This window comes from Lynx canadensis, chromosome D2, assembly GCF_007474595.2.
Source record: "Lynx canadensis isolate LIC74 chromosome D2, mLynCan4.pri.v2, whole genome shotgun sequence".
Taxonomy (NCBI): Eukaryota; Metazoa; Chordata; class Mammalia; order Carnivora; family Felidae; genus Lynx; species Lynx canadensis.
The window spans coordinates 55,065,558-55,333,482 of record NC_044313.2 but is presented as its reverse complement, the minus strand read 5'-3'; the positions used below and the strand labels follow the sequence as shown (position 1 = coordinate 55,333,482).

General features: G+C 53.1%; 1 protein-coding gene and 1 non-coding gene across 2 annotated transcripts; one reads left to right on the top strand and one right to left on the bottom strand.

Moving 5' to 3' along the window:
- Positions 1-56,580: 56,580 nt before the first annotated feature.
- On the top strand, positions 56,581-243,338 carry LOC116738373 (cadherin-23-like). The gene is made up of 18 exons (XM_032595163.1): positions 56,581-56,709; positions 57,302-57,352; positions 58,780-58,876; positions 67,056-67,116; positions 67,230-67,303; positions 109,224-109,366; positions 109,902-109,949; positions 110,064-110,156; positions 164,882-165,076; positions 168,620-168,748; positions 176,470-176,548; positions 213,814-213,926; positions 215,583-215,771; positions 238,929-238,934; positions 240,615-240,764; positions 241,229-241,387; positions 242,668-242,815; positions 243,241-243,338. The coding sequence occupies exons 1-18, from the start codon at positions 56,581-56,583 to the stop codon at positions 243,336-243,338; spliced, it is 1,962 nt and encodes a 653-aa protein (XP_032451054.1).
- On the bottom strand, positions 162,699-162,888 carry LOC115527873. The gene has a single exon (XR_003973092.1). It is a non-coding gene; the product is annotated as a U2 spliceosomal RNA (small nuclear RNA).
- Positions 243,339-267,925: the final 24,587 nt, after the last annotated feature.

The window sequence follows — 267,925 nt, the reverse complement described above, 5'->3', positions numbered from 1 at the left end:
CCCTTGGAATTTTCTACATAAAGATCTTGTCATCTGTGAATGGAGGTCATTTTGGAGTTGGACATTTCTTGCCTAATTACCCTGACTAGAACTTTTAATACTATGTTGAACGGAAGTGGTAATAACAGGCATCCTTGTTTTGGTCCTGTTACTTACACCTTTAGCCATTTAGTATGATGTTAGCTGTGCATTTTTCATCGATGGCCTCTTGTATTCTTCTATTCCTTTTTGGTTTGAGTTTTATCATAAATGCGTGTGGAAGATTGTCAGATGCGTTTTTGCATCTTTTGCAATGAACATACAAGTTTTCTTCCTTCTTCTGTTGTGGCCAAATTACATTGATTGATTTTCAAAAGTTAACCAATCTTGCATTCCTGGACTAAATCCAACTTTGTCATGATATATTATCCTTTTCATAATCCCTTGGCTGCTAATATAATGGCCACAGCAGCATTCTTTGACTATATTTTTCATAGTGTATGTGAATTATTAATATTCTGTTTAAGTTTTTTTAAATCTGTGTTCATGAAACAGATTACCTATGATTTTACTGTCTTATGATATCTTTGTCAGATTATATCTTGCAGTTACACTGGCCTCATGGTATAAATTGGAAACTGTTAACTCCTTTTTTGTTTTTCTGCAAGAGCAGGGATAAGATTTGTGTGTTTGTATGTTTTTTGTTTTTTTCTTTGACTTAAATATTTTAGAAAAATTCCATAGAGGAGCCGTGTGAACTTAGATTTTTTAGTGGGAAGGTTTTTGATTACAGTTTCTATTTCTTTAACAGAAATAGGATTATTTATATTTCTGTGTTCTTCTGTGTCAGTTTTGGTAAACTGTATTTTTTGAGGACTTTTTCTATTTTATATAAGTTTTTTAATGAATTGAATAGTCTTTGTACCCTCTGTGCAATCTGCAATGATACTTTCTTTTTCATTCATGATATCGGTAATATGTGCCTTCTCTCCCATTTTCTTCAGCGTCTTGCTGATTGCTGGATTTCTCAATTTTGTTAGTCTTTTCAAAAATTACTTTTGTTTTTTACTGATTTTTGTCTATGTAATTTTTAAAAATTTCATTACTTTCTCGTCTTATTAAAACTTTTTTCATTCCCTTTCTAGTTTCTTTGGGTTTAATTTACTTCTTAAAAAAATTTTTTTGAGGGGCGCCTGGGTGGCTCAGTCGGTTAAGCGGCTGACTTTGGCTCAGGTCATGATCTCGCGGTCCGTGAGTTCAAGCCCCGTGTCAGGCTCTGTGCTGACAGCTCAGAGCCTGGAGCCTGTTTCAGATTCTGTGTCTCCCTCTCTCTGACCCTCCCCCATTCGTGCTTTGTCTCTTTCTGTCTCAAAAATAAATTAAAAAAAAAATTTTTTTTTTGAGTTAGGTACATTGATGATTGCTTTTAAGATTTTGTTCTTTTGTAAAATCTGAATTTAAGGGCATAAACATTAAGCACAGAATTTGTCACATTTTCATTACCGTATGGTCCAAAACATTTGCTGATTTCTGTTGTAGTTTCTTCTTTGACTTAGGGGTTTTTATTCTGTTCTGTTTACAAGTGCATTGCTTCATTTCCAAACATTTGGGGATTTCCTCACTTTTTTTCGTGGTTGTTTTTGAGCCTAATCTGCTATGATCAGATCACATACTTTTAATTATTTCATTTCTTTGAAACATCTTGAAAGTCCCTTTATGGCCCAGCATGGTGGATTCTGGTAAGTTTTCCGTTGCCTCACCAGAAGAATGTTTATTCTGTTATTATATGCAGTGTTTAATTTGGTCTGTGAGGTCAGATATGTAAATCATGTTTAGATGTTGGTCTCCTTACTGATTTGTCGTCTCCTTTTTTTTTTTTTTTAAAATCAGTTTCTGAGAGAGATGCATGGAAGTCTTCCACTGTGTTTGTGGGTTTGTCTGTTTCTCTTTCTAGTTTTGTGCATTTTTGTTTCCTATATATCGAAGCTGTGTTAGCAGGCAAGTAAAAATTTAGAATTTGATTATCTCCCTACTTTCCTTATCTCCAGGTGATTTCCTGGTGGATTTACCCTCTGATCCTGTTGAAATGTCAGTCTTTGAAATATCTATCCTCATTTCTGATGATCTTGGTAGCTTTTTCCTCGAAGTGCAACTTGCCTGCTGTTAGAGCACCTCCGCCAGCTTTCTCGTGATTGGATTTTGCGGGGCGTAACTTTTTTTTATTCTTTTGCCTTCAGTGTTTATGTGTCCTTATAGTCAAGGTGCGTAATTTGTAAACATAATGTGGTATTTTAAAATCCAGCCTGATTATCTTTGTCTTTTAATTTGAATATTTCATTTGTTGTTGAAGTAATTACTGGTATATTTCTGTTATGGCCATTATCTTCATAGTTTTCTAAAAAATTTTTTTTAATGTTTATTTATTTTCAGAGAGAGAGGGGGGAGGGGCAGAGAGAGAGGGAGACACAGAATCGGAAGCAGGCTCCAGGCTCTGAGCAGTCAGCACAGAGCCCGACACGGGGCTCGAACCCACAAATCGTGAGATCACGACCTGAGCTGAAGTTGGACGCTTAACCGACTGAGCCACCCAGGCGCCCCTCTTCACAGTTGTTTTCTATTTCCCACTTATTTAACTGCGCCCCTTTACTACTTTATTGCCTTCTTTTGGATTCCTTGGGTATTTTTTATTGTTCAGTGTCCCCTCTATTAGCTTGTGTATGCAGTTTCTTTACTCTTCATGCAGCGGCTACTCTGGGGACGATAGCCAGCATCCTTAACTTACTCAAGTGTTTTTTTACTGCCTCTCAGAGAGTGCTAGTCTTTAGAACACTTTAACTCCATTTACTCCCTTTCTGCCTCTTCTGGTAATGTTGTTGTAAGTTTTTTTTTTAAATGTATTTATTTATTGATTGATTGATTTTTGAGAGAGAGAGAGCGAGAGAGAGAGAGAGAGAGAGTGTGCTAGTAGAGGAAGGGAGAAGAGAGAGGGAGACACAGAATCCAAAGCAGGCTCCAGCTCTGAGCTGTCAGCCCAGAGCCCGATGCGGGGCCTGAACTCATGAACTGTGAGATCATGACCTGAGCCGAAGTCAGATGCTTAGCCGACTCAGCCACCCAGGTTGCCCATGTTGTTGTAAGTTTTAATCGTGTGTGTATTTTATATTCCACAAGACATTTATTATTTTTTTTCCTTTTAGTCAATATTCATTTGCTTACATATTTACCCTTTTTGATGTTCTTTATTCTTCACTGTATTTCCTATTTTCCTGTGGACTAATTTTCCCATGGCCTACAGATTGCTCCTCTCAGTGCAAATATGTTGTTTAATTTTCTGTTTTTGTGCGTCTGGAAAGGTATTTATTACATTGTCACTTTGGGAGGATGTTTTTATTGAATATAAAATGTCCTTGTCACACTTTATTTTTTTAAAGTTTTATTTATTTTCAGAGAGATGGCACGAGTGGGGGAGGGGCAGAGAGAAAGGGAGAGAGGGGTGGGGGAGAGAGTGAATCCCAAGCAGGTTCCACACTGTCAACACAGAGCCCAACATGGGGCTCGATCCCATGGACCATGAGATCATGATCTGAAACAAAATCAAGAATTGGCCGCTTAACTCACTGAGCCACCCAGGCGTTCCTCTTGCCACACTTCAAGAATGTCATTCCATTCTTTGTTTTCTGGTTTCTGTAGTTTCTTTTGAAAAGTCAGGTGTAAGTTTTATTAGCAGCTTTGAAACTAATGTTTCTTCTCTCTGGCTTATTTAATTTTTTTTTTTTCCTCTTGATCTCAAGAGTTTTACTTCATTTTATCCTGCTTTGTATTCATGGCATTTATCTAATCTGTAGCTTGCTATTTTGAATCAATTTCAGAAGATTCCTGGTCAATATCACTTCAACTATTGTTTCTGCCCTACGGTCTCTCTTTCTCTTTGGCACTTCAACTAATACATGTAGTAGACATTTTCACCGTATCCCTTGTATCTCATGACTTATCTTAAAAATCAATGTTTTCTGTGTGTTTTTCTCTCTGTGCTTAGGTCTGGTTATTTTCTGCTGGCCTATTTTCAGTTCACTTATCTTCTTTTCAGCTGTGTCTAATTCACTGTCATACCCATCTAGTAAGACCTCAAATTCCATTATATTATTCATTTCTGGAATTTTTAATTTATTTTGTAGATTTGAATTCTCAGATGAAATTGCCCATCTTGTCAACTCTTTGCCTGATTATACCAACCCCTGTTTTTATTTATTTTTTATTTTTTGAGAGAGAGAGAGAGCACATTTGTGCACACATGAATGGGGGAGGGGCACAGAGAGAGGGAGAGAGAGAATCTTAAGCAGGCTCCACATTCAGCACAGAGCAGCTCCAGCTGGGGCTCGATCTCACGACCTTGGGATCATGACCTGAGCTGAAATCAAGAGTTGGATGCTTAACCACCCGAGGCACCCAGGGGCTCCACTAATCCCTATTTTTAAAGCCCATATTTGATAACTCCAGCATGTGGGTTACCTATGGGCTTGCTTCTATTCTCTGTTTTTTCTCTTAGTCCTGTCTATGTTATGGTTGGCAATTTTTATACGAATGTCAGTCACTTTGTGTGACAACCTGTAGAGACTCTGGATGCTGCTACTTTACTTCACAGAGGATTCACCTTATCATCTGGTGGGCGGTACAGCAGCCAGTCACCATAATCTGGTCAGGGACAGGGCTGACTCAGGACTGAGTTAAAGTCTTTATAATGCTTGAGTTACCTTTGGTGCATAGACACTTTGGGAGCAACCCTGCAGGGGTCTTTAACCGAGAACCTGGATATTAACCGAAGCCACTTCTCCTGTTACTCCTGTACTCCATTTTTGCCTCCTCGATAACACGAGTCAGCTAAAAACTCCATTCTACTGTTCAGCTGCTCTCTGCTTAGTTCCTGAGCCTCCCTCCACAGCTTATGAAGTGGCAAACACCTTGAGGGGAAAATTGGTGTTGAGTGCTGAATTCACTTCTCTGTGCCTCCCTTCTCTCTGGGATGTTGGATCCTTAAGTGTGCTGGCTGCCTTTTTCGCCTCAAATTCCAGTTTTTATTTCCCCAGGCTCACAGGATGGCCAAAATTCCGCTGGCTTCCCCGCTCTCATTTCTTGCCAAAGCCCTGAGTGGAAAAGAGGCTCCTAGAATGTTGGGCTGATCTCTGGGAGCTCCCCTTTTCTCTGGATGTTTGCACCTAAGGTTCTGTCTGCCCTGACACCTCTCTAGTGCTTTCAAGCCGACTTTTTTTTGGTCCAGAGTTTTCTAGTGTTGTCAAGATCCTCAGTCTGCTCCAAGTGACTGCATCACAGCACAAGGTAGAATAGGACCCAATTGGGATTTGAATCTCAGTTCACTTATTTCCTGGCTGAGCAACCTTGGGTTCATGACTTCTTTCTTCTTTTAGCCTTAGTTTTGTCATCTGTGAAATGGGTATAATAATCATTGCATCTTTTTTTATCAGATGGTTGTGAGACCTGAATAATAAACGTAATGCTTGACCAGATAGTATATGCTCAATAAATGATAGCTCTCCCCGTCACCATCACCATCTTTGTCCTTGTTGTTGTTGAATGATGAAGTAATATCTCTGGCGAGGTGTCATAGGGTGTCCTTAGTATGACTTGAGGGGACTGAGGGTTAGCGTTCTTCTATGGCCTCAGCACGGATTCAGCCACCCCCCCCCGCCGCCCCCCTGCCCTGCAGACCCGTGCACACTCTCCTCCACTTCCTTGCCTTCCCCCTGAAGCATCAGATTGCGCACAGCTTTCTTCCTAGCGGGGCTGGCTCTCGCACTGCTCGTGCTGCTGGAATTGGCTCTCTGCAGAATGAAGGGAACTTAAGGGAGGATGAAAATGAAGAGGCATCCCCTCTGCCTCCACCCTGCCGCTGCTCCGTGTCACCCTCAACCCATTAGTGTGCCCATGCCCACGCTGGCTGGTAGGGGAAAGGCACTGGGGACTGCTCCCAGGCCCTTTAAGAAGGACGTGCAGAGACCTCTTCCCCAGAGAAAACCCCTAACCCATAGGAAGAAGGGCATTGGAGGGCACCTGGATGTGAAAAGCCACTTGAAGTTTTGTGTGGTTTTCATTCTCCTAATTTCCCCCTGACATTCTATCATGAATGGTTTCTTATTTTTTTAATTTTTTAAAAATTAAAACGAATATTTTTTTAATTTATTTTTGAGAGAGAGAGAGAGAGAGACAGAGCGAGTGGGGGAGGGGCAGAGAGAGAGAGGGAGACCCAGGATCTGAAACAGGCTCCAGGCTCTGAGCTGTCAGCACAGAGCCCGAGGCGGGGCTCCAACCCACAAACTGCAAGATCATGACCTGAGCTGAAGTCGGACGCCCAACTGACGGAGCCACCCAGGCGCCCCTGTCATGAACATTTTCAAACATGCAGAAAAGTGGAAAGACTTGTACAGGGAACACCCATACACCCACCACCGGGATTCTTCAGTTTACATTTTGTGGCATTTCCTTTATCGTATGTATCCGTCCAACTATCCATTCCCCAAACATCCATCAAATCATTTTGTTGGGGGGCAGATGCCTTTCAAATTTAGGTGTGCACATTGGTTCACTTCACCTCTAAACATGCATGTCACTAAGTGGTCACTTCGTATAATTTTCGCATCAAATGTAGGGATCTGACATTTCAGACACGAGAACAGCTTTTTAAGGGAAAGTGAGCCAACAAGGGAGAAGGTGGTATCACTAGAAGAGTTTTGCCCGGAGGACCCGGGACAGGGATGGTGAGGCTGACGACCCCTCTCACCTGCCCGGCTGCAGGGCTGAGGTCTGTCTCAGCCTCTGCCGAACGCCTTGCACCCAGCAGCTCAGGGCTGGTGCTCGGGACGGGTTTGTTGGGCGAATAAATGACTTGCTTGGAAGGGTGGCACAGACTCTGTGTGATTCCGGAGACCAGAAGTCCAAAGAGGGAGCAAAAGTCTCTAGGAGGCAACTTGAGATCCATGAGAAGAAATTTGTCTTTTTCTTTTTTGAAATACCAAATTATCGTGTCTTTTATTCAAATTCACGAGGCCCAGAGAAGTGACGCATCTCAGGCAAGCTCACACCCCGAGGTGGGCAGTCGGGATGTGAGTCCATCCAGCCCAGTTGCTCTCTTGACCTCCTGTGCTACTCTTTTCAACGTTTCTTGGCTCTGGCTTCATCAAAAGTTCCCTCCAGGGGCCTGGCTGTGGTGTATTTGATGGAGGGAGTGAGCTCCCCGTCCCTGGAGGGCATACAACCAAATGATTCCCAAAGGCTTCTCCACGGATGGCTTTGTTATGTTTTCCCCCAGCTTTGGTTGCTGCCTGTGGGGTCTGTCAGTCTCCTCTCGTGTCTTTAGGGGGTCACAGGTGCTCCTCCTGCTCCCTTGAACCCCCAAACAGCAGCCCTTTCAGCATCTTACGAGGCAGGATGAGGTTTGCCCTCGCCAGCCTGTTGGCAGGAGCAGTGGCGAGGCTCAGAGTGGGCAGAGGGTGCTGCTCAGCCACGGAGCAAGACTGTGGCTGGCAGGGAAGGTTCTCCATGCTGCTTTCCTGGGGTTCTGCCTGTGCTCATGCTTAACCCGACTCTCCCCTCTCCACCTCCGACTCTAGGCCCGGCCCGAGGCGAACCTGTCTGCCTGGGGAGGTGGGGGGGGGGCGCATCTGGGAAAGAGGGGAGTAAAATTCTTCACTAGGAACAAATCTCATTTTCAAGAAAGTCTTGACAAAATGAGGCATTAAATTACAATATTTCGGAGAGCGTCGTAATTCTATTGCAGACAGCCCTTCATCATGGAATCTGAAAGCTGGGAAAATACAAAACTCATTAGATTAAAATAAACCACCTACTGCTCTGGAGAAAAGCTTATTTATCAATATCAATTTACTTATGATTACTCTGGCCTGCAATTTGTTATTTTTAAGAATTATGATTTGTGTATTGCTCATACAGATGTGAAATATTTTTTTCTTAAATTGAGTATTTTAAAAAAGATATCCTTGCCCTTAGTAAAGGTTAAAAAGTGGCTGCTGGGGAGGGGTAGAGGGTGGGAGGGTCAAAAGATAAAAGAGGCTGGGGCAGGGGATGGTGAGGAAGTGGGTGTGTGAGGGGCTGAAGGGAAGCAGATGTGGTCAGAGTGAACCTTTAGTCACGTGAAGCCTTTAGGTCTTTAAAAGATGCTTTTGGGGGGCACATGGGTGGCTCAGTAGGTTAAGCGTCCGACGCTTGGTTTCGGCTCAAATCATGATCTCGCGGTTCGTGGGTTCGAGCCCGGCGTCAGGCTCAGCGCTGACGGCGAGGAGCCTGCTTGGGATTCCACCCCCCAACCCACCACCTCTCTCCGCCTCTCTCTGCCCCTCCCCAGCGTGTGGTCTCTTTCTCAAAATAAGTAAATAAACTTAAAAAAATAAATAAAAGATGCTTTTGGTCTTTTAAGAGGAAGGACACCCTAGTTAACCAAGCTATCCTTAAGATAGAACGCATCCCGAGTAAGTAGTGAGCTTTCCATCACTGGGTGTATACAAGTTCAGGCTGAGTTCCTATGGGCGGGGATCCCGTAGCACACAGCAGTCAGGTGAAGAGCCAACTGTGGTCCAGTCTTGGCCAGGGATTCTTCGGATCGCACACAGCGGGGCCTGCAAGGCAGGACAAGGTGGGGCAGCCTTATCGCAAATAGGAGAAGGAGCACCGGGTTGGGTGTTAAAGAACCTTTATCTCGAATTCATTGGCGGTGGGGCTCCTGGCCCCAGGCAGCCCTTTGCTCTGTGGTGCCAGGGAAAGAACGCCATTTCTGGAACCAGAGCCTCTAGGATTCAAATCTCGCTGTCCTCCCTTTCTGCCCTGCGACCCCAGTCCAATTACAGACTCTCCCCGATTCTCAGTTTCCTCCTCTGCAGAATGGGTCAGTTTGGACGCCCTCGCAGATAGCGCTGAGGATTTCTGAAGTTAGAAAGTCTAGCACATCATAAGTATCCTCAGTTCATGCTAATTCCCTTCCTGCCTCCGTCCCGGGCTTCAGTTTTGCTGTCTGCGGAATGGACAGCCTGCTGAGGATCTCTGGGTTTCTTCCGGCTCTAGATTTCTGCCCTAGGTTTTCAGTATGCGGAGGGAAGGTGGTTGAGGGGACGGGCTGGACCCCCCCTGGGTCTTTAGGCTTCCACAGGCCTGCCCAGCAGTATCCATCATGTCGAACCCCCTTCAGGGCTGCTTGTGCTGATGTGGGTGGTTTTGTTGGTCAAAGGACCAGCTGTAGGTTCTCCACGTGCTTGCCTTGCCTTTGGGACACCGGATCCCCATTTCACAGGTAGGAAAATGGAGGCCCAGAGAGCAGAGGAATAATGTGCTCCTCTGCCTCCCCCAGAGCCCCTACCGCTGGCTCCTTTTCCTATGCAGCTCAGTGCACTGGGGCGGCGGGAGGGAGCGGAGGGGAAAGCGTTCACACTTCTTGGGGACATTTGGCGTTGGGGACATCCCTGCTGTAGTCTCTGGGAGAAGAGTTGTGCCCTGGCCCTCCGCATTCACTCCTTCCTGCCCTTCCTCTCTCCCTTCCACTTACTCTCTCAGATTTTCAGCACATCGTACTGAACCCCCCCCCCCCCCGTATGCTAGGACAGCCCCTGTGTTAGTCTGTGGAGCATCTAAGGTGAACAAGGCCCTGATTCCAGGGGAGTTCAGGGTTCCAGTGAAGGAGACAGATGTGTGTGCACGTGGGGAGCACCCGAAAAGGGGAGTCTGTTTGTCAGGGGCACCAGTGTGTGGAGGAAGGCCTGCCAAAGCCCAGCAGGTGAAATCAGAGAAGACTTCCCAGAGGAGGTGATGGCCAAGCTACTGTAGAGGCAGGACGAGGAACCTCTGTGAATTTTGTGCCTGCAAGGAACCAGGGCTCAAAAAACACCAAATGGGCCAACAGTGCATTGCACCTGGGGCCGAGTTGGAAACCACTTCTTGCTCCAGGCCCCAGGCTAGCCCTTTGCCCCCAGAGGAGGGAAGAGGAATAGGAGGACCCTCCTGGGCTGGTGAGGAGCACATCAAGGTAGAGGTTAGCAGTAGAGAGAGGTTAGGAAGAGAGAGAGCCAGCCTGCAGCTCCAGGACAGGGAGGTGGCCGCTGTGGGTGGGTGCTGGCTGGGGACTGGGATCTGGGGAGGCAGGTAGGGCCGTGGCGGGAGGTGACAGCTTTGAGGCTCCCCTAAACTCCAGACTCCTAGTTTGGCCAGTCATTCTGAGGTCCAAGCACTTCAGGGCTTCGGGGTCATGCCTTTTCTCCTCCCTGAGATTCAGTTTCACCATCTGGAACACGGGGTGACGCTCTCGCCTCCAAGATGCTGTGAGAGCCAGGTGACATAAAAGGCTGGACAGCGCTGAGCTGGGGGCGGGGGTGGGGACGGGAGATGGTGTTCTCTGTTCTGCTCACTGCCACCAGGTGCAGGGTGCCTCTGGGGTCCGCAGCCCGGGCCTCTGAGCTTGCCGCCCAGGCGTGTGGGGGGCTGTCATGAGCAGCGACGTGCTCTACGTGGGTAACAGGGCTGCTGCTGCTGCCCTCAACGTTTTGTGAATTGGGCAGAAGAGACAGGGACTGAGAAGGGAGGAAGCCAGGGGGACATTCGACTCCGTGGACGCTCCCCTTGTGCTGGGCATACTTCTGGGCTCTCTCATTTAGTCCCCTCACCATCCCGGCCAAGGAGGTGCCATTCTCTTGGTTTGCATGGAGGGGAAACTGAGCCTGAGCAGGGATTTGAACCTAGATCTCTCACTCCAGCCTCCTGATGGTTCCTGCGTAGAACTGTCCCTTTGTGCCACCGGGTGGGAACCAGGTTCCTCACTGAGCTCTTAGTGGAGGGTCCGAAGCTCCTTCCCCCCTGCCCCCGGGTCCCACTGGGTCCCCCTTTCTCCCTTCGGGAGCTGTGATATTAATAAGCATAAAAACAATCGAATAGCATCTCACACAATTATGTGGGGATGAAGTGGCTGTCACAGGCAATTTGGAAAAGATTTATCACTTAACTTACAGGGAAAACTATCAGGTTGCTGTGATACATGGTGCAAGTCTTGCCCTCCCTCCCCGTTCCCTGAGGTGGGGACACGCCCCCCACCGGTACCCCATACCCCAGAGTGCCTCCTCCTGCCGGCTGGTGGGCCTGGGCCTTCCCTGCACCACGGCCTCATGCTGTTTGAGCCAGAAGGGACCTCCTCGATTTATTCATTCAGCCCTTTAGTCATCGGGTGTTGACTATGCATCTACTATGTGCTGGCTCTGGGCTGGCTGGGAGGTCTTCCCAGCATAGCCAGTGAAGCTCGCAGGTGAACAAGGGCTCATGCTGCCCTAGGCTCGAAGTGCTTTAAAGCAGTGCGGGTCACGTGTTCGAGATCCCAGGCAGAGACGCGGGGACCACTCCTACCTGGGGGGAGGGTTGCGAGGGCCTGGAGGGAGGTGACGTTTGAGCCTCTTCCTGACAGGTGAGTCCCCGTATGGCCAGGTGGGATGCACCCCTCTGGCTGTAGGAACCCGCCCAAGCAAATGCGTGAAGTGTGATGCCCTTTGTGGCCTTTTGCAGACAAGGACACTGAGGCTGGGAGATACTCGATGCCTTGCCCAGCAATTTGTGGCTGTGCTGCATCTGAGAACTGCCCTTTGAACCTAAGGACAAGGAGGAGAGGCTGAGTGCCGAAGGGGGTGTCCATGAGGTACCGGAGAATGTCGTGGAAGGCATTCCAGAGGGAGAGAGGGTGGAAGGCAAGGGAACAGTTGGGCTATAATCACGGTGGGAGAGAGGGGAGAGGGCTGGGGAGAGGGGCAGGGGGGAGAGAGAGAGAATGGGCTCCCAGGTCACCGAGGAGGCATGGGGATGAAGAGCCTGGGAAGGGCCTCTGCCTGGGAGTGTGGCCGGCCTGGGCTTTACAGCTCCTGCGTGGGAGAGGCCACACCAGGAAGGGGCCACCTGCATGTTCTTTCCCCTGTGGCCCCCTGGGGTCCTGGGCCAGGGAGGGGGCTCGCTGTTCAGGTGGTAGGTCCAGATTCTGCCACTGACCCCTTGGCCAGTTCTCAGCATCAACTTGATCCTCTCAGTGCTCTGCTTTCTCGTCTGTGAAATGGGCACAACACCCGCTTATCTAGGTTGGCAGTCACATTTACAGAAAGCCTTTACACGGTTAAAGCCGCCAGAGATGTTCTCCTGGCAGCCGCCTGGAGTGGGGGTTCTGCCTCGGGACATAGAATGGAAACTGCTGGGTGAAGGTCGCCCAGCATTCTGGACTCCTTTGGGGCAGGTTTTGGGGTGCTGGGGGCAAGAGTGGGGAGAGCAGAAGGAGAGAAGGAGGTGGAGTCTTGGTACTGATGTGAACCCCTCCATCTGTCTGGTGGTCTTCTGACCTCCCTCCCACCCCTCTGCCTTGGGGGTACCAGGAATAAGCCAGTGGAAATTGAACAGGTGGCCGCTAAGAGTGGCTTTGGTCCCATCCACAGGTCCCTTGACTGCCTGCATCGCTCCTGAGTAAATGGTCTTGACTTTTTTTTTTTTTTTTGGAGGGGGGTGGGCAGCATGTGAGAGGCCGAGAAGAACAGAGGTGGGAATGCCAGGAAAATCAAATCCACCTTGCTCTTTACAGAGGGGTGGGGGCAGGACTTTGCAAAGGCCATGCAGCAAGTAAGTGAGTGGTGAGGACAGGCTCAAGCCCTGGGTCTCCGTTTCCATCCCTGGCTCTTGGGCTGAAGGTGTGAAGACAAGGAAGGCGGCCTCCGTGGCACTCAGTTTCCTTGTCTGGAAAAATGGGCTGCGTGGCCCAGATCGACACATGTGGAGAATGGCTTCAGGAGCGGCAAGAGGGGGCTGTGAGCCTGGGTCGGGTGGGGCGCAGGACACGGGGAAGCAAGCCGAGTGTCTGCGCGACGGTCGAACGTGGCAGGTTAACCAGCGTAATTCTGATAAGCTTCAGTTTCTATACTAGCTTTACTTATTGCCTTATAAATTTATTTTAAAAAGTTTAAACAGCTTTATTGAGCTATAATTCACATATAATACAATTTATCCAGCTAAAGTGTACAAGTCAATGATTATTAGTACATTCATAGCAAACTATAACAGCCGGCACAGTCTATTTCAGAATATTTTCATCCTCATGGAGAGACACCCCATACCCTATAGCTACCAGTCCCTTATTCTTCGGTCATCCCCGGTCCTCAGCATCCACTAATCTACTTCTGTCTCTATCGGCTTCCCTATTCTGGACATTTCATACCCATGGACTCAAATGCTGTTCTTTCGTGGCCGGCTTCTTTGGCTCAGCATGTTTTTAAGGTTCATCCATGTTGTAGCGGGGATCGGGATTTCATTTTTATGCCTGAATAATATCCCATTGTATGGATATACTATACTTTGCTTATTCATTTGTCCATTGGGGGGCATTCGGGTGGTTTCCACTTCGGGGGCTATTATGAATAACGCTGCTATGAACATTTATGGACAAGTTTCTGTGGAGACATATATCTTCATTTCTCTTAGGTGTATACCTAGAAGTGCCGGGACATCTGGTGGCTCTGTTTAATCGTTTGAGGAACTGCCAGACTATTTTAAAGTGGCTGCAACACTATATTCCCATCAGCAATGTAGGAGGGTTTGATTTCTCCACATCGCCTCCAACGCTGTTATTATCTGTCTTTTTGATTATAGCTATACCAGTGAGTGTGAAGGACTATCTCATTGTGGTTTTGATTTGCATTTCCCTCCCGACTAATGATATTGAGGATCTTTTCATGTGCTTGTTGGCTGTTGGTACATCTTCCTTAAAGAACCGTCTGTTCAGATCCTTTGCTCATCTTTTAATTGTCTTTTTACTATTGAGTTGTAAAAGTTGCTTTTATAGTCTAGATGGGTCCCTTATTAGATGTGTGATTTGCAAACATTTTCTTCCATTCTGTGGGGGTTGTCTTTTCACTTCTTTGATCTTGTTCTTTGCAGCAAAAAAAAAAAAAAATTAGTTTTGATGAAGTCCAGTTGAATCTATTTTTTTCTTCTATTGCTTGTGTTTTTGGTGTCCTAAGAAACCATCGATGAATCCAGGGTCATGAGTTTACACTGACTTTTCTTCTAAGAGATTTTAGTCTTGGCTCTTTCATTTAGGTCTTTGATCCATTTCGAGTTAATTTTTTTATATGGAGTGAGGTAAGGCCCAGCTTTATTCTTTTGCTTGCAGCTATCCAGTTCCAGTACTGTTGGTTAAAAAAGACTGATTTTCCCCAGTTGAATGTTCTTGGCATCCTTGTCGAAAATCAGTGGAACACAGACACATGGTTTGATTTCTGAACTCTCAATTCTATTCCATTGATCTGTATGTCTATCCGTATACCTTTGGTTCTTCTGATGAGTGTTGCATATATTTCCATTTATTTGTGTCGTCTTTAATTTCTCTCATCAGTGTTTTTCACCTCTTTGGTTAAAATTATTCCCAGGTATTTTATTGTTTTTGATGCAATTGTAAATGGGATTGTTTCCTTAATTTCTCTTTCTACTAGTATATAGAAATGCAACAGATTTCTGTATATTGATCTTGTATCCCACAACTTTCCAAAATTCATTTATTAGTTCTAATAGCTTTTTTGGTGGAGTCTTTAGGGTTTTCTCTATATAGTATCATGTCCATCTGTAAATAGTGGCAGTTTTACTTCTTCCCTACCAACTTGGATGCCTTTTTGTTCTTTCTTCTTTGATGCTCTGTTAGAACTTCCAGTATTGTGTTGAATAAAATTGGACAGATTGGACATCCTTGTATTGTACCTGATCTTAGAGGAACAGCTTTCAGCTTTTTACCATTGAGTATGATGTTAGTTGTGGGCTTGTTGTATACGGCTTTTATTATGTTGAGGTATGTCCCCTCTATACCCACTGTGTTGTGGGTGTTGATCACGAATGGCTGTTGAGTTTTATCAGATGTTTTTTCTGAATCTATTGAGATGATCATATGACTTTTATCCTTCGTTTTGTTAATGTTCTGTATCACATTGATTTGCAGATATTGAACCATCCTTGCTTCCCTGGAATAAGTCCCACTTGATCATGGTGAATGATCCTTTAAAGTATTGTTGAGTTTTCTTTGCTGATATTTTGTCGAGAATTTTTGCATGTGTGTTCATCAGGGATATTGGTCTGTAATTTTCTTTTTTTCGTAGTATGTTTTTCTAGTTTGGTATCTGGGTAATGTTGACCTTGTAGAATGAATTTGGAAGTGTTCCTTCCACTTCAGTTTTTTGAAATAGTTTGAGAAGGACAGGTGTGAGCTCTTCTTTAAATGTTTGGTAAGTTCACCTGTGAAGCCATCTGATCCTAGACATTTGTTTGTTGAGAGTTTTTGAATTACTGACTCAACTTCATTACTAGAAATTAGTCTATTCAGATTTTTAATTTGTCCCTTACTAAGTCATGGAAGATTGTATGTTTCCAGGAATTTATCCATTTCTTTTAGGTTGTCTAATTTGTTGGCATATAATTTTTCTTATAATATTATACTCCTTTTGCATTCCTATGGTGTCGGTTAACTTCTCTTTTATTTCTGATTTTATTTATTTGAGTCCACTGTTTTTTCTTGATGAGTCTGGCAAAGTTTTATCAATTTTGTTTATCTTTTCAAAGAGCCAGCTCTTAGCTTCATTGGTCTTGTCTATTGTTTCATAGTCTCTATTTTATTTTTTATTTTGTTATTTTATTTTCACTCTGAATTTATTATATTTTTCCCCTTCTACTAACTTTGGACTTTGTTTGGTCTCCTTTTTCTAGTTCCTTTACATGTAAGCTGAGATTATGTAGTTGAGATTTTTCTCGTGTCTTGAAGTAGACCTGTATTGCTATAAATTTCCCTCTTTGAACTGCTTTAGCTGCATCTCATAGATTTGGGGACATTGTGGTTCCACTTTCATTTGTGTCAAGGTATTTTTTGAATTCCTCATTGATTTCTTTATTGACCCGTTGGTTTTTAGTAGCAGGTTGTTTAGCCTCTATAGGTTTGTGTTTTATCCCTTCTTCTTTTTTTGTAATTGCTTTCTATTTTCATAGCGTTGTGGTCATAAAAGATGCTTTATATGATGTCAGTATTTTTTAAAAATGTTTTGATATTTTTATTTATTTTTGAGAGAGAGAAACAGAGCATGAGTGGGGGAGGGGCAGAGAGAGAAAGGGACACACATACAATCTGAAGCAGGCACCAGACTCTGAGCTGTCAGCATGAACTGCGAGATCATGACCTGAGCTGAGGTTGGATGCTTAACCAATGAACCACCCAGGTACCCTTATATGATGTCAGTCTTATCAAATTTATTGAGTCTTGTTTTGTGGCTTAACATGATATACCTTTTTTAAATTACTTAATTTTTATTTTTTTAAATGTTTATGTGTTTATTTTGAGAGAGAGAGAGAGTGGGGGAGGGGCAGAGAAGGAGAGAGGGAATCCCAAGCAGGCTCCATGCTGTCAGTACAGAGCCTAACATGGGGCTGTGAGATCATGACCTGAGGCAAAATCAAGAATCAGACACTTAACTGACTTAGCCACCCAGGTGCCCCTAACATGATATATCTTGGAGTATGTTCCACATGCACTTGAATATGTATTCTACTATTTGGGGATGGAATGTTCTACATGCATCTATTAAGTCCCTCTGATCTAATGTGTCAGTTAAGGCTATTGTTTCCTTGTTGACTTTCTGTCTGGAAGACCTGTCCATTGGTGTAAGTGGGACGTTAAATCCCCTACTATTACCGTATTGTTGTCACTTTCTCCCTTTTTAACACATTCTAAAAGCACTACATTTTTTACTGTCATCCTCCACATTTTATGGATAAGATATCATTTTTTACATCTTTTTATTTTGTGTATCCCTTTATTATTGTAGATGTAGTTGATTTTACTATCTTTTAACCTCCGTACTACCTTTATGAGTGATTGATACACATACTGTTAGCATATATTTGCTTTTGCTTTGATCTGCAGAATTTTTTCTTTTCATAATCTTCCTACTTTTAGTTGTGGCCTTTTCTTTTTTTTTTCATTTTTTTCATTTTTTTTTAAATTTTTTAAAATTTACATCCAAATTAGTTAGCGTATAGTGCAACAATGATTTCAGGAGTAGATTCCTTAATGCCTCTTACCCATTTAGCCCATCCCCCTTCCCACAACCCATCCAGTAACCCTCAGTTTGTTCTCCATATTTATGAGTCTCTTCTGTTTTGTCCCCCTCCCTGTTTTTAGATTATTTTTGTTTCCCTTCCTTTGTGTTCATCTGTTTTGTCTCTTAAAGGCCTCCTATGAGTGAAGTCATATGATTTTTGTATTTCTCTGACTAATTTCACTTAGTATAATACCCTCCAGTTCCATCCATGTACTTGCAAATGGCAAGGTTTCATTCTTTTTGATTGCTGAGTAATACTCCATTGTATAGATATACCACATCTTTTTTATCCATTCATCCATCGATGGACATTTGGGCTCTTTCCATACTTTGGCTATTGTTGATAGTGCTGCTATAAACATGGGGGTGCATGTGTCCCTTCGAAACAACACACCTGTATCCCTTGGATAAATGCCTAGTAGTGCAATTGCTGGGTCATAAGGTAGTTCTATTTTTAGTTTTTTGAAGAACCTCCATACTGTTTTCCACAGTGGCTGCATCAGCTTGCATTGCCACCAATAATGCAAAAGAGATCCTCTTTCTCTGCATCCTCACCAACATCTGTTGTTGCCTGAGTTGTTCATGTTAGCCATTCTGACAGGTGTAAGGTGGTATCTCATTGTGGTTTTGATTTGTATTTCCCCGATGATGAGTGCTGTTGAGCATTTTTTCATGTGTCAGTTGGCCATTTGGATGTCTTCCTTGGAGAAATGTCTATTCATGTCTTTTGCCCATTTCTTCACTGGATTATTTGTTTTTTGGGTGTTGAGTTTAATAAGTTCTTTATAGATTTTTGGTACTAACCCTTTATCTGATATGTCATTTGCAAATATCTTCTCCCATTCTGTTGGTTGCCTTTTAGTTTTGTTGATTGTTTCCTTTGCTGTGCAGAAGCTTTTTATTTTGATGAGGTCCCAGTAGTTCATTTTTGCTTTTGTTTCCCTTGCCTCCAGAGACATGTTGAGTAAGAAGTTGCCGGGGCGCCTGGGTGGCGCAGTCGGTTAAGCGTCCGACTTCAGCCAGGTCACGATCTCGCGGTCCGTGAGTTCGAGCCCCGCGTCAGGCTCTGGGCTGATGGCTCAGAGCCTGGAGCCTGTTTCCGATTCTGTGTCTCCCTCTCTCTCTGCCCCTCCCCCGTTCATGCTCTGTCTCTCTCTGTCCCAAAAAAATAAATAAAAAACGTTGAAGAAGTTGCTGCAGCCAAGATCAAAGAGGTTTTTGCCTTTCTCCTCGGGGATTTTGATGGCTTCCTGTCTTACATTGAGGTCTTTCATCCATTTTGAGTTTATTTTTGTGTATGGTGTAAGAAAGTTGTCCAGGTTCATTCTTCTGCATGTCGCTGTCCAGTTTTCCCAGCACCACTTGCTGAAGAGACTGTCTTTATTCCATTGGATATTCTTTCCTGCTTTGTCAAAGATTAGTTGCATACGTTTGTGGGTCCATTTCTGGGTTCTCTATTCTGTTCCATTGATCTGAATGTCTGTTCTTGTGCCAGTACCATACTGTCTTGATGATTACAGCTTTGTAGTATAGCTTGAAGTCTGGGATGGTAATGCCTCCTGATTTGGTTTTCTTTTTCAAGATTGCTTTGGCTATTCAGGGTCTTTTCTGGTCCATATATATTTTAGGATTATTTGTTCTAGCTCTGTGAAGAATGCTGGTGTTACTTTGATAGGGATTGCATCGAATATGTAGATAGCTTTGGGTAGTATCGACATTTTAACAATATTTGTTCTTGCTATCCAGGAGCATGGAATCTTTTTCCATTTTTTTGTGTCTTCTTCAATTTCTTTCATAAGCTTTCTATAGTTTTCAGTGTATAGATTTTTCACCTCTTTGGTTAGATTTATTCCTAGGTATTTTATGGTTTTTTTGTGCAACTGTAAATGGGATTTATTCCTTGATTTCTCTTTCTGTCACTTCATTGTTGGTGTATGGGAATACAACCGATTTCTGTGCATTGATTTTATATCCTGCAACTTTGCTGAATTCATGAATCAATTCTAGCAGTTTTTTGGTGGAATCTTTTGGGTTTTCCATATAGAGTATCATGTCATCTGTGAAGAGTGAAAGTTTGACCTCCTCCTGGCTGATTTGTTTGCTTTTATTTCTTTGTATTGTCTGGTTACAGAGGCTAAGACTTCCAGTACTATGTTGAATAACAATGGTGAGAGTGGACATCCCTGTCTTGTTCCTGACCTTAGGGGGGAAGCTCTCAGTTTTTCCCCATTGAGGATGATATTAGCATTGGGTCGTTCATATATGGCTTTTATGATCTTGAGGTATGCTCCTTCTATCCCTACTTTCTTGAGGGTTTTTATCAAGAAAGGATGCTGTATTTTGTCAGATGCTTTCTCTGCATCTATTGAGAGCATCATATGGTTCTTGTCCTTTCTTTTATTGATGTGATGAATCACATTAGTTGTTTTGCGGATATTGAACCAGCCCTGCATCCCAGGTATAAATCCTGCTTGGTCGTGGTGAATAATTTTTTTAATGTATTGTTGGATTCACTTGGCTAATATCTTGTTGATGTGGCCTTTTCTGCCTAAGGAAGTTGCTATCACATTTCTTGTAAGGCCAATTTAGTAACTTTGGTGAGCTCCTGTAACTTTTAATTTTTGGGAAACTCTTTCTCTCTCCCACAGTTCTGAATGATAACTTTGTCAGGTAGAGGATTCTTGGTTGTAGGTTTTTTATCCTTCTAGCACTTTAAATATATCCTGCCCCCTCCCTTCTGGCCCACAGGGTTTCTGCTAGAAAATCAGCTGATAGCCTTATGGCTACAAAATTATTTGCTTTTCTCTTGTTGCTTTTACGGTTTACTCTTTATCTTTAATTCTCGTCATTTTAATTATTATGTGTTTTGGTGTGGACCTCCTTGGGTCTATGTGATTTAGAATTTTCTGTCTTCTCAGACCTGGATGTCTGTTTCTGTCCCCAGGTTAGGCAAGTTTTCAGTTATTTTTTTTTTTCAAGTAATTTTGTCACTTTCTCTCCCTTCTTCTTTTGGTTCCTCTGTAATGCAAATGTTAGTATGCTTGATGTCTCTGAGTGTCTTAACCTGTCCTTATTAAAAAAAATTTTTTTCCGGGCACCTGGGTGGCTCAGTCGGTTGAGCGTCCGACTTCGGCTCAGGTCATGATCTCATGGTCTGTGAGTTCGAGCCCCGCGTCGGGCTCTGTGCTGAGAGCTCGGAGCCTGGAGCCTGCTTTGGATTCTGTGTCTCCCTCTCTCTGACCCTCCCCCGTTCATGCTCTGTCTCTCTCTCTGTCTCAAAAATAAATAAACATTAAAAATTTTTTTTTCTTTTTGTTGTTCAGCTTTGGTGCTCTTCCCTACCCACCTTCCAGATTGTTGATCTGTTCTGAGTCCTCTGATCTGCCGTGGATTCCCCCTAATGTATTATTCATTTCAGCTACTATATTCTTCAGGTCTGATTGGTTCTTTTATGTATTCTCTATCCCTTTGTTGAAGTTCTCACTGAGTTTTTCCACTCTTCTCTCGAGTGCAGTGGGCATCTTTATGATCATTACTTTGCACACGTTACCAGGTAGCTTGCTTATCTACATTTTGTTTATTTCTTTTTCTGAGGTTTTCTCTTGCTCTTTCATTCAGAACATATTTCTCCATCTCCTTATTTTGTCTGACTCTCTGTGTTTGTTTCTACGTGTTAGGTAGGTCAGCTACATATCCTCATCGTGAAAGTAGTGGCCTTATGCAGAAGAAGTCTTGCGAGACACAGCAGCACAGTCTCCCCCGGTTTCCACAACCGGGCGCTCCAGGAGTGTCCTCTGTGTGGACTGCATGGTGTGACTGGGCCTTGACTGGGCAGGCCCAACCCTTGGCTTGGCTGTGGCAATGACTCGGTGCCACTGCTGTGTGTACACGGCGGGCAGGGCTGGCCCTGGTGTGGTTGGTTGAGAGGCCCAACTGTCGTTGACTATGAGCTGTTCGTTTTCACTGTTATAAACAATGCTCCGTAAACATCTTCAAAACAGAGCCCTGTGCCCTGATTCTGATGATCTCCTTAGGGAAAGTTCCTATTAGTCGAATTGCTAAGTCAAAAGGTATGAATGCTTTTAAGGCCGTGGTTTGTTTGTGCCAAATGGCCTCCCACAAAGTTGTACCACTTATGCTAGAGGAGATTTTCATCAAAAAAAAAAAAAATTGCTGTGTGGAATAGTCTGACTGAAAAGCAGAAGGATTCGCTGTTTTACCTTTTAGGGCCTCTTCCTGTTTCCATGTTCTGATTTCTTGCATCAGAGGAGACAGCAAGGCTTGTGCAGAGAAGATTGTCAAAGGGAGCCCACCCTTTGACAGAACCTTCTTCCACACCTTCCCTCCTTGGCCTTCACCTGGCCAGATGTCTGGGTCCCCCACCCACCCGTGACTTTAATGGTGTCGGGGAGACAGACAAGCAACCAGAGGATAACTCTTCATCTACAAAATGTGTTGAGAGGTATGAAAGGCAAGAGCAGGGTACAGTGAGAAAAAAATAAGGGTGACCAACTGTCATAGTGGTTAGGGAAGGCCTCCCTGAGCAGGGGACAATTAAGCTGACATACGACAAAATAGGGGTCAGAGTGTGGTGTGTGGGGGAACTTCACATGTGACTGGGCTGCTTTGCAGCTGGTGGTCCCCATAAGTTTATTCTTTATATATATATTTTTTTATTTATTTGTTTTTGGAACAGAGAGAGACAGAGCATGAACGGGAGAGGGGCAGAGAGAGAGGGAGACACAGAATCGGAAACAGGCTCCAGGCTCTGAGCCATCAGCCCAGAGCCTGACGCGGGGCTCGAACTCCCGGACCACGAGATTGTGACCTGGCTGAAGTCGGACGCTTAACCGACTGCGCCACCCAGGCGCCCCAATTCTTTATATTTTTAAAGTAGGCTTCACGCCCAATGCAGTGCTTGAACTTATAACCCTGAGGTCAAGTCAGATGCTCTACCTACTGAGCCAGCCAGATGCCCCACCCCCCACCCCCCATAAGTCTATTCTGATTGGACCGGGCCCTGATACGATTGGTATGCCTGACTCTACTGACGGCTTATTAATTTTTTTTCTTAGTAATAACATGAGAGGAGCCTTTTATTTATAATAAATAAATATAATTAAATATGATAATAAATAACCTTTTATTTATTTTATGTATACATATCATATTTTATTATGGCAGGATTTACAAAATGTAAATTTTGCCATTTGAGTCATTTTTAGCATTTTTTATTGCAGCAAAATACGTATAACAAAATATACCATTTTAACCATTTTTTTAAAATGTTAATTTTTGAGAGAAAGAGAGAGGGCAAGTGGAGTAGGGGCAGAGAGAGAGGGGGACAGAGGATCTGAAGCAGGCTCCGTGCTGACAGCAGAGAGCCTGATGTGGGGCTCGAACTCACAAACCATGAGATCGTGACCTGAGCTGAAGTTGGACGCTTAACCAGCTGAGCCACCCAGGTGCCCCTTAACCATTTCTAAGTATATAGTTCAGTGGCATTAAGTACATTCACACTGTTATGCAACCTTCACCACCATCCATCTCCAGAACTTTTCATCACCCCAGACTGAAACTCTGTACCTGTTGAACAATAACTCCTCCTTTTGCCACCCCTACCCCCAGCCTCTTGTAACCACCGTTCAACTTTCTGTCTCTATGAGTCTGACGACTCTAGGTACTTCATATAAATGGAACCATACGCTCGTTGTCCTTTTGCAATGGGGCTTACGTCTCTTGGCATAATGTCTTCAAGGTTTATCCATGTCATAGTATGTGTCAGAATGTCGTTCCTTTTTAAGACTAAACAATATTCCATTGTATGTGTATACCACACTTGGGGGTATCCATTCATCTACTGATGGACATTTGGGTTCTTTCCACCTTTGGCTATTGTGAATAATGCTGCTATGAACATGGGTGTACAAATATTTGCTCAGGTCCTTATTTCCAATTCTTTTGCATATATGCCAGAAGTGGAATCTCTGGCTCGTATGGTAATTCTATGCTTAATTTCTTGAGGAACCACTGTACTATTTTCTACAATGGCTACACTGTTTTATATTCCCCCTGAGCAATACACAAGGGTTCCCATTTTTCTACATTCTTTCCAACACTTATTTTATGTTTCCTTTTTTTTTAATAGCTACCCTAATGAGTGAGAAGTGGTCTTTCATTGTGATTTTTATTTGCATTTCTCCAATAACTAATGATGTTGAGCATTGTTTCATGTGTCCCTTGCCATTTGTATATTTTCTTTGGAGAAATGTATATTTAAATTTTTTGCTTATTTTTGACTTAGACTTTTTATTGTGCTGTTGAGTTTTAGGAGTTCTTTATATATGATAGATATTAATCCCTTATCAGATAGGTGATTTACAGATATTTTCTACGTGTTAGGTACAGATATTTTCTACATGTTAATAGTGTCCTTTGATGCACGGAAGTTTTTCATTTGAATGAAGTCCAGTTTATTTCACTTTATTGCCTGTGCTTCTGGTGTTATCTCCTTGAAATCATTGCCAAATCTAATCATGAAGATTTCCCTCTGTTCTCTTACATGGTTATATATATTTCGTAGTATTGGTATTGTAGTCCTTACCAAACCACTACAACAATCATTTATGCTTACTTATGTCCGTGGGTCAACGGGAGGGTCAGCAAATCATTAACATGATTCTGGGCCGTGTGTGGTTTCAGTCTGCTCACTCTGCCTGGGGTGTGCTCATTTCAGGTTGACAGGTAGGAGTTCAAGAGGCACGCTCCTCTGCGTGTGGGTCACATGCCTCCACTAGTATGGAGGTGGGCCAAAACATCCATTGGTCCAGACGAGTCATTACGCCAAGCCCAGCTTAAAAGGTGGGACAGCACACTGCCTATCATGAGACCCCAAGATGGGTGCAGATGTGTAATCCTATGCAGAGTGAAGGCTTGGGACCGATCATTTGATCAACCACAGTGATGGCCAAGGGTTAGGAATGAACTTGGCAGGGGTGAGGCTTAGAGAGGGCAAGTGCGCCCAAAATATGATTATCATGAGGGTAAGGAGGAAACTGCCACTTACTGGCTGTATAAAATGTGTTTGTTAACTGAACGAAAAAGAAAAAGAGTGTATCAGTGGAGGTAAGCTTACTGAGGCGAGAAAGGGGAGCATGGGAACCTATTTGGAGAAGAAATTGGGTCACTGTAGGATATGTTAAGTGTTAGTGACCTACCCAGGAGGGGATGTTAAGTGGGCAAAGGCTGTATGGGATAAACTGGACTCTACTTGCAAGGAGCTGAGGGCCTTCTGGGAGAAGGAGGGCATGTACAAGTCTAGCCCCCACAGCTGGAAGAGCTGCCTCCAGAAATGCAAACCCAAAAGCCAGGGGAGCTGAGGGTCCAGCTTCTAGCAGGGATCCGGGATGACTTTGTGGAAGAAGTGACAGAGCTGTGCCTTGAAGGCAGAACTGGAGGTGCAAGATGGAACCAGGTGGCACTTCGGATGGAGAGAACAGCCTGGCCAAGGACAGGGTGTGGTGACTGGCAGTGACCCCAGTGAGGGAGAGGGTGTCCATTGCAGCAAGGTCACAGAGCCGGGCCAAGGTGTGTTGGTTTTCACCCTACTGGTGAGCCAGGGGGTAGGAGAAAGCCAACCTTGGTCAACTCCATTCTAGCTCCATGCCCCAATGGGGTGGGGGAATCTGAGGATCAGGATCCTCAGCTACCTTTTCTGGAACTTGAAAAAATAGTGACCACGCAGCTCCGGGGAAGGTATGGGGACACTGGCCCTTCTGTAAGAGTTGGGGGGAATGCAACTTGGTGCATCCTCTTTGAGAGTAGTTTGTCAACAGCTATAAAACTATGAAAGTTTCCTTCTTCATATGGTGCGTGTAAATATAGGAACAAGGCTATTCATTGTGGCTTCATTTGTCAAATTGCAAAGTTAAAAACAACCTCGATGTCCATCAGCAGAGATAAGTTATGGTCCCCCCCCCACCCCCACTACAACTGTTAAAAAGAGCAGGCTCTGTATGTTCTGAAACAGAACAGTCTTCAGGATATATCATCATGCGGCAAAACGGACTAGGATAGCATGGATACCGCTTAGATTTTTCTGAGAGGGAGAGACCTGTATGCTATATCGTTGTATGCACATACGATAGACACTTCAGGAACCCTCCATCCAGCGTCCTCTCTGGGAACATGCGAGCTTGGGTAGAAGGGAGACTCACTTCCTGCTGGGGCTACGCTAGAAGGGAGACTCACTTCCTGCTGGGGCTACGATGGAAGGGAGACTCACTTCCTGCTACACACCCTTTTGTATAGTTATTTACCATGTCTGTGCATTACTTCCAAAAAGAACAGACTAAAATAAAATATATTGCCTACGGAGTGACTTAAAAAAAAAAAAAAAACGTATAGGTCAAGGAGACTCAGATACCAGGCTTCACGTGGAGGATGCTGGGCCACTGTGGTGCCCCTCCTGGGATTCTCAGTCCTGCCTCACTCATCTACCATCCCTGGGCATCAGTCAGTGGGAACTTTGGGGAGGGATCCAGGGGAGGGCACAAACACACTGATCTTTTCCCTCCTTACGGGAAAAGTCCCGCTTAGTGACCTTCTGTCACAGCAGCCTCCCCTGCCGGTGGCCTGGACAGGGTGGGCTTTGAAACATGGTCATCAGTGGCTGACAGTGGCTTGTCCGTTAGTGGCCCTAATGGTGTCATCTGCAGGCACCTCCTTGCACGCACGAACCCCTCCGTGTGTAGTGGTGGTGAATAATCCCCAAATTGTATTTGATTTCTGCTGTGTATTTCTGTATTTCTATTCAAAGCTGAGTGCATCTGATTTTATGGGAATTCATAGCAGTTCAAACTAAATTGTGGTACCCTGCTGTGAAAATCTTTCACTCCTGAGAAACTGAAAAGCTGCTCAGATGTCCCCTCCTGCCCTTTCCCTCCCCCTCGGCTCCGTTTCTTCCTGTCCCCTTGCTTGCTGGATGGAAGGCACTGCCTCTCGCCACCCTGAGCACACCCTCGGTTCCTGCATCCTCTGACTGAGCTGCAGGGAGAGGTGGGAGATGGTAACCATTGAGGGCCCTGACCTGGGGGTTGAGACCTGAATGTGCCAATTTCCCAGAAGAGGGGAGTGTGTCCTTTGTCCCTGCAGCCACAAGGAACATGCTTTCCAGTCTCTGTCCAGGAGACCAGGCTGTGATGGGCTCTGTCTTGGGTTTGGTCCAGAGGCATTTGGTGACACCCCTACAGATCGGGAGGAGCTGTATGACGAACCTGGCTTCCTCCAGCCTGGGGGAAGCAATGGGGACAGGAAGGAGGGGCTGTCCAAGGTTGGGTCAGGGGCATCTTGAGGGCACATTTCGTTCGGGGGTTCACTGGGCCCAGCTTGTGTGTGTGTGTGTGTGTGTGTGTGTGTGTGTGTGTGTGAGAGAGAGAGCGTAGGAGTACCTTCGGACACTTGTTTTTCTTTTCAGTTGTTAGTCCCCACCTTCAGCCTGGGGCCTGGTCTCTAAGGCCAGGTTTAGCTCATTCTGGTACTTACGAGTCCCCATGGCTGGAACACAGGGAAGTCCTCCTGAGGGTGGGCGTAATCAGAACAACCCCCCAGTCTGCTCCGGTGTGGGAAGGTAACAGGACTGGGCTGGGAGGCAGGGGTCTCTGAGCTGGGACCGCCTTGCCCCCTGTCCAGGAGGGAGAGAGCCCCTTGTCCACGGAAGGGCCTGAGTAGTGGCAGAGGGGTGTTATTAGCCAGAGGACCTTTGAGGACCCTCCCAGCCCTAAGGGTCTCCTCCGGTAGTCACATCTGGGACTGTGGACTTCAGGGAGGCTCAGCAGAGCATAGGACAAAACTTTATTTTTTTAAATATAAATTTATTTTTATTTTTTTATTTTAGAGAGAGAGCATGAGCAGGAGAGAAGGGCAGAGAGAGAGAGAGAGAGAGAGAGAGAGAGAGAGGGAATCTTAAGCAGGTTCCACACTGAGCATGGAGCCTGATGCGGGGCTCAATCCCACGAACCTGGGATCGTGACCTGAGTCAAAATCAAGAGTTGGACGCTCAATGAACTGAACTACCCAGGTGTCTCTAGGAAAGATCAGTCTATCTTCCTTCCTTCCTTCCTTCCTTCCTTCCTTCCTTCCTTCCTCTCTCTCTCTTTCTTTCTTTCTCTCTTTCTTTCTTTTTCAAATGTTTATTTTTGAGAGAGACAGAGCACGAGCATGAGCAGGGGAGGAGCAGAGAGAGAGAGAGAGAGATGGAGACACAGAATCCAAAGCAGGCTCCAGGCTCCGAGCTGTCCGCACAGAGCCCCGCATCGAGCTCCAACTCACGAACTGTGAGATCATGACCTGAGCGGAAGTCGGACGCTCAACCGACTGAGCCAGCCCGGCGCCCCTAGGAAAGAACTTTCTAATCAGAGTTGTGTATCTGTTCACATGCTGCTGCCGATGTTTTGGTAGGATGGACATTAGCTAAGTCTCTGGTTGTAAAAACGTTGAGTGTTCTAATAGAAGATTTGGAAAATGCGGTGAGTGTGTAGAAGAATGCGGAATCAGCTATAACTGCACCTCTCAGATGAAACCGTTTCACCTAATAGTCCTGTCCGTGCATGCGCTGCCCCTACCCACAGACACACACATACCCATCCGTATGTGGTCCTCTGCTTCTTGTGGACATCACACAGTTGAATCAGTTCCTGCTGGGTGTCTGGGCTGCTCCCCTGGGCTGCCGCGAACATCGCTGGGGCTTAGCGTTCATGCGCCGCCATAATCATTTCCTCAGCTAAAGTTCTGGAAGTGGAATCGCTAGGCCACGCATTGAGAGTGGCTCTTTGTAGGTTTTAAACATTGATGGATATTCTCAGCCAAGTTGCCTCGGCTCGAGGGTGTTGGGATCTTGGTGATCTCGTCTCTCTGGTGGCTCCAAGTACCACCTACACGCCGATGACCCCCACGTCTACGTCTGCATCTCTGGCCCCACCTCAGGCCTGATGTCTAGGTGGGGGTGTCCTCCTGCCTGTCCCACGATGCTGCTGGGTTCTCAACAGCCTTTCCAAGCTCACCGTGCCCCAAACTGAACTTCTGCGCTCAGCTCTCAGCTCGTTCCCCCTGCCGCCTCCTCCCAGCTGGGTAGCAGCAACTCCATCCTTCCGGGCACCTGGGCCAAACACTCAGGCTCGGTCCTTTCTCACACGGCCTCGTCTTCTCCAGTAGGAGACCCTCTCAGCTCTACCTCGACACATGCCAGACCCCACACCCTCCACCCCAGTCTCTGGCCAGAGCCCTCAGATGTCTGGCTGCCACACCGGTCTGCCTGCTTCTGCCCTTGTTCCTGCAGTCAGTCCCCAGTAGTGCGGCCAAGAGCTCCAGTAAAACTTGACTCTTGCACGGAACTCTTGGGGGGCTTAGGACCATGACTCCCACTTGACTCCCATCAGTGATGGGCCCATTGTGTCTGTGGCCTCGTCTCCTGCCGCTCTCCCCCACCGTGTACCCCGTTGCAGCCCCACTGGCCTCCTTTCCATGTGCGTTAGCACCCTCTTGCCTCAGGGCCTTTGCACAGGCTGTTGCCTCTGCCTGGAAGATGGCTAACCACATGGCTCACTCTCCTGCTTCCTCACTGTTTGTTCATATAGCACCTTTAGTGATAGGCAGACTACCCTCACCCCGTTCCTTGCCTCTCTCCTTAGTACTTATTCCCAAGCACGCCGTAGAACTTGCCCACCTTTGCCATCTGTGTTGGTCTCTCCTGGAAGTGTCAGCCCTACCCCGGAAAGGTCCTCAGCTTGTTTCCTTCTGTGCGCTTGTGTCTAACACAGTGCCTGGCACACGGCAAGTAATGTCAGGGCAGATGCGTGCGGTGTGGCCAGACCCGGCTTAGAAGCCTCTCCTTGCAGCTCCCCAGCCCTCAGGGGTGTAAATGGAGGCTTTGATTGGGGAGGTGATTCCCAGGTGGGGTGACTCCCTAGATGCTGTAACCGTGCCACCTGCCGGAACATCCCCTGTGGCCCTCAGCCCAGACCCGCGTGAGCAGCAGGTTTTTACAGGTTGATCACAGGAGAAGGCACAGGCCAGTGTGGGTCGCGTTGCTGCCTCGAGTACGGCTGTCTTTGCAGTCTGCTCCCTCCAGGGACAGAGGTGGTAACCTCTTGGGGATGGTGCCGGAGAGGGCCATGTGGGATGAGGAGGCGGGGGGCTTGGTCACCTCTGATGGTGCGGACGTTGTCTTATTGGTAGCGGTTCTCGGGCCAAGGCCTATGAGATGCCAATACACCAGAAAGGCAGGCTAAATAGGAACCCACTTCCCGGCCCTGGCTGTCCCCCTTCTTCCTGGCACACGCACTCGGCCTTGCTGCTGCCTCCTGTATCCTGTGGCCGTGAAGCAGTTGTAAGGGTTGGGGCTGAGGCTGGGCGACCAACTTTTGACGGCCATCGGAATGGGGTTCGAATCCCGACCTGGCCACTTATCAGCTGTGTGACCTCGGGCAGGTCACTCAAAGTCTCCGAGCCCCAGCACGGAGAGCACGTCGCCCGCCGCAGTGATTGGCACGTAACGTGCACTCGGCAAACGTTAACACTGTGCAGCCCACATCTCACCTCCTCTGGAAGGTTCAGGAGTTCTCTTTCCATGGCCTTGGGCAGCAATGGTCTCTATCATTTATTTGACACCTGGCACATGTTCGTAGCCATCCTCCCCCAGGGCCTGGCACCGGGCTTAGCATGAAAGAGGCTGTTGAGAACTGACAGCCCGACGACTCTGAGGCCTGGTTCTGTGTCTTCTTGGCAGTGGGTATGTTTGAGGGATTTCTGGAAGTCTTCCTGCAAGGATGGGCTCTAAGCCAGGTCCCTGAGAGATTTGGGGGCAGCCAGCTCTGACCCTGCTCCTACCCCTGGGGCACGTCTCTGGCACTTATCCCAGGCCCAGAGCAGAACGCCTGCACGGAAGGCTGTGTGTCTGTGTTTCCTGGTCCAGTGGGGGCAGGTGAGGGTTGGTAGGAGCCCAGGCCCCATCCTGAGGTGGAGGAGGTCACGCAGCTCTGCCGGGTGGGAGGTGGGAGGGCTGGGAGGTTGGGGAACAGCCGTTGCACAGGGCAGGGCGAGGTCAGGCTCTCCCCGGGGACACAGGCCACTTGCTATGGCCCCAGTGTCAAGGGAATGCCTGCAGGCAATGCAGCATCCATTGCGACGCCTGGGCTGGAGGTTGGAACGCAGGGGCCTCTTCCCACTGCCGTTAGCCTCTCTCTCTGGGCCTTGCTTGCCTTCCTGTAGCCAGAGAGGCCAGAGGAAGGGCAAGAACTGGGATTTCAGGGAGAACCCAGTAGCAGGAGGGACCCACTTTTGCCTAGCTACTCCGCTTCACCCTTTGGAGCCGGCGTCCCCGCGACCTACGGTCTCGGCTCCCTTGCCCCAAGCTGAGGACAGTCAGCATGGAGCAGACATCACCCCTGCGTCTAACGGCTTCAGAGCTGTCCCCCGCCCCCAATCCTGCAGAATCAGGGCTGTGTTTGGCTGTCCGTAACCCACAGAAGAGAGGCGCCAAGGCAATGTGACTGCCTCCGGAGGGGAAGCAGACGTTTAAGGAGACAGGCTGGGGACAGTGTGCCTGGCAGTGTTGGAGCCCAAGCCAGCGTCGTGGAAATGATGCGTTTTGCACATGTGGGTGTGTTGTGCACAAGTGTGCACTTCTTTGCAGACGTTCATCCTGTGTCTATTGTGTATTGTACTCCTGACGGAGGGGCCGTGCCTTCCCTTTTATCTGTTAGGAAATGGGGAATGGCGGGCAGCAGCGTGGCGTGATGGAATCAGTTCCAGTCCTGGAGTGACCTCTCTGGGCCTTGATTCCCTCATCTGAAAAATGGGGACAATACGTTATGGGGACACTTCAGAGGACTGAATAAAACAACACCTCTGAAAATCCCTGGTCTGTGGGAGTTGCCCTCGTGTTTATTTTCTTCCTTCCTTCCTTCCTTCCTTCCTCCCTTCCTTCCTTCCTTCCTTCCGCTGCAAACTTCGTGCAACACCTTGCAGAATGGCTACCCTCCCCAGCTATTTGTGGATGATGTTCTTGGCAGATGTTGTTTAATTCTTATAACATCTGGTTTGGGAAGGCAGAGGGCTGGAGATTTTTTTGAAAAAAACACTCACTCACTAGGAGATGTCAGATTGTCACTTAATTGCTCTGTGCCTCGGTTTCTCCACTTGTAAATCAGGGATAATGCCAGCAATGCTGGCTAGCTTCTTTGTAGGATATGCTACGGCAATGCAGGATAACAGATGGAAAGTGGTTTGAACGTTTAGAAAAAGGCATCCCGCTCAACCTCGCTAGTAGTTAGGGAAATGCAAATTAAAGCAACAATGCCATACCATTTTTCATGCATCCGATTGGCAGCCATTTAAAAGAGGGATCACTTCCAGGTGGGCACAGAGGCCCTCTCATACGCTGCCAGAGGGAGCGGGAATTGCCACAACCTTTCCAGAAGGTAATACGGCGATGTCTAATAAAGGTTTACATACATGGCCGGGGTTGTATCTAATCCACCCAGTAATGCCGCAGCTGGAGAGCCAAGTTCAAGAGCATCCAAGGTCCCGACACGATTATTTTCGGAGGGAGGCCCCTCGTGGCATTACCTGTGGTGGTGGGAACCTGGGAACACCCAAATGCCCAACAGTAGGGGATGCTTGTCTCTCTTGCAAACACCCATGCTCTGAACTATGATTTAGCTCCCCAAAAGAAGGGCGCAGATGTAGCAGTGTTGACATGGAGGGTCATCCGTGAAATATCATGATGTGAGAAGAGCAAGTTTCTTTTGTGTAGAGACAGTTCCATCATTCTAAAGATAAACACAGCCGCACCGCTCCATACGTGTGTGTAATGCGAACGGATTTGCTTGGGTGCAGGGAAGGGCCCGGTAGGACGCGTGCCCAGCCCAACCCACCCACTCTGGCCATCAGACACGTCCTGTTTGGCTCCTACAAGTTGAATTATTTGCCAACATTTAAAAAGTGAATTCATAGAAAAAGCCCGATTGTCGGCTTTTCATTGAGAGAAATCAGAAGCCCTGGCCGCGCTGGGCCCACATCCCTCTTGGCTGGAACACATCAGCGGCTGCCCCTCTTGGACAGAGCCTGTGGCCTCTGACTGGCCATCATCCCCACCCACCCGGTGTCTCCCTCATTTCTGTTCCTGGCCTGGCCCCTGGAGCATATCAATTTGCCTCCCTGTGATGCTGTTAACATTCCAAAGCTCAAGGGGGTGGAAATATAGGAATATATGAATGGGGGGGGGTCTGTCTTTTATTATTTAAATACATCTTAGGATCGTTTATTCTGCAAATTACCGTTTCATGCCTAGTAGTCAGGACGTCAGGGAAACAAATGTTAGAAGGGAAACCAAAGGGCGTCACGGGCCATTGCACGTTGTATGTGGCAGGAACCCCGGTGGGGTCGTCTCACAGGCCACTCGGGGCCTGGGCTGACAAAGGCCACTCCGGGTCTGGAATTAAGGGATCTGAGCTTGTGGCTCTTTTGGAATCTCTCGCCCTTGGATCTTGCAGACATGTGGAAGTCTCTCCAGAGATCCCTTCCCTTCCATTCCCTTCACCTCCCCGTGGCTTTCCTGGCCTCTCATCCACGAGGGAGGCGGCCGGTCAACTTAGGTCCAGATGCTGAGCCTGGTGCTCGCTAGCTGGGAGTCTCTGAGCAAGCTGTTGAACTGCAGGATGATGTGCAGGCCCTTGGCTAGGCCCCGCGGGGATGTGGAGGCCTGTGGGCTGTGTCCCTGTACTAACAAGGCTGGCATTTGAGAGGGCCATGGCATCCCCAGCTGAGGAGCGTGGGCCCCTCCTGGTGCCTCTGCTGGTCTCCGGGAGGCCTGTCCCTGAACTGCTGCAGGGCTGAGAAGGAACCAGAGGACCGTGGCCCTGCTGTAACAGGGCCACCGCTATGGTGCGAGGTGCAGTCACCCTCCCCGACACCCTTCGAGGCGGGATCTCGCCTCGCTGAGCCGCTGGGGGCTGGGCTCCAGATCTCGCTGGAGCTTTGCTCTGAGCCCCTAGAAATTTGGCCTCAGTGTTCTACAGACTTGCTGTGGAACGCTGTGCAGTTACCTCCCCTCTCTGTGCCACTCTGGACACTGCTGACTGCCGCCACCTTTCATATCCCAGATTATGAGATAGTAGGGTGGGTAGGAAAAGTGGGAAAAGACATGCCCATTGGGCACTTAGGCTGGGGGGATCCGGGGTGTTGGGCCTGCCAAGCCCGGTCTTAGACCCCTGACTGCCCGCTCAGCACCTATCTCCTATCCCTGTCCCCAGGCTACCCAAGCCCCATCACTCCTGGGGCTGCCATCCTGGAGGATGTAGGCAACGGCCCCTCCCCGCAAGGGGCCCAGAATGCCTCAGTCACGCATTCCTGTGCCTACTGCTTAGCCTCGCTCACTCTCTCGCTCGCTCGGCTGCGTAGCCAGCCCCATGAGGGCAGACGCACCGTTGCCCCTGCCCCCACCCCCAGGCCGCTGAGCTATACCCAGCCCTGGACGATATGACACCAAGCGATGCAGACCCTCTCTTCTTTGCCACACCCGGCTCCCCACCACGTGAGTTTATTCCCTCCCTTCTTCCCAGGCCAATTCTCACCGGAGCTGCAGGGGTGGGCAAGTGTAGGAGGGGCTCGGAGGGCAGGCTTCTCACCTCTCCTTCCTTGTGTCCCCAGGAGACATGAGGTGCCACGTTGCCACCGGCTGCCTCGTGGCCTGGCTGTTTGTGCTGATCTCCGGATGCCTGGGTAAGTCCAATCCTCTGCCCTTCCTGCCGCCGCCAGCGTGGGGTTTGTGCACTGGGAGGGGGCTGGGGGGGGCGTGGCTGCCCTGGGCCCGCAGACCTTGCCTTGCTGTGTGTGTGATTGCACACACACTTCCCTCTCTGGGCCTCGGTCGCTTCCGCAGCACTCACAGGACTGAAAATACCAGCCTCCCCGGGAGGGAAGGGGAGGAGCCTTGAGAAACAGGTGAGCTCCAGGGGAAGGAGGCATCTGTGACCGTGAACCCCTTCTGGGATGCAGGGAGTGGCTGCAGTGCTCTTCGGTTTCAGAGCTGTCTTTTGAGTACCTACTGTGTGAGGCTGTGTCTACTGTGCCCAGTTCTGGGATATGGGGCAGTGACTTGTGCTCAGGGAGCCCCGAGCCTGGTGGGGGAGGAAGCCACAGCTAGGATTTACTACCTAGAAGGCAGGTGAGTATAGTGGTAAGAAGACGGACATGGCTCTGGAGAAGCCCATCAGAAGAAAAGATTGATTGGGCCTGTGGGGACAGGAGGGACTCAGCCAGGGGGAACATTTAATCGGGGCTTTGAAGACTGAGAAGTAGTTTTAGCGTAGGGGAACAGGAGGAAGGGAATCCCGGGAGGAAGGAACAGCTTGAGTGAATCGTGGTGGTGAGGTGCCCTTTCCCCTGGCAGGGAGGACCAGCCCTCCTTCCCCAGCGGCCAGATCAGCGTCAGCTCTGGTGGCCGCGGAGGAGGCCGGGAAAGGCCTGGGCATTTGCCTGTCCCTTGGCTCCTGGACAGCTGGTGGCAAGGAGCAAAACAGCTCTGGACTGCGCTGAAGGAAGGTTAGGACTGCAGGCACGGCTGGCATGGTGTCCCCTGGGGCCAGCGTGTCCCCGGGGAAGAGCTGTGGGCCCGGCCTGCCTGGTGACACGGGCAAACTTATTCCTGAGTGAGGCCAGCTCCTTCTGTCACTCCAGGGAGCTAGGGAGTCGCTGGAGGAAGCCAGCCTCCCACTGGCTGCCTGAGAGTCCCTTGAAGCTCCCCTCTCCTGGCCACTGTGTCTGGAAGGATCTCTGCTGGAATGCCTCTGTGATGGGGAGCTCACTTCCATCCAGGCAGCCTGGGATGACGGCACAGTTTCACGGACTCTCGGGGAGAGCTGGAGGCGCTCTCAGACCCTCTCTCGAGTCTTGACCTCCTTTGCAGAGAAACTGACACCTGGAGATGTTACTGGCCCGAGGTCATGCCAAGCAGGGCATGGCTGAGCCTCAGTCAGGGTCAGGATTCTGCTCCCACGGCCATTGGAGACCTCGTGGGGGCACATGAGATCAGCTCTGACCCTCTGGCTTTGCTGGATGGTGGGGGAGTCAGGACACTCTCCTCAGCCGGCTCTATGACCTTGGACACTCATGCCCTTCCCCCGCTGTTAAGAAGAAATACATCGGGGCACCTGGTGGCTCAGTCGGTTAAGCGTCTGACTCTTGATTTCAGTTCAGGTCATGATCTCATCATTTCCGAGTTTGAGCCCTGCGTTGGGGCTCTGTGCTGACAGTGCGGAGCCTGCTTGGGATTCTCTCTCTCCCCCTTGCTGCCTGCCCCTCCCAGGCTTACACTGTCTGTAAAAATAAAACAGGTGTTAAGAGCTCGGCTGTATCCTCAGCAGAGGATAGTTTCCTCTTGAGCTCTCTAGGTGGAAGACGGTTTGTGCATCTCAAGTGGGCACAAGGGAGTAGCACAGAGCCAGGACTCCTGGGTTCCCGCCCCACTTCTCCAACCGCTTCCCTTGGGCAAGTGTCTTAGTCGCTCTGTCCTTCAGCTTTCTTATCTCTAAAGTCAAAGGACGATAGGACTCTCCTCCTTCAGTTGTCAGAATGATCAGACGAGTTAATGCACATGTCAAGCACTTAGAATAGCGCCTGGCACGTATTAGGTGCTAAAATAAAGCGTTAGCTCTTTTATTATGAGCTGTATCTTTCTCTGGGTGAAGGAAAATGGGGCGCAGAAAACAGAAAAGTTAAGCAAGTTGCCTGGGGCCACACAGCAGCTCTGTGGCAAAACCAGCCCATCTGGGGACTAGTCTGCTTTGCACGTATATGAGGGTCCCTCTCTCTCATTGCCGGGCATGGTCCTCCCTTCCTGGTGCCTGTCTGAAGCGGCCAGTGTTGTTCCTTTGGCATGGTGAGGCCATGGCTGACCTTAGGGACTGACGGACACCGTCTTCCACCCTGCCCTTCCGACACCTGCCCCCGACCCCTCACCCTCCTCTCGTTCCCGCAGACCCTCCCTCATCACTTCTCCCCACTTTGTTTTCATCTGACCCACAGCCCCAGTGGATCTCTCCTCCCATCCCGGGTAGTCAGAGATGGGTCAGGCTCACAGATGTCAGACCCTCTTGTCAACCTGTCATCTTCTCTTTGCCGAAGTTTGTTCCGCCTTCTTCCCTCTGGCCTCAACGTGTTCTTCATCTGTGGGCTTGCTGGGGGGCAGGAGGTGGAGGCCGGCAGCTCGCATGGTGTGTTTTCTGTGAGCCTCCCCGCTCCCTTCTCCCCTCAGGCCTGCAGTGGTAAGAAGCTAGATGCTGTGCGGTGTTTTTTTGTTTTTTTCTTTTTTTTATCATGAAATTTATTGTCAAATTGGTTTCCATACAACACCATACAACAGCTGCCCTCCTCAATACCCATCACCCACCCTCCCCTCCCTCCCACCCCCCATCAACCGTCAGTTTGTTCTCAGTCTTTAAGAGTCTCTTATGGTTTGGCTCCCTCCCTCTCTAACTTTGTTTTTCCTTCCCCTCCCCCATGGTCTTCTGTTAAGTTTCTCAGGATCCACAGAGGAGTGAAAACATATGATATCCGTCTTTCTCTGTATAACTTATTTCGCTTAGCATCACACTCTCCAGTTCCATCCATGTTGCCACAAAAGGCCATATTTCATTCTTTCTCATTGCCACGTAGTACTCCATTGTGTATATAAACCACAATTTCTTTATCCATTCGTCAGTTGATGGGCATTTAGGGTCTTTCCATAATTCGGCTATTGTTGAAAGTGCTGCTATAAACATTGGGGTACAAGTGCCCCTGTGCATCGGCACTCCTGTATCCCTTGGGTAAATTCCTAGCAGTGCTATTGCTGGGTCATAGGGTAGACCTATTTTTAATTTTCTGAGGAACCTCCACACTGTTTTCCAGAGCAGCTGTATCAGTCTGCATTCCTACCAACAGTACAAGAGGGTTCCCGTTTCTCCACATCCTCGCCAGCATCTATAGTCTCCTGATTTGTTCACTTTAGCCACTCTGACTGACGTGAGGTGGTATCTCAGTGTGGTTTTGATTTGTATTTCCCTGATGAGGAGTGACATTGAGCATTTGTTCATGTGTTGGTTGGCCGTCTGTATGTCTTCTTTGGAAAAGTGTCTATTCATGTCTTCTGCCCATTTCTTCACTGGATTATTTGTTTTCCGGGTGTGGAGTTTGGTGAGTTCTTTATAGATTTTTGGATGCTAGCCCTTTGTCCGATATGTCATTTGCAAATATTTTTCCCATTCCGTCGGTTGCCTTTTAGTTTTGTTGATTGTCTCCTTCGTGGTGCAGAAGCTTTTTATCTTGATGAGGTCCCAATAGTTCATTTTTGCTTTTAATTCCCTTGCCTTTGGAGATGTGTCGAGTAAGAAATTGCTGCGGCTGAGGTCAGAGAGGTCTTTTCCTGCTTTCTCCTCTTGGGTTTCGATGGTTTCCTGTCGCACATTCAGGTCCTTTATCCATTTTGAGTTTATTTTTGTGTTTGAAATATTTAAAGCTGGCGGACTTCTCCATCTACTGTGTGGGGAACAATCAGTAGGCGTGGCTGGCAGAGGTGGGAGGAAGCCACCGGGGCGGAGCCAACAGTGGATGCGGACTCACGGGGAAGGGGTGTGTGGGGCACGGGAAGTTGGGACTCCCCCATGTCCCCTCCCCTTGTACATCCACTCACGGACCAGCTGGGCTAGAGGTCTCACACAGAGCCTTTGTGCCTTGAGAGTGGTTTTTAAGAGAACGAATAACCTGTCCGTGTGCCCTTTCCCCACCCCTGCCCCGTCAACCCCCTCCTGGTGCCCAGGGACCACACTGGCAGCCCAGGGCCACAGGGTCTCTGGGGGCAGCAGAACTGTTCTGAGGACCCAGGCCCTGCTTGGTAGGTAGCAGGAGACATCTGCCCCTGGGGCCCTGCCGGCTGCCAGTGCAGAGCACTCAGCAGGTGATTATCGGCAGGTCCTGTAAAAGAAAATTTAAAAATGAACAATGCTGCTGCACGCGGTGTTTTTTTCCTGGCTGGTTTCCCTCCCAGCAGCCCAAGCCCACCCCGGAGCCTTCACCCGGGTTCAGCCCGCTTCCCATACTGGAGCCCAAGGCTCTTCTTGGTCAAAAGCATCCCTCTCTGGCTGAGCAGGTGGCTCCATTATTAATACCAATGTTAATAGTAGTTACCATTTATCCAGTGCTTGCTGTGTGCTGGGGCATGGCGCTAAGCACTTTATGTATGTAATCTCACTTAATCCTCAGGGCTGCCCTGAAGTAAGTATTGTTACTGCTATTTTACACCTGCGTAAACTGAGGCATGGGAGGATCGTGTGGCTGGAAAGAAGCACAGGGAAGTTCTAAACAAAGACAAGGCCCTTGGCCATTGGCCTCTTTCTGAGGCTGTTATGTGTGAGAGGGGTTCTGGATTCCTGATATGAGAGGATGGAGGAGTGTGTGTGGGGGCACGTTTGTAGTAATGGTGATCAAGGAGGGCTTCCTGGAAGAAGGGATGTCTAAGATGAAACTTGAAGGATGTCTAAGAAGAAACTTGAGCCCACTCCGCACTAGGAGCATCTCAGGCGGGAGGGGGAAGTGCTCCTCCTCGACTCCAGCCTTCTCACTTCCTGGGAGCTGGCCTCCGTTCTCTAGCCTGGCACCAGCCCTGAGACAGCCCCAGCTCAGCCGAAATGGGGAAAAGAAGGACGTCCCCGGAGTACCCAGCAGGGGCTGCTTATGGCTGCACGACATCAGCCCTGTGCGAGACAGACCAGCTACCTACCCCCTGGTTGGCAGGGGCAGAAAGGGAAGAGCCCTCACTTGCCTACTTCTCGGGTGTTTTCCATACCAACAACCAATTCTCTGGACACCAACTGGGTGTCCAAAAATTTAATGAAATTCAGTCTGACACTATTTGGAGTTAGTGTCAAATTATACACATTTAAGGGCTCGGGCGCACAAGACCGCCCCCATGTCACAGGCCAGTCACGAGTCCTAGGCCACCCATACTTCTCACCTACCGGCCATAAATCAGGGCTTCCTATGACCCCCTTCCTCAGGTTTTATCAGCTAGAATGACTCACAAGACTCAGGGAGGCAGTTTACTTCCATTTCCTGGGTTAACATAAAGAGTACAGCTCCGGGGCAGCCAGATGGAATGGGGTGAGAGTGGAGCTTCCGTGTCCTCTCCAGGGCACCACCCTCCCAGCACATGGATATGTTCACTTCCTGAGCACTCATCAGATCTCTTCAATCTCCAGCTCCCTCCCCTCCCCAGAGGTCTGGATGGGACTAAAAGATCCCCCCACTAACGAGTTGGTCTTTCTGCCCACCAGCCCCATCCTGGGGCTGCCTAGAGGCTCCCCACCCCCCAACCAAGTCCCCTCACTAGCATAAACTCAGCTGTGCTCAAAAGGGGCTCCTTATAAACGATACTCCTGTCTCTCTGGAAATTCTAAGGAGTTTTGGAGCTCTGTGTCAGGAACTGGGGCAAAGACCAAATATATATATACATATATATATATATGCAAATATATATATATATATATACGTACACTGAAGGCTGTTAAGAAGAGGTTCAGGGGACAGGTAAAGCCAGCCTTGGGGAGGCCTTGTGTGGGGAGCTTGTGGTTTGGGGGGCTCTTTGGAATCACTAAATTCCTCAGCCCATGCCACTACTTCCTCAACTCCTTCCAAACCTGGCCCTTGTCCCAAGGCCATCACAGAGTGATACAAGGTCAACCACCCAGGGGTCCCCTAAGGCCTGTGCCACTTACTAGCTGTGTGACCCTGGGCAAGTTACTGCTTATTCCCCACAGGCCTCGTTTTCCTCAGCAGTAAGATGGGGATATGATAGCCCCGGCTGTACCATGAAGATTGGTGGAGGGGACATAGTGGCTGGCATGGAGAAAGGTTCTATACATGGCATTGTTGTCATTCATCCTATGGGGTCGGCTCACGTTCCTTCACATGACAAATACCTCCTGGGGCTCCTGAGTCCTCGCTCTTCTCTGAGCACCAGGCTGGTAGCCATCGAGGAGGATAGCCCTGGTCCTTGGTGTGCTCACATGTCATCTACAGCCAGGCTGCCTGGTGGGAGTACAACGTGAGCCACATGTGTGAGTTGGAATTTTCTAGAAGCCGCATTAGAAAAGAAACATATTTTATTTAAAAAAAATTTTTTTTTAATGTTTTTATTTATTTTTGAGAGAGAGAGACAGAGCATGAGCAGGGGAGGGGCAGAGAGAGGAGACACAGAATCGAAGCAGGCTCCAGGCTCTGAGCTGTCAGCACAGAGCCCGACACTGGGCTCGAACTCATGGACCGTGAGATCATGACCTGAGCCAAAGTCGGACGGACGCCCAACTGACTGAGCCACCCAGGCGCCCCAAGAAACACATTTTAATAATAAGTTTAACCCAATATATCCACAATATTTTCATTTCAACCCATGTTCAATATAAAAGGTTAATGAGATATTTTACACCCATGTTTTCATATAAAGCCTTTGAAATCCTGTGTGTATTTTATGCTTCATCATGTCCCAGGACTCATTAGCCATGTGGGGCTGGTGGCCTCTCTCACCGTACGACCTCCCTACTGGCATTATTCCCCATTTACCCAGAAGCAGGACAGTGACTCGCTGAGGTCCTGGGAAGGTGGCCATGGCACTGGACGTAAGCTCAGTGGCCTCTGCAGCCCCTACTCTGTCTCCCTTGCAGAAGCTATGGTATAAGGTCCTTGACTGACACTCTTGTCCTCTGACTTCCAGGCCAGGTGAACCGACTGCCCTTCTTCACCAACCACTTCTTTGACACGTACCTGCTCATCAGCGAGGACACGCCCGTGGGTGAGTTGGCACAAGGGCTGGTGGGCATGCCGGGTGGCATAGGGTGGGCTTCCCTTCCCACGAGCAAAGGTGATCTTAGAGATTGAGGCCATCTTCTACCAATTTTTGGAACCTCTTCTGTGGTGTCCCTCATGGGGGTGTGTATGGCCTCTCCTTGGGGATGGGGCGCTCAGTCCTTCCCAGGGCTGTCCCTTCCCACACGGGGGGGCTCCAAGTGCCCAAGGAGTTATCACATTGAGCCCAAGATGCGTGACTTCCTCCACTTCTGTTCTACAAGATGGCTTGTTCCTCTTCTTTGGGAAAACTTGAAGTTGGCAACTGTCACAGAGTTTGTTTTGTAGCCTTTTGTACTTTTCCGTGATCACCAAGTTTTCCACAGTGAGTCTGCCTGTTTTCGTCATTAGGGGAACAATTACCTATTTTGGAGGTGATCACAAACATCCCTCACACCCCAGCTTGAGTCACCTCATTACCCAGCTCTGTCCTCATGATCCCCTTCCTGAGGGCCTGGCCTCTATGCCTGTGGCTGGAGATGTGCACACATAGCCCTGTGGCCTTTGCTCGGCTCCGGGGACCAGAAGGTTCTCGGGAAGCGCAGCTGCACTGATGGGAAGACCCTCATTCCTGTGAGAGGCCCCTCCTGCCTCCCCCCACACTCCCTCCCTTGTCCTCATTCTTGTCCGTGTCATCTTAGGGAAAATGCCCGTCATCTGGGGCTTCTTAAACTCAGGTCTGCCTCCTCCGTGGGTCTGCGGGTGGGGCTTAGGGCCAGGGTGGTGCTTCTTTCTGGAGCGTCGCTTGTCCTTGGAAATGAAGCAAGATGGCATGGAGAGAGGGGAGGGGTATGAAGGCATTTAACGCAGAGGTCATTTTAAACACTCTCTTACGTAAAACCAAAGGTATATGTGTGATAGAGAAGATGGAAAATTCTTCATAGACATCTCTGCTTGACGAGGGGAGCCTCAGCAGGCCCCAGCCTCTCCCCTGCTGTGTGTGCGACCAGGACGGCAACCCCTGGAGAGACCTTTCCTTCCATCCTTCCTGGTGGAAGCTTTTTTGCAGGTGGCTGCAGAGTATAGCAGGTGTTTCTGACTGTTGTGGGGATTGTTCCCACAGTCCAATTGCTCCTTTCTAGGACCCATGGGGTGGGGGGGGGCCCTGGGGAAAGTTGCAACTCCTTTGGTGATTCACAGCCTCCCTTGGATCAGCGCTGCAAGGCTGGATTTGTGGGTGTAGGTGCTTAAAGGCTCCTCCGAGAAGGAGGCTGCCCGCCTCTCTGTCTGCCTCTTCCTCAGGCTTAGCTTAACTCCTGGTGGGGGGGGAGTGGAGAGGGAACCTAGAAGTCTCCCAGGGATGCTGCTGAGCTTCAGGCCATGTGCGTGGGCTTCTGGATTCGTCTGGGGGTTCTCCCCAAACCCAGGCCTCGCACGGGGCTGGTGTGGAGGTAGGAGAGTAGCTGCCTAGTATATGTGGTTCGAGAAATGAATGAACATTAGCAGCCTTGTCGTCAGTAGAGGCTCTCCCGGTTCACCCATCAGTCCATCAGCTATAGAGGGGTGCACTCTCTGTGCCGGGCCTAACTGCCACGCACCCAGAGAGGAATCCGACAGAAGGATAAAGAAGTCGATGTTGGGGTGATGGGGGCCGGGTTGGATGTCCGGTTAAGTTCCAGTGGGGCCTTGAAGGAGGAAGGTGTGTTCTTCTGGGGACAGAGCAGAGGCAGGAGGAAGCCGGAGAGGTTTTGGGGAGGTGGTGACCCTTGAGCAGAGTCCCAAAAGACTCCCTTTCTGTTCCTTCACATACTGTTTCCTACAGCTGATTTTTACAAGTGTCAGTTCTTTTTATTTTTTAACATTTTTTAATGTTTATTTATTTTTGAGAGAGAGAGAGAGAGAGAGAGAGAGAGAGTAAGCAGGGGAGGGGCAGAGAGAGAGGGAGACGCAGAATCCAAAGCAGGCTCCAGGCTCCGAGCTGTCAGCACAGAGCCCGACATGGGGCTCGAACTCAAGAACCTCAAGAATGTGACCTGAGCCGAAGTCGGACGCTCAACCGACGGAGCCACCCAGGCGCCCCTAGAAGTGTCTGTGCTAACCTCAGCCTCCCAGGGATTGCTCTGTGGTAGAGGGACTATATCTGGGACAGGGGGGACCATTGAGGCAGAGGCGGGGCCAGCCATTAACTGACGGGGCTGCTGGCAGGGAGAGGCGAAGGCGGCCCTCAGGTGAGCGGTGCTGGCTGCGTCACCCTATCTGTGACCCTGCTCAGCCCCGAGTGTGGCCTTCTCAGAGGCCTGTGGTGCAGGGAACGTGGTGGGGTGGAGTGGGTATTGCTTGGCCAGTGCTGATGGTGATAAGCCCCAGGCTGGATGCCCCCACTCCCAGCGAGCCCTCCCGCAGGCCCTGCTCTAGTTACTTTTGGCTCCGGTTCCGCAAACGCGTTCTGCAAATGCTAAGCATCGATCGGCTTCCGGGAGCAACTCCTAGGGCATGGCCCCATTAAGCCTGCACTTGGCAGTCACAGCAGGGCCGTCGATCTGGTGCCGTGGGGATTGATCCCTGGCTCTAGGGGACCTTAGGAACGAGAGAGGGCTCAGTGAGCTGAAGACAGCTCTGTTCGTCTCTCCGGGCAGGGGCTGGTGCTGAGTTGGCCCACACCTTCCTGGCTTCCCCCCTTCGTGTTGCATCGGCATGGGACAGCAAACTCTGGCCTGAAAGTCATGAACTTAGTTTTTGTTCTTCACTGTGTGGCCTTGGGCACAGCACTGCCCCTCTCTGGGCCTTACTTCCTATCTCACCAATGAGAGGGCATTAGGCCCATCTTGGGCGGCCCAGGCCCTCAGATAACACGCCTGGAGGTGTCCACTGTGTGCTGTCACCTGTGTGGCCCTGGGCCATTCAGAGGTTGATGTAAACTCACATGGATGTGGCGGGGTGCAGGCCTCAGACCAGCAGAGGCCAGGGCGAGGGTGAGGGTTGAAACAGTTTGTCCAAGGGGCTGGCCCTTTGCCTGCCATGTGGAATGGGGTGGCCTAGAGACTTGGCTTGGAGGCTTGGTTCTCACTGGCCCTTTGCTTTCTGAACCTCAATGTTCCAGCCTGTAAAATGGGGACGGAATGACCCCTCTCTGGATTCCATGCCTGGAATGGTTTGTTAGTGAACGGGGAGCCTGTGTGCGGCCTGGAGATGACTGGTTGAGCTGTCCTGCCCGCCATGGGCTGTGGAGGGGACAGACAGGTGCACAGAGGAGCTGGGTCTAGGGATGGTCACTACCGATGGCTGGAGGCAGAGTCCAAGCCAGTCTGAAAGCGGCAGGAGGTCAGAGCTGTGGGCAGACCAACTTCCAGCCTGGGTGCTGATTATCTGGCTTCTGCTCAATGCCCGACGGTGGGGAGCTCATGATCCCGGAAGACAGTTCGTTTTTGTGCTACGGGACGGTTCTGGGAATGAAAAATCCTTCCTAATAGGAATATGAAATCTGTCCCTGGAACTCCCACCCATTGAGCCTAATTCAGACCACTGGAGCCTTACAGAATAATGATAATAATAATATATGATATACTTTATATGTATAATCTATACAATCATAAAAACTACGTTTGTTGACTGCTCAAGGTAGAGCACAAAGTGTGTTAACTAATGTGTTTTCCAAATCCCTCTTAAGATTCCGGAGGTAGAGTTGGCTGCGGGCTGTTAGTGTGTGGTTTCTGCAAATGTTCTCTCCTGAGCTAGAGATTGGGTCTTAGATTCACCCCAAACCTTCCGAGCCTTTCCATTCTTTATGCCGTCGCCTCGGTTTCGGCCGGCGGGCCAGCAGCCGTGTGCTGGGGAGCAGAGGGGGAGGGCACAGCCCAGCCGCCCCAGATCCCTTGCGGAGGCTACGCGTCGTGTCACTCTATCTCCTCACCCATCTCTGGTTCCAATTCCCTCTGCCTGATGTTCTCTTTGAGGACCATCTCCCAGCCGGAGAAGACAGGAGCAAAATGAAGTCATTACGGAGCCCTGTCTGTTAACATTCAGGGCCCCCTTGTCCCTGTGTGTCTTACTCCAGACACGAACGTCCATCATTGGCAGCTGAGCTGGCCGGGGAGGGGCAGAGCAAGGGCAGATCAAGGACTCGGTGCCCGGTCGGGCTGGTGGCATCGCCCACACTGTGGCCTTGGCTGTCAGCAGTTAATGACCGCGTGGCACCGGCATCCGAGGGAGGGACACTTCCTGGGTGCTGTCTCCAGGTGACGTCCCGAATCCACTCCAGACACTCACCAGTATGGCCCACGTCAAGGTCACTGACAACCTCCCGGTGGCTGAAGCCAGTCCTTAATTCTCAGACCTGTGGCCTTCTGGCAGTCGGTCTTTTTCTCTTCCAGGGCATTGGCTCTCTGGCTGTGCCTTCTCAGCTCCCTTTGCCGGCTTCTCCACACCTCCTGCACCCCTGAGTGTTGCAGGGCCCCAGGCCCAGCTCCTGTGTGCCTTCCCCGTCCGTGTTCTAGCCCCGTGGCCATCAACTCTGGTCTCGCGGCTTCAGGTCCTGTCGGGTGCTGACAAGTCGGAGGCTGCTACCTCCTTCCCGGGCCTCCTTGCGGAGGACGTTCCAGACTTGTGTGTCCGCCTCTGTGCTCAGCATTTCTACTTGGGTGTCTGCAGGGCTCTCAGCCTCTGTGCATCCAGGCTGGACTCCTGCCCTTCCCCCAGGCCCTGCTTGCCCTGCAGCCTTGCCCGGCTCAGTTGCAGCTGCACCACCTGCCTCAAACACCAGTTGCCCAGGCCAAAAACTCGGGGTCGTCCCTGTCTCTTCCCTCTCTCCCTCACCTCACTTCCGATTCATCGGGAAATCCTGTTGGCGCCATCTTCAAAAGCTTTCCAGAATCTTCTCGCTTCTCGCCCCTTCTGCTCCCGACACCACGGTGCAGGCCTAGATTCTCTAGCAGCTTCCTGATGGCCGCAGTGGTCTCCCTGCCCCCTCACCCCGCTGAAGCCTTCTCTCACTCCCGCAGCCGAGCGGTCAGGGGTCCTGAGACAGAGCCTGTCATGAGGTGTGCTCAAGTCCCCCGCCCCACTTGCAATGAGAGTGGCACGAAGGCTGTCGGCTGTCTGGCTACGTGTCAGACCTCGTCTCCTCCGCTCCCCCATGCTTGCTCCCCTCCAGCCACACTGGCCTCCCTGCGGTTCCGTGAGCGTGAGAGGCGGGTTCCTACCTCAGCCTTGCACTTGCCGCTCCTGCTGCCTGGAAGGTGGCGAGCCTCCGCTGGTCGGTCAAGTCCGTTCTGATGGCTGCCTCCTCCGTGTGACCTTCCTGGGTTTCTCCAGGCAGGGTTCGAGTGCTGCTTCCTTTGCTTTCTTTCCTCTCTGTTGGTCCCTGTCACAGTGCTAGTGTGGCTCAGTTCTCATCTGCCTCCCCTCTTGCACTGTGAACGCGCCCAGGTGGCCTGGACCATCTTTGTGTCCCCAGGGCCCAGCTCCGGCCCTGGCTTGTGCCTGGGGCCCGGGGTGTCTTGGGGAAGGAGTGAGGTCTGGAGCATATGGGCACGTGGGGAACGTTCCCACTGGCTCCGTGCCTGTGCACCCTCCTTCCTGCGGTCTCAGGCCAGGCGCTCCGCTCCCGAGGGTGTCAGGAGCGAGCTGTCGGTGATGACGGGGATGGCTGCCCAGGAAGTGGGCCCGGGAGAGCACGTGCCCCAGATGGCACGGACACCGTACGTGCCTGTGCTTGTGAATGACGAGGCCCACGCCGTGCCAGGGGTCGTGTTTTGATCACCCCAGCTGCCTGCCGGGGCTGCATATGGTGTGTTTGCTGGGGACCCGCAGGGAGACACAGGAACAGCAGCGGGAGGTCTGGTGTGGAGACACCAAGCTGACCGAGGGGCTCTGGGAGGGGCGGAGGACATCTAGTCCACCTGCCTTGGCTCCTGAGCCCCTGGAGGGGGACAGTGTCCCTTGGGGCTGGGCACCAACGTCCTTCCTTCCATCCCAGTTCTAGACACTGCCAGCCAAGAGCCTCCCAGGTGCCTAGAGGGAGGAGGGAGAACTCTTCATCACGGCCTGTCACCTGCCACTCACACCCTGATCTCTAGTCACGGGGACCCTCTCAACACCCCAATACCTCACCTCTGTCTCCCCACACCTTTGCCATGCTGGTCCCTCGGCAGGGAAAGCTCTTTCCCCTTCCTGCCTGGTGAATTCCTACTCATCTTTCAAGGCGTAGCTCAGATGTCACCTGCTCTGAGGCCCCCACCCTCCCTCTGCTTTGTATTCGCCCCTGTGAAACCTCTGAGCGAGTTCTAGCCGGGTTGTTGGTGTGTAACTCCTCAGCAGCTGCTCATTTTTGCTCACGCCTTTTATTAATATCGACATTCCAATTAATTAGCATTTTAGCATTTATGTATAATAGAAGATTGTAGAGTGGTAATATGAGCGAGCATTTATTGACTGCCAGCCTCCTGCCAGGGCCTCTGTGAAGGGTTCTCAACGCCTGGCCTCCTACAGACCTCACAGTGAGTCTCCGAGAGGCGGCACCGTCTCCATTTCATAGCTGGGCAAGCTGAGTCTGCATGTGCTCTGTGCCAAGCACGGCGCCCCCTACAGAGGGAGTCTCAGCAGACACTGAACGAGTATAGGGGGGCGAGTGAAAGCAGGAGGGCCCGTGGATGCTGGATGTCTTGTTGAGCCCCCTCCCCTCGGCTCTTGGACCCTCCATATGTGGCCAAGGTCAGTGCCCGTGGAGCCGCCTCCCCCCCAGCCCCCAGCCCCCATCCCCCGCCCCCGGCAGACCCCTCACTACCGCCAAAAGCATCCTGAGTCACAATTCAGGTGCTAATGCCCACGCTAATCACCTGCGCAACTAAATTAGTCTTGTCTGGAGTCATTAAGGCGGGAGCTCGGGATTCATTAGGATGGATCGGGTCCAGGCAGGGCCTGGCACCGCGGCCAGTCGGCGCTGATTAATTTTCCTGCAGACTCCATCAGTGCCCAGCTGTTCCGTCTGGACCCGGGAGAACAGTTTCCAGGTGGGCCGACCCCACGTTAGCCGTCTCAGTAGACGGAGGAGCGGGGAGCCTGCGAGCGCTTGGACGGCTCCCCACAGGGAGTCCCCTACCAGGCAGGGAGCCGATGCGGGAGGGCTGGTGTGAGTGCGGGCAGCAGCCGTTCAGGGAGGGCCAGAGCTCCGGGCATGGGGCTCCGGAGCAGCCGTGGACAGGCCTGGGTAAGAGGGGAATCTGGGAGGTGTTTTGGCCTTCCCTGGGCCCATTCTCTGTACCTAGGGTCCTGGAGGGAGCTGTCCCTGGTCCTGTGCCCCTCCCCCTTTCTGTAAAGGGAAGAACTTCCATCTCAGGAGAGGATGAAGACATCACCCAGTGAGAATGTTTGTTTGTTTTTTCTCTTAACCAAAGGGTTCCTTCGGACTGACCTGCAGGAGAGGGGGTCACGGTCCCCCAGAGCAGTTCCCTGGCAAGGGCTGGAGGCAAAGCCTCAGCGGGGTGACGTGGGGAGGCCAGTGAGGGGCTCCCAGACATCAGTGGAGCGTGTGCTCAGAGGGTGGTGTGGGCCTTTGTGCCAACCACCCGCGTGGAGGCAGCGGAGCCCGGTAGCTCCTAATAGCACAGAAAATACACAGCGTGTTAGATGAGAATAAATGCTGAGGACAAATAATTATCTGTGGGTGAAGTTAGGGCCACAGGTAGACAGTGGGGAGCTGTAACAGCCCGTATTCCTCACCTTCACTTTTACCCCCACGCCCAAAGGACCTCTGAAGGCCTGTGATGAACAACTAGGGCCTCCTGCAGGGCAGCTCGATGGCCGCTGTCTTAGTCAAACACTCCCCCCTTTCCGGATGGGGAAACTGAGGCCTAAGGTGGGGAGCTTGCCCAAGGGCCCCAGAGAATTACTGTTGGGTTCCAGCCGGAAGCCTGTGCTGATTCCACACGTGGGCTGCACAAGGGGCTCCGGGGGGCTCTGCCCGGCAGGCACCTGGCCCCCGTGGGCCTGGGGACGAAGGGGCACCCTCCCAGGTTGGTGAGCTGTGAGCGTGGGACTTGAGGTTTGGAGAAGGGGCTGCAGGGGCCTCACAGCTGCCTCGGTCTGGGGTAGGGTGCTTCAGGAGGGAATGTGAGGTGGTCCAGAGGCTCCCTGGGGCTGCTGCCATTGGAGGAGGGTGTGGTGTGAGATTTTGGAGGGAAGGAGGTGACCCACTGTCTGTCCAGATGATCAGATCCTGGGACCGAGGAGCCCAGGGCCCTGGGTTCTTGGTGACCTCAGAGCAGGGATTTTACTATTCCTTCTAGGAGCCGGGGATGATCACAGGATCTCTGGAAGGGGCTGGCTGCTTCTGTGGCCTCGCCTCCTCTCTGTCTTTCTCCAGGGCAGCATAGGCCCTCCAAGGGTGTGCCCTTGTGGGGAACCTTGTGATCTGCAGCCACTCTGGTGAGACCCCTGCCTGGTCACATCTGGGGCCCGTGGCAGCTACGGACGGACTGTACCACAACACATAGGTGGGGTGGGCCGGGTGGTTTGGATGTTGCCATAATAACACTAACAATAATGACGATGTGCCCACCTGTCGTGTGGGCAGGCTGTTAATGGCCTGCCCTGGGCACCTGTACCGGGCTGTGCTAGGGGGTAGGGTAGGGACATGCCCATTCAAGATAGCTGGCGAAATGGCAACTGTCTTTTACTACGCTGTGTCCAGATAAGCTCTTCATACATGTGGCTCATCGAATCCTTCTAGCAACCCCAGAAGGTGGGCTGTGTAACCCCATCTTACAGATGAGGGGGCAGGGGCTAGTGAAGGATAAGCAACCCGCACAGGATCACACAGCTTACCTAGGCTGGAGATTGGGCTTGAACTTGCCTGACCCCAAGCCTGTGTACTTAACCACAACTTTGGGATTCTGTGTGTGGGTCATTGCTTTGAAGGAGCCCCCATTTGGAGTGGAGGAGGGGGCCGACGACCAGTGCCTGGTCCGCCCCAGGCAAGCGGGAGGCAGGAGCTACAGATGCTGCCAACGCTCAGAGTGGGAAAGAATTCATTCCGGACTCAGGGACAGAGAAGGCTTTATAGCAAAGGTGGCGGTAAGGGTTTTAAGAGGCTGAAGCCAGAGGAGAGGCATTTCAGGAGGCGATAGAATAGGCTGACCAGCCGTGGAAAAAGCAGTTTGTGTTGTTTCTTGGACAGCAGAAATAGGTCGTTGTGGTTAAAATAGAAAGAATAATATTTAGTACTTGTGTCTTAACTAGTTAGGTCACCTGCGTGGTCTCATTGACTCCTTGCAGCAGTGATGGGAAGTTTGTCCTATCATGACCCCCAGGGTGTAGACTCAGGGAGGTCAGGCAAGCTACCCAGGCTCCCACAACCAAGTCAGGATTTGCACCCTAAGAGTTCACCGTCCGACGTCCACGCTTGATCCCCCACTGTGCTACCTCTCAGGATTATGTGGGCCTTTCCTCAGTCTGTCACCCAGGAACAGGTCTCAGTGGCCAAGGGTCCACATAGGGTGAAGGTACAACGGCTTCAGGGAGAGGAGAGTGGCCAGCATGGCTCGGTCTGGGCACGCAGGCCTAGGACCGGGACGGAGCCTGGGTCCCAGGCGGGCTCTGCTCGTGCATTCGAATGAGCTTAGGCAAGTCAGTTTCCCTGTCCAGGCCTCTCTTCCTGGCATTACTCAACAGATGCTAATCCTTGCCGAGTTGGGTCTATTGCTAAAAAATGACTGGGGAAGAGGGGCACCTGGGTGGCTCCGTCAGTTAAGCGTCTGACTCTTGGTTTCGACTCAGGCCATGAGTGCCACCCTCCTGCTGATGGGATGTCTGCCTCCTACTGTTGCCCCCTATTCGTTCTGGTCTGCCCAGCTCCTGGCGTCAGCCTGACTTCTTCTGACAGCTGCCCGGGCCTGCAGACAGAGGCCTGCCCCCGAGTGATTCCGGAGACCCTAGCTCCTGTGGCCAGCCCTCTGACTCAGGACACACTTTGCCCACCTTCTCCCTCCTGGTCACCCTCCTGTCTTTGCTGCACAAAGGTTTTGCAGGCCTTGCTCATTTAGTCCTCACAGCGCCCCATGAAGGGGGCGGGCATTAAGCCCATTTGACACATGAGGAACCCAAGGCTTAGGTTGTCACCTGCCCAAGGCTCATGGTCATTAAGTTAAAGAGCCGGGTTTGTGCGCCCGGGTGGCTCAGCCGGTTAAGCGTCTCACTCTAGATTTCCGATCAGGTCATGATCCCGCCCCCCTCGTGAGATCAAGCCCAGCGTCGGGGCTCTGCGCTGACAGCACAGAGTTGCTCGGGATTTTCTCTCTCCCTCCCTCTCTCTGCCCCTCCCCTGCTCGCTCACTCGCTCGTGCGCAAGCACGCACGTGCACATTCTCTCTCGCCCTCTCTCCCTCAAAATAAACATTTGAAAAAGAGTTGCAGAGCCGCATTCAAACCTAGGTCTTTCTCCCTCCATCAGCGACACTTGACCCTCCGTGGCTGAGTGGATGAGAGTAGGCGAAGAGGAGACTCTGCCATCCCCACGGCTGCTGTGGGCTCCTCACTCCCCCTCTCTGGCCGCTCTTTCACTTCCCCACCCTGCCTGCGTATCCCGGTGGATGCAGGGGTCCCCGGTCCCTTGGGGGCCCCTGCCCTGGGACGAGGGAGAGGGCGTGCCTGGTCCGCCTCCCTGTCCCCACCCCCGGTGTCACAGCGCTGCACGCGGACCTCCTTCCCTGCAGCAGGGCAGCGGCAGGGGCCTCCGCGCTTCCTAGGGTTGATTTGGCCTTCGGAAAGGATAATTCACGATGAATATGCCGGCGTCCGACTGGAGTGAGATGGAGGGATTATTGAGTGTAGACCTGCTTCGCTGCATCAGCTGCTTTATGAGCTCTCTAGAGAAACCCTATGTTGGGGATAACTCACCCTGACGGGCAGGGAGGTGGTGTTTGTCTCCGCTCCCTTGGCGAGTGGTGCCAGCGGGACCCAGGCACCCTGCTCGCCCTCTTTGCAAGCAGGTCATTGTCCCTCCCACCTTGTCCATCACGTGCTGCCCCAGGGTGTGGGGTGACGGCATGGGTGCCCGCCTGCTGGGTCCCCGTGTGGCCTCTGGCTCCAGGCTCCTCACACGGGCCCGGTAGAGTGGAGGCAAGTGCATTGGAGCCTGCAGACAGATCTCCTTGATGTCTGGTAGGTTGTCACCCCCGGGGGGGCAGCCCAGCGTCACTGCCGGGGGTACCACCTCCGCAGGTTGGCAGATTCCCTGGCAGATCAAAGTGGGTCTTTGGTCCGGGGACTCAGTGCACCACTGGGGAGGTGTCCTCGTGGGCTCAGCCTTGCTCAGCGTTGACACACGAGGGCACGAGGCCGGGGAGCGCAAAGCCCCTTGTGGCGTCCCGGCCACTCAGGTCAACTCTGGTCACCCTGGGTATTGGTCCTAATCAGCCAGCCCTGCAGTAACTCAGTATTCTGGGCTGGAGCCAGGGAATAGACCAAGTTGGAAACTCTTTGAGAGCAAGGACCACGTCTTAGGGCCTTGTTAGGTGAGGTTGCCTGGAAGGTGCAGTAGCCAGACAGGGATGGCCTTCCTTTCTTGGTGTCCCCTTTGGAGCCTGGCATGGGCAATGGCCACGGATGGGACTCCCCCTATGTGTAATGACTTCCGCATCTGTCCCGGGACAAGAGCACATTCATCCCTAGGCTTCGACAGCCTTAGATCAGGAAACCCTTTTCTGAGGGGCAGGTGCCCAGAGGAACCGGAAGGGAGACACATGGCACAGCTCAGGGACAGGAGAGCTCAGGTGGCAGGGACTCCCCTACAGCAGGGGTGCACAATAATAGAGTAGTCAGTGCCCTGGGCGGGGCTAGGGGTGAGTGCTGGCGTTCTATTATTTGTAACACGGTCCATATCTCAGATCTCGCCCTTCTCTGTGCCCTGTCCCATCATGGGCCTCAGAGTACGATGGCAGTGCTTGGATGAGCCTGTGCCTGGTTCCTTGGCATCTGACCCCCTGGACTACCCAGTGGGACCACTGCTGTCCCCTCTTCACAGATGAGGAAAAGTTAGTGCCCTACCTTGAAATGTCAGTGCCAAGGTTTGAAGCCGATGGTCTGACCACCGCCCCACCCCCCACCCCGGGGTGCACTTGGCTCCATTTTCAGCTGTGTGATCTTACGTAAACGCCCTCAGCTCTTCGGGCCTCAGTTTCCCCATCTTGTACACTGAGCAGAGCAGGCCTCTCCTAGCGTTCTTTCCCTTTCCCCAGCAATTCAGAACCCCCTGGAGGGCTTGTTAGCACATGATTGCCGGCCACATCTCTGAGTTTCTGATTCTACGCGTCGGTGGGGATGGGACCCGAGAGTTTGCATCTTACACATATTCTTGGGTGATTGTGCTGCCGTTCTGGAAACCCCACTGGGAGACCGCCACCCTCGCCATGTTGCTTCCCGGCCCCTGGAATTGACTCCTGAGTCTGGCCTGCCGGACCTGCAGCCCCAGGGGCGGCTGCCCGTGGACGTGGAGCTGGGCTCCCCGGAACCGCCCCTCACCCGCCTGCCTGCGTTGCAGGGCCCCTGCCTGGGACGTCACCTGTGCTCTCCACACCTCATCTGCAGCTCCTCCTTGGGGGGCACGGACGTGGGAACTGAGAGGGGCCCAGGTGGGAGGCGCAGGAGAGCCGAGATGCAGCTTCCCAGTGCCCCCAGCCCCGCCTTCGGTGTTTACACAGAGTGGCTGCAGGGCATCCGAGGTAATTACTCCTGACGGCCTCCATTAAAAGCTCTGGGGCAATTTACAGTCAATTAAGGAGAAGGGACCTGCTTCCCTCCTCAGGTGCCCCCCACTGCCACCTGCTTTGAGGGAGTCCTGCCCAAGGGGCTGTGATCTGGTGGAAGGGGCAAGTGTTTTAGGGCCTGAGCAGAGAAGGAGGTGGGGAGGGGGGCGCGGGTGGCTTCTGAAGCCACCGAATCCTCTGTCCTCACAGTCCGCACCCAAGCCATCAGTCGCCAGCTGTAGGCGGAGGACTCTCGGTATGGTGTGAGGACCTGTGAGCCGTGGAGGAAGGAGCCCTGAGCCCTGGCTCTGCCCCAAGTGCGCCAAAGCCTCGAGTAGATCCTTCACCTCTGGGAGCCTCAGTTTTCTCATCTGTAACATGGGGCTGGTCCTGCATACTTTGCAAAGCTGTCATGGTTGTCGAGGGGGGTACTGGGTGCGGTGAGCACAGGGCGTGCCCCCCACCCCCCAGGTGCTCAGTGGAGGGTATCGTGACTCCTGTCCCACCTGGGAAGCCTCACCTGTCCCTGCATGCACAGGTGTTTTCTTTTTCTTTTTTAAAATTTGTTAATGTTTATTTATTTTTGAGAGAGACAGGGCATGAGCAGGGGAGGGGCAGAGACAGAGGGAGACACAGAATCCGAAGCAGACTCCAGGCTCTGAGCTGTCAGCACAGAGCCCGATGTGGGGCTCGAACTCAAGAGCCATGAGATCATGACCTGAGTCGAAGTCGGACGCTTAACCGACTGAGCCACCCAGGTGCCCTGCACAGGTGCTTTCTGAAAGCAATGTTGACAGTCTGAGGACCTCCTGAGCCTGGCCCAGTCCCTGCCTCACTCTTTGGACACAGGAAACTAGAAGACTTCCCATCTTAGAGAGCCTCAGATCTGAGAGTGAACGCCTCTACTTTTGCCTAAATGCCAATTTAGGAAAATCAAAATATTTACCAGCTGCATTTCTGTCCATCTAAAATGAAAATAGCTAAGGGATGCCCGGGTGGCTCAGTCGGTTGAGCGTTGGATTTCGCCTCAGGTCATGATCTTGCGGGTTTGTGAGTTCCAGCCCCGCGTCGGGCTCTGTGCTGAAAGCTCAGAGCCTGGAGCCTGCTTCAGATTCTGTGTCTGCCTCTCCTATCTGCCCGTCTCTGACTTGCTCTCTCTCTTTCTCTCTCTCTCTCTCAAAAGAAATAAACATTGAAAAAAAAAGAAAATAGCTTCATCGAGTCATGGGGGGCAAGGGTGGGGGAGGAGAACGTATATTTTACAACTTGGATTACCTACTTTATTGACTAGAAACGTGGCCAGGAGAAAGGTGACATTGCTTTTGAGCTCCAGAAATAGAAATATCTGAGCCTATTTGAGGAGTGGCAATAAGGAGGCTGCGTTCTGGAATTAGACCAGGGGCCACATCAAGCAGACAGCCTGCCTGGGAGCCCCAGGGTGCTGTCCCTGCTCCAGCCTGGTGCCCTCATTTGGAGGGATGACATATGGGCTGTGACATATGACGTGTGACATTTGTCCAGCACAGAGCCTGGCACACCACCAAGGCTGGTTAACCTCAGCCTGCCCTCACCCAGTTGGCAAGAATTGCCTTTGCCTTTCTAGTTATTTTCTGTCCAGTCTGATGCTATTAAAAGAATATTGAGGAATGAGGATGGGATTATTCTCCCTCTCTTCTACCCCTATTTCTCACCCTTGGGAGGGTCCCTTTCTCAGCTTCCCCTCTCTGGCTCTGGGGGAGGTGGGCGAATGGCAGGGAAAACAGGACCAAAGGTGAAGGAAGTTCGCATTTTCTTACCAGCCAGCTCTGCTCAGCATTTTCCTGCCCATAAACCAGGATGTTGACTCTCTCGTGACCAAGCACCAGTGGGTGTAAAGTCCCCAGGGTGTCCGAGAGCCAGGACCCTTGAGGTCAAAGTCATCTTTATGTTAGAACTGCTCTGTTTTGCCTGAAGTTCTTCTGGTGAGTTCCTCATCCCCTGCCCCTTTGCTTCGTCTGGCCAGCGTCCTGCCATCAACATATTAAAACCCAGGGCTGCTGGGGTTTCTTGCATTGGCCGCTTCTTTGCGAGGAGGGCCTCTTAGGAGGCCTCACCAGAATATTTCACTCAACCAATGCATGCAATACTTAACTCTGTATCAGTGATTGCTGTAAGCTCTTCTAATCCTTATAACGACTCTGTGGGGAAGGTGCTGTTGTTATCATTACCGCTTTATAGAAGGGGAAACGGGGAGACAGTTGCCCAAGATCATAGAGCTGGTGAGCGGGGGTGGAGATGGTATTTGAACTTGAGTGGTATGGCACCAGCCGCTAGCCTCTTACCCTGTGTGCTCTGCTGCCTCGGGATAATCGTGATGGTAGTAACAATGGCTTCTGTTTATTGAGCACCTATGAGGTTCCAGGTACCTTGTACATGTTATTGCATCCAACCTTCATGGTCACCCATCATGTAGGCATTTATGTCTCTATGTAGCTGATGAGGAAACTGAGGCTCAGAGAGAACAATGAACTTGCCCGTGGTCACAGAAGTAGTGAACAATCCAGTGCAGCCTATCCATGAGTCCCTGCCTGCACAGCCTTAAGAGATGGTCCAGGAGTCATTCCCCCAGCTGGTCCTGCTGCACCTCCTGGAGGCTCTGGCTGCAGAGAAGACGGGGGTCTTCTGAGACCCACCAGTTGCCTGTGATGAGGACTTTTCTCAGACAAGAGCAATTCCACTCAGTCCCACTCTGCCAGATCCTGGGCAGATGACTCCTCCTTATGGTTTGGGTGATGCCAGAAGTGTGAGGAATGGGGGTGGGGGGGAGGGCGGGGGTACAGAAGAGGAGGGGGATGACGGTGCAGGGCAACAGGACCTCTCCTGGACAACTGATTGTTGACCCTGGCCATGTGTCCCACGTGTCCCTCAGCAGTGGCAGCTGGAGTTCCTCGCCAGTTAAACTGAAAACCAATGGCGGGAAAGTAAGTTACTTAAAGTGCTGCTCTAACCTGACACTCCTGAGTTCAAATCCCCCCTTCCTCCTGTCCTTCTGACTGTGCCCCATAGAGTTAATAAGAATTGTCACTTACAGAGGGCCAAAGAGGTGCCCAGACTCCGTATGCATTCTCTCATTTAGTCCTCATAATAACAGAAGAGGACCTATAGTCAGTTTGAGATACTACAAGCATAAAAGTAGAACACTGCATTGTCCCAAGCAGTAGCCCCTAGACGTGTGGTTATTTACCCTTCTGTTAATTACAATCTAAGTAGAAACATAAAACTCACTTTCACATTCGCCTGGTCACATTTCAAGCCCCCAGTAGCCAACGCGGATGCACAGGACAGCACGGATAGAGAATGTTTCTATTATTGCGAATTTGGTCAGACCACGAACAGCACTGGTATAGAATATCTCAGTTTTTCACATGAGCCACCAAGACTCAGCAGCCTGCCAGTTGTCACTGGGCTGGGGACAGGAGACCCCCCACAAGGGAACCCCTGGGCTCTAGACCACTGTTGTCTGTGCCTGGCCATCATCCTCCTGACCCTGAGGGTAAAGAACGTTCTCCCCAGGTAGCAGCTGAGCGCTTCAGGTACAAAGAAGCAGATTATGACCTACTCAAGGTCAGAGGCTGGAGTTGATGGGTGTAATAGGAGCTGAGGGCCTGAGTCACTGAGTGCCACCTGGCTCTCCGGACCCCCAGCCAGGCCAGCTCGGAGCCTGAGCTGTGGGCGATGCGCCCACCCCCTGTCCAGAGGCAGCCCCGCAGGTTATGAATTTTTACAGCTGTTTACCTGACGTCGTTCCGTCCAGGAGTGAAATAACTCTCCCCACGGCCACTATGAATTCTTCGCTTCCCTGGGAAAAAAAAAAAAAAACAAAAAACCCAGCCCCTGTGATTGGAACATTGTCTGCAGTCCTGTCAGGTACCCGGCGGTGAATGACAGGTGAGAGAAAGCAAACGGCTGAAAGCCATTACCCTCTTACTTCGGTGGACTTGGGAAAATAGTCATAAATTAGTGCCGTGTGCCGAACGAGGGGAGAGGAGAAAACGTGAAAAATAAAAAGACCTCCTCCCTGAGAAAGTCATAATTTTCCTCCCGAGGGCGGGAGGAGGAGGATGTTCAGAAGGGAATGTCTCAGCTGGAGCCCGCACGTCACCCACACCCTTGCTGGCCGGCTCCTGCTGCCACACCCCAGGGACAGAGTCAAAGCAGGAAGGTCCATAAAGCAAGAGGGACTTGGCTTCCCCACCCCCTTGATGGACCACTGCCTGCTGAGGCAGCTGCCTGTGTGCGCGCGCGTTTGTGTGTGTGTGTGTGTGTGTGTGTGTGTGTGTGTGTGTGTGTGCATGCCCACGGAGTCACAGACCACCTTGGAGGCTGCTATTTATTATGAAGTTAGAATCTCAGGGAGGGCAAAAGTACGCTTGTCAGCCCCGTAGGGATGCGTGTGCTCTGGGGTTATTATTACTCAAAGGGCATCGGCTGTGTTTTTCTTTGTGGAGGATGGTAGGAGGACGGATGAGGAGGGGCTGGCTCCAGGCAAAATGGCTGACGGAGCCCCTTTGGAGACCCCAGAGGAAGAGAGAGAGGGAATGATCTCCAGGATTTGGGCTGCTGGGAACAGCCATCTAATTTCAGCAAGTCAAGCTTACAAACAGAAAAGTGTGAACTTGAATAAGAACATTCTGTGGGTAGAAAACGTATACACCAGTGGGTCTCAGACTTCAGTGTGCGTCGGAATCCTCTGGAAGGCTTGCTACACAGGTTATGGGACCCCATCCCCAGGGTTTGGTTCAGCAGGTGTGGGGCGGAGCCTGAGAATTTGCATTCCTCACCAGCCTCCAGGCGATGCTGATGCCGCTAATCTGGAGACCACTCTTTGAGAACCACTGAGGCACACCTTTAACAAAGTCCTTTACTGAATCCCCAGTCCCACAAGGCTGCAAGGTTGGCGAGGAGGTAGTCTGTGCAGTGGTTAAGAGCCTGGGAGCAGACTGCCAGGACTCAAAGCCTGACTCTGGCACCTACCCTCTTTGTGCCCTTAGGCAAGTGACTTCACCTCTCTGTGCTTGGGCTTCCCCTTCCGTGAAATGGGGATGATGAGAGTATCCGCCGTGCAAGGCTGGTGTGCAGAAATGTGGTGTAAGTAAACAGCTTAGAATTGTGCCTGGGATCCAGACAGCGCTGTGAGAATCGGTTACTGTTCTCCCCACTTTGCTCAAGAGCAGACTGAGGGTATGTGGAGCCCCAAGGTCACACTGCAAGTTAAGGAAAAGCTGGACGGGGAACCAGACCTTCTGACTCCATTTCGTGCTCCCCAGTTCTTCTTTGCTGGCGTCTCTTGGTTCCAGATGCCCATGCGTCCTGCCCCTGCAGGGTTGTTTTTTTTTTTCCTGAGCCTCCTTTCAGAGTGGGAGGCGGCAAGCCTTTACTTCTTCCCCCTCAGAGAGAAAGTAGGGATGAGCAAACCCTGACAGCCAGCTCTGGCCTCTGCCCCGGCCCCCGTGCTCCCCACTGCCCCCCTGTGCCCTGCTCTCCAAGTTCTGCCAGCATATCTCCTTGCCCTGCCTGGCTGTGCACCTGCATCACACCGGACTCGGCCCGGCCCGGGGTGACGGGTCAGGGAAAGGGAAGGCAGAAGGGCGTGGGCAAGTCACACGCACCAATGTTTGCATGGGTGTGCCCGTTCATGCGCACACGCTTACACACCGCAGCGGTTCAGAAGCTTCGGGCTCCGGGCAGAGGAGGAAGCTGCCAGAGCAATTTGTGACAGGCGGTCGGTAGCTGTGGGCCAGAAACTGGTCTTTGCCTGCTCTGCCCCGGCCTCTGGAACCCACCTTAGGCCCCACAGGACCTTCTGGGGAACAGACCGGCCGCGTGTCCTTGCCAGAGGAGCGGGGGAGGGCAGGTAGCTGCGTTGGAGGGGCAGGTCCCCGAGGTTCCCACTCACTGTGTCCGGGGCGGCCCTGACTGCGGGCATTTGGGGCAGGTTCTCCCGCAGCGCTGATGTGCGCTGTGGCGAAGGAACCCCAACTGGAAAGTGAGTCTTTGCCCTGAGAAAGGAGATTCCCAGGGGCCCCGGCTTACCAGGGATTCTGTTGGAGGGGGAAGGGCAGAGCCTTCTCAGCCAACCAGCAGTGCCCGGGCTGAGAGGGATGGGGGTGGTGCAGGAGAGGCATGCCCTCGGGGCGGGGCCCAGGCATTGCAGTCAGACGCCACGTCTCTGCTGCACGTCTGGGCAGGTGCCCCCGGGATGCACTGGGGGCACGGTCGTGGTTGGCCTTTCCCGAAGATTAAGGGAGCACCGTGTGTGTCTGAGGCTCGGTGTGTGGCACAGGCACTTGGACAAACGCTGTCCGGGGTCAGCCTCGTGCAGAAGGGGGATTTGAGGCAGGTCTCCGTGGATGCCGGGCAGAGCCTCAACGGGCGGAGATGAAGAAGAAAGGCAGACTCGGAGGCAGGGACTGCTTGGGGGTCATTGCAGAGCCCAGGGTCCTGTCGCTACCTGCCCCCTGGCAGACACCCTTCTTCTGGGGTGACAGGCAGCATTGGCTACTCCTCCTTTGGGCTTCTGGCTGTTTCACGTGACCTCTGTGTCACACGTAGCATGCTGGGTTCAGCCATTAGTTCCTTATCTGTCCTCCCACCTCCCCAGATGGGGCTGACCTCCAGGGAGGGACCATGACTCCGACATCCTGGTCCCCCTGCTCCCAGCCCAGAGCCGGACCCAGTTATTAAGCTCTCTGCCGTATGTGACATGCGTCCCTTTTCGTGTACCTTTCCCTCTTCCACGCCCCTTTCCCCCTGCCCTGTCCCCTTTCCTGTCATTGCTCAGCTTTCTTCTCCCAGATGTCCTCACTGTCCCCTGGGCCTGTCTCTCTGGTCCCCAGGACCTCTGGTCAACCCTTTCGGTGGCGCAGGAGAAGATGGCTGTTTTTGCCCAGAAAGGGTGCTCTGCTGTAAGAACAACGTCATCTGCCCCCAGGAGTGGCATTCAGCCCAGCCCTGCCAGGCAGGCCAGCCCTCCTCCCCCTCCCTCCTCCTTCTCCCCCTCCGTCCTCCTCCTCCCCCCTCTTTCCTCCTCCCCCCTCCCTTCTCCCTCCTCCTCTGTTCTCTTCCTCTCTCCTCCATCCTCCTGCTCCCTCCTCCATGTTCCATCTTCTGTCCTTCATCCTACAAATGTCACAAGCAGAGCCCTGTGTTTGGCACTGGGGGAGCTTTAAATTTATTGGTTTTTTGCTTTAGTATTTTTTTTTTGAGAGAGAGCATGAGTGCATGCGCGTGCGCGCGCGCACACACACACACACACACACACACACACACGCACTCTCGATCAGGGGAGGGGCAGAGAGAAAGAGAATCCCAAGCAGGCTCTGCACTGTCAGCCTAGAGCCTGGCGTGGGGCTCGATCTCATGAACCGTGAGATCACGACCGAGCCGAGATCAAGAGTTGAGCCACTGAGCCACCCAGGCGCCACATGTTTATTGTTAATGTTAAAAGGAATTTTCAATTTAGTGGGAGGCACAGCCAACCACCTACATATAAAGATTGAGGTCAGTAACCAAGAGAGTCTGTCACAGGAGTTTATGATGGAGCCCAATCTAAATGGCAGCCACCATGAAGACATTCAGAGAGGGGTCATCACTGACACAGAGTAACAGTGACAACAGTGATTGGGCACTTACTATGCGACAGGGCTCTGCTGAGACAGTGAGATCTCTCTCTGGTACAAGCCAGGAGACTGAAGGGTAGTAATGCCCCAGGGTTGGTCGCCCATGTGGGCGGTGGAGCTGGATGGGGCCGGGCACATGGAAAGTACTCACCGAGTGTCACCTTAATGAATGAATAAGGAGGTATCTAGACAGGTTCCTCCAGGAGGGAGGAGGAAGCTTCCTCCCCTCCTCCCTCCACAGCCATCCAGTCCACCATCCACCTAAACCAGCTAGAGCAGTCATTTTAAAATGTAGATCGGGGCAGCCCTTCCCTGCTTACAACCCTGCCTGGGCTTTCCCTTCTAGTCAGACTTAACCCAGACTGCTCCCTTGGCCAGCAAAGTCACGTGGCCCGAGCCCCGCCCACCTCTGACTGCTTTTCCTATCCCCTCCCTCCCTGCTTACTCTGTTCTGGCTATGGGACTTGCCTTTGGTCTTGGAACAAGCTCAGCATGTTCCCACCTCAGGGCCTTTGCACTTGCTCTTCCTCTGCCCGGAACACTCTTGCCTTGGGTCCTTACAGAGAGATTAAAAAAAACTGGGAACTCCTCGTTGTTCGTTTCTCTGGAAGCCTTCACCGACTGCCGTCTCTAATGTGGCCCACACCTATCTCTCTTCCCTGTCTCCCATTACCCTGTTTTGTTTACCTCTTGACACCTAACTGCTAAAAGTATTCACTGTTTATATGTTTATTATCTGCCTCCCCACCTCTTCATTCCCCCCCACCCCCTCCACAAGGGCAGGGACTTTGTTCTTCAATGCTGGGTCCCTGGTGCCTAGCTGGGGGCTTGGCACACAGTGAGACTTCCAAAGGTATTTATTGAATGAGTGAATGAATGAATGAATGAATGTCATGGATACCAATGGCATTTGGGTGAGGGGACACTGTAAGCAGAGTCCACGAGTGGCCTTGTGTGCCCAAGGAGAGTGGGTCGGCTCGTCCGGCTGCAAGAGGGCTTGAGGGAGGGAGTCATGGCAGAAAAGATGGTGTGAAAAGGCATGGTCCCATTGTGGGAGCCCTGACACCAAATCCTCATTACCTGGATTTGAGCCTAGGTAATGGTGAGCTATGGCCGGTCTTTGATCATGATACATGCAGGGTCTTTGAAGCAATGCCCTCGTGGGTGTCATTCTTCGGCTGCACAGCCTTCAGGGGCTCCCACCACCCACACATCGATCCCAGGCCCCTTGGTCTACGAGGCCAGGCCATTTGTGATTGGATTCACCACCCTTCCGGCCCTGGCTCCCCTCAAAAGATCTGCTGTCATCCCCCACGCGTTCTCTGGGCTGTCATGTTCCACAACTCCGGGGCGGGGGCGGGGTCAGTTGCGCAGCATGGTGGGACTGTACTTATCTTGGGACTTTTCAGCTCGTGTCGTCCCTGCAAGGTTCTCCTCCACAAAATCCTCCCTGATGCACCACTGGAGGTGGTTTCCGTTGCCTGTGACTTCTGGGAGTCCTCCGCTTGTGCGATTCCCACACCCTCCCTTGTTCACGGTGAATTTTGTTCCTCTTACTGGAACGCTGGTTCCCTACACAGCTGCCACCGCCTCTGTGCAGGGACTGGTGGGAGGGTGGCGGGGAGGCAGGCAACTTGGCTCTCAGCCGCTGCTCCTGCCTCTCAGGGTTCTTCTCTGTGGGCCCGAGGAAGGCTCAGCAGCCCCCCCCCCGTGCCCCCAGGAGCCCCAAGGTAGGCTCATGTCCCTTCCATCCTAAATCACAGCCCTCCTGGACCCCGTACCAACTCTCCTTCCTTTTGTACCCAACTGTCTTTAGAAAAACAAGCTTTTCTACAACATTGTTGAGGTATAATTGACATAAATGAAAAACGACACCATTGCACATGTGTAGTTGATCATTTTGAGATATGTTACCTACTCATGAGACCATGACCACAAAGTAGCGAACCTATCCATCACCACCCCCCCAAAAGTTTTCTCGCACGCCTTTGAAATCCTTCCTCTCCCCACCCTGGTAACCACTCCCAGGAAACCACTGATCTGCGTCTGTCGCTAAAGATTAGCTTGCGTTTTCCAGAATTTTCTGTAAATGGTATCATACCGCACGTACTTTTTGTCTGTCTTCTGTCCCTTGGCGTCATCGTTGGAGCCATTTGTGAGATCGCATACGTCAACAGTGCGTTCCTCTTTATCTCTGAATTACGTTCCGTTGCAAAGATAAACCACAATTTCTTTATCCATGCACCTGTTGCTGGACATGTAGGTGGTTTCCAGTGTTGAGCTATTCCAAATAAGGCTGCCATGAAATCTGTGTGCTTTGTGTGGACCTAGGCTTTTATTCCTCTTGGGAAAAGGTCTCGGAGTGGGACGCCTGGGTTGTGTGTGTGTTTAGCTTCCTGAGAAACTGCTGAACCATTTTTCAGAGTGACTGTACCACCCCCCCCCCTCCATCAACAGTGTGCATGAGCCCCAGCTGCTCTGGTCCCCAGCACTTGGCATGGGAGGTCTTTTCCTTTATTTATGTTTTAATGGTGGTGAAATACACATAACAAAATTTACCCGTTTTAACCATTTTCAAGTGTATTAATTCAGTGGCAGTAAGCAATTCACAGTGTTGGGCAACCGTCACCACTGTGTTTCCAGAACATTCTCACCACCAGAGACAGAAACTCGGGCCCCATTAAACAATAGCTCTCCACTCTCCCCTCCCTCCAACCCCTGGTAACCTCCATTATGGGAGGAATTTTTAATTTTAGTCATTTTAGTAGGTCAATTGAGTTTCTCAATGTGGTTTTCATTTACATTTTGCTAATAACTAATGCTGTCGAACGTCTTTTCGCGTGCTACTCTGGTGAAGTGACTGTTGAAAGCTTTTGACCACTTTTGAAAAATGAGTTGTTTCTTATTAGTGAGTTTTGAGAGTTCTTTATACAATTCTGCATAGGAGGCTTTTGCAAGATGTAAGATCTGCAAATATTTGCTCCCAGGCTGTGGCTTGTCTCCATTCCCTTAGCAGTCGGCGTCTTTTGGGGAGCCGAAGTTGTCATTTCACACACTGGGCAGCCGGGTTCTTGACTGGGTGGGCTACACTTGCTTGCTCTTGACCTCAGTCGCCCCCCCCCCCGTTCACTCCCCTGCCCTTTGCAGCCCTACTCCTGCTCCCACACGCCACTGACGGGGCTCACGCTAAGGCCAGCCAGTGGCCTTTCCCGTGCCTGGCCCAGCAGGCGCTTTTCAGACCTTACCTCCCAGACTCTCTGCCGTGTTTCAACTCACTGCTCTTTGGGCACCCTCCTGCTTCCCTCCTATCTCTGTGACTGTCCCTTCTTAGTCTCCTTCCACCCAGCTGCGGTGCTTCCTGGGAATGTGCCCTTTGTCCCCCTTCACGTGTTCTCTCTGGTGGGACCTCCCTCTCTGTTCGTCTCATGATCGCCCCCAAACCTGTGATAGCCAAGTCACCTTCTGGAGCCTGGCCACGTCCCAAGCACTGAAGCACAGGCTGAATGGACCCCGCTGTGCCCCAGAGGCCACACGAGGACGGCCAGAGCCCGCTGTGCTTGTCATAACCTGCCCATGCCCTCCCGTTCCTTGCCTCCGTGCCTTGTTCTCGTAATTCCTGCTTCCCAGTGCACGCTTCCTAGGTTTCCTTTCCTCTTCCTTTCCCTTCATCTATCTCCCGATGTCTCTCTTCCAGGAAGCCTTCCTGGACTTCCTTCTTTGTGCTCAGTCCGGGGATACAGCCTAGGACCTGTCATATTACTTGGAAATGATCTGTTTATGTGTGTGTTTCCTTAGCCAGGCAGTAATATGAGGGCCGATGTGACGTCTGATTCGTGTTTGTATCCCCCACACGCATAGGTGTGCCCGGAATGGCATCTGCGCTCAGTGAACCGTGGGGGATTCAATTTCAGGGCTGAGCCCTGAGGCTTGTTTGGCCTCGGGTCTGTTCTTGACCTTCTCCAGCTCTGCTCTGAACTGCAGGGAGCTGACCCTGTGGGCTGCCTTTGGCCGACTCCCGGGTCAGCCAGCTCCCATCTGGATGTAGCCAACGGGAGGCCGTGGCAGGAGCCTGGACGGCGGGAGGAAGGGAGAAGCCAGTGTATTTGTCCCCATCGCTCTCTCCTGGGGCGGTGGCTCCAGCTCCCACCAGGTGACCACAGCCCCTAGGCTTTGGAAACATCGCTTCCTCCCTGTCCTTCCCGTGCAGAGTGGCCGTGGTGGCTTCCTGCTGTTGTTGATCTCTGGGTCACTGCAGCATCCTCCGTCGCCGTGTGACCGATTCCCTTCACTGGATTCCCTCTCCGCTCCACGCCAAACGGTGCTCTGTCTTCCCGGTTGGACCCTCTCACAGCGTCGGGAACTTGGGAGCAGGGGGCTTCTTGCTTTTCCCGAGGACCTGCTTAGGAATCCTTCATCCAAGGAAGGCTCAGTAAATGGCAGGCATGAAGACCCAGGCCCCAGCTTGCTCTGCCCCCCGGCCTTTGGCCCTGAGGGTCCTGCCAGGCTCTCCGCCGCTAAGTGGGGCCTGCGTCCTGCGTCCTTGCGCAGGACGCATCGAAGGGGCGGCTGAGCCGTGGGTCAAGCCGGGGGTGGCAGCACCAGTGCCCCCCATCCTCTTGGCGTGGCTCCTTTATCTGTTAAGCCTGCTGAGTGTTAAAAGCCAAAGTGGCCCCAGGTGGTGGGATAATAGCATCTTTAATTGTGCTCGAATGAGATTAACTTCTTATCTGACAGTTTGACATCTTTATTGTTATTAATGCCCGAATAATGCATTGTTATTTTTATAAGCTCCATGGTGGCAAACATTTTCCCTTTATTTGGATTAAAAATAGATGTATCTGTTACTTCCCCTCATTACCCTGGGAGGGACTCAGGGTCCCCAGCTGGGGAGCAGGGACGGGTGTGAAGGGAAGCCATATCTGCCAAGTCACCTCCCAAGGGGCCCCAGGGACGAGGTCCCAGAGCTGGTCACTTGGCAACAGCATAGCTGGGACCTGGGCGAGCTGAGGCCTCCGGGCTTCCAGTCACTGCCTGGGAAGCAGGGGTGCCTCTGTGTGCCCCTCCCTCTGCCCCTCACCGGAGAGGCAGTGTTCTAGGATGTAGAGTCCGGGGACCGTCTTGGGTGGGCTCAGGAGAAAGGCCTTAGTGGCCCCCGACTGAAATTCGGGTTCTCCAGAATATGAAATAGGTTGAGGAAGAGGCGGTAACAGGTAAGTAAATATAAAGACTCTGGAAGATCAAAGAGCTCGCCCTGCTTAGTCATTTGTTCATTCGTAAGTGTGTGTCGCTAACCTGCTGTGTGCCAGGTACGGCGTCAATGCTGGGTGTGCTGGCCTCCACGTTGTCGCTTCTGGGGCTGGGGTCAGGGGGAAGGGTGGGATCACACGGAGGTCAGGAACATGGCTCTGGAGTCAGAGCGCCTGGGTCCAAGTCCTGCTACCCATATGTCCCAGGGCAAGTTACTCATGGCCCTGAGCCTCAGTTTTCCTCCTCCGGAAAATGGAAATAATGGAAGGATTTATTGCTGGGGATTTGGAGAACATTAAATATCTGTGAAAACACTTACGACGCTGCCTGGGGCACAAAGCAGCCAAACAATATTAAAGGTAGTTATAGGTGAAGTCTCCTTGGCCCTCTCGCTGCCCCAGGCTCCCAGGGGCATCCCTGCTATGGGGATAAGCCCCTGCGGAAGGACTGCTGGAGGGTCAGGTGAGCCCTGGGAGGGAACGCTCGTGGCCCTGCCCCCAGGGCTGAGAGCTGCAGGGGGACAGTGTCCCGGAGAGCCTTGTGTCCCCTTCCAGGGACCCTTTGCCCACTCCCAGGCCCCCTGTCGCCTCCGCTTACCCAGTCGTTAGCCCTGCTGACAAGGTCGATGATGCCTCTGCCTTGGAGACTGGTGCCAACGTCTTTATCAAAGCCAATATTAATTTTCACTAATTAGGAGCTGCCGCTAATGAGCGTCACAGCTAATTTAGCTCATCTATAACCCAGCGATGGCGCCACTCTCGTGCCAGGCTCTGGAGTCTAGGATGCTGGCACCCACTGCCTCTCCCGCCCCCTCTACGTGGTGTTGGTCACCAGCTGCCAGTGCAGCCTGCACTGCCAAGCCACCCCAGCCAGCTCATTCTGCCAAGGGCCCATGACCCTGCCTCCAGGGAGTCCCCCAGGCGGGCTCAATGGTGAGCTCCTTGGCAATGGGTGTGTCTGCCAGCCCCAAGTCTAGGAGGCTTCCTACTGGGAAGGCTCCTGCTCTATTCTGATGTCTCTGCTGCCTCCTCCAGGAAGCCTTCAGAGATCGCCTCAGCCCAACGAGCTCTTCCCCTTCTTGGAGAGCCCAGCCCTCACCTGCCAAATACTGGCTCTAATCAAGGGCTGTCTATGACAGTGTCTGCCAGGTTGACTTTTTCTGGGAGAGAGTAGAGCATGGTGGTCAGAAGATGGGCCCTGAATTCTCATAACTAGCAGCTGTCAGACCTATGCCTCAGTTTCCTCATTGGTACGATGGGGAAAATAACGTATCACTCCTGGTCATTGTGACGGTGAGCTGAACCCATGCACTGGCCGTGATCATTGCCCTTTCCCACTGTGGTTCAAGGGTCCACATGCTTAAGTCTCGCTTCTTTATCTGTCCTTGTGCCCGCTCTGTGCATAGTACAGGGCTCTCCCCAGAGCAAGCAGCAGGTGAAGAGCCCTGGCTGACAGGCCAAGTCCCCACTGTAGTGTCAGTAATTGTCCAAGGAATGAACAGACTTGGACTCTTATATCGCTCCTCTGAGCCTTAGTTTTCCCATCTGTAAAATGGGACTGTTGGCCGGATCAGTCTCTAAGGGCCCTCTCAGCCCTTCTGTCCTGTGATCCTCTGAGGTTCTTGGTAAGGATTAGGTGAGTGAGTGGACTTTGACCTCTGCCCTCACTGGGAAGCCCGGGAGCAGTGATTTATCTTCCCTCCAGGCCCCTCAGTCCCAGTTCTCCAATGGGACCTGGGATCAGATGCGGGTCTAAGCTGTGCAGGCTTGGAACGGGGTCCCCTTGCCTGGGCCAAGACGCAGCTCTTTCTTCCCCTCGCCACCCACCAGACCATCACTTCCAAGGGGCCAGAGAGATGATTCGCCTGGCTTGACCCTCGAGCATACAGTGACATCCCCAGAGCATCCTCTGGCCCTTCCTGGCACCCCCAGCCACGTGTGAACACGCTGTAGGATCATGGCGGGAGTGGGCTTAGAAGGGAGGGAGCATGTGGGTGATGGGCTCAGAGTTCCGTTTGGAGAAGTTCCATTCCTGTCTCCTCTTCTCTGATTCCTTCTGCGCAGCCTGAGCTCTTGCTTGGAAGGGGGAGGGCCCGGAAGGGCGGGTGAGGACATCTTTTTTGCACTTATCACCTCGGAAAAGCGACCTTCAGGCCGAGCCAACTTTGGGGGAAGTGCCTTCAGCCGTGACAGATTTGACTATAAATCTTCGGTATTAATGCCGGTTCCCAAGGTCTGTCATTCGGTATGCCCGCGTGACAGGCGAAAATAGTGCGTGGCCCATCCGTCACCCGAGGGGTCCCCACCCCCACTGGATTTGCCTGGGATGGGGTGTTGGGTGGGGGGCAGGGGAATGAAGGAGAAGGAAAAAGTGGGGCAGATGGGGCCAGTGGCAGAAGGGCAGGGGTTGCAGCCGATGGCCAGGCGTGTGGGTCCTGAGGGACAGAGGCTGGAATCCTAGGGGGGACAGGCCCCAGTTCAGCCTGGAGGTGGGTGGGAGGAAGGTCAGCCTGTGAGTCCGGGCCTGGGTTTAGTTCTGGTTCCATTTTCAGTCTGCCGTGGAGCCTGGACAGGTTGGTTGCCCTCTCTGGGCGTCAGTCTCTGCTCTTCAAAATGAGAGGGTGATTTCCACGGTCCCTGCCGTCTGGTTGTGTGTATGGAGCCCCCTGCCCCGCCCCCAGGGCTTGTGAGCCTTTGGTGATTTGTTTGGTGGGAGCCGACATAGCAGCACCCAGACGACAGCACATACGTTGCAGGGAACCGGCAAGGGGGCAGACGCGTCCCCAGCTCCTCAGGGTTCTCCGCAGAGATTTGTGGCCAGAACGCTTTATGGCCAAGTGGAAAACCACTGACCTGGTTGAGGGGACAGCAGCAGCATTGGGAGGGGACACTGGGCAGCTTAGGGTTTGTCTGTTAGGCCCTGTTCCATTTGCGCCTGTTTTAAAATTCGTATTTTTACTTTTGACCTCAATTGTGACACCTATCTCACAGACAAAAGAGTAAATAGAACTTGAACGTAGAGATGGAAGAAATACTACAAAGGGAACACCTGTGCGACCCCACCCTGAGCATTGCCGGGACGCTCAAAGCACCCTCCCTCCCCATGCCTGCTTGGCCTGGGCCCTATTCTTCAGGAGCGGGGATACCCCTCCTCTCAAAGCCCCTGCAGGGTGAGAACATTCTCTGGAACAGCCTGGAAAGAACACGTGGAAAGAGAGGGGCACCAGAAGCATCGGGCTGCCTCATCCTTGACCTTGAATGTGATTTTCCATGCAGCGTCCCACACGGCCCACCTCTCTCACTTCCCCAGGCTCTCTCCCAGGCCTCCCCTCCTACCTCTCTGATCATCTTGGCCTCCCTGTCTGGCTCCTCTTTGAGCGCTGGTGTTCCTGAGGCCCCCGCCCACTGGGCCTTCCCTAAAGTACTGCTCAGGCGCCCCAGACACAAATCCAAACCGGAATTTTTCTCCTACCTATCTTCCAGAATGCAGTGAGTGGTAGTAAGTTAGTTGCCTAATCCACAACTTCACAAGTCAACCTTTCTGTCCCTGAGTCTGTTTAGTAAGTATGTCATTCAGTCTTGCTGTTTCTACTCCCGACGTGTCTCTCACATTACCTGTCCCTTTCTTTCTTTTTATTTTTTATCTTAGAGACGGTGTGAGTGGGGGAGAGGGGCAGAGGGAGAGAGGGAATCTTAAGCAGGCTCTACACGGAGCGTGGAGCCCGATGCAGGGCTCGATCCCACGACCCTGGAATCGTGACTTGAGCCAAAATCAAGAGTTGGATGCTCAGCCGGCTGAGCCACCCAGGTGCCCCTGCCTCTCCCTTTCTTTCTATGCTGGGTTCTTATCTTCTTTGTTTAGCCCAGGATTGGTAAATCCCTAGCACACATACCCCGTTTTCCTTGTCTTGTGCCCACGCCAGACATCATTAGTCCATCATCGCACTTTTTCTCTTCTCAACACAGAACCCCAGACAGCCATTACCAATCTACCGGAATTGGTACCTGAGCTGGAGATGATTTGCTATCCGTAATAACTTCCCACAGTCTCTTTGCCCGCAGTGGCTGCCCACGCCCATCTGTCTTCTGCACGACTGCAGAAGTCTTTTTAAACGTACAGAGTCTTTTTCAACGTACAGATGGGGCTAGGCTACTCATCTACTTTAACATCCTTCCGTAGCCATCGTTTAATGGGTACGGAGTTTCAGTTCTGCGAGGTGAGGACTTCTGGCGACGGATGGGGCCGATGGTGGCATGCCGGCGTGCACCTACTTAATACCGTGGAAAACTGTGCCCTTGCGAATGGTTACGACGACACATTTTATGGTATGTTTGTTTTACCACAAGAAAAAAACATCGAAGGGAAAAAATGAAATTCTGACACCTGCTATGCGTGGGTGAACCTTGAGGACGTATATTGAGTGAAATAAGCCAGTCACCGAAGGACAAATATCGTGTGATTCCTCTTACGTCAGGTGCTTAAGATGGTCAATGTCCTAGAGACAGAGTAGAGCTGTGGTCACCAGGGGCCGCGGGAGGGAGTGGAGGGAGGTCAGGGTGGGATGGTGACAGAGATCTAGAGGTGATAGTGGTGATGGTGGCACAGCACGGTGAATCTACTTCGGGCCGCTGAACCGCGCATTCAAATATGGTTCAAGTGATGAGTTTTATGTGATGGCTGTTTTACCACGATTAAAAAAAAATGTTTTTTAATGTTCATTTTTGAGAGAGAGAGAGAGAGAGACAGAGCACGAGCATGGGAGGGGCAGAGAGAGAGAAAGAGACACAGAATCGGAAGCAGGCTCCAGGCTCCGAGCTGTCAGCACAGAGCCCGACGCGGGGCTCGAACTCACGAACCGTGACATCATGACCTGAGCCGAAGTCAGACGCTCAACCGACTGAGCCACCCTGGTGCCCCTATTTTACCATATTTTTCAAAAGTCTTTCTATGCGTCTTTCTTGCCAACAGGATAAAAGCTTCTCGGCCTGGCATGCAGGGCCCTTTCTGACTCAAGCCGCCTGCCTCTCCTGTCTCGCCCTCTTCTACCACTGTTTTGTTGTCCCCTGCCCCCTGAGGATTTATGGCTATGTTGACACATCATGCAACCTCATGCCTCTGGGCCTTTGCACCTGCATTTTTCAGTGCTAAGAATCCCCACCTTCTAGTACTTCCTTCTTCCCCTTCAAGGCTCTATCTTCCCGGACTCCCGTGGCCACCTTCCACCACCACAGTGCGTTGCCCCACTCTGTTCTTCGGAAGTATCCTGAATATCCCTGCTTGGCAGAGCTCGTGGCAGGGGTCTGTTTGCTACTCTGACTGCATCTGACTCATCTTGACTGTTCCAGGCCTTAACGCTGTGCCAGGCGCACATGGTCCTCGGGCAGTCCACTGGATACTGTGGGGGCAGAATTTGGGGTGCCATGCCTCCCCTCTCCCTCCACTGTTCAGTAGTATATTAGTAACCCCTGTAGGTATGGAGAGAGAAATCTAAGAGCCTATCCCCAAAGCCTGAAATATCTAATAAAAACATTTTCATATTTTCTTAGAGCCTCTCCTTAACAAATGCTTAACCAAAAAGGAGGTTCTCTCTCTCTCTCTCTCTCTCTCTCTCTCCTTCTTTAAGAATGGAGAGGCTGTGGGCAGGCGGGGCGCTGGTTTATCTGTCCCCTTGGTTCTTATGTCTGTTCTCTGGTCACGTGGAGACTTACTGGCCTTGGGCTGGGGAATGGAAGGGAAGGGTCATTTACTGAGTGTCCATTTCAAAGCAGGGACTTTCAGATGTGTTTCTCCTCTTAATTCTCAGAACTGTCCTAGGAATCAGGAATGATTGTTCTCATTATATAGATGAGGTTCAGAGAGGTTCAGCGCCTTGCCCAGGGCCCCATAGCAGGTAAAGGGGTCAGCATTCAAACCTACATGCCTCTCCATTTCCTGAGGTTAGGACGGATCTGTAACCTGTCCACATGAAGGGAGGCAAGAAGGCAGGGTTACTGTGGTTGGGGTTTCCCTGTGTTCACTTCTTTCACCCTTTCTCTCCCCTCTCTCAAGGAGTGGTTCCTCCAGGTTCCTTAAGGGAGCCTGCAGGGTGAAAGCCTTTGGAAAGTTTGTCTAAGGAGTCAGCAGTGGGGAATGAGCTGAATCCCTTAAGAGAGCAGGAGTAAGGGGAAAGGGGTGAGGCCAAGGCTGGGCTTGCCCTCTGCAGGGGGACCTTTGTGAGGGGCAGAGTAGATTCAGTGGGACCAGGATAGGTTTGAGCCAGGAAAGTGTCCCTGCTCCTGTTTGTGCCAGAAATTCTACCATTAGGGTGTCATTCTTTTGTGTCTTTAAGTTTTTGATGCTTTAATACCTTATCGATACTCCTGGGAAGCATCACCCCTTAGTTATTTATCATGATTCATGGGAGGGGCTGTCCGGTGCCCCACATTAGAGATTGGGGAGCCAGGTGAGGAGGGGGGCTAGGGGAACCAGCCACCCTGGGGTGATGGTCATGGAGAGGGAAGAGGGCCTGGGGCCTGGAACCGACGTGCGGGAGGTGAGGCCATGCAAAGCACACCTTGCTGTGATAGCCACGCGAGACGTTCAGAGGAATGTGGGTGTGCATACGTGTACCTGAGTGTGCATGTATGTGACTGTGAGAGGACCTGTTACAGGGACTTGGAGAGCCACTTCGGGGCTCAGAGCCATGGCCGAGGTCACGTGCTCACTGCTGTCCTCTCGTGGGCTTAACACGATAGACTTCTTTTTCATCCCCACAAATGCAAAATGGGTGACTCCATGCGCACGTGGCCTCCCCAGGGCAATTCGGCGATCAGCCTGCTTCGCCCTCGTGCCCCTGCCGCTGTCTCACCACAGGCGCCCCTGGCAAGGAAGGAACAGTCAGGAGAACTTGCGTCTCCCCTTCCGTGCTTGGGCCAGGAGGTGACGCACGGCACTGCCTCCTGGGTCCGGTCGACCAGAGGCCATCCATGGCCCGCCCAGGTGCCAGGGGGCTGGGACACGAGGGCGTGCCCGAGAATATTAGGGTAGTAAAGAATGTCTGCCACTGATGGCCAGCTAGGACACGGGGTTCCGTCTAGCGTGTTTACTGATGTCTATGTATTGTCACCCCTCTCTAGTCGTGCCGCGTCATTTCCGCAGTAGCGTGTCCCGTGGGCGTTTACGCTGTCCTACTGTGTGTCAGGATCCTGGGTCTGCCAGTCGAGCGAGAGCTTTCATGTTACCCAAGCCACCCGGCAGACGAGGGTGGGGCCGCAGTGCTGGAACGTGCTCTCAGGGAGAGGACAGCTTGTTCTGCGGGCCCATTCCAGGCAGGCAGGCAGGCAGGGGAAATGGCGTTTGAGCAAGGGGGGTGGGGGTGGGGGGTGCTTTCAAAGTCCTTTCAAGAGGACTTTGTGAAAATCTGTAGCCTGACAGCCCAGAAACTTTGGGTTGGGGCTGAGGTTGGGGAGGGGGGGGTGGATCAAGACCCCTGAGGAGCCCCATCTCCCAGCCTCGTTGTTGTCCAGCTGTGGCCCTGGAGGCAGCTCCATTCTGGAGAGAAGGCCCGGACCTTGGCTCTGCTCGTGGCGGCACTGACTTCTCCTGGCTGTGTGCAGGGTCCCGGCACCGTCTGGACCAAGCCTCAACGCAGTGCTTTGATAAACAGATACGGTAAAAGGGAGAAAGTTCTCTGTCCCCAGAGGGTGCAGAGCAGCCTGGATGAGTGAAGGGCTGAGGGCTTGAACTGGGGGCTTACCTGAAACAGGTGTGTGGCAGGCAGGTGCCCACCCACGCCCCCCTTGGGAGTCAGGAAACAGGGAAGGAGGGGGTGTGCGTTCAGGAGCAGAAGGCCCCCCAGAGTCCCAGGGAAGGGAGAAGGCTTATGAGAGAATCTTAATGGTGCCTCTTCTCAGAGCTCACATTGTTGGGTCCCCGGGCACCCTGGGCCAAGGCCCTGACCTGCCACGTCCCTCCGCTTGGGTGCCAGTCACCAAACAGTTCGATCAATACCAGCTTCTGTCTAAATAATGGGTAATTAGGGCTAGGGAGGAAAGCTCTTTAAAACCAGAAGCTGGAAAATCACTGGAGAGGGCAAACGGCAGGGAAGGACTTCTTGGATCAGTTTCTCCTCTGCAATTCCATGCTGAGCCAAGCTCTAGAGACCAAGGGTTTCCTCCCATCCCCCAAGCCCAGTCTTGGGAGGCAACTGTGGCCATGACCTCTGGGGCAGCCCTGGGGCAGCCTCGGCGTGGGGGGTCCTCTTGCCTACACGGGGTGAACGCATTCTGCTGGCCCACGGTGGCACGGGGATGCTGTCCCTAGATGGGGGGCATTGGATGCTGCGGGCCTGGCACGTATCTCCACTGTTTCGGGTCAGCTCGGTTGCAGAGTGGTCCCGGCAGAGCTTGGGCTGACTTCCCTGCAAGGGCCCAGGGAGTCAGGCTGGCTTGAGTCCAATTTCCACTCACCCTCTCCAGAGGAGCGGGAGCTTGATCGAGGCCCTTTGCAACGGGGACCGGACCCTGAGTCCTGGCTGTCCCCGTTCTGTATGGTCCCCACCCCCGGGGCCCCCTCTCTCCCTCCTCTCCCCTCCCACTGCATTTCTTTATTTCCTCCAGTATTAAACCTTCAAGGCACAATTCCTTGACATCAAGGACCTCAGATCCTAGAATCCCTGGCAAGTCTTCTCCCACCCCACCTACTGCCACCTCTACCCCAGGAGAGAAACCTCTCTGTCTTCTCCCAGCCACAGGACTGCTTCAAAGTTAGTGCCAGAAGTTTCTGGCCCCCTTGCAAAGTTCTCCTCTAGGCTGGGGCAGACCCCGCAGGCAAGGGAGAGGCTGTCTCCTCCACCCCAGGAGGACACCGGTGGGGTGGGAGCTCCAGTGCTCAGGACCACAGGGGCCAGGCCACACTGCTGGGCAGGTGGAGGGTTGGGGATACTGTGGATGCTGCTGGGCTGGTTGTTTATTTCAGATTTCTTACTTCCCCGGGGCGGGGGCGCTTAACAGGAAAGCCCAGAGCGACTGGAGACACAGAGGGGGAATGTCACAGCGTATCCGGGGGAAGCCAAGGGACTAGGTGGTCTCACTAGGTGACTGAATTGAGCAGATTCCAATATTTGGGTGTTGAGTTTGCCCCCAAGTGTCCTAACAGTGAAAGCCAAAAGGGAGCCACACTGAGGCGTTTCCAGGCGACAGACAGCGTGCCCATTAATCTATAGGGTCCGTTTTCTCCCTGGAAGTAAATCTCGAGCAGGAATGGATCATCTGGGTGTAAGTACAGAGGACATTGAGGGACGCGGTCCGTGGTGCCTTCTGAAGTGGGGGGTGTGGAAGATCTGAAACGCTGCCCACCAGTCCTGGTGTTGATGAAGGGGGACAAAGGCAGCGGCCTCGTGATAAATCACAACACGGGAACAGCCCAGACTCCGTGTAGAGCTGGAGCCCAGGCCTTGCTTTCTAGGAGGCCCGCGTGATGAAGGGTAGTCAGAGGACTCAGCGACCTAGCCTGGTATAACCTCGCCCTGCTCGGGCTGGAAATCACACCCTCACACCTGCCATGGGTGACATTCAAGATGCTTCCTAACCTTTCCAGCATGGGACATGCTGAGCGGAACAGACGCTGGCCTGGCATGGGGCTGGAGCAGGTCCCATAAACCCTCTGGTGGGAAGAATGAGTTCTTTGGGGGCAGCGGGGTGGCCAGTGCCCGGGGCAGCTGTCCTTATCAGTGGCACGTAGCACTTGAACGTCTAGCCTCCAGAGTGGCCGTATGGGCGTGTCCCAGCCGAGTCACCCAGCTAGAGCCCTGTGCTTCCTCTTGTTCCTATCTGCTCTGTTCCCAGCATCCTCAGCAACCCAGGTAGACTCTCTCTCTCTCTCTCCTCTCTCTCTCTCTCTCTCTCTCCTTCCTCTCTGACACTTTCTTGCTGGCACTCTCTCCCAGGAGCAAGTGTGCTTTAATAATTATAGCAATGGGAAGGAGAAACTCCCCACCCTTCCCTGGGCCGTCTACATCCTTGGGGCCAGACCCCAGTCTCAGCCCTTGGTGTAAATTATCTGATTTAATCCTCCCAGAAGTCTGTATGTGGATGTGGTTATCGCACCCATTGTACAGACGAGGATCCTGGGGCTTAACAAGTTAAAGTTCCAGTCCTCGGAGAAGGTGAAGCAAAAATCACTCTGTCCCCGTATATGCTCACTCGCACACATTACCTCTGTCTACGATCATGCTCCTACACACACGAGCACACCTGCACGCACGCACCCACGCACACACACGCTCTCCCACAGGCATATTCTCATGCCCTCGCTGCCTGAGCTCCCAGGGGAGGTGCTGGCTCCTGTCCCCCAGCCCGAGCGCTCCTGTCGAAGTCATAGTTCTGGGGTCCCCTGCTATCCCACAACCTCCCATGACCACAGAGAGCGGCTGCCATCTTCCCAGGGCCTGTACCTGGATGGGGGGGCCCAGCAGCCCCATTACTCACGGGTAGGAGGATGTGAGAACAGTCGGGCCGCTCTTAAACGTCTCTCCACGTCGTCCTCATTAATAACTGTAATGCCAGCATCACTCGCTCTTAAATAGCCTCATTTATCAACAAGCAATTTGCCGTGGCGAGGTGGCAGGGACGCAGATAAGCAGACGGGGCCGAGGTGCCTGCAAGACACCTGCCAAGTATCTCCCTCTCCCCTCTTCCATCTCCAGGGCAGCGGGAAAGGGAGGAGGCGGTGGGCAGGAAACTCGGTGGAGGCACCTTCCAGCCTGGAGAGAGGCTCTCAGAATCCCCTCTTTCCAGGCACAGAGGGGTCCCAGTGTGGGGCAGGCACGGCTGATGGCAAGACCTTGCCCTGTCTGGGTTCCAGGGCTCGTGTGGTGTTCACGGTGGGTCCTCTGTCCTAGAGATGCATGTCTGTCTGTCTGACAGCTTCAGCAGACAGCAGGACTGGGAGTCTGAGGTCAGAGCTGGGTCCTGCCCTGCCTCCCCCCGGCGATGCCGTTTGACCAGCAGTGTGTCGCCCGCAAACATGAGCACCGATGGCGGGCGCCCTTGTCTCGTTTCTGATCTTGGAGGGCCCGTGATTAAAGTTGTTTCTGTTCAGGGTAACGCCTTACGATGCTATAGGTGTTTGGTCTACGGATTCTATGGCGTTACGGCAGTTCCCTCCTCTTCCTGGCTGGCTGGGGTTTTATTACAAACAGGTGTCGGTGCTATATACCCCGATAGGCTCTTGATCTGTCAAACGAACTCCTCGTGGCATTATGAGGACAGAATGAAAAATTTACAGAGAAGTTGTTGTGCCCTCTGATGAGTTCGTTGTTTAGGGGGGTATCCGGCTGCAAGTTACAGAAAATTGGCTGACGGCGGTGAAAACAAGGAAGGGCCGGTGGTTGCCTCATCACAAGGTCTGAGGGTTGGCAGTTGCTGGAGCTGGTGGGTTCGTGGGCGCATGATCGCAGACCCAGGGTCTTTCGCTCTCTCACCATCCTTCCCCTGGCGACCTTTTTCCCTGCTAGAGGTGGCCACTGCTAGAGGCCCCACCTCTACATCCTAGGGAGGAACGAGGGAGAAGGAGACAAAGGCTTTTTCTTTGCCGTGCCTTTGAAAAGATGTTCCCATCTGCACCCACGCGGGCCTCCCCTTCATCTCATTGGCCGGAATCAGCCAAGGGGGGTGGGACTCTGGCCGCTTTAGCTCAATCCTGATTCTGCGTGGACAGGTGGGCATGCATGCCGGGCACGTAGGCCTGTTTTCACTTGGGTGGCAAGAACTGGTCTGGAACCCATTGTTCTAGGCCGATCTCCAGGGGACCCCGCTTCCCGCTTGCCCCCGGGATGCTCAGACCCCGACGAAGCTGGGTGGAGAGGGACGCACGGTCCGGGCTTCCCACGCTGGGATACGTGGACCTAGCTGGCACACCAGAAGCCACAGATACATCTGACATGTCTTCCTGGGGTGCTGATATTATTTGACGGTGGAATGGAGAAGGACAAATTTTATGTCAAAATAAACATGAATGTATTCTGGGGTACGATGCAGAATTCACATCGATCGTCGAGGCAGGCCCACTGGACTCTAAGCTCCTTGAAGACAGGAGCCACAATCTGCCCTGGCGATCACGGTGGATTTGTTGAGTGAATGAATGAGTTCGCCGTTTAACCAAACACGTAAAATATTAAACGCAAGACTTTGCATTAATTCAGTCTTCGGGGTCTGCTTCTTCAGGCTCTACATCTCGGGAGTCTGCTGAGATACAAGTTTTCTTCTCTGCCTCTAGGGATATTTGGTGTGAAGCACTGAATTAACTGATTATTTGGTGGAGACTCTGAGCTCCCTGAGGGTACTGAGGAGGAGGCAGAGAGTGCGGGATTATCAGGGAAGGCTTCCTGGAGGAGGCTGACCTGTAGCTGGAAAGGATGGGATGGGAGGAGGGGAGAAGCAGGGTGCTTTTGTGGCGTGGGTCAGCCTAGAGCAGAGGGTGGGAGTGGAGGCCGGAGATGGGATAAAGGCTGGGGCTCTACTGCAGGTCGTGTGGCTTAAGGTGGCAACAGTGTCTCTCTCCCGAGGTGTCCCCGCATGTCATGTCACACCAGGCCTCCACAGAGTGGGACAAGTGTCGTAGTCTTCATTTCATAGGTAGCAACCGTGGCTCAGAAATAGCCACGGTTATAGTCAGTAAGAGGGAGGCTGCGCTTGAACCTGGCGTGGCAAACTCCAGCTCTCCTACTTTTGGGCCATTTCTCGCGGTCTTAGGCCAGGCTCCCCAGAAGCAGACTCTGAGATGGAGATTTGTATGCAGGAGGGTTATCGGGGTGCACAGGAGGGAGGGGAGCAGGATTGGGCAGAGGGAGAAGCCAGGTTGTGCTGCAGTCACAACCATGCCTCAGCTGACTCTTGGGGCGGTGGGGGGTGGGGTGGGGTGGGGGAGGGCATGTCAGGCTTCAGGGCTGGGATGATCCAGGCTGAGGAAGGGGCCAGGCCTTTGCACCCACTCTCAGTCACTCATGGGGCACAGGCCATCCTGGGAGGGGGCACAAACTTAGTCAAGATGCGTATTGGCAAAGGCCGCCTCCCTCCCTCACCTGCCCAAGGAACATGTTGTTCCCTCTGCCTGCAACTGTCCGTCTCTCCTCTTACCTACAGAACTTCAGCTTATCTTCCAAATGCAAGTTCACGTGTCATTTCCTTTAGCTCTAAAATCTGTCAGAGATATAGCAAAGGGCAGGACGAGACGACTACCTGTATAGAAAACAAGGGGGGAAAATAAAGTCTATATAAATATATGTATATGTAGCTATATGTACATACATATTTGCTCCCGTGTGCATCACCTAAACATCTCTCTGGAAAGATACATAAGTTTGCAAGGTAAGGACTGTGTGGGTGGGTGCTTTTGTATCTTTTGAATTAAAAAAAATTTTTTTTTAACCTTTATTAATTTTTGAGACAGAGAAAGACAGCATGAATGGGGGAGGGTCAGAAAGAGGGAGACACAGAATCTGAAACAGGCTCAGGCTCTGAGCTGTCAGCACAGAGCCCAACGTGGGGCTCAAACTGATGGACCGCAAGATCATGACCTGAGCTGAAGTCGGACGCTTAACCGACTGAGCCACCCAGGTGCCCCTTGAATTTTTTTTTTTTAATGCTTATTTATTTTTGAGAGACAGAGAGACAGAATGCAAGTGGGGGAGGGCAGAGAGAGAGGGAGACACAGAATTTGAAGCAGGCTCCAGGCTCTGAGCTGTCAGAGCCCAACATGGGGCTCGAACCCGCAAACTGTGAGATCACGACCTGAGCTGAAGTCGGACGCTTAACCGGCTGAGCCACCCAGGTGCCCCTATCTATGCCTTTTGAATTTTGGATGACATAAATTATTTAATAACAGTAAAATAAATAGTCATTAAAAACACAAAGAAGGGAAAGAATGGTGAAATCATTTGATGGGTAGGGCCTAGATACTCACTTTCCTCTGTAAGGCCCTAGCATCATAATTAAATAATTTGGGGTGTCATTATTTAGTGGGACCTGTCTCCACCCCCAGATTGGAAGCCTGTGAAGGCCTTCTCGTCCACCATAGTAACCCCGTGTCCAGCACACCTTAAAATGAGCGTTTGACGATATCAAGACTTACATCCTCAGGCAGACTGCTGCTTCTCTTTTCCCTCTCTCCTTCCCCCACCCCATGCTTGAAAACAAACTGCTTTCCTTCCATTTTTTGCTTATTAATGTTCTTTATGATCACTTATGCAACCAGCCTAGAGGCCCTTTGCATAATGTATCCACCCTATACATCGGGGTGGAGAGTCATTGCATACATAATGGGCAGGAATCTGCATTTCCTGGGCCATGGTCCCTGCCACTGTCTGCACCTTTCTGAGAATCTCAACCCCTGTCCCCTGGGTGCCTACCCCAGGCCCTGGAGGAGGGCCAGGGTCAAGGTCTCCAGGGAGTGGGGAGATGGACCACAGATGCATTTATTTCACATGTCTAAGTGATTGCTCTGAGGGCAGCAAACACAGGCAGCTCTGGGGTGAGCTAGGGAAGGCTCTCCACTCTCCCCCACCCCACCCCGGAGATGTCCGCACTGACGTGGGAAGAAGGATGCATTTACCAGGAGAAAGGAAGTGAAGGGTCTCCCAGACGGGGAAGCTTTGGCCTGGCACGTTCTCCTGAGGATAGCACTCTGTGAGTGTGGAGAGAGTGCTCAGAGAAAAAGATGGGAAGGTTTCCCTGCAGGAATGAAGTCTGCCCTCTGGTCCTGGACCCCCTGGGGCTGCAGGATTTGCCTCCAGAGCCTTTTCCTAGCACTGCCCTGGCTACTATGACATCCTTACCCTATCATTCGGTTGGTCCTTTGTGTCCCCCCATAATGGTATGTTCCAATGAGATACTTGCTGCATTTTGTGTGCAGACTTGCTTTGTTGGGTCCGCTCAGGGTTTCTTTACACATCTGATTGGTGGCCAACCCTTAAACATTGGGAAATTTGGGATCAAAACAAAGATTTCCAGGTTTTGTTCATCAGATCTGGCGACAGTCAGCTGTAACAGAAGAAAGTGGCCCCTGTTTAGGGCAGCGCAGTCCCCACTGAAATTTGTTCCCTCCCTGACCCCTACAGTGACCTTAAGCTGTGACTTCATTCATTCCTGACGAGACCAGTTAAATACCTGAACGTGTCTTTGTTTCATTCCTGTCCTAGAAAGATATTTTCGCTTCATAGAGAATTCCAGGTTGACACTTAGTTTTCCTTAGCAAGTTGAAGGTTTCAGTCTACCGCCTCCGGCATCCATTGTTATTATCGAGAAATTCGTTCCCGGTTTAAAATGGCTCCTTGAGGGGCGCCTGGGTGGCTCAGTCGGTTAAGCGTCCGACTTCAGCTCAGGTCACGATCTCGCGGTCCGTGAGTTCGAGCCCCGCGTCGGGCTCTGCGCTGATGGCTCAGAGCCTGGAGCCTGCTTCTGATTCTGACCCTCTCTCTCTGCCCCTCCCCCATTCATGCTCTGTCTCTCTCTGTCTCAAAAAAAAAAAAAAGTTAAAAAAAATAAAACGTACTTATTAAAAAAAAATAAATTAAATAAAATAAAAAAATAAAATGGCTCCTTGAGGGTTGTCTGTTTTCCTTCTCTGGTTGCTTCTATATTTTGTTGTTGTTGTTTTGCAGGTTTACTATGACCTGGCTGGTGTGAATTTCTATTTATCCGGCTTGGGTTTCCTTGGGCTTCTTGAATCTATAGATATGGAGTCTTTGCTCAATTCCAGAATGTTATTCCTTCAACTATTGCTTTTGTGCATTCTTTATTTCTGGAATCTCAGTTAAATATAGGTGAGACCTTTTCATCTTAGCCTCCGTGCTTCTTAGCCTCTCTGTTATATTTCCCATCTCTGACTTTCTGTGCTGCGTTCGGATAATTTCTTCCATTTTATCTTTAATTCACCAAGTCTTTGTGGCCATATCTAACCTTCAGTAAAACCAACGCATTTGAAATTTTAATGATCATAATTGGATTTCTAGGAGTTCTATTTGCTCTGTTCTTTAAATTTATTTGTTCCAGGGGTGCCTGGGGGGTTCAGCCAGGTAAGTGTCTAACTTCGGCTCAGGTCATGATCTTGCAGTTTGTGAGTTGGAGCCCCACGTCAGGCTCTGTGCTGACGGCTCAGAGCCTGGAGCCTGCTTCGGATTCTGTGTCTCCCTCTCTCTCTGCCCCTCCCCCACTCACATTCAGTCTCTCTTAAAAATAAACATTAAAAAAAATTTTTTTTTTTTAATTTTTTTTTCAACGTTTATTTATTTTTGGGACAGAGAGAGACAGAGCATGAATGGGGGAGGGGCAGAGAGAGAGGGAGACACAGAATCGGAAACAGGCTCCAGGCTCTGAGCCATCAGCCCAGAGCCCGACGCGGGGCTCGAACTCACAGACCGCGAGATCGTGACCTGGCTGAAGTCGGACGCTTAACCGACTGCGCCACCCAGGCGCCCCCCAAAAAAATTTTTTTTTAATAAAAGAAATTTATTTGTTCCTTGTTCATATTGCCAGGCCTTTCTTTTAGCTCTTGAAGCATAGTGAGCGTACTTTACATTCTGTGCTGATGACTCCAATATCCAGAATGTCAGAGGGTCTGATCACGCTGTCCGTTTTTCCTTCAAGTTTTCAGTCATGGTGTTCAGTGTCTGTTGATTTTGACTGTGCACTTCTCATTTGGTTGGCAGGGTGGGGAGGGATTCTATGAGACCTGAGACCTTTGGGTGGGTTACTCTGGACAGGATTTGTATGTGTTTTTATTAAGCGCTTAGGCTTCCTATTTGTCTGGGACCCCCCTAACTTAAATTTTTTTGCTTAGGGATTTTTCAGCACCCAGGCGATGTGAACTCAGGCTGCAAAGGTATATGTGGCCCATCTGGTGATTATGAATCCTCGAGGGCCGTATCCCTTTTTCTATTCAGGACCACAATTTCAGAAAGTTTTTTTTTTTTTTTTTTTAAGACTTGGTTCATGTGGGGGTACAGATTTATTTCTATACTGATTTTCTTAATATATTTATTTCTATACAGATTTATTTCTATACTATTTCTATACACCTTATGCTGAAGGTGTGGTTCTTGGGGGTCCCTGCTGTGGTGGGGATCATTTTCTAAATGGGGCCCAATGGGCCCTGGGTCTTTCCTCTTCTCTGAGCCCCGGGATATATAAGCCCACTTAAAGTACGGCAAATTTGAGAGCAGGATTTTTTCTTATTATTTATGTTATGACTTGTGTGTGTGTTTTATTTTTTTTTAATGTTTTTATTTTATTTTTGAAAGAGAGACAGAGTGCAAGTGGGGGAGGGGCAGAGAGAGAGGGAGACACCGAATCCGAAGCAGGCTCCAGGCTCCGAGCTGTCAGCACAGAGCCCAACGTGGGGTTCGAACCCACGAACCATGAGATCATGACCTGAGCTGAAGTCAGATGCTTAACCGACTGAGCCACCCAGGTGCCCCTGTGCGTGTGTGTTTTTAATGTGAGTCCTATGACCAACATGGGGCTCGAACTCACGACCCCGAGATCAAGAGTCATTTGCTCTTCCAACTGAACCAGCCAGGCGCCCCCATGTCGTCACTTTTGTTCATTCTCACTGGATCGTCTGTAAATGTCAATTGAGTAACAAATGCGTAACTGAGTGAATAATGGGTGGGTTAGTTGATAGAATGGAAGATCATCGTATTACAGATAAGGCAACTCGGCCAACGGACTTTTCCACACCGAGGTTGGTAGCTGAGCCAGAGCTACTCGAATGAGGCTTGTTAAGGGACAGCCAAGGGCCTGGTTCGGAACAGGAAACAGAGAAATCTCCATGAATGAATGGCTTTGGGAATGGTATTAGCAGCCAACACTCACGGAACACGTACCTGTGCACTGGACCCTTCTGAGTGCTTTGCCTGTGTTAACCTCACTCTCACAACAAGCTCGTGAGATACCTACTGTCATTTTCCTTGTACAGGTGAGCAAACTGAGGTGCACAGAGGCAAAGTAACTTGCCCCAGGTCACCCAGCTAGTGAAAGTGCAGACCCAGCATCCAAGGCCCCGGCAAATCTACCTCCAGAGCTCCCCCTCCTAAGGGCCGTGTGAAGAGTGGCCCTAACTGACCTTGGCCCCACCCCAGCGATCAAGACATTTCCCCCCCCCCCTTCTCTACTGAGGGACAGTTGACAAATAAAAATTGTATGTATCTAAGGCCTACAACTAGATGGTTTGATAGATGTATTAACCAACCCATCACCTCACATAGGTGCTATTTCCTTTGAGTGAGTGTGTGTGTGGTGAGAACACTCGAGATCCGCCCTCTTGGCAAATTTCAAGTATGCAGTACAGTATTGCTAACTCTAGTCACCACGCTGTACATCCACCCTCTAGCATTTACTCGCCTTGCGTAAGTGAGATGCTGTATCCTTGACCTACCTCCGTCGACTGAGACTTTTGGCACCAAGAGGAAATCCACGTGGTCAGGAGTGCCAAAGGCACTGATTAAGTGCATGAAAGTGAGGCTGCCAGACCCTCAGGCCGCGTGGTCACAGCTGGGTTGAGAGTGGTTGATAGAGGTCGCTCCAGAGGGTTCCCTCCGGGCTGGCCATGTGGTGAGGTTGTGGGGAAGGCTTCCATAACTCTCTGGCAGTGCCTCAAGCTTATGCACCTCACTTATGAAAGCGCCCCCTTCGACAGTGACCATGCTGGAATTGTTTCTTTGCCATTGTGAGGCTACAAGGTGAAGAGGAATGGGGGCTTTAGAGAGGAGCCCAGTCCCTTGCCTGGGTGTAGAAGTCTTATGGGAGACACTCTAGACTGGGCCTCTGAGAGGGCAGTATTGTGGAATCATGCAATCCTGCTGTGTGGCTGGCCACGGCCCCCTTCTGCTCCTTCTTTCCTCCCTCCCTTCCTCCCTTCCATTGACATTCAATATTATATTAGTTTTTTTAATGCATATTTATTTATTTTTAGAGAGAGAGAGAGAGAGAGAGAGAGAGAGAGAGAGAGAGAGAGATGAGTGGGGGAGGGGCAGAGTGCATGAGAGAATCCCAAGTGCTCAATGAGGAGCTCAATCTCATGGTTTCTCATGAGTGTTTAAATACAAGGGGCACCTGGGTGTGAATAGTGATTCAACAATTATATACTGTATGAAATGCTCACCGTACGTCTAGTTACCATCTATCACCACACAGTTATTACAATATTATTGACTGTATTCCTTACACGGTACTCTACATACCCATGACTTATTTATTTTATAATTGTAAGTTTGTACCTCTTAATTCCCTTCACTTATTTCTTTATCTTTGGCAAGAATGAGTTTGTTCTCTGCGTTTACGAGTCTGTTTCTATTTTGTTTTGTTTGCTCATTTGGTTTTTAGATACCACATATAAAGTGACTTATGTGGTATTTGTCTTTCTCTGACTTATTTCACTCAGGATAATAGATAGGCTCTAGGTCCATCCATGTTGCTGCAAATGGCAAGATTTCATTGGTTTTAAAGGCTGAGTAATAGTTCATTGTGTGTGTGTGTGTGTGTGTGTGTGTGTGTGTGTGTTATCCATTAATCTATCGATGAACACTTTGGTTGCTTTCATATCTTGCTTATTGTAAATAATGCAGCAATGAATATAGGGTCGCGTGCATCTTTTTGAATTTGTGTTTTTGTTTTCCTCGGATAAACATCCAGAAGTGGAATTGCTGGATTATAGGGTATCTCTATATTTAATTTTTATGAGGACCCTCCATACTGTTCTCCATAGTGGATGCACCGATTTACATTCCCACCCATAGTACACAGTGTTTCCTTTTCTTCCCATCCTCACCAAAAGTTATCATTTTTTGTCTTTTTGATACTAGCTATTCTGACAGGTGTGAGATGGTGTCTCATTGTGGTTTTGATTTGCATTTCCCTGGTGATTCGTGAACATTATTGAACATCTTTTCATGTGTGTTGGCCATCTGTATGTCTTCTTTGGGGAAACATCTATTCAGATCCTCTGCCTCTGTTTTAATTGGACTTTTTATTTTTTTTTGGTGTTGAGTTGTATGAGGTCTTTGTGTCTTTTGTATATTAACCCATTATCATGTATATCATTTGCAAGTATCTTCTCCCATTCAGGAGGTTGCCTTTTTATTTTATTGTGGTTTTCTTCACTGTGCAAAGCTTTTAAGTTTGATGCAGTCCCAATCGTTTCTTTTTGCTTTTGTTGCCCTGGCCCAAGGAGACAGATCCAAAAACATATTGCTAAGACTAATGTCCAAGGCTTTACTGCTTGCGTTTAGGTTTCAGGTCTTACGTTTAGGTCTTTAATCCATCTTCAGTTTATTTTTGTGCGTGGTGTAAAACACTGGTCCAGTCTCATCCTTTTGCATGTAGCTGTCCAGTTGTTCCAACAATATTTATTAAAGCAACTGTCTTTTCTCCACTGTATATTCTTGCCTCCCTTGTCATAAATTAATTGACCTTACATGCATGGGTTTATTTCTGGGCTCTCTATTCTGTTCCACTGATCTTTGGGGTTTTGTACCAGTACCATACTGTTTTGATACTATAGCTTTGTAGTGTAGTTTGAAATCTGATACTTCCAGCTTTGTTCTTCTTTCTCAATATTGCTTTGGCAGAATGGGGTCTTTTGTGGTTACATATACATTTTAGGGTCTTTAAGTTCCGTGAAAAATGCCACTGGTATTTTAGTAGGGATTACATTGGATCTGTAGATCTCTTTGGACAGTATGGAAGTTTTAACAACATTAATTCTTCTAGTACGTGAACATTGTGTATCTTTCCATTTATTTGTGTTGTCTTTGATTTCTTTCATCAATAGCTTATAGTTTTCAGTGTATAGGTCTTTAACTTCCTTGGTTAAGTTTATCCTTAGGCATTTTATTGTTTTTGATGTAATTGAAAATGGGATTGTTTTCTTAATTTTTCTTTCTCCTACTGTATAGAAATGCAACAGATTTCTGTATATTGATCTTATATCTCACAACTTCCCTAAATTCATTTATTAGTTCTAATAGTTTCTTTTTTTTTTTTTTTTTGGTGGAGTCTTTAGGATTTTCCATATATAGCATCATATCATGTCTGTCTGTAAATAGGGACAGTTTTACTTCTTCCTTCCCAATTTGGATGCTTTTATTTATTTTTCTTGTCTAATTGCGGCTGCTAGGACTTCTAGTACTGTGTTGGGAAAAAAAATGAGAATGGTGTGTTGTTCCTGATCTTAGAGAAAAAGTTTTCAGCTTTTCACCATTGAGTATGAACTTAACTGTGAGTTTTGTCATATATGCAGGCCTTTATGATGTTGAGGTATGTTTTATAGCCAGTTTTTGTGATTTTTTTATCACGAATATTGTTGAATGTTTTTCAGATGCTTTTTGTGAATAATTATGATGATGACACGATTTTTATCCTTCCTTTGGTTAATGTGGTGTATCACATTGATTGGTTTGCAGATATTGAACCATCCTTGCATCCCTGGAATAAATCTCACTTGATCACAGTGAATAATTTTTTTAATGCATTATTTAATTTACTTTCCTAATATTTCATTAAGGATTTTTGCATCTATGTTCATCAGGGAATTGGTGTAATTTTATTTTCTTTAGTGTCTTTGTCTCGTTTTGGTATCAGGGTAATGCTGGCCTTGTAGAATGAATTTGGAAGTGTTCTTTCCGATTTTTTTGGAATAGTTTGAGAAGGATAAATATGAGCTCTTCTCTAAATGTTTGGTAGAATTCACCTGTGAAGCTATCTGGTCCTGGATGTTTGTTAGGCGTTTTTAAAAATATCTCATTCAGTTTCATTACTTGTAATCAATGTATTCAGATTTTCTACTTTTTCCTGATTCAGTCATAGATGATTGCATGTTACTAGGAATTTATCCATTTCTTCTAGATTCCCCAGTTTCTCGGCATATAATTTTTCATAGTAGTCTCTTTTGCTCCTTTTGTATTTCTGTGGTGTCAGTTTATTTCTCCTTTTTCATTTCTGATTTTTATTTATTTGTGTTCTCTTTTTCTCTTGATGAGTTTGGCTAAAGGTTAATCAATTTTGTTGATCTTTTCAAAGAACCAGCTCTTAGTTTCATTGGTCTTTCTCTTATTTTTTTTAGCATCTATATCATTTATTTTTGCTCTGATCTGTATTATTTTCTTCCTTCTACTAACTTTGGACTTTGTTCTCTTTTTTGTGACTGCTTATTGTGTAGGGTGGGATTGTTTATTTGAGATTTTCCTTGTGTCTTGAGGTAGGCCTGTATCACTATGAACTTCTGTCTTAGAACTGCTTTTGTTGCCTCTCATAGGTTTTGTAACGTTGCCATTTTAATTTGTGTCAGGGCATTTTTTGAACTTCTGTTTGATCTCTTTCTTGATGCATTGGTTGCTTAGTAGCATATTATTTAGCCTTTATGTGTTTGTGATTTTTCCCCAATTTTTTTCCTCATAACTGATTTCTGGTTTCATAGCATTGTGGTCAGAAAAGATGCTTGATATGATTTCAGTCTTCACAAGTTTATTAAGACTTGTTTTATGGCTTAATATATGATCTATCCTAGAGAATATTCCATGTGCTTTTGGAAAAAATGTGTATTCTGCTCTTTTGGGATGGAATGTTCTTTGTACATCTATTAAGTCCATCTGATCTAATGTGTCATTTAAGGCCACTCTTCCCTTATTGATTTTCTGTCTGGATGATCTACCCATTGATGTAAGTGGGGTGTTAAAGTCCCCTACTATTATGTATTGCTGTTGATTTTTCCCTGCATGTTTGTTAATACTTGCTTTATATGGTTAGGTGTTTCCATGTTGGTTATGTAGATATGTACAACTGTTAGGCCCTCTTGTTGGATTGACCCCTTTATCATTATGTAATGCCCTTCTTTGTTTCTTGTTACTGTCCTGTTAAGGTGTATTTTGTATGGTATTAAGTATTGCTATCTCAGCTTTCTTTTCACTTCCATTTGCATGGGATGTTTTTCATTTCCCATCCCTTCACTTTAAGTCTGCATTGTCTTTAGGTCTGAAGTGAGTCTCTTGTAGGCAGCATATGGATGAGTCTTTTTCTTAGTTCAGTCACCCTATGTCTTTTGATTAGAGCATTTAGTCCATTTACATTTAAAGTAATTATTGACAGCTGTGTACTTATTGCCATTTTTGTTAATTGTTTTGTAGTTCTTCTCTGTTTCTTCTTACCTTGCTGTCTTCCCTTGTGATTTGATGATGTTTTTCAGTGTCATGTATGGATTCCTTTTTCTTTATTTTTGCGTGTATTTATTATAGGTTTTTGGTTTATGGTTACCATGAGGTTCATGTATAACACCCTATACATAGAAGTCCATCATAAATTGATGATTGCTTGAGTTGTAACATATTGTAAGAGTGCTACATTTTTACTTCCCACCTCCCCCATGTTTCATCTTTCAACATCATGTTTTACATCTTTTTATTTTGTATCTACTTTAACTAATTTTTGTAGACAGAATTGATTTTACATCTTTTGTTTTTAACCTTCATATTAGCTTAATAGGTGGTTAACCTTTACTCTACATTTGCTTTTACCAGGGAGAGATTTTTTCTTTCATAATTTTCTTCTAGTTATGGTCTTTTCTGCTTCAAGAAGTCTTTTTAGCATTTCTCGTAAGGCCAGTTTAGTGGTGATGACCTCCTTTAACTTTTGTCTGGGAAACTCTTTATCTCTCCTTCAATTTTGAAGATTATAACCTTTCTGGATAGGGTATTCTTGGATGTAACTTTTTTCCTTTAAGCATTTTGAGTATATCATGCCACTCCCTTCTGGTCTGCAAAATTTCTGCTGAAAAATCAGCTGATAGTCTTATGGGTATTCCTCTGTACACAACTATTTTTTTTCCTCTTGCTGTTGATTCTTTCTTTTTATCTTTAATTTTTCACATTTTAATTGCTATGTCTTGGTGTGAACCTCTTTGGGCTCATCTTGAGTCTGGGGCTGTCTGAGCTTCCTGGACCTGAATGTTTCCTTCCCTAAGTAAGGGAAGTTTTTTAGCTACTATTTTTTCAAATAAGTTTTCTGCTGCTTTCTTTCTCTCTTTCCCTTTTGGGGCCTTATAATGTGATTGTTAGTGATGTCGTGTCCCTTAAACTATCTTAATTTTTTTTCTTTTTGCTGTTCAGTGTGGATGATTTCCACTATCCTGTCTTCCATATCACTGATTCATTCTTCTTCATTCTCTAATCTGCCACTGATTCCCAGTAGTGTATTTTTTTCATTTTAGTTATTGTATTCTTCAGCCCTGATTGGTTCTTTCTTATATTTTCTATCTCTTCCTTGAACTTTCCACTGTGTTTATCCATTCTTCTCCCAAGTTCAGTGAGCACATTTATAACCTTTACTTTGAAGTTTTATCAGGTAGATTGTTTACCTCTGTTTTGTTTAGTTCTTTTTCTAAGGTTTTATCCTTTTCTTTCATTTGAAACACATTCCTCTGTTTCCTCATTTTACCTGAATTTCTGTGTTTTTTTTTCTCTATGTATTAGTCAGATCAGCTATGTCCCCTGGTCTTGAAGGAGTGGCTTTATTTAGAAGGTGTCCCATGGGGCCCAGAAACACAGTCCTCTTGGTCACCAGAACCAGGTGGTTCAGGGTTATTTCCTGTGTAGGCTGTGAGTGCCCTTCTCTATGGCTGGGCTATGACTGATGCAGGTACACTGGTAGGCAGGGCTGGCCTCCAGGGTGGCTGCAACTGTTGTGACTGTGCTTGTTGGTGAGGCTCCCCCCCACCCCGCCCACTGCCAACACTGCGTCCCCAGCGGGAGCCACCTTGGAGGGGTGCTAGTCCTGGCCGAGGCCATCACTTGGGCACCTCTAGATTCTCTGACAATGGCACATCCCTAGGAAACACCAGTCACCTGAGGTCCCCAATCAAGTAAATATACTTGCACAGTTTGGGGCACAGAGTTGGAATCAGGTTCTCCAAACATGACATTAGCCTTGGCACCCATTTACCAAGGAAGGACTTTGACTGAACCGTAGTGGTGATCGTTCATTTGACTGAGTTGCTGTTGGAGGAGTTGGTTTTTCTTTTACAACCTAAAGTGGGGTCACAGTCTATGCCCTTCTCTTATGATACAACCAGAAATATCACATTTTGTTTACTATGATTCTCTTGATATATCTGGTACAATTTGTGGGTAGAAGGGTATACAGCAAAGTTGATAGGTAGTGGGAGATACATTTTGGAAGAGATGAGGAAGGAAAACACTTAACTGTGACAAAGGAGAGCAAGATTTTAGTCCTGACTCTGTCACTGTATATGGGACCTTGTCCAGCCCCACCCACCCTGGGCCTCCGTGTCCCTATAAGCAGTCTGAGGGCATTTCATGATATTTGAGTCCCCATCCAGCTCTGACACTCTGTGATTCCTACTGGAGCCAGAGGACGCCCTTCTCCACTGGAGCATTATGGGGTGGGGGGCAGTCCTGGCCACTACAACCCCCTGGAAACCCATTCAGGGGCTCTTTGCTTCATTGTGCCCAGCTGCACAGAGTGCCATGTCAGCCTTGGTTAGGTGGGGGTGGGAAGACAGCCAGTACTTCCTTCATTTGCTTGGTTGGAGGTAGGATATTTTCACTGGCATCCTACTATGCTCTCTGACCTTCTCTGGTGGGGAAATGGTCTGCTGGGCACTGGTCACCTGGCCCATACCAAGTCTGCAGTGAAATACAGAAGGATCTAGAGGGCATGAGGCACATGTTCTCCACCTCCCTTTCTAGGCCTCTTGAAGCAGATTTCAGAAAACAGTTTAAGAGCGAGGACCCAGCTAGAGAGAGAGAGAGAGAGAGAGAGAGAGAGAGAGAAAAGAGAGGCCAGAGTCTTACCCACAAGTTTCCAGAGTGAATTCCACCCCCAACATTCAGAGAATGTGGGGGAGGGGGCAGTACTGAGAACCATGATGTAACAAGTATGGCTAAAAAAGTCTCTGGGAAGTTCCTTGGCTAACTGGCAAGGAGACCCCTCTGCAGCCCACCCTAGGTCTTCACTCACTCGTTCCAACCTCCAACCCACTAGCATACACCATTTTGATGATGTGGAACCTAAGCTCTTCCAACTCTGCCCACAGGGGACTAGGAGGAAGAACCCTGATTCCAATGGACAGAGGACCCCCCAGGACTCCACACACTTCCTCTCTGCCTCATTAAAAACTAAACAGACCTAATTAAAGAACATCCTTCCCAGTTAGACAGGCACCAGACAGTTTGCCCACTGGGAAGGCTCTCTGCCCCTCAAAACAAAAACATCAGGATAGTCCTTGGGATGTGCCTTAGTAGAGACTGGGGATGGAGTCCTTCGAATGGCTTTTTAGCCATAGAAAAACCAAACTCCAAACTATAGAATCAAATCGCATTGTGTTTACACAGTAATTCATCACTTCATTCATTCATTCATTCATTCACTCATATATTCATTCCTTCATTCACTCACTCACTTATTTGTTTAACAGACACTGACCAAAGGCCAGACCCAGGCCAGGCACTGTGAAAGGCTTTGGGCATAGAGCTGAGAACAAGAGTCACAGTCTTTGCCCTCAAGGCGCTCCTAGTCAGACAGTAGATTCAGACCAGAAGATCAGCGGCTAGAGTGTCTGAAGTGGTTTGGTTGGGGTCAGCTGTGGGGGAATTGAAGCCTCTTTGGGATGTCTGGATTTATGAAGTACTTCCTCTTATGTTTTCTTATGACCCTTGCCATAACAGTCTGAGGCAGCAAAGAGGTCAGTGAGGTGACAAGACTTGCTTAGGTTCCACAGATGGGGCCAGGAGTGGGAACTGGGTGTCTGACTCCAGTTCCAGGAGCCCACACTGGATGACTCTGGACTCCTCATTTAGCTGTGCTGAACTGTAGTTACTTTGCCATTAAGAGAGTGTGTAGCCACTAGCCAGCCCACTGCCTGGGGCTGTGGTGCAAAGGATCTGGAATGAATGGCCGGGAATGCACTTTCTGAGTGTTGGGCATCATCCACATGTTTAGAGTTATGATGATTAGCTCAGTGTGTCAGGTGCTTAGGATTTGGCATGAGTAAAAAGCAGCTCACCTGATGTCCAGCTAAGGAGGCCCCAGTTCCCTCATCATGAAACAGTGACTTATAACCTGGTGGGATGAGGGGCTGATTCATCTGGAGGAGTGGTCCCAGACTCTGCAGTCATGTGTTCCTCTCCATAACAGCGATTTGCATATGCTCCTTGAATGAGAACAGCTCATTCATTTATTTGTCCTTTTACTCATTTGTTCATTTGCTCATCCGTCCATCCATCCATCCATCCATCCATCATTCCTCCTATCCATCCGTCCATCCATCTGTCCATCCATGATTCCTTCCATCCACCCACTCATCCATCCATCTGTTCTTCCTTCCTTCCTTCCTTCCTTCCTTCCTTCCTTCCTTCCTTCCTTCCTTCCTTTCTTCCTTCCTTCCATCCATTCATCCACCCACCCATCCACCCATCCATGATTCCTTCCATCTACCCACTCATCTGGGGAAAGCTGTATCTTCTCTACCACCTGTGCAGCTTCAGAATGCATGTTAATGTAAGAAAGGCTCTGAGAGGTCCTGCAGGAAGGAACCCTGTTTACATTTATTTAATGCAGTGTTGCCTAGACCTTTTTGACCAAGGAGTGCATTTTCATGGAGTACCCATTGGCATCTTAGGGAATTAATGATTCGTGAAATACACTTTAGGAAGCATTCCTTTTAATTATAATGACTTGTATGGAATATTCATAAGATCTATTATATATGTACCTGCCTTCTTACATAGGAATGACTCAGCATTTAGCACTTTCTTGGAACATCATTGAACATCGCGATGAATAACACTCTATGACGATCTGTGTACGATCTATGATGATACACCGTCATTGACAGGAACTAGTGGAGGGACTCAGATTATTTTAAGTTCTCACTTTTCAGGACGTTTTGATCTTTCCCTCTTGTGAGCAGCAGAAGTTACTGCTTTTTATCATTGTTCATGTCCCTGTCTGAGATTTCTATGAATTGAAAAAACAAAAAAACAAAAAGCAAAGAACAACCTAATTATGATTGTATATAAAGCAAGAGTAAACAGGCTCTGAGGCGGACCTGACCTTATCTCTGTTTTTCATAATGATCTTAAAATTTAGTGTATGCATCCCCAAAGGCAAGGGAATTAAAAGCAAAAATGAACTACTGGGACCTCATGAAGATAAAAAGCTTCTGCACGGCAAAGGAAACAATCAACAAAACTAAAAGGCAACCAACGGAATGGGAAAAGATATTTGCAAATGACATATCGGACAAAGGGCTAGTATCCAAAATCTATAAAGAGCTCACCAAACTCCACACCCGAAAAACAAATAATCCAGTGAAGAAATGGGCAGAAAACATGAATAGACACTTCTCTAAAGAAGACATCCGGATGGCCAACAGGCACATGAAAAGATGCTCAACATCGCTCCTTATCAGGGAAATACAAATCAAAACCACACTCAGATATCACCTCATGCCAGTGAGAGTAGCCAAAATGAACAAATCAGGAGACTATAGATGCTGGAGAGGATGTGGAGAAACGGGAACCCTCTTGCACTATTGGTGGGAATGCAAATTGGTGCAGCCACTCTGGAAAACAGTGTGGAGGTTCCTCAAAAAATTAAAAATAGACCTACCCTATGACCCAGCAGTAGCACTGCTAGGAATTTACCCAAGGGATACAGGAGTACTGATGCATAGGGGCACTTGTACCCCAATGTTTATAGCATCGCTCTCAACAATAGCCAAATGATGGAAAGAGCCTAAATGTCCATCAACTGATGAATGGATAAAGAAATTGTGGTTTATATACACAATGGAGTACTACGTGGCAATGAGAAAGAATGAAATATGGCCCTTTGTAGCAACGTGGATGGAACTGGACAGTGTTATGCTAAGTGAAATAAGCCATACAGAGAAAGACAGATACCATATGTTTTCACTCTTATGTGGATCCTGAGAAACTTAACAGGAACCCATGGGGGAGGGGAAGAAAAAAAAAAAAGAGGTTAGAGTGGGAGACAGCCAAAGCATAAGAGACTCTTAAAAACTGAGAACAAACTGAGGGTTGATGGGGGGTGGGAGGGAGGGGAGGGTGGGTGATGGGTATTGAGGAGGGCACCTTTTGGGATGAGCACTGGGTGTTGTATGGAAACCAATTTGACAATAAATTTCATATATTGAAAAAAAATGTAGTGTATGGATTTTGTGCTATGACTTTTAGCTGCCCAAAGACCTTTGGGGCTAATTTCCTGATTTTCATCTCTGTTCTGGGTCACTGAGTATGTGGGCTATGACCCTTCGATATATAGTATTACTAAACTCCCAGAAGAGGGAAGTCCTCTGTGACTCATTTGGAGTCAGTACTGAATAAAAACGTTGTCTTCAGGGTCAGATGGACCTGCCTTTGAATTCTGACTCCACTTCTTCCTAGCTGTGTGATCTTGGGCAAATCGCTAAACCTCTCTGAGACTCAGCCCCTTTATTTGAGGGTGGGAATACCTGTCTCACAGGTCTGTGGTCAATAGTAAATGAGACCGTGTGTGTGAAGTGCTTAACAGAGTACCTGTCATACAACAGGTGCTCAGTAAATGGTAGCTAGTGGCAAGGTGGGGCCTAGGGTGAGGCAGGAGAGGCACCCAGGGCACAACATTTTAGGGGACACTCTGAGACTTGTACAAGTATAGGGTCAGCACCTGAGAGTGAGTGCCGTCTTGAATTTTGCTTCCTATGTGCCTCTCTTGTCTCATGCCCGGGCGGGTGATATGCTGTCCTGGAGGCTTCTGACTGGGTGGGAGAGATCCCTGCTCATCCCAGAGAAGCAGCCCCACCACCTGTAAGGGTCTCCCCACCTGAGGTGGCAGGGGCACCCGCAGGGAGGGCTGGCTCCGGATGAGGAAGGGTGTATCCGGGGAGAAATGGGACTGAGGGAGGAGCCCAGTGGGAAGGCCAAGGGGCTTGCTCGCCTGGGGTCCTCCAAGGGCAGGAGCCACCATAGAGCCTTTCCCCTCCGGCCCCTGAGCAGAGGTGGCCTAACCCCCGCTTCCCGATCAAAACTTTTTAAAACACAAACAGTGTCAAGAGCAGCATTTGCATAAATCTCATTAGAAAAAGTGCAAGTTTCATAAATCTTGTGATAAATTAGCGCGATATCATTCTCAACGTGATGTATTAATTTTAGGGCAAAATGAATGGTGCTGTGATCATTGTGGGTAATTATGAGTCTCCTCAAAGAGGAAGTGATTTCTGGAGGGACTTTTCTGGCCTCCTTCGCGGTGGTGAGTGGGAGGTGGAGCAGGGGTGAGGGGAAGGGTGTCTTTCTCACCTGCTTCCCCGTGACACCATTCTTAGTTTCTGAGTATTTTTTCTTGCCGTTGGGAGGTAGAAAAGGAGCCTCTCGGCCTTGGGCTCTGGCTAAGGGATGGGGCACAGGAGGGGCTGGCATTCTGAAGTCAGACCTTAAGGTTCAAATTCCCTTTGAAAAGAATTTTAAATGACTAGGACCTGGAATCTGGCGTGCAGCCAGGCCTGAGACCCACTGGACTTCCCATCGTTGGCCAGAGAGGGAAGGGACACGCCGGAGATAGCAGCTGGTTAGCAGAGCCTGGCCCCCACCTTCGTGTTCACACTGGGGGTAGGGGCTGGTGACGGGGGGTGTAACCGCGGCCTCATTCAGAGCCGGGGAAGTGTGAGCATTGACTAGGGCACGGGCTTGGGCAGGAGGGAGAGTGCCAGGGTTCCTGTGAGCAGGAAGGAGTCAGCACGTGCCTACAAATGTTTGGATAATCTCTTTGTGAGCCTTTAAAGGCCTGCAGTGCTCTGTTTATTTTAATGATAATGTCAAGTTCAATTTGCCGTCATTTTTCCACATTTCCTTTTGTAAAGTTAATTGAACAGTTCAATGAATTGAAAAGTTTCAGGAGAAGGGAAAAAAAATACCCACCCCACTATTATCACTGTTATTAAATCTGGTAACTACCGCTTGGCTCTCCCGGCCCCTGTGACAGGACTTCAGCCCCCCTGGGCCTGGGAGCGGAAGAAGCAAGGACTCAGGAAGGTCAAACAGAGCATTCTGGAGTCCCTTTATTCATGGCTGCTTTTTGTTCAGGCTGCTATTCCTGCGCAGAAAAGATATCCAGTCCAGCCCAGACCCTGGCTGTCGGGCCTGACAGGTGAAGAGATACCCCGGGTTTCTCGACCAGTATGGGAAGCCTTGCCAGATGGGGCTGGGGTGTCTGTGCCCTTCTCTCCTCCACAGTGCCTTGCACATGGCCTTGTACATGGTGTGGCAAACGGGACCATAGTCTTGTAGGTATTTTAACTGGATGGGACTTAAAAAATTTTTTTAATGTTTATTTACTTGAGAAAGACATGGAGAGGAGAGAGGGAGGGAGAGAGAGAGAGAGAGAGAGAGAGAGAGAGCACACAAGTGGTGGAGGGGCAGAGAGAGGGAGAGAGAATCCCAAGCAGGCTCCACAGTGTCAGTGCAGAGCCTGATGCAGGGCTCGAACCCACGAACCACGAGACCATGACCTGAGCTGCAATCAAGAGTCGATGCTCACCCAACTGAGCCACCCAGGCGCCCCTAACTGGATGGGACTTTAATGTGGTGTGGTGGGAAGGGTACTGGGAGCCCAAGACTGATCTGAGTCTCACTCAGCCCTGCCACCTGTCGCCGTTAGCTGGGTGGCCGCGGACTCGGCACGGAGATGCCCGGCCCCGCTTTCTCCTTTGTAAAATGACTTCACTGGCCTCATTGAGAATGTGAGTGTGGCACATGTGCAGCTAACCCCCCGTCCCCTGCTCACATCAGGTGTCTAATGAATCACAGTGTTCCTTCCTGCTGAACCCACGCAGCCTCGAGATCCTTCCCCATACAGTGCCCGTGCAGCTGCGACCTGGGGTGGCACACGAACCCCTAGCCCATTTGCCGGGCTTGGAATGGATTCTCCCCAAGGACCTGTGTGCTTTCGCCGTTGCCTTCAGCTCCATCGTGGTGTCAGCAGGGAAAGGGAGCTCAGAGAGGGGAATGAGTGCCCCACGATCACACAGGAGGTCATTGCTGTGAGCACCGGCCGAGGCAGCCGTGCCAGTTCTATGCCTGACTGCTTCTCTCTGTCTTATTTAGAGGGATTTCACCGAGGCCGTCTTCCTCTCGAACTGTCTTCTGTGCCCTTTGATCCTGTGTCCCGTGTCCTCACTCCCCTGCCAAGTGCTCATGCTGGGGGTCACAGCCCATGCGTGAACCAGGGCAAAGGGTAGGAATGGGGTTCTTCGTACATATGGACTGTGACCAAACCCCGCACCCCTGGCTCACGCTTCTCCCGTGTGCCTGTGAGAGGCCAGGAAAAGCATGTAATGTCTGTAGCTGTGTCCACTGGAATGTCGACTCCAGGAAGGCAGGGACTTCTGTCCGTTTCGTTCACTATTGTATCACCAGCGCCCAGGACGGAGCAGGTGCTAGGCAGCGTTTGCGGAGTGAATGAATGAAGGACTGTAGATGGCATCACCGGGGATTAGATGGGTGGCTGAACAATCCCACTTCTGTCATATGCTAGCTGTGTGACTTTAGGCAAGTAACTGAACCTCTCTGTGACTCATAAGGTTACAGGGGCTTAGAGCACATTGATGGCTGCCTCTGGGCCTGGCAGCCCTTGGCAATGATGATTTTATTTGTTCTCTTGTGCCAGAAGAGGAAGAGCTCTGAGTTTCTGAGACTCGGGGCCACGTCCCTCAAATATTTTTATGTCTGATCTTTCCTCTTGGGCTTTATTGCTTTAAAACAACAACGACAGGTTGCTCCTCCTCTTCCCTGCTGCTAAAACTTCTGGTTTATATCATCCCGCCCTGCTTAATGTCTCCTTCTCTGCTGAATTAGCTTGTCCCCTTGGCCCTCGGACTCCTGCGTGCGCAGGTGAGCCAGCCATCCCTTCTCTGACTCTCACGAGGGACTTGCCATCTTGCTAGCTGGTGACAAGCGGGCTGTGGCAGGGTGATGGAGGAGGGGGGAGCCCACAGTCTCTGCCTCAAGGGTACTCCTCTTCGGCCCAGCCCAGTCACCCAGGGGTCCAGGGCGGCCTAAACTATGGAGGGGCCTAATACACGGAGGGGGTCTGGGGGGGTCGGTCTCTGGCGGGTGAGCAGAGGGCAATGCTTAGCTTCTCAGATTAGGGCTTGGATAAAAGGCTTTGCGATAGAAGCCGTGAGGGTGGTGGAGGTGAGTCAGACCGACTAGAGTTCAAATCCTCGTGCTGCTACCTCCTAGCTGTGGGACCTTGGGTCGGTCCCTTTACCCCTCCGCACCTCGCTTCTCTCGTCTGCATAGTAGGGACGCTAGTCCCTCTCTGTGGGGTCACGGTGAGAAATAGATGGCAGTGGGAATGAATGAAAACCACTGGGCATGGCGCCTGGCAACCAGTAGATGCTCCGTGAGTGCTGGTTTCCTTTCCGCCTGACCATTCGTGCCATCTGCTCTGAGGGGACCGAGCTGCAGGAGAGGGAGAACATGGCCATGGGTTTTGCAGACAGACGGTTCCCTTTATCCAGAGCAAGGGTTTTCTGATGCGAGTGAGGAGGCGGGTCAGCAGAGGCAGGCCGGGGGGCCACCTGCCTCTCAGGAGAGGGGGGTCTGCGTCAAGGCTCGCTCTGGCTTCCCCTGGGGGGATAGAGCAGGGCCTAGGACCCCACCAAAAACACCCAAAACAAAAATCAGCTCCTCGGAGGTCAAACCAAGTTCAGGCCCCTGGGGTGGGGAGGGGGGTGTGAGGAGGAAGGAGCCTGACTGAAGGCAGAAGAATGGGGAGGGTGAACCTAAGACAAATGAGATTATCCGCAGGAATCAAGACTCTTAACAGGCCTGTCTGATCCCAGAGGAGAGACAAATGAGATTGTAGGCTCCAAGGCCAGCCCAGGCTCTGGGGGGCTCGTCCTGGGGGAGAGGCAGAGGGCAGGAGCCCCTGGCTGTGACAGAGACCAACACCAGTGCCGCTGGGCCCCCCGGACCAGGAGGAGAAGGGTGGGCTTGGGGCTTGTGTGGCAGATTCCGTGGCGATGGCGAAGGAAGGGTGGTTATTCTCAGAAAGACCTGGTCGTAACCCATGGCCTGTAATCTGGGGTCAGGGCCCGTCATCTGCTGCTCCTCGACTCAGCCACTCGCCAGGGCACAGCCCTGTCCCTGCCAGGACCCCTGCTTCTCCCGCTGCACAATGGGGGGCTTTGTCTTTTTGGTTCTCACTTCGGCCGTGACCAGCCCTGGTTTCTGAGCTCGTCCGAAGGCTCCACGTCTGATTCTGTCCCTTCTCACTGCCCTGAGCCTGGTAGGAGCCGACTACAAGGTCTGTGGCCCCTGGATGGGAAGGGCCAGTAGGTCAGGGCTGATGAGAAGTCCTTTTAGGTTTGCTTTCACACGCCTTTGCAGATTGGCCAGCAGTGGCTGCATACGACCAAGTGTCGCAAGGGGTTCTGGAGTTGACTATGGCAACAGAAAAGGGAGCCACGATCGATGAGCAGCGTCTGCTTGGGCAAGGGAAGGAACTGGCTAGCTCCTTGGCCTCGGAAGAGGAACCACAGTTAATCCTGGAGGGGTGGGGAGGTTTGCCAAACACGTCCCAGGACATCAGCCTCCGTCTTCAAGGGGCGATGGCGATGGAGGTACAAACAGCGGCCCAGGGAGCGCCGAGGGGAGAGAACCGTGTGACCGGAGTGGCATTTGAGGCACACATCTACAGATGACTGGGACTGCGGGGCAGTGGCAAGGAGGAGCGGCCTTCCAGGCTGAAGGAACAGCTGCACAGCATAGGAGCGTGGAGACCACAGCGTACCTGAGGGAGGGCAGCTGCCTGGCGGGCCGAGCCCCAGGGACGCAGCGGGAATGTGACTGGCCAGGAGGCTGAGCACAGGTTGGGAGGGCGTCGGCCGCCTCGGGAAGGAGTGCGTTGAATTCTGCAGGCGCCACGGGAGGGCTCAGAGCGGGGGGCGGCATAGGCGGGGGTTTGTTGCCGGAGGAGGCTGCCGCCGGGAGGAGTGCAGTGTTCTCTGCCCTCCATCCATCCTGTGGCACCCTGTCCGTGTTCGGAGAGCCGACAGCTGTCACCTTCCCCCGTCCAGAATAAGCACCAAGCCTTGCTGCTACCGCGGCCCTGCCTAAGTTTCTGGCCTGCCCCTCATCTGGCAGGCGAAACTCACAGCTCTCCGGGAGTGCCTGACACGCCACCCCCAGCCTGTGCCCCTCGGCGCAAATAACAATAATAGTAATAGCAGTCATCTCGGCGAGCGGCGTGGGCCCAGCACGGCTGCAGGGAGAGCTGTGATTGTCCAGCCCTTGCCAGGAAGACGGACGTGGCCTCCTGCTGAGGGGCTGAGGCCACTGTGGGGATGTGTCGCCAGCCTGTGCCTCCCAGGCGCATTTGTAGCCTACTGAGTGGATCGCCACCCCAGCCAGGGCCCCTGGATGGGGTCCCTGGCCTCAAGGATGCGGTACACAGCCCCCAGGATAGGGTCCATGGCCCAGGATGGGGAGGATGGTCCCAAGATAGGGTACATTACCTCTGGATGGGGTACAGCGTCACAGGATAGAGTACATGGCCCCAGATTGGGGTACACTGCCATAAAGGATCGGGTACAGATCTACTTCCTGAGACACTGGGCCCCCAGCCAGTGTCCCACTATGATTCTGCCTGCGCCCAAGCACTACTGGTTTGGGCATTGTTAGGTTTTGATTAGCCATGCGTTTTCCTATCCATTAGTATACGTAATTAGGAATTAGCTGGCTATACTCTCTCCCTTCCTTGTGGCTCACAGATCTACACAACTTTGGGGACTCTTGTTGCATAGGACCTCCGGCAGTTGGCAGGTCTCGTTTGTTCACCCAGCGGCTCTTGATTGAGCGCCCCTAAGATGCCAGCCCCTGGAGGTACAACAGGGAACGTGACAGGCCAGGCCGCACCCCATGGAGCCAACATAGGTAGGCTTGTGTGGCAGGCAGGGGGCTGGGGCACGCAGTCTACAGGTCAGGTGAGCAAACAAAATCAGCTCCGAGCAGGGAGAGCCGTGAAGACCGTGACACGGGGTGCAGGGACACAGAGCGACGGGGCCTCTCTTTAGATAGACTCTCTCTGTATGATCGAGTATTGGAGAAGGCCTCTCTGAGAAGGTAGCCCTTGGACTGAGAGGTGTATAGTGAGGAAGCTGCCAGGGTAGGGACACTCCCAGCCGAAGGCACAACCGGGGCAAAGGCCCTGGGGCAGCCACAAACTGTTCAGGAACAGAAGGAAGGGCCAGGGAGGGGCAAGTCCAGGGGCCTGTGTGTGATGCGGTGGGAGGTGTCTCAGGCCAGATCGCTAGGGCCTTGCACATAATCCGATTTAAGTTTTGGTTTTAAATTCTTTAATGGTGGTAAAATCCACGTAACAGAAAATTTGCCATCTTAGCCATCTTTTTTTTTTTTTAATTTTTTTTTTTCAACGTTTATTTATTTTTGGGACAGAGAGAGACAGAGCATGAACGGGGGAGGGGCAGAGAGAGAGGGAGACACAGAATTGGAAACAGGCTCCAGGCTCTGAGCCATCAGCCCAGAGCCCGATGCGGGGCTCGAACTCCCGGACCGCGAGATCGTGACCTGGCTGAAGTCGGACGCTTAACCGACTGCGCCACCCAGGCGCCCCAGCCATCTTTGAACGTACAGTTCAGTAGCGTTCAGTGCATTCGCGTGGTTATGGAACAAGTCTCCAGAACTCTTTCCATCTTGCAAAACTGAAACTTTGCACCCGGTGAACAACAACCCCCCATTCCTCCCTCCCCCCCAGCCGCTGGCAGCCAACCTTCTACTTTCAGAGTCTGTGAATTTGACTACACTCGGTCCCTCATGTAAGTGGAACCATCCAGTGTTTGTCTTTTGTGTGGCTGGTTTACTTCACTGAGCACAGCGTCCCTTCCTTTTTAAGGCTGAATAACGTTCCGTTACATGTATGCACCACATTTTCTTTATCCATCCTTCCATCGATGGACACTTGGCTGCTTCCACCTTTTGGCTGCTGTGAATGATGCTGCTGTAAGCATGGGTGTCCAGGAATCTCAGGTCTTCAAAGTCCTGCTTTCTACCCATGAGGTTAAGCTTGCCCCCGACTCTGGGTTGGGCTGGCACAGAGAGGAGAGGGGCTAGCCTTGCTGAGCTACCTTTCCCCGTGGGGCCGGGGCGGGGGGTGGGGGCGGGTGCCAAGAACAGAGAGTCCTCCCGCAGCACTGATTGAGCCAAGAGCCCGAAGACTGAGCCTTTAAATCATCCTGGGGCCTGAGAAGCTTTTCTCTGCATCTAAAATGTGAGCCATAAACCAGGCTGACTTACAGGCAGTACTCGCCGGTCTGCTTGTTTATGGCCGGCATCCTTTCTGATCGGTTGATGCCTATACTGTGCCCATTGTTAAATATTTGAATATCACCCTGCTATAAACCAGTCCCCTGACTTCCTAACCTGGCTGTGCGGCGGGGTCTCTTGTAGGGAGAGCGGGACTGCTATTTAAACGTTCACACTCTGGGCTCTCCTCGGGCCAGCGGAGTGAGCGGGGCCTGGGCATCTGTCTTGTTACAGGCTTCTGGATGATGCTGTTGCCGCAATTTTAGGGGGTATCTTATGTGGGTTCCCCCCAAAGCCTTGTGATGAGGGTTGAAGTGCAAACCATTTGTTGGGAAGGGATTCTGGAAAGCGTAGGTGGGGAGCGAGGAGGTGAGACAGGGAGAAGAAGCTTGACCAGCTAGACACCCTGCCCCCCGCCCCCCGCTCTGAGGGCCACTGGAGCTTGAGTCCCGATGGGGAACTCAGAGAGCCAGTGTATAATGCGGCCTCTGCACCAGCCCCCGAGGGGTGAGGGAGCTAGAACAATTATCTGCCAACTCTTCATCCGACGCTTTGCCTCAGTCATTCTTTGAGCACTGCAGCCAGAAGGCCAGAACCCTCAGGCACAGGGTCCCCAGGCTGGCATTTGGAGGTCGGGCTGGCGTGTGTGACATTGGGATGTGCTGAGGCCCAGCGGGCAGGGTACCGGTACCATCGGGTAGGGAGCGCTGCCCGGTTCCCATCTCTCCACCGTACAGGAGGCGCCCAGCCCCGGTGAATCAGCGAGTGTCCTTCCTCCCACTGGAAGGAGCTCCAGGCCTCATCCCTTGCTGGTGGGATGCACCATATCATTGGTGCAGTTGCTGTGGAAGGTAATTGGTGGGTCCTTAATAAGTTAAATGTAGAATTACCACAGGACCCAGCAATTCTACTCCTAGGTACGTATTCAAAAAGCGCTGAGAACAAGTGTTCCAACGAAAACTCATTCCAGCGCCATTCACAATAGCCAAAAGGTGGAAACAACCCAAACATCCGTCCGCGGATGAACGGATAGGCAAAATGTGGTATCTCCATACGATGGAACGTTACTCAGCCATGGAAAGGGATTAATGTACTCATATGTGCCACAACAGGGTGAACCTTGAAAACTTTATTCTGAGTGAAAGAAGCTAGACCCAAAGACTACATCTCAAATAATTCCATGTATATGAACTATCCAGAACAGGCAAATTCAGAGGGACAGACGGTGGGTTAGTGGTTGCCAGGGCAGGGGGAGGGAGGAAATGGGGAGTGACTGCTTCGTGGGTTTGGGTTTCCTTGGGGATGAGGAAAATATTCTAGAAGCAGATGGTGGTGGTGGTTGGGCCACACCGTGAATATACCGATATCACTGAATGGTATGCGTTAAAATGGTTAACGATGTATTTTATCCCAGTTGTACAACAAAACAAAGCCAAACTCCAGGTATTCCAAAGCCTGAGTCGCAGGGTGTATTGCCAGGAAACACACTTAGAATGTGGGATGTGGACCCCATGGTCCCATAGCTGGGATGGTTCTCCTGAGTGGCCGCTTCTAGGGCCATTGGGCTGGGGCTGGGCCCCATAGATTGGCCTCTTTCCCGGGTGAATGGTGCAGAGGTTGCTAGAAGCCTCCCTGTTGGAGAAATGAACCCCGTGCCCAGGAGAAGCCAAAGCGAGGCCCAGCTTCTACAGAGTAGCAGAACAGCCCCGGGCGGGGGAGCATGTGCCCAGCTGGAAAATTGCGGGGCGTCTTGTCTTAAATATAATATTAAATCGGCACCTTTAATTAGTACACTTAGAAAAGGTCACTAGCAATTACCTGGGACACAAAGAAGGCGTAAGCAGGCAAGAGCCTGCGAGGAAGCCGAAAAGGACCATTTTGAGCAGCACATAATTGAGGGGAAAATGGATAAAAGTCCGGGAAATTATAGGGTGGGTGACAGCAGTTGATGGCCCCATCCATGTCCTGCCCAGTGCCCCCCTTCTTGGAAGGGCCTGAGCACCAGGCCCGAGAGAGCCATTTGGGATATCAGACCGAGTCATCTGACCTTGGCTAGAGGGCCAGTGTGGTCTTTTCCAGAATCCCATCGGCTACCAGAGAGCTCGGTCCCATATTCCCTACCTGGGCTGGCCCCTGAAGGTGGTTGGCAAGCGAAGTGTTCACTCCAGGGGGCTGCCATGGACTCGTAGTGGACAGACAGGACCTGTCCTCATAGGGAATCTCCCCAAGAAATTGGGAAGTAGGTCAGTGTTCCTCAAACTTTGCCATTAAAGGACACTTGAGGGTAATGGAAAGGATATGGGTATGCCTGGAAGTCAGGGGGAGGCTGGAAATTCTTTTATTGCTTTAGGTTATGTCTTTAAAAATAAATTGTTAGACGGGGGATCCTGGATGGCTCAGTTGGTTTGAGCATACAACTTCGGCTCCGGTCTTAATCTCACGGTTTGTGAGTTCGAGCCCCACATTGGGCTCTCTGCTGTCAGCACGGCGCCCGCTTCAGATCCTCTGTCCCCCCTCTCTCTGCTTCTCTCCTTCTCATGCTCTCTCTCTCAAAAATAAATAAACATTAAAAAAATTCTCTTAAAAAAAAAATAAATTGTTAGATTGTGTTCCAAAACGTTCCCATTTATTCTAGTATGAAACAATCGCGGGGCGCCTGGGTGGCTCAGTTGGTTGATCATCCGACTTCGGCTCAGGTCATGATCTCACGGTGTGTGAGTTCAAAACCAGCGTCGGGCTCTGTGCTGACAGCTCGGAGCCTGGAACGTGCTTCGGATTCTGTGTCTCCTTCTTTCTCTGCCTCTCCCCCACTTGTGCTCTTTCTCTGTCTCTCAAAAATAAATAAATGCAAAAAAAAAATTAAAAAAAATAAAACAATTGCTTGCCATTGAACAATATAGATGCCTTGTGAGGTGTTTGGTCTATCTATGACTTCTTCCTCCTTCCTCATCCAGAAAGAGCACTGTACTGGGAGTCTGGAAACTTGGGTTCTAGTTGACTGACTCTTTTTCCCACCATTGTACTTTGAGCAACTAGCTAAATGCCTTCAGCTTCTCCATCTTTAAAATGGGAAGGTTGGACCTGGACTCTCCAAAATGTCTCTGAGGTCATTCCAACTCTGTTCTATGATTTTCCTCCTCTTCCTCCTCCTCCTCCTACCTCTCACCTTCTCCCATTATCTTGGATGCTGCCATATCCTGCTGTGTTGTGTGACCTTGGAGAGGACACTTTGCCTCACTGATCCTCAACTTCCTAGTCTGTAAAATGGGTAGAATAATGGCTACTAAACAGAGTTGCTGGGGGTGGTGGTGGTGGATTTCATGAGAGAACCCACGTGGATGAGCCTAGCACTGTGTCTGGTATATCCTAAGAGCCCAGTGATTGCCCAGTGTCTTCCTTTTCCAAGCATTTGGCTTCTGGTTAGGGTCTGATAGGGTCATGTTCATAGAAATCCTGCATCTGGAGTTCACATATCAAGTGTTGAGATGTGTAGGGTCGTGGGAAGAAACATGGGCTCTGGACCCAGAATGCCTAGGATCTGAATTCCAGCTCTGCCATTTACTGTGTGCCATGGTTGATTACTTAAACACTCTTTGTTACCTTATGTGTTAAATGGGGAGAATAGCAGTAAGGATCGAATCAAAAAGTCCACGGAAACCCGTTAGCCCACTGTCTAGAATGTGGTTAGCGCACAGAAACCTTAGTTGTCATTGTCATGTTAGAACTGTCCTTTAGAAAAGCTCATTAGCGTTCTTTTCTAGATGGCAGTCCCAGAATTTGCAATCCTTTCTTGCTTAGCTTGATGATCAGAGCTATTCAGTAAACATAAGAATCTGTATTTGGGGAAGAAAGCAGATCTGTTCCATCTTATAGGGGAAACTGAGGCTTTAAAAGCAGTGATTGGCCCAAGGCCATGATTCTAATCTAGCCACCCCTTTGAGAATCAGGCTATAGATCCTCTCTGCAGAAAGCAATACTGTATTCTCAACATTTTGCACAGTTCCTGGAGGCTTGAGGACCACCTGAAACTAAGGTGGCCAGCCAGTCCAGTTGTCTGGGACCTCCCGGTTTTAGTATGTGTTCCACCTCCATCCCAGACAAACCAGGGGGGCTGCGCACGCTGACTGAAGGCTACCTAGAGAGGGCTGTGATTGCCGGGAGAAGATGCCCTACGCTATCGCTGTAGGCCAGGCATCCTGGGGGCTTCTGGCCAGGGCTCTGTTTCCTGGGGAAGATGGACAGCCTCAGTCCTCTTCCTGGGAACAGAAACCTCACCTAAAGCCAGTCCTAGCCTGGAGTTCTTCGAGGCTGGGTCACATCTTCCTAACCTTTGTGTACTCCAGCACTTAGCACAAGGCCAGCACCTGGTCACTGTTGGGTGAATGCCAAGTTTTGTAATATATTCTGAATTAGAAAGGGTGCTTCCATTTGCAAAAGGCAGAAATCCAGCTCATCTGACTCAAACAAAAAAACAAAAAAGAAGAGGGGGAGGCAGATTTATTAGCGTATATAGCCGAGAAGTCCAGAGGTTACAGCTTATATCAGGCACAGTTGTCTGCACACCCTCAAACTTTCAGAAGCCATTTTTCTGTGCAGCATTTGGCTGTTTTTCTCCTTGTTGGCCTCATTCTCAGATAGTCTCTTCCTGGGCAAGCCAAAGATGGCTGCCAGCGGGGCCAATTTAGCAACCCCAGCGGAAGGAAGGCTCCTCCTTCCCAGTGGTTCCAGCACAAATTCCAGGGCTGGCTTTGATTGGCTAGCTGGGGTCACATGCTCCTCCCTGAACCAATCAGTGTGACTAGGGAGATGGAATGCTTTGATTGGCTAAGGCTGAGATATGTGCCCATCCTGGAACAAAAGAATTGAAGGGCTGGCCCCCCATCTGAGCCAGTCAGAGAAGGGGGTCTCCAAATTAAAATCAGAAAAGGGGGGACAGGCACAGGTCACAGTTGTCCATTACACACCTAAAACGTGGTGAATGACACTTCCCGGTTACAAACACATACACAATGTTGAGTGGCCACGATGGAGGCAGGCAGCCTGAGTCAGAGCCCAGAGATGCACCGGGCTCTTACAGTAATCACCTGCTGGCGGTCTTCTGGGTGGCTTCTCCCGCTGGGATTCAGCCACCTGAGCGAGGTCCTGAGCAATGGACCAACCTCCCATTTTTGCCCTCTGATCTCTCCCATGGCTCTTCCAGGTTCCTCTGTGACCCAGTTGCTGGCCCGAGACATGGACAACGACCCCCTGGTGTTTGGCGTGTCTGGGGAGGAGGCCTCTCGCTTCTTTGCCGTGGAGCCTGACACAGGTGTGGTGTGGCTGCGGCAGCCGCTGGACAGAGAGGTATGACCTGGCCATAAGCCTACCCTAGTCCTTTCCTGGGGGCGGAGGCAGACACTGAGGGAGAGTGGCTCCTCATCTTTAAGGGGCTTTTCTCTGAGGCCCCATTCTCACCTTCAGGTAGCATTTTCCTGCCTAAATGGTGTCCTTCTTCCAGGGCCAGGGAATGGGGTTAGTTGGGGGTGTCCCCAAACAAGGGGCAACACTGGATGGGTAGGAAGGACAATGAGCCATAGACCGGTCGCTTCATAGTATGCGCAAGTCTACCCCCACGAGCAAATGTTCCCCTAAAGGACGTTTTCCAGAGATGCGGGAACGGGTGACAAGCAGCCCTTAGCAAATTAAGGTATGAGTTTGAAAACCCGAACCCTTGTTTTCTCCTTACATTTGATGAAGTGGCCACAGAGATGTCTAGTGACTTGCTCAAGAGCACACGGCGATTTAGAAGCGTAGCCTGGGTTAGAGCCCAGGGCCCAGGACTCGGGAGCTCAGCGCGCTTCTAACTCTGCCTTTTCCCCCTCCCTGTCTTCTCTTTCAGACCAAGTCTGAGTTCACAGTGGAGTTCTCTGTCAGCGACCACCAGGGGGTGAGTGTCTCCTGCAGCCCCTGCTGCCCTGGGAGGCAGGGTCCCCGGCTGTTGGGTGGAAAGAGGCTGAGGCCTATGCAGATAGACAGTAAATCCCCACCCTTCTCTTGCCAGGTGATCACGCGAAAGGTGAACATCCAGGTCGGGGACGTGAATGACAACGCGCCCACGTTTCACAATCAGCCCTACAGCGTCCGCATCCCCGAGGTAGGAGCCCCCAGCGTCACGCCTGAGGGACACGGGGTGGGGTGCACGCGGTCGGTCCAGGGCCACCTGGGAATAGGCTGGAGCTGGGGAAAGGACAGCTTGCGCTCCACTTCTCCTGACCGCGCCTCAGCTGGGGCACCAGCTCTGGGCAGGTTGCTGACTATGCCAGCACCTCTGAGGGTAGGGACCCACCTTCTGGTCAAGGAGAAGGGGTGATGGTAGCCTTAGGTCTGATGGAAGGCCTGCCTTGGACGAGACCCACCACTCCAGCTGGACGCGGGACAGGACAAGAGATGGGAGGGGCAGTGTGACCTCTTTCCTTCCATTCATAGCCAGTGCGGGCCTTGGGCACTTGGGTTGGCAGGCCTGACCCCAGGCTTTCTTGCTGTGGCCAGAACGGGTCCCCCCACCCCCAGGACACAGGAAGCAGGTGGCTCCAGGAAGGGACTCTCTTTCCCTAGCCTCATGCTTGAGCCCCATTGTCTCCCTGGGCCTCTGCTCCTTTGGGTCGTCTGTGTACTCTGTGTTTGCATGAGCGCATACATGTAAAACCAAGCCATTGCTGGTAATTGAGAAGTACAAATTATTGCATTACAAACGGTTCATTAATGAGCTGGCTGCTGGCTCCCGATGGTACTCGGGTTCTCGTTGCTTACTGTCCCTCTCCCCGTGACTGATGGCAGGCTTCTGGGCTGGCAGTTAGCAATTCAAAGACCTTGAAGGTGGTGGGGTAAAGAGCTTCTACCGGCTGTCCCTCAGGCCTGCCCTCGGGGCTCTGGGTGGGGCGGCAGCAGTAAAGGGTTGGCATGGGAACGTTGAGAGATGGAATCCACTGGAGACAGGCAGGTCGGCACCACGGCATTAGAGTTCCAGCCCCTTTGTATTCTATGTCACGGGATCAGGAACCTAGAAGCGTCTTTAGAAAGTATCTGTTCAGTGTGTGGATGAGAAAACTGAGGCTCATGGTGGATCAGTGACTTACCCAAGGTCACACAGCTTTGACTTTGAGCCTCCTGATTCTCTGAGGGCAGCCTCAGATACCCTTAGAGATGAAGAGACCTCGTCTCGTGCCCCCCACGTTCCTGTTCCTGGCCCTCCTTGCTCAGCTGTGAGCCAGTTGTCCTATGCTTGTGCCAGATGGCGGGAAGTGAGGACAAATGTGTGGGTGAGAACACAGCAGAGGCTCCCACGCCCTTCCCCTGATGGGGCAGGACAGGAGGAGGCGAGCCCGCGGTCCCAAGCGTGGGGACACAGAGCCCTGAGCTGTGGCCAACGTGTCCGGGACTGCAGCTTGGCTCCGGGCCCCCTCTCATTTGGAAGTCTCCCTAATTTAATTAAGGGGCTCTACGTGCCAGCCTGCACTCTGGGCCCAGGCTCAGAAACCAAGGGCACGGCTCGGAGTTAATGAGCCTTGGACCCATTGCTCAGCTGCCATCCTGGCAGGCATGGCTGCCCTCTGCCTTCCCTCACAGGGGGCAGCGGGCAGCAGCAATGGCAAGGGGACGACAGGTCACATCCCTCCTCCCCAGCCTTTGGGCTGAGGCCAGCCTTTCCCTCACTTGCCAGGAGAGATGTGACCTCCAACGCTGCCCTGCTGGAATCCCCTGGGATTCTCCAAAGGCCTCTGCCTCCAAGGAGAGAGCCTCTTCAGTCATTCATCTATTTAACAAATATTTATTGAGTGTCTGCCGTGGGCTTGGTGCTGTGCCAGACTCTCACTGCACAGAGACCTGGGAGGCCAGAAGAATGTGCAATGACAGAAGCCGGAACTGGAGGCAAGGGACCCCAGGCCCAGCCCCCCGCTCTGCTTCCAGATTGCTGAGTCTCTGCGGGCACGTCACTTAACCTCTCTGGGCATGTCACTTAAACTCGCTGGGCCGTAGTCCTCCTTATCTAATAAAAACAGAGGACAGACAGGATAAAGTGGCCTGCCTGATGCCCATCTGATGAAGAGAGGGTGGGTTGAGAGGGGCCAGTTACAAGGACACACGGTTCTTGGAGGAAGTCCTGTGGGGTTTACTTGCTCACGTGTAAACATCCCCAGGTCACCTGCTTGGCTCGATACTCGATGCCCTAGTTAGGGCTGCTCCGTGTGGCTGGTCGGGTGTGGTGTCAGCTGGATGGAGGCCTGGCCACTCCTGACCCGAGGTGGCTTGGCACTGACCAGCCCTGGCCTGGTGTGGTCACCTGAGCTAGCACTTAGCTGCCTGATTCAGACCCCAGCTGGGGTACCAGCAAAGGGCCCGCTGGCTTCCGGCCCAGAATTGAGCGGGGCTCTCCCGCTGGTCTTGAGGTCACCCTGGCAACCTCAGGCCCCTGTCCTTGAGAAGTGTGATATGTGGCAGAGGCCCCACAGATGTGAACGGGATGAAAATGCAAGTCGGAGACAGAGGCGGGCACTGGAGACCCCGTGAGGTGTCAGTGCTGGGTGGGGGGCTGCCAGAGTGGTCAGAGAAATCTCAGCAGGCTTCCTGGAGGAGGTGGGTTTCCAGCTGAATTTGGCCAAGGCGAGCCACGGAGCCCCTGTGTTGTACCGTGGAAGACGTCGAGACACCTGGGGTTTTGTCCTGGCTGTGCCAGCGACCGGCTGGGTGACACTCTGGGCCTATTGCTGCCCCTGCTGGCTTCGATGCCAACAGCTGTTAAACTGGGAAGGTGGACCAGATCCCTTCTTGGGCCGATATCCCGTGGTCTGAGGATGAATCCCAGCGGGACAAGCTCCTACTTCTCCTTCCATACTTCATCATCCCTTAAGGGATGGCAGACGAGCTCCAGGGGCTATTTCCATCTACTGAGCTCCTCTTGTGGTCACACCAGCTACCTGCACCCCATCCCTCACCTTCGCAACGTTCGCTGTCCCCACCCCTAGGAGCACTGATAATTTGGGGGTCTCTTGTGCCCAGAACACAAGGATGGGTGTCAGGAGCAAGTTATAGGGAGGCAAATTCTAAGTTTACAGAAGAAAGAAGTTTCTAATATTGAAACCTACTGCCCAGTCACCCCCCCCACACACAACCCTACCAAAGATGTACTGAGCTCCCCAGCCCTGGAGTGATGCAAACAGAAACGGGAGAACTGTCTCAGTGGTAGTAGAACATTCAGTAGTACTGAGTGTTAGAGAAGGGATGAATCGGAATGCTGCGCCAGAAGTTCCTGGGGGACTGGTTAGGATGCATAGTCCCGCACCCCTGCAATTCTGAACGTGTTGTTTGGAAAGAGGGGGCCCAGGCTCTGCATTTTTAACAAAGTCCCCGGGCGACAGCAAGCGCTGGAGGATGACATCGGTGGCCCTCCCCACCTGAGCTTGGAAGGTGCCAGGGCAGCCCATCCTCAGCTGCCTGGAGGCATGACCCACGAGGACCCACGTCCTCAGGCCTGGAATGGGGGCCGGTGGGAGGCCGGATCGAGGCCAGTTACTGCCGCTTTCTCTGGGAGCTCATTTGTCCCCGGCCCCCCAGCCCTGCCCCTCATCCCTCCTGAAGCCCCCCCTGCCCTGGCCCCACCCCTGCTCGGGAGAAGCCAGACAGGTGTGTTTGGATTTGTTTGTTCTTGGTTCCCCTCCTGCCCAGCCCTCTCCCCTCGCTAAGCTGTTCTACATGTAATTATCCATTTTATCAGGGTGAAAGGCCCTGCAATTCACTTGTCGAAGCCCTAACGAGGCAGTGTGGATGCTTTCAAGTCCGTAAAGAAAAGGGAAATCCTGCTAGAATTGGCAACTTAATTCACCAAGCCAGCCTCGACAGACCTCATTAAGTCCCCGTGTATTCATTTCAGGCTAATGGCTGTCATGCTGACTGCTGTTTGATTTGCTGTAATAGACTTTTATGGCGTTCCAATTTGCTCAAACGTGTTTGCCTGTGTCTGTGCCCAGCGGCACTGCTCCGCTACCTCCATTAGGGGCGTGTGTCCGCCTCGCTGACCTTCAGCGCCTCCCCCGTCCACTGTGTCCTCCTGGGGCCACCCCCTCAGCCCTCCAGGTGTGCCCTGGGGGAGGCGCCCCTGGGTCCGGGGTGTTCGGGCTGGAGGATGGGTGTGAGGTTAGACGTCAGATGCTGCCAGGTGTCTCCTCGGGTCCAGGAGTCAAGGAGGGCCTCTGAGATCTCAGGGACGGCTGTGTCCTTGAAGTTCTAACAAGTTCAGCCACCTCCGCTGGCCATTCAAGGCTGCTACCCACCTGGCCTCAACCTGCCTTTCTCAACTTACCTGCTGGCTTCCTCCGCACGGATCGGCCCAGGGGGCGATTCAGTGCCTGTGAGCGTGTGTCTGTGTCTCTCTTTTCTCTCGCTTCAACGCACACACATTGTACTGTTCTAACTAGATCTGGAGTGTTTGCTTTCTGCTCTCAGCCTAACTCAATTCTGCCTGTCCTTCGAAGCCCGGAGCTGATCCTGAGCCCTGATCTACTGAGCCCTGATCTACTCAACTTTTTTTTTTATTCTTTTTTTTCTCTTTTTCTTTTTTTTTTAACGTTTATTTATTTTTGAGACAGAGAGAGACAGAGCATGAACAGGGGAGGAGCAGAGAGAGAGGGAGACACAGAATCTGAAACAGGCTCCAGGCTCTGAGCTGTCAGCACAGAGCCCGACGCGGGGCTCGAACTCACGGACCGTGAGATCACGACCTGAGCCGAAGCCAGACGATTAACCGACCGAGCCACCCAGGCGCCCCTCAACTTTTTTTTTTTTTTAAATGAATACAGCAAACATTTGCTGAAAAGCTATGGAGCAAGGCCCAGGGATTCTAAGCTGACTTGGACATGTAGAGGAGAGCGAACGGACTCTGCCGCTGGCCACCTGTGCAGCTTGGGGTGGTGACTTAACCTCTCTGGACCTCAGTTTTCTTCTCTATGAGACAAGAAACAATATTGGCCAGGTGGGGTCATTGTGAGGTGTAACAATGCAGGTGGGTAAAGCCCTTAGCCCAGTTTGTGGTACATTCAGTACAATGCTGGTGATTAAGACCAAGGTCTTGTCCTTAGAGAAGGTAATCTTACAGAGACAAAAACACGTAAGAGGATGTCTAATGAGGGGTGCCTGGGGGGCTCCGTCGGTTGGGCATCCGACTTCGGCTCAGGTCATGATCTCGCGGTTCGTGAGTTCGAGCCCCGCAGTGGGCTCTGTGCCGACAGCTGGGAGCATGGAGCCCGCTTTGGATTCTGTGTCTCCTTCTCTCTTTCTCTGCCCCTTCCCCGCTCATGCTCTGTCTCTCTCTGTCTCTCAATAATAAATAAACGTTAAAAAAAAAAAAAGAGGATGTCTAATGAGATATAAATGTACTAAATGCCGTGGTGGCTTAGGGTGTGCCAAAGCAGGATGGAAGCAGGAAGGAATGACCTGGTCTATACGCAGGGCTATTTATTTGGGACCTCACAGGATGTGTAGAAGTTTGGTAGTCTGAGAAGGAGATCATGGTGCCGCTGAATATCGTATGCCTTCTGACCTTTCTTTAGCTTCTTTTCGTATGTTGGAATTTCCAAAAGAGGGAGATGAACTCTAACCCCCGACCAGAGATCCTGTTGAGGAGGGACAGTGGCTGTTTGGGTATGTGTGTCCCTTGCAGGTACCCAGTCTTACCTAATGGAAATGCAGCTGGCCTGGAAGTAGGCTCCCTGGGTCCCTGCCAGGGTCACTGTGACAGGCAGGTCCTGCATAGATCTTTGTCACCCGTGGCTTCAGATGACCAGCTGTGAGATGTGGAGGAGGTTGGAGGAGGGAAGGTTGGACGGAGATGAGACAACAGGGGCCCGAGAGACTGAGAGTACTTGCCTGAGCCACCGGCTGGGGGTAGGGTCCAAGCCAGGTCCGAAGCCTTCTGGCCCTGGGTTCCCCTAAGCCGCATCATCTCTCCATGTCATTCAGCAAGGACAGATGAAAGTCACTCCTCGCTGTAGCTCCTTACTAGAGACGGGAAAGCAGGGAGAAGGATATTCCTGGGGACCGTTTGTCGGTGAAACAAAATAACTCATTTCTATGATAATAATAGTAAGTTGACACCGTGGTTACTGTTGAGAGTTTCCTATGTGCCCACGGCCACGCTTTCCGTGGGGGAGCTCACTGAGTGCTTTCTCCCACCTCACAGGCTAGCCGCACGCACGTGTTATTCCCATTCTGCAGGTGTGGACGCGGGACCAGAGAGACTTGGTGACTGGCCCAGAGCTCATCAGGGCTGGAGCCAGGATGATGAGAGACAGGCCCGGGTACTTGACTTTTGGCAGGTTGCTTCCATTCTACCCGAAAAATGGGAATAATTACGCCCGCCTTGCAAAATCGTTGTGAGGATTAAAGTAAATGGGACCGCGGGCGGGAAGTACTTAGCACAGGGCTCCGTATAAATACGTGTCCAACGCACAGCCGTGGCTGTAGCCCTCTGTACATTCGTCTCCCCAACCCGCCTGAGCAGGGACCGTGCGCCCTCAGCACCCAGCCCGGGGCCTGGCCCGTGGATGAGAACTTCACAAAGGGGCAGAGCCCCGCGGCTCCCTCCACGTCTTGGGCACTTGGGAGGACAGCGGGATCATTCACACAAAGTGCTCTGCCCCCGCCAGCTCTCTTCACCCAGGCGAGGGGTGCCTTACTGCTCGGTGAGAGCAGCCGGGCCCGGCGCTGGGGTGGAGAGGGTGCCCACACCTCACAGGACGCCTGAGACCTCACTGCTGGAGCTCTCTAGTGCCCTCTATTGCCCGCCAGGTCCTGAATCTCAGCCCTGCATCCTCTGAGCGGTGGGCACACAGGGAGCCCCAGAGTGGTGGCCAGACGAGGTCCCGAGCACGCGGAGTGGGCATGACCAGACTTATTAGCACCCACTGGGGCCGACAGCGGCCGCCCCACTGCCCTCCTCACGGCGTGCCCATCAGACGCTGAATGATTTATAAACTGCATCCTCGGTTTGCAGCGAGGGGTGGGGGGTCAGGGGGGCTCCCACTGGCTTGTGCCCGCCGCTCCCCCTGAGATGTCAGCTCTGCTCAAGAGAGTGTCGTCTCCCACGCCAGGAGACGCAGCCCCTTGACAGGCCATATTAATTTATACCTTGGGCCCATGGTGCCCAGCAGCCCCCTCTGCATCTATAACCACCCACCTATTGATCTGGGAGAGGGAGACCAATAAATCATCTCAGGGGCTCTGGATCCTGCTGACCAGAGCCAGAGTGGTTTGTTCTAGCCAGGCGGCAGCCCCAAGCCGTGCCACGTCTCTGTGTCCCTCGGCGAGTACCCTGAGGTGCTCATGCCCCCTCTGGCCCCCCGCCGTCAGCACGGCGACGCATACTTCCTCCCGCAGCCGGCAGGTGCCACAGCCTGCGGCGGCCAGGGCAGTGAGCTTTGGGCTCGTGGGGCTGGAGTGACATAGGCACGTGGGCAAAGCCACAGGGCCACGTGTTTCTACGTCGTCTTGAGCTGGAGCGCCGCGTGCGTGCTTATTTAAGTAATATCATCGTCTCCATATCCGAGTGTTTTCAGCATCTTTCGTTTGTCCTCTTGTCGACTCTGTAAGTGAGGGGAGAATTGTTCTTCCCGTTGAAGAGACGGGACAAACTGAGGCCGAGAGAAGTGGACCGGCCTCTCCAAGTCCCCCAGAGTCAAATATACTTACGGCTGGAGCCACGGTCTTGCTCTTTCTCTGTCGCGGCGTCTTCACGTATGTCCTTCTGTAGCTTTGCCGTGGCCTGCCTGTAATTTGCCCGAGGTTGCAGAGAAGAGGCCTTGAGGGAACCGGGACGGGGGCGGATAGGCAGGGAACTGGGGACTGTCACCTCGCGCCACATACGCAGGCTGCGGTGGTTCAGGGGAGAAGCTTCATTCAGCGCCCGCTGCCCACTCTCCGGAGTGAGGACCACCTCTGGCGGTCAGGACGGTCATAGTGACACGCCTTCCTGGTGACCTGCAGGGTTAGTGTGTCCCCACCTGTAAGATATCAGTCCCCCGATGCGCGTGCCACATTGTTCCGCGAGAAGCAGAAGCCCCATCCCTACAGGTGAACACCAGCCTGCTCCCCAGGGGAGCCAAGGACCCCGGGTCCCCCACGACCCCTGCGGCACCCCCTCCTTCCGTGCCCGTGGGGGCACGGCCAGGGCTGGGAGCACCCTCCACCACCCTCTGCACAAGGAAAGAGGGCAGCACGCACGGGAGCAGGAGACAGAAGGAGCCCACGTGTGATTAAAATTATTTTTTGTTTGAACGGTAGTAATGCTCTTAATCACACCGGTTTCCTCGCCGATTCTGGCTGGGAGTCTTCGGGGGCTCATATAAGTCTATCGCGGTGGCCGCAGGACCCTCGGCCGTGAATATGAAGCGGGGGCCTATGTGCAGAGCCCAGCTCACGTGCATTAGGGATTCTCTGGCACATGCTGGGCACCTTTTATTGTGCCCTCCACCCTTTAAATAAAGACCCTCTAAATGGAAGGAGTTGAGAGCCGGCTGCTAGGAGATGTTCCTGCAGCAGCATTGGGCTGCCAGCCTCATGTGGCCCGAGTCCACCTGTCGTGGCCTCCTCTCCCCTGTGGTGGGGCCTATAGCCAGAGGGGTCAGGTCTCTGGCCTGCACCCCTTTTCCTCCAGGCAGTGGGGTATCCTCAGACCCTGGGTGGGCAGCGGGCTAAGGAAACCGATAGTCAAAGAAGGACCAGGTTTTGCCTTATTGCAACTGACTTGCACTCCCTTTGTGACATGGGGACCCTGGTCCCTACTGTGGCACACTCTGTGAGACAGCCACGCACACACAGGTTCTGACTCCAAACTGGGAGGCCATGAGCAGGATGCTTAGTCTCTCAGGGCCTCGGTTTCTTTATCTGTAAAATGGCGGTACGTTGGGTTGTGGAAAAGTTCAGGGAAGGCACATGTATGAAGCACGGCATTTTGGGGGGAGATGACTGGTATTCCCGTCGTTATGAAGAATTCTCGGAGAACGTTGGGAAAGCGGCTTGGGGTCCAAGGAACCTGACAGAGAGGCTCCGTTGCTGTGGACTGATTGCTTGACCTAGGGGTGTTAGTGGTCAAGAAGCTTATGGCCCAGTGGGAGACAGGAAGCGTGTGGAAAAAATGAAAGGAAAACGTGACAAAGAATAAAAAGGAAACGGTCATTGAAAAATAACTGACAATGGCCTGAGAGCAGGCCTTCCAAATGGGTTCCTGGGAACCAGCGCCAGAGGGACTGAAGTGACTTGATCCAACCACACATTCTGTAGAGGTCAACAAAACCAGAGAGAGGAAAAGATTTTCCCCGGGTCCCCCCAGAAGTCAGTGGCAAACTACTGAAGACCTAAGGCGATCAGGGAAGATTCTCAGGGACATGGTTTCCAGAACCCAGAAGACCGAACCCATTCCTCCGCAGGAGATGCGGCACTGTTTTCCCGGGTTGGGGGGGGGGGGTGGCTGATGCCCACAGCAGGCACGGGGAGGGGTGCTGCCTCCTGGGCTCCCACAGCCCCCCGCGAGCCCCAGGGCAGTGGCCTGATGTAGGGCACTGAGGCCCATGTTGAGTGTGTTGGCTGACTGCGAGCAGGCTGCCACTGTTTCTCCTTGTTCTGGGGGCTCTGGAATTTTGTCGCAGCCCTTTCGTTTGCCCAAACGAGTTGGAATATTGTCAGAACAGCCCGAGGACAGGCCTGGCAGCCCCCGTGACATTGAGCTCCCCCCCCCCCTGCCCTCCCCATTCCCACAATAGGCTTGTTTGGATGTGTTTGCAGGCTGCCTGACCCACCTTGTTTTCTACCAGGAGGGGGAAAACAGGGGAAAGCGAGCAATCTCTTGGTTGGTAGAATTATTATAATTTCTCTGATTCCTTAGCAGCCTTTAATTACTTTGCAACTTTGTGGCACAGGCTGGAAGCCAGGAGGGGCTGGGCTCTCCCTCTTTATAATAACCTTACGCGGAAACCTCCCGTCCGTCTATTAAAAAGACGGCTCTTCTCTCCGAACGCAATAATGCAGCCGAGAGATTTCACCCAGGGCGTAATCACTAGGTACAATGTAATCTTCCCGCTCACTGTCTTCATCACCAATCGGCCAGCCCACCTTCCAGGCATGGGGGACTGCCAGCCACAAAGAGCCGAGTGTCCGGTCACGTCCTTGTCCAGTAGGGTCACAGGCTCAGGAGGGACCCTCTCCCAGTCCTTCCTCTGAGAGGGAACCGGCACAAAGGCCTTTTCCCGCTGACTCCTCCCCTCTCTGCGCCCAGCCGCGCCTCCTGCCATTCCCAACACAAACCCTACATGCTAGAAACCCGTCCCGTTTGCAGGAGGTTTAAGCTTCAGGCTTTCCTGTGCTTCCCGTCCAAGATCCTCACTGTGGGTGGCCGCTTTCCTGCCGCCCTGCCTTTGCTCATGCTGTGCCCTCCCCGGAGATGCTCTCATCCATGACCCCTGCACGTCTTTCCCCCAAATCCTATTCTTCCTTCCTTCCTTGGAATGGTACAGTGGGGCAAGTGGGGGAAGTGGGTACTGTGTCCCCATTTCACAGACAAGCAAGCCAAGCGTTAGAGAAGTCAGAAGACTTGCTAGGTTATTCCCTTTTTGGAAGGGGCTGGCTGGGATCTGACCCCAGACCCTTTTTGGAAGGGGCTGGCTGGGGTGAGATCCCAGCCAGCCCCTTACCTGGGCTTCTCTCTGCTGGGCTTGAAGGCACAGGCTTCTTTTAGTCCCTGCCCTTGGAGTTGCTTCCTACACCCACTCCATCCTGGCTTGTAAACCCCACTCTGAGATGTACCTTCTGCCTCCTGACCGTGGCCTGACTTTTTCTGCCTTGCGGTGGCCTCAGGAACACTGTGGGCAGAAGTTAGCTGGATGTAGGCCTGGTTGCTGAGCCTTCCTGGGGCTGACTGAGCCAGAGGGAGCCTTTCCTGTCTCGGTCACTTGTCTGTACAGCTCAGTGAGTTAGAGTGGGGTGAACTCTAGCCTGGGAGGAGCAGGAACCCCACCACCTGTGGCTGGGAGACGGGTCAGGCACTTCCCCCTTCCAGGGCTGCATGTGTGAATTTGCCCCTCTGTTAAATGAGACTAGGAATCCCGGACCTGACCATGCCATTGTGGAGATCAAGGACAGGACTGATAGGAAGGCCTTGAGCTTAAAGCCTTGTGCAAGTGGGACAGATTAACCCCTAGAGTATTTTCCCCCACGCGCCCTTCGCCACCAGCTTCATGAGTTTTCTTTTTTCTTTTTTTTTTTTTTTTGTTTTTGAGTCTATGTATTACTTAAGTGCCTTTACAGAGAAGTGAACAGCCATAGATGTTCAGCTTTAGAAATAATTGCAAAGTGAACATATTTGTGTCACTAAAACCGCATCAAGAAACAGAAACTCTCAGGGCACCTGGGTGGCTCAGTCGATTAAGCGTCCGACTCTTGATTCGGCTCAGGTCGTGATCTCACGGCCTGTAAGTTGGGCCCCGCGTCAGGCTCTGCGCTGATGGTGGGGAGTCTGCTTGAGATTCTCTCTCTCTCTCTCTCTCTCTCTCTCTCTCTCTCTCTCTCTCCCTCCCTCTCTGCCCCTCCCCTGCTCATGATTTCTCTCTCTCTCTCTCCCTCTCCCTCTCCCTTTTTCTCTCCCCCCAAAATAAATAGGTAAACATCAAAGAAAAGAAACGCTCCAGCACCTAGAAGCCCCATCATGATTCCCTGTCTCCCCTGCCAAAGGGCCATCACTATCTTAGCTTCTATCCCCATGGAATACATTTGCCTGTATTCATTTTTTCTGCCTACCCTCTGGTTTTTATTGGCACCAAAGCCCAGGAACGGGCAGCCTCCTCCAGGAGGCCACTTCCCACGGTGGTTAGGATCGGTGTGTGGGTTAGTGGTGTCATCCTGCTCACCGCGTCCACCTATAAGTCCCTGGGAAGCATCCCATCTCTGCTGAAATGGGTGTGGTGCAGACACAGGGGTGCCGCTGTGCTCATCCCACAGTGTTGCTCTGCCTGGGGCTGTGATGCTGTGTGTGCGGTGTTCAGGGGGCAGCCTGCGCTCAGAGAGACTGGAGGGACTCTCCCCTGCAGGCATCCCCCGCTAGGCAGCCTCTCCCAGGGTGGGCTTCTCTCTGCAGGTGGATATGGAGCTGCCCAGCTCCGGGACAGGAAGATGCAGGGGAAATGGAAGCTAAACGCAGTGAGCAAAACTTGGGCCGCGTGGAAGGAGGAAGAAACACAAGGGGAGGGGCCCTTTCCCCTTAGTGCCTCTTCTGGACCCCACAGGAGTCCTTCAGGTTAGTAAGGAAGGTCTGATTGTCCTGACATGTTATTATAAGCCAGAGAAGTGAGCCCAAGCAGGTTAAATGACTTGCCCAAGGTCATACAGCTAGTCCCGGATTTTGTCCTCATTGTACTGCCCCCAAAGCAAGTCCAAATGCATTTCACCCCCCAGTGTATCCACTCAGGGTTTGGGGTTTAGTGAAAGTGTCCACTGCCTTCAGAGGACCCAGCCTTGAGTCTGGAGAAGGTGGAAGGAGGAAGGTGTCTGGTTAGGACAAGGATTCTTCCGTAGTGACCTTTATTATGTTCTAGCACCTTCAGTCTCCCACAGAGCTGTGGCTTATATCAGCAACCCAATCTGAGCTCTGCGTGCACGCGCGTGCGCACACACACACACACACACACACACACACACACACAAAGATCTTTAAAGGCTTCTTAGCAGCAGCTTGAAGTGGTTGTTTTTTCTTTCCCCTTCATGGTCAGGGTTGGGGCAGGGCCAGGGCGATGGGAGAAGATGAATAAAATCTCCTAAAGACCTGTCTTTCTCCCCACCTCCCCAAACTATCAGATCCCTCAAATTCAAGGGCCACCAAACCTTGAAAAAATCCCCCCAGTACAACCCAAAAGGTGGAGACGCAGGGAAATACAACAGCAGCTATTGGGGCGGAAAGCCCTAAATGGTGTGGAAGTAATGTCTAAAGTGTGCTGGCGATTACAGACATTTCCACGGGACCACGCTCAGGCTGCATGGGTCGGTGCCAGCAGCGGTGGGGAAATAAATAAATAAGTGAGCAAGCGTCGGAGATCCCGTTAACTGTTGCCGTGCGGAAGGGAGGGATGGGGCAGGTTGCTGGTGAGGGAGGACGGAAGGTAGACAGGCTCATTCATTCGTTGTTCCATCCATCCATTCATTCCACTGTCCTGAGTCCCTGGGAGGCACAAGGAGTACTGCTAAAACCTTTCTGTAGTTGGTGGCCGGAGTCCCACAGGCTGGTGGGGTCTGATCCCAGCCTCCCTGCCAGCTTCCCCGTGACTCTCTGCTTCCCTGCACCTCCACCTTCTTTCTGGTCCCCGAGAGCACCATGCCACAGGGTCTTTGCACGGTAGTACCGTCCGTTTTTCATGAACTCAAATCCCCTGAGATCTTCGATCCCTGATTGATCTCTTTTCCCAGTACAGAACCTATCCCTGTGTTTTGGGTCTTCGGAGCATCATAGCTGTGGTCTTGGGATATAATTAGTCACTTATTTCCAGGACTGCTTGATCACTGTCAGTCTCCCATGTGAGACAATGGGCTCCACGAGGGGTATGCCTATGTGGCCGTTTCTCCATCACTGCACCTTCAGGATCTTGTGTCCTGTGGGGATCCAGTAAAGATTTGTTGCATGATACAGTTGACACTGCTTGCCTTCTAGGAGTTTCTCTTCCTCGTCTCCTCGGCAGCCCATATCCTTTCAGTGAGCAATCCCCTGGACCAGTGCTTGGCATGCCGTACGATGGAAGGCACCTCAGAAGTGCTAGCAAGTTCCCCACCAAGGCCTTCAGTCCCACCAGACTTCCCAGGCAGCCAGCGGGAAATGGTGGGGCTGTTGGAGGAAGGGGTGTCATTAAAGGGGCTGGGCTGTGGTAGACAGAGGAATAGCCCCAAGGTTGTCCATATCCTAATCCTGGGAACCGTGACTGTTTCCTCGCATGGCAAAAGGCTCTTTGCAGGTGTGCTTAAGGACCTTTGTGGGGAGATATCCTGGCTTTTCTGTGTGGGCCCAATGTAACCCCAAGCGTCCTGATAGGAGGCAAGTGGGAGAGTCAGAAGGAGAAGTGACGTTGGAGGCAGAGATCAGAGAGACAGGTTTGAAGGTGTAAAACTGCTAGTCTGCCCGGGGAAAGAAGGGTCCAGAAGCCAAGGAACATGAGTGGCCTCTTGAAGCTGGAAAAGACATGGAAACAGATTCCCCTGCAGCCTCCAGAAGGAATGCAGGCTGCTAACCCCTTGACTTTGGTCCTGTAAGGCCCATTTTGGACTTCTGGCCCCCAGAACTGTAAGATGCTCAAGTCGCAGAAATTAGTCGCAGCAGTGAGAGGAAGCCGATACAGGGTGCTAACAGGGAGGCATGGTGGTGGCAGCATGCATTCTACAGGCCACCCCTAGCAACCCAAACTCAAGTTCGCTTGTTCCTGTGAGATGCTTCACGCAGGAGGACTGGTGTCCCGGGGGTGGGCTTCTAGATATACATAGGTGTGAGGCTGGCAGTCACTGGGGATGATCCGTGAGGGCTAGCCATCGGGCAAGGGCCCCTGGAACTGCGGAGGGCAGCTGGCTGGGAAGGGGCCCTGTAGAAACCGGGAGGGGTGAGGTGGGTGAGTCTGAGTGCCTGTGTGGCGAGCGTGGAGAGGGAGAGCTTTTAGGTGAGTGGGGGAGAGCGGTGCCGGAAGGGGCTGCGTCCGAGAACTGGCCGCCACACCGCTGGGTCCCCAGGGAGCCCTCCCATTGCACAGAGGATGGCTTAGCAGGGGCCAGAGTGCTGGACACCCTCCTGGAAAGCTTGGCCTCAGGGCACCAACCAGCCCAGAGACCAGAGAGAGAGGGGAGTCTCTGCTTGGCTTGCTCCCAAAGTGACAATGACTGCAGGAGTGTCAGCTCCAGGCGCCTGACCCCACCCTCATCCACTTATTCATCAGACATTGCCCGGGTGCCTCTAGACGCCACGCCCACGCGGGATGCTGGGGACACAAGACCATGAGCCACGGTTCCTGGCCCCCAGGAGATCCTGGCTGGGCCCTGATCTGTACCCACAGGGCACCCTTTAAAACGGGAGGGGAGGCCAGTGCTTGAGGACCTGGGCAGCTACGACCCAAAGCCAAGCTGTCTCTAGGTTGCTGAGGGGTGGAGTGGGGCCCCCCACCCATCTCCGCTTTGGTGCTACGGGAAACCCGGGTCATGCCTCCCACCCGCCCTGTCCTGGCCCCTGAGCCCCTTAGGGCACAAGGCATGTATTGCTGTCGAGTGCGTCTCCCTCCAGGCAGCAGAATTGGACAAACAAGTTCTAAACGAGCTTAGCAAATTGGTTCTCTCTGCTCAGTCCCACCCCTCTGCCGCCCTGCGCTGCGGCAGGCTGGGCCTACCTGTAGGTCGCTCTCTGTAGGGCTGGGGAGGGAGGGAGCAGGGACTGACTTGGGTCTGAAGCAAGCAGAGAGAAACCCCCCCCCCCCCACACACACACACTCCATCTCTGGGCCCCCATCTGCTTCATTATATCTGAGGTGGATAGAAACCCCACGAGATGGAAACGGCCCTCCCAGAGGGTTCAGGGGCATTACGGAGACGGGGCAGGGCATGGACCTCTTAGAAGGCCTGGCACGGGTTCGTGATCATACCTTTTCCTCTGACCTCCTATCCCAGCCTCTTGTTTATACCATTTGTCTGATAGGTGGGTCCTCCGGGTCCCACGTTCCAGCATTTATGATCTGATTAAAGATAGGGTCTGTGCCTTGCAATTCCTTGAACCCATAAGCTCCGGGGGTACTGGGCATACGGGAGGCGCGAGGAACGGCAGAAATGACAGTAAAGGAGACTGTGTGTACATTCACACGTGTACTTGTTAGGGCCAAGCTGGGGTCTAGGTGCTAGGACTATTCCCGTGTTCAAGGCGGGGAACGTGAGGCTCCGAGAGGTTAAGTCAGGGGCAGAGCCAGGATGTGAGGCCTGGCGGTGCACCCCAAAGCCCCCCAGACTGTGCTGCACCTGTGTTGACAGTCAAGGGGCTGAGCTGTGACATCTTCCTGTCTTGTACATCAAGTGCCCGGGACACTCAGGACCCAGCAGGCAGCAGACCAGCGTAAGACTTCTGGGCCGTGGTTTCTGGCAGGCCTCTCGAGGTCTCCCCTCATCCTTCTGTCCCAGGACAGTGCCCGGTGCGCCACGGCCGGCGTGGGCCAGAGGCAGGGGTGGTGCCGGTCACCTCTCCCAGGCCTAGAGAGCCAGGCTGGGCCCGGTCCTGGGGAGACAGCCTTCTCACCCCGCACCAATGCACACACGCATGCACACGACTCAGGCATGACGTCCGCCCTGCCTCCTCCTGGCTTGTGTGTCTCCCTCACGGGTCAGCGCCCCAGAGTGGTAAATCATGGACAAATCAGCCACAGCCAGCGGGAGGCCAGGAGGACAGAAGGAGGGGACACTGCCATGAGAGCCATTAACACCGAGCCGGCCAGGCAGGCAAAAGCACAGCTGATTGGGACAGAGCAGACCAGCCTCCTCTGGGCCCTGCTCTGTAGCCCTCTAAGATGTGACATGGGAGGGGACACACACGTGGAACATGCGTGCTCCCTGGGAATCACTGAGCATGCAGGGTTCACGGCATGGACGCTTGGTCAGGCCTCCCCCATGAGAACAGTTTGCAGATGGGGACAGTCACTTCGCATGGAAAGTGGCGAGAAGAGAGAGGCTGGTTTCTGCCTGGAATCTTTGGACTCGAGCAGACCTCATTCCCCTGCCACCCTCCATGGACAGCGCTGGACTGGGATTCTTCCATACATCCTTGGGCCTCCCTGGGTCTCAGTTGACCCACCTCTACAGTGGGGTTAATCCCCTTAGCTCTGACCAGCTCCTTGGCTGGTCAGTGTTATAAGAAACAGATGAACCAATGATGTTATGGGGTGTAAACCATGGCCCCAGTTCCCCGGCCGTGTTCCTGTTGAGTGATGCCATTGGACCATGGCATGAAGAGGGGGGTCTACATGGCACCCCTGCCCCCGGGAGGAGAAGGCAGAGCTACTGTTGTGACACAGAGGATCGCCATAGAACAGGCCACCCGGGGCGCCTCTCCGGACTCGGACCTCAGTGTTCCTTCCCCAAGGTCGAGGGCCAACCAGTCCCAACAGTTGCTGAGAAGTGGGGGCATGTGTTGGAAAACCGAGGTCGGGGACCCCGGTGCCCTCTCTGGGTAGCCGTGCCTTGGGACGGGTCCCTTCCCACAGTGTCACCTGGAGGGATTGCAGGCAGGCAGGCCTGTCCCTTCTGCACGGCTGGCCTTGCAGCCGGCCTGCAGCAGACACGGCTTTTTTGTTTTTGGTTAAAAAGCCTCATTGGAGCGTTATGATATTGGAATGTGAAGGGTAATTGAGCTGAAAGCTATTCTCTTCCTGCGACCGGCACGATAGGAGTGATTGAGGCGCCCGGGCCTGCGCACCAGCCTGGGAATCCTGATGAAAGGTCTGTGCAGAGATGGGGGTGATAGATGGAGTAGAGCGAGGCTCCCCGATCCTTCTTCTCACCCCCGGGGCCCAGGCCCACCCTGCAATGTGCTCCTCTGAGACTCTGAGCTGCCAAGCTAGGCCTCCACCCACCTGGGGTAGAGATGGCCAAGCCTCGGGGGGCTGGGCGCAGGCAGAGGGTCTCCAGGGACAGGTCCACAAGGAGAGGGCTGGACATCAGACTGAAACCAGCAGAACAACCTATTAGCTGCAGCCTCTCCCCTTCTTACTGCTTTGTCTTCTGATAGGACTCAACTCCTGCCTCTAGTCCTCAGAGGGGTCTCTCTAGACTTTCTGCATTTCTATCCCCCCATGTTCTACCCGACCTCTGCCAGTGTTTGGACAACTGCAGTGTTTTCTAAACTGTGTTTTTTTTTTTTAAGTTTGTTTATTTATTATTTTGAGAGGGGGCCGGGGGAGAATCCCAAGTAGACGCGGGGCTTGATCTCACGAACTGTGAGGTTGTAACCTGAGCCGAAATCAGGAGTCAGACACTTAACTGACTGAGCCACCCAGGCGCCTCTAAAATGGGAGCCCTATTAGCTCACATAGGAATCATCTGAGGATCTGATTAAAATGCACATCCTGATTCAGCGGGTCTGCGGTAGGGCCTGAAACTATTTCTGCCATGCTCCTGTGTGATGCCAACGTTGCTCCCACCTTGCTTTGAGGAGTAAGGTTCTAGGAAGTAAGCAGGCTCCAGATTCTCAGTTCAGGGCCCAGCTGTGGGGAGACACCACTTCCTGAACGGGGCTGCCCTCTGTGGTTGTGCGGGTAGAGCACTGAGCAAGGAAGGGAGTGCTGGTGCAGTCCAGCCCAAGCGTTGCTCTTGAAGCTGGGTACCTGGAGCTGGGTGGCATCACCTGGCAAAAGGAGCGCGTTTTTCTTGGCACAGACGGGCAGTTCGTGCACCAAGCTATGTATTCACAGGGCGGGGTCCACTCTGAGGGGGCGCCTTTTTCTGGTTTCGTACAAAGGCGCCATACAGACCTTGCCCCCAGACTTCGAGCTGTTGCTGTCGGCCTGCTTCTGCCCACCCTCATCCTCTTCCATCCCACTGCCCAATCACCCAGCTTCTTCTGGCGGAATATGGAAGTCCAAGGAAAAGGGAGACTGGAGTGCATTACACTCATATGCTTCTCCCTGCACAGTCACCCCAGCTCCTTCTGGGTGGGGAGAGGGGGCCCAGGCCTTCCTGAGCCCCGGACGCCTAAGGAACAGATCCTTTCCAGCCTCCTGCTGTCTGCTGCTCCCAGAGAGCTCAGCTGGGTGGGTGAGGCTGGGACAGGCCCCTGTGTCCCAACTGGGGTCTGCTGCAGGAGGGGGTGTCCTTGAGGAAGGAGGCTCTGGCCCACCCCAACCCAGCCTGTGCCCTCCCCCCCAGCATGTACACACACACACACACACACACACACACACACACACACCATACTCAGTCTCTTGGCGTGGCCCGTTATTAATTGCCATGCAGGCTGAGCTGAATGGGTCCCATCAATATGTGTTCCAGCAGCTTCAAGGAGCTGGGGCCTTTGGTGGGACGCCACAGCTTATCTCTCCCAGCCAGGCTTTCCCTGCACAGGACTCCATTGGCATATAACGAGCCCTCCTTGGGGGCTTCTGGGCCCTTGTGCCAGGCCCAGCAGAGGGAGAGAGGCCCGCCCCTTCCGGGCTCCGCCCTGCCGGCTCCCAGCTGAGCACAGGCCTGCCTCTTGCCCTGCAGGTGCCTCCAGGCCAGGTGGGGGCCTCTCTGTGGCAGCAGAGTCACAGGACGGGCCTCTGCAGCTGCCATGCCCGGTTCCCAGCCCCCACACCCGGCCTGAAGGGACCCGCTTACGCCTTAGACTTGACTTCCCTCATCCTGCTATGCCAGCGGTTGCAATGACACTGTCGTTCTTCTGGCCTGGTGGCATGTTGTCGGTGGGCACGTGTGCAGGGGCTGGGTCTCTGGTCTCGCAGGTGGGCAGAGCACCATCTTTCCCAAGCACCTGCCACAGCCTCTCCTCTCGCATCCAGCTGCCTTGGGTTGGCATTCACGGCCCCTCCGACCACCGGAAGAGGGAGGAGTCCAGATGGTCGTTTGTTTCACCTCTCCTACCAGCGAAGAGAGTCGTATGCACAGTGGCTGCTTTTTGGACGATTAATGCTTAATCACACACGTTCCACGTGCCAGGAAATGTGCTCCGTTTCGTTCTTAGACCATCCTGGGGAAAGGGATGTTCCCTCTTCTCATTAGGCAGATGAAGAAGCAGAGACCCAGAGACATTAAGTGGCTGGCCAGGGTCGCACAGCTGGCTAGCAGCCCCTACGATATGGATGACAGATCTAGTGCCTCTGTGTGGACACTTGCCCATGACATGGAGCTCTCAGCTTCCTGGGGCCACGCAGGACATGTTCGGCCATCTCAAAATAAGGAAATTACCCCTATCCATTTATCCAGGCTTGCTGGCTAGGATTGGGCTCCACGTATGAACGTGCCACCATGGGAGGCTGCCGTCGGTTGAACCCACCTCCTTGGGCCCATTAGCACCTGTGTGTGAGCCTCTGGCCGGCTTGTGACATGTTTGATAGGAGCAGAGGGGCCTCAGAGTAATCTCTTCTTCTCCAGGACTCCCCCAGCTGTGGACCCCTGGGCCTCATCGGCTCTAGCTCTTTGACAGGGAAAATAGTGAGTACTCCCACCCCCCCGGAGGTCATAAGCCCAGTGTCCCCTGTTCAGGATTCGCAACCCCCTCTGTTGGGGGTCCCCAGACTCCACGGGTACTAACACGCCTCTAAAAGTATGGCTTTTCTTGCCTTCTAAGATGCCCATTTGCCCCTCCTTCTAAAATATATGAAATTGGGATTCATCTGAGTTAGCCACCTACAACCTGTACCTGCACAAGTAGTGACCACAGTCACCTCACCAGAGTGTGGCTGCTCTGTTGCTCCTTAGCTCTCTGCACCCCCAGGAAGTGGCCCAGGGCTGCTGCCCTTGGAAGCATGGGCATGGCTCACCCCTCCCAGGCCCAGCAAAGCCAGGCTGAGTGGGGGCGGGAGCGGAGGCAGGGGCTGAGGATCAGAGCCTCTAAAGGCCATCACTTCTCTGATCCTCTTAGCCATAGACAACACCCACATTTGGCACGAGAGCGGCCTTAGTGAGGGTCAGATGGGGCTGTAATGAACTGAAGACGTGTGACAGCTACAGAGGAATAAGTTCCTGTGTCGGCAGGAAGTGCCGACATTTTAGACTCTTCATCTCGGCCCGCTTCATCAATAGTGTGGTGTGTCAGTACCAGTCCCTTTGGACCGAGATTTTCCGCATCCCCTGACCCCGAGTGTGGAAGTCAGAGCCCAAGTGGGGGGCAGCAGTGGTAAGTTTTGCATTCTGTTCACAAGTTCAGCTTCTAAGGAGTTGAAGAGTTGGGGACTGGACCGAATACTTCCCACTCTTATTCAGAAGACCCTTAGTCGTCAGGGAGATTGCTAGCCAGCCCCTCCCGGGAAGAGGCTGACCCCTGCTATCCACAGCAAAAGGCAGAAGGAGCTGCTTGGGAGCCGGGGTGGAGACCCCTCCAGGGTCCTGAGACTCGGGTTGCTGAGTAGCTTAGGCATCGGGACCTTTCGGAGGGAAGCCAGTCAGCCCCCTCCTCCCCCACTGCCGCCCTTCCCAGAAGTCCTCAGGCAAGAAAGCTCTAATTGATGAACTTGTTCCTCTGTAGCTGTCACACGTCTTCAGTTCATTACAGCCCCATCTGCCTCTCACTAAGGCTGTTCTCTTGCCAGCCTCCCGGCTGGTCTGAGGGAGAAAGCACACGTAGCAAGAGCAGCTGGGATCCGACGCCCCGTGATTATCTTGGAGAGTCCAATCAGGGTAATGGCAGGTCCTTCTGGAGGGGAACTGACCATCAGGACGGGGTGCTGGAGGGGGGATCTGGAGGCGGTTAACCCTTAGCCATCTAAATCTGGAGGCCAGGGCCACAGCCAGGCACACCTTGCTAGTGCAACCCTGCCAGTGGCTTGGGAGTCACTTGGAACACCTAGGGGCTGGGCCGAGACTCAAATAAGCGTGGCCTTTCGAATCTGTAACCCTGAGCTCTCCTTTGACACAAAGCACTGGAGCTTTCAGGCTAGGAGTGTTACGTTTGATTTTTAATTGCGCATGTGCGCCCGGCACCGTATCTGGCACCATGGGGCGCGACCCTCCGCGATGTTCTGCATCTCCTGGGTGGGCTCCCGCTCTTGGTAGAGTGTGGATCGTTGGTACTACCTGAGTTCTAGATGATACTCTGTAAGTGTGTCATTGAACAAACGTGTGGAGGGGCAGTCTGCCTCACCGCCGGATCACAAGCCCCCTCTGATGCCAGTCCCGTCTTTGCCACCAGTCAGGTGACTCTGAGTGTCATTCACTATTGGACTTTGCACTGTGAGGATATGACCACCTCCTTGCCCACCTCACAGGGCTAGGCCCCGCTATGCTGTATTTGGCCTTCGATTTTATGGGCGGGACATTCAACAAATACTGGCTCCTAGGATACGGAAGATACATGCATGCAATACAACCTTGCCATCCGAGGAGACACGTAGAAACCCACACAACTGTTGAGCCCAGGCTCCAGGTCACATGCAAATACCCACCGGGGGCTGCAGAGGCTGAAAGCCACTTAGGGAGGCGGCCTTTGCTCCCCACTAAATGGGCTGAGGTGGAGGGGAAGGGTTGCCCAGGTAGCAGGGGCGGGGGAGGGGGGAGTCAGCACAAGGAAAGGCCTGGAGGCTGGAAAGGGCCAGGTATGCTTGGGGAAGAGTAAGGACAAGGTTCTGGAACAGGCCCAGCGGACATAAGTGAAACACAGATTGAGTAGAGCCATAATATAAAGGAGCCCGTGGTTTGGACTTTCTCCTCTCTGGTAGTAGAGAGGGGTGGAGCACGTTTGTGCCAGAGAGGGATGCAGTCAGAGCTGGGCTTTGGGCCAGGGTCTCTGATGGCGGCAGAAAGAACGGATGTGGGTGGCTAGACGTGTGGATATTCTCTGCTCCCCCCGCCCCACCGCTACATCGTCAAAGCTGTCAAAATCTATAACTCCCTGTTTTAAAGAAGGTACTGTCCCACTTCCCGTTTTCCCGCATTATTTTTTTCCTGAGGTTTCAGAAAACATCTCCTTTGAGGCTCCCACTGTTCCCTCCTCATTTCCGGCCAAGCTCTGAATTTTAACCATTCTATTTTCTTTACCGATTTTATGATAAACAGCCCATGTTTTCCGACGCCTTTCCTAAGTGTGTCAGGCTGTCCCTCAAGGCACTGATGCGTCCCTTAACTCCGAGATGCCCAATCTCATCCCCACCCGGTGGCGTGATTGTCCCCAGATCTCACTGGTGCCTTCCGAGTGGCCGGCACATCTCCAGCCCACCCCAGATCCATAAAATTTGGGGGCGAGTGTCCATCATCTCAGGCTGAATCTGGGTCACTCTGGCTCATAAACTAACCCACAGAACAGACCCCTTCAACTCAAGCAAGGGACATCTGTCCTGATTTTCAGTTTTCCTGCCACTTCCAGGTCTGGAAGGACTGGCTTCCCCTGGCAACCACTAAATGCACCACCACTCTGCTGAGCAGAACTCTGCCACGCCGTGGAATCCCCCCCGCCACCCCCACCCCGGCTTGGCTGATGCCTGACCCCAATTCAGGCTTTGTTGCTGAGAGAGAAATGAAATCAGTTTATTGAACCTCTCAGAGCGGGGTGCTTTCTTGAATTGCCTCTCGTTTCTACTGTTGAGAAGGATCTTGCCAGCTTGGTAGGCACACCCATGTCCTACCCCCCCCCCCCCCCCCCCCCCCCCCCCGCCGCCCAGGAAGGCTGCGGCCACCACCAGCCACCTCTCAGAACCAACAGTTAAGCTCCTAGGATGGTCGGACCAGGTCACCTGCAACGTTACGGCCCAGTGACATTTTAAGTCTTCCACCCCCATTAGCTCTGTGCTGAGGGGGGTAATCCCCGGTATGCTAGGCACCAAAGGTAGGGCAGATACAGACATTGCCACCGGCTACTTCACTCGGGGACCTGAACTCTCGGCTCCCGGAGCACCCCCTCCCTGGGCTTGGACAGGCAGAAGGAAAGGTCCTTTCAGACGGGAAAGCCAGCAGTCCCGGGCCTGATGCCTGAAGAGCCCCCGTCTTGCCCTCCCTGCCCCGGCGGCCAGGAGAGGGCCCCTGGGGGGGCTGGGTTCACTCGGCCTCTGTCCTCTGGGGCTCTTCAGGGAAGCATGGCTGACTGCCTGCTCCATGCCCAATCTCTTCCATCCAGACTGCTCATTGCACTTTTTATGGCTTGGAGCTGGTGGTTTATGGAGCAGGAGAAAGACAGCAGTAGAACTGAAGGAAGGGCAGACTGGTTGGGGGCGGGGTGGATGGGGCTTGTAACCTCTGGTTAAGCCCAAAGACATTGTGTAAATTATGGCCCGTGTCTTCCTTCATTCTCATTTTGCATTCCTGATCAGCTCATCACTTTCCGCCGGGAGGGGGTGAGCTCCGGTCCCCCTCACACGTCGTGGCCCGGGACCCTCCGGCCCTCCTGGGTCTCGTTCTAGGTGCCGCGGCGTCTTTAAAGCCACAGGCACCAAGAGTCCGTTCATTTTTCAAGTTGATCCTGACTCACAAATATATTGGGGCTCATGGCATCATAGAAGGCTTTGCTCTACATCCTGGGAGCCCAAGAAAACTGCCTCATGCTGAGACCACTCAGTGGGTTGTGAGAAACAGGAAAGAAGCTCGGTTCACGGGCAAACCCCCATCGTAACGGGCTTTTACTGTGTGGAGCTTTGCGGGGTAGGATTTGACCTGTGTTCTGCCCGTAGAAGGGTTTGAGTGTTCTCTGTGCCCGTTGGCACCCGCCCTGGAGCTGGCTAGCGGGAGGAGACTCACCCCTCGTGTCACCTCCCCCAGGGCAGGTTCATCAGACTTGGATAATCAGGCCAGGGCATAGCTGGGGCCCACCCTCACCCGCGTGCCCTGGGACGCGGTGACTTATGTGAGGCAAGGGACATCACATCTCCACTCTGTCACCCAGAAGCGCTGACCAGGCAGCTGTCTGCGTGTAGCTTTGAGTTTGGACACCAAGGAAAGTGCCCATAACCGAAGCAGACACCGTCAGCCCAAAAGAGAGAGTCCGGGAAATGGCTGAGGAGAGGACACATGCTCTTGGTTGACGTTCTTCGTCCGCATGTCGAGGGCCTGGCTGCCCTGGGCTCCACGCTGGCCAGATGTGAGGGGGCAAGCAGAAGGGCAGGTCCCCTCAGGCTTGGCATGGCCCCTGCCCTCAGGTCGCCTACATTCCGTCACAGGAAAGAGAACCTAAAATAGAGGGGCTTCATGGGGACAGGGAGACAGAGGGGCAGGATTGCTCTGTGGGGTACAGGCTGTGGGTACTTCTGGGGAGACCCGTGGGGGCATAAGGGCCTACCTCTGTGGAAGGAGGACTAGAGCCCAGGATAAGGTCTGGACAGATGCTGAGGTGATGACGGAAGTGGGCAGAGGAGCAGAGGCGGGGACCCCGCAGTGTGGTTGGGCTGGTGAGGAGGGCTGGTGTGACCGAAGCGGGGCAGGCATCCAGGGGAGGGGAGGCTGGAACCAATGGAAGGAACTGACCATGGAGGGCTTTGAAAGGCATGCAGAGCATTTGCTTTCCAGGCAGTGGAAATAACGAGCCTCTAAAGGCTTTGGGGTGATGGCGTGCCACACGGGAGTGGATTGGGAAGGGGACTGCCGTGAAATGGGTTGAGCGGGCAAGGCTGCTGGGGTTTGGACTGCACCTTCCATCTAGGGTGAGGCTGGGGACCCGCTGAGGGGGCGAGGTCGAGTTGAAGACCAGGGGTCATGGAAATCCGCCCTTGATAATCCGTCCATAGTCCTTCTGTTCCTTCCAGACCTAAAAGGGGGTCAGCGGGGCATGTGGCGTGACAGAGGAAAGGTCCTCACGAGCCAGGGCCACAACAAGACGAAGAGCCTGGGAGCCCATGTGTCAGGTGGTAAAAGGGCTGACTCGTCAGAGCGCATCAGTCGTTAAAGGGTGAGAGTCTCAGACACGTTCCTCATGCCATAGGAGGCTTCATGGCCCTGGAAGGTGGTTCTAGTCTGGCCTATAAAACGGGAACAAGAACTTGGACTGTTTGGATATTTGTTCGCAAGACTGTTCTTGAAGGTTCCATGTTCCTTTGACGCTGTAGATTTGACAGAATCACAGCACGAGCCAATGTTGACCACTCAGCTGTTCCCCACCCTCTGTCCCCATCTTCCCAGCTCCCACTAGGTCCACAGCTGAGGGCCAGGAGGTAGGAGCAAGGCACAGCAGTCACCCTTTGGGGCCGCAGCCCCTACTCCCCAGACAGAAGGGCAGCTCGGTTGAATAGTGTGTGGAAATAATGGGATTTCTCCAGAACCATCGGTTATGTTTCAGAGCCAAATCATAACAAGAAAGTCATTAGTAGTAATAAACACAGCAGAGAGGATCCGTCAGGGGCCTGACAGAGACACAGTGGGGAGGGGGACGGCATTCCATTTGCATTGTCGTTAGCTAGCAGAATGTCACCGACACCCTCCTCTCTCTCCCCGCAGAAGTCCAGATTCACAGAAACGCATTAATCCGAAGGATTTTTCTCTGGTGTTGTGATGCCAAGGACAACACAGCCAGTGATAGCCTCGCCTCTTCCAAGCGGCTCTTTATTTCCTTTATCAAGGCAGTTTCCACGTTCCCCTCCCTTCCCCCTTTGCAGGGCCCAGAGGAGCCCTGGGCCTCTGGCTTGTCTCTGCTCCCTGCCCCCTCAGTCTGGCTCTCCGTCTCCCCAGCCCACCCCCCAAAAAGAGCCAGCTGCCAGCCATCTCAGTCACTTTCCAGGGCCCCGAACTAGCAGCGTTAGCCGCCATCCGCAGAGCCCGTAGCGTGGGCCAGCGCCGCGGTGACTGACTTCAAAACGTCCACGCATTTCCGGCTCCTGGCTCCCCCCGAGATGACAGCGTTAGGATCTTATTTCGCCAATGAGACCGAGACCGAGGAAAACTTAAAAAGTCAGCTACTGGAGTTCACTTGGCTGATGTAGAGCAGAACTGGGATCCACACCCGTGGTTTTCCCACCTCCTTCCCTGCGGGGTGAGTGCCCAATAAACGCGTTGGTTCATTCCTCGCACAGCCCTCCTGAGTGTGACCCAGGAGCCAGCATCGTCCTTTCCATCGATAGGAGTTAGCTGAGGCCCAGAGGCGTTGCCGACATTCTACAGCAGGCAGAGGAGAAGGTAAACAGGTCCGTGTTCCTTCTGCCAGCACCCACGCCCACGAGTCTCCTTTGGTTATGCCGCTCAGGGAGGGGCAACTGGGAAAGTGACAAGTGCGTTAATTTTCAAACACACTAAGGGTGACCCCAAAACTGTGAGCTTCTCACACCCTCCCACGTGTGCTAATAACTCACCGCCAGGTCCCCAAGGAGCCGGGTCAAGGAGGGGAATATGTCAGTCTGGTGCTTAGCTGTTTGTCTGGTTTGTGGTTATGACGGCCACCAACGTCCTAGGATTCTGGGGCCCTGACTGGCCTCCGCGGCCCGCTCCTCACTTGACATTTGGGGAAACCGAGGCCCAGAAAAGAGAAGTGAACTGTGCGTGGGCACACGGTCGACGGAACCCTTGGTGCCCCCCAAGACCCCTTCTCTTCCTGTTCCCCGGTCGTACCCGATATATCTTTTCCTGCGGTTCAGATTAATCTGATTTTAGCAAAAACAGAATAGAAAGCAAGCGCACCGGAAGAACCCTCTGATGTTGGGGCAAGTGTATCCTGGCAAATGACAGGCAGCCAGAAGGACCGCCCTGTTGGTGGATGCAGCACACCGTGAACTCCCAGGACTTAGCTACCGATCGTAACTGTTTGTATTTTCTTGTCTTTCATTGAGCACATTTGGGCTCTGAAAGTGTACCAGGTGATATCGTGTGCACGAGTCTATGAAATCCTCACCCACACCTCGTGAGGTCGACAGGACAGTCCTCATCTCTCCGGTACAGATGAGGAAACGGAGGCTGCGTTCACAAGGGAAAGGGAAAGGACTGGAAATCGGGAGACAATGTGTGAGTCAGAGAGCAAGAACCCTGGGCTCTGTGACTGCTGTCCCCCGCCCCCCAGGACTGTTCCTGCCTGTCTCCTGGGAACCTAGGGACATGTCTCAAGTCCAGACATGTGTCCCTTTCCCACTCACTGCTTCCTGTTTCTGTTCTCCCAACTGGCAGGCGAAGCAGGTGACAGCGCCCTCTTAAGGCCAGAGGCCTGCACTTGCCCTCCCCATGCCCCCCTGGTCTCCCGCCCCGCCCGGGCAGCCCAGCCAGGAACTCAGAGTGAGCCCCTGGGTTTATGGTGCTCCCCAGGCCAGGACGGACTCCTCTCCTGCCTGTCCTGCCCCTGGCCTAGCACGTCACGCCTCCTGGCTCCTTCAAGCAGGGAATCAACTCAGAATAAAAGTCTGCAGCTTCGGCTGTGCTCAGAGCCAGAGGAGGGCCACACTTCTGCCCGCCCCCTGCCTTGCTTAGCCTCTCTCTCTCTTTCTCCGATGTCTTTCTTTGCCTGCTTGTGGCTTTGTTAGACACATGTCAAGCCTGATGAACTAAATGATGCAAAGCTGGAGATATAACAGCTCCTTTTATCTCTCATTTCAAAACCCAATTTGTTCTTGCTGTCTCCTGAGGGCTGCACTACGAGCCCAGCCTCTCCCCGACCTGAGGAACTCTGCGTATCCTGTCCCTGTCCCCGGCTCTCTCAGCCCGCGCTCTCTCCCTCCCCTCCTCTTCCCCTTCCCTCTTTCCCCATTCATCCACTTCTCTGACTTGCTTGGTGTCTCTGTTCCTCTCCCTCCCTCTCCCTCTCCCTCTCCCTCTCCCTCTCCTGCTCGCCCCCCTACTCATCTTCCCGCTTCTCTCCCTGGGGACAAGCTGCATGCGTTCGCCTTCGTTCCATTAACCCATTAGCTGGAATAAGAGCAGTAGCCGTGCTGGTAGAGACACGGGTGGCCACGTGGCTGGTGGTGCGGATGGCAGGGAGTGGGTTGGCTTCATGACCTTGCAGCCTGGATCCTGGCTGGGGACTCAGGAGCCTCTCTTCTAACAGGACCCCCCTGGGATTCAGGCGGGGTGGGGGGTTGACTTTCTGCTCCTTAGAGATGTGGAGCACCCACCACTATCTCAGGTGTCCAGTGATCAGGTGACATGACTTTTCTCCTGTCTCCCCACCCCCACAGCCCTGGGTGGAGGGATGGGGCCCGAGGGGGCCGAGGTCCCTCACAGACCAGAGTCCATGACCCTCCCAGGCTTGCACTGGGAACCTACCTCATGAGCAGCCTAGACCCCGGAGCCAAAAACGGCTCCTCGTCCTCCACCTTCCCCACACGTCACTTGGCAAGTTCGGCCTGAGTGGGTGACTCGGTGCATGGTGCCGAGCCTCCTGGGATCCTGCGGGCAGGGCTTATGTGGCCCAGTTACTTGACCGTGGTTGTAGAGTGCCCTGCCCATCCCAGCCTCCCGGGTGCAGAGCTCGGGCCCTCGGGGCTTGACAGAGGAGTGGGGACCGCTCTGATCGCCCTGCACAGGCCATGCACGTGCTCCTGGTGATGACCCGATATGCCCTCCACTGCCCCGAGAGGCTGGGGGCATGATCACTCCAGCCTATCCCTTCCCTGCCCCCTTTGAACAGAGGAGGGGAAGAGCTTGAGATGGGCCGGAGAAGACCCTTTCAGGAAGGAGTGTCTCCTCCTACCTTTGTCAGGCTGTACCGACTAGACCCCAGCCCGGAATTGCCGGCCTCCCGGCTCTGTGCTAATCTGAGGTCCCCGGGGAGGACTTCCCTTGGGCCTCTCTGGGGCCGGGGATAGGGCTTGCCCAAGACAACACAGCAGATCAGACTGCTGCCTGGCCTGGTTGGGATGTCTCTGGTTGGGATGGATGGTCTCCCTCGTGAACCCTGCCATCTCCACCCCAAGGCCTGGCTCTTGGGGCCTCGGACTCCTGGTAAGGAGACCCCACCGAGCCCCATATCCGGGATGGTCAGGAGGAGGCCAAGGATAGGGCCCCCGCTCTGCCACCCCACATAGCTTTCCCTTGTACAGTTATACAGGCAGCCAGAGCTCTGTTCCTCCCATATACAATTCTCATGCAGCTGATGGTCCCCTTGGAAATAGACAGTCATCAGGCTCTTATGGATCTTTCAAACCCCCTTTTCTCCCTAATAATCCCTCCTCTGGGGTGGTATTGATTCCTAGCCGCCGGCAGCCTCTTGGTATGCCAGGGCCCAGTTTGGGGTGGATAAATCGCTGTGCTGTCATTTTCACGCAGCAATTACCCGCTCTGATTCCTCTCCTCCCGGGCCCCTGCGCCAGCCACACAGCCACCTGCTTATTGACAGCATATCAAGACCAGGCCACCTGGGCAGGGGGCCCGCACACTCAGGAGCCACGGGAAGTTGGCAGGCACAGAACTTTGGGAAGGCGGGCCTGGGGTCCGGCTCTGGGCTGGAGGGCAGGAGGGAGGTAGGTCCCCAGGGCTGTGGTTGCTGGGTGGAAAGCTCTGCACCCCAGCCGTGGACTGGGAGCGTGCACGTGGTGTGGCCCGGTGCTTCCTGTGACTCCCCGTGCCCTGTGAATAGAGAAGCGCTGTTCCACCCAGCTTCCTCCCTGAGCCTTTCCAGCCCCGGCTATTCCCGAGGGTTCGGAGCCCAGACCCAGCTCAGCCTTGTACATCCGGGCTGAGCAAACACGTTCCGGAAGGAGCCTGACGGCAAATGTCTCTGGCTTTGCAGACCACGCGGTCTCAGTTACGGCCACTTAACGTTGTGGTGGCACAAAAGCAGCCACGGATGACAAACGGGCACGAGTGTATTCCGATATGACTTCATGGGTGCTGAAATTTGAATTTAATGCCATTTTTCACATGTCACGAAATAGGATTCTTTGACTTTTGTTTTTCAAAACACTGAAAACCGTAAAAGCCATTCTTAGCCATTGGGCTATAAAAACCAGGCAGTGGGCTTAGATATAGCCCATGGGTCATAGCTTGCTAAGCCCCGATTTAGATGGAAAAAGGCCTACAAGGATTTGTGACTCCCCACACCCCTCCTCTCCCTGTGTTCCAGATGAGGAAGCCCAGGTTCTTAGCCACGTACAGGAGGAGGGCTCCCTGTCACAAGGGATCTGTGGGCACATGCAGACCTTCTTGGGGGGAAATGGGGAACAGTGGGCTAGAGGATGAAATAGTCCAGAAGGAACTTCCAGCTCCAAGAATAGTGATTAGTTTATGACTGATTATTCAGCCCTTGTTCCTTTGTCTAAATGTGTTTCGAGAGCCTTGGCCCGAAGGCCCCACCTCCTACAGCAGGACTCAAGGCGCGGCCTCCCTGTCTATCTAGCGGATATCTGCTCTCCAGGGTCCCTCTGCCTATGAGTCTTGTCTCTGGAGCAGCATTTCTCGGGGCTTTTCAGGGAGGCTGAGCTCAGCGGGCGCCTGGCTGGGCGGGAGGCCGAGGAGATAAGGCCAGCCAAGGCCTGGCCACTGACACCTGGCGTGAAATTGAAAAGCACCAGACTCCTGCCTGCACAGCCCGGTGCCCTGAGTGAGAGAAGACCAGAATGGTGAATGAAACCTAACTGGCCCCAGCCCGGCCGCTGGGCTGGGCTCCAAGCCGCCACACTTCAGTCCTCCTGGCCCCTCCTCCAAGCAAAAGTGTAGGAACAGTAGGCTCTTCTATGTTTGGCTTCTTTGAGGATGCCAGTGGTTCTGACCAGGGAGCCCCTTTCCAGCGGTGGCTTGGAGGGGCTTTCATGGGCCGGGATTTGGAGTGGGTGTAGTGGCCCCTTGGGTTTGGAGGGAAGAGGGAGTCATTCGGGAAGGGGGTTGGTGAGTGTGTAGACTTTGCCCCTGTGGAATTATGCCCATCAGGACGGCCTGATGCACAGACTCACAGAATGCTCCTGCACTGGCCCCATTCCACAGGTGAGGGTACCAAGTGAGTTAGCCGCATGGCCCATGGTGTGCAGGGAGTCAGGTGCAGACACAGGTCCCTGATTCCTGGGACAGAGCTCTCGCCTCTGTTCTAGAAAGTTCTGATCCAGAACTTGTCACCCTCTGGGCCTCCTGCCCTGCAGAACTCTGTCATCCAAAAAGCCCTGAAAGGAAACGTTGCTACAGAAGGCCTGAGGGTCGGGCCCGGGGCAACCCTCCTCTCTTCTCACCCTCACTGATAAAGCACCCAGTAGGGGAGGACAGATGTTGCCAATGTCCTCTCCAGGGTCCAGCCCCCAGGGGCAACTGACCAACTGCATGCTTATTAGGATCCCTACACCACCGATGCTGCTGGGTGATTTCCTGTAAAAACACCAATTCATCATAGATGGTTCCGGTTATAACAATGTGAGCAAACCGGGGGCGGGGGGGGGGGGAAGACCGCCATCTTTCTATCGGTGACTTGAATTTTCCCATGATTCCTCATACTTCTCCTGACCACTCTGGCAAGGGAAAAGGTTCTCGGTTTCCACTTGACAGATGGGAAGATAGAGGCCCAAAGGGCTACTCTGATCACCCTCAGGTGTTCCAGGAGTTTAGGGGCCAGGGTGGAACTGAACCCCCCAGCCTCCTGTGCTCAGCCACCTCGACCCCATGATGAGGAGAGGGGCCGGTCTGCCAGGAACTGTTGCTTCTGAGTGACTCGGTTCTCCCAAAGCTACTGAGTACTGGAGGCTAGAGTGAAGAGTAGCAGATGTTGGGCCTCTTGGAGAGCTGAGAAGAGAAAAGGGTGAGAAAAGGCAAAGTGGAGGCGAGAGCAGGCTCCATTTTCCATCCCTACAACCCTCTCCTGCTTTAAGGGGCCAGCCTCGTCCTTGCGGAACGCGGGGAGGATGAGGAGGCAGGTCTCGGCTTTTAATCAAAGTTACACTAGCTGGAGCTTTTCTCTTTCACCTGGCTTTATTATAGCTATTTTTACTCTAAGGTGAGAAGTTAATGTTCCTGATTTTTACCGGACTCCGGTCTACGTGGCTGCCGTAGACGCAGGCAGGGTGGAGGAGAGTAGTGGAAAAAAGGGGGGGTGGGGGAGAAATCAAGTCGAATAAACTCACCTCACCCAGCAGACCAAGAGGGTGGACAGAAAACAACTTTAATAACAGGGGAAGCTTCCAGAGGTGGGAGCAGGCTGGTGAAATCAGGCCTAATCAGCCCTAGCACGAGGGGTGCCAATCACCCCCAGCTCCACCAAGGGGAGGGCCACGTGGAGAGTCTCGGAGCGGGGGGCCACGGGGGCTGGACAGCGGGCAATCAGGGCCCTGGGAGGGGAGCCTGCCCTGGCCCCGGCTTCCACCCCCTCCTCTGGGTTCTGGCTGTCAGCGGTGGGGGGGGGGGGGGGGGTGCTGGCAGAGAGGTTAACTGGTTAGCGACCAGACGAGGGAGAGGCCCAGGGGCATGGGCGTGTTGCCCCCAACCCTGAACACCCTGCCCACATTCTGGCATGAAGCTGGGGTCACCAGGGCCACAGACAAGGCCATGAGGCAAAGACCCTTGGCCACAGCCGTCTGGAGGGAAAAGACACTGCGGCTTTACCTCCTTCTCTCTCCACCTTCAAAAGGAGTCCTGTCATTCTGAGTTGACTTCTCAGCCGGTCTAGCAAATGACGTTCTAGTTTCTTCACAGTTTGGGAGTCGTTTTCTGGCTCGATGCACTAAATCTGGAGCAGTGAGCGGGTAGCCCATGGCTAGGGTCTGGTATCCACTTGTGACTGCAATGTGGTATAACCTGTGTCAGCCCCGGGCCGGGGTCAGGGCTCCCCACTCTAGCCATAGCAGTGGCAGAGAATAAGCCCTGCCCCCCCTGCCCCCCATAGATTCCTGTCCCAGGAAAGACTGGCAGCCTCTGGGCACAACCCTTAGCCAGAAGCCCCCGATGAGATAGCCAGAAAGCCTCCCCAGCCTCTTCCGGCCACGGATGGTCTCATCTTCCCAGTTCCTCCTAGAAGGAAGAAAGAGGGCTGCAGAGAGGAGAGGTAGGAAGGGGGCACGGGTGCCCCAGGCGCTGTTTCATGTTCCAGGGACAAGGGGGGGGGTGTCAGGGAGGGGATAATGGAGCGTGACCCTCACAGAGGTCAGCGGCCTGGAGAGAAACCCGTGAGGCTGGTCGTACCCACCCTTGAATTCCATTCGGAGTGGCTCGGGGCTGCAGCTCTCAGCCCAGCAGCCAGCACCCGCTGGATCCCCTGGGTGGGGCTGCAGGTGGACATTTTCCATCTGCCCCACTGGGAAACCCTATTCTCTAGGAGCCTGTGCCTTTTGCCTAGTGAGGGTCAGATGCCACAGGTCACCTCCCCATCCCTTCGCTCAGTCAGAAACAGTTCTTGAGGGCCTACAGTATGTCGGGCACTGGCCTCAGAGGTGCGGACCCAGCCCGACAAAACCGACAAGGTCCCTGCCTGCTGTGGAGGAGACAGCCGAACCCACACATAAATCTGTGTCTGTCGCTGAGAAGGGCCATGAAGGAAAACAAAGCAGGCAGGGGCTCTCGCGGAATCTGTGGCCAGGGAAGCCTCTCTGAGGACGTCCAAGCAGAGACCTTGAGGGAGTGAGGCACACAGTCTCCTGGGGATGACGATGCCAGGCAGGGACCACCCCCACCTCGTACCCCACAGCATTAGGGCAACACCAGGAGGGCTTCTGGAAAGGAGCGGACACCGAGGGGTACCCCAGGGCCAAAAAGTGGAGGGGTTTGGAGTCTTGTAGAGCTGGGGCGTCCAGGCTTGCAGGCTTCTGAGCCCGCAGCCTCATTTCCCCTCTGATCTGATGGCCATGGGGCTCTCAGACTCAAGGCAGGGACGCTCCAGTCTTCTGACTTCTATCCCCCCTCGTGCCTTCCCTCTTCGTTAGTGGCCATGGCCTTCTCACAAGCACCCCTTCTCCATGTTTCCTTCAGCTGACTGCACCTCTGTCCAGGGTATCTCCCCTCTGTCTTTAAAGCTTGTGGAGACACGAGTGGAAAAAATGGAGGGATCTGTTCATGCAGAGAACAGATATCAAATGGCTGCTCTGTGCTAGGCAAGGAGCAGCCCGGGAAGGGGCCTCCGGAAGCTTGTAGAATGGACACCCAACCCAGGTTTGGGAGTTAGGGAAGACTTCCTGGAGGAGGTGATAACAAAGTTGAGACCGAATACGCGTAGGAGTTTGCCAGCGTGTCCTCTGCACCTAGAACACTGCTCGATACATACTAGGTGCTCAGTAATTATTTGTTGGATGAATTAGTGAATGAGGAAGAATGTTCCAGTTGGGAAAACAGCATGAGCACAGATTCAGCAGGTACCAGATCCGGGTGGTGGTGGAGCTGGGAGCCAGAACTCAGACTCAGAATCTGCCTGTCACTGACACCCTCAGATGGCCTCCCAGACAGCACGGATCCGCGTGCCATCACCACCTAGCAGAGTCTAGAATGTCGGAGGTGCTCAGTTAGTATTTGTTGAAGGAATGCAAGGGAGAGATTTTGGAGCTGGTGTGTCCCAACCATCTCATAAGATGGGATGAGGAGAGTGTCAGTAGGGGGGTGCCCGGGATGTCTCTCGTTCAACAAACGTTGTTCAGCGCCAGCCATGTGCTGGGCCCTGGGGGCACAATGGTGAACAGAACCGGACGTGGCTCCCACCCTTCAGGGGCTTAGTGGGGGGAACAGAGGGAAATAGAGTCACATAATTATAAGGTGAGATTGGAGCCCCCAGGAAAATCCCAGGGGGCCAGTGCAGCCAAAATCTGAGCTAGACTGGGGGGTTCAGAGAAAGTTCTGGAGGAAATGGGACTTGGCTGAGATGTGAAGGCTGAGTAGACGTGAACGGGGGTAAAGATGAGAAAAGAATTCTGGTGGATGGACAGCACCGGCGGCTCAGAGGCCGAGAAGCACCTCGTTCCTGTGAGGGGGTGAAAGAGGGCCCCGCGTGGCCGAGGCAGATGAGGACAGGAGGGCTGGTGAAGGAAAGGGGCTGGAGACCTGGGCAGGGCCGGGCCGTGCAGGTTCGTGGAAGGGATTCTCTGACGTTGATCTGAAGGTCAGCAGGGAGCCACTGGGCGGTCGTTGGAGCACAGGCCACACAATCAGATCCATGTTTGAAAGAGTTCATACCAGGCCCTGGTGGAGTCTCCATCGCAAGGCCCAGGCGGGAGGCCGCTGCGGCGGCCTAGGCGGGTAGACACTGGGAAGGGCAGACCAATGTTTCGGAGAAGAAGTTGCTTGGCCGACTCTGGTTTCTGGCTTAGCAACCGGATGCAGAGAGAATGTGTTGCCATTCACAGGGCCAGGGCCACGCTTCCCAGGGGAGATGCTGAGTTTGTTCTTGGACGAGTTGAGTCTAAAAGCACCTTTGTGACTTTCACGTGGCTTGTTCAGAACCCCTAGGGACCTCCAGGGAAGCTGGGGGTCCCTTGGCTGCTGCAGCCGGGGGTAAGGAGTGGGTCAGCCTGTCTGGCCCCTGCCAGTAACAGAAGCCAGAAGGGAGGCCCAGCGGGGTGAGGTCAGTCAGAGCCTGGCCACGGCGCTCCAGCCTGCCCGGGGCCTGTCAGTGGAGTGGTGACGGAGTGCATTTCTCTGCACCAGAATAGATTTGAGCTTAGCAGTTGGCTCTAAGTGCTTTTTGCCCTGACGTGTGGAAATGAGCGCTATGGGCAGCGGGAGGGCTGGGATGGGGGAGGGAGCCCAGGGGACGGGAGCCACAGCCTGCTGGGGCCTGCTGCTTGCCTGAATAAATACATGTTTCCCTGACAGCCACATCATAAACTGTCATCTTGGTGGGGAGTGGGGGGTGGGGGTGTTTCAGGGCAGAGAGGGGAGAGTGTGTCTGTGTGTGGGTAGTAATGGCCTATGGGTTGGTGCCCCAAAGTCCAGTGGCATCGGAGGACAGGAATATCTCAAGGTCCGGGTAAAATGGACAGAGCCCGGCAGCTTCTTCTCCCTTCTGTGTCTTCCTGCATTTAGCAAAGATCTTGGCCAGAGGCGCTAACTCTCCTCCAAGCCAGGAATTGGGAAGCAGGAGAAGCAGAATCTGAGATGGGCATTGAGGTGGGCTGGGAAGAGGCAATACAGAGCCCCTGGGGAACCAGGGGAAAATCCAGTGTGCCCACGCAGCCACCATCTGGATCTCTAGGGCTCAGTGCCAAACCTGGCCAAGGACACAGGGAAGAAGGAAGCAGTACAGTCCCCAGGGAAATACTTAGTGGTTGACATTTCTTGTAGGGGAACCAACGAACAGCTTTGGTATAGTAAAGGCTTCATTTAGGATCAGTGTCGCGCAACCCCTCATCCAGTGGCAAAGTCTATTCCCGTGGAGCGGTCATTGCCTTCGCCACTTCTGTGGGGTGTAGCCTGCGCTCAAGCAAAGCCTTCTGAGAGTTCTCCTTGAGAAGCCAGCTGTGAGCGTGGTTAGACTGCCTCTGTCTTGGCCTGAGAGAAGTGACAGGCTGCCTGCAATTCCCGTAATTGATGGCTCATGAGGCAGAGACAGTAAATAATTGTTCCACAAGTTTCGAGAGTGAGCGTAATTAGTACAGTTAACAATCTTAGGTGATTAATTGGTTCATTCAGTACCAGTGTGAATGGGGGAAAACGTGAGCAGGAGAGGGGGCTGGAGTCCCCCCAAACACCTAACTGTGGGCTGTGGCCCCCTTCTAGCCGGCATCTCATAGCCAAGTGGCATTCACCTTCTACAGCGAGGACTCCTGGGGCCAGGGCGGAGGGCAGGTCATAGGGCAGCGGCCAACACGATTTGGCCACGTTAGCAGCATCTCATGGGTGGAAAAGCTAGATTTGGCTCCCGTGGTGTTTTACCTGTTAGCCAAAGGTCAGAAAGCTGTTGTACGAGATAAGACCGGCCGATTGATTCTCGTAGGCGGGAGGGAGGAACTGATTCATGGAGTCCCAAACTCCCTGGGTTCGAAGGACCCAAGAGGTCATTTAACCAACCTCTTGGCTACCGTGCTGAACTGCTCTTGGGCGTTCCTGTCAGAAACTGGATCCTATTTTAAAATCCTCCAGGGAGAGATGTTCTAAACCAGGGGTAGCAAACAGCTCTCAAATCATGTGTCAACACCAGTTCACGGATAGAAGCTGCTTAGAGCCCTGGGCTGGGAACCCCAGGCTGAGTCTGGGGAATAGCACTGCGATCTCTTGGCACTTTCTGCCCTGCGTGCAGAATGGAGGAGGGGCAGCCTGTGTGCCAAGGATTTGCAGAACTAAAACCCACCTGGGTCACCCAGGCCTGCCTGATGCTTTCTTCCAAGTGTGGTTTCCTGGGACCTTCCGGATGGCCCTTTCGAAGCAAGAGTGGTCTTGGCCTCAGCTTCAGGGAACTGAGAGGGTGTGAGAAACAACCAGGGTGGAAACTGTAGACCCAGTTTGTTGGTCCCTTTCTGGCCCCCGCAAGATTACAGCCCAGAGCCCTGAGCCAGGGGAATGGAGAGTAGCGATTGGCTGGTCGGGTCATCCAGGCTCTACCTAGTCTCCACCAGGATACTGACCTTTCCGGGCAGATGGCAGCTTCTCCTTGCAAAGAGCTGGTGTATTGGGAGCTTGGGGACCAGGCAGAGCTGAGTCCCACGCATGGCCCTTCCTTACTCGAGCTGTGGATGGGTTTGAGCACTCAAAGCGTCTTTTGTGCCCTTTCTGATGAGACAAAGCCTCTGGGCCCTGGTGAGGACTGCCGTGGAGAAAGTGGATGCTACTTCTAGCACAGTGCTGGTCATCGGGCCCCTGGATTCTGTCCCCAAGACCCTCAGGGGCTTGAAGACCAATCTGATGTGGGGAACCTCGGAGAACAGACGGCTGCTATAGCTGCACCCATTCAACCCTCATCAAGCCAGGCTCCACCCCTGGGCCATGTTGTTTTTATTCCTTTCCCCACTACCCCTTTCTTAGGGACAGAGTGTATACTGGGTGTGCTGGATAGGGCAGACCAATAGCAATCACACCCCTTACACGGAGTCCCTAAGCCTGGGGCAGGGCTCTGGGGACAGAAGTTCTCTGGAGGTTGAGGTGGGACGAAGAAAGGGAGGAAGAGCAGGTGCAGGGAGGTCCGGAAGAGGCTTTTCGCTTTCACTGCCACAGAGCCAGCCGCGACCGGCTGCCTCCCCCAGCCAAAAGGCGAGGGAACACTCGCAGCAGAAAACATATACACATATTTGCAAGCTACAGTACAAACGAGCCGCAAACCTAATGATTCGTGATTATTATTTGAAGGGTCCCACTGTTACAGATTTATTTGTCATTTCTTGTAATAACACCAACGGTAATGAATTCATTTGTATTAATGTGAGTGTCACGAGGACTTCCGTCGAAATTCTGCATTAATTAATGTACCATTAAAACAAAGTGTCGCCCAATTAATATCAAATGGAGGTAAGGCTGCCAGGGTCCTCTTCATCTGGGTTTCATTTGTAATTCATGGTATTAGCACCCCTGCTTAATGAAAGTCATTTGCAATTCCTACCCGTGGTGTCTCCTACTTCCTGCGGGAAGGCCAGTGTGCCCCTCTTTCACTGGGCGCCCTGGGGCCAGGAGAAGCAGAGATGGGGAGCACTCTTTCTTGGTAGACATTGGTCTCCACGTTCGTAATTCCAGGAGGGGCTTGAGGGGACCTTTAGGGAGGTCCTAACCAAGTTGATCGTCAACTTGAACCACCAGGAAGGTGTGTGGAACCTCTTTCTCTGGGTTCTGTTAGAAAAGGGAAGGCTGGTTTCTTTCTTTCTTTAAATTTTTTAAAAATTTATTATTTTTTTAGTGTTTATCTTTATTTTTGAGACAGAGAGAGACAGAGCATGAGCGGGGGAAAGGCAGAGAGAGAGGGAGACACAGAATCCGAAGCAGGCTCCAGGCTCTGAGCACAGAGCCCGACGCGGGGCTCGAACTCGTCAACTGCGAGATCATGACCCGAGCCGAAGTCGGACGCTCAGCCGACTGAGCCACCCAGGCACCCCTAAAATTTATTATTTTTGAGAGAGTGAGAGAAAGCACGTGAGGGGGGGAAGGGGCAGAGAGAGGGGGGAGGAGAGAGGATCCAAAGTATGCTCTGTGCTGATAGCATAGAGCCCAATGCGGGGCTCGACAGACCATGACCTGAGCTGAACTCGACAGACCATGACCTGAGCGCTTAACTGACTGAGCCACCCAGGTGCCCCTTGGCTGGTTTGTTTCTTGGTCAAGTCTGGTCTTAACGGAGGCAGCCATGGCTACCATAGGACTGCCTTACCCTGGGCAGAGCAGAGTGCTTCTGGGATTCTGGGTCTCCGTCTTTTCTCGGGGTCGGTCTAGTAGTCTTCTCATGGTTTTGTGTGCCAGGCTTCTGGCTGTCCCTAAAACCAGTGACGGAGCCCATGTGCCTTGATGTACCAGCCACAGTAGACCAAGGAATTGGAACCCCTGCCGTGTGCCTCCCACACCTCCCTCAAAGGGTGCCCACCTCCCCAGATCTGTGGGAACAGATGCTCCATGCCACCCCAGCCTTTAGAGCCCTCACGGTCCCCTACTATGGGAACGTTCCCAAGGACAACAGAGAGGGGTATCCTCCCTCCTCGGGTATGTTCCTTGGGTGTCTGGACCTCCCTGGGCCATCCTTACCCAAGCAGGAGAGTGTCATCCATGTGACCTCCATCAAGTCCCCTCTGCTCTCTGGGTCTCAGCGTTCTCATCTGTAGAGTAGTGACTGGGAAGGGCAGCGCTCCACCCTGGCTGTGCCTGAGAATTCCTCGGGGAATTTAGAAGCACAGAGGCTGGGGAGGGTCCTGGCACTGATATTGTTTCCAAGCTCTCCAAGATTCCAAGCCCTGGCCTAGGTGATTCTTCAAGTCCTTTGTAGCCAGGATAATTCCAGTCTCTGCCTCTTGACTCTTCAGCCATTTCCCAGCTCCCCCACCCCCACCAAGGCCAGTGAGTTCCTTCAGCTGCCCTCTCTCTGCCTGGGTCCTGGGCCCACCAACCCCCTCTCTCCAGCCCTCAGCTCCCCTGCAGCCTATGTGTGGTCTCCCCCAGACTGTCGGCCCTTAAGCCCCTGGGCTCCAAGTGACAGGTTCTACTTATCACATCACACTGCCTAAAGGGCTGGCAGCATTAGCCACCGGGATTGGGGATCTAACAGGGAAAAACGCACCAGGCCTGTGCTGCCTCCTTTACCCACCCCTTCAAAACGCACACCCCAGCTGGGGATAAAGGGGCACACTGGTGGGCGGAACCTGAGGGGCATGGGGAGGAGAGATGAGCAGAAGTTGTGTTACTTGAGCTGTCTCCTTTTTCAGAATCCACTTATTAGCCTCAGCTTCCCATAGATGTAAGGCCTGCCCTAAGGAGATTTGCATATTCATTTTGTTTAACGTGATTCATCATTATGCAGGGGAATGAATTTGGGGGCGGGGAGATGGAGCCCCATTTGTGAGCCACGGAGCCGTGCACCAAAAGCTCAGGGCAGCATTGGAGGCACCACACGGCCAGCGGGCTCCCCTGGGACAGAGATGGGGTGAAGGCCACAAGGAGGCTTTCCCTCAGCCTTTTATCCAGGCCTTTTGTCTCTGCTGAGAGCAGAGCAAGGACCTCACCCTTCAGAAGCATCCCCTCCCCTTCCAGACCTCCCCACCAGAAGTAACATTTGCAAAGCACTTTACAGTTTATAGACCCTTACACGCACCCCGAGAAGGAATAACATTATGATAGAGCCTAAGGTGTATTGAGCAGCGATTTTGCACAAAGCACTCATCGTGTGTTATCTCCTGTAAGCCTCATGATAATCCTGTGAGATAGATCTTCTTATTCCCATCTCACTGTAAGGAAACTGAGCTTCAGAGAGGTTGTCTAGCTTCCCTAAAGTCACACAGCAAATAAGGGCTGGAGCTGGGACTCACACTATAGTTTCCCTGATGTATTTGCTCTTTCAAAGCCTCCCTTTGTCGTGTCTGTCTTCCTCCCCATAAATAACCACCTGGAATTGCTCATAACCATTTCTCTTTCGGAGGGGTGAAGAGTGTGAGTGTGGCCAACATAGTCTTGAACTGTGTTATTCGATAAATGTGTTTGGGATCGCTGGATGAAAGAACTGGACAGCTCCTGATAGATGACTAACTCTTACACTTCCAGCACCTTCCTGGTGACGTCTGACACTTGTCGCTTTCTGAACCTGGAGCCTCTGGGTGGCCTGAGTTGTCCTGTGGCAAGCCCCTTAAATGTCACTAGTAGACCCTGGCACTTAGCTGGTGTGACAGGATTCCCAGTTTCTCAAGGTCATCTTGGCCATCCCCCTGCCTCCTAGACCTCGTACACTTTGCTCACTCATCACTGAGCATAATATAGCATGGTGGTTAAGAGCTTGGGCCCTCGAGCAGCCTGCCTGGGTACAAATCCCAGGATTCCTGCTTACTACCACATGGCCTTGGACATCTGGATAATGGGAATGGTAATAGTGTCTGCTCCAAGGCTTCCATAAGGACTGTACGAGATAGTGCATGGAAAGTGCTTAAAACAGGGCCTGACATATACGATGTCTTCAATAGATGTGAGTTATTACCTGAGATCCACAGAAGTCTTTTCCTTACTTAAAAAAAATCCCAGGAGACTCCATGCATCTATTCATTGTCATTTTCCGTAATCTAGCAAACCTCAAGACGACCTCATGCCTCAGCTGATCCCTGTTTCCATTCAGAACTCAGCACCCTACAGTCCTGGGCTCAGGGACGGTGTCCTGGAACCTAGACAACCCAGGTTCTGTCCCTCCAGGGTAGCTTTTTAGAATTCTTCTGTAGATCAAATCCGACCTTTCCCTAGTTTTTTTTTTCTCTTCAAATTATCTACTTCTGCAGAAGGTGGTGATTTTTATTTTGACCTTTGAGTTTTCAAAGCACTTCCTCCCCTGTTAACTCATTTTGTCTCCCCTGCAGCGCTATGTGGAAGGCAGTACGGGAATTGTTATACCCATTTCCTGGGTGGGAAAACCGAGGCATCAATGTTTGCATTAATGCTCTGTGACAACAGAGAAGGAAGTCCTGCAGATGGTTATTGGAAAACCAGAATGCGACCCAACATTTCAGAACTGTTGTTTCTGGATTTTTTTCCAGTCGGGCCAACATGCATGGGGAGTAATCATCACCTAATGAATGCTCCCAGGTCTCCAGAAGCTGGTTTCTAAGTCCCTGCCGGGGGAGGGAGGCGGGCTGGCTTCCAGGAGCCAATCAGCTTAACTTTCAAGTCGGGGAGGGGTGTGAGAGTAAAGCTAAACAGCCCAGGTCATCTGGATCCACTCCTCCGCTCTGTCACTCCTCCCATAACACACAGAGGGAAGCTGAAACCGGTTCCCTGGGGGAGGGTGCGGCACTGCCTGGTGTTGAAAGCAGCATGCTGTGGGGACTGGGGCCGGTGTGGGCACAGGGGACACCCCACCATCATGGCGCTCCTGTCCTGTGCTCTCTGCACATGGCCTTCAGCCAGCTGCTGGCCTGTCCATGGTGCCCTGTGCTCCCGCAGGTCAGCAAGTGAGAAGGTATAGAAGGCGTCTGGGGGAGGACAGGTGCGTGGACAGCCCTGGAATGTGGTGCTAATGGGAGGTGGCACTTGGTGGAGGAGGTGCCTTGGAACTCTACTGCCGCTCCTTATATAGGAAGGACACTGGGCTGGAGCTGGGGTGGGGTTGCTGCAGTGAGGGGTGAGAAAAATGGCCTGGGGTTTCCTTAACCTCTGAATGAGGAGGAGCGGGGGCCTTTGCACACTTAAGGATCATACCTCGCTCTGAAAATCAAGCTTCTGAGAAGGGAGGGAGGGCCCAGATGTCTGTTGGATGAGGCTTCTCCCAGCCCTGAACACCCAGCACGTGTGTAAAGGCCAGGGTCCATGTGTGTGGGGTGGAGAGAGAGCATCTCAACCTCAGCCTGGGCACATATGCCTAGAAACCTGGGGAGCCAACAGCCTTTTCCAGGAAGGGAGTGTCGTCTCTATATGCTGGATGGTGATGCCTACTCTCCAGGGAAAATACCAGAAGGAATTTGGATGGAGGACACAGAGCACCATAAGCAAAGGCTAGAGGTCGGCACCCTGGGGGCTGCCGTGTAGAACAGTCTGGCCAAAGCAGAGTGTCTCAGTGGGGCAAAAATGAAAGCTGAGTTTAGAGAGGGAAGCTTTGGTCAGACTGTGGTGACATTCAAGGCCCAGGAGACCTTGCCTTGGAGGCAGTGATAGTGTCTGAGGAGGAGAACAAGCTGGGAGATCAGTGCTTTAGGGCAGTGACTTTCTGGGATCAATTACAGGGTCAAGGCCAAAAAAAAAAGAGGAAGGGTTGCAGTAGACCAGCCTGTAGGGAGATATAATTTTTTCCACTTTTATATTAATTTTTATCAGAGTCATATTTGCATGAGTTTAAAAGTCAGGTAGTAAAGCCCCGTCTCGCCCTTTCTCATTCCTGATTCCCACCCTGAGACAATCTCTTTCAATTTATGATCGTTACCTTCTTATTTCCAAATTGCATGCGTGTACATTTTTCAGTTTTAGATATTGACTTCCAGCTCTGAAGGATGAGAATGGCACTTTTGCCCCACCCTCTACCTCATCTCTGCAGCGCACGCACACACCCCACTCCTAACATGCTCTACCCATCTGCCCGACTTAACCAGAGCCCACACGACATTCAGTGTCTAAGGCATTGTGACTGTGTACATATTATTCAAGCTGTGCCACATAGCGTACTGAAATTAAAAAAAAAATCCTTTTTTGTTTTCTCTAGAGTTAATGATTACCTCTCTTTCTTATTTGTTTGCTTAGGGTTCTGTGAACCTATCACTTATTCTAAATATTCTGACATAATTAAGTACCTCCTCTCAGTATATTAAAAGTATAGTGATTTTTTTAATCAGTTTGTATTTCTCTTGGCAGCATTCCCCTTGGAGCATCCATCCTCCAGCTCCACTCCAGACGGGCTGTGCTCTGGTTCACTTTGCTCTTCTGGAGGCTAAGTGGCTGAAGACACCTGTGTGGGGCATGGGGGATGAGAGGGGAATCACCCAGAGAATTTCTTTGTCTCTTTCTACGTGGGTCCCATAGCTTCCTCTTTCTTGGTTCACACCCTCTGAAAAGGGATTCATGGGATTTTTTTTACTGTGTTTGAAAAATGTGTTTATTCTAAACACATATTTGTTGATAGTTTAGCTGGGTATAGAATTCTAGAATGAAATCGTTTTCCTCATAATGTAAAGTCATTTCTCCTTTGCCTATAATGTTGCTGTTAAGAACTTCAGTGCCATTTTGGTTCCTGATCCTTTGACTGTAGACGTTTGTTTTCTCTCTGAATGTGTCTCAGATTTTTTTTTTTTTAATCTGAGTGTTTGGAAACTTCATAGTTTTATGCTTCAGTGTGGGTCTGTCTTCAAAACACAGTGGCCTCTTTCCATCTGGAAACATGTCATTCAGATCTGGGAGTTTTTTTACCTCTCTTTTCAGATAATTTCCTTCCCTTCACTTGCCCTGTTTCCTCTCTCTCTGGAACTCCTATTAGTTGGGTGTTGGATCTTCTGAACTACTTCTCTAATTTTCTTATTTTCTCCCCCAGTCTCCATCTCTTTGAGTTTTGTCCTACTTTTGGGGAAATTTCTTTATCTTCCAACTCTTCCATTAAGTTTTCATTTCTATTATCTCTTCCTCTTGGAATGTTCTGATTTCAAAGATGCTATGTCTTGTCTCTCTGGATGTTAAAGACATTCACTTTTGGGGTGCCTGAGTGACTCAGTCAGTTAAGGATCCAACTTGATTTCAGCTCAGCTCATGATCTCATGGTCATGAGATCAAGCCCTGTGTTGGGCTCCGTGCTAAGCATGGAGCCTGCGTGGGATTCTCTCTCTCTCCCCCTCTCTCTGTCCCTCCCCTACTCGTGCATGCACTCACATACACATGCACTCTCTTGCTGTCTCTCAAAATAATTAATTAAACATTTGAAAAAAGTTACTTTTGTTATTCCTTCCCACTGTCCCCCTACCCACCCCTGTCTGTCTTTCATAGTAGAGGCTCTTCTCAAATGTTTCATGACCCTCAGTTGTATGTTTATATTTAAGAGTGTGTTCACATTTAGGCACATGGAAACCTGCTGTGTGTGTTAGGGCAGGGTAGGGTGGAGTGCTCTTGTCAACCAGCAGACTTCACTATGGGGTGATTTGGTGAGGACCTAGCTGTTTCCTTGTGAGAACTCTACCATGTTAATATTAGTGTTTTCTCTTGGGCCAGTTTTCCTATCTCCTGCCAGGCTGTCAGTCTTCAAGAGGCCGACTGGCTAAAGAGGCCTGATTGGGGATGGGAGCGGAGGAGAGATGCAGATTTTCATTGGACCTCCTTGTTTTCAGTGCCTTATCCAGCTCCCAGCCTGGGTCCAGAGCCTGACTAACTTGGCCCCTTGAGAAAGTAGACCTCCTGTCTTCTGCACAAGCCAAAGAAGGCATTTGGGAGTCTGACTACTCTTTAAAGATTTGCGGTTGGTCTCCCTGGTTTGGGCATCACCTGGTATCTCCAGCTTCTGATTTTCCAGGGTTCTGAGTTGCCAGCCTGAGCTTTGGCTTGCCCCTCTTTCCTAAGGCAGGCTCCTGTCCCATCAATTCCTAGTTTCCAGGATTTTGTCAACGTCTCTTGTCTGCTTTTGCCTCCTCTCCTGTTCTTTTTGTCCTTGTGGACCTATGCATTTTTAATTATCATATTGTCATTTTGGTGAGGGGTTGGGACAAAAACAGAAATAAATGGACGTGTTCAACCTGCCCTGTTGAATAGGAAGTCCCGATTCTGTTAAAACATTTATTGAATGCCTTCTATAGATTTGCAAGTGACGATGCTAGGTGTCACTGCAGAGGTGGCCAAGGTAAATAACAAAGAGAAAAGGAAGGATGTGAGGAATGTTGAAGCAAGAATTGTCAGGTGCTGGTGCCTGATGAAGAATGGGGGGCAAGTCCAAGATCATGCTGGCAGGCAAAGACCCTCACAGGTGTGGGGAAGTCAGGTCTGCACTTTGATGGGTGTCTTCCTGGGATTCAGAATGGGCAGTGCACAGCTGGAGGCCAAGAAGGAGGGAGGGACTCAGATGGACAGGCCAGAGCTGGCCCCAAGGAGATGTGGAATAGCTAGGAAAGTGCTTTAATCATGCCAGGGTGTGTGGCACTCAGAGCTCAGCCCTTTGGGGCTCCTTGTGCCCACAGGGCTTGTTCCTCCACCCAGCAGTCTGCCCAGCTTTCAGGGAAGACCCAGCACCTTTTGGGGTCCAGTGCACATCATGTGAGAGACAGCAGACACTGATAGAGAAAAGAGACCTTGTGAATTGATCTCTTCTGGACTCTTCTGCAGAGAGACGTGCTGGAGTGCCCATTATACACATGCGGGCTTGTGCACAAGCCAGTGTGCCCTCTCCGTGACCAGGAGGGGACCACCTGAGACATCCATCGGGGCCCTGTGGGCACTTGCCTCTCCAGGTCCCCCTCGAAGCACTGTTTCTCCCTTTGGACCTACTTTCAGCTGGAGCTTGCACAAGAAAGAGTGTGCGAGCTCCACACCCTTTCTTTCTCAAAGAAATATGGTCCATTTCTCACAGACCCCGTTTCTCCCCTTCCCTAAGCTGGAATGCCACAAAGCCTCTATAGCTTCACATTTGGAATGACACCCTCCCCAAGACCCCAGTGGGCCCCTGCCTCCAGAGTCATCAGTGAAGTGGCACCTGCTGTGGCATTCGATGGAAACTAAAACACCAGCACCTCCCCTTTGCCCCAGGAGCCCCCTTGTCAGAAAGGCCTCTACTTCTGATTTGACTTCTTCTTGGCCCAGTGGGAGCTCATTTCCTGATTCCCAGTAGAAGTGTGCAAATTTTGGGACACTCTCTTCCTTCTGAGTTTTTGGGGGGCCAAAGCTCCCCATCAGCCTTCCTTTCTCCAGTGCAAACAACCCAGAGCCCCCCACCCCCACCCCGCCGTCTTTGGCTCCCATGTCATTCCCAGCCCTTCCAAGGAGGGAAGTGAGTGAATCAGCCCTACTTGAGCAGGGGCCCTGAGCCCACTCTCCACCCTCATCTGCAGGGTCCCTGAGGTCTGGGGACACAGAGGTGACCTGAACTTGAATCCTAAAATTCCATCACTCACTTACAAGCTGTGTAACTTGAGACAGATTGCTTCATTTCTCTGAGCTTTCATTCTTCCGCTCTGGAGGAAAAGGAGGTGATGAGATAATATTTGATGGCTCCCCGGCCTGAGGATGGAGGAGTGAGCTCTCTCCCTGCCCCACCCCACCTCGGGCGGGGGGCGGGGGGAGGGGGGAAGAGGGCGGGCAGCAGCCCAGCCTCTGAGCAGCATGTGCACGTTCCAGGAGTGTCTGTTCCCAGCTCCGATTCACCAAGGCGCCCGCACCGTGTCAGAACTCCATCTGTCAGGAATTTATTACTAATGCATTTTATAACAGGCTTTATAATAAGATATTAAAGACTGTGGCGGCATCCAGCAAGCATTCCATAAATATTAATAACGCCTTTAGAGACGACACCTACAGTGGAAATGGTAGGGCTTCTTGCGGGGGTGGGGTCGAAGGTACAGAATAAATCGAATTGAGGAGGGTACACCGCTAAGATGAGAGGGTACGGTGTGCTCTACTTCCTTTCTCTTGGCGCCTCGAACTTTTGTACTTTTCCTTTGTTCACAACTTTCCCTCTGCACTGTCTCTTTTTCTCCCTTTCAGTTTCTTCCTCTTTCCTTCCCTCTCTCTTCTTAGGCGTGCTCTCCCACCTCACCCCCATCGCCCTTTGCTCCCCTGTTGTGCTCTTTCACTGTCCCCTCCTAGTTTCCTTTGTCCCCTGTCACCTTCTTCTCCCTCCCCTGCCCCCTTCCTTACCGTCTCTCCTTCTCCGTTTCCTGTGCCCTCCCTCTCTGCCGCTCCACCTGCCCGGCCCCTTCCTCCCTTCTGCACGCACCCCCCACCCCACCCCACTGTTCCAGTGAGCACCCCGAGCCACCTCTGTAGAAGCCTGGAGTGTAATGTAACTCACACTGCATGTGAGAAGTGAGCTATTTATCATTATTATTAACGAACAAGATCCCTTGCACAGCAGAACATTCCCAGAGTCTATTCCCTTGTCACCCCAGGAGTAGCAAAAAGATTTATTTGTCTCTGAATTGCACAGGGTGGCCCATTTGCAGCGGGTCCATCAGAAGTGGCGTGGAGCTTAACCGGGAACTGGAAGAGGCGGGGGCCTGCCCTGTCTGCGACCTGTGTGGAGCGGGCCCCTGCTGAGAGGGACCCAGCTGGCAGTGCAAGTGTTTTGCGGGGGGGGTGGTGCCTAAACACTGGTCCCTGCCTCCCAGGAGGCATGGGCGGTGCATCTGGGGAGATTTCCCTTGAAATGGCCCAGAACCTATGAGGGAGTGGGCAGGCCTGGGCGGGAGAAGGAACGGTCATAGAGGAAGGGGTGCTAAGAGCAGAACTGGGGCAGAGAAGCAAACCAAGAGGCCTATCTCAGAGGCAGGAGTAATCACGCCCCGTGGAACCTTTCCTCCAAAGACCAGCCACCCCTTTCCAACAAGAAAGTGGACTCAGGGCCAAGTCTACAATGAACATGTGGGGAGAAGTTGCCCTAGAATGGGGCGGCCCACGTCGACTGGAATGGGCCTTTTGGCCCTGCCTCCACAGCTCAGGACCACCCTGGCAATGCTTCTGTAGACCCCTGAACCCCAAGCCTAGACTCCGTAGGAGTACCTGCCCCTGGTTTCCTTGCCTCCAGGTGGGCAGAGCCTGGCCTTGCAGAGCATTGCTCATCCAGGCCTGTCTTGGCTGAGTGTGTCAAGCCCATGATCAAGCTGTCCCCTGCCTGCCCCTGCCACCTCCACATTCATGCTGATCATTGCAATGACCTGAATGGATTTGCATGTTAAATGGAGTGTCTGGGGACGCTTAAAAAGGAGAGGGAGCCCGCATTCATTCATCTAGGCTGTTTTATTCTTCTCCCCATTATTACCTCCCTTGCCCCCAGCAGTCTAGGAGCAGTGGTAGGGAGCTTTGCTTTCTGTGGCCCAGCCTGGGCGTTAAAAGGACGGAATCCCTGCAGGCAAGAGTCAGGCTGAGCCTGGGGCAGAGCTGCAGGAATGAGGAGGCCTTGCCTGTGGCTGGATACATTCTGGGGGTGCCACGGGGCAGGCAGGAGCTGAGACCCATGGAGGACAGTGTAAGCCAAGGGGGTAGCCATGGGAAGGACAGCCCAGATTGAGTCTCTACGCCACAGCCAGGGATAGAAAATGAAGTCCAGGCAGGGCCTGTGACGACCAGGGTAGGGGAGGCTCTCAGAGGCCCTTGTCTCTGCTTTTCTGTCTCACTGTGCTCATTGTCATCGCTGCACATGGGCTTCCTTGGCCTGCCCGTGGCTTCTCTGCTGCCTGGTAACTGTGGCTTTCTGCTTGCCATGGTGCCCACCCCAGCCCGAACAGATAGCAAGAACCTTTGTCAGGTTTGTGCAGAAAATTGGTTTGACTTGCAAGGCCCCATCTGATTGGCCTGTTTGAGTCAGGTGATTACCCCTGGACCAATCAGATGTGGCCTAGGTCTGAAGGCGCTTGGTACAAACGTGGCTGCCTACATCCATCCCCTTGAGCAGAACTGTGAGTACAAAGAGCATCTTTACTTAGAAAAAGTGTGGGTGGGGAGGCAGGGGTTGGCAGTCTCTGGATGGGGCAAATAAAGCACTATATGTAAGGCGAGGCATCATATTTCCAATCGTGGCTGGACTGGATAATCCCCAAGGCTCCTTCCTGCTCCTACATGCAAGCCGTCCCCGAGTGGTGCATGGTCAGGCCTGGCCTCGGGTTCAGGAGCTGTCTCCAGGCCCCCCCTCCGACCCCTTCCCCAGACCCCAGCCCTCCTCTCCCAGGCCCTCCAAACCGGCTGGGGAGGGTCTCCAGATCTTCTCCTACCCTGGATCTGTCCGCAGCAGCCATGAACCAATCAACAAAGATGTTCTCTTTCTGAATTTTTAAATGCCCGTTTGTCTAGGTTGATGATGAAGAGATTGATTGGCTGTTTTTAATATCTCCCTTTAAATAGAGCTCGTCTCACCCTGCTTGTGATGGTATTTTATTACCATAATAATAATTGCAACGACCATTTATTGAGTATGGTTCAATATTGCCGTGTGCCTGGCTCAGCAAGAAGTTTTTTGGGTTTTTTTTTTTTTTTTCCGTACCTTGTCTCACTTAATTCTTTCTTACAACCCTGGAGGTAGGTACTGTTAACAACTCCATTTTTACATTTTCCCTGGTACAGGGAAACTGAGCCAAAAGAGTAAGTTCAACAGTGTAAGTTTGAGGTCTCCAGCCAATAAGTGGAGAGAGAGGCTGGGACTCAAACTTGCGGGGGGGGGGGTGGTGGGGGGGCGGGGGGGTAGTCTAACTCAGCATCTCTGCTCTGAGTCACCAAGTTCTACTGTCTGCTTGGAAGCCCAGGTGTACCTGGCTTCACAGAAGAAATCTGCTTGCATTGAAGGGGCAGATCTTTAAAGGGGGTACATCTGCACATTCGCATGAAATAGCTTTGTACTTGGAAAAGCCCCCTTGTCGGTGCTGATGAGCACCACCCCCCGCCCCATTCCCCTGATAGAGCATGGCACCCGGGACCTGAAAAGCAGGAAGTCAGCATTCTTTTCCCTCCAATGGCTTGTCCCTTCTAAGTATATGAATGGCTCTTTGCCAGGCCCGTTTAAAACCTTTCCTAAGTTACGCACAAATTAAATGGGTTTTCACTGCTGGGCATGAAACATAATCTAAGAAGGTCAGACACAGGGCCATTCCCTCTTTTTCCCCCTTTCCCCTGTCTTCTTGGATCTCGCTTTAAATCCTCTAATCAGTTGCCCAGAGAGCCTTTGCCCCGGACCGTGAGGTATGCACGGGTGAAATGTCCCCTGCTCCCCGAGGCAGGGGGCTGCAGAGCTGACATTCTCGAGGGAGCCATCCCTCCCCTCTGGGCGCTGGCTCCGTGTGGGGTGTACTCTGAAGTGCTGTCTAGCGGCCTCACAGGGGGCTGGCTGCTCTGAAATGGGAACATGTCCCTCCCTCCGGTGGCAGAACCCAGGCCCTGATGGAATGGCTTGGAGGGTTAGGCTGGCTCCGGTGCTCACGTGTGCTGTGCGTGTTGGATCTAGAGGGAGAACTGTAGTTTGGCTGAGAGGCTTGTAAAGATCTCCTTGAGCCCCGTGCCGTCGTGGTGGCATGTGAGGGCGGGGACCGGCTCCAGTGAGCCCAGTGCCAGAGGGCCTCAGACTTCGGGGCCCTGCGTGCGGTGGCCCCGGGTATGTATGTGCAGAGTGCCTGTATCCATCAGATCCCCGGGGAACAGTTCATCTCAGTTCCAATAAAGGCATTTCAGTGAAGAGACATCTTACAGCAGGTGGGCAGGGCGAGGGGGCATGAAGGGCTGTTGAGGCACCTGAGACCAGCAGCAGCCCTTAGGGCTGCAGGGAAAAGGGGAGGGGATAGCGCTGCCTGCCTGGACCCCACTGAAGGCTGCAGCCAGGGAGGAGGGGCGGCTGGCCTGGAGCTGGAGGGAGTGGAAAAGTATCCCCCAGGGTCCTTCTCCTCCTGCCTCTTTCCCAAACTCTGAGCTCCTGCCAGCACCTCCCCCTGGCAGAAGCTAGTCTGCAAGGGAGCCTGGGGGTGGATGCTGTCCACTGAGGTCTTGCAGGGGGCAGGGGGGTGGGGAGACAGAGCAGGGTACTCTGTGCATCTGGAGGGTGCAGACAGAGGATGCCCAGCACGGTATTATTAATATTCATCGTGCGTCTTGACACCTGCCTGCCCTCCCCTCGAAGGCATTCTTGTCTACAAGTCTTCTGGAAGCCACCAGATGACAAAAATCGCAACTGCCAACTTCTAAGCACTTATTACATGCTGGGAAATTTGCACTCCTGAGCTTACGTTCTCTTCACACTAACCTTATGGGACGTTATTGACTCCGGTGGACAGAGAGGAGATTAAGGATCAGAGAGATTAAGGAACCCAAAGACACACAGTGAGGCTGGGGCTCCAGCAGAGGCCTATCGACCCCTGAAATCCTGGCACTTGTCCGCTCTGCCCCCTTGCACACTTGATGCTCTTCTGGAGGGAAAGAGAGCATCTGTTTTCCAAGCCACCGAGCTGAGGAGGGAAAGCCTAGCAAAGGAAAAGGAGGTTCAGAGGCTCCAAGGTGTGAGGCAGCCTGCTGGGTTTGGAAAGTACAAATAGCTCAACCTACCAGGAAATATTAAACTGATAAGAATAGATGCTACACATGATCTTAGCTAAAGGCCACGAAGGGATACCTGCCAGGAAATAAAGTATGAAGGAGGAGACGGGGCCAGACCATGAGGGCCTGTGTCCTATGCAAAGGGGCACTGGGGAGTCATGGATGGTGTGGAGGAGAGGGGCCTCCCTATCTGCCTCCTGTGCTCAGTGCTGGTGGGAGAAGGACAGGTTATGAGCCTGTTTATTCAGCCTGACACATGCTCAGCGATGGGGGAGAATCAGCACACTCAGAAAGAAACAATGGCAACTCCATCACATCGTTCTCCCGAGGCCCCTTCCAGCCTAAGCAGGGTCTTGTAAAGAACACTCAAGCAGATAGTCCCCGGGGAAGGGTTGCCAGCATGCCCCAGTGAAAGAAGTTGCTCAAAGCGGTGACACAGGGCCCACGTCATGGCCAGCAGCACAGACAGGAGGCAGCAACGCGGATGCCTTCCTCGAGAGAGACCCTGCAGGTGTCGGAAGGGACCCAGTCATTATCCCAGCGTGAAAAAAACGCAGGACCAGGAATACTGTCTCTGCCCTCAGGGAACTTACGGGCTAGTCCCACACTCCTGGCCAGGAGGCTTCACTCAGGCTGGCAGCTGACCCCTTCACACAGAAGAGTCAGGACGAGAACTGCCATGGGTGTTTTAGAGAAGTATTTAGCGTAGAGCTTAAGATCGGTGGCTTAGAATTGGACCTGATTTCAAGGCCACCTTCTACCATTGCCTAGCTGTGTGCCTTGGGCAAGGCACTTCACCTCTCTGAGCCTTAGCTTCCTAAACCGGATACTAGCTGCCACGTAGAAAGCTACTTGTCACAGAGGTGACAGACGCAGCGCACAGCACAGGACCTGGCACGTAACAGTCAGTCGACGGGAGCGGGGATTGTTTTTACCCTCTCGTCTCCACGAAGAGCCTCATTAGCTTGCCCATCTTCAGATGTGCCCAGAGCTCACTAAATTATGAATCAGTTCCTTCGCCCAGCGTTTTGCCGGCGTGGCTCGCGTGCCAGGCCCTGTGGCGGGCGCTGCGGCGACGAGAGCTGACCGTCGGGCAGAGATGCAAACAGATCCCGAGAATGTGCTGAGCGCTCTCTGGGCGGCTCGCGCATGTCTTGAGAGAGGACACTGACTGAACACCTGCCGTGTGCCAGGCACTGTGCTAGGCAAGGCAGCTGGAGCCCTGTGGCTTCCACGGGGCACGGGCGCTGTGAGGGAAGACAGGTGGGGGCCAAGGAATTATAGAAGATATGTGGATGATGAAAACATCCAGGGTGAGGTGGGAACCTTAATATAAACAGCGGGGGAGGGTGGGGGCGGGGGAGGGGCTGACCTGCCTTAAGGGTCTAGAAGATTCCATAAGGAAGCAATATTTCACCAAAGACCCCAAGTCGGAAAAGGGCAGGGGTCCGTACGTAGTGTATAGCAGAGGGAATCATGGCAGGCTCCCAGGAGGTAGTAATATTGGAGTGGGTCTTGTGGGCCTCTCGTGGCGGGCTGCCATGGCCCAGGGATGGCTTGTGGATGCCCTACCCCAGGGCAATCCGAGTAACCTCTATGCTGCCAGCAAAGCCCTCGGGGCCCCCGGCCACCTGCCTGTAGTGCACACCTGTCAGCTCCCTGCCCTTGAACCTCCCGACACACTGACTCCCAGGTGCCCCACCGAACCCCCCGAGCCCGAGGCTTGGGCAGAAAGGGGCACTCAACGGATGAATCAGCACCGCCAAGAAACAGGGGGCTTGGGGACCAAAAGGCCCTCATCCAGAACTCCAGGATGAGCAGATCATCTTTAGAACTGGTGCTGTTACGGCCACCAGGAGGCCATCAAAAAAAGGAAAAAAAAAAAAAAAAACACACACCAGATACTGCATTTTAAATTCCTCTGAACCCTCTTAGAATAAAAATGACAAAGCTGCAGGTCCGGTTGGCTGGAGGGACGTGGTTAATGGGCTTCGGGGGAATAGTCACCGACGAAGGCAGCTGCTCCGAGCACTTCTCACCCTTTTGTTTGCTTTGCTTCACCCCCAGAACACACCGGTGGGGACACCCATCTTCATTGTGAACGCCACGGACCCCGACCTGGGTGCGGGCGGCAGTGTCCTCTACTCCTTCCAGCCCCCCTCCCTGTTCTTTGCCATCGACAGTGCCCGCGGCATCGTCACGGTGATCCGGGAGCTGGACTACGAGACTACGCAGGCCTACCAGCTCACCGTCAACGCCACGGTGAGTCCCGCGTGGATGTCTGCCTCCCCCCCCACCCCGGGGGAGAGCAACGGGACATCGGCGTCCTTCCCTGCTGGTCAGGCTCAGCCATCGTGATGCTGGCGATAGTCACAGGGAGACCAAGGGCCGGGCTGGGCTGAGCACTCGGGTGGATGGTCTCCATGAATCCCCACGGCAGCCCCAGCTCATAAGTAATAAATACCAAGTGACCCATGTTACAGACGAAGAAACTGAGGCACGGGAGCCATTCGGGTGTCGGTGGTGACTCAGCAGCTTCACTCCCGTGCCCGCGCTGGTAATCCCACAGGACATCCGTGGTGTGGGGTGTCCCCTTGCTCTCTGGAACGTCAGGCCGAGGTGGGAAGCCAGCTATGTTGTGACACCACCCAACATGCAGGGACCAGAGGGTCCAGGCATCCTGAGTAGGGCACGCTATGTGCTCCAAGGACCATTCTGGGACCTGGAAATTCCGGGTTCAGTTAGCGAGGAGAGGGAGGAAAGAGAGAATCATCGTCCGGTTATATGGCTGACGCTGTTGAGACTCACAAGCCGACGAGTAGCAGGGAGCGAGCATTCAAACCTGGCTTATCAGCCACCTGTCCAGGGCCCCCACGGCCAGGAGTTTCTGAGTTTCCAGAACATCACAGCGGCTCGGCCTCTGTCGCCTGCTGTTCGGGAGGACCTGAGGGACAGGCAGGCCACACCCTAAGCAGGCTCCTACCCCTGCCTTCCTGTCTTGCCTGCTCCTGCCTCTTCTCCAGGCACAGCCGGAGCCCTCAGCAGGCCGCAGGGCAAGAGCCGGTGGCCGTTTGTCCCTTATCACCTGACACACACCCTCTGGCCCCGTGTCGCTGCAGCGGGGACTGCCAGTGGTGCTGGGGGCTCCGCTTGGCAGGTCACAGAGCCCGGATCCTGGGGTAAGACACACAGACTAGGTCGAGGATCCAGTGTGAAAGGCGGGGCTCCCCCAGGCTTGGGCAAGGTGGAGAGAGGCCCCAAGAACCAGGAAACGCACTCTTTTTCTGGGGAGGCCACCGCAGGAGACATTCACGTTCTTCCCTTTCTCCCCTGGTTCCGTGTTCGTCGCCTGGGAGGCCATGTGTGCTGCTGTTAGTAAACCTGACTTCTGGGACCGACGGGGCTTGCGAGAGCAGGGTCCGCTTTCTGCATGCACCTGCACCCTTGTGCACTCCCTTGCCCCCGCACCCAGCTGCGGTGTCCCTCCCGCCACCCGCCATTTGCCCACACCGGGGCCCAGAAATGCACAGACGCTTGCTCTCTTTCTTGCTATGAGCCTGTCCCTGTGGAGTAATCTCCATCTTCCGTAAAAATGGCTTTGGGCTGGTGGGGGAGAGACCAGAGCCGGGCACAGGCTCAGGTCTGGGTGGCCGGGCCTGTCAAGAGGCCTGGGCTCAAGCTGAGACGGTGAATACAGTTAAATTGCTGTTAATCTCCCAGCGCTCAGGCCCTGAAGCAATAGAACGGGAGCAGCCCTTCGATATTGATGGCTCCTGCACCTGCACAGTCCCCCCTAGGACCCGTGCTGTGCCCTTGGCTGCTGGGCATTTCCCCAAGGAGAGTCTCCTGTGTGGCATCACAGGGACCAGGCTGGGGCCCCAGCCGCCACGGGGTGGGCACCAGGTGGGGAAATGTGAGGACTTCCCCGGAGACGGCTGCCGAGAGCTGCAGGCCCCAGAGTGGCAGCTGGGAGCCCAGCGTGTCGCCTGCCCTGCCAGGGTGCCCTCTGCCATCCCCATTCCCCAGCCGTGGAATCCGAGATAGGCTGCGTGGGGACGTCTGTGGTGGGGGCAAGGCTGTGGCCCCAGGACTGCGGGACGGAGGGGAGGGCACGTGCCAGGCCGGACAAAGCCAGCTGCCCACAGAAGACTGCTAACGGCAAATGAGGGTCACTGGCCTCCCCTGCTCCGAAGGTCAAGGGGCTTTCTGTTCCTCCCACTCTGGCCCTGTCTGCCTGGTTGTTCAGGTCCCTGGTGGAGAGCTCTTACCACGGGCAGCCCCCAAGCCTGGGCTGTGGGTTCCATTGTCTTAGAGTCTGGGAAGGTGTCTCCCTGGTGGATCCTCTGCCCAGCTCCTCCTGCGTCCAGACTCTCCCCCACCCTACCGCACCCACCCCTCATCCCCAAAGTCCCTCACCCTCTCCGTGACTGTCCCTGAGGACTCTTAGGACAACTTGCCCTCTCCCCCCCAAAGACTCTACTGCTGCACCTGTGTACCTGGAGGGCAGGAACAAGTTCTAGGCTTGTTGAAATGGGGAGAATGCTTTGCATCAGTCAGGTCACCCCAGACCAAGGGAGACCCCATCAGAGGAAGGTCACTCTCAAATCCCAGACCAGAGAATTTACAGGCCTGAGGGTCCACGGAGGTCATTGTGTTGAGCCCCTTCGTCTCCCAGAGAAGGAAATTGAGACCCCACGAAGGAAGAGAACTTAGGCAGAGTGACCCAGCAAGTCAGGGGCTGAGATGACGTCAGGGCCCCGGATCAAAACAGGGCAGGTTTGTATTGCAAAAGGATCTGAGTTTGAGTCTGGGCTACACATGCACCATCTGCGTGACTCTGGGCAAGTTACTTAATCTCTGTGAGTCTCAGTGAACATATCTGAATAATGGGCACATAGTATCTACAAAAGCAAACAAGGTGCGAGCACAGTGCCTGGTACTGAAACGTGTATTCAGCGTGTAGTTTCTGTTCCTCTTGGCTATCGTTATTCGATAGCAGTGGGCTATTTAATCAGTTTATCATGGGGGGCTGTGTATTTGGGGGTAATAGAAGATGTGTTTCTGATTTCCTCTCTTGGTGAGCTTTCGTAAGACTAAACTTCCAATTGACTAGGAGGGTTTAAACACGGCCTGCCTGGCCGCAGGGGGATGGCCTACACGACCTCTCAGGATTTCTTCCTGGAGTCCCCCAAATGTCACATGCCCCGGAGCTCCCCCCGCTGTTCTGTCAGAAAAGTTGCTCGACCACTAAACCCTGGGTGCAGATGGGGAGGGGGCAGGGATACAGGTCTCCGACTAGCCCCCTGTCCTGTGAGAGGGCCTTTCTTCTGAGGAACGCCCATCCTGGTCCTTCCCTTGCTGCCCTGGGGTGAGAGGGGGCAGGAAGTAGGCATGACGGCAGCCAGTGGCCTCTGCCTGAATCAAGAGAAGTTGCTAAGGACAGCACTGTCTCTTTACCCCAAGCCGGTCATCCCACACGTGAGGTGTCCAGCATGATCAGGGCTAGGCTGGGCGGGGGGGGGATCTACCCTAACCCTCCTCTGTGACACTGGATAAGCCACCTTCTGCTGGGCCTTGGGGGCCCTGTTTGCGTTTTCCTGCACAGGTCAGAGATCACCGTGGGTTCTTAGAGTTCTTGAACTTCTGTGTACTAACGATCTTTGTGCAGGAGTGCGGGAACCTGTGCGTACATAGACACACAGGTTTGTGCACATGGGTGTCGTGTGTGCAGGGGTGTGTGTGTGTGTGTGTGTACGTGTGTCAACAATGTCACAACCTAAGGCTGTGTATTCTCTGTCCTCTAAGGATCAAGACAAGACCAGGCCTCTGTCCACCCTGGCCAACTTGGCCATCATCATCACAGATGTCCAGGACATGGACCCTATCTTCATCAACCTGCCTTACAGCACTAACATCTATGAGCATTCTCCTCCGGTAAGATGCTCCCTGGCCCTCGTGGGGCTTCCCTCTGAGCTTCCGTTGGGGACGGGGGCCCTGTTTGGTAGGACAGACTCTTCCTTGGCATTTCTTATTCCCTTCAATCCCTGCGCATGTCAGTGATGGGTGTCTTGGCACAGTGAAAACCCAACCCCCTCTTCATACCGCACCCCGTGTCCTCACCCTCTCACTTCATCCCCAGAGGGTTCCAAGAAGCAAAACACAAAGACTTACTAGCATAAACAAACAGGAGCAGCTCAGAAAGATTTATGTGGGATACTAGGGATGCCTGCGGAACCAGCCTGGTCTGGAGAGCACATCTGGACTCAGCCAGGCTTACCCAAACAGATTTGGGCTCAGCCATATTCGTGGGTCGAGCTGCCTCTCCCAGCCAACCAGTGCTGCCTAAGATGGCGGCCGTTTACCCCCCTCTCCCCAACCCTCTCTGGCCTGGCTCTTCTCTTAACTGCTGTGTCTTTGGATTTCTCAAGTCCACGTTTCCAAAAGAGGCACCTGATTGGCCGTGCTCGTGATTTTGTGCCACGTTGCACAGTCACAGATCTCCAGCCAGCCTGGAGATTGGCTGCCCTTGGGCTCTGTGTCTGCCTCTGGTTCAGTCGGTTGTGACTGGGAATCTTCGAGACCCAGACGTGCTACTGCCTGCTTGGCAGGGGCTGGGAGCGGGCAGCTTCACTCGCCCATCCCTTGCCTGGTCGCCATCCGTGGTTTTGTGCAAACTCGACTAAAACACACACTGGGCTGATAAATTAAGAAACGCTGGCTCCTCTCGGCAGGTGCAACCCTGGACATGCAGCTTGGGGAGTCTTTCCTGTGGAAAGAAAAACGTGCCCTTCCTTTTGACAGAGCTCGGTGTGCTTAGAGGAAAGACACACAACTTGGAGAGCAAAGCAGGGCACCCACATGCACACCTGCATAGGCTCACAGGATTAGGTTATCAGTGAAAGGCAGGCTTCCCTTGATCAGGGTGAAGACTGTACCTGTAAGGCCACCCCAGGCCAGGGAAGCCTGACCTCCAGTTTGGAGGCTGTGGTCCATCCTGACCATGGCATCCTCGAAGCACTGTGCTTTAGTCTCCGGGTTTGTGGGGGTAGTAGCCACGTCTTTCTTGGGGCCGGGTATGGGCTGGAGGACGTAACAGGCAAGATCCTTTTTAGTCTCCTGCTGCAGGCATCTGGAGATGTTTTTGGGGTGGAGGGGAACATCTCAATGCCCCCCCCCCCACCTTCTCTTTCTTAGTGGTCCATGGACAGCAGGACCTCTAGCTTTTGAGGCTAAAGGCTATCTCCTTCCAAAGTCTCTTTGCTACCCCCACATCTTGTCAGCCCAGGGAGTCCTTCCCTGGCCTTTCAGAGAAGATAGGCCCTTCCAACTGTCCCTGGCCCCTAGATGTCCCCTTCTTAGCACTCAGCGCTCTTGGACAGCTGGCTCAGCCTCTCCTTCCCTGCTAGACTGGAAGCGTAGTTGGGCAGGGATTGGGACTGCTGTGGGCAGAGCACATCAGGGGTGCTAAGGATGTGTTTGTGGAGTGAATGAATGAATGAACGAACGAACGAACAAACGATGTCCTGGTCAGACCAGCCCTCTCACCATCCTGCCATCCTCATCACCCCTTATGGCCACTCCTATCACCAGTACAAAATCTGCCCGTCTGTTGGTTCCCAGCTCACTGGCCACCTTTCTTTGATTTTTTTTTTCCTAGCTTTATCCTCACCAGCCCGTAGACATAACCAGCCATTTCTTTCCCTCAGCCCTCCCTGTGTTGCATAATTTACCACTGAATTATAGTTGTCCCTATAATGTTCACCGACGTGTGAGTGGGTTATTTTGGAGCTCCTGGTAGTCAAGGTACCTGAGTCTCTGGGACCCGGTCTCAGGCTTCCAGTGGGTCTCCCAGGGCATCGTGCCCAGGGCTGAGTGCAGAGAAGATGCTCAAAGCCAACTTGTTGGTTGAAGTGAGGATGTGATGGCGACCAGGCAGCCAGGGAAACTGGGAGCAGGTCCCCGCACCTTGGCCAAATCACACACACTCTGGATGGCTTCCTCACTGGGAAACAGACTGGGAATATCTACAGTAGTGTCTCCATCCCCCGAGGGCTTCAAGGATTAGAGGTTGCATGCTTGTGTAGAGTACCCAGTGAGGCATTCGGTCACAGTGGTTATGAGTCGGTTGTCCCTTTGGCACTGTGAGGCCACTAAAGCCAATGCCCCAGGAGCTCCCAGGGAGCAGGTGTGAGCCCCACCACTTAGGTCACGACTGGGCTCAGGGGAACCAGACGAGGAAGTAAGGGGGAGGTTTCAGACTTTCCCGGGCACCCACAGAATCTTCTCGTGGGCACACAGCTCGGCCTCTCCACCCTGTCCCCACACTTAAAAGGAGCACTGTCACTTGTGTGTCCCTAGCACAGCTTTTTCTGCTGCAGGCCGATTCCCATATACTCCAAGCGTGATTTTCCCAGGCTTCTAATCGGTTTCCATGCCTTGATCCGGGCCCTGCGTGTCCCTTTACAGTGTGGAATCCTGACTTAACTCAGTACTTCCCAGGCCGGCCGGGGCCAAGGAGCACTGTGGCAGGCCCAGCCTCCTCGACCCGAGGACCCAGGCATCCCCACTCCCAGCCTTGCCTCTGCTGGCCTCGGGGCCTCCATTCGGACCCCGGCCCACTCTGCCTCACTCTTCCTCTTTATCTGCGGCTCCCAGCATGTATGCCTCTCTCTATCAGTGTATCGGGCCAGCATGCCTCATCTAAAGTGTATATATTACCTAATAAAATCCTTCTTATTTGGGATTATTGCATCAAATTTTAATTTCCTCACTCGAGCAGCGGCATGTCGACCTGCCCGTCAGTGAAGGACCGATAGAAGGTGAAAAGAGCGGATAAACTGCACAAATTACTGCCAGCTGATGCCTATCAGCCCTTTGACTGGAATTGACTGGAATTAAGGACTGAGAAATAGGATTTTCTGCCTCAGAATCTGCTGTGGCAGCTCTTGTCGGAAGTCCCCTGCAGCCCCCACGGGCCCCCTCCCCCCACGGGCACCTCCCACCTCCTGAAGCAAACTGTGTCCACCATTCAAGTCCTTAATCCTGTCATGGAACCAGGAAAGCAGTCCCAGGGGAGAGAGGTGGGCTGGGACCCCTGAGGCCCGGCAGAGCCTGATGGGTTATAGCTCCAGCTCCTGTCCTGGCTGGCTGCTTTGGAAAAGGCAGGCCACACAGAAGGGAGACACAAGTCCCTTCTAGAGAAGTCTGAGCTCCTCTCAGCTCCGCCCCCGACTTCCCCGCCAGTACCCAGACCTCGGAGGCAGGGGCTGTTTCGCACACCTCCCCCACCCCTGGCTTTGGCACACCTAGTGGGCACAGAGCCCCAGGCCTGTCACCTCTGCCAGCCGTGGAGTCCCCCAGACCCACCTCAACCCAGCCCTCCATTCCCCAGTCATCCGCACCCCACCCACTCCCCACACTTTGGGACTTGAGACCAATTCTGGAACCCTCTGAGCCTCCGTTTCCTCACATATTCCCCCGCACTGGGGCTTGTGAGGAAAACGTGAGAGTACCTGTGTTGGGTGCCCAGCGCGGTGCTTGGCACAGAGTAGGTGTTTAACCAGTGCTAGCTCTCCCTGGGCTGTTAGCTGCTCTCTCTATAGGACACCCAGAAAACACCTTACCCGTAGAACGCGTGGTATGTTTCTGGAGTGCTAGGGAGTCTGAACGTGCCGAAGTCCTTTGGAACATCACATGCATGCGCTCCCTACGGAGAGGCAACTCAGCTTGCATCAGATGCTCACGGTGGTCCCCGTGAACACTGACTGTCACGTCTATAGCATTTGCTGTGCGTCCTGGGTGCAGTTCCAAGTGCTTCACAAATATCAGTTGCTCAGGGGTGGAGGCTGTCATGATACCCATTTTATAGATGGGGAAAACAAGGCAGCGAGAGATCAAGTAACTCACTCGAAGGGTTCGCAGCCCAGACAGCCTGGCACCAGTCAAACCCCGAACCCCGTCACCATACTGCTCTATCTGCCACCAGGAGCCGGGACCCTGGGGGCCTGTGCCCCCTTAACCTCTCAGGGGAGCCTCCTTTCCCAGGAGGCCTCCTGCTTACAACATGGGTTCCTGTGACAGGAAGAGCCTCGTGGCAGGGTGGACCCTTCCCTGACCCTCCTGGGCCTTCCCACCTATTCTCCCAGCCAACCCCGCCCCTAGCTGGAGGGCCAGCCAGTTAGGGGCCTGGCTCTGGGCCAGGCAGGGGCCATGCTTCCCCATCCCCTCGTCTTTGGAAGTAAGTTTCAGTATATTGAAAATATAATTACTGAGACTCCGAAACAAGAGCCGTGGGATCCCAAGAGCCCCCATTCCTCCCCGTTAATTCCTTCTCATAACATTTCCAGTCTTTGTGGCTGCACTTGTATTAAAAGCTCAGGGTTTTATTAAAAATGGATTTATTTACCCAAAAAGAGATGAAACCCCAAACTTTGTCAGGAGTCTGTTGGATCTCACTCCCCAGAAGCTCAGGTGTGGCTCTTCCTGGGGAGAGCCGGCCTCCTCGTCATCTCGTCCTGGATTGCCTGCCGGCCCCTCGGAGCCCCACCGGCAGCCCAGGGTGGGAGTGCCCGTGGGGAAGGTGCTTCCAGGGCTCTTTGGCCACCAGGTCCCTTATTTGCACGGGCTACCACCGGCCCCGTTTCAGTCCTCCGGGGGCTCACTAGGCCCAGCTCAGCCCAGCCACTCCCGGATTGTATGCCCGGAGACCTGCAGTTGCCCCTTGAGGTTTCTTGTTTAGTGACCTTCTGGAAAGGTGTTCTGGTAGCCTCGGGGCCCAGTTAACCTGGCAGGCTAGTCTGTGCCCTCAGCAGGCCAGGGGCTGCCTGGGACCTGGGAACCCTCATACTGGAACACGTTTGGGGCCCAGACCACATGGGGCTCTAAAAAAGAAGGGGTTGTTCCCGTGTCTAGAAAGCCCATCCTGGCACCCGAGACTCACACCATTGGGACCTCCCCCTGGGGACAAATCCAGGCCCCCCCCATGTGAGGAGTGGCCCCCAGAAAGGCAGACACCCCCAAAAGTGCCCTGTGTGGGGTGATACCGGGGGGAGCAGTTAGCATAGACGCTGCAAATCTGATGAATGCCTCCTGAATGACCCCCCCCCCCTCACACACACACACACACAGATGCCTGGGTTTGGGACCATTAACTGATGTTACAGGAGAAGAGTCTGTCATCAGACCAGAAAGCCCAAGAGAGCAAAGGCTAACAGGGTTGTTGTTGTTGTTGTTGTTGTTTTAGTCACTTTACTAACTTCTAGGAGCCTTTACTACACTAAGCCCAAGGGAAGGATGGGATATGTAAGTGGTCCCAAATGTGACATGAGCTAATGCTTGTGAAGTGCTTAGATTGGTGCCTGCCACATCACAGGGACTTTCATAAATGACAGCGTCATTATCACAGAAGCTGGTAGACAGGCAGTGTTGCCTGGAGGGCAAGAGCATTTTGGAGGCAAAGTATCTGACTTTGAACCCTGGTTTCACCATTCATTTGTTGCAACGGGACCACGGCCAGGCCCCGTAACTCGAGTTCCTCAGTTTCCTCATCCGGAAAATGGGGCTTCTGGAGTAGGTGTGAGGGGGAAAGGAGTTCCTAGCAGGCGTTTGCCGTAGCAGAGTGAGTGCTTGAGAAAGAACAGAACCTGCCTTAGCGGGAACTTCCCGGGCTCTGACCCCCTTTGGGTCCTCAGAACCCACCTGGGGAGATGCTCATTTAATGATGTCTTTCTCTGACTTGGTAACAGTCTATTTCCCTCCAGGGAGTGTCATCAGAGCTCCGGGATCCTTATCCCAGCGGGGGGGGGGGGGGGGGGGGCAAGGAGGGAGCCACATCTGCTTTCTGCACGGCCTTGGCCTCGGGGCAATGGCTGTGTTTCTCCTGGAACATTCTCGCCTTCCCTCAGCCCACCCTAGAGGTGTTCCAGATTGCTGCACACCTGGGCCCAGGAGAGGATGGAGGGAGAGCTGTGCAGGGGCAGCACTGCCCCGAGTGGGTGAGGTGGTGAATGCCCCTTCTGTGTCTGGAGGGGAGGTGTCTCGCTCCCGGGCCTCCCTCCCCCTCAGAGAGCCTCCGTGTCAGAGAACAAGACTGTCTCCACAGGAGAAGGTGTTCAGGAGCACGCGGCCTGCAGACTTCACCCTCTAGCTGACAAGCAGCAAATGAGTGAGAGGCAGCATATCAAGGCCACAAGAGTTCATCATTAGACATGTAAATGCCAGGGTTGACATTTCCCTAGGGGATGGGGACAGGGCTGTCCTGCTCATTATTTAATTTTTTTTTCTTTTTAACGTTTATTCATTTTTGAGAGACAGAGAGGGACAGAGCGTGAGCAGAGGAAGGGCAGAGAGAGAGGGAGACACAGAATCCGAAGCAGGCTCCCGGCTCTGAGCTGTCACCACAGAGCCCGACGCGGGGCTCGAACCCACGAACTGCGAGATCATGACCTGAGCCGAAGTCGGACGCTTAACCGACTGAGCCACCCAGGCGCCCCTGTCCTCCTCATTATTAACCAGGGAGAACTGTAGCCCAGGCGAGAATCTCAGGCTGGCATGGTGGACAGGCTTGGCTGGCCAGACAATGGTGTGCTAGGGCCTGGAGGCTAAGGTGAAGGTTGCCGTGGGCAAGGGACGACCCAGCAAGTGGTGGTGGTGGTGAAATGAGAATCGTCTTGTATACGTTCATTCATTCAATCAGCCAACCGACCCATCAACTGACATGTGAATGTGCCCATTATATGACAGGATCTCTTCCTGGAGAGTCTTATGGCTCCAGGCCTCTGCCTGTGCTGCCTAGTTTGCCTTCCGGATCATTTTCTCTCCCTAGAAAACTACTCATTTCTCATGACCCGTCAAAATGTTGCTGCCCGTATAACCCTTTGCCAGCTCCTCCAGGTGGACTTCTGCACTTCGGGGTACATTTCCGCATCTAAGCACCCTAATGTGTGTATAGCAGTGCCTGTGAATCTGTCTGCGACCCCTCCCCATAGACTGTGTACTCCCTAAAAGTGGGGACCCCCGAGTCCTCATCCTGGTGGTCCCAGAACCTGGCTCCTTCTCCCCCATTGCTGCAGGGAGGATGAACAGGGTGTGGGACAGAGCCATTTGAGGCAGGAACTGTGGGTGGTACTGCTGGATAGGGCATGGTTCCTAGGGCCTTGGTGGCCTCCCGGGTCATCCCTAGAGATACTCACTTTCAGGATTTATGATGCTTTCGTTAGTAGAGTAATTGATCCATGTTCTCCTTTACTGAAGTCCTAGTGAAAGCAAGGTCCCAGGGTTATTGCTGTTACCCATACTACGCTGGGACAAATGACACCAGAAAGGTGCAGCAACCCTCCTGACGTCCCACAGCAATTTGATGCGTGGTTGAGATAGAGATGAGATCTCTTGTCCCCCAGCTAGATGCTCTTCTTTCCTGGGTGGTCACACCAGATGGAGGCAGATGGGGAGGGGAAGAGAGAATGATAGCATCAGCAAGATTGGGCCTCCCCATGGGACTCTGAGGTGTTTGCCAAGGCCTCAGTGTTATGTCCTCAGGGTGATGGGGACAGCCGAGACCTGAGCACTCAGCAGCTACTTCCTAGGCTGGCCTTGCAGCAGGGAGGCCGCCCGGGGGCTGGACAACCAAACTCAGGTCCCTCCTCTCTCCTGCCCAGGGCACAACCGTGCGAGTTATCACTGCCATTGACCAGGATAAAGGACGTCCCCGGGGGATTGGCTACACCATCGTCTCAGGTAAGGCCTTGGGAAGGGAACTGAGTGGATGAAGGAGGGACGAGCCAGGAAGGAGGAGAGAGAGGTGCTTGGGACTGAGGCTAAGATGTTGGGGGCTGCTGGGTGGTGTCGGGTGACAGGAGTGTGTGACACTGTCCAAGGTCCGAGGCATCTGAGCACTTTGGGGCTCCGAGCCCGGGTCATTGGGGACGCCCATCTAACCTCCTTCAGTGCTCTGTTTTTGTTTTCTTTTCTGACTTGATGAAAGGGTGGCATTTGTACATCATTTTAGAATGAATAGAGCTACACCTCAGCTGATTCATGCTCCCATCACATTTCTGACCATTGGGAGTTCATGTCTGGTCGCAAGGGAGGCACAGAGCCCCTCCTCTCCCACCCGCTCTCTCGGTTGAGTGGAAAGGTGACTGGCTACAAAGAAGGTTCTGGGTGATGGCGTCCCTGACCTCCTATCCCCACCCAAAGATGGATCATGTAGCAGCTCCATTTGGCTGTCCCAGGACTGGGTGGCTTTGGAGAGAGGGAGCCGGTGACAGGCCCATGAGAGGCTGCTCACTCACGCACACTCTCTGGCTCTGTCCCTGTGTACCCGGCCCACCACACATGTGTCCTCCTTCCCTGCCCACTGGTCCTTGAAGGGTCAGCCTAGTGCATGGGGGCAGGCCAGACTGATGGCCAGGAGGATGGCAGGCCACCAGGCCAATGTCTACCCCGGCGCCTCTCCTGACCACACCTCCACAACAGAGAGCAACATTTTTGGGACATATTTTCCCTAAAACTCAAAAGACACCAAGGTGTAGTGATGAAGAACGTAGAGGATGGAGTCTCATGAGTGTATTGCCTTGGGATGGTCTCCATACCTCAGTTTCTCAAACATAAAATGGGAGCAGTAAGAGTACCTACCTTGGATGGTTAAGGGTCAGAAGACTTAATATATGTAAAGAACCCAGTTAATGGATCTAAGGTCCTTTATAAGTGTTAGTTGCTGTTATTATTTTTATTGCTAGCAGCCAATAATAACCTTGCAAAGTTGGGGATTAGCTGGTGGGAAGAAGCACCCCTCATCCTCAGGAACGCAGGAAATCAGGAGCATTGTGGATTCCCTGTGATCTGCAGCTGCTGGCATGACTACCATTGTGTCTTCCAGCCCAGGACCCAAAGCAAATTCCACCCCAGCTCATGTGGTCAGCAGCAGCATAGATTCGGGCCTCTCTTCCCCCACCCCACTTCCTCCCCATTCTGGTGCCCCACACAAGACTCAGCAGAGTAAACACCAATATGTACTTGTGGAAGGAAGGGAGGGAGGGAGGGAAGGAGGGAGGGAGGGAGAGAGGGAGGAAGGAAGGAAGGAAGGAAGGAAGGAAGGAAGGAAGGAAGGAAAGGAGGGAGGGAGGAAAGGAGGGAGGGAGGAAGGGAGGAAGGAAGGAAGGAAGGAACGGAGGAAGGAAGGTAGGTAGTGACTCCAGGGTAGTGGGTTTTCAAATTCCAGAATGCCCAAGGATCACCTGGGGCTCCTACCAAAAATAGAGTCCTTGGCACCCATGGAGAGTTTCATGCTGTGGAACTAGGGTGGGGCTCAGGAATGGTCCTTTCTCACAGTGCCCCAGGTGCAGATGGTCCTTAGGCCAGGGTGTGGGAAAGCTAGTCCTAGGAAGGAAACCATTCTGTGGGAAGGCAGAGTCCCCCCCCCCCAGAATTTGGGGGCCCTCTCCCACTGAGCAGAGGAGGGAGGCCCATGCTGGTGTTGGTCTCCTTTATGAGTTTTTCGATTTGGGAAGCAAATGAAGTGCCTCCCAGGGGCAAGGGGCTTGTGCTGGAGAGCTGCAGAAACACCAGTGAACCCCAAGGATGATAGTTGAGGGGTCAGGATAAGGTAACAGCGTGAAGGGGACACCAGGCTGGGTGGGGGATTGTCTCCTCATCTCATTGCCTGTGTGCTGGTTCCAGACATACCCCCACCTGGATGAGGTGGGGAGCAAGGAGCCAGGAGCTAGCCTGCAGTCACGGCCAGACGGGAAATTCCTGCAGTGACACTGAAAGGCCATCCTCCAGGGTGTTGGTCCATTCCAGGTTCATGCTGGGTGCTAGGCCACCAGCCTCAGACCCTGAGGCCCTCTCCAGCCTTCAAAGATGGCCCCAGCCAGCTCTCCCTCCTCACCCCATCCCCTGGGAGGAGGAGGCTGGAGGGCAGAGCTGCTGAGGCTTGGGTGTCTGAGCTGGGCTCTGGAACCTGAAGTCTGGGGCCAATTGCCTGTGGCAGCATCCTATGAGATTTCCAGGGGCATGCTCTCCTGGGCCAGGTCCCCAAGTATGAACCGCAGGATGAGAAAGGAAACCCGGAATGTGAAACTACAGGTAGGCGATGTGTGTAAAGGTGGGGGCAGGAGGCAGAAACTTCTGGAAGGCCTGGAGCACTTAGCGTAGCTTTATAGGATTCCCACTACCAGCAAAGATGTGCTTTGAGGGCTTTTTTAGAAAGGTTGACAAATGGGTTTCCTCTCACATGCCAACTGTGATTGATTGGTAATGGCTGCCTGAAGAGGACCCATGAAGCCAAGCAGGCTCAGTGCGGTACTCAATTGGTAGAGCCTGTTACTGATGTGGAAAGAGAGAGGGCAGCACGTGCAGCAAATAGTTGCCATCCTTGCCAAGATAGCACTTGGACCTCGCTTATAGGGTGGACTTGATGGTCCTTTAACTCCTTCATGGGTGTTTGTCGCCACAAAACCCACAGCCCCACCCAAATGCTTTTCAGCCAGCTGGAGGAAAACGTTTCCCTTTTCCTTCCCTCCCGATCCTGCTGCCCACCTGCCTGTTCCTGCCCGCCCTTCTCTGGCCCTGGGATGGCATGGTCCTCCTGCAACCTGGCTTCACTGTGAACCTAAAGCAGGCAGACCAGCAGAAGGGCAAAGTCCCCCAGGGGAGCAGGAGACTGAAAGCTAGGATGTGGCCTCAACTCTACTTCATTTGACCACCATAGACACTGCTGCAAAGCACATTGTCTCCCAAGGATCTGGCCTCACACACATGCCTTTCCAGTGATGTTAAGTCTCGGCCCTTCCCTGGGAGGCTCAGCCAGTGTCTGTTTGGCTTGAAGCAGAAAGAAGGAATGCCCCCCAAGGACATCTTCACATGGACTGCCCCAAGTTGGCCCTGAGTACCCTGTGGGAGCCTGCTTCAGCCCTCAATACTAGGGAGCTATTTTCATTGGAGAGGAAAAACGAGGGTCTTGGTGGCTCCTAGAGCCAGGTGTGAGTCCCGACAGCCACGGGGGGTGACCCAGTCTCTGGGCACCTCCAGAGCCTGGGAAGGGGGTGGCTTTGTCTGTATGTGGGTGGACACAAGTCTGAGCCCATGAGTGATCCATGGCGTGCGGTTAACCTGCTGGGCTCCTTGAGGCCCCCATCCCCTCTGGGCTGTTTATCAGCCCTGCAGCTGGGGGGATTTATGTCTGCACACCAGCGCTTTCGCCATTACTAATGACCCCTTTGTTTTGCCAAGAACAAAGAGGCCTTCAGAGGTAAGTTATGGCTCCATTGCCATCAATTTGTTCTCAGCCTCTTGTGGCCAAACTGAGACTGAAGAATGACAAGGTTCTTTTCCACAGAGGACCTGGCACGGGCCCCATCTGCTTCCTCAGCCTGTGCCTGGCCTGCCACTCACCAAGGGCATCACTTCCTTCAGGACCCGAACAAAATGGGGCTCCCATCCCCAAAGGCCAGCCCAGCCCGGGGTCTCAACAGACACCTTCCTTTGCCAGATGGAGACAGTCCTGCTTCAAGGGGCAGCTGTGGCCCTCCCCATACAGAGCACTGGACTTGCAGTCCAGAGTTGTGGGTTCAAGGTCCAGCTCTGCCACCTGCAGCAGTGTGTCAGAGAAAGGCGTTTGACCCCTCTTAACCCCGTAATCTTTAACCATGGTACAGGGTTAATAATCCCTATGGCAGATAAAATGGTGCCAGAGAGACTCTAAAGGGCCATAAAGTATTAAGCATTATTAATTATCAAGGAAAGATCAGGCCCAGGGGTCCTAGGAACTTCTATTCACTCATTTCTTCCTTCATCCATTTAAGCAGGGAAGCGGTTGAGAGGGCAGGTTCTGTGGCTGCTGTCCAGGGTGCTGACCGCTAGCTGTGCTGGCCAGTACGGTTGCCCTGTGGCTACTGAGCTCTTGATATGTGGCTAGTCTGTAAGATAACCCAGGGGATTTTGAAGACTTATTATGCAAAACAGGTTATAAAGCATCTCATTAATAATGTCTTATATTGATGACATGTCGAAGTCATATTATTTTAGATAGACTGAGTGAAATACAACATATTATTAAAATTAATTTCATCTATTTTTTTAATGTTGAATGTTTTTAATGTTTAATGGCTACTAGAGAATTTAAAATACCACATGTGGCTCACATCCTATTTCTGTGGGCAGCTCTGTTCCAGAGTCAGACCACCTTGCTCGCCTGCTACCACTGACTGTGTAACCTGCATCAGTTTTTCAGTCTGTGAAATGGAAAGTAGGAGTAGCCTGAGCCTCATAGGGAAGCTATGCACATACAGAGAGCAAAGACACATAAGTATGTAGAAGAGTGTCTGATTTTATAGTAAGTGCTCAACAAATGTGCGCTCTTGGCATCCACCTGCATTGGATCAAGGGTTTTCTCTAAGCCAAGAGCTGTGCTAATGTCCTGAGAATGTGTGGGACTGGAGGCACTGTCTCAGCCTCTGGAACCTGTAGGGTAGGTGGGGAAGCAGACTGAGATACGTGGGCTGTGTCGGTAGCTATTGACATGGAGTGATGGCTCCCTGGAAGGTCCATTAGACTGTTCTCTCTACTTCTCTGTATGTTTGAAAATATCTGTAATAGGAAGTGAGGAAGAATCCATGGGAGGGGCCACCTCCCCCAGCCGTTGCTGGGGTGAGGATACTCACCGAGAAGGGATCATCTAAGCTGCCCCCCAACTGATGAGCAGGAACTACCCGGGAACTGTGGAGTTAGGGTGTTACAGGCAGAGAGCACAGTGTTTACCAGGATCCCAGAGCAGGAGAGAGTGCGGTACATTTGTGGAACTGCAGTAATCCAGCATGGCTGAGCGCAGCCTGCAAGGGAGACCTTGGGGAGGGGAGGCCACAGAGGGAGGCAGGGCCCAGCCATGCAGGGTGTGGAATGCCCAGCTCAGGAGAATGCCAGACCTTGCTCCTGAGGGTGGTAGCAAGCCAGTTCTAGGGGTGGGTGGGTGGCGGGGCGGGGGGGGGGGTGGGAGATGTTGTTGAGGTGTGTTGTGTGAAGCTCCAGTGGTCAGACTGGAGCCAGTGGGCTGGAGGAGGGCAGGCAGAACAAGCAAGCCCAAGGGGAGGCTGCCGTGGTGTCCCCCAACTGGCTGTCACATTGGGAAGCCGAGATAGCAGAGCCAAAGGAGGATGAGGAGGCCGAGGTGACAGGAGGTGACTGATGGGGCAGGTGGCACAGGACCGGCCCACAGCCTGAGATACCTCTCAAGCCCCCTTGAGCAGGGAAATTGCTTACTTTAACATCTGACTATTGTTTGTTCCAGAGAGGAACCCTGTCTTCCTAAGTACCCTTGAGTGGGTGACTGAAACTCTCAAAGGACCAGTTTCCCCAGCTTTTATTTATTTATTTATTTATTTATTTTTCAACGTTTATTTATTTTGGGGACAGAGAGAGACAGAGCATGAACGGGGGAGGGGCAGAGAGAGAGGGAGACACAGAATCGGAAACAGGCTCCAGGCTCTGAGCCATCAGCCCAGAGCCTGACGCGGGGCTCGAACTCACGGACCGCGAGATCGTGACCTGGCCGAAGTCGGATGCTTAACCGACTGCGCCACCCAGGCGCCCCCAGTTTCCCCAGCTTTTAATGGGGCCAGTCATATCTTTCTCGCAGAGTTGTGAAAATAAGCATAAGTGAGGCCACTGTCTAAAATGGGCAGCGTTTGGTGAGTGTCACATAGGTCAGTTGCATGGTAGGCCCTCAAAAGAGGCCAATCAATTATTTCCCTCCTCCCTCAGGGAAGCAGGATGTGGCAGAGGCACGCGGGTGTCATGCTGCCCGAAGCCCGCATTCCTAGCCAAGGCCACTCTCACATGCTAGCAAGCTGGGCTCCCCCAGTGGCCAGGAGCCCAGGTTGAAGGCTTCCATCAGTCATCCCCAAGGGCACTGAGGATTCTGTCCTGCCATCACCTTTCTGCAAGTACCCAGAGTTTTTGTGGTTTCTCCATCCCCTGATGTAGGGAGCCCATCTACAAGAGGCTGTAGAGCAGCGGTTCTCAAAGTGAAGTGGGGGCCGTGGACCAGCAGCAGCCCCTGAACTCTTGTTGGACATGGGAGCTCTCAGGCCCCACCCTGGAACTACTGAATCAAATGCCCAGGGCAGGGGGCTTAAGGAGCCCTCCAGGTGGTTCTGACGCCATCTGAATCCTTATTGGAAGTGTTTTCATTTTCCACACGTGCTAGACTGATGGGTTCTGTCATTTAATTCTCTCCTTCCTGTAACTGATGCTGAACGGACTCCTTTCCAGTGCCTGGGGTGTGAGGGTGTGGTGAACAAACCCTGGACAGCGCTTTCTACCATGTCCTGCCTTACAGCCTCTATCTCAGCCCAGCCACACCTTCCAGGCTACAGAAGCCCCGCCTCCCTCATCGTCCTTGCCTTGCAAGCCACCTCCCTTTTCCCATCACAGCCCTGCCTGCCTGGGCCTTCTGCAGCTCTGGAGTGTTCCCCAGGGTGAGGGGCAGGGAGAGCCATTTATTGGGTGCCTGCCATGTGCCAGGCACTGGCTGGACACATTTATCTCTCACAGCAGTCTGTGAGGGAGACATTATTACTCCATTCTACACACAAGTAAAGTGAGGATCTGCGAGTACATAGACTGGCCAAGGGTCACAGCTACTAAGTGGAAGAACATGAATTTTGTTTCATATTTAAAAAAAGTTTTTTAAATCTTTATTTATTTTTGAGAGCGACAGACAGAGAGAGAGAGAGCGAGAGCATGGGAGGAACAGAGAGAGAGGGAGACACAGAATCTGAAGCAGGCTCCAGGCTCCAAGCTGTCAGCACAGAGCCCAACGTGGGGGGCTCGAACTCATGAACCATGAGTCCATGACCTGAGCTGAAGTCAGATACTCAACCAACTGAGCCACCAGGTGCTACTTTTTAATTTTTTTTATGTTTATTTTTGAGAGACAGAGTGCAAGCAGGGGAGGAGAAGAGAGAGAGGGAAGCACAAAATCTGAAGCAGGCTCCAGCCTCTGAGCTGTCAGTACAGAGCCTGATGCAGGGCTCGAACTCATGAACTATGAGATATGACCTGAGCCAATGTCAGACACTTAACCAACTGAGCCCCCCAGGCTCCCCAGAACATGAATTTGAACCCATGTCCCTCGGGTTCCAGAATACATCCATTTTTCATGATGACAGTGGTCTTCAAAATGTGGTCCCCAGACTGGTGGCATCAGCATCAACTTCTAATAATGGGAATTATTAGAAATTCAAAATTTTGCACCCCAGTCTAAGCCTACTGAATTGGAAACTCTGGGGGCAGGGCCAGGTGATGCTGAGGCTGCTGGTCTGGGGACCACACTCTGAGAAGCACTGGTCTGGAAAAGCATGTGTAGTCGATAAGGGTGATATCATCCGCAAGGAGGCAAAAGTGTGTTATGGGGGTGAAAAGTTTTTACTCTATTTATCAAGAACAGCTGTATATGTGCAGACATATCTGTGGTATTGGAATTTCACGAGGGGAAGCAGTTAGGAAAAAATATCTTAAATGGCTGGTAGCAGGGGCAATAACGAAAGGAAGGTTGAGAAACAGTGGCCTGGAATCGAGAATCAGTGAGCAGTGTCAGGGCTGAAACCCCTCACCCCTGCTTGAAAGGCAGCGGCCTCACTTCCAGTCATGTTGGAGACTTGCCCAGGTGTGTTAGTGAAGGACAAAGCCCTCACTTGCCAGTCCTTTGATCTTATGTCAATATTAACAAGTGAGGACGTTCCTTGAAAACACATTGAGTGCTTTGAAATGAAGGCTGCTTGTGTGTGAATGCACGTACGAGTATGGGTATGCGTGTGCGTGTGTGTATGCATGTGTGTGTGTGTGTGTGTGTGTGTGTGTGTGTGTGTAGAGAGAGAATAGTCAAATACAGTCAGACTTGCTCAAGCTTACACATATGCCAATAACTGGACTGTGCCCCTGGCCGTGGCCTGGCAGGGGGTACCTATCACAGGAGACCATATTTTGAAATACATCAAAGCCCTTGTGATTAAGAGGTCTGGTGTTTTTTCTCCCCCACCCCCGAGAAGTGAAAACTTGGGAGAATCAGACCTGTCTCGGACACCTGAATCTCATGCCACAGCCCCTGGCTTGGGGTAGCATAGCGGGTGCCTGGAAGCACGTAAAACTTCAGGACATCTGGCTCGGCACAGGACGAATGGCCCACCTGGCTGGAGCCAAGAGGTGGCCAGGGAGAAGTGAAGGGCAGATCACAGACAGGTGGGAGTGGGGGCAGTTGGTACAGGGCATAGGAGACAAAATGAGTGGGTTCTTGAGCAAGGCTGGGGGTGGGGAAGGGGAGCAGGGGGCCATCAGAAGATTCATCTTGTCTGGACGGATTGGAACAGGAGGCACGGGAACAAGGAATGATCTGCTAATAGACTGTCACACCAACTGTGTGGCGGGGGTGGTCATTGAGGAGATGTACGGGAAGGAAGGCTGCAGGCTCTGGCAACGTACTGAAAATAGATAGCACAAGAGAAGGAGGAGACAAAGAGGCTTCTAATCTCTGAGTAGAGGTTTCCGGGGTCCTGGTGGTGGCCTAGACAGAAAGGGGCATATTCATAAGGAAAGTTGATCTGTTTACACCTGTGATTGCTACCCTAGACGTGCATCAGCACACATACCAGAATCTACTGATCGCGTACTGAGGCAGACATCACTAGCTGATTCCAGCACACTTTCCCACCAGCCTAGACAGGCCACCAAGCCTTACCCAGCCCTCCAGAAGCCACTGACAGTTGGTAGGCACTCTCTCTAGAGCTGGAATGAATGTGTGCAAGGTGTATTCCTTTTGCAGCCCATGGCTTTTTCAAAACTACCTGGGGACAGTGCCTCTGGCAGGTTTTTTATGTGATTATACAAATACATTGGCACGTTATTTACAGTTCTCCCCCATCACCACACCTAAATGACAGTGATGAACCTCAGGAAAGCCTGTACTTCATTCTCCCCTTGATCTTTCTCCTTCCTCTCTTCAGGGGCGTGCTAACCAGCCGGCCTGTTCTTGCTCTCAGTGGCTCTCCTGTGCGCCCCTTTGTGATCAACCAGAGAAGTCTTCGCTCTTCCCCCCTCCTTTAAGGAGACCCTATGTGCTCTTTGCCAGGATCAGCAGTTTGCCCCTTGCTTCCCATGGATAACATTGGTCAGCAGGCTTTTGAGAAGTGTCATTGCCACTGGGTCTGAGACCCTCCCTTCCAGCTTCTTCTCTCTCTCACATCCTCTTCATGGGCAGGAGTCTCTGTCCTGTGCTCAGAGACTATAGAACCTCCTACGTGTCCTGTGTACTGTGGGAGCACGCCCCAAGATCTCCCTCTTAGGCCCAACTCCAACCTCTTCTGCTACAGGTCAGGTCCACCTCCCTAGCTGGGCAGGGAATGGACGTCAGCTCAGCTCAGGGAACCACTTCTCTGGGGTCTGGCAGACCAGTCACGGCTGGAGGTTGCTCACAGGGGCTGGAGGTTATCCTAGCTCTTGGCTGGAGGTTGTTTGGCAGGGAGGTTCTAGGCCAGTTTCCCTATGTCAACAAGCATTTGTCTTTTTAACAAAGTTGACCCTTTTCCACTTTTCCTCATCTGTAGGGTAACTGCTTTGTATTGGACTTCCAGGGCTTTGAGACCTTTGGGGGATTATGAAATTAGCCACCATTTATTTTGCATTCTCTTTCTGTATTACCTCAAGCACAGGGAACTGATTCAGACATAATTCTTGGATGATGATCAACATTGGTCTATGTTAGCTCTCTTTAGTTTCATTATTAATTTTTATTTAAAAAAATTTTTAATGTTTATTTTTAAGAGACAGAGACAGACTGCGAGCAGGCAAGGGGCAGAGAGAGAGGGAGACACAGAATCCGAAGCAGGCTCCTGGCTCTGAGCTGTCAGCACGGAGCCTGACGCGGGGCTCGAACTCATGAGCTGTGAGATCACGACCTGAGCCAAAATGAGACATTTAACCAACTGAGCCACCCAGACCACCCCTCATTACTAATTTTTAATGACACTGTGGACACCCATGAACCCACCAACCAACCCAAGAGCTCGACTGTCACCCATACCTCACATCTGGCTCTGTTCCTCCCCATCCCTATAGCCTTATCTTTGAATCTTGTGTTTTTTTCATTCCCTTGCTTTTAAGAACTATTTTGTCACATATAAATGGATCACATGTTGTTTGGATTTAGTTGTCTTTGAACCTTACTTAAAAAGTGTCATGTTATGCATGGTCTCCAGGGACTTATGTTTTCTACCCAATATTATGGATCTGAGATTCACTCATATTTTTTTCGTGTAGGTATCATTTGCTCATTTTTATTACTGCACATTATTCTATCGTGTGAAAATACCCCAGGCAATCCACGTTCCTATCGATGGGTGCATGCATTGATTGCTGCTATTACAAACCGTGCTGCTACGGACAACATCTTGTATGTCTGTATGTCACAGAACATGTGTGAGAGTTGCCTGGGGCCAGACATCACCTCTGACCCTCACCATCACTCAAGGATGTGGCTGACCAGAGCCATTTACAAACAAGGAAACAGCTCACGTGCTTAGGGTCATGCAGCACGTAAGTGGTGGACGCAGGATTCGTATCTAGATCCTTCTGCTTCCAAAGTCCACATTCTTTCTGCCATCCTTTACTGTTCCGCCTGGGAAATGAAGTAATTCCTGTCCACCCACTGGTCTGTGTGTAGACTAGAATCCCAGGATTCGTTCACTCATTCAGTTAACCGTGAATATTGATTGAGTGCCTACCGTGGGCCAGGCTTCATGTTAGACCATGGGGACCAATGGCGAAGTGAAAGCCACTGTCACTGCCCCCGTGGAGCTCATGTTCCACTGGGGAGGAAATACCGGGTGAGGAGAAGGGAGAGGGACGTCTGGAAGGGGGTCAGGAGGGCTGGGCTAGGCAGGTTGTTGTGCTTGACTCAGTACCCGCCCTACCCCACCCCCTCCCCACCCCCCTCAGGCTGTGGGCATTGGAGGAGACTTTGCCCCTCCCCTCAGAAGAGGTCTCAAATACCTTTTGGGGGCTTTGAACCTGAGATGAGCCCTCTAAGCGGCTCAGATTCCCAGCTCCCTTTTTCATCTCACTCCCTGGATGACTGCTCAGCTTTCAAGGCAGCCCCCAGCCGGGGCTAATCTGAAATAAAAGTTTTTATTTATCTAGCTTGATACCTGGTGCAAGGTTAAATCATACAAGAGAAAAAGCAATAAAAGAGAAAGATTAAGCGAAAGGCGCGGTCTTAGGCATGCCCTTTTGCAATATGGTTACAAAGATATTAAGCCTGAAGTCGCCCAACAACCCCACGCTGCGGTTCCCAGTCTCTCTGGGCTCAGCTCGGCAGGCAGGCGGGGCGGAAGGAGGAGGAGCGGACGGGGTGGGGGGCGCAGGAGGGGGCCGCCCTGGGGCTCCCCGACTGGGTAAGTAAGCAGATGGAGTTCTAGGAGCTCAGCCCATCACCATCTCCTACCCCCACACAGCTCTGATTCATGACTTCCCGGGGAAACAGAACCATTGCATCTGCCCCTTCGTTCCTGTCAGCATATCCACGTCTTCAGTGTTTTAACTTCGTGCCGGCTACGGGCAGGGCACCCCAGGGAGAGAGGGTCTTAGACCCGGTGCTCCTCCCGGCCAGCCTGGGCTCCAGGGGCAGGTGACCCCGAGCAGGTCGCTTCTCCTGTTTGTGCCTCGGTCTCCTCATCTGTAAAATGGGAAGGTTAACGGGGTGAACATTAGCCAAAACATTATCGTCTGATGACAGGCACAGACAGGAAAAGATACTAGCGTTGCTCAGCATGTAGGTGGGAAGGGAGTCTCTAAAAATACAAAAGTCATTGGCTCATGCCTGTCTCCCCTGCCTGCAAAACCTAACACTTCAGCTCTCTGTAAAATCCCCAAGTGTCGCAGGGGCCCCTGGTGGGGGGGGGGGGGGGGGGGAGGGGAGAGGGAGAGGGAGGCAGTTCCCATGTGCTATATGATTGACCTGGTCTTTTGCCCCTGACCCCTTGCGGGTATCCCCTGCACCAAGATGGAGGTGGGTGACTCACCAGGGCCCCTGCTGGCAGCGCCTTCCACAGCCGTTGGAATGGCCCAGCTTCCCTTAGACGCGCCATGACCCGGAACCAAAATGGATCGTGGGCAGAGACGGGCTGCTTCTCCTCCCCTAGTGCAGCTGTGCTCGGGATGTGGGCCCCATGGCACCCCTGCTTGAGTCCCTGTGCACTGCCTGCCCCACCCCCGTAAACAGCTCCTCCAACTCCAGCCTGCGGTCCTCCTCTCTGTAGGGCCCAGACAGGGACACGGGGACACCACGCCACCCTCCCCACTCCCGTCCCTCCCACAGAACCGTGTTTTAAAGCAATTTGAAACAAGAAAGGGAAGGGAAGGGACCTTTCTTTTAGCCAGAATGTCAGCCACTGAAAGCCTACCCACCAGGTCACTTGGACATGTCCAGTTTGGGCCCCACGGAGAACCCAACTGCATAAGTGCTTCATCAGGAAAGCTTAAAGCAGAACGTATATGACAGATACCTCAGGAGGTCAGAAAAGGGTTTGCTCTCTGAGAAGACAGCCGTCTTGCAATGATTTGGAGACCGTGAGGAAGGGAATTGTCACCAGCCAGGGCAGGGAGGGCGTGAGCACACAGGCAGGGGACTTCCTCTTCCGCCCTAACACCCTCTTACGGCATTGGGACTCACACTGGAGAGCTCTGAATGCCAGACTAAGGAGCAGCCGTGATCAGTAATAATAGCTAGCAGTTCGTGAATGCTTAGGAAGTAACCCACATGCTTCGTCGGCATCCACTCTTTTAGTCCTGCCAGGAACCCCAGGAGGTGGGTACTCACTATCGTTGTCGTCCCCTTTTACGGATGAGGAAACTGAGGCCCGGTTGCCCAAGGTCACATGGCCGGTGGGAGGAAGAGCAGGCTGGCTCCACAACCTGTACCTCTCCAGGAGCCCTGGCCTCACTGCCCCCTGCCCGTTCTGAGCACCTGTTGGGGCTGCCGAGGTTTGAGAACCACCAGACCTACCTCTGGGCTCGGCCGTCTCGCTGTGCCCCACGGCCTCTCTGCCTCTCCACCTCTCTGTCAAGTGCTCCGCCCGAGTCAATTAACTAGCTGCCCCATTCAAATATTTGACCAATGTCCTGGAAACAGAGATTTCAGGGCAGATACTTTCAGACATTGATTGAAGTGAACAAACACTCTGGCACAGAATGAATTTATTGTTCTCATGGTCTCCTGCCGCGCTGTGCTCCATCCCGGCCCCCCACCCCAGAAGGCACTGCTTTCGTGGGGGGAAAGTGAGGTGGAATCAGGCTGCCTCAGTTTTCCAGCTCATGCCCCTCCCACCCGCTCCTGCTGGAGGTGCAGGAAGATACCCCACTTTGAGGGACCACATCAATGAGGCGCTTTTGAATCAGTGCAAATACAGGCTGAAGGGCACTTCACAACAGCGTCCGGCATAGCAAGGGTTATTTTAAAGGTGCCAGTGGCTGATTTTTCTTCATAAGGATGGCGGGGATCTTTAGTTCCACGAGAGCAATTTAGGTGAGACTTAAGGGAGTGTTTTGCAAATGAGGACTTGAGGTCCCGGGGTGTTGTTGGTCCTCTAGAAGTCTGCAGGGACGGGAGAGTTGCCCGCTCACGACCCAGCAGATGCTTAGCAAAGTCTTGAGCTAACCTCCCTGCTTGGCCGTCCTGGGGAGACAGGCTCTAGAATGGAAGCTGGAAATGGAAAACCCTTCCATCGGGAAGCTTTGAGGAGTTGTGGGGAGGTGACCTATGAGAAGTCGATCATCCGTCCACAGAGCACCCGCTGAGCAGCAAGTGTTGTCAGTGAGTCCTTAGAAAGATCCGAGGAGGGTGGGCAGTGCTAGGGGGCTGGGGCTGGGGCGAGGGCAGCAGCTTCCCCCACATGCTGATCCCCCAGAGAGGTGGCTTTAAGTGGTGCACGGGTGGGGCGTGAAATGACATCGAATCACACAGCGAAGCAGTTATCCCTGTTCTCAGTTCTCTCTCAGAATGTCTGTTTCTGTCAGTTCTGTCCAGGACAAAGTCCAGTTGGGTGCTCACACCTTTAACACCTCTCTCCTTTGGCTTCTCTTCCCACTTAAGGAGAGTTGGCTGGAGCCATCAGATGTCAAGCTGATGTGGCTAAAATCTACCCACGTAGGCTCATTTTATCCATTTTACAATCAGTCCCCATTATGGTCAGTGAACTGGTTCTCCGTCTGTGAAACTCCTAAATACATTCTGTTGGAATGAGTTGTCGAAGAAAAGAATCAGATTAAAGAAAATAGTAAATAATAATAATGCAAGTTGCAGGCAGATATGGCAAAAATTGGGAGGGTGGCATCCAAATGGTTGAGGCTTAGGCATTTTGACGGGCAGGAGACCTGAGCTGGCCCTTTCCCCAGCTGTAGAGTCGGGGGATGGGATGGTGGAGGCTCTGAGAGTCACATCAATACACGCAAAGTGCTCAGAACAGCGCCTGGTGGGCAAGAGCTCAGGACGTGCCAGCATTCTGTTGGATAGGATTGCGTAATGAAGCCACCTTTGAAATGGGGGAGTGCTAGCACCCACAAGGCGGTATCACTGGGACAGAGGGTGAGTGGCTTAGATGGGGAGGGAGGCATCCTGGGAAGGGGGTCTGACCAGAGCAGAGGCTTAGTTAGAGAGAGGACTATTCATGAAGAGTCTACAGGGCAACCGACTAGCCAGGCTGCAGAATAGGGAAGATGATTTGAAGGGTCTTGAGGGCCAAGCAGAGGGGCGTGGAGTGTTCCTTTCAGGGCACCTGTGGTTCCAGGAATCTGAGAGCACTTAGGAAGCTTCAGGAAAGGGGCCTCCCGCAGGAACCCCGGGCAGACCCTCCTCAGAGTGGGGCCTTCTGGAAGGAGGAACTGAGGCAGGAAGCTTGAGTACGCTCTCCTTTCTTACAGAGTTTCCCATGGCTACCGTAATAAACCACTACAAAGTGTGGCTTAAAGCAACAGAAATTTATTCTTTTATGGCCCTGCAGACCGGAAGTCCAAAATCAGTCTTACAGGACTAAAATCAAAGTGTCAGCAAGGCTGGATCCTTCTGGGGAGCCCAAGAAGGATCCATTTCTTGCCCACCCCAGCAGCTGGTGGCTGCCAGCTTTCCTTCATCGGCCCGTGGCTGCACCCCTCCAATCTCTTTTCCCCTGGCCACATAGCCTTCTCTTCTGTAGTCTCATCTCCCTCTGCCTCCCTCTTCAAGGCCCCTTGTGGTGACAGGTAGAGCCCAGAAGGTAATCTCTCCATCTCATGATGCTTAACTGAAAAACATATGCATGTAAAGTCACATTCAGAGGTTCCAGGGATCAGGAGCTGGCTTTGATGGCCATTATTCAGCCCACCTCTGCATCTTTTCCCCACCCTAGTTATTGCCCCACTCATCTCTCTCTATCCCACTGGCTCCCTCATGATCCCACCTGGTCCATGATGACCATACTACCCCATCTCCATCATGGCTGCCCCTGGACTGTCCTTCTGGCTTCCGTCTCAGCTGTCAACCAGCTTAATATTCTAGTTTTCTAATTCCAGACTTCCTGCAGGGGGTCAGGTTGGCCAGTTCATCATCACCAGCAGTGTCCACGAGCCATAGGGAGCTGGCAGCCTGAGGCGGTGTCACCTGAGGCAGCCGGTACAGAAGAGGACAACGGGGCCATGAACAGGGCGGACCCTAATCCTTCTAGTACATCTTAAACGATAGACAGGCCAATGGGACAGAATGCAGCTGTTAGAACTAGACCCACATATAAACACGGGAAGTTGATATATGGAAAAGGTGGTGCCGCAAATCAACGGGGAAGAGAGGACTTGTTTAGTAGCCGGTGTTGGGGAAACTAGCTCACGATGTGGAGAAAAATAAAGCAAGAGCCCCACCATACACCGTATACCAAAGTGGACCTCAGACGGATGAAAGACGTCAACATGAACAGTAAAATATAAAGCTCATAAAAGGAAATGTCGGGGTATATCTTCATGACCTTGTGCTTGGAAAGGACTCAGCGCCCAAAGAGCACGTGCCGGAGATGAGAAACGGATCTACATCAGAGGATTTCCAATTCAGTGGGAATTAGATAGACGAAGGGAACAACAGAGGACCTGTAGGGAGAAGACTTTTGCAGCAATTGTAACCAACAAGGGTCTGTAGGCTATAGGAGGAAGCCCTGTAAATCAGTAGGGAAAAGTTGAGAAATTCTATGGAAAAGTAGGCAAAGTGTATTCACCAGGATGGGAGAGCCTGCCGACTAGGGAGCCCCAGTACAGAGGTGCTGAAGCTGAGTAGAAATCAGGGCATTGTAATGGCGCCTGCGATGACCAACCTCTTCACACACCCCAATGTGGGCACCTGGGCCACGTGCCCCCCCCCCACTGCCTGTTTCATGTGATCTCAGAGCTAAGAATGGATTCCAAAGAGTCATTTTGCAGTTGACGTCGTGCTAGTAAATCCTATCTTTGAACTCCGCTTACGTGCAATAGTATCTCCTGCCCCCGAAATCCCGTTCTCCTCACTCGTAGACCTGTATTACAAAAAAACTGTGCTCAATTATTGTTGCATTTTGAATTTCACCAAAAATGTTGTGGCAATTTGTTTTCTCTCTTGTTAGATAGGGACCAACATAATGTCCTCAATTTTGCCTCAAGACCTGCAAACTCTAGAGAATGTACTATGGCCTTTTACAGAAAATGTTTGCCAACCCCTACACCAGTACTCTATATCAGACGCCACAAACTAGGAGGTTAAATCACATGAAATCACTATTTTTGCAGGTCAAAAATGGTGGAATGTCGGCAATTTCACATGGCTCAGCTCAATAGATTCTCAGACAGCAGAACAGATAAATCTTTACAACCCAGTGTGGAGTGGTAAAAGAAATAGAAAGGAATCATATGTAATACCACATATGTAAGGTTAAAAAGCCAATAGCAACCATGGATATTTAACAAGAATACGTACATGTGCAGGGACATTTTAGCAAAGCACTGGAACTAGGACTTTGACTTTGGGACAAGGAGGTGGCAGAAGAAGGGCTAAAGAGGAAAACCCAACTGTGATAACACTTATCACCATTTATTGGGTAATGGCCACGTGTCCTGCTTTAAGCAGCTTACCTGGGTTCATTCATTTGCTCCTTATAGCACCCCGGCGAAGAGGGTACTATTGTTCCATCACAGATGAGGAGCACAGAGCTCAGAGAGGTTAAGTAATTTGTCCAAGGCTGCTCAGCTTGTCAACATTGGAGCCAGGACTGGACACAGGCAGTTGGGGCTCCCATTTTGGAGATCAGATCTGAAGTCAGGAAAGCTCGTGAAACCCAGAGGGATGTAGGTGCACCCAACAGATCTGGCTCCACCCTTGTCCCTCAAACCCAAGCTGTTCTGTGCCCAGCAACCCCCTGCTATTCCCTTCTCACTTCTGCACAATTCAGAGCACACCCACCTTAGCAGCTGGCCATGCTACAGGCAAAGAGCCAAAGAGTTAGGAGGTATGGACACTGTCCCTACCTTGACCCCACCTTGGGTGATGGGATGTGCCACCCACAGGATGAAATAACCGACCACATGCTCCCTGAGAAATGGCTCTGGCTTTGGTGTGCTGAGGCAGCAACTTTGGATCTGCTCAAATCCTGGTCTGAGCCAGGTCTGAGCTCAAATCCTGGCTACCAGTGCAACAGCCTTTGGGACCTCGACAAATCACTTCTGTAAATTGAGGTTAAAATACGCGCTGCAGAGGGAACAGTGCTTAGCACAATGCCTGGCATATAGTTAATGCTTAGTAAGTTACTATTATTCCCAAGTTCATTGACTTCACCTAGGGGAAGCGACCATTTCCCATTGCATGTTCTTGACAGAAGGACAGTCAAGAAGAGTGGGCAGGGGCCTATCTACCGAAGAAGCCTGTCCCTCCCTTATCCATCTGTCTACATCCTTCCCTTGCTTTGAACCTGGTCTTCCCACCCACTGCCTCCAGAAGCCCTCCCTGACCACCCAGCTTTCACGGTTTGGTTAGTTGACGGAAGCAGGTTGGTCATCGGATGTGCACGCTCTCCAACCAGCTCACCTTCCATTTTCTCTCTGACCTGTCACCTCCCGCTGCATACACAGCCCCATGCCACCTCTGGGCTATGACTACCTGCTGGGCTCAGGAGTTCACAAGGCTCTGCCTCCTTTGCCTCATTCTCTCCCTCCCCATCATGGGGATCGTGGAATCCCCTGGAATTCACATGTCCATCAGGCCCCCGGGATGTGAGCCGCTGAGGCTGAGGCCTGTTTGGGCCCCAGCCACATTGCCCTGAGAACCCAGAAAGAGGCCAGGCTTTCTGGAGGGGCTCATGTGGACTGAGCAGCTACAGGGGACGTCACCTAAGTTATCCGTCCTCAGGATGACACTGCAAGGGACGGCTGCCTTCCCACTTTACCTCTGAGAATATGGAAGCCCACCCAGTGCGGCCTGCCCGGGAGCACCCAGGTCATGTGTGGCATGGCCAGCACTTGGCCCCCAGCCATCGGCATCCCACACCCAGGACCTCTGTCACTCCCCAGCCACCTCTGCCCAGAGGGGACCATCTAACACCCACTGTGATATTCACTCCCCTCCCTGTTTCTCCAGGGAACCGAAGGCTGCACCAACCGTCTCTCCTCCGTGGCTCTTGTGACTCAGAACATCTAACTGGGGCTTGGCTAACTGTGAGCTGGCTCCAGGCAGCCCTCCTGCGGTCAGCACCGATTTTCCTTGGTTCCGAGAGTGGTGCCTTCTGTTTGGCTCCACTCCGGGGCAGGGGAAGATTTGCACACAACGTGGGCTCCGCAGGGAGAAGGCACTGGCCTAGAAGGACAGCAGAAAACAGAAAGCTGCCATGAGCCCACTTCTCTTGGAGCTGTAGTTGGGATGCCAGTGGAGTCCCACCCAAGGATGTCACGCGAGTCCCTCTACAGAGGCAGCATCTTACACTTACAAGAACTACTGCTGCCCCCGTGTCACAGATGAGAAAACAGGATCAGAAAGGTTGTGTAACATGTAGGGTTGAGCCAGGTCAAGAAGTGGCAGGTCTGTGTGAGTCTGGAGTCCGCGTGCTTTCCACGAGGCCACCAGCCTCACTGGATTGTCGCGACGATGCCCGTTATGTACAGACCCTACCTCCACTGTTCCCTTTTCACAGGTGGGTAAACCGAGACTCAGGGAGCTCCAGGAACTCCAGGTCGTATGGTCGGGCGAAATGGTAGATACTGAACTGGCCCCTGATCCAGTCGTTATTCTGTCCATTGCATACAGAACTTCTTCACCCATACCCAGGTCTGGGCAGCAGAAGCGTAACGAGGTAGGGTCGTCCTGGGAGGCCTGGTGGGTAGAGGGGTCAAGGAGGGCCAAGTTGCAGAAAGTGCTGGAAGCTAGGCAGACTTGACGGGTGGGGCAGGAGGGCCTATTTAGGGTCTGGCAGTACAAGTGAAGTGTCTTACAGTGTCTGTCTGCACAGCCAGTGCTCCCTCCCCTGCAGGGTGGGGACATCCGGGCCGCTGAGGTCAGGTCTTTGTTTGAAGGACAGATAATTAATCCCACAAAGTAATCCCCGAAACACTCCGGCAGATTTATGGAGATCGCCTCTGTCCCAGGAACTCTGCCTTCCCATCTTTCATTTCCTAGGCAAAGCAAGTGACTTGTTATATCACGGGCCCCACGCCAGTAGGAATTTCATTTAGGGGAGTTCTCCAGGTGGAGGGAGATTGATAACCCAGGCTGAGAACCCGCGGTGGCGCTGGGGTCAGGCAGGGAGGGGAGCAGAACAGGAACCATGCTACCTCCTGTCCCCTTGCCCGCCGCCGTCCTTCTCCCAACACTGGGGGCCCAGTTTCGTGGGGCTCGCCTGCCACAGGCCACAGGCACCCAGGTAGCATTCCGTCTGACCCTTCCGAGTCACAAATGGGCAAAGCAAGGCCCAGAGCGGGGAGGGAAGGGCCTATTTCCCAGGCCAGCTCTTTCAGCCGCTCTGTCCCACCCTTCCCCACGGTTACCTCTCCCCCAGCCCCACTCCCTGCTCTGAGGGGAAGCCGCCCCAGAGGCAGGAGTCAGAGTTCAGCACTGGTGGGGGCTCCTCAAAGCTCCCCAGTGGGAGTCCTTGGAACCTGACTCCCAAGGGGGCTTTTATGGTGGAGAAGGGCGGGTTGCTGACAGCTCCCCTACCATGCAAAGAGGGGAAGGGGGGACATGGTCCTGGAGGTCATGGTCATTGCTTCTGGCCTGATGGCTCTGCCTTGAGCTTGCTGGGCCATCTGGGAAGCTTGTCCCTCTTTATAACACAGACTTTGAGCTAAGGTGATTACTCACAAATGTTTATCAGGCACCTCTCCTCTGCCAGCCTCTGGGGATATAATGCGAACGAGACAGATAAAGCTGTTGCCCTCATGGAACTTACGGTTTAGTAAGGAAAATAGAAAGGTGAAAGTAAGCCAACAGATGAATGCGTGAGATAATTTTAGGGAGTTGACAGGTACTCGCAAGCAAATAAAACACTGGTGGGTTGGGGACAGATTGGTGAGTGACTGAGCTGGGACGACTTGGCTGGTGTGGTTGGGGAAAGCCTCCTTGATACGGTGACATTTGAGACGGGCCTGAGCAACGGTGGAGGAGGCAGCCATGTAGAGCTGAGGGGGAAAAGAGTTCCAGGCAGAGGAAACGGTACATGCAAAGGCCCTGAGGTAGGAATGAGCTGGTGTGTCTTAAGAAACAGGAAACCAGAGAGGTGTGGTGGGGAATAGAAGGTTGGGTATAGGAAATTCAGAGAGCTGGACAGGGATGGATCATTTAGGGTCTTACAGACCAGGATGAGGAGGTGAGATTTTATTCCACTTGCACTAGGAAGACATTGCAGTGCAGTAACTTGATCTGTGGTCAGGCCTTTAAAAGATCAGAGAAAGGTGGAGCGTGGGCTGGAGAGGGTCAAGAGGAGAAAGCAGGGAGGCCAGCTGGAAGGCCACTGGGGTGATGAGGTGAGAGAGAATCTGGAGTGCTTGTGCCAGCTGTCCCAGGCTCTGTCCCTTTGTCCATCCAGCCGCTCGCAACCCTTCCTCACCACCCCCAGCTTCTCTGGCAGCTCAAGACAGAGCTCTGCGGTGGGCCAGCCTTAAGCTGTTCCTCCTGCGTACCCTGCCTCATCCACACCCCCACTTGATCTCACCCCGCCCTCGAGGGCAGGGGGCCAGGCCGTGGGCACCCCAGAAGTGAAGGGAGAGCTGGGTCACCACCAGGAGAGAGCCGGGGATGGCGTGGCAGCATGCAGGACCGTCCTCGCCAACTTGGCACCCCCTTGTTCGACAGGCACCGAGCCTGGTGGGGCTGGCTCCTTCCTGAGGCTCACACCCGGCACTGGATAATTAAAGCCATAAGTCACCTTCCGTCAGGGGAGCTGCAGGCTGGGGCTCACAGCTGGCACGGCTCGGGGCTTAGTGCTGGGAGGGAGAGTGGGCAGGACATCTGGGCAGAGGTTGGGGGGCTGAAGATCAGAGACTACCGTCCCTTCTGGCTTTGACTGAGGTGGTGTTTGGGCTCTCAGACGCTGCTCGGTGACAGGGACGGCGCCAGGAGCTCCCTCCACAGACGAAGGACTTAGTTCCTCTTTCCCGTGGGCTCTGAGTCTCAAGCTTGCAAACACCCCCCCAAAATGCCATCTGCCTGCAGGGAGATTCTATGCTCCTCTTCCCCCTCCAGAAGTGTCTGTTCACAGAGCTTGGATTGGGGGCGCCGTAGGGTGTCCATCCCCTTAGCCGTGCCGGGGAGCTTCCCAGAGAAACTGCCCCCCCCCCCCCACCGCCAAGGGAGTAGGTCTGTAGCCCAGATCAGCCCCTGTCACTGAGAGGACCCCAGCCGCATATCCCGAGGGTGGCCCCGTGAGAAGGACCCTGCCTTCTGACCCGTGACTCTCTTTCTCAAAACCGTGCCTGGTCAGAGTCTTTGCCGAGATTTTGGTTGCTGACCCTCCTTGGCCAAAAAAGGCAAGGACGTCTCTCTTTCTCCTGTTTCCTGCTTGCTCAGCAGAAGTTCCTGCCTGTGCGAGCCAAGGGGACGGGAACATCTCGGGACACCCCTCCCCGTCCAGCTGGGCTCACTCGTCAAGCATGCTGAACACCCACTCGGTGTGGGGTGCTGGGCCGGGCCCCAGGGACATAATGTGACAAGGAGGACTGACGCTCAGGCTGCCGCCCCACCACAACCCTGTCCGGGACCCCTGGCCTTCGTCAGAGAAGCAGGGCCAGGATCACTGGCAAATGGAAATATCACACTTTTAGAAAAGTACAGAACCTGCTACAACACACCCCCTTGTGTTCACCCACCCAGATGACATTTTGCCTCAGCCGTTTCTCATCTTTTTTGCTCTCGCTTTTGTTCTCGGTTAGGCAATGAAACTTGACGACGTTTCTTGCATTTTTCAGGAATCTCCGAGGCTTGGGCTCTGAGGACCGAGAGCAAAGGGTCAAAGCCTCCAATCCTAGTGTGGCTTCAAAATTGGGGTCCCTGCTTGAATGTGGACTGTGTCTCAAGTGACATTAGGAATCATTCATTTTGTTTAGTGTGATAATGACAGGTTCAGTGCCCTAAAGAAGTCCTCATCAGAGATGTGTAAGGATGAGCTGAGCTGGCTCTAATAACTCTAGAAAACGTTGCTGGGGGTGAGTTTGATAAGTGATTGACAAAATGCTGATGATGGTTGAATCTGGGTGATGGGTGTATAGGGCCTCGTCGTGCTCTTATCTCCACATTTGTGTATGTTTGAAACCGCCCACAGCGAAAGCTTGTTTCTTTTGAAAAGTGTGGTCCCCAAAGCTGCCGGGGGACCCACCACTGGCCTGGGACCCGCATCTGACTGTGGCCCCAGGGAGGCCCCCAGACTTGAACCAGACTTGAGGTTGACCCGTCAGACCCAGCTCTGCCTCTTCCGTGCCGTGCGATGTCGGCCAGGTTTCTCCCCATCCCTGACCCTCAGTTCCCCAGGGGAGATGGAGAAGTTTGAACCTGATGGGCTTTTAAGCACTCTTCCGTTTTCCGTCTCTGACGCCGCACGCATCTAACTTGAGTGCTCAGAGACCCCACCAGAGGGTAAGTGTGGGAACAGCCCTTTTTACACCTTCGGTTACCTCAGCGGGTTTCCCATACCACCCCTCAAGAGAGCTTGTAGAAAAAAGGCCCTATGGCCAAATAAGTCAGAGAGACATTGCATCACAACATCCTTGCCCTGGCAAGTCACAGTGCACGTCAGCACATTAAAGGCTCTGACGAGTCCTGCGGTGAAGAGATCTGTTCTGTGTTTCCAAAATGTTTTTGATCTCAGAACTTTTTATTTTATTTTTTTTAATTTTTTTAATGTTTGTTTATTTTTGACAGAGAGAGAGACAGAGCATGACTGGGGGAGGGGCAGAGAGAGAGAGGGAGACAGAATCCGAAGCAGGCTCCAGGCTCTGAGCTGTCAGCACAGAGCCCGACGCAGGGCTCGAACTCACGGACCGCGAGATCATGACCCGAGCCGAAGTCGGACGTTCAACCGACTGAGCCACCCAGGCGCCCCGATCTCAGAACTTTTTAAAAGTTGGCTTTTCCTATATCCCATGCGTCAGAGTTCCCGGAGATACCCTCTAGGAAAACCTGACCTTCTTGTTTTCAGACCGGGGGCTCCTACCCAAGAGGACAAATTTGCCATCTTTTCTTGGGAACGTCATGATTTCTGACCCATTTTCAGTAGAACACGAGATTTTCTGTTTTCCACACTGATGGGTGGGTTTTATCCTGAACTAAATTGGTAGTTATTTCCCCTAGTCTTTCCCTGACCAGAAATATCTGCTTTGATGTTACAATCTGAGTCACTGACCAGATGCCGGAAAACCCTCCAACATTGGGAAACTATGCCTGGCACAGTCGGGGGATTTCCTGCTGAGGCCTTCTAGAAGCAGCGTTTCTAGGGAGGGGTAGGGCTTTGGCATTAAAAGCTGTGGGTTCAGATTTCAGTTCAGCCACTTAGCAGCCACAGGACTGGGGACACATTAGCCTCCCACGTCAGTTAAGTAATCAGTGGGTCCCCACGAGGCTTAAGCAGCATAGGATGTAGCAAGCTCCAATTGTCCTTCTTTCTCAAAAAGAATTTACAGCAACAGCTAATATTTGTCGAGTACTTGCTAGGTGCTGGACACCGTGCAGGACTAGAAAGAGTCACTACCAGCTTTGGCATTGGTATCGGCTCTGTGAGGTAAATATTATCCCTCCCCTTTTACAGCCAAGGGAGCTAAAGCCCAGAGAGGGTAGTTAACTTGCCCATAGTCACACAGCTCGTGAGCAGCGGTGCTGATGTTTTAACGCTGGCCTTAGGCACTACGACAATGTGCCCCTTTCAAAAAGATCAGATCCGGATGAAGACATTAATCCTCTGAGCCTCAAGAACTACACCTGTCTGGTCTTCAGCGTCTCTTGGTCCTAGGATGACCTACGCGGCATGATGTCAGGCCCTGTGCATCCTTGGGGATGCACTCGTAGACAACCATGGAATCTTAAAAGTGAATGAGTCCATGGAGACTTCCAAGTTCCCTGAGGCCCCCAGCCTCTAGCCCCATCCCGTGGGGCCCCCTCTGTGGGCGAGGAGGGTGCCGAACGTGCTGGACTCCATCACTCCCCCCTCCCCCAACCCCGTCATCTGCTTCAGCCAGGGCGGTTAGCTCAGTTCTTGACTGTTTTATATACTGGGGTTCTCTGCAAAATTGTGTCCGATAAAAGGGTTTGCTACCCAAACAAAGACATTTGAAAAACCACTGCCAAAGGAAAACCCATCTGTTTTAAACAAGGGAGGACCCTGAAGCCCAGAGAGGTTAAGTAACTTGCTCAGGGTCACCAGCTGTCCTCCTGAGCGGCAGGCAGATCTCTGTCCTGTCTTCAGGACTCACGACAGGGGCCAGGCTGAGGGGGGGCTTCGCAGCCCCCCAGGGAGCCCCTCAAGGTCAGTCGTCCAGGCCGGTTCTGCCCGCTGGTGGCCAGTTTCTATGAAGATAACTGTGTCTGAGGCTGGCTCCCTGAACCTCGTCCGACCACATCTATTTCTGGGCAGCGGAGCCCTGACGGAGCACAATTTGATTCATAAATTACCCAGCTCAAGGTGTGTGTGATGGGCTCTCCTTCCCAGATTTGAAAGTCATTCAGTCCAGAACTTGCAGTACTTGGGGCTGGAGGGGGGGGGGGGGAGGTGGGAGGACTCGGCGACTCAGGGAGCATTGCTGTGAGCCGGCCTCATGCTCGTGGACTCCTTAAATCCTCCCAGCAACCCCAGCAGGCGAATTCTAGTATCATCTCTGATTGGCAGGTGAAGAAACTGAGGCTCAGGCGGGCGAAGTCATTTGCCCGAAGTCACGTGGCTGCAGTGGAGCTGGGATTCCAACTCAGGGCTCTCTGATGCCGGAGTCTCTCCCACACGATCATGGCGACAGCGAGGCAAGGAACACAGAGCAAGTGACATTTAGAGGACGAGGCTAGACCCTGGGAAATAGGGTAGGAAGGGGAGGTTCGTTCGGGTCGCCAAGGCTCCTGGTTCCGCAGACTTGGGTGTGCACCTGCAGCTGGTCTGGCTCCGCACCCTGCCCCCTTCCCCCAGTCTTTGCTGCCTAATGCCATTCAGTTCCGGGCAAAGCTTGGTTCCACCTGCCCCTGGATGCTTGCGTCATCATCCTTAGGCTCGGTACATTACCACTTGCAAAGCCTTTTCGGATCCCTTATCTCACTGGACCTCCAGACAGCCCTGCGAACAGGACAGATAATCTCACCCACAATGAGGAAACTGAGGCTCAGAGCGGCCCACAAGCCCACAAGTATGAATCCAGTCTCCGAACTTCATGTCTTCCGCCATTATATGTAGGTTTTGTCCTCCTGGAGGTGACCAGTCCTCCTCATTAGAATGTGGGCACTTGGGGGCATTACCCACGTCCCCCATCTGTGCTTGGCACCTGGAGGCTCAAGGTGTGTGTGATGGGCTCTCCTTCCCAGATTTGAAAGTCATTCAGTCCAGAACTTGCAGTACTTGGGGCTGGAGGGGGTGGGGGGAGGGGTGCAGCTGTGGGATTGTCGGGATCAGTCACAGAGGGGAGGTGGCGGGGGAGGTGGGAGGACTCGGCGACTCAGGGAGCTGCCTGAGGGCACCCCTTCCCCTGCACCTGTCTTTCCCACGTCCCACTGCTAGGACAGCACAGAGGTGTTGGAGAGGAGGAGGTGGTGGCCCACAGGCTGACAGCGCACCCCCCCCCGCCCCCCCCCCGCTTCCATCTCCTTGGGCATCTGATCACCGTCCTCTTTGTTTTCTTAAGTGTCTCTCCTCCTCCCTGCCACCCCCCACCCCCACCGCCACTCCCTCTCCGGGACAAGGCCTTTCAGATCATCAAATATCACACTCTTCTTATGCGAGGGCTGAGATGGCTTTATCGGAGCCCGTAAATCTCCCAGAGCCCTGACGCCCTCCTGAGTGCCAAGCCTCAGGTGAGTTATGTGGGCCGGGCCCGGCAGCGGGCGGCACAGGCGGGCCTCCGGGGAACACGGCCGAGCGACCCAGTGCACCTTGGCGCCCACCCTCGGCTGGGGGAGGGGCTCCAGCTGAGGGTAGGAATGGATGTTCTGGGCCCACCTGCCGCAGGCCGTGGAAGCAGCCAGGCTCAAGGCAAGCGAGCAGGCAGGTTCCTGGGGGATCTGTAGCCCTCCGCTTTCCTTGTCTCCTTGATCATGGCCAGCCAGTCTCCAGACCCACACAGGAGAGACCACAGCGTCCATGAGGGACATTTGAGACCCGAACCACCCCGGTTCTAATCCCAGCATGGTCACTGAGTAACCATGAGTCCTTGAATATGTCACCTCCCTGACCGAGCCTCAGTTTCCTCATCTGATAATTGGGATGGCAGATAGCAGATTCTCAGATAACATTCTGAGAATCAAGCACCCTGCCAGGGGGCAGAAGCACGTATCTTCCCCACCTCTCGGGGGCAGCCCGGCCTGTGCACGAAGCCTTACAGCCTGGAGTCAGCCAGCCTGGCCTTGAGCCCTGGCTCTCCCACTTACCAGCTGCGTGACTTCAAGCCAATCACTTAGTCTCTGTGCCTTGGTTTTCTCACCTGTAAAATGGGAAGAACACTAACAATGGGGACGATGAGGATGATGATGCCTGCACGTGGAATTGCCGTGAAGCTTACTGAACAGATACACGCAAAGGGCTTAGAACCTTGCCTGCCACACGGTGGGCCCACACTAGATGGCCCGTGTTATCGCTCCTTTTGTCGCTATCATCACCCATTCCGTGCCCGCCTCACCAACAGGCCTTCCCGCCTCCAGAAACTCCCCACAGGACACAGGTCCAAACTGCTTACCCGGCGTTCAAGGCTCCCACCTCCTCGTGTCAGCTGGTCCTGACACCACTGTGTGTGAGCCCTGCTCCTCCAGCCGGCCCCCCCCCGCCGTGAAAGGATTACTCTGCCCTCCCGCTTCTGCTCTTGCTAGACTCCCAACAGGAAGGCCTTCTCCCCTCCGTGCTTACCCAGACCTGCCCACCAAGGCCCAGTGAAAGGAGCTCTTCCCACACCGGCCCCCATGAGCTGCCCTCATCGGGGCCGGGCACCTTTTTGGGCACAGGTGCCATTTTCTCATCTAAACTGGACGCCACTTGGGAGCAGAGACGTCATCTTGCGCTGCTCGGCCTCTCTCTCTTTAGTGGCTGACATGACTTCCATGTAATAACTTATTTAATTCCTATTCCTGGACATGGAGGTTGTTCCTAATTTTCTCTATGAAGCAGCACCTTGGTGAACATCCTGTGCAGCTGCACGTGTGGGCACATGGGGTTGAAGAGAAAATGTTGCCCAGGAAGTGGGGAGATTCTGATCCCAGCCGTAACCCCTGGCGATGTTTCGCTGATCCCCATTAAAGTGTCCTCAGAGGCCCCGAGGCCGCCTGCCTGAACCACCTGTTTTGCAGGGAGCCAGGCGCTGCTGTGGGTGAGAGGGCCGTCGCTGGAACCCCAGCAGCCCTACGTAATAAGTTTTACTACCCTTGACTACTCGGGTTAATGTTTCATACATTGGAGTCAGTTATTAGCAAATTAATCAGAGTCCAGTTTGTGGTCTTATTAGGAGAGGTAATCATTTGTTGGTTTAAGTGAGCTTGATGAAACCCGCCGTTCTGTGAGATGCCTGCAAGGCAAGGAGACTGCCGTTCGCATTTCCTTGAGGGACTGAAGGTTGTCTTTCCCTGACTGGACGGTTGTAACGGTAGTTAATGCAGGAGGCACTCAGCTCAAGAAACATCACTCTGGGTGCGTCAGGAGCGTTATGACGGCCCCAGTTAGAATCGCTTATTGGCCGATCCCCCTCAGAGCCCTGGAGCATTATGGTCTCCGTGACATCTGACGTTGCAAGTCACGCCAGTACCGGGGCGCCTAGGGGGCTCAGTCGGTTAAGCGTCAGACTTCGGCTCAGGTCATGATCTCGCGGTTTGTGAGTTCAAGCCCCGCGTCGGGCTCTGTGCAGACAGCTCGGAGCCTGGAGCCCGCTTCGGATTCTGTGTCTCCCTCTCTCTGCTCTTCTCCAGCTCATGCTCTCTCTCTCTCTCTCTCTCTCTGAAAAATAAACATTAAAAAAAATTAAACAAGTCACGCCAGGACTGTTCTGCCCCACCTTTTACACCAGCCTCAGAATGGCCCCCGGACATCCCTGTGTCAGTGCGTTTGTTCGTTCAAACAACATTTGCTGAGCCCCTTCAATGCATCAGCTGGTCATCTGGGGAAACCAGTCCTTCCTCTCCTGGGGCTTATGTTGCAGGGAGGAGAGACAGACCATAAGCAAACACGTAAATGGGTGAAAAGAGAGGTTGAGAAAGTGGAAGTGTTCTGAAGGCAATAAAACAGGCTAATGGAGCGGAGAGTGAAGGGGTATGAGGGGCCGGCGCGGGGATTAGGGAGGGCTCCTCTGAGGAGGTGACGTTGGAGCTGAGGCCCGAGTGTGGATAAGGCACCCTGCAAGGTCTGCAGGGACAGGGTCGGGGCAGAGGGGCTTCAGGAGAAGCTTCGGAGAGGAGGCCTAATTCCCTCCCCTGCCTCCTCCAGGGTCCTCCAGAGGGGTGGCACGCTCTCAGCCTGTGTCCCCTCCCCCGGTTGAGAGCAGAAGTAGCCCCCCCCCCCACTGGTGGCCATGTGTTGATCACGGAGCTGTTGAATGCAGCCCGGCCCATGTGCCACCCAGGACGCCAGCCCCTTTTGTCAGCAGGCAGTTAAGTAACAATTTTTAATGCATAAGACATCTTACCCAAAGCCCACGTCTCGGACTGACTCTCCGTTTTCAGTATACGGCCATAGAGTCAGACCGGTCGGTGCCGGGCCCGTGGGCCAGCCTGCCCCACTGGACCCATAGAGCTGTTTCATGGTCTACCCCTGGCACTGGAGGAAGGAAAATCCAGGGCCTGTGAGACGTGATCTCTTCAGCTGCGTGAGAGCTGAGTTTAACTCTGTTCCACCCCTCACCACCTGAGTGCCACTTATTTTTAACTGCTCTGTGCCTCGGGCTCCTTGGCTGTAAAATGGGGATGCAGATATCTATCTCATGCGCAGGGCGGGGATGTGAAAATGTGTAAAAGATAATGCATACAGAAACACCGCGCAGTACCAGCCGCAATTCCTGTCGGCTGCTGTTCGGAGACTCGCCGCTCCTTCTGGATGAGACGGGCCACGGTCGGGAACGCCCTGCTTTGATTCTTCCATTCAGGAGGCAGGCGTAGCGGGGAACGGAGGACCAGGCACCAAAGCGTGCGCCTACTATGTGCCAGGCACCACAATAGATGCTTTATGTACAGGATCACGCCTGATCCTCGCACAGCCTGGTGAGGTGGGAGCTGTTATCTACACTTTGCAGATGAGGAATTTGGCTCAGAGGAATTAGCAGTTTGCGGGAGGTCTCACAGCTGGTAAGTGGCGGATCTTTTGCCGGCACCTAGGTCTTTTTCTTCATCCTGGGCACAGTAGGTGGTCTCTTCACTTGGGTGTTGATATAATAGGCTCCAGGCAGAGACCAGGACTAAAAGAGAGACCCCTGGAGAGAAGGGGCTGCAAATCCCAGCCCTGCTGTCTTCCCTGACCCTGGACCTGAGGAGGGCAGGGTGACCAATTCAGAGGCCAGGTGACGGAGCAGACACCCATCTCCTGACGCCTCCTTCCTCCATTCAGGGACTGGCATTTGAGTGGATGGATGTTTGTGCCCAGAAGCCCAACCAGATCATGAGCTCCTCATAAGCGTGGCCTTTTTTCCTCTTCTTCCCTCCACAGCCCCAGCTCAAGGCCAGGCCTGCAGCATGCCCCCACCTAGTGTGTGCTTACTGACCCTTCCCAGTTGCTACAGAGTGGGGAGCGAAACTCCAGGCATCCAACAGATATGTCATGAGCGTCATGCCATGGGGGACAGAAGTGGGAAACCCTGGCCCTTATCCTCGAGGCCACACTGAATCTCACTGTGAGAACCAGGGTCGCCCCACGGCCAGCCCAGCACCGTGGCTCAGCGAGTGTGATATGGCACAGCCCCCAGGATTGGTTTTCCTGAGGCCTGTGCCATTGGAGGTGGATCTTAAGAACAGGAAGGACCAGGGTGGAAACCATCGCTTTTCCCTGAACTCGGAGGCCCGCAGGACCGGTGGCTGTTAGCCCAGCGGAGCAGACAAAGCAATTCAAAGTCACGCCTGTGTTCCCACACGCACCATCAGCCACTCGCTAAACTGCTTCTGTCCCAGACCTGGCTCGCTGCGGGTCAAGATGCTGCCAGGGAGATAACAAGGGGACGAGAGGTGGCAGTGATGCTGTTTAGCAGGGCCTTGGAGGAGGGGCACCTGGGGAAGGGGGGAGGCTGCCAGCCTGGGAGGAACAAGGATGTGGGCGGGTGAGCCCCCCACGGCCCAAAGAGAGAGCTGCGCCTCCTCCGGCTCCCCATGTCTGACCTCCTGCCTCTCCCTACTCCCTCCATCCAGCTTCCCTCTCCCACAACCTCCTGCCTTTGACCGGCTATAAAACACAGAAGCCCTTTGCCTGACTCTGCTGCGCCCTCTAGCTGCCACTGGGCCTCTCTCCTTGTTTTGTTTTTTTTTTTTTTTTTCTCCCCAAGCATCTGCACCTGCACTCACTGTCCCCACATCTGTGCCCCACCCACCCGCAGTGTCTCACAGTCTGACCTCTGGGGGCATCTGAAGATCCAACCTGTGGCCGGTGCTGGGATCTTCCTTCTCCTTAGCCTGTCTGTCAGCGCTGCCTGACCCTACTGACCATCTCTCTCTCGGAACTTCCTCCTCTCCTGCCTCCGGGCACCTGGCGCTATATAATTTCCAGACTACCGCCTGTCTGTCTAAATTCTCCTGCTCGTCCTCACTGGAGCCGTAGGTCTGCCCTAAAAGTAGCCTTGCCCGTGCCCTTTGTGTGTCACCACCTCGGTGCTGACAGCTCCTGCCTGCAGCCCTGCCTTCCCACTAGTCCCCACCACAGGCCCTCCTGGCCACCACCTGGGGGACCTCTACATGTGGGCATTCTGCTTGCTACATAAATCTTCCCTGGAGGAATGGATCTAGAACTTCGGAAACGTATAATGTTTTTACCTAGGACTCCCTCCTGAGGAAAAAAAAAAGCAACTTTGTTACATCCATTCTATGTGGGATGATGATCTCTTGTGTATCACTTAGCAGAGGGCCAGGTGCAGAATGGGTGCCAACACGGTGTAGGGCCAGTGCCTGCGGGGCAAGGAAAAGAGAGACGTAAATGTACTTCCAAGCCAGCCATTTAGCAGCCATGTGACCTTGGACAAGCTATTTAACGTCTCTGAGCCTGCTTCCTCGCGTTTGACGTGGGCTCTGTTCTTACTAAGTCATTGTGAGGAGTAAGTAATATGGTTGTGCAAACGGCTTAGCCTCAGTGCCTGGCATATGGAACTGCTCAGTAAGTACTGGCTACTGTTTTTAATAAATAGGGGAAAGAAGGCTGGGACTCCCCCCTCGGCCGCCTTTCATGCTTTAGCAGACTCTGTTCACATCCCCGCCCCACCCCCGCCCCAGCCTTTCTTTTGGGAATCTGAAGAGGCCTTGGTGCCTGGAGCTCCTAGAGGAGATGGCTGCCCCCAAGAGAACCGGCAGGGTGGTAATGACCTGCTTCTTCTCTTTTGCAAACGCTGTAAGTCCCCAGTTCCCAGAACCCTTAGGGTGCTGAGGCCAGCCCTGCTGCATCCCAGAACCACCCCCACAAACCAGGTCTATGCGCAGGTACCATGGACAGCACCTGTCGACCCAGGGGAAACAGCTGCCTTTCTGCTCAGTGGTGGGGGCTGAACAGGTGAAAGGCGTCCCCGGGAAGCCTCCCCAGGCCCCCCCAGGCCCCCTGGGACTCAGATAAAGAAAGTCCGGAATACCAGAGGGCTGACGGGGTGGTATCAGTTTCCAGGGTAGCAAAGAAACTTGTTTGTGTGGGTGCCAAACCCACAGAAAGGGAGGATGGTGGGAGGGGAGCTAAGGGAGAAGAGTAAGGAAGTGGTGACCCACTCCCCACCCCGAGGGCAGAGCCCCAGTGAGATGGCCTGTGAGATGCCCTTGACCTTGGCCTCAGGGCTACCAACTTGTACGTATGAGCTTTTCGTTGTGAGGCCCTCCTGGCAAGAGGGCAGGCTTGGCTCAGTGTTCCTGCTGGGCAAACAGCTCTAGACACAGGCTTGTGGGGTGGGGGTGGGAGTGGTGCAGGGGGTCCACGGTGGTGTCATCTTGGGCAAGTACAGGTGGCCAACCCTTGTTGAGAACTTCCTCTGCGCCAGGCACTGTATCCACTCATTTAATCCTTGCAACAACACTCTGGGGTGGGTACTATTATTGCCCTCAATTTACAGACTAGGAATCCAAGATCATCCAGGTATGTTAAGTAACTTGACTGAGGTCACCCAGCTAACAAAAAGCAGAGCTGTCTGAGCCCATACAGTCTGCCTCCCAAGAGCATAACCTTAACCACGTCTCTGTGCCATGTTGCCATGTTGCTTTCCTTCGGGAGCCTGAGCTCAGCAGGTACCTGCTTACATGTTCAATAGCATGATTATGTCATCAATGTCGATCTTTGCTGTGAGACGGAAGGCATGGACCTTGCCTGCTTTTCTCTGTGGATTCTCCAGCACCCTGCCCACAGTAGGTGCTCAATCTGAACTCAATCAAATGGGTGATCTAATCAATCCATCAGTCTTTGAGTGAGCCCTGCCCTTGGCCCCCACTGCTTAGGGCACAGGGCTCACCTCCCGTCTATGCCTGGACCAGCATTCCGGTGAGGACTGCTATTGCCATGGTGACAGGAGACCATCAGAGCCAGTGGCTGACTCAGGTGGCCCTGTCAGCTCCCTGGGTATAAGCCTTCCTGGCTGCTGGTCCTGGGAGTTAGTGATTCATACTTGGCAGGAGGCTGAGGTAGATATGGAGAATAAAAGGATAGGTGTGGGTGGAGGGGGGATGTGTTGGGGGAGGGTCCCCAAGCTTGAATGGGTACCAGTTGGAGAGTATTTGCCTGCTGGTTTGTTGGAGAAGATGCCTGGGTCGGGGGGAGGGGATATTTTATGTGCTGGAGACAGATTTCAGGTTGGGGATGGGCAGTATGGCCATGACTGGGGCAAAGGTGCTGAGTGGGGAGGCCCAACTGGGTGTTCCAGGGTTGATAACCCCATTTTCCAAACAAAAACCAAAGCACATCATTCAACAAGGGGCTTCTGGTTTGTGAATGATTTATAGGAAAAATCTTGCAAAGATAAAAATTGAATCACATTTAGTTAAACATTTGAGAGGTTCCTTTATTGGGAAGAATAAATTTATATGGAAATTCGGAATGATGGGATGCTAGCCCTGGAGCTGGGGAGGTGGGGCCCACGCTGGTGGCGGGGGGCGGGGGGTGGTGACGGGTGACAAGAGGCTTTGAGGTGTTGCCTCAGGGCAGCCCTTCAGCTCAGTATTAGGGGCTCAGAGGACACAGCGCCCACCTGCGATGTCCATGCTTCACCCCACCTCAACCCTGATCACCCTGTGATGTGAATGCCTGGTTGAGGGCTGCATCCCCTGCTAGAATGTGTCCCTGGCACATCATAGGAGCTCGATAATTGTCAAATGGATTAGCTAATGACAAAAAGATGAGGGCAGGGCATGCATCCCCTTGTTTGCCCGGCAGCAGAATTCCTGGCTAAAGAAAAAGCCCTTACACTCATGCGTGTCTCTGCCTCCTTGCAGCCCTGTCCTCCCCACTCCACGCACTCAGCGGGAAGGTACCCAGGTTTCTCTATGGCTACGGGAAGAAGCTCAAGACAAGGGGGAGGCTGGAGTGACGTCCCATCCCTGGTCAAGCCCCACATCAGATCCCCAAAGCCCACAATCAGAGCTGCACGGGCTCCGCAGTCATCAGCTGCCTCTCCCCTGCCTCGGCCAAGCCCTGCGGCGGGCTGGGAGGACAGCGGAGGGCAGCTTCTAGCCACCAACCCAGTAGATATGGGATGCCTTGCCAACCAGCAGAGGTTTGGCCGAGAACAGTCCCTGTCCCCAAGTCTAAAGTGAGAAGAGGACATTGTCTGCTCTGTGCTTTCCCTGGTCGACTGAAGACACGATGTGAGCCCCTAACTGTGCACAGATCCCTTGAGAGCCGGGGCCACGGGTGAGTGAGGAGGTTCAGTAGTTTCTACCTGTGTGTGTTGAAAGCCTGAGGATCCGTTCACACCTATGGAATCAGTGTCCATCGACCCCTTCCCCAGCCCTGCCCATCATCCAGGGCCCAGCTCAAGCCATACTTAGCGAGTACTTACTTTGTCCGGGAACTGTTCCAAGCCTGCATACATACTGTTTTTCACTCTCATTTAATTCTTATAACCTTATGAGCGATATCCATTATTATCCCCCTTTTACAAATGGGGAGACCAAGACATAGAGGGGTTAGGTGAGTTGCCCAAGGTCACACAGCTGCTACACGGTGGGGCAGGGGATGAATGCCACCTCCTCCGTGAAGCTTTCCTTCCTTGAGCCTTCCCCTGTGTGAACAGTCTCTCCCTGCTGAGAACTCAGAGATGCTAAATCTCCTACGTGTCAAAGCCCCGTCACCAGGCTGCGAGTGCCTCCCTCTGCATCCCCCACGCCACCAAGCACAGGGTCCGGCCAGAGGACACGCGCCCTGGAGATCGCGGACTCCGTGAAGGAATGGCAGCGTGTGCGTATGTGAACGAACCAACAAGTTGGTTAATGAGGGCGAGAGAAGAGCGGAATTGGGATCTGCCCACGTGAATTCGCAGCCTGGTGGGAAGGGCACCAGGAAAAGTGTGGGGGCCCCAGTGGGCTGGGAGCAGCGATCCTTTAGGAACCTGCTTGCTACTGGGTGCCCAGCACTGGCCAGGCTCCTTGAGGGGCAGTCATGAAAGGCTCCCGTCTTCAGGCTGGCCGAGAAGACCGCATGAACACACGGGCAGCAATGGGAGAGAGAACAGAGCAGTGGCGACTGCCCGTGAACACAGAGGGCCAGCCAGAGAAGCAGGGCCACCTTCCTGGAGGAGGAGGAGGGGTGGCCCTGTGTGGGAGGATAGGAGGTGTGGCCAAGAGAGGAAGGTGGACACGGAGACAAGAGGAGGCAGGAATGGACATGGTGATTTGGGGAACCTGGGGAGGCCCCCTGGGGGACACGGGGTGCCTGTAGAGGGAAGCATAAAATGAAGTCGGTGAGGGAGAGAGGGATGGACACAGAGGCCTCGGTCTCCACCAGCATCACCTGTGTGTGATTTTCGCCAGTACTTTAAATATGCACTTCAAGGTTTTTTTAAGTTTATTTATTTATTTTGAGAGAGAGAGAGAGAGAGAGAGCACATGAGTATGAGGCAGGAGGGGCAGAGAGAGAGAGGGAGAGAGAGAATCCCAAGCAAGCTCAGCATGGAGCCCAATGTGGGGCTAGAACTCACGAGACCGTGAGATCATGGCCAGACCTCAAGTCAAGAGTCGGACACTTAACCGACTAGGCCACCCAGGCGCCCCTGTACTTCAGGTTTTGATAAGTACTTAAAATAAAGGCTTGTTCTTAAAATCAAATTATATTTATTGTACAAGGGAATTGTACCACTGCCATGTAGAAAATCAGAATAGGATAGAATGGAATAGAATAGAACATGAGCCTAAAAATAACCAAGCAAAGTGGGCTCCTGCTTTAGTCCATTCGGGCTCTATGACAAAATACCAGGGGTCGTACGGCTTACGGACAGCAGACATTCATTTCTCTGCTGGAGGCTGGGAAACCCAGGGTCAGAGCGCCAGCACGGTCAGGGAAGGGCCCTCTTCCCGGTTGGCAGAAGGGCACTTCCTCACTCTGTCCTCACATGGTGGAAGGAGCGTGGGATCTCTTGGGCTCGCTTTTATCAGAGACCAGTTCCACTCAGGAAGGTTCCACTTCACGACCCACGCACCTCCCAAAGGTCCACCCACTAATACCGGCGTGTTAGGGCTTTGGACATCCCCACATGCATTCTGCAGGGGTGGGGGGGGGAGCAAGCATTCAGACCCTCGCGGTTGCTGAGTCCTGGCTGTGTGCTGCTCCCTTTGGAAGGCTCCCAGCCAGAAGCCTGCTCTCTCGGTGAAAAAAGGAGAACGAGCGAGTGTTAAGAGAGATGCCAAAGGCATACTAGCACCAAACCAAGGCTTCCCCCTTGACTCAGTCGGAGAGACGAGACGGAAGAAGACTGAAGAGCTGAAAGTCGTCACTCTGCAGGTCACTGCTGGCTGTGCCTGGGCCCCGTCCTCCAGAACCCTTCCCATTACTCCTCGAGCCAGCGTCCGCGTTAAGTTACTGGTTTGTCCCTAATGCGCAAAGAGGAGCCCTCACTGAAGCCCACGTCCACCTGCCCTGGGCCCCAGGCATACCTGGAATGTTACTCTCTCCTTGCAGGGAATACCAACAGCATCTTCGCCCTGGACTACATCAGTGGAGCGCTGACCTTGAACGGCCTACTGGACCGGGAGAACCCCCTGTACAGCCATGGCTTCATCCTGACCGTGAAGGTGAGGGCCCGGGGGCGGGGACCTGCCGCCCGTGTGGAGGGGTGCCCACACTGCGGTGCCAGCCTCCAGCAGTGCCCCCGGTGAAACTCCAGGAGGGCAGCGCCCCTGGCCTCCCACCCGGCGTGCCCAGGGCCGCTGTCAGGAACGGACAACACTAACCAAGCACAGGCCACATCGGGGGCCTTGCTGGGCACCTCACAGCCATTGCCAAAAGTCACATAGGATTGGGACTTTTATCCCCACTTGAGGAATGAGGGGACACACAGTAGGTGCTCATCCATGGGGCCACGTTCTGGTACTCATGATGCCAAGTTCTCCATCGTAGCTGCCTCAGATTCTTACGTTTACCCCATGTCTGGGATGTGTCCCGCTTCTAGCTTCCCTGGGGCTCTTCCCTGGTTAGGAAGCAGCAGCACAGTGGGGAGAGGTGGAAACTGCTAAAGTCCTTCCCCTGGAGGTGTAGTGGAGCCACAACCCCCAGGCGCCTGTAGCCCCCTGCCACCCAGGGCCCGTTATAATTAAAACCTGTGCTTTGCAGAGCCATTCCCTGAGAACCCCATTTAGGGTATGGACCCTACCTGGGCCACAGGGGTCCTCCCCAGCCCTACCCATCGGTTGAGGCAGGGGAGGGCACAGGACTGAGGAGAGGGGCTTGGGGAAGGAGGCCCTTCCATCCTGAGGAGAATAAGGCAGCCCAGCCTGGCCCTCGATTGCTCTCCTTGACCTTGGGAGGGGCTGCAGCAGCGGCCGGTTGATTAGCCCTCCCTGGCCAGCCGGCTTCTCTGTCTCCACCCAGTGTGCACATGTGGGCCGGTGAGGGGAGGTAGGCTAACACCACCTTTCCCCCCCACCCTGCATCAAGCTGCCAGCCAAGCCGTGGGCCCCTCTCCGCCTCCCTTCCTCTCTGCTTGCTTCCTGTGGAGGCACACATTTCGGGGTGGAGAGAGCTATACCCTGGCCCCAGGGGACCCTGAGCTCACCATGGAACCCTGAGCTCAGTTTTTCCATCTTTATATAAAATGTGAGGGTGAGTTCCCAACTTTGGATGTGACTCCAAATCTCCTGGGGAACTGGCGAAAGGTACTTAGTCCTGGGCCTCCCACACAAAGATTCGGGTCCAGAAAACTGGAAATGGGTATTTGGGAGCCGGGGGCCTCTGCCCCAGAGACTAGGCACCCAGGGACTTGAGCCCATCTTTCCTGAGCCCGACCCAGACCCTCATGGCACCTAGCTCAGTGTTTGGGCCATAGCCGATGCCAGATTAAGTCTTGATTACCTGCTAGCACAAAAATGCTTAGCCTCGGTTTTATCATCTGCCGCATTGAATAAAGAGTCTCCCTTTGCCCCTCAGTGAGCCCCCAAATCTGTGTTGTCATCACCATGCCCCCTCGTCCCCTTGGTTCTGGAATCCTCCTGCCTCAGTTTGCTACCTACTCTGACTGTTGTCCTTATGCAAGTTACTTAACCTCTCTGAGCCTCGGTTTCCTCAATGGTAAAATGGGGATGCTTATGACAGAAACTTCCTCCTGGGGTTGTGGTGAGGGGATGGGATAATTCACATAAAGCACAGGAGATAGCATTGGGAAAGCCTTCGTAAATGATGATAGCGTGACTATGGACGCCTTCATCTCTGGGATGTTTGTCCTCTACCTGCAGGGCACAGAGCTGAATGATGACCGCACCCCGTCCGATGCCACAGTCACCACAACCTTCAACATCTTGGTTATCGACATCAATGACAATGCCCCAGAGTTCAACAGCTCTGAATACAGCGTGGCCATCACTGAGCTAGCCCAGGTCGGCTTTGCTCTACCCCTCTTCATCCAGGTGGTGGACAAGGACGAGGTGAGTCCCGAGAATGCGTGGTCTCTCCAGACCCCCCGCCTTTTCTGGGCTTTGCAACCCTGAGAAAGATGCCAGGTATTTCTAGGCTTCCAAATCCCCAGCTAAAAAAAATGGAAACAAACATTGCTACCTCCTCCCCTGCAAAACTCAGCAGTCTCTAAGCTTTGACCCCCGCCCCCACCTCTGCAAAAGCTATTTGAGCACACACTTCCAACGTGTAGTTCTTCATTTAGTCATTTATTTAGTAATGTATTTAGAAATATATGCCCATCGGGGCACCTGGGTGGCTCAGTCGGTTAAGCGTCTGACTTCAGCTCAGGTCATGATCTCTCGGTTTGTGAGTTCGAGCCCCACGTCGGGCTCTGTGCTGACAGCTCAGAGCCTGGAGCCTGCTTCGGATTCTGTCTCCCCCTCTCTCCGCTCCTCCCCTGTTCACTCTCTCTCTCTCTCTCTCTCTCTCAAAAATGAATAAACGTTAAAAAAATTTAAGAAATATATGCCCATCTTACTAATCTAGTACATGCCTATAAAGCATACACTGAAAACTAGAAATTTTAAAAGTTGGAGGCTCTTGTATAAAACCTGTTCCTGGAAAAAAGTTTGTTTTCTGCTTTTGGTGTAGTGAGGACTCCTGCTTTTCCATGCGAGGAGCTTGAATATTTTCAAGGGGATCCCAGGCCGCAGGAGACCAGAGGTCCAGGAAGCTAGAAATGGGACACACCCATTGTGTGTCCTTGCAGGGCCTGCCTGGCTGAGGCCAGTCTTGAGAGGAAGGGACATGGGCTGCGAGTGAGGGAGAGCTTGAGAAGGACAGGAGGAGGGAGACTTGGGGATGGGGCCCGTGCCCCTCCAGGCCGGGATGGGACGGGCTTCCGAAGTGATGGGGATGCTCTCGGCCTGCCTCCTCCCTGCCCCTCTCAGGCACCAGGTCTCCCCTGCCCGTCAGCAGCCACAATCGTTAATAGCACTTATATTTATTACCGCTGTTCCCTGGCCCATTCTGCTCAGGAATTCCATTAGGTTTTCCAGCCTGAGGGGCTTCTCTGCAATTACTCCTCCCTTCTTGGGGCTCCCGCACTGGCCTTGCTCCAGGCCTGGCTTCCTGCTCGCTCCTCCTGCCCCTCTCCACTCTGACTGCTCAACAAACCAGCACACCTGCCCAGGGCCCCCCCCCCCCCACGATCCACCGCTCTCCTGTCAGCTTCTCTCAACCGGACAAGGTCCTCCCCCTCCTGCCCTAACCTCCCAGCCCCCTTCCCCGGCACCAGCTCACCCCTGTCCCCACCCCGCTCCGCCCACCCCGCCAAGGACATGACCGTGAAGAGGTCAGTCCCAGTGTGCGCGCGGGCATGCACACACAGCACATCTTTCCATCTCTTGCTAAATCATCCCATACCTAGCTGTCTGGGATAACTAAAGTATGTACTGAGCACCTCCTGTTTACAAGGAGCTATATTTGGCCCCTTGAGGGAGTGTAGCCCACGGTCACTGTCCTAAAGGGCCAAGCGTGCTTATACAAGGGCAGTATGTAGTTTCGAAAATATACACAAAAATGTCAAAAGTTTAAAAGGTGGAGATAGATAGGTATAAAAAGAAGTTCCAACATTTTCTCACACCCCAGGGGGTCATCTTTTATCCCCCTGGAGTGCAGCACCCCCTTTAGACACCGCTGTGTGAGAGCCTCAGGAAAAGTCCCATCTCTGGTTTCAGGCTATCACTGATGTCCCAGAGAACAGAGACACTTGGTACCAGGGTGCGGGCCAGTGACAACAAGCAGCGAGGGCTCCAGAGCTCAACTGAGGAAGGGGGAAGAAGGGGCCAGAGGACCAGCAAAGGCTCTATGGTGAAAGGGGGCCCAGGGCTGAACCTTGGGACACAAATCAGATGGTAAAAGGCAGCCAGGAGGGCTGGTGGGGTGGGCAGTGGCCCACGGAGAGGCCCAGAGGAAGGAACCTGTACAAAGGTTTGTGGAGTCGGCTGGTGGGAAGGTGGGCCAGGACACAGGCTTTTAGGGCCTTGAATGCCAAGCCAAAGAACTGGGGCTTAATTTTGGAGGCAACCCAGAGAGGAGGCAGCTTGTGTAGTGGTTCATGGCCCAAGCTCTGGAGACAGATGGGGCCTATGTTCAAGTCCAGCCTTGCCATTTGCTAGCTCTGCGACTTTGGGTGAGTCATTGACCCTTTCTGAGTGTGACTTTGCTCATCTGTGTGAAAATGTATCTGTTTCTATTGCAGTAACAAATTAACCCTGAAACAGAGGGTTGTTTTTTCCTCAGAGATTTATTACTACTCGTCTGGCACAGGTGGGCAGGGGGACCCCACTCCGCGTCGTCGCTCAGGTGCACGCTCTGCGGTCACGTCGGTCACTGCAGGAGGGAGGGGGCAGCTAGAGGAGGAAGCACCAGCTCCTCTAGGCTTTGTCCTGGGACTTCTGCCCAGTTCTAGGGACAGGCCCCACCTCACTGCCAGAAGGCTGGGGACGTGGACAAGCGGCTCCACGTTTGCGTCTGCCACAGAGAATGCCAACAAGGCTCAGAGATAGGAGATCAGACCATTAGTCTATAGGACTTAGCCCAGTACCTGCCACCCACGCAGATGTTAACCAGATGGGTCCAGGGAGCATTGCCACCAGCAGGGCCAGAAACCCCAAGGCCCTTTCACCATGACTGGTTGGGGGATTTCAAGGTCACCCGGACCCCTGGGGTTTAGCTCAATCCTGCTTTGCTGGAGCCCTGTCCAAAGCATCTGCAGGAGTGCTGAGGGGTGTCTGGGTCCAGCCTGCCTCTAGTGGCCACCCCCCACCCAGGCACGGGCAACAGCATGCCCGCTGTGGACAGGGTGCCCAACACTACCAGCGACCATTTCACCGCTGCCCCAGGGAATTGACCAGTGTGTGACAGTAAAGGGCTGGCCCCATGTCTCCAGGGCATGGTGAGGTGCAGAGAACCACTGATAAAGAAGGGCGGCCCAGAAGCCCAGACTCCCCACCCTACGGTCTTCTGGGTCACCGTCCAGCCTCCCCCAGGAGAGCTACACCCAAACCATCCCAGACATAGTCCTGGACCGATTCCTAAATAAGAGGGGAGAATAAATTGCTTTCTAAATCGCCCTGCTCTTTTGTACCTCCCATCTCTCCTCCACTCTCCAGAATTCTGGAAGGATCCAGATCTGGATGGGGTAAATGCTCCCAAGACGCAGTCTTGGGTGCTGAGGGTCGGGCCCCAGGTTCCCAGGGTGGAGCGTTTAGCCACATTGCCAAGAGGGAACAGAAGGCAGCAGCCACCGGCACTTGAGCACTGGCCAAGTTTCCAGAATCTGGGGGAGATCAGGGAACCTCAAAGAGAAATCAGGCATCTTTTATAAAAAGAGATTTTTAAAAATGTGTCCTTTCTTCCAGTTCTCTTTTGCGGGGGGAGAATGCATCTGCTGGGATTTGTGTCTGGGGTGAAGGTGACTGGATTTGCTAGGGTGGCAGAAAAATGTGTTCATCGAGCCGGCTTGGATGGAGGAGGGAAAGGAGCACGAGGAGAGGTGAAATCCCTTTGTCAGGGTCTAAAGAGCCACATGATTCTCCCTCGCACTCACCATCGTTGTGGGTTTATAGTTACTAATGTGATGATCTCAATAGTATCTATCTCCCCGATTAGACTGAATGATGCTCCCCGATGTAACCCAGTGCCTCACACTCTACCTGGCACCTGGGAGGCACTGCAGAAATACGAACTGGTTCAATTAAAGCATGATTAAATGATAAAAGTAGCAATGAGGTGGCTCCGGGCTTTATCCAAACTAGATCGTCGGTCAGTGCCCCTGTGCTAAAGCCCAATTCCTGCTGAGTTTCTGTGAGAAGGTGACCTCAAAGTTCCACAGTGGGGCAGTAGAGGGTGCCGATGGAAAACAGAAAGGGAAGGAGGAAGCAGTTTATCCCGTCAGTTAGCACTTTGTGGCAGTCGTTCCTAGTAAGGATGCTAATCTAACTCACAAAGACTAGATAATGCCGCCATCCCCTCCACATGGGAGATTTTGCCCAGTTTCTTGCTGAATCTCAGGCTCTGCAGGAACATTCAAGATCACAAAGGTGCTTGAAAGAAGCCCTTTCTGTCTCCCAAGGACTCCCGTCCCCATTGTCAAGTCCCGCTGAGTAATTTCTTCTCTTTTGCCCAGCTATAGGAAACTCACGGAAGCCAGAGAGGGAAGGGATAGGGTGGGCTGAAACCACTAACAACCCGTTTGCACAGCATGACAGTTGAGATGCAAATAGATGGTTGTAATGCAAATCACAAAAAAAAAAAAAAAAAAAAAAAAAAAACTCTCAAGGCAAAGGCCCCAGGAGTCAGCCTTGGTGTGGAGCGCAATCTCTGAGTTTCAAATTAAAGGTTGTGGCAGCCTCATTCCCCTGCTCCTGGCTACTGGGCGTTCTCCTGTGTCTTCCTCGGTGTTCTGGAAACCCACAGGAAATTAGCAGCACACTCACCCACTGGGATTCCTACCGTATCCCCACCCACCCCCTTGGCCGCAACATGTTCTTTTGTGTTTTCTCCAGTTTGGTCCGCTTTTCCTCTCCCGATCAAGCCTGCAGCCCTCCCCACCCCGTCCTGCCCACAGCTGAACCAGCCGGCCACGTTTTCCCATCTGCATGGGGTGAGGTTATTAGGATGGTTGGAATTTTCTGTTCCGTTGTCCTAAATTCCACTCTTCTCCTTAGAAGCAATCAGATCCTCTGTGTTCTGCGTCCTGCCTGTGCGGTGGCAGTGAGTGTAGGAGATCATCCGTGCCTCTGGCTTCTTTACAGATTCCAGCAAAGGGCTTTGTTTTTAAATACCATTCGGCATCGGGCACGACCCCTCCCAGCAGATTTTTGGATCGCCGAAAACTGGTAGTACCTCTCACCTGCCCTGTACCTTTCTTCTCAGGAGTTGGGAGCCTTTGGTTCTCTTCATTTCTGTCTCGTTTCTGACCCCAGCTTCTCAGAACATATTTCCTGCTGTCCTTAAGACATTTTTGCAGAGGGGTGGGGTTGGAGTGGGGAAAGGGACACCAAAGTCCCCCAGAGAGGCCTCTATTGCCTGGTTCTGGCTGTTTGCAGGAATTGGAATCATCTCAGAATGGCCTTCAGACTTCATTAATTTGCTGGCCTCCTGGCCTTTCTGAGGGCCTAGGCTGAAATTTACATAGATGAACGATTATGTATTCATTCACTCAACACACAGTATCGTGCACCTACTATGTGCCAACCATTGGGGAGTTAGTGCTAAAGATGCGGTGGTCCCCGCTCTCCGAGAGCTTACATTTCATCCCAGTGGGGCAGCTAGAGGAATAGGCACCAACATCGTTGTAGGTGAAAATGAATGTCAAGAAATCAATAAACAGGGCAAGTGATGGGGCACAGGAGGGGGCTATCTTTGGCTCCATGGTTCCAGAAGGCCTTCCAGAGAGGTGCTGTTTAGAACGGAGGTTAAGAGGCGTAGAGGAGGCAGCCACACGGAGCTGCAGAGGGAGAACGTTCCGACAGCAGGTGTTCGGCTGCAAGGGCAGAGGCCCTCGGAAAGGGAAACGGCTGGGCATTTTCAAGGAGCAGGAATGAGACTGGTCAGGGGGCACTAGAGAGGAGGCAAGGACGAAGCATCGAAGCATTGGGCAAAAGCCAAAATGCCTGGGGAAGGCTTTTCTGTTACTGGGAGCCCAGTGGGGAGCCGGGAGGTTGACATGCTCTGAGTCACCTTTCTTAAGGAGCCCTCTGATTGCTGTGTTGCAAATGGGCTCTCAGGGGCCAAGGGTAGAAGCAGGGAAATGTGGCAACGTGGCACGGAAGCCCCTCCCCCTCAGCCACCTGTTCCGCCCAACGTGTGCTTTCTTTCCAGCATCTAACTGGAGGTTCTCTCGCAGTCGGGCTGTTTTCCTCTTAGGGTGGTGAGAAGCCAGAGAACCCCAACCCCCTTATTAGGAAACCTGAGAAGTCCCTCAGAAACCACCTGCAGAACTCTGCCCAGGAGGACAGCGTGAGTGGCCACCTTTGGTCTTTGTGACGGAGGCTCCCGGGTTAAAATCCCAGGATTCAGAACCCTGGCCATGGTGTTCTGCTACCAGACCTACCCCAACTGCCCAGGGAAGGTGGTAGAGAAAACCCCGGAAAGCCAAGCCCCGCCCCCATTCTGCTCCTCACTCACAGTGATTCCAGGCAAGGTGTGGGGCCCACTCTGCCTCAGTGTCCTCTGGAAAACCATGGGTTGGGCCGGTCAGCCTCCTCAATTGACACTCTCTAACCTTTAGGTCCAAGAGGACCGTGGCGGGAAGGGGAGGGTGCCACCTGAGCTTCCCACTTCACCCCTGCCCCCGTCCTCCCTTCCCTGTTGCTGCAGCTGCCCTGCTCCCTGCTTTGGGGCTCGGCCCCACCACCCTCTCCCAGCCTGCCCGTGTGCTTGTTTATTTGGTATTACCTGGAGCACCCTTTCTCTAGTGAGGGAGGGAGAGGCAGCTGGAATGGTGAACAGTAAGGACTTTGAAGCCAGACCACCGGGGTTCAAATCCTGCTCTGCTACCTTTGATCTGTGGAACCGGAGGGGACTTAACTTATCCTCCCTGCAAAATGGAGACAACAGCAGTACCTGCCTCACAAAGCTGTTGTGTGCATTCGATGAGTTAATCGGTGTGTTTGAAACCGTGCCTGGCCCATAAAAAGCCCTCTTTAAATCTTAACTATTTTTTATCATCCCAATCGTGAGAGAGACGGCCATATTGCTGTGTGTCCTCAGAGAGGAGGGAATCGAGGCTCAGGGAGGTTAAGGGGCTTCCCCAAGGTCACACAGCCAGCGGGCACAGAGCTTGGCCTCGAACTCTCTATCCTGTGATTCTTGCAGGCACTGGGGAGCCCCCCTGTTCTCAAAGGTTTGGTCCCACCCAAGCAGGTGTGTGCTCTACCTCCAGCATGGCTGGGGGGAGGGCAAGGGGGGAGGTAAGGCAAGGGGGGGGCATCTGCTCCGCAGAGGTGAACGGGGACACATCTGGCAGGAGCTAATTCCTATTTCAGGCAGGAGATGACACGATTCATTTGTTTGAGGGGCATAGGGGAAAAAAAAAAACGAGAGAATTACCCACCTCCCCAAGGAGAAAACATCACCAAATAAATAAATAAAAGGAAACAAATGACAGGGGGAAAAAGCCGTATTCTGGAATACTAGGTTTACTTGTAGGGATGGAATGGAGGCGGGGGGTGGGGGGGGGGGCAGTGAGCAAGGGAGATTGCTCTTGTTCTGCTAATCTTGGCCTTTATTTTTATCCATCACCCTCATTTTCCATTCCACACGTGTTCCAGCCTTGTCAGGGAGCCCAGCCCGCAACCTTGTATTTATTTAAATTTGTTTTCACATGTGTTCTTATTCGTCAGTCTGTCCAGCATGCAGTTTCTCTGGCCCCTCTCCCCACCCAACCCTGCAAGGTTGTGGCGGCGGGCTCTGGCGGGGGGGGGGGGGGGGGGGGAGGGGGGGGGCTCTGCCAGACTTCCTTTCAGCCCAGAGGTTCCTAGCCCAAACGTGGGGGTCCACTGACTCCCTAAGGCATCCAGGACCCTGGATGGAGAAAACCCTGTATCTTTGTTTTCACTAACCTATAAACGACCTTTAGCACTCCCTTTAATTATGAAAATAGAAACAAGAGGTGCCTGGATGGAGCAGTCCTTTGAGCGTCTGACTCTTGGTTTCAGCTCAGGTCACGATCTCATGGTTGATGAGTTCGAGCCTCACACGGGGCTCTGCGCTGATGGCACGGAGCCTTCTTGGGATTCCGTCTCTCTTTCTCTCCGTCCCTCCCCCACTTGTTCTCTCCCTCTCTCTCTCTCTCAAAAATGAATAAATAAACTTAAAAAAAAAGATTTTTAAAAGAAACAAACAACCGTGGTATCAGTCGTAGCTAGGGCTTTAACCCCAAAAGAAACCTCAGACATTTGCATACCACATTTCAGGTGTCATAGGGATCTCAATCTATCACTTGCAGTCATCGCTACTTTAAAAGGACAGCGTATGTCAACCCCGTGCCAAATCTTACTGTGTACAGCATTAAGAACTACATAATTCTTCTTTAACACCCTTTTAAAATGCCTGGTGACTGTATTTCAACATAACAAGTTGACTGTATCTTATTTTTTTGCAATTAAAAATGTTATTCTAGGAAGGGGATCCCTGGGCTTCACCAGACTGTCAGAGGGGTCCTTGGCACAAAAACGAAAAAGAAAAAAAAAAGATGAAAAAACCCTCCTTAATCCCTGCTCACGAATGAACACCTTTTAGCCCAGCTCCCTCCGTGGGCTTCTGCCATGAGGCTGACTAACATTCTGCTAGTTCTCGGAGCAGGGGTCCTGAGCCACACATCCGCTTGGATGAGGTAGGAACAGGGAGGATCTGTGTCACACGTTCAGCTGAGGGTCCATTTTCCAGCTGCGGATGGTCCAGGCCGCTGTTCAACTGGCCCCGTATATCTATCTACCAGGATCTCCTTTGCAGTAGAAACACAGGAAATATACATTCCCTTGCCCTAAACTCTCCCTCCCTGCTGATGTGACCCAGAGCGTGGACCTCCGTTTCCCTATTTTCCAAAGCAATTTCAATGAGAAACCAAACTCTAGAAGCAGTGAAGAGGTGGGGAAGAGAGGGAGGGGCAGGCTGCCAGCATCCATGGAAGCAGATGTAAGTTTTTATACTTTCTGTGGATGTATGATTATCCAGGGATCCAGACCCTTTTTTCCCCTCGACTAAGGAGATAAGGGGGATCTGGCTGGAAATCACCCACCTCCCACCGAATCCCCTGGGTGGTGTGAAGGATGTAGATAGAATGCCTCCAACATTCTGGACCTCTCACCCAGCTTCTGATTTCATCAGCGGAGCAAAGCTAAAAAGGAAGGAGGGAAGGAGGGCTCTGGTCCAGGGAGCAACCAAGATGAGGTACATACATAAATAAAGGCCAGCACTGCCCTTCCCCCAGTCTCCAGGCCCCAGGCCACGGTGCCCATCCTGGCTGCTCCTATTTCTAAAAGGTTCTCCGGTGATTTGGTTGCAGAGCAGAGCGAAGCATCCACCCGAAGCAATGTCCACACAGCCGGTACCTGGAATCCGTGGTGCCTGGGCGAGCCTCGCTCTGCACTTTGTGTGCCTGGCAGCGGGCAAGGGACGGTTTGCAAATTCTGCTGGGTCGCGGCTTCAGCTCCCATTTCCAGGGTTCTTCTCCCAAGATTTAAATTCTCCAGGAAAATATCTGTGGACTTCAAAGCAAAGCCATTCTGGAAGGGAAGCCAGGGGGAGCAGGACAGCCCCATCTGTTCTTTTTCCTATTAATTTCTCCCCAGTTGCCTTCACTGAGGCTCTTATTATGACGATGGTGATTATTAGGATTTTTCTGTGCATGGCTGCATCCCGTGGTGTGATTCCTCCCAGCATGCTAAGCTCCAGCCTCCCTGAGGACCAGAGGGTGTCCTCGGTGTGATTCTGACACCTCCTAATTTAGTCTCATCCGTAAATCTAATTAGCGTGCTATTTACACCAGGCCCAGGAGCCCTGGTGGGGTGTGAAGCAGGCAGCCTCTTTCCTCACCTCTCCCCTCCCCAGTGCCCGCTCCCCGGCCGGCCAAGTCCCCTCCAACGGCTAGAGGTGGACTTTCATCTTGGACGTGGGGGACTGTACCCCTTTCACCCACTGCCCTGGCAGCTGTCCCCTCCCCCACGCCCCCCCCCCCCCCGCTCACGACGGGACCTTGCAGGAGTCATTTTGTCTTCGGGGTCACGCTCCCTAAATGCAGAGTCTGGTCTTCCTCAACATCCCCATGGGGATCGGAAGCAGAGCTAGCGCGCTTCATCCTGCGTTCTCTTCCTCTCCATTACCTCCTGGCCGCTTCATGCCCACGCCGGCGCCCCTTTTCCCGTGGGCACCTGTTTTCTTGCTCCCACACTTCCCCACCTGCCCCATCTGCCACCCCCGCCACACCCCTGACAGCCGTAGATGGTTTGTCTTGTTTATTTATCCCCCTTTCTCGAAGAGTAGGGGTAAGCACAACCCAGCAGGGAAGGGTCCCTGCGTGTCTCACCCCGTCACTGTGCTGATGGATTGGAGACTGGGCAACAGTGGTGAGGGTGGGCCACCAAGCCGGGCATGGAGCTGGCAGCCAGCTCTGCTTTGTTCCTGCTGACTCTGTCCCCCGAAAGGGGGAAGTGGTGCAGGGGTGGCGGGGGGCGGGCAGGAGGAATTTCGTGGCTCTGTTGTCACTCTACCCAGGAAGGCGCAGGGTAGACGCTCACTCCCTTCTCGCCCTCCAAGGAATTGGGTGTGGGAAGAAATTCCCAACATCAAGGTTGTCATACGTTTCTATCCCAGGTTCAAAGGTGCAGCTGTTTCTCTGCTTGGTCCTGACATGTGCCCCGAGCCCAAGGGCAGGTATCTCTGCTTCTCACACATGGGCAAAACTGGCCTCCGAGGAGACCTTCCGCTAAGTCAGCGTTAAAAGATACACTGCGGCAGCCGCTGGAGGGCAGGGTGGCGAGCACCCAGAGGCCTGGGGCACGAAGAGTAAGAGATGCCCTAGAAGGACCCTTGCAATGAGCGGGGAGGTGGGTGGGAACAAGTACTTGCTGAGCATCTGCTGCATGCCAGATGCTGTTCTAGGCACTGTTCGCAAGTGAACACAACAGCCCAAGTCCAGCCCTCGGGCAGCACATGGCAATGAGAGCCATGGAGGAAGACAAAGCAGGGTGAGAGGGGTTTAAAAAAGGAGTCCCGGGGGGACGGAGGCCTGACGGAGGGAGGTGACATTTAGGAGAGACCTCAGTGATGAGAGGGTGAGCCACAGGACAGGAATACTTGGAGGAAGAGCATTCCAGGCACAGGGCACAGCAGGCATGTGGCTCTAGGCAGGAGGATGCCCGCCCACGGGTGGAGGAGGGGCCAGGAGGCCCCTGCCCGACCTGGCCGGGAAGGTCAGATAGACAGCTTTGCTGTCAGGGCCCTGCTTGCACAGGAAGGGAGCAGGAAGCCACCTGAGGGCAGTGAGCAGGGAGCGAGGCACTTACGGACTGAAATGTCAGAAGGACAGTCCCTGCAAACGACCCAGGTGGCCATCCACCCCTGAGCGCATAGACAGAATGTGGTGGCTCCCCACGGGATATTACTCAGCCACGACAGTAACGAAGCATCGATGCGTGCCACCACACGGATGAACCTAGAAAACCTTATGCTGGGCGAAGAAGCCAGTCACAAAGGGCCACAGGGTGTCTGATTCCATTTGTACGAAATGTCCGGAACAGGCAAATCCATAGAGACAGGAGCACAGATCCGTGGCTGCAGGGACTGGGGGTGGGGGTGGGAGTGGGGGTGGGGGTGGGGAATGCGGCGTGATTGCGCATGGGTGCGAGGTTTCCTTTTAGATGGACATGTTTTAGAACAGGAGGGAGCGGTGGTCGCACAACACTGTGGATGTACTGAAAACCACTGAATTGTACACTTTATGATGTTAAAATGGTGAATTTTATCTCTGTCAAAAAAATTATTTCAATGGATGCTCAGGGCAGGGCCATCACTGGGAGGGAAGGACAATAACTGGAGGTACTGTGGGGGGGGTGGGGGGAGGAGTGGTCAGCTCCCGGGCTGTTTTGAAGAGAGAGTTAGGATTTGCTGGTGTGTGTGTGTGTGTGTGTGTGTGTGTGTGTGTTGACCTTTGACCTGAGCAGTTAGAAACACGGGGTCCTTCCTGCCTGAGACAGTGAGGTAGTAGGTTTAATGAGGGGAAGGCGGAGTCCGTAGGTTAGCTTTCGACACATTATGTTTGACGTGCTTGTTAGACAGCCATTTGGAGACATCGAGAAGGCAGAGGGGGGGTGCTGATAAATGTCCAACAAGTGGCTCTAGGATGGGGGCCCCCTCATCTGTAGCACTCAGTGGTCTCTATGGCGTAAATCCCCCACCATGCCTACCTCGAGCCTGACCGCGGGTGCTCACCGAGATCCTGAAAACCTAGCACCTGGCTCTCCGGAGTCCACGATGTGGACCCAGAATGGAGATGGAAATGTGAGCATTGCCAGCATCTGGACTATATTTAGAGTCACAGACCTAAGCTGGGCTCACGGAGGCAAGGGGTGTGAGTATAAGGAGAGGAGAGCTGGGGCGCCCCAGTGTTCACATGAGGGGAGATAGGGACGAGCCAGCGAAGGTGACTGAGAAGGAGTGACCCCGAGGGAGGAGGACCAAGAGGGAGCATTGCAGGACCGGAGCACGGACAGGCAGTGGGCAGGTGCTATCAGCAGGAAGAGGGGTAGGGCTCAGGAGAGGGAGGAAGCAGCCAGCCCTAACAAGCAGCAGTGTTTGCCAATTAGCATATGGATCTGTGTTTACTTTTCTGTTTTCAGCTTAATGACTCTTAATTGCCCTCATTAGGGAATGTCCAAATCCGCCAACGTTTACAGAGCAGGCCAAGCGGGGCTTTTTTTTTTTTTCTTTTTTAATCCACTTGACCCTCTTCTCCCCTGCCTTCAGGGCCCTCCCCTGGCACACTGGATGTCTCACCCCTTAGAAGGATGCCGGACGGCCCCCTCCCGCTCAGCGCCTGGTGAGATGTCAACTCAGTCCTCTAGGGACGGAGCTGTGCTTAAATAAGCAGACCTCTACGGGAAAGTGAGAATCGGTGATTTCAAAGGCAGTATAGGAAGTGAAAGCAGCCAGTCTCAAAGGCTGCATCCTACATGATTCTTTTACGTTCTCAAAAAGACAGAGAACCCAGCAGTGGTTGCCAGGGCTTGGGTGTAGGAAAGGGGTTGACTGAAAAGTTAAGCGCAGGGGAGTTTGGGGGGCGGGCCGGCGGCACCGTTCTGTACCCTGGTTGTGATGGGGTAGCATGAATCTATACATGTGTTAAAATTCATAAAACTGAAGGGGCGCCTGGGTGGCTCAGCTGGTTAAGCGTCCTCGGTTCAGGTCACGATCTCGCAGTTTGTGGGTGTGAGCCCTGCATTGGGCTCTGTGCTGACAGCTCAGAGCCTGGAGCCTGTTTCGGATTCTGCCTCTGTCTCTCTCTGCCCCTCCCCCACTCACGCTCTGTCTCTCAAAAAAAAAAAAAACAGTAAAAAATTTTTAAATTCATAAAACTCAATACCCCAAAATGTCAATGTCACTGCACGTTAATTATAAAAAATTATAAATTATTGACAACCTCTCCCCCTCACCTCTACCCCCTCCCGGAAAAAGATGAAGTGAAAGGTAGCCGCATAAATAGCACCACTGGTGAGCTTTTAGACTCCACGCCATCCTTCTCTCCACTGTCATTTGATTCAGCCCGTCTGTAACGCGCACCCCCTGCAAAGCCAAAAAGGGAGACTAGAGGGCCTTGAATGCCGAGATGAGTTTGAACCTATTCAACAGGCAAGCGGGAGCCATCGATGGTTCTTGAGCATGAGTGGTATCCTCAGAGCTGTGTTTTAGGTCGATTAATCTGGACACCAGGAGAGTGAAGAGAGCAACAGAGGATGACGGGAGACTGCAAGGCAAGCAGGGACTGGATACGGGGTCTGTGGGAGAGGCAGGGGTTGGAATGCCGCTAGGATTTGGAATACCGGGGGCAGGAGTGGCAGAGACCCAGAAGGGAGAGCTAGGAGGAGGAAAGACAATGGGAGCTACCACCATCGTCCGCCAGCCTGCTGGGCAGTGGCCAGGCCCTCCTGGTCTCTTTACCTCGGCTTAGTTCCTCATATGAACACCCTCCACCTACCATTGAATCTATTATCGTCTCTTGCCCCGCCCCCTTCCCAGCCTTCCTCCTGTCTCTGTCTTCCGATTTTTTCCTCCCACTCACACATTCTTGCATCCGTTCCTTTGTCCATGCAGTGTAGTTGTTTTGTGCCTGACCCGAGTGTGGAATGTGTCAAATAGAAGGGACTCTTCGCAGGCCTGGCCAGCTGTGCCAGGGTCAGACTTCTGGGCTGCCCAGTGACTGCTGAGTGACACATAGCGCTGTCACCATTCATGATCCCCCTTGTGCCTGAAGCCCAGCACCCCGTCCCAGCCCAGGACCCATCCCTGAGGGCATTTATGATGTTGTTGTTCCCGGGAAGGGGATGCAAAGCTGGGCAGACCTCCCTGGCAGGGGGCTAGGATGGGAGATGAAATCACTGTCCCCCTTTTGGCTCCCAGATCCCCCACAGCAGGTGCGTGGCCTCCATAGAGTCTTGGGCTCTGTCCCTCGGGGCCTCCTGAGGCGATGGGATCCCTTATTTTGAAAGGCAGCCCAGAAAGGGCAGTTTGCCTGAGGTCACAGAGCTGGTCTGCTCCGGGGGCTCCCCTCCCCTTCCCCCACCCGCTCAGCCCCTCCCCCCCCCCGCCCCCAGGCCTGGGGAGGTGGACTCGCAGTTGGAGAGGCAGAGGAATACAAAATGGTGTGATTAGCGGCAGGCAGCGTGCCCTCCCCATTTCCATAAGGCATTTAGATTTCTTTGCCTTGCCACACATTTTTCTCTCTGTGGGAACAGGGAAATAGTTTTAGCATGGTAAATAGACAGCGCCAGGCAGCTGCTGAGTGCAAAGCCCAGCTCCCAGCTCCGCACAGACCCCCTCCCCGCTCCTTGTCCCGAGGCCCCTTGGGATGCCCCCTCAGCCAGCCAGCCAGGCTCATCCTCCTCCCGGAGTGGCCCTGCCCCTAGAGTCCCCAGAGGGACAGTTCTGGGCTTGGGGCAGACTGGGACGCACACTCTTTTTTTTTTTTCCTGCATTTTGGACTCTCCTTCCTGCACATCTGAGAACACTCATACCCCGCTTCAGCCCCCTGCCCCGGTCCCAGCCAAAACTCCCATGCAGGGTCTGCCATCGGGATGAGGGAGGGAAGGAGTTGAAGCCAGGTATAGGGGTGAGGTCAAAGTTGGCAGATTCTGATCGGAGTTGTAGACCTTGAGGGGAACGGTGTGGCCACCCTTGCTGGGAGGCATGCCTGCGCGGCAGGCAGGAGCAGAAGGAAGGTGCTGTGGAGCTTTCCACTTGAGGCAGGAGTCTTTCAAACAGGGTCCCTCTGAGGAGGAGCGCATGGCCTAGAGGATCTTTGGGATCTGGCGGGGGGTTGGGGATGGGACATGTCATCCTGAATGAAGAGCTCAGAGCCTGGGCCTCATGAATCCTACGTGGCCCCCTGTTCTGTGCACATGAATTTCCAAGTGGCCTGGAAAGGTCCCTGTGATCCCCTGGGCCTTCCACATAAGGCTTGCCCTTTGGCCATGCCCACAAGCACTATTCAGGTGAGCCTAGCCCTCCTGGCCAGTCCCCCCCCAGGACCACTTCATTTCTCTCAGGACTCCCTGGGCTGATTGCCCTGACACCTACACGTCTAGTACAGCCCAAAGATTTGGATCCCACCAGAAATGTCTATTTACCTGGAGCATAGAAATGAAGCCAGAGTGGCCGGTTCCAACTCTGGGGGTAGGGACATTTAGCTCTGCTGTATCTGTTGGACATAGGGGGCACCTCCAAGATGGGACCCTCCCAGAGCAAAGGTCACCAGGGCTGGGCAAGAGCCCTTGGTCAGCTGTGCAGCCATCCTCCCTGGCAGAGGACCAGCTCCTGTGTGTGAGCTGCATGGACACTGGGGCCTCTGAAGTGGTTCAGCCTTCGGGGAGCGCCTGGAGGACACAGGGGCTGGAGTGTCAGATGCTCAGAGCCTTGTTTTCCATACCAACTGCATGACCTCCCCACCTGACAGTGGGGACAGCTTATCCTGCTGTGCTCTCAGACATGCCTCGTGGAGTTGGGCACCGGCCCTCCTGTGCCCACTCGGGCTTGCGAGTGCCTGGGTTTTAGCACTTTGAGTCCTGCGTCCTGGGAGCCCTCACAGTCCCAGGCAAGCCAGGACAGCTGATTGCCTAGGGGCAGGCCGGAGAGGTGGCCCACCCCCAAGGTTGAGAAACTGAGGCTCGGAGCCAGACAAGCCTGGAATGGCGGAGAGAGACAGGTGGTCAGGTATAGCTGGGCTTTGGAGGTGTGAGATTCCCACAGTGCACTAGGGCGGTGGGTTGCAAATTTGGGAAACAATTTGAAAGCACCTGTCCCTCATTTACCTTAATGCAAGTACCCAATGCACATTATAATTCACTTCCCAGAAGTGTCGCTGCGGGGCCAGCGACAAGATCCCTCCTGAGGGAGGGAGGGGAGGCCTCGTGCCCTCGTCTGTGAGCAAAATAATACGCACGTCCACGCGATGAAATTGACAGCTCTCTAGTATTCTTTCCCCAAAGTGCCAGCTGCCGATCGGATTGAATTAGATTTCACAGGGGTTTTTGCAATACATGGAATTCACCAGCAAATTACTCTTAAAGAGGGAAAATCAATCATTTGGAGCAGAGATAAGCTGAAGGCAAGGCAGCCTTGGATTGATCCCGTCTGTGCAGGCGTGTGTGGAATTCAGCAGATAACCTGGGGAGAGGAGGAGGGAGAGGAGGAGGGGAGGAGGGAGGGGGAAACAGGATGGGTGAAGGAGGAGGAGGGAAAAAAGGAGAAATGGAAAAGAGAAAGGTGGGGGGGGTGGAGAGCAAGGAGAAGAGGGCTAGAAGGGAAGGGAGGAGAGCAAATGAGAAAAAAAAGGGGAAGGAAGAGGAAGGAGGGGCAGAGAAGGCAACAGCAGAGGAGGAAGTGGAGAGAGGCCTTAAGCGGCAGGGGGAGCGGAGGCAGGGGGAGCGGAAAGCAATCTGAGGAAGCACAACAGGAATTAACGGGCTTAGGAGAATCATCCCGGCTTGCAGATCTGGAAACTGAGGCCCAGGGACAACAAAGGGCTTGCCGCAGTCACACAGTGAGCCATGGCCAACCCAGAGAAAACGGTTCCTGTCCACACTGCTCAAGGGCCCGATCCACAGAGGAGCCGGGGAAGGAGGGTCTGGGTAGGCTGAGCACCTGACATTAGGGCAGTGTCCTTCGCCCGACGTGGGCCTGAGAGGCAGCCCGCTCCCAGGGCGGAGAAACTGAGGCTCTGAGCTGGACAAGCCTGGAATGCAGGAGAGAGGCAAGGCTGAGCGTGTGCCGTGGTCTTAGCTGGGGCCCTGCTCCCGGACAGGGCGTGGGGTGGGGGGACCGTGAAGAGACAGAGGGTGGTCCTTTACAAGCAGGTGCCGCGTCAGTCCTCCCGGACTCTGAAACGTGGAAGGTCCCTGGGGGTCGAGGACAGGCTTAGGGGATGGAGGCAGTGACCACCGCAGGGCTCCTTCCCATTGCCCCCTGGACTCCAGCTTCACATGGGCAGCCTGCCCTGGGGCAGCGGGCAGGGCCAGAGGAGTGTGGTACGCCCACTAGATGTAGGGGACTGTCAGGAGCGGTGATGGGAAGGGGTGCTGAGAGGCCCGCCCTGCCAGGGTTCACATTGGCATGTCTGATTGGGGTTAATTAAGTGAAAGGCTGGACAAAGGAGTGATAAAGAATCCATCTTGGGTGGACTTTGATTTCCTGCCGCTCGATAGCATGGATTAGACCAACAGAGCACAGGGGAGAAGGGAGACCTACGGCCCCTGCCCAGGCGGGAGGGGGCTCACTCACCCCTGCACACATCCAAGCCTTTGCCCTTCTCCGCCTGCCCCTCTCATTCCTGGCCAATGTCTGGAAATCAGCCCTTCCCCAGGGCCACCTCCTCCCCTCCCCCACTCTCTCCCAGAACGAGAAACAACAACCCTTACTTACTAAGCACTCGCTCAGCCCCGGGCACTTTACCAGGATCTTGCAGCTCACCCAACAAGAGTGCTATCAGGTGGCCCTCATGCTTTCCATTTTGTGGATTGGGAAATTGAGGCTCAGAAGGGTGAGGTCTTTTGTGCCAAGTCACACAGCTGGAAAGGGCGGCGCCTCTGTCTGGAGTAGATCCAGCCCCCCGAGGCTATGCTTTTAGCCTCCACTAAAGCTTCGGGCTCCACACCCTGGAGTTTCTGGTCACGGGGCTCTTGCCTGGCAGGTCTGAGTCCTGGACACGGCTTCTGCGAGGGTGGCGCTAACTCTCGGGGCACATCTGGGCACTCCGGGCCCCAGCCCCATTCGCAGCTCAGGCTAAGGGTGTCTCACCAGCCCACAGAGCTCCCTGGCTCTTCTCTGTCTTACTTCACAACACTGCCCGCCCCCAACACTAAGACCTTGGCCCTTGCTGGCCTCCCCTGGCCCATCATACATCTGCGTGACCCTGGACCTTGCTCTTTTGCAGAGAGGAATTAAGGTCCCTACCTGGGTAGAGGGTAGTGCACAGGGTAAGGTGAGTACCTGTAGCATTTGGGGTACAAAGGGGGGAAAAAAGCACAGAAAGCTACTTCTAGGAGAGCCTCCTGTCTTAGGCAGGAAACCAGAACTCACGTCACCCACCAAAACAAGACAGGGCAAAGAGACAACGCCGCTCCTTAATCCTGTGGGTGTGCCTTCTTCTCCCGGCTTCACAGATGAAGCGGCTCCAGGAGTGAGAGTGAGTTGCCCAAGGTCACACAGCTAGAAAGCGACAGTCTAGTCCCCAATCTGAACCTTTCTCTATTGCATCCTATCATTGGTCACCACACAGCTACTCCCCTGACCTATGGCAGAGAGAGATGAACCTCTCCAAGGGGCGAACTGGCAGGGAGGTGCCCGAGGAGGGTGGGCAGAGAACCAAGCAAGAGCTGTGAAGGAGGCACCTGCAGGCCTTACGTGCAGGAAAGGAGTCTGGGGGCCGAGCCAGGCCTGCCTCTCTTGGGGGACCAGGTCGTCTGCGAGGGACATGCCAGTGTCTAGAACCTGCAGGTGATGACCCAGGCAAGCCGTGTTCAGGAGTCAGGCGCAGACTCTGAGAGAAGCCAGGCCACCCCCATGCAAGCCCAGGGCAGGGGTCTACCTGAGTCTGAGTCCTGGAGGAGGGAAGGGCCCTGTGCATGCAGCTGTTGTGAGTGTAAACACCCCCCTGGGCCCTCCCAAAGTTGTGAGCGTTCTGTGAGCTGCTGCCCTAAGAGGGCCCGTCGCACACTAAGCTCTCAATGACTAGTCGGGAAAACGCCGCTGGTCCACTCCATGGAGTCCGGTGACCATTGGGACTGAATGTGGGTCCCCTGGCTGTGGGAGCTGCGAAGAGACTGGGGGGGGGTGGTACTAGGAGGCAAGGCTTGCAAGGCCACCCCCCACTTCCGGCGGCGGGAGGTTGGGGGGCAAGATGTAAGGGGAGCCGAGGTGGGGGGGCAGCCCCTTCTGGCAGTGGCTGATAAGGAGGGCCCGACCAGGACGGCTGCCCTCTGCGGGGCGGGGGGGGGGGGGGGGGGGGTGGTGGCAAGCCTTCATCACCGGAAGCAAAGCAGGGCTGGCTGCACGGGAAGGGGGGGGGACGGCAGGAAGCGAGGAGTGATCTCCTGTGTCCTTCCCCCTTCCACCAAACAAATAAAGCGGAGCTGTCGCAGCCCCGCAGGCAGCCGCTGGCACCCCAGCCCGGTGCGGGAGGGCAGCGTGCGGCTCAGCTCCGGCTCTGGGACCCGCGGCTGCTGGCTATCAGCCTTCTCATCGCCTCTCCCAGCTGGAAGAGAATTTAATCCACCGGCCTCCTCTCCACACGCACTGGGACTCCTTTTGATGTTCCTCTTTATCTCCCTTCCCAACAAAATTGCCCCTCGACAGCTCCAAGAGGGCCTCCTGCCGCTCCCCCGCCCTGCTCTCTCCCTCCCAGCCCCAGTGAACAGCCCTCCGTGGGGCCTGGCAGCGAGTGAGGGGGCAGGCTGGCACCCCTCCACCAGCCTGGGCCCCCTGACCTTGGCAGAGGAGAACTTCCCCCGGGGCCTCACCCCCCCAACCGGAGGACCGCCGAAGTCCTCCCGGGGCCAGTTCTTTGCTTGCATGGGGAACAACTTCCGCAGTGGGAGGGGGCTCTCCAGAGCCGGGTGGTTGAGAGCTCAGGCTGCCGAAGACAGAACAGACCCAACTTCAAATCCTTCCCTGGCAGCTCGGAGGCCTGAATAAGTTGCCCGCCCCGACCTCGCTTTCCTTCTCCATGAAAGGGGTGGACGGACGCTGATGTCCGGGAAGAGCCCGGTTAGGTCCCAAGAAGCACACAGTTGGGGCTTGATAAACAGAAGCTGTCTGTCCGGAGGGCTGCCGTTAACAAGGGTTGTGCACCGCTTTCGTGAACTGGGTGAATATCACACGCGTGTCCCACCCCGAGGGGCTGACGGTCATAAGCCAAGAGTCCCAACAGGACGTGGCCTTCTGGGCAGATTCCGAATGGGGCAGGCTGAGCATCTGATGGCACTTAGCTAGGAGGTTGCCCTGGGCTCTCGGGACAGCCATATATGGGGTCCTGACCACCGCGGCCGCAGGCCTGAGTGAACTTCCAGCCCCTGGTGGCAAATCTAGGAGATTTTAGTTGAGACCCAGAAACCTGGCCTGAGGGGCCGGTGCTCCTGCCCCGCCAGGGATGCAGGCCCAATCCACCCTGAGCTCAGCACCCGCCTCACCAGGCACCTCCTCAGTGCCGCAGGCTGGTCCTCCGCTCTTGCACCGCGGTGGCCGCTCCAGCCCCCACCCACGCACCCCGTGAGGGATGTGCTCGGTTTTCTCTCTCCAGCTGCCCATTCAGCACAGCGCGATGATCCCTTTTCTTCCCCGTTCTCCGAATCGCTCCACCCCTCGGTTCTCAAACTCCCATCAGAACACCCGGTGGGCTGGCTCCACAGTGCTGGGCCCCGCCCCTGGAGTTTTCGATGGGTGGATCTGGGTGAGGCCCGAAACGTGCATTTCTGACAAGGTTTTAGGTAACGTTCAGCCACCGGTCCCTGTGCCACACTGGCAGAACCACCGCTGTGCCCCGGTATTTCCCACTCTTGGATGCACACTTGAATGGATAAGGTGGAGAGCGTTACAAGGTCCTGAGGTCTGGTCTCCCCCAGCCCACCCACGTCTGATTTGCTTGGTCCGGGGTGTGGCCTAGGCATGGGGCTATTTTAAAGATCCCCAGCTGACCTTGATGGCTGGTCGGATGGAGCACTGCCTCTCCGCCTCTCCCCTGTTCGCCCCCCGTGGATCTCTATGAGCGCCACCAAGCCCCGGCCTGCCCCTGCTGTTGTCTCCTCCAACCTTGGCTGTGCAGCGCGGCTCCCCAGGAAGCGTGGGAAAAAATGCAGCTTCCTAGGCCCCACCCCGAAGATTCTGACACGGTGGCCGTGGGCATCTGTGTGCCTGAGTTTTAGAGCTCTCCTGGCAGTTCGGATGTGCAACCAAGTGAGAAGGGCGGCCCCAGTGTGACCTGCGCCCACTGCCAAGTTCACCTTCCTCGTTTTAACCACCGTTCATCTGCTTCAGAGCTTAGAGTGGCTCCCGTTGCGCACGAACGCAGTGCCGGAGGCCTCCAGACGGTGCCTGCGGCGGGACTGTCCCCCAACCTCCTGCTCTCCCAACAGTCTTGCCAGCTTCCCTACAAGCACCCTTTGCAAAGCAGCTCCCCTCGTCTGCCTCATCGCTAGTCCTTCGTTCCTGCTCCTCTGCCTTTGCTTAGGCCAGCGGCTCTCAAAGGGTGGTCTCAGACCAGCAGCGGCCTGGCAGGCAGCACCTGAAACTTGTTAGAAGTGGAACGCACGTCACAGGCCCCAAACTACCAAATCAGGTATTCCCCACGGGTGGGCCGCAGGCTTGTGGCTTAACAAAGCCTCCAGGTGATGCTGATACAGGGCTAAGGACAGAGCTGGCTCCGCCTGGAATCCCTCCTCTTCGAGCTCATTTTCCCTGGGTTCCTGAAGCCAGTTCAAAACTCCCCTTTTCCGGGAGGCCTTCCTGCCCCGCCTCATCTGAGACCTGCTCAGACTTTAGCCCGGGGTGCTCAGCGTTACCATCTCTGTTCGCTCTGGGAACTCAGACTGAGCCGGAGCTTCTGGTGGGAGGTGTCCTGACCCCGCTTCTCTCGGCCTGGGAGCTGGGCCTGGGCTTTTGTCCTCACTCTGCATCCAACAACCTGTGCAACCTTGGGCGGCTCACTCAACCTCTCTGAACTCCCATTTCCTCTGGAGGGGGTTCTAAGTTCCAGTGGTCCTTCAGCTCCACCGTAGGGCCCGTGGGATAGAGGATGCACAGAGTAGTGGGTGAGGAAAAACTGCTGGAAACCAATGGCTTCTTGAGCACCTACTGTGTCCCTGCTCTGATGGGGGATTACACCGCCCGAGGCACTCCCAGCCAAGGGCTCCCAGCATTCCACAGTGACCACAGAGGGTTATTCTGTAGTTACTCTGAATGTGTCTGTGTTAGTAATATCGGTGCCTATTTATACAGTTACGGAATGATCTCCAAGGCATAGTTTTCAGTGACAAAACCTAACCCAGAACAATGCGAGTCGAGTGCTATTTGCATCGGGGTGGGGGGAGGGGCTAGATACGGTAGTGCTCCTCGTGTTCGCGTGACAGAGCCATGGACAGGATATGATGGTTGCCTCTGGAGAAGCCTCTCCAGTGGCTGGGCCGGTGGGGACAGGGAGACCGACGTGTGCCCTTTACGCTTTTTTTTTTTTTTTTCCAAAAGCTTATTTATTTTGAGGCGGGGAGAGGGGCATCCCAGGCAGGCCAGAGCCCAAGGTGGGGCTCGAACTCACAAATCGCGAGATCGTGACCCGGGCCAAAATCAAGAGACACTTAACCGACTAAGCCACCCAGGTGCCCCTACACCTTTGAACTATGTGAAAATTCTCCATATCCGTATTTATCACGTCTTAATATTTTCCGTGTTAGGAAAATTAAAACCTGACAATGCTTGGGGTCGTTTTCTGTAGGGGTTTGGTCCAGGCTCCTGGGAGTAGGACAGAGTGACATGACCCATCTCCCCCCACCCCCACCCCACCCGTGCTGCCCCCACCCACTTCCCTTTGGGTGAGGACCAGGTGATCTGAGGAGCCCTAGTCTCCCCTCACTATTCGCGCCCTAGGACCTCTTCCTCGGCTTCCCTCTCCCTCTCTTCTGGGTAGGGGGCTGCACAGACCTCCCCACCCCCCTGCACTCCCAGAGGCTATGGCCCGTCAGATACAAAGGGGGCTATTCCTCTAGAGCAGCGTGTGCTCCTGGGGTCCACTCGGCCCCTCTCCCTCACCCTGACCTCGGATCTCACCATCTTTTCTCTCTGGTTCCTTCCTCCTCTCCGTACCTTTCCGGCTCCTTCTCTGTCTCCATACCTTTTGACCGACCGACTCCCACTGACAGAACTTGGTAAGTGAGCCTGGGAAGGGCAGGGGCTGGGGGAGGATGGTGGGCATCATGGGGACGGGGCTTCAAAGGGGGAGTTGCTCTACCTGCCCAGGCAGAGCTCAGCCCGCCCCCACCTTCTTGGGCCCCCGGGTCCTATGGTGGAGGGAGAGGTGTTGGTGTCACCTGCTCAGAGCTGTCACACTCTGCCGCTTTTGGCTATTAGTGCCCCTTCGGGCATTTAATTGATCCCCTCCTTCTGACGGATGGATTCCACGCCAGGGAGAACTGAGGACCCCACAACCTGACAGGGTCAAAGGAGCATTGCCTATACAGTCTGCTGGAGTCACTTTGTGCGCAGGGGTGGGGGGGTTGGGTGGTTCTGGACGCCCTGCTGCTTGTCTGTACCCCAAGATTAGCAGTGTTGTTTTGTCAACTTATAATTGCAAATAGAAAAAGAAGATAGAGACTGATGGGGACATATTAACATGCTTTCACTCCACAAATGTGTTTGACCGCCTGTGGGACAGGTCCAGGACCATAAGAATTTTGCAAACTGTCAGGCTTCACTGAGGGCGTTCTTTCCAGCCAGGACCATCCCCATCTGGAAAGACTTCCTGGTGGCCCGGCTGCCCCACCTCACGGCAGGAACAGGTTCTGGAAGAGATCCCTTCCAGAGATCCCTCTGGTTACAAACACGTACACCGAGGGGTGGGGCGGGGCACCAGGCCAGGGGTGGGTAACACAGGATGAGCAGTGGGGACATTTCCTCCTGGGGCTGACAGCCCAGGTCTGAAAGCCACTGAGCACCTGAAATAAGGATCAGGAGACGCTCTCCACCGGTTGGCTGCAAAGCATGAGCATCTGCCTAGGTTGAAGGAGGCTTATTTGGGGGTAATTTCTCCCCATGGAGGTTGAGTCCCATTTCTGAGCAGGTCAGACCCTGGGGAGTCAGTAAGTCACCTCTGCGACCTCCACCACTGGCTCTTTTGATCTGGGGTCTTGGGTAGCCTGAAGACCTCACACGAGGTGTCAGAACGAGCCTTCAGCTGCCGGGCCACAAGCAGAGCTTGTGAAGGACATGGGAGCTCTGAGCTACCTGGGATCCAGTGTCTTCCAGACCCCTACCGGCTGGCCAGTGTGGGGTACACAGGGGTTCGCTTTGCCATTCAGCTGCTTGGGTGATCCCATCCCCTGTGTAGGGAAGCCAGCGTTCTCCCTGGTTGACACGTTCCAGGGGGAGGAAGGGGAAGAAGTTGTGTCCTGCTGTCCTCTCCTGCCCAAGCCCACTGGGGACACTTAACTTGCTTCTCTCCCCTCCATTCCCTTCTGACCTTCTTTCCTCTGTCTCCCTGCTGGGTCCTCCAACTGCAGATCATTCCCAGTTGGGGTCACTGGGACTGAGGAAGGGGATAGGAGGTGGGAAATGAAATGAACCAAACCACCTGGAGGGGACATTTTAGGCATCTGAAGGGATAACGAAGGCAAAAAGACCTGGTCGAGACTTCCAGAAGGCCCAGACAGGGACGGGAGGCAGGGTCAGAGAGCTAGGCCGGGGTCACCCAGAGGAGGCCAGACCGCTTTTGGGTGGGGGGGCAGGCAAGCCCCACCACGGGCACCTCGTCCACCTCCAACAAAGCCACTCGGCTCCTGACCTTGGCCTCCTGAGCCCTCTCTGACTGGTTTTTCTTCACTTTGCCCCAGGGCCTGAACAGCATGTTCGAGGTGTACCTGGTGGGGAACAACTCCCAGCACTTCATCATCTCCCCCACCTCTGTCCAAGGGAAAGCGGACATTCGCATCCGGGTGGCCGTCCCCCTGGACTATGAGACTGTGGACCGCTACGACTTTGATGTAAGACCCCCCAACTTTGCTGGGTAGAAGCTATCAGGGGAAGCAGGGGTGATACCATCCCCTTTAAACTCCCCTTCCACCTCTCCCCATTCTTGCCCTATGTATCTGACTCTGAGAAGCCCACAGAGCCCCTGACAGGGGCTGGGCTGAGCCCCCCATTTTCAAGGAGCACAAGGAAATGTCTGGAAATTGAGCAGAATTTATAAGGCATGATCACAGCCTCAGAGGCCAATAGTGAGCCTCACTGCCCCAGCCCCTGCCAGCCCAGCCACCAGCAGAATCAGTGACCACCCTGGCCCTCCGGACACTGATGGGGGGGACTCACAGCAACACACACCTGGGATGGGCAGTGACGCAGACAGGAACTCCCTGTCAGGACCTGTAAAGGCCCCAGGGGGACTTTGCGGGGAGAAGGCTCCAGGAGCATGTGAGAGCTTACCCAGGCCCCTGCTCTGCACACCCAGCTCTTTGCCAATGAGAGTGTGCCTGACCACGTGGGCTATGCCAAGGTGAAGATCGCCCTCATCAACGAGAATGACAATCGGCCCATCTTCAGCCAGCCACTGTACAACGTCAGCTTGTACGAGAACGTCACCCTGGGGACCTCTGTGCTGACAGTCCTGGTGAGTCTTGCTCTTCTACGAGGCCATTGAGCTCTGGTGATGCCCATGGGGAGGCAGCCAGAGGGATCTGCCCAAGAAACCTGGGCAGTCAGGGAGGGGGTGCCCCCCCAAGCCCCCAGAGGCTGTGGCGTTTGCATATTAAAGCATCTGGACTCTTTATAATGGGGCTCCCGTGGTCAGGGAGCACTGTGGAAAGAGCGCCAACCCGGGGGAGGATGGGATCGGGCCAAGGACACTGGTTTTCTGCCTTGGCCCTGAGAGGCACTGAGCCTGAGTAGGCCAGGAGCCCTGGAAGTGCCCTCTAATAGAGATAGGGGCCAGCCGGCTCCGAGGAGGGCCACCCTCGCTCTTTGAACACAGGCGTCAGGCAAGAATGGGCTTCTCAAGGGTATCTGGCCATCCCCAGCGGCCCTTGGCTGGGACTTTGACAAGAGGCCTCTCCCAGGGTCCGTTTGTATCAGTCGGTATTCTTGATGGCAAGGGACACAAACCCTTAAGTGGTTCAAGTAAAAAAAGACCAGCTCGTGTAATTCAAAGTGTAAGTGATTTCAGGCGTGGCTGTATCCAGGCACCCAGCAAGAATCTGCCTTTAGCACCAAGGTGCTGCTTTTTTTTTTTTTTTTTTTTTTTACGTGGGCAGAGGAACACCAGCACCCCCAGACTTGCTTCTTACCAATTTATCACCCATCGTGGAAAAACCGTCTTCTTTTTGAGTAGTTCCAGCAAAAGTCCCAGAGCCGATTCTCCTTGCTGGGCCATCCTGGACCCAATCATCATGATCCTGAAATACCAGAGATGGGTCACACTCCTCCCGGTGGGGCCAGAGGTTGGGGCAGCTGCATGCAAATTCTATGCGCTGGAAATGGGACAGGGGCTACGCCAGAGGGGCTCCTGTTACCAGAAACAGAGAGGGTTGGTTGCCGAGCAGATCCAAGTGGCAGTTTTATGGTATGCAAGCTCAGCTCCCACGCATAGTAGGTGCTCCATAAATGTGATGCAGTTCAGCTCACTGCTGCCCGTCCCTGCCCACTCTGAGGGCCTCAGGGGCCCCGTTTCCATTTCTTGTTCCATCCTTACTCCGAGCCAACACCTTGCCTGCTGATTCCGGGCCCCCGACTCCGAAGTGTGTTTACCGACAGATGGTATGAAACTGTATTGAGCCCCCAGGCCCTTCCCATCTGACAGTTATTAATATTCCAAACAGATGTTTAGCTTGGCGGGCCATCAGACAGAAACAATAAGTGTGCCATGGCCGTTTTCCTCCCCGCCTGCTTCCCCAGCCCGTGGCCCCGCTGGCTTTCACCAAGATGCTCCTTGCAATCAGTCACCTGGTGCCTGAGGTCCCACGGATCCTCTTGGCAGCCAGAGAGCAAGTGCCGGAGGCTGAGGTCGTCAGCTCCCCACCCCCAGCCATCTTCACATATCGGGGTGAAGGACACCCAAGCAGCCTGTGCTTTAGGGACCCCACCCCAACAGGCCCGGGACCACATGGCAAAGATTTCAGGCGTCAGGCTTGGGGGGTGTCCCTGGGGATGGAGGTCTCACTTTGCACTCACAAGTTCCCACAGCCCTGGAGAAGGGTTGCCGAACCTAGGGAGCAGGGGTGGGATGTGAAGGGGCAGGAGGCACACCTCTTGGCTGGTGGCCAGTGGCTGGGGTCAAGGACAGTGTGTTAGGCCCGGTCTCCTCTGGGGCTGCCACTAGAGAGTAGGTCCTCACACTGGGTTTTCTCAAGCACCAGAGCAGTTCCTGGGTCTGCGTAGACCCCGGCCCGGCTCCCACAAACCCCTTCTCCAGTTGCTTTCCAGACGCTCCACGGATGCGTTCAGCCTCCTCTGAGTGTCTCTTCCTAGGCCTGGCTCGTCTGGGCAGCCTCCAGTGCCTGAGTCTAAGCCTTGCCCACCTCCTTCTCAACACCCCTGGCCCCAGGGTTGTGGAGTCGTGCAGATAGGAAGGGGCTCTTTCACCCAATGATAAGCTCTGGTCCCAGGGCCGTGTGCCTGCAGGAGCTCCGGAGAGCACACGAAACTGGGTGGCCCCTGCTTTCCTTGCCTTTGCTGTGCGTTAGTCTAGCCACGTCACCTCTGAGAGCCTTCATTTCCTCATCTGCAGAATGGGCATGAGGCCACCCAAGACCGCCGTCAAGAGGTGTGAATGTTAGGTGTGAAAGAATCCCCTGCGCGGCCCCAACCCAACCGACCCACCATCATCTCCCAGGGAGCTTCCACAGCTCCTAGCAGGTGGCAGGTTTCATGGCCTCACCCACCCCCCTGCCCAGGCCTGACCTGGCCTCCCCCACGCTGCCATTTTCTGGGGTCAGTCTGATCTTTCCCCCTCCTTTGCTGCAGAAGGAGCTGAAGTTATAGCTGCCTGCTCAGGGACTGTGAAATTCCTTCTCCATGACCTTTTCTGGGATGTTATTAAAATGTTTCATGGGCAGTTGTGTCAGAAAAAAATTATGCAAGAAAAGGGAAATGTTTTAATTTGCACTGAGGAGGGCTGGGGCAGAGCCTGCTGTGAGGGGCCTCCCACACAGCACTGGCCCCTGCTTCCGTGGCTTATCACCTGCCCTGGGGTGGGGGGCGGGGGAGGCAGTAGGTTGACAGTGGGGAGGGGCAGCTGGAAGGAGAGGGTCTGTCCCCTCCAGCCTCGTCTCTGGCCAGGCTGAAAGGGCTGGACCCTTGTACCTCTCCGCTCCCTGGACCTCCCCCAGCCTAGATTTTGAGACCCTTCTAGCCCCCAGTTATAGCATAATGAGTTTCCACTGGCGGAGGGGAAAGCGTGGGCACCCAGAGTGCAAAGGCTTGGCCGTGAGCGCTGACTCCTTGGATGCCTAGGGCTGCTTCTCTTCTTGTACCTTATCTGTGAAATGAACAAGATAGACTAAGATGTGTCCTTGGTCCCTTCCAGACCTAGAGCCTGGGGCCGTCCTGCCCAGAGGAAGGGGGATGGCGGAGCTGACCTCTGAGGGCGGCTACCCCTGTTAGTGTTGCTACTGCAATAATCATTTCGGTGGCCGTCACTGTTGAGTCCTAGCTGGAAACGGGCACTTTACATGCGCTGTCTCTAACCCAAGAATGTGCTGCCACTCTCATTTTACAGGTGAGGAAACGGACGCTTAGGTTAAGTGATTATAACTTGCCTGGGCCCCCCAGGCTAGTAAGTGATTGAGCTGCAGTCCACAAAAAGACTGTCTGGCCCCAAGCCATAGGCCCTTAACCAGTGGGCTGCCCATCCAGAAGGTTCTGAGTTGGACCACTGAGCCTGTCCTTTCAGTAATGTTCAGAGCTGAGGGTGAGGAGAGGAGCCAGGAAGTGCCCTCTGCAGGACCCAGGTGGGCAAGCCACAGGGTTGCTCCAGGCATTCTATCTCTGGGTGACCCTTGAGCCCTTCCAGAACCTCTGGCACCATCAGGTGAATTTTGGGCTGTGTAGGTCCCGAGCTGCTCAAGGGTCAGAGCTGCGTGAGCTACTCTTACTGACGGGAAGACCAAGTCGGGGAGACCAGAGCACTTTGCCCAGGGAGATGGGAACCCCAAGGCAGCCCGGATTGGAAGAGGCTTCCTGGCAGGAGGGAGGATGCAGGACAGATGTCCATGCCAGCCAGGACCGGTCCTCCAAAGGATGACCATGCAGGGGAAGGGTGCAGGGGCACATGTACCCACGCATGTTCAGGGGGTGCACATGAGGTATGCTTGCGGCGGGGGGAGTTGTCCACACAGGCATGGTCTTGTATCCGTACACGCACATGCGTATGCAGCTACGTGTGCCCAGGGGCATGTGTATATAACACACGTTTGTGTTCATCAACATGTGTAAATGTTCCTGTATCATGTTGGTGGCTCCCCATCCTCTAGATGGCGCTGCTTGTTCCCCTCTCGTATCCCCAAACCACTCTGATTCTCACCTTCCAACCCCACCTCCTGACGTGACAGCAAGAGTCAGGTGGGAAGGCTGTGGGGTGTCTTCCTGGGATTCTGCTGGGCTCGGGGCAGCCCTGCAGCCTGACCAATTGGTACCTGGCACCTAGCAGGGTTTCCTGGACAGTAGGAAAGCAATCCAACCCTTCGTTCATTCAACATATGTTTTACGAATACCTACTATGTGCCAGGCACGTGGCCCTGAGGACAGTAATGATGTGAATCTTGCCCTCATGAAGTTTACAGTCTCCTGGGAAAGCCTGATGTTCATATTAAGAAATGAATCTTTAATTATTATTTGCTACGAGGGAGAGATCGGGGAACTATGAAACCTATCACAAGACACCTGACCTTGACTGACGTCAGAGAAAGCTTCACTAAGGAAGTGGCAACTGAGTAGGCATTAATAGGTGAGTGAGGGGAGGAAAGCACATTGGACAAAGAGGGAATGGTGTGTGCAAAGGTCCTGTGGCTGAAATCTAGTGAGGGGGGGATGTGCTCTGTAGGGAGGTGGACTTGTATTCTTTGGACATGGACAGAGCTCAGCTCTTTCTCTTTTTGTCACCCACCCCAAATGTAACCATTGGGCTGCTGTTCTGACAATGGAGAAGTCCTGTATCAAAGCATCCTCATTCTCTTACCTCTTCCTTCCTGGTGGCCCGTGGCAGGCATTTGGGAGACAGCTGACAGAGATGGTACCTGGGATGTGCGATGAGCCAGCCCAGCCTCCCACAATAGGGCGCTCGTGTCCCCAGATTTATTAGCTCCGTGTCCCTGGGCAGTGGAAGAGGAATGCTGAGAAGGGACAGCAGCCAGGAAAGAGGTTACTCCTAGGGCAGATCTTATTGTCATCCAGGGCCTCTGTCCCTGTTCCAGGGAGACCGGGCAGAGCAGGAATGGGCAGAAGATGGACAGTCTGACAAGATGGGATTCTTCTCTAGGCGTAGAAATCAAAGCAGGAAGGAGAGACACATAAGAGCCCTGACTGGGCTGGTGTGGGGTCCCAGGACCAGCTCACAGTTCACTCAGCCCAGGGGTGGAGTGCTACCCCTCAGCTCCAAGGTGGCCTTATAGGGGCCGATAGGCATGGCTCCTCTCCCTCCTCCCTGCCCATCTTCCCAGCCTGTCCTTGGGAGACTGATAATGTCTTGGGCAGGGTCAAGAATCCTGTTCTGCCGCGGGCTGGCCACTCCGTTTCCAGGTTTGGTTCCCTTGCCACTGGCTTGGGAAAGTACCACCTGCCCAGCACACAGGGCTGGGTTGCTGGGAGACCCCAGGGTGCTGACGTGGATGTAAGCAGTCAAGGGCTTACAGTCATCCAGAGTGGATTTTCTTATCAGTGGCCTTAAAGGACCCTGATCTGGCTGGCCTGTACCCCTTCAGCCTGCGTGCAATCCCCGTTCTGCCAAGATGGGCCCTTGACGGTCAGCTGAGCCTGTGTCGTCCCCTCCGACCTGGGGAGGTGTGCTGAGAGGTCCTGTCCGGGAGGGCTGTTGTTAGATCGGAACGGGACAGTTGGGGAGGGCCCTCGGCACCAAGCCCGGCCAGCAGCGCGTACTCAGAGGAAGGCAGGCAGACAGCAGATGTGACAGGAGGGCTGGCTTCCTGGGTGTCAGGCCTGGGCATGTGCTCAGGGGCCTGGACTCCAAAGGCCCCACACTTGGCCTGTCAGTGTCTTGAAATTCTTAATTTTTGAACCAGGGGCCCCCCCGTGTTCACTTTGCACGGGGCCCTGCAAATTACGTAGCTTGTCCTGGCTGTAGGAGCTTTATAATGCCCTGCCCAAAGGCACGCCCTCCTCTGCTGTTTCCATGCGTTCCCACACTCCGCGCACGCTCGGTTAATGCTTGCTCTGTGCCGTGCTCTGGACAGGGACCCTCAGCACATGTTCCTATCACGTAAGAAGCCACCCAAACTTGGCTGCATAAAACAGGAGCTGTTTTCTTACCCTCACGGATGGACTGGGTAGGTCAGGAACATGGAAGGGGCTCAGCGGGGGCGTCCTTCTCTGCTCCTCCGGGTGTGGCATGCCCGGCAGCTGGAGGCTTGTCCCTCCCGTGTCTGGTATCTAGGCTGGGCCCACTGAGGGTCTGGGTCTACCTGACTGTCGTGGGCACCCACACATGGCCTCCCCCCAAGGTGCGCACATCTCACACACGGGTGCCGAGCAGGAGCCCTTTGGAGGAGGCCTCTGGGGAAAGTGTCCCAAGAGAACCAGGTGGAGGCTGTGTGGCCATTTCTGACCCAGCCTCGAATTCACACATTTGTGCTGAATTCTACTGGTTATTAGAGAGTCACCAAAGCGAGCTCACATTCAAGGGGAGGGGATGTAGACCCCTCCCCCCCACCCCGCCCTGCTCAATTCTCAATGGAAGGAATCTCAAAGCATTTGCTCAAACACGGAGATCTCGGAGCCACTTTAGTGCTCACTCCAACTCAGTACCCCTTTACTGAGATGTCCTATGAGAGCATGGTGTCGTGAGAAAGCAAGTGCCCTCTCCTCCTCCTGGATGCCCTGCAAAAACCAGCCGAAGGGGAAACCCTTCAAACCCTGTGTTGAGCCCAGTCAGAGCTCTCCAAGAATAGAAGGGAGGGAGGGGGAAGGAAAAGAGAGTAATCCCTGCTGCCCCCAGGTACCCCCTGGCCAGTAAATTTCCAGTGCCCTAGGCCTGGGTTGGCATTCGAGGCCTCCACACCCCGGCCCTGAGCTGTTTCCAGCCCTCTGCCCTGCCACACCCCTCACCCTCCTCTCCTGCTGACCAGATTGTCCCACTTCCCTTTACATCACCCACACGCTCTCACACTTCTCTCCCATCTAACTCTTCCTCTCTCCTGTCTGAGACCATCAAAACTCTGCTTAACCTAAGAGCCGGCCCAGTTGCTAGCTTCCCCACAGGAAGCCCTCGCCCTGATCACTGGCAGTCTCCCTTCTCCCCAGCTCCCCTGGGTACCCGGCACCTTGTTTTCCCTGGCAGTTCTCACGGCTCAGGGCTTTCGTGGCTAATGTCCTTTCCTCCCCACTGCACTTAGAAACGTCACTAGGGCGAGCTTAGTCTGGGGATGCAGACCCCCAGCCCAGGAACAGAGGCAAGGGGCTGGGAGGTGCAAGGGCCACCAGATTCCAGGATCGCCTGGGCCTCCCAGTCCTAATCAAGACCTGTGATTGCAAGGTCAAGGCTGAAATGCACCCAGCCCCTCAGCCTGGCTCTTCGAACAGGTGAGCAGGAGCTGACCCGGCTCCCTTGGCTGCTGCTGGGTGGCACTGGGTGCCACCGTGCCCCTGTGTCTCTGCTGCAGAAGCCTTAGCCACTGTCCCCTCCCAGAGCAGGACTCCATACTCTCTGAGACAGAGAGGCCCCCAGATAATACTCCATTCAGTGGCTGTTTATCGAGGACCTAGAATGACGGCAGTGAAGAAGACAGACATCCCTGCACATTCCAGGGGCAGGAGACAGACGGTGAACAAGCAAGCCCAGAGCGTGTCAGATGGGGATAGGCGTCATGGGGGAAATTACAGCGGTGCGGGTGGGGAGCAACAGGGGTGGCGGTGTTACTGTGTTCTCTCCAGGGGTCAGGGAAGACCGACCTCGCACAGAGGGGGACAGTGGATAGAGGCCTGAAGGAAATGAGGGGGGAACCCGGGAAAGAGCTGCCCCACGCTGAGGGAGCTGCAGGTGAAGACTTGAGACAAGAGCCTGGGGGTGTAGGTGGAGGAGAGGTGGCCAGAAGGTGACTGGCTAGGACAGGGAGCCCATCAGAAGTGCCAGCCAGAGAGCTCTGATGGTCACTGTGTGGGGAATAGGCTGAGGTGGGGTGGGGAAGAGGGAGGGCATGAGAGCACCAGGGTGGAAGCTGGGAGACCAGGTGAGAGATGACAGTTCTGCTCACAGGTGGCCGTGCTCACGCCCAGTTCTGGGCAATGGCTTTGCCGTTCTCCACAGGCCCAGCACGGCGCATCCCTCTCTGTCTCCACCTGACTTCCGGGTGAGCCCTGCACCTCTGCAAACACAAAAATGGGCAGACACTCGCTAGGGGTCCTGCCTCAGCTTCTTACCGGCAGGTTGGCCTTGGGCTTGTAACTTCCTTTCCCTGGACTTCAGTTTCCTCCTCTATAACATGGGAGGATAATTTCCATCTCAGTAGTGTTGTGGAACCATCTATGGAAAGGTTGGAGTCCAGAGTCCCCACGTAGCCAACGCTTTGATAGTGGTATCAGCACCTGCTGCATGCCAAGTGTCCAGGACCCTCTGTGCTGTTCTAGAACAGTGGCCTCTCCGTGCTTCTGATAGCATTGGTTCAACCTGATTGTATCCTTGCACAAAGCTGGCAACAGAAATTGCCAACACGAATTATTAGTAAGTCTGGGAGATTACGTGAGCTGATGAGCGGGTCTCGTCTAGATACTTCAGCAAAACCCAATAGAGACAGGCAGGTCAAAGCAGGGAAGAGCCCAAGCTAGACTTCTGGGACAAGCCTGGGCCACCTCTTCCACCTTCCCCTTCCTGAGAAGGGCCTCCTGGCCCCCCTACCTGGTGCTCTCCCACCCCACCCCCTCCTGACACCCTTCACTGCAGGCATCTTAATTGATCTCATTGTTCTCCAGTCCCTTGAGACAAGACTCCAGCTGTGCTTAAACAGAACAAAACCTCTTCCAATTTCCCCACCGTTTAAAAGAAAATTGAATATCTGCAGCCTGGGGAGGGGGAGAGGGAAGTGAAAGACACACACACATATACACACACGCATACACACAGTCAGCCCAGCCCAGCTCCCAGGCTTGACTAGAAGGCCTTTGTAGACACACCCTCCCCCATTCAGGGCGTGTCCAGGCTGTACTTCCGGACCCCTCTAATCTACTCCTGGGTTCATCTCCAGTCGGAGGGAACAGGTGCTGGAGGAAACAGAGCTGGCTGCCGGTGATTGACGGGTCGAGTTCCTCTGTCTGTCAGGCCTCAGTGCTCCTGGGCTGTGTGTATCTCTTTAATCTAAATATCAATCCGTAAAACCGAAATGGGATGGGATGAGAGGTAGGACAGGCACTAAGGAGAGACAGAGAACACAGCTGGCTGCTGGCTGCCCACCACCACCCAGGGCTTCTGGAAGGAGCTTTGGCAGGGCCTGTTTAGGACCGAGAGCTGCCCGCCCCCACCTCTGCCCCTGAGGTGATTGCCCTGGACCTTGTTTAAGGTCTGACCATTTTCAGTCATCTCCCGTAGCTACTTGATTTTTGGCAAATTGACGGAAAGCCCCGTTGCCTATCAAGCTCTGGAACCCTCCCACCCCGGTGCCTCCAGAATCTCCTGTCCTTGACCAGAGCAGCTCTGTCACTGACCTTTGCCCCTTTACCAAAAAATGGAAAGAACAGGCCTTGTGAGCTTAGCAAATCATAAACCCTTTGCGATATGTTAGTCGTCTCTTCTGGATCCGTGGTACAGAAGCAAGCCGCGGATGTCTGGGGAGGTCAGTAACCTGTCCAGGGCCAGCCAGCTTAGTGCATGTCCAAGAGCCAGGATTCCAACCTGGGTCTGTCTGACTCCAAAACCCCCTGGACCCCTCTTCTGCTTGCTGGTCACCTTCAAGTGCCACCCCACACTGGGCTCCAGCCTCTTGTTGGAATCGGCCAACTGGAGAGTCCAGGGAGATGGGCGGAGCACGGGCCTCGGATACAGGAGCTGCTCAGTTACCGGGCGACCTTGAGCAGGTCCCTGGTTTCTGGGGCCTTGGTGTCCTTATCTGTAAAATTAAGGGGTTGTGCCTCACTCTCTGAGGCCCCCTCAGCGCTAACAATGTGTGACTTCCTGCCCCGGAGAGTTCCCCCACCTGCGCCGAGAGCCTGTGGTCCCCTGCACTCTGCCCGTCAGAGTCCCCCTTCAGTAGGTTAGCTGCTGATTGTTCCTGCTCAGGCTGTTGCTCACAGGACACCAGAGCAGAGCAAATGGGCCCCCTGGGCGAGGGGACAATAGGAAGCGGTGAGAGTGGCCAAGGCAGAATGAGTTCATAAATGCAGTCAACCAAATGCCTGCACAAAAGGCACCTGTGCCCCGTGCTGGGAAGGTTATGGGCCCTGGGATGAGACCACAGGGGCAGGATGGGCTCCGAGCAGCCCCCAGCACCTCGGCCTGACAATCTGTCCAGGGGGCAAGTGGGAGAAAGGGGGCCCACACAGGTTTAGGAAGAAGTTGAGCTGGGCCTATGCATTTGGGGTGACTTTGTCTTGCTGTACAGTCCCTGTGGGAGACAGTGACAGCTGTGGTTCCTGCCAGCTTCTTTCTAGGAGGGGTTCAAAGTCCCTATACCCCCATTGGTTTAGTGTTTTCCAAACTTTACTATAATCCATAATAAAAACTACATTTAACTCCATGGCCCAGAGTTAACACACACATCCATATCTAGAACACAAATAATACTTCCTTACCACATGGAATAATACACTCTAGCATTTTATTATTATTTTTTATTCTTTTTTTAAATTTATTTTTTAATTTACATTCAAGTTAGTTAGCATCTAGTGCAACAATGATTTCAGGAGTAGATTCCTTAATGCCCCTTGCCCATTTAGCCCATCCCCCTCCCACAACCCCTCCAGCAACCCTCAGTTTGTTCTCTATATTTAAGAGTCTTTTATGTTTTGTCCCCCTCCCTGTTTTTATATGATTTTTGTTTCCCTTCCCTTATGTTCATCTGTTTTGTCTCTTAAAGTCCTCAGATGAGTGAAGTCATATGATATTTGTCTTTTTCTGACTGACTAATTTCACTTAGCGTAATCCCCTCTAGTTCCATCCATGTAGTTGCAAATGGCAAGGTTTCATTCTTTTTGATTGCCGAGTAATACTCCATTGTATGTATATACCACATCTTCTTTTCATTCATCCGTCGATGGACATTTGGGCTCTTTCCGTACTTTGGCTATCGTTGATAGCACTGCTATAAATGCTGGGGTGCATGTGCCCCTTCGAAACAGCACACCTGCATCCCATGGATAAATGCCTAGTAGTGCAATTGCTGGGTCGTAGGGTAGTTCTATTTCCCATACTGTTTTCCAGAGTGGCTGCACCAGTTTTGCATTCCCACCCGCAGTGCAAAAGAGATCCTCTTTCTCTGCATCCTCGCCAACATCTGTTGTTGCCTGAGTTGTTCATGTTAGCCATTCTGACAAGTGTGAGGTGGTATCTCATTATAGTTTTGATTTGTGTTTGCCTGATGATGAGTAACGGTGAGCATCTTTTCATGTGTCGGTTGGCCATCTGGATGTCTTCTTTGGAGAAGTGTCTATTCATGTCTTTTGCCCATGGCAAAATTCACTGGATTCTTTGTTTTTTGGGTGTTGAGTTTGATAAGTTCTTTATCGATTTTGGGTACTAGCCCTCTATGCGATATGTCATTCGCAAATATCTCCTCCCTTCCGCCACTTGCCTTTTAGTTTTGCAGATTGTTTCCTTCGCTCTGCAGAAATTTTTTATTTTGATGAGGTCCCAATAGTTCATTTTTGCTTTTGTATCCCCTGCCTCCGGAGACATGTTGAGTGAGAAGTTGCTGCGGCCAAAGTCAAAGAGGTTTTTGCCTGCTTTCTCCTTGAGGATTTTGATGGCTTCCTGTCTTACGTTTAGGTCTTTCATCCATTTTGAGTTTATTTTTGTGTATGGTGTAAGAAAGTGGTCCAGGTTCATTCTTCTGCATGTCACTGTCCAGTTTTCCCAGCAGCATTTGCTGAAGAGACTGTCTTTATTCCATTGGATATTCTTTCCTGCTTTGTCAAAGATTAGTTGGCCATACGTTTCTGGGTTCTCTATTCCGTTCAATTGACCTGAGTGTCTGTCTTTGTGCCAGTACCATACTGTCTTGATGATTACTGCTTTGTAGTATAGCTTGAAGTCCGGGATTGTGATGCCTTCAGCTTTGGTTTTCTTTTTCAAGATTGCTTTGGCTAGTCGGGGTCTTTTCTGGTTCCATACAAATTTTAGGATTGTTTGTTCTAGCTCTGTGAAGAATGATGGTGTTATTTTGATAGGGATTGCTCCAGCATTTTATTCTACTAGACTCTGGGTTTTTTATGAGAACTTTTAAGATCAACTCTCTTAGCAACTTTCAAATATACCATGCAGTGTTATTAACTATAACCACCATGCTGCACATTACATCCTCATGAACAGTTTATTTTATAACTGCAAGTTTGTATGTTTTGACCCCCTTCACCCATTTTTCGTTCTTCCCACCCCCACCTCTGGCAGCCACACCAATCTGTTCTATCTGTGAGCTGGGTTTTTTGCTTTTTAAGGTTCCACCCGTAAGTGAGATTATACAGAATTTGTCTTTCTCTGACTTATTTCATTTTGTATAATGCCTTCAAGGTCCATCCATGTTGTCACAAATGGCAAGGTTTCTTTCCTTTTTTATGGCCAAATAATATTCCATTGTAAATATACACCACATTTTCTTTATTCGTTCATCCATTGATGGACATTTGGGCTGCTTCTCTCTGTTGGCTATTGTAAATAATGCTTCAGTGAACATGGCGGTGCAGATACCTTTTCTAGTTAGCGTTTCCATTTATTTTTGAGATAAATACACAGACACAAGATTGCTGGATCATATGGTATTTCTATTTTTTTTAATTTTTTTTAATTGTGTATTTATTTTTAGGGGCGCCTGGGTGGCGCAGTCGGTTAAGCGTCCGACTTCAGCCAGGTCACGATCTCACGGTCCGTGAGTTTGAGCCCCGCGTCAGACTCTGGGCTGATGGCTCAGAGCCTGGAGCCTGCTTCCGATTCTGTGTCTCCCTCTCTCTCTGCCCCTCCCCCGTTCATGCTCTGTCTCTCTGTCCCAAAAATAAATAAACGTTGAAAAAAAAATTTTTTTTAAATAAATTGTGTATTTATTTTTGAGAGAGAGAGAGAGAGCAAGCAAGGGAGGGGCAGAGAGAGAGGGAGTCACGGAATCCGAAGCAGGCTCCAGGCTCTGAACTGTCAGCACAGAGCCTGACACAGGGCTCAAACTCACAAGCTATGAGATCATGACCTGAGCAGAAGTCAGATGCTTCACTGACTGAGCCACCCGGGTGCCTCCATGATATTTCTATTTTTAATTTTGGGGGAGGGAACCTCCATACTGTTTTCCATAGTGGCTGCACCCATTTACATTTTCACCAACAGTGCACAGGGTTTCCTTTTCTCCACATTCTCTCCAACACTTGTTATTTCTTGTCTTTCTTTTCTAGCCATTCTGACAGGTGTGAGGCTATATCTCTTTGTGGTTTTAATTTGCACTGAATGATCAGTGATATTGAACACCTTTTCACGTTGGCTGTCTTCTTTGGGAAAATGCTTATGCAGATCCTCTGTGCATTTTTTTGAATCAGATCTTTTTCTGCTGTTGAATGGTAGGAGTTCTTTATATATTTTGGATACTTACCCCTGATCAGATTTGTGATTTGCAGATATTTTCTCCCATTCAGTAGGTTGCCTTTTCATTTTGTTGATGGCTTTCTTTGCAGAAGCTTTTCTTTTTTCCCAAAGTTTAATTTTTTTAATGTTTATTTTTGAGACAGAGACAGAGACAGAGCACAAGCAGGGGAGGGGCAGAGAGGGAGACACAGGATCCAAAGTAGGCTCTAGGCTCCGAGCTGTCAGCACAGAGCTGCATGTGGGGCTCGAACCCACGAGCCATAAAATCATGACCTGAGCCTAAGTCGGCACCACCCAGGTACCCCACTCTGCAGAAGCTTTTTAATTTGATGTCCCATTTATTTTAGCTTTTGTTGCCTTAGCTTTTGGAGTCAGATCCAAAAAATCGTCAAACCTGATGTCAAAGAACCTACTACCTAGTCTCTAGTAGTAGAGAACCTACTACCTATGTTCTCTTCTAGGAGTTTTATGGGTTCAGGTCTTACAGTCAAGTCTTTCATCGATTCTGAGTTAATTTTTGTGTACGGTGTGAGATACTGGTTTAGTTTCATTCTTTTGCATGTGGCTGTCCAATTTTTCTAATACGATTTATTGAAGAGTGGGCTTTTCTCCATTGAGTATTATTCTTGGCTCCCTTGTCGAATATTAGTTGACCGTATATGCGTGGGTTTATTTCGGGCTCTCTGTTCTGTTCCATTGATCTCTGTGGCTACTGCTGCTTTTATGCTGATGTCATACCGTTTGGATTACCATAGCTTTATAATACAGTTTGAAATCAGGGCACGTGATGCCTCCAGCTTTGTTCTTTTTTTGTCAAGATCGCTTTGGGTCGTTGGGGTCTTTTGTGATTCCATGCAAGTCTTAGGATTGTTTGTTCTGTTCCAATGGGGGGAAAATGCCATTGGAATTTTGATGGGGATTACATTGAATCTATAGATTGCTTTGGGTGGTATGGGCATTTGAACAATATTCATCCTTCCAGTGTATAAGTATGGAATATTTGTCTGTTTATCTCTGTCATCTTCAGTTTCTTTCACAATGTCTTATAGTTTTCACCTTAGTATTTTCTATTGTATTCTACTAGATTTCTTTTTTTTTTAATGTTTATTTATTTTTGAGAGACAGAGTGTGAGCAGGGGAAGGGCAGAGAGAGAGGGAGACACAGAATATGAAGCAGGCTCCAGGCTCTGAGCCATCAGCACAGAGCCGGACGCGAGGCTTGAACCCATAAATCGCAAGATCATGACCCGAGCTGAAGGCAGACGCTTGACCAACGAAGCCATCAGGCACCCTTACTAGATTTCATTTTTGAAAATACTAGTCCTGACCCTCTGAATTGATTTCATGACCAACTAAAGTCTGGCAACTGAACATCTCTAGAAGGAGCCCCCTCTACTTTACTATGCAATGATGAGGATGATGGTGGCGATATTATCATCTCATGTTCCTCAAGTGCTTGCTACAGGAGGCAGAGTAGCAAAGACCCCAGGCTCCAGACTTAAACCACCCAAGCTGATCCTGACTCGGCCACCTGAGCCATATGACTATGTTACTTGTATCAGCAATGATCCAGGACAGCTACCCCTGGACAGAGGTCTACCCAGGACAGAGGCCCCCCAAATAGTTTCATAAACAAGATTGAACTATATTTTCTCTCCCATGTGAAAGCAGTTTAGAGGTGAGCAGCCTTAGGTGGCCCCTTCAAGCTGTCTTCCCCCCTGCCCCATTTCTAGTTATCTTCATGGTCCAAGGTGGCTGATAGAACTCCAGCCATCATATCCATACTATAAGCTGCAGAATGGAGGAAATGAAGAAGGGTACTCGCCCTCCCTTTTAAGAAGACTTCCTAGAAATGTCTTGCAAACTTCTGCTTTCATCGCATTAGCCAGAACTTAGTCACATGGTTGTGCTTATCTACAAAGGAAGTTGGCAAATAGTATTTAGGCAGCGTCGTAACGCCTAAAACTAAATTTTTGTTCATTTGAAAAAGAGAGCATGGATGTTTAGTCTGCCAAATAACCTCTGTGTGCCTCGGTTTCCTCTTCTGGAAAATGGTGATGAGGTTCGTTCCTTCTGGATTTGTGGTGGGTCTTCGAAGAAATAATACACGCAAAGAACTTAGCACAGTGCCTGATACAGAACAGGTGCTAAGCGACAGGTGCTAATATGAAGTGCTTGGAGCCAAACTCAGCCCCTACGTGTTATCTCCTTGAACCCCCATGACAACCTGGTGAGGTAGAAATGAACCTCCCCGTTTTATAAATGAGAGCATTGAGACTCAGACAAGTTAGGTGTTTGCCTGAGGTCACACCTATGGAAAGGGCAGAGCTGAGGCGTGAACTCTTGTTTTTAGAACGCCCAAGTCCTTTCCCTTTGCCGTAAGGTAGCACGGCCTCCTCGAGACTGCATCTCTCCCTGACAGCCTGGTGAGACTGCGGGCCAAGAGGTATGACAAGAGGCGCACTGAACTTGACTGGCCAATGTCCAAGCTGAATCGAAGGCCAGAGTGCACTCTGCCTGTTCGGCCACCTGCAGCAGGTACCCCCTACCTGGAAGAGAAACAGGGCCCGGACAGAAGGCCCCTCTAAGCTCCCCTTGTAACAAGATCTGTAAGCTTAGGGTCTGGAAGATAAGGGCCTTCAATTTGTCGAATGGCCCTGGGCAAGCCCCTCTTCTCTGCAAGCCTGGGTTTCCCCATGTGCAAAATGGGTGAAATGCTGTTCATCCCCTCCCCCCTGTTCTGGGGACATTGTGAACAGTGTGACCCGCATGTTTGATCTTCTGGGGAAACAAGTCTTGACAAAGGAGATACGCTGCGTTCCTATCAGTGAGCTTCCCTGTGTTAGAACCTTCTGGCTGTTGGAGGTGGGGCGGGCAGGGGAGTGAGGGCACACAAAGTCTGTGAGCGGGGACTGCCTCTCAGGCTCGAGGGCTCCCAGCACGCCCTCCCCACCCTGCACTCACACACAGAATGGGGCTGTCTTGCCGTGAAGCCCTGGGCTGAACTGGCCCAGGTGAGTGAGGGCTAGGGCTGCAGGACCTCTGCTGGTCTCCGAGATCACGGGTGATTTATAGTTCCTGCGTCGGACTTTGACCTTAATTTCTTCTGTCGTTGCGGGGCTGTAAAATTCATTAGGGACCCGCAGGCGGAGTGATGGAGATGTCAGGCGGGCAATCATGTGGGTATTTAATCTATCAGATGTGTGGCTTGCCATTTAGGGAGACAACAAGAGAATGTGGAATCAATACGCTTCATTAGCGAGCAGCACGTGCTGGCCCAATCAGTGCCCGCCAATGGCAGCGGGCCTGGGGGGCGTGCCACCCGGGTTCTAAGTCACCTTGGGATGAGGACACGTCCTGGCATGCGTGTGGGGCCAGCCCCAGCCCGGGTAGCTCTCACCACCTTCTCACTAGACCTGGAACTGCCTGTTGCACCCTGCAGGGGCTGAGGAAAAGAGGGAACGGGACAGAGTCAGGGCAGGGGTGTATGGTGAGATCCAGTAATGGGGGAGCCATGGTTTGACTGTACCCCCAGGGGGTTGATTAGACTGTCTTTTCTTCCTCCTTCCGTCTCCTCTGCACGGAAGGTCTCACTTAACTGAGACTCAGCCCCGGTGTCTGGCCGCACATCTCTCCGGCACCCTCCCCTCCTCATCCTCTACCCCATAATCCCAGCTTGATAGCTGGCCCCAGAGAGGCTCTGAGTCCCTTCTGATTGTGAATGCCTCGTTCACCCCCAGGCAGCCGGCTACCCTCCCTCCTGCATCCCCGGAAAATGGCTTTCTGTATCCCAATTTTCTTTGTTTGACGGTCAGCTGTGATTTTGTTTTATTTTTTTTTAAAGTCACTCAGTTGAGTCCTGCTCAAACCTAAGGCATAAGGGAATGGACGGTGGCATCCAAGGGTTAGGAGCTGAAACTTTCTTCCTTTTCATTTTGCTGTGTATGAATATCAGAGAGACTGGGGTTCGAATCCCAGCTCTGCCGGTGACCATCTGTGGGACCCTGAGCCGCTTGCAGCTGTGAGGACAGGGCCATGCTGTGTGACTCACCGTGTGTGCCCAGCCTGCAGTCTGTGTCTGAGGCCTGGCTCCCCCCAGAAGCACACCCCGACACAGGACTTGCAGGCAGGCCGTCTCCTTGGGACGCGGCCCCGGGTAACCCAGGACTGGGAAGTGAGATAAGGTCACCCAGGGGGGGCATTGCGAAGACACTTACCGTGGATCCCATTGGAGCTCCATCCACTGGGACTTCTGAGGGTGGAGATGAGCCTTTCCACCCCAGGGCCACGAATCTGGGGTATTGATCCATGGATTCCGACCCCTGTTGACAGAGGGCAGCTTCCGGGATACCCTCCCGTGCCAACAGCTTCCTTGGGAAAGAAAGCCCGCAGGCTGAGAGTGGCTCAGGCGCTCTGAGCAAAGCAGCCCCTCCCGGGTGGAGGTGGGCACCGGGGGGTTTTGCGTGGCGCCGGCTGCTTCTGCCAGTCGGGCGCTTCCCGCATCCGTAAGGTGAGGGTGTCTGATACTCGTCTCCCAGAATGGCAACGGAGATGGAACGTGTCAGTACACGGACTTCTTAGAATAATGCCTGGAGCCCAGTCGGGACTAAACGAGGGGGAGCTGCCGTTAACTGCTGCTACAGTTAGCATCAGCTAAAGTTACTTCTTCTGTAAAATGGGATTGTGACCTCCGTCTTGTCGGTTGCTTTAAGGATTAGGGACCAATCAGGTCAAGTTCCTCGCGCAATGCCAGGCCCACAGGTGACGCTCAGCAAGGTGGTGGTCTCAGCTATCCCTGTGCCTCCGAGGGGAGCCCCCACAACCCTCCTCCGGGCACCGGCTCCCGCGTCCTCCTGGGGACCACCAGGCGCGGCCAGGCCCTGGGCACTGGCAGCCGCCGGCCGCCCTGACAGCCTTTGACATCCTGTAATTGCTTTCCCAGGAAGACTCCTTTAAGCACAGAGCTGCTGGCCAGAGCAATTTGCTCCCCATCAATTTTTATTTCCACGTTTTGAAATAAAGAGAAATAAACAAGGGGCTGGGGGAGCCCAAGAACAACACCGTGTCTGCAATAACAAACATGCTGGGGTCCCCACTCACCCTGAGAGCCCCTGTCAGCCCGACTCTCATGCCTCCTCCCCCTGCCACACAGGACTGACCCCTTCATACCTGGGGTGTGGACCTGGCTCCCACGGGGCTCAGCGACCATCCCTTCCACCCACACCTGGCCCGCAGCTGGCCCAGCGCTGTTAGAATTGGGGGTGGGAAAACTGCCACTTGCTCTACACGATTCTGTTCTCACTGCCGAGCGCTGATCTGAAGCGCCTTACGTGTAACGCCTTTAGTCCCCGTAACAACCCCGTGAGGCAGGTACTATTATCAGCCCCATTGAACAGATGAGGCTTAGAGTAGATGTCACTGTGGTTGTTCCCTCATCTCCCGCCATCTCCCTCCTCCCTGTCCCTTTTCCTCCCGCCCCGTTGTATCCTTCTGGTGTCCTTGCCTCCTCAGAAATCCATCTACTCAGGACCGGGGACTCCTGGCTTGTCACTGGTAGAGAGGACCTCATAAGTCATCAAATAGAATCTTTTCATTCGTTCTTTCATTCAGCTCCTCTTTGTGGAGGGTCTCCTGTGTGCGTTCCACTGGTTGGGGGCTGGTGATCTATGGGAAGCAAGACCATGCCTGCCCTCCTAAAGCTTACAGTCTGTGGGAGGAGGTAGCCAGTGAGCGTTCACCCAGATGTTCCTGCTGAAACCGGGCCCTCTCCCCACCATGTCCAGCCACGAGCAAGGCCTGTCTGCTCCAGCGGAGTCCGGCCAGTTCCCAGCACAGCCCTGACCGCCCCCCACCCCCGCCCAGTCCAAGCCCTTTGCCTCTCACCACCACTGATCGCTGTGACCGTCTCGGCTCTTAGCCCATGCGGCGGCCAGTGGGCAGCCGGGTGAGGCTTTACAAATATAAGTGGGTCCTGGGAGCTGAGCCCCCAGCAGGGAGAAGGAGCACTATTAGCCCAGGGAACGTAGTGCAAGGGTTGTGAGGCAGGAGCAAGCCTGTCCTGTCAGAAGCCTGAAGACTGAGCGGCGAGAGCGGCGTGATCCAGGGATGGCTCGGAGAGGAGGTCAGCGGCCGCAGAGGCTGGCCCGCCTCAGGGGTCATGGCAGGCAGCTTGGATCCGAAACGCCCAGGGAGCCTTCTGAGCTGGCCAGTGGCGTCTCAAGGCATCAGCCTGGCTTTGATGGAGGCTGGGCTGCGGATACCAGAGCAGAAGCGGGCAGATGGGTCAGGAGGCATGCAGCCCAGCGTCTTATGCAGGTCCCGCAGCTGCGTGGTTAGGGCACTCTGCCATTTTGTCGGCATTGTCGTGATCCCACACTTAGCCCAAATCCTTTCCGAGGCTCTCAGTGCCTGGTCTTGTGCTGTGCGTCCCAGTCCCAAGGAGACGGACGTTCTGACCCTCAAGGAGCAGAGAGTCCAGCGGGGTTAGCAAAGAGGCTTTAACACAACTTGCACGACAATTAGCTGTTGGTGGCTGGAGGGAAGACAGGGTTGAGAGATCCTGAGGACTTTTCTGCACTCAAACCATGATGATTTAGTCTGCCATGGGCATGGGTGATGCAATGGTGACTGTCCATCCCCGATCCATAATGGGACATGAGGGAGGAGGGGCCCCCTTCCCTCTCTCCGCAGCCCCACCACCAGCTGGGTCCCTACCCTTTTGTAATTGCTTCCCCCAACTCGGTGACTCCACCTTCCCATGGGCTCTGAGCCTCTGTCCCCAGCCCCAGACTCTCCAGTGGCACCCTCTTGTCCTAAGGTCTCCTACATGCCCGGAAAGCCGAGAGCAGGACCCAGGAGCTTTCCTGAGTATATTTTTCTTCCTAGGATCCACAGGGTCACGGTGATCTCTCCTGCACCCCGTTGTGCACTCCCTGGTACCACTGCCCGTCTGGAACACTCCCTTCTTATCCCCTATATGCCATTTTCCTTACAGCTACTACTATTTCCTCCCCTCCCAGGAGTGTGTCCATTCCCCTGGCCAGGACCCCCGCGAAGGTGCTCGACCAGCAGCTTCCAGCCAAACCCTTATGCCCACCTAACACCTGCCATGCGCCCACCCATCAATGATGAGGGCACCTGACACACCCAGCATTGCCCCGGAAGTGTGGGGCAGACTAAGTATTTCCCGGCCGTTGGCTTCTGCCTCGTGTCTTAGGAAGAAGCAGAGATCCTCTCGCAGAGCACCATGGGAGGGAGTGCGGGAACACGGGAGGGGACCGGGCCTCATGGGCCTGATCTGGCCAAGTGGAGGTCACCCAGCCTCTCGGCTACCAGGTTCCTTCTGCGGAGTCCCTCCTGCTCTCACCGGCCACACCAGCTTCTCTGCGCTTGCCAGAGTGCAGTTAATCTCCCATAGTTTAAGGAGTTATTCAGAGAGGCTCAGCAAATGATGAATGTGGAAAGCATTACCAGCAAAGCGCCGGGGCTCTGTGGAGCTCTTTAAAAATGCATTCTCCCATGTAAATTTCTGCTCCATCAATCCTTATGACATGTCAAACATTGCTATTGTTTCCTGAACAAATTGTACCGTGTGCCCTTCTCTGCAGATCTGTGCACGGGAGCAGAACTGCTCGCTGGCACCCGCTGCCTGCCACCATTGCCGGGACCCGGGGCTGCTGGGGAGGCAGCTGGGCCCGCCTTGCTTCAGAGCGGAAGCCCCGTGCAGGGTGTCTGGGCAAGCATGCGTGACAGGGGTGCGGGCGCTAGTGGGGAATGATTGAGTGAGGGCCTGCCAGCTGCCAGCCTGCAGGGAAGGGCACACAGGTGGATGAGAAGGGGTGTGGAGGGGCCACAGGGGTTGTAATCAGGGGTGGGGTGGGGCCTGAGACGGAGGGTGAATGCGAGCGTGTGCGTGTGTGTGTGTGTGAGATTGTGTAGCGGGATGGGGTCTACCTGAGCCAGGCAGAGAGAAGATTTCCATGGGAGGTGGGAGTACAGGAATGTACTAGGGGCTGCCTGAGCCATAGAGAAAGGAAAAAGGAGAAAACGCACGCGTGTGCACACGAGAGAGAGAGAGAAAGAGAGTGTGTGTGTGTGAGTGTGTAGAGGGAGAGGGAGGGAAGAGTGAGGACACGGGAAGAGAGAAGATACAAGGACAGGACTCTGAGGCTGTAGAGAAGAGTCGTGGCTGTTTGAAACCACGAGAGACAAGGGCATCTGTCCCCAGGGAGGGATCAGCACTATCAGAGAACAGCAGCACCCAGGGGGTGGCAGTTCAGAGGAAGACCCAGGGAAAGGCCAGGGCAGGAAGGAGCAGCTTGGGGCGTAAGGCCCAGCGTCAGCGATGGGTCTCTGCAAGGCTAGTAAGAGGGACAGCAGTGAGGTGCAGGGATATAGGGGGACAGTGTGTCGACAAGGGAGGCCCTTGGTCCAGAGCAAATGAATGGAAGAGGGTGGGAGATGGTGACTACTCGTTGTGAAAATAGTCTGGGTCACAAGGGGGCCCTTGGGGGGGGGGCTGGGAGAGGGGAGGACCTGACCGCTTGCGAAATAGTGGGTGCCGAGAGTGGCCATGAAGTGTTGTGATGAGCCAGGCTGGGCAGGGCCGATGGCATACAATTGGCATACGTGTTGAAGGGAGAGCTGTATCCAGAAGGTGCCAGGTGGAGAGCCCTGGGTGGGTTGGGAAGGGTGCCTACAGCCAACCGGGCTGCCCTGGCCTTCGGTGGGTGACAGTGTCTCCCAGTCTAGGTCCTGAGTCACCTACACATACCAAGACCAAGCTTGGGCAGAAGTGGGGGGACCTTATTTGAGGGCCAGGGGCCTTGGCTGAGGGCCTGCATCCTAGGAAACCGCAGCCAGAGACCCCTGCTTCCTCTGCCGATGGGCACGGCCAGGGGTGCTGGAACCTACCCCTTCTAGGCAGAGGCTGCGGTAGGACCATTAAGGCAAGAAGGAGACTGCTGTGGGGATTCATCTAGCTTCTAGAGGGCAAGGACAGTGACCTGGTAGGAGCACTCTGGATCCTATGGCTGAGCCCTCGAACGGCAAGACGACCCCTCTCCCCCAGCTCCATCAGCAGGCACAGCAGGGGAGGGGAGTGGTTAATAGCACACCAGAGCACAGGTGAGATCCTATCTGGTACTGTGGCCATTTGACCTTGAACAAGTTGACTGACCTCTCTGAGCCTCCGTTCCATCTGTAAAATGGGGATAATGCTGGTGCCGGTCCCACCACCGCCAGGGCAGAGCCGTCAGGAAGATGGAATGAAATAAGGTGGGGGAAATGCCACGGTGCATAGCACAGAGTTTGTGCTCCAAGGGAGATGGCAAGGGGCAGCATCTTAGCTTCCCCCTGCCCCGTAGCCGGGGCCAAGATGGGCATTTGTGACTCGGGCCCGGCCGATCTGGGAATTTGGCTCTCCCCCCACTGCAGGCTCACCTTGTCTTAACCTTTGGAATTTCCCCCACCATGCGTATTTATTTTTTTTTTCCTTTTTGTCAGCAGAAGAAAATTACACTTCTGCCGGCATTGTCCATCACGGAAATAAGCACTCGCGATGCAATTATAAAGGCCCAAATGAGGGAATTAGTTTTGCTGGTAATGCCAGTGTTGGGGAGAATCAGTGTAGACGCCTTATCAATCAGGCTCTGGACAACAGCCAGTCCCAGCCGCACCCTGTCTCCATGTGCCATCGGCAGGGACAGCGGCTGACCCGCAGGCCCCTGTCCCCGGGCTGCACGCGCTTGCACTGGAGGAGGCTGGTGCCGGCAGTAGGGTCCTTCCCCAGGAGCTCCCAGGGCTTCCCAGTGTCCAGCCAGTGGCTGCCCCGTAGACCCAAATACACCTGGCCAAGGAGGTCTCTCCCAGGACTCATCAGTCTAAAATAGCAACCCCAACACCTACTAGATCCTTTTCTGCTTTGTTTTCCTCACAGTCGTGACCGCTGTCTGAAATTCTATTCCTTAGTTATTTCTCCCCTGTGTTCTTGTCTTCTCCCCGCTCCCGACTGTAAGTCACGTGCCAGCCAGGATGTCGGCATACTTTTAGCTGTGACTCCGGTGCCTGGTCCAGTAGCTGGCACACTGGAAGAACCCAGAAAATATTTAGTGAATACATGACCGAGAGTATCTGGTCACTGTCTTCACAAAGGTTCTTTCCGTGGTGTGCCAGGCGTCCTCCACCTGTCCCTCTAGACCCACTCTGCTCTTTCCCACCTGCTCTGCGCATGCCCTGGCAGGCTGACTACCTGGGCCATTTGGTGAGACCCCCACTCAGCCTGCAGAGCTCAGGCCAGACGTCAGAGCTTGAGGGACTCCTTGGAGGGGCTTTAGAAACTCCAGCTGCAACCCCCTGCACCCCCTGGGCAACCTGATCGGCCCCGCTCTGGCTGCCCACTGCCCACCGTGGTATCTGCTGATGGAAGGCATCAGCACCCCCCCCCCACCCTGAATGAAGGTCACGCCAGCCCTCAGTGGTTGGCAGTGGAAATCCCAGATTTTACGAACTTCGGCAAAGATCTGAATCCCTGTGCTGGACGCAACTGAGGATCCGAAAACGAGTTAGATACAGACTTCTCTGTCAAGGAGCGGAAGTGGGGCACACGCAGGTAGTTTTCAAAAATGCCAGGGTGTACCGCATCTCCCAAAACAGGTACGGCCTTAGATCGAGAGCAGTGAGCAGTCAGGGAGCTCCGTAAGTGAGGGGGCACTTGGAGTTGGTCCTGAGGGACGGGCTGGAGTCTGGATGGCAGTTCCAGAAGGCGGTAAGAGAACCGTCCGGATGCATCACGGAGAGGTGGATACAAGCCTGCCAAAGCCAGTCGGGCCTTGACACCAGGCTGCTGGTCTGGATTGACTTCAGCAACAGTAGGGAGCCATCGAAGGTTTTTGAGCAGGGGAAAATCATTGTAGCCGTTGCCTTTGACTTCTGGCCCCTGGGCCTCTTCTGGCAGTCTTGGTGAGCAAGAGAGTGTACTAGTACCTATGGGTAAGATTCACGCCCTGAGGGACAGTGGCGGGGACCTAGAGGCCCCCGAGGGGAGACCTGCAGCACAGCTGAAGTGCCCGCCTGGAACCCTGGTTTGGCATTTCCCAGAATTGCCAGGGACAGTATGAGAGCCACCCAGCCTGGCCGGCTGGGCCATCCCCTTCCCCCATCCCCGAAGCCGTCTGACTGGCCTGTGAGACCCCGGACGTCACCCTGCAGGAAGATGGACGTACGCACTCCTGGAACATGGCAGATGGGATGGTGTTCATGGCATGAGGAGGACGTGTGTCCTCTGTGCACAGACCCTAGTCACCGCCCAACCACTCCTTCCTAAAGTGGGCTCAAGGGTCGCTGTCTGTTTGGCCCTGGATTCGTCCGTTGACCCTTTCAGGTGCTCAGGCACGCAGCACGCCTGGGGAAGGAGGTTGTGTGAAAAGCGCAGGAGAAGCCGAGTGGGGCGGGATGTGGGGGGGGCAGGTGCAGGCCCCAGCAGCGCCCTCCACTGGACCAGCTCGCACGGCTGAGCCGCCCCCTGGCTTCCGCAGGACAGACTCGGGGGGTTGCCTACCCATCAAGGTGCTGGACGGTCTTAAACCCAGAGGGATTTGGAGGCCAGCTCTGCCACTTACCAGCCGTGAGATCTTGGGCAAGTTACCCGCTTAGAACCCTGTCTGCTTCCTCGTTGGGTAAAGGCGGGGAGCAGGGGGTTGTACCTAGCTCCTAGGGCTGCGGCCAGAATTATACACGTGTGTGTGACCGCATGTTGTGGTGGTGTGGATGCAGATGTTGCTGTAGGTGACAGAGATCATGAGCCCTCCCGTCCAGGCCCCGTGACCCCAGCACGTCCTCCACGGCACCTTCAGAGCTTCGAGTGTTTCCCGAAGGGCCGAGCCCTAACCCAGCCTTAGGGAACCCAGGAGGACAGAGGTGGGTGAGCCAGGCGGGAGAGGAAGGAAACGGTCCCGGCAAAGGGAGCAAACGGGCTGCACCAGTCTGGCCCAGAGCTGCACTTGGGCTAGCCTGGCTCAGTGATGAGGCTTGAGCCGGCGGCAACATCCAGAGGGCGGGGCCACCCGTGTGTGTCCCCTGAGGACACCGGGGGACCCAGGAGGGCCTCTGGCAAGGCCGCCGGGTGATCAGATTTGCTGCCTCCTCCCAGGCACAGAGCCCTCGCTCTGTGAGAGCCCTTGCACAGAGTCCCCCTGCGGCTGGCCCTGTCCCGAGTGCACCGAGAGGCCCCCTGTGTTGGTGCTAGCTGCCCCCACCCTGGCAGGGCCACAGAGGCAGCTTTTCATCCTCTTATTCTGCTTCGTGCATCTGAAAAATGAAAGTTCTCCCTCTCCTCTTCACCGGACATGCATATTTCATACGGTCATTAGACGGTGGCACTAAAGGACTCACAAATCTTCCCTGGTCAGCATCAGCGGCTGGGGCGGGCAGCGAGAGGCCCCAGGGGAAAGGGGTCACTGTAGGACCCATGGCTGTGCCTAGTCCCCCGGGGGGAGGGAGTGGGGGAGGGGGTGGGAGGTTGGAGGCCAGCGTCTGCCCGGGAAGAGAAGACCATCCCATCTTGTTACCTCATTTCCCTGGGCCTCAGCTGCTCTGGGCCCCAGGGTGAAAGGGCCTAGACAAGGGGACCTCAGGGATCCTTCCTGCCCTGAGAGTCTGAGTGTGGTTCCATAGTGCACCCCGATATGAAGGGCTTTGTCCCGGGGCCAGGAACCCCTCCCATGGTTTGTTTGTTGTTTTTTTTAATGTTTATTTTTGAGACAGAGAGAAACAGAGCATGAACGGGGCAGGGTCAGAGAGAGGGAGACACAGAATCTGAAACAGGCTCCAGGCTCTGAGCTGTCAGCACAGAGCCCGACGCGGGGCTCGAACTCACAGACCGTGAGATCATGACCTGAGCCGAAGTCAGGCGCTTAACCAACTGAGCTACCCAGGCACACCCCCCCTTTTTTTTTTTTAATGTTTGTGTATTTTACCCCCCCACCCATGGTTTGATTGTGCCCCTCACTTCCTGCACGGTCAGCGCTCTCTTCCTCTCCTCCTGATCTCCTCCACACCTCCTAGCTGCTCTCTCTGGTCCCCGTCCCCTTCTTCGGCTGTTTCTGCCCCCTCCGCTTCGAATCCTCTCTCCTCCTTGGCTTTGCTCCCTCTCCACTCCCCCTCTCTTGCTTCCCTCCCCTTTCTTACTAGAAATTGTCCATTCCCTTCCAAGCATTTATG

Coding starts and splice junctions, on each gene's coding strand:
- LOC116738373 (XM_032595163.1), top strand. CDS start 56,581: ATGACGGTGCAGGGCAACAGGACCTCTCCTGGACAACTGATTGTTGAC. Junction 165,077..168,619: donor AGCTCACCGTCAACGCCACG/GTGAGTCCCGCG, acceptor CTGTCCTCTAAG/GATCAAGACAAGACCAGGCC. Junction 240,765..241,228: donor TGGACCGCTACGACTTTGAT/GTAAGACCCCCC, acceptor CTGCACACCCAG/CTCTTTGCCAATGAGAGTGT.